Below are 283,630 nucleotides of genomic sequence, written 5' to 3'. Positions count from 1 at the left end.
AGTAGTTGAAGTAGAGACGGCATGGCCCACAAAGCCCTTTACAAACAAACTTCGCCAAACCCTGGGCTATAAGGAAGCAAGGATTAAATGAAACTGCAAATGCAAAAGGGCCATTGTGGAGCTCACAGACCAGAGAAACATAGTGATCAGGCCAGAAAGGGCAGGTGCTAGCTTCCTCTTCTCTGGTGTCTCTCAGTGAACTATTCTTCCTCATTTAAGACCCTCCTCCCTCCACATTTAGGTAAAGATGGGGCCGTAAGTCCAATCTCTCTTCCTCATAAACCCACTCCCAAGATAGAATAAAAACTGAGAAACTCAACTTGCTAAATCTACTGTGTTGGAATCTTAATGAACTCAAGTAGATGTGAGATGAGTTTTGCCAGACCCTCTTGACTTTGTGTTTGACTTCTGGCAGGTCAGAAAATGCTCAGCAAGACTGGGGAGCATCTGTTGGATTTTACCTAGCAAGTGACTTATCGGAACTTGCTCTGCAGCCTGCCCTTTGGGAACGTTTCTTACCACATAGTCTTCCTTTTTCTTCACTGCTAAAAGAGCGTAGGCAGACTCTTGGTTTAAGATAACAATAATAAATTCTGGATATCACCACTAAACACAGTTATACAGCATTAAAAAAATCATTATGCATGTTTGAAATACTATGAATAGTGTTCTTTTACTTGGCTCCTCCTAGCATCACTGGACTTGTTTTCTGATAAACCTCTAGTGGTACCTTAAATTGTTGCCTGACTTGATTTTTGCAGCTAGGCTTCTAAGCAGGGCTTTGGCCTCTTTTCATAGTAAACAATTCTGTATTGTTTGAATTTTTGCTACAAGCGTGTATTTTGTTATAAAGAGGATTATTTTTAAAAGGTAAATATACAAAAATAAGAAGAAGAGAGGAAAAAAATCTTCAAGAGGGAGACCAGAAAGAGCCAGCTTGTGCATGAGCTCATCCTCTGAGTGGGGAAACAGTCCATGGTGCAGGAAAGGCTGTCACCCCCATCGGACTGTGGGTCCATTGACACAGAGGGTTTGGGTCACCTGGTCTTTCTTTTCTCTTGGGTAGGAAAGAACCTAGCATACAGTCAACACTACAAAAAAAAAAAAAAAAACTACAAAAATAAAATATACAAATGCCCTAGTGATTATTTTGAGTTACATTTCATTATAAATTGAGATTTGTGTGCCTCTGTAAAAAATAGAAGACTTAACGAGTGTCAATTCTCTGTTGAAATGAAGGAATTATTAATGAAATGTCAAGAAACAAATAAGCAAGAGGGAACATTGAAACTAGCTGGTGGCTGAAGGACAGAGTGGGATGAGAGAGGATATAAATGTCTCTGAGAGATTATTGACTGATCTCTGGAAAATAGCAGCAGGGTATATATAATTGGGGGGTCTCTTCATTGTAATGGTGCCCTCTACAAAATCAGTCTCTCCCTTCTTGACATTATAGAAAAGACAAGGGAAGACTCGGAAAGAGGTTCAAACCAGTGAGTTCAGTAGCAGGCCGTGAAGAAGGGCATCCCCAGGTGCAGTTTTAAAGCTGAAATACTATTTAGTAATAGGCATGAGAAGCTAAAATAGTACTTCTATATTTTTATGTTAAGATAGCAGACTGATAACTTCAGTTTTCAAACTAGCCAGAAGCCCCAGATCCCCAAACTCAAGGATTTAAAATGATTAGAAAGCAACAATGTAATTAATTCTAGAAATCATACCTTAGCATCTTAAAAAACTTGCTTTATGTGCAACATATTTAATATATTATTTGCTATTATTTAACTTCAGTTTTATACATGACGTTAAGAGTCATTGTACTAATCTGGATATTAGGAGAGAATTGTGCCATTTGGATTGAATAATGGACCACCTAATGATACCCCACCATGTAATGTGGTCCCCTAGGGCAGTTCAGAACAACTGCTTCAGTAACATCTGGGAGTTTGCTAAAAATACAAATTCACAGGCTGCACTCAGACCTCCTCCGCCAGGTTTTATGGAGGTAGTTTCTAGGAATCTTTTCATAAACTCTGCATTTGATTATCATCATGCCTACTGAAGTTTGAAAACATTGAAATATGAAGACAAATGTCCACATTTCTGTACTTGGTAGTATATTTAATTGTTGTGACAGTGACAATATAAAGAAAAGAATGACTATCCAATAAGTAATTTTTCAATTCTGCCCAGTCTTTACACATGAACGCAGTCTCTATATTGCAATCTGAAAATGTGCTTCTGCTATAGGCTGGAAAGTGTTATATCAGGAGCAGCATAAACAAAATTACTGATTTGATCTAAATTTCAAGGAAATCTTTTGTTTCCTGCCTTGTTCATTTCTAAATAATATACAATACAGAGAACACTATTAAAAACTAGCTAAATTACATTATGCCTTGCTACTTTCCTTAAAATGAATGAAAATGCTGGCCAACATCTATATTCATTCTTATCAGCACTCCTAGTTTCTTCTTCAAGGCTTGTCTTTTTCCCGAAGTGGTTCAATGGAAGACAGGAGTTGCTGAAATGTGGGACGCTTTTCTGGAAGCTAAACAAAAACAACAAAAAAACCAGTGTTTTAGATGATGAAAGTTATGATCAAAGATAAAATATATAAAATATTTACACCTAAGTCCTAAAGCTAGCAACTTTTAAAATGTGGAAACACAATAGACATTTCAATTGAGGTCAGAAATAAGGCAAGGACGCTCACTGTAATAACCACTCTTAACGTTATGTTGAAGGTGTTAACCAATGCAAAACAATTAGAGCCCCGATAATTGGAAAAGAAAAAGTCTCTTTATTTGCAAGCATTTTAGTGTATACCTGGAAAACCTGAGAGTATCAATGTGAGAATCAACTTAAAGAATAAAGGAATTCACTAGGACAGCAGGATATAAAATTAACATACAAAATCAATAGCCTTCACATATACCTACAGTAACCACTTAGAAGTTATCATGGAAGAGAAAACCCCATTTATAAAAACAACACCACCAAAATAAAACACTAAAAAGTCTCCCCCTCTAAAATGAGGACGACTTTAAAACACTGATGAAAAATGCAAATGTAGACTTGACTATATAAAAAAGCATCCCTGGCCAGGCACAGTGGCTCATGCCTGTAATCCCAGCACTTTGGGATGCTGAGGTGGGCGGATCACTTGAGGCCAGGAGTTCGAGACCATCCTGACCAACATGGTGAAACCCTGTCTCTACTAAAAATACAAATATTAGCCAGCTGTGGTTGTGCACAACTGTAGACCAAGCTACTTGAGAGGCTGGGACATGAAAATCACTTAAGCCTGGAAGGTGGAGGTTGCAGTAAGCCTAGATCATACCACTGCACTCCAGCCTGAGTGATAGAGCAAGACTCTGTCTAAAAAAAAACCAACCAAACAAACAAACAAAAACAAAAATAAAAACTTCCTTTGTCCTAGACTAGGACAAGTCAGTATCATAAAGATGTCAAATTTTCCAACTTAAAATACAAACTAAATACAATCTCCTCAAAAGTATGAATGAGTTTGTTTCAAGCTAAACAAATTGATTCTTTATAGAATTAAAAAATATGTAAAAATGGCGAAGAAATTATAAAGTAAGGTGAGCAATGAGGGCTGCTAGCCTACCTAGTATTCAGACATATTATAAAGTCTCTACAGAATCAGAGCAGCGTGGTGCTAGCACATGAACAAAGAGACCAGAGAACGGAAGAGGAAGTCTCCAAATAGATTCAAGTACATATGGAAATTTAGTATAATATTAGGGTGGCATTTCACCACCATTAAGGTGGTATCTCATTCCTGGTGATAAGATGGTCTTTTAATAAATAGGGCTGACAACAACAGAATAGTCACATAAGATTACATATTTGGAGCCATATTTGATACCATATACCATAACAAACACAAACTATATCGGAAACATAAATGGAAAATAATGCAATCATAAAAGTACTAGAGGAAAATCCGGGTAAAAGTCATTATAATTTGGGCATGAGAAAGCCTATCTATGACAATTTCCAGAAGCAATAAAAACAAATATTGATATATTCAGCTATATTAAGAAAAACTTCTGCATGGTCAAAAAAACCAAAACAAAACAAAACAAAAAACAAAACCCACCCACCCTCAATCAAATAAAGCTGATAACTTAAAGTATTACTCTCCCTAATTTGTAAAGAGATCTTTAAAACCTGATAGAAAAAAGAAAAAAGACATGGTCTACTAGAAAGTTCCTATTAATCACAACACTTACATCTTCCTCTCAGGACAGTCTTCAGATAACCACAGGGGAAAGAACATTATTCAAAAGTGTGGTAGAAACCTCAGTTAACAGGCAGAAGATGAAACCTTAAGAGCATAGAATACATCTACAAATTGGGGAAGAGGGTGACCCTGGCTGGCTCTTTATAAAGGACCACAGTTTCTCCCTATGGACCAATACTCTACAAAATCAACTGTGCCTTAATTATTATTTATTTTAAATTACATTTTTATAGAGCTAGGTAGTACCTGATGCAGAAAAGCAATCACATAAGGAAGCATTTATTTGAAGTTTAACATGAAATCATACAAATAAAATGTGTATAAACAAATCCACATTGAGTCATAACACAGATAGCAAAGGACAAAGTAAAAACAAAACTAATTGGCAGCTATATACAGTTGGACACAACTGTGTCTTGTACACTAGAAAGTCTTTTACAAAGTAATCATCTTAGATCAACAGAAGACCAATCTTCAATGTCGTCCTGCAAGATGGCTTACTTTAACATCTCATCCTATTTTCTCCAATGTTCTCCTTTAGTATGGCTGGTAATTGTTTTGGTGATTGCCACCCCCTCGAGATGCCTTGCCATAAGTGCTCTGTTGGCCACTGTAGTCTGCATATCCCTGTCCATATCCATGGTTCCCATAGTCAACATTTGGGGAAGAAAAAGGTGGGGAAATCTTATATACTGTTCCAAATGCCATAGGGTGGGAAATTACAGAGTGCTCATATTCCAGGCGATAATTTAAGGCTAAGCAAAAAATATTGTTATGTGATGCAATCAGCAACTCTTCCAAAGTGGGACTCTAGGCTCCAGTACAAGAGATTAGAAACTATTTAAGTTGTGTGTGACAATTTATTCTTAGCACCAAGCATACTGCCTGGTGCATAGGTGCTTTGTAAATACATATATACACACACACACAATATTAATAACAGACAAACAGAACTGTGTACCGGGCACTGTCCTAAGGACTTTACAAAGTTAATTCATTCAATCCACACAAAAATCCTATGAGGTAAGTATTACATTACAGGTAAGTATTACAGTACAGTGAAGCACAGAGATAATAGGAGGTTTGTACAAGGTCATATAACTAGTAAGTGATCAAGACAGGATTCAACCCAGGTATTCTGATGCCAGAACCCATAGGCTTAACCATTACACCAATTTGCCTTTTACTAGTGAATGAATGAATGCAGCATTAGGCCCTTTGTCATTGAGGAAGTACCATATAATGATTATGAACATGGGCTCTTAGATTAATGTTCTCAAAAGCCTCCTTTTATCATGTTACTGCTCAAAAGTCTTCAGTGGCTCCTCAATGCCTATAACAACCAAAACTCGCACTCGTCTCCTTGTTATTCACCTTGAAGAACCTGAACCAGACCTACTCTTCCAAACTTATCTCCAGCCCTTCCAACGATAGCACCAACCTATCATGCCATGCTCGTTCCTGCCGCCACACCTTTGCTTGTGCTGTTCTCACCTGGACACCCTTTTACAATGTCTCCACTCACATACTTAGGACATTTCGTAGAGATTTCCTGCTTCAGCTCAGGTACCAATGCATTCAAGAAGCTGCTTTATCTCAGGAAGCTGGTTTCTCTTTCCTCTGAGCTCTTCTTGTGTTAGATTGGTGCAAAAGTAATCACGTTTTTTGCCATTGAAAGTTATGGCAAAATCCTTGTCTTTCTAATTCTGGCACATAATTATAAACTGCTAGGTGTTTTCGGTCCCATTGTTTTGTGTGTGTGTGTGTGTGTGTGTGTGTGTGTGTGTGTGTGTGTGTGTGTATAAAGACTTTGAGTTCAGTAAGGGCGCATATGGAGCCTCATACTTCCTTAACAATCTCCATTAGTTCTATGAAGTTAGTGGATACTTTGCAAATTAATCCCCTGAAACTTCAGCTCCATGTCATCCCCATAAGATACCCTTATCTTCTACCTGAATGGAATGCTTTTATTCAGTGTTTGGGAGGCAGGGGAGACAAGACGGGATAGTGTCCATTATGTGTGCTCTACGTGTGGTTAGATGTTTTCTGCTACTCATGTTCTACTTGAGGAGCTCCACAGTGTTGCAGTTAAGAACAGGGACCCTGGCACTAGCCAGCCTACCTCTTACTAGCTATGTGACCTTGGGCAAGTCACTTAACCTTTCTGAGTCTTTGTTTACTCTTCTGTTAGTTTTAGCAATGATAATACTTACCTCAGTGTGTTTCCTGATGCATAAGTAAGTTAATATTTATAGTGTTCTTAGAACACTGCTGGATATAAGTTGTTCAGTACATTGTTTGGCACCTGCATGTTTTAGATTACAAACATTTTAGGGCAGGGGCTGAGAGCCATTTTCTCCTGCTCTGTGCCAGGTGCTTTCCCTCAAAAAAGCTTCGTCCCAGTGGTGATGCAGTAATCACCCTGGATGTGCCTGAGACCCCTTCCAGCCCACCCAGAGGATACACTTGCCTCGTGCCAGCAGCTGTACATGATCTGGTAGATGGTGTCCGATGCCAGGTGGGGCCGGTAGAGCCTGTGGCCCTGGGAGACCTTCAGAACCACCTGGGAGTTGTCATATAAGTCATAGGGCTGCTTCCCCAGGCTGAACACCTCCCACATCAGGATCCCTGCACCGCACCAAGAGGTGGCCCAGATAAAAAGGAAGAGAGCTGTCATCAGAAGGTACAGGGTTTGTGGAGTGAGTTTCACACAACAGGTCAGGAAGGCTATGGGTCAGAGCGAGGGATCCCTGGGAAATGAGTCCCAGCGAAATGAGCAGAGCTTGGAAGGTGAGCCCGTGCCATCGCTTCTGGAGCCTGGGGTTTCTTCCCCATGTTCCCTGATACCTGTACATCTGTGCTTGCTGGAAAATGAGTGAATGGCAAGGACAGCCACAGAGGAACCGCTTGGGGCCAAGACATAATTCTTGAGCTACTCCTGGGAAGTGGCTGAGATTTCACTCAGCCTCACACAGCCTCACTGCAACTACCTGTGTAGTGAGCCCCTGCCCCAACCCTTATGAATGAGTGGTTGATGTCCTCACCCTTCTGTCTCTCTGCTTTGGCAGCTGCATGCAACAATTTCATTGCACAATCAGATTACCTTTCAGTGGAAATTTCAAGAGAAAGTCATTGACAACATTCTCCTTTCTATTGCTGCAGTGGCTCCTAATCTTACATGGGTCGGGGCCCTTTTGGGAATCCGATGAAAGCCACTGGCCGCCTTTTGGAAAAGTGAATACACAGCATTTTTTGTGTTCAGTTTCAGAATGTTCACAGTCCCCCAAAACTCATCCAGGAAACTGCAGTCCCCAGGTTAAGAAATCTCGGTTCTGGTCATGGTGGTCAGTAGGGTGGCATTTGGGGTCAGTTAGACATGGCCTTTGAAGTTGACTTCTGTCACTTACAGGCAGGATAAGTTTCTCAACCCCTCTCAGCCTCAGGTTCTCTGTCTATAAAGTGGGGTATTTGCACCTCATGGACTTGCTGTGAGGATGAAATAGGATAAAACACGTAGAGCATTTAAAAGAGCACTGAGATATTTCAAGTGCTCTCTAAATGGTGGCAATTGTGCTGTGCTGGCCAAGGTCAGAAAATTTCAACAATTAGCTACTTTCAAATATTTATAATAAAGCAACCTTACAAATTTTATGGCTGCTTTTTTCTTTTAAAACACACAATCTAAAACAACCATCCAAAAGAATGCAGTTTCCTTATAACTTTCTCTTTGAAAGGCTACACGCTTATTTCAAACTATCTGTGGGGTTCTTTTTTGGGAATTGCTATCAGAGGCCTTGATTCATTTTGGGTATCCTCACTGGGATATATGGTTTAAGAATGAATTTAGTGTTTATAAACAGCTGGAAAATATCTGGGGCCAACTTCTATGGCATACAGTAAATAATCAAGATGGGTAATACTATTTTTTGGTCAAAACCAAGCTGTAATTATTAAATAAGGGCACTGATTTTTTGGCATCATTTATAATTGATGCATGATTATCAAAACTATTTTTTTTTTTTAAGACAGTCTCTTGCTGTGTCGCCAAGGCTGGAGTGCAGTGGCACAATCTCAGCTCATTGTAACCTCTGCCTCCCAGGTTTAAGTGATTCTCGTGACTCAGCCTCTCAAGTAGCTGGGGTTACAGGCATGCACCACCATGCCCGACTAATTTTTGTGTTTTTGGTAGAGACAAGTTTTTGCCTTGTTGGCTGGGCTGGTCTTGAACTCCTGGCCTCAAGTGATCCGCCCGCCTCAGCTTCTTGAAGTGTTGGGATTACAGGCGTGAGCCACTGCACTCAGCCTCAAAACTAATTTTGACAACAAGGTACAAAAGTTAATCAGCACAACATGGCATCAAGTATTCACCAAAATGCTATCTTTGTGATTTTTTTTCTTTTTCTATGTGTATTTGATTATCTTTTTTCTTTTTCTTTTTTTTTTTTTAACAACGAACAATGCCACTTTTACAAAGGGAATAGTTTTAAAAATTGTGTCATATAGAGAAATAAATGACTAAATTTCCCCCTTTTCAAAGGCAATCTTGTAGGTGACAAGCAGTAAATCAAATTACACTTATGAACTAAGGCATGAAATAAGTCTCAGTCACATTTGGATTACTTCTCCTGGGTCCATCCGACAGTGATTGAAAATAGCCTTGATATTCTCACAACATGGAAAAAATATCAGAAAATGTAGTCACAATTTAAGAATTGTTTCCCTTTTCTAATGACCTTTACTAAATTTTAATATATATATTTTAGTAAAGTAAGAGTCAGCAAACTTACCCTATAAAGGGCCACATAGCATTTTAGACCTTTTGGGACATGAAGTATCTGTGGCAAGTACTCTACTCTGCTGTTGTAGCATAAAATGAGCCATAAACAATACATAAATGAATGGGCATGACTGTGTTCCAGTAAAACTTTATTTACAAAAACCAACTGACCTGGTCCTGGGCTGTGGTTTGCCAATCCCAATCTAAAATATAAATTTTAACAGAGAGGAGACTGCTTGAAACTAGGCACGAATCAAGGAAAGTACCAAGTCATGTGTGGTATTTACACTAAGAATTGGTCAGTGCAAAAGGGAATGGCTATCACATTATTTTCATGCAGAAAATAGATGTCTTTTCAACTTTTTGGGCTTAGCAACAACTCAGATTTAGCTTTCAATGACTCCTTTTAAAAAACTATTTGAAATCTTCACTGGAAAAACTTTCATCCCCTTTGATGTTTCTAAAGACAGGGTCTTAACTGTGTTGCCCCGGCTGGACTTGAACTTCTGGGCTCAAACAATCCTTCCACCTCAACCTCTGAGTAGATTTATCCCCTTTGATTTTATGAAAAAGTGCTAGCAGGATGTAAATTACAAAATGTGTAGAAGACATCCTAATACCAAACCCAAGAAAATAAATCACCTTCTTCAACCGCTTGCTTGTCTCAGGGTATATGTGTAACTTTTTAAGTGTTCAAGGGCCCTTTTAAAATGAACGTTGCTACTCTTGTGGTTTCCTGTTGTGGAAGTCAGTTTACGAAACAGGACCAGGTCGTATGTGGCCATATCCTTACCAAATGCCCATACGTCTGACTTGCTGCTGTATTTGAAGTAATGAAACACCTCTGGAGCTGACCACTTGACTGGAAACTTTGTTCCAACTGAACTGACATACTGGTCATCAAGAACATACCTGCGAGGGAAAACACATCAACACAGACCTTAAGCCGTGGTGGTACAGGCTGATGAAGGACACAGAAGCCACCCAGAGTCTCAGTCGATTGCCTCAGTTTTCTGGAACTTTTGCTTCCTTTCAATGTGTGGGCTTAGCTGGAGGCTGCTTATGGTTTGTCAGCATTTAAAAAATAATATCTAACTGAATATAGCAAAACCTCAATGTAAAATGTTTGGTAAATATAGAAAAACACAGGAGAGGGTGTGGAGAAATAGGAACACTTTTACACTGTTGGTGGGGTTGTAAACTAGTTCAACCATTATGGAAAACAGTATGGCGATTCCTCAAGGATCTAGAACTAGAAGTACCCTATGACCCAGCCATGCCATTACTGGGGATATACCCAAAGGATTATAAATCATGCTGCTATAAAGACACATGCACACGTATGTTCATTGCAGCACTATTCACAATAGCAAAGACTTGGAATCAACCCAAATGTCCATCAGTGACAGACTGGATTAAGAAAATGTGGCACATATACACCATGGAATACTATGCAGTCATAAAAAAGGATGAGTTCGTGTCCTTTGTAGGGACATGGATGCAGCTGGAAACCATCATTCTCAGCAAACTATCACAAGAACAGAAAACTAAACACCGCATGTTCTCACTCATAGGTGGGAACTGAACAATGAGATCACTTGGACTCGGGAAGGGGAACATCCCACACTGGGGCCTATTATGGGGAGGGGGCAGGGGGGAAGGATTGCATTGGGAGTTATACCTGATATAAATGACGAGTTGATGGGTGCTGACGAGTTGATGGGTGCAGCACACCAACATGGCACAAGTATACAAGTATACATATGTAACAAACCTGCACGTTATGCACATGTACCCTAGAACTTAAAGTATAATAATAAAAAATAAAAAAAATTAAAAAAATGGAAAAACACAAAAAAGCAAAAATAAAATTACTCAGAAACCCACCCTAAAGATAACCTGTAATTCTATCACTCCAAATACATTTTCGTTTGTACTTTCTGATCTTATTTCCCACATATATAAGTTGAATAAAATAGGGTTTCTGTTATATTGAGATTTGCTTTTATTTTTCCTTTAATGGTATATCATGAGCATTTCCCCATATGGTTACATTTCTACCGCAGCATCATGTTTAATGGCTGAATACTGTTCCCTCTTATTATTTCTTCTTATGGAAGGAATTAAACATAATTTGTTTAACCAGGTAAATGGCTTCTCATCTTCTGCTGTTATGAATAATGATGAACAAAAATATCCTATGGAGATATCAAAACCAAAATACATGTTAGGATGTTCACTAAACTCTTTGTTTGTAATAATGATAAAATGAAAGCAACCCTAATGTTCCCAATGTTGAGGAGTAATTAAATATATTATGGCACACTAATACAATCAAATAGCATGTAGCCATTAAAAAATGAGATAACTCTTTACCAAAATAAAAAGGTGCTCATGGTATATGGTTATGCGCAAAAGCAAGTGTGTATAATGTGATTTCACTTTTTTGTGTGTGGGAACAAATAGTAAATGTGCATATTTGTGTATATGATTGGATACACTTAAGAATGAGGTCTGAAAGGATACCCACCAAACATCTGAGCAGTGGTTACTCCTAGCACTGAAAATGAGGGACGGATTCTGTCAGAGTAGGTAGCTAGGCAGACATGAGCAGGGCAGGAGAGGTCCCCCACCCCCAACCCAGGAATGTTAGGTGACCGTCAGGTAATAGGCAGTTGTTAACCGTCTCTCTAAAATAATAATTGGTCACAGCTGGTGCCAGGGAAAGGCAGTCTCCCAAGAGATAGAAAATACTTGAAGCTGATGATCAACAGCTTCCTGATATGATTTCAGGAGTTGGGCAACTGGGGTCAAACATGCGCACTAAGAGGCAAAATGATGGAGTTTAACTGGTGTATGACATTCCTCTAGGAATACCCAACTGGTAAAAGAAAAATGCCTCAAATGAGCATGAGCACAACCTAACTAAACATGCTGTGTGTGCGGCCCTTCCCAAGTGCTGGCAGGCTACTGCTCATGCAGACAGCTCACCCCAAGGGAAGAATCAGGGGAGAAAAGATGCAAATCTTGGAATTGTGCCAAGGTATGAAACCCTAAGTCAAGAACCAAACAGGGCAGTTGGATCTCTCAAGTTGCCCTCTTGGCCCTCTTCCAAGTGTACTTTACTTCCTTTCCTTCCTGCTCTAAAACTTTTTAATAAACTCTCACTCCTGCTCAAAAACTTGCCTTAGTCTCTCTCTCTGCCTTTTGCCCCTCAGACGAATCCTTTCCTTTGAGGAGGCAAGAATTTGAGTTGCTGCAGACCTTTATAGATTCACTGCTGCTAACAATTCTACTTTTTACTTTATACACTATTGCTATTTTTCTTATCATAAGTACATATTATTTATGGTATTGATAAAAGAGAACATCATATATTTGCCCACAAAAACCACAACAAAAACAAACACATAATGACTCTTAATTAGAGAAAATAAAACAACAGGAGTTATGGCAATTGGAATTTTGGATATAATTTACACACCAGATGTTTTAGAGATCTCACTGTAATTTAAAACAGCTGACTGGGAAGATCATTCTTCTAAATATTAACAATAATATTAATAAACTACACTTTCATAGGATTACATACAGGACATTCCATACTTTTCTCCCCAGAACCCCTCAGTTCCCCAGACATTACCAGACACCCAGACACTGCCCTGGCACTCCTGGTTTGGGGATGCCTGTGGCTTAAACCTTCCTTCAAGCTAGTAGGAGCAAATGAAGTCACAGGCATCTAATTGATGTGGCCACAGAGCTTCATAAGCAACAGGGCTGGTACATGGCTTCCAGGATCTCTTACTCAGAGCAAGATCTCTTGTCTCCCTTTTCCAAAGCTACAGAGAACGTGACAGCACGTTCCCTGGATGCTGACATAACAGCCAATATTCCTGCTTTTAGAGTAAAGTTCCCTGGACCTGGGAGCTTCTCCCTGCTTTAAGAACCTGTCGGCAGATTATTTTTTTCTTGCCCTTGAGAAAGCTACATGTTTGGTGTGTCAGTGTAGGGGACTCAGTGTATGGTGGTTGGAGTGATGGTAACTAGTACACAGCTAAAAGGAAATCTTGCCAATATTTAGGGCTCCCAGAGGAATTACCGTATCTTCCATGGTATGTGCCACAGGGGTCAAAAAGCATCCCCTAACACTGAATTTTGGAGAAGACATTAAAAAAACAGATCCTCCTATGGCATTTTAGGGCCATGTTTGCTAAATATTAACCTGGCCTTGGTCAACTCTTCAGATCTCTTTTAAACTGCATTATTCACCTTCAGAATTACATGTTGAGTCAGCACAACTTTATAGTTGTATCTTGTCTCAGTGTCAGGGATATCTATTTACCCTCTAGACTCAACTGTGGTCATTTTGAGGGCAGGGACTATCCTATTCATATCAGTATCTCCTGCAGGACTGAGGTATTCAGTAGACACTCAATAAATGTTGAATAGAAAGGTCAATGTGTATGTCTTCATTTTCTATGTAAAACTATGAAAATTTGCTCTGAGGCTTAAATAATATTAGGGTTCAGGATAAAGGTAAAAGAAGACTTTTAAAAAACTATCGTAATCAAAATAATTGTTCCAAATCATCAAGTGGTGGTAGAATGCCCATCAAGAGAATCTCAGAGTCTAGTTTTATGCCTTACTTTGTGATGCAGAAAATCTAATGATGTGACAACAAAAATTTTCCTAGTGTGAATGCTCTACCCATTTGAACATCAGGTTTTTTTTTTTAAAATAACAAACAAAAAGAGCTAGCAGATACTTGATTGAGTTAAAAAATTACAAATATTTATCCATTCATTTTTAATGGCTGAGTAGTACTCCAAAGTACTTGAGGGGCTGGATACCCCATTCTCCATAATGTGATTATTTCACATTGCATGCCTGTATCAAAACATCACATGCACCCCATAAATATATACACCTACTATGTATCCACAGAAATTAAACATAAAAAATTTAAAAGAAATTTTAAAAATCCAATAATGTGGCTGTAACATACTGTATTTAAATTTAGGATCTTTCATGGAATTTATTTAGAAGTTTAGAAAGTATCAGATTGTTGAAGGAACTAAAAGTGACTTCAGATAATTTCTGAAGAACAATCCCATCTTATAAGCGAAGGAATGAGGTGAAACATGTTTCACAGGTAGTTAGAGGCAGTATGGGAGGGACTTAGGTTTCTAAGCCCCCAGTTCAGAGCACCTTCTATATCCCCACAAGGCCTTCAATTATGATGGTGTTCAAATGTGAATGGAAATCCCCCTTTCGCTGGTTGCCCTTTTGGAATTGGCTTACCTTGTCATTCCAAAGTCAGATACTTTCACACAGAGATGGCTGTCCACCAAGCAGTTACGGGCAGCCTTTAAAGGAAAAACAAAATCACCAAGTAGTGAACGTGACCAAGAATCTCCTGACATTTTCCTCCTCTTCAGTAGAATTCTCAGCAAAATCTAAGATTACCTAGCACAACCCCCAAATGCTCTAAAGTTGTCTTTTCTTTCCTTTGCAATTTTCAATTTTTCAAAATAAAAATGTTCTCCCATGAGTACTTTCAACCAAGCATCCATCCTTGTCAAACGACATGAAAAGGTATTACACTTTAAACACAGAACCTTAGCTTATCAAGGAAAGATTAGAAATTTCTAGAATCTGCCTTTCCACCACCAGATGCCATGCGTGCATTCACAGATGCTTTGAAGGCATAAATGCTGCACCTGTGACTTAAGGAACATACTGGTCTAGTGTGAATGCAGGTCTACTGTTGAGTGCAAGAACATCTCTAAAGATAAATCCCAGTGAATACCAAATACAGCACTCCCCACTCCCATTCTGATCCAAAGACACACAAATTCTGTTTCCTTGTTTTTTTTTTTTTTTTCATTTTCAGTTATTGTATCAAATGCCTGCTTTAGCACTAAGCCCTTTCTGAAATAAAGGTCAACTTTGGTTTAATGGTTTTGAGAAACACTAACAGCTTTTGTTATTCTCACTGTTCTTTCCATACTTCAAATATTTTTATATTGATTTTTGTAAAAATGTCATTTGCTTAAACAAGTCACAAGTGAGCAAAGCAAAAGGGATGGTGCCCTTCTTGCCTTCCCCACCAGTGACACCATCTCCAGAAGTGGGAGCCATGGACTGCTTTCCTTTCCTTGAAATTCCAATGGCTTTGCTTACCAAGTCCCGGTGTATGAATTGGTGACTCTCCAAGAAGGCCATGCCTTCACAGACATCGTAGCACATTTCTAAGAGCTGGGAAGGTTCAAGTCCTTTTCCATGACTCCTCAGGTAATTCAGCAAGCAGCCATTGCTTATATATTCAGTCACTATGTATATGGGGTATTCCTTTGAACACACTCCATAGAATTTAACCAGCTTGGGATGGCTGAGTTTTCTGGAAATAACAGATTTTCAAAGTTCAATGCTCCACACTCCATTTTCTACATGTACTGAAAAAGAGCTGCTCTCAGATTTCTGTTTGTTTTAATTTCCCCCCTTTCACTTGAACAGAGAAAGAGAGGGAAAAGTTTAGGATCTTATATTGCAAGCACAATTATCTTTGGAGGCAAAAAAAAAAAAAAATTCTGCCTCATATCAGACATTGGTGACTTCAGTAGCAATTTAGCAGTTTGTGAATGCTGTATTCAACTTTCCTACAAAGAATCAGGGTAGCAATGGTCTGTTGCACTGGAAACCCTGTTTAGTCTCATGGCATCTTGGGAACGTCCATGACTTATTTAGAGGAAGTCACACCCTAAGAACAATCATTTCCCTTTTATTAACTTTCACATCTAAACATTTCATTCTAAAAAAGTATATCAGAATACGAAGGATGTAGGTTAAATGAAGTCAGATGAGGTTTGATTTTTTAAAAATTATTTAACATTATTATTTTCATTATTTTTGATTAACAAATTTATAAAATACTAACCATACGATGTAGCACTTCTGGTAGGTCATGATGGTATGGACACTCAGCTTTTTTTTAATGAGATAATTTTCATGTTATTATGGCAGATGGTTTTACCGTACCTCTTCCCAGCACCCTTTTTAAAATGAGAAAGTTAAGTAGAAGAAAACGGAGCGTAATGTGGCTATGGGCTATTTATTTAGTAATCAGATGTTCCCGATGGAAGTGTTTAATCTTGCAATTGAAGAGTTCTTTAGTGTTTCTTATTAATTTAAGTAATATCAACCTTAAATTTTGTACTAGCCTAGAGCTTAAAAGAAATCAAGCAAACCTTCTTGTAAAGTGTGATTCTCCTACCCTAATTCCCTTTCTCATGATGTCTTTTCTCACCTATCTTGATGTTTTTTTCCATTTGTGAGATGCACAGGTTAAGCTAAATTTCTAACAGAGTCTCTAGCAGTGTGCTGTCATATCACCTTCACTTCTCCAAACAGGCTCCCGAACTGCTGCTTTACTCTTTTTACTGTCTTCACGGTTAAGCATAAAGCTTTTGAAAGTACTTAGTAACTCCAATTACTCTTTATTCTCTGTTCTACATTATATTTCAGTGAATTTGGACACATTTTTGGATTGGCATGTACTTCACTCTTAGATTCTGAGCTGACTCTGAGTGATCCGTTGTATAAACAAACAGTGCATTCGTGTAGTTGTTAATGAGTTTGGAAGTATTAGCCTTGTTGGGGAGATTAGTCTTTTGTCTATAATATGAATTACAAATAATTTTGCCCAGTTTGTCATTTGTCTTTTAGTTTGCATAAGGTTTTTATTTTGTTTTCTTGCCACGTAGAAGTTGATTTTTAAATTTTATTTTTTTTTATTGTACTTTAAGTTCTGGGATACATGTGCAGAGCATGCAGGTTTGTTACATAGGTATACATGTGCCATGGTGGTTTGCTGCACCCATCAGCCCGTCATCTTCATTAGGTATTTCTCCTAATGTTATCTTTCCCCTAGGCCCCCACCCCCCAACAGGCCCCAGTGTGTGATGTCCGCCTCCCTGTGTCCATGTGTTCTCATTGTTCAACTCCCACTTATGAGTGAGAACATGCGATGTTTGGTTTTCTGTTCCTGTGTTAGTTTGCTGAGAATGGTGGTTTCCAGGTTCATCCATGTCCCTGCAAAGGACATGAACTCATTCTTTTTAGGGCTGCATAGTATTCCATGGTGTATATGTGCCACATTTTCTTTATTCAGTCTAACATTGATGGACATTTGGGTTGGTTCCAAGTCTTTGCTATTGTGAATAGTACTGCAGTACACACACGTGTGCATGTGTCTTTATAGTAGAATGATTTATAATCCTTTGAATATATACCCAGTAATGGGATTGCTGGGTCAAATGATATTTCTGGTTCTAGATCCTTGAGGAATCACCACACTGTCTTCCACAATGGTTAAACTAATTTACACTCCCACCAACAGTGTAAAAGCGTTCCTATTTCTTCACATCCTCTCCAGCATCTGTTGTTTCCTGACTTTTTAATGATTGCCATTCTAACTGGCGTGAAATGGTATCTCATTGTGGTTTTGATTTGCATTTCTCTAATGATAAGTGATGATGAACTTTTTTCATATGTTTGTTGGCCATATAAATGTCTTCTTTTGAGAAGGGACATTCAGTTTTTACAAGCTCATTAACTTGTTTGTATATGATTAATCTAATTTTAACAATTTACAGGATTCTTCTGTAATGTTCAAATGTGTAAAGAAGTTTAAATTTAACATGTGAAGTCTTAAATATTTTAATAAGAATTTATTAAATTTTAAGTTATTTTCTTCCTTCTTAGTTTAACTATACGGACAATGCTTATCAAGTCACTGAAGGTGATGAACTTGGGAGTATTCATCTTTTAGCAGTTTTGGAGACTTGCATGGTACTCAACACTGCTCCCTTCAAAGGGAAGGCTTGCGATGGCACAAAGCTCCATCACCCAATAAAGGAATATTCCTTGAACAAATTCAGTCACTGCCCAGGCAGCTCAAGGTGGGGCACCATATTAACTGAAACTCCTCACATGATAGGCTTCAGTTTGACCCCTACATTTGGGATTAGACTTTTTCCCATTGTGGCACAGTTTGACATTTTTCTTTATGATTAGGTGATGTTTTTAAATGACTTCTTGTGTGTTTTTTTATGGATACCAGTTTGGTAATGGTAAAAATATGTTTTAAAGTTATACCAAGACATAGAGGTTACACCATGAGCCTGTAACCATGAGAAAAATCTGGCAAAAAGTTCCTATCTGGCAGAAATCTGTCCTACAAAAGGAGAATATCAAGGGCCCCCTTCCCAGTTTCATGACAGTCCAATCGCTGAGGGCAGAACCAGTTACATAACTGCAGGCACCAATGCAAAATGAAAATGCAGGAATCCTTGTTTAAAAATCACGAAGTATTATTTCAAGATGGTAACAGCAGAGCATTAAACTAAGCACAGGGCCCTTCTAGGTACTGGGGCCCTTGCAACTGTGCAGATCTCATATGCCCATGAAGCCAGTTGGGGTGAAAGGCCTATATTCACATAGCATCTCTGCTTCCAAATAATTGTGCAATTATGGTAAAAGTGATTGTTCTGACTTTCCTGGTTCCTTTGGTCTTCATAAAAGAATGACTAAAGAAATGGACCCGAGAATGTCTGCCTCGCTTTGTATCTCTGCTTTTCCACTTTTACTAGCTTGCTGACTCTGGACAAGTTATTCAACAGTTCTGTGCTTCAGTTTCCTGTAAATCTAAGATAACAATGGTACAACCCTCATAGGTTTCTTATGGGAATTAAGTGAGTTGATATTTATAAAGTGCTTAGAGAAATGCCTGTAAACACTGTACAGTATAACTGTTTAAGTAAAAATTTTAAAAGTGCTCTCAATCTCTAGCAGGTTAGGAATTTTTTTATTTCAACTATTTTTGACCAGAGACCTACCATAACATCATTTTTCATACCATACTGATCGATTCTCTAAAAGTAGAGTGACCAACTGTCCTGGTTTGCCTGTGGCTGAGAGGTTTCCTAGGACACAGGACTTTCAGTGCTAAAACCTCCCAGACCTCGGCAAACCTGAATGGTGGTCACTCTGCAAAGTCTGATTTACTATGTTGACAAGAAGAGGGAGAATTATATATAACTGAAAGAGAGAGGGAGAGAGAGGGATAGAGAGAGAGAGAGAGAGAGAGAAGACACAGATGGAAAGAGAACACATATGTATTGCCAAGAATTGAAGGCTGTTGTGCTGGGAGCTGAGACACATTAGGAAGAGTATTAGACTGTATTGAAGGTAGCAAGATGGAAAAGGATATTGTTGGTAGAGCATTAGTTTTCAGTACTGCATTAGTTCTGGGTGGTAGCCCCACTCTGTTCTTCATCCCACCGTGCACCTCCCCACAGGGCAAGGAGGCCACAGGGCCAAGGAGGCATGCCTACTCAATTCCTATATATCCCTTTCTCAGCCACCCTTAGAGCACCAGGACTCTGAAATCACACATCCATGTAGTCCTGAGTCCTCTTTCAAGACCTGTGCTGACTCTTCCTTGAGGGGTCTGTCCGCTTAAGGGTAAAGCACGCTACCCCTAGCCAAGATTATTAGCCACTAGATAACTGTTTGTGGGAGACAGAGAGGGAGCTTGTGTGTACTGAATATTCTGTCTGCACATAACTACTGAGGCTCCTTATAGTGCAGGACAGAGTTGGGTGTAGGGGGAGAGGGGCAGGGGTGGAGTCTGGAAGACCATAGGCCAAAGGCTGGTTTCTTTGTAGAGTCTTGGAAATTCTAAATTTGAATATGGCCTTTCAGGTTGTTATGAAGGTATATTTGTCAAAGTAGGAGCATAAGACTGATTTGATTTAACAGTGTGTTAGTCCGATTTATAACTTCTAAATATTTACGTCTATGATACAGTATGTGGACTTTTGCTCTAGGCCTTGCAAAGTTAAGAGCAGGCCTATTAGTGCTAATGCCCTCCCATGATGAGGGCTAAAGAGCCATTCCTTGGGAAAAACTTACGTCATAGTCTGGGCCTCCTGAAAGAATTCATCTTCTGACATGGAGCCCTCCTTGATCATCTTAACAGCAACATCATACTGCCCCTTCCACTTGCCCAGCTGGACCACTCCAAACTGGCCACTTCCCAGCTCCTTCAACAAGGTAATCTCTTCTCTTTTCAGTTCCCAGATTCCTAACAAGGCAAGACAGACATTCTTTAGGATGAGCATAGAAAGCTCTGGGGCTAACAGCTTCCCAAGTGATTTCTTCTTCAATGGGAGTTTCACAGTGACAATATAAACAAGACTTTTTATTTTAAGTCGATAAATTAAAAAAAAAAAAAAAACCTTAGTGATGTGGTCTTGTGGCTACTTGACGATGGCACCAGGACAACACTATTCTGGAAGTAGCTACAGTTATTTGACAAGAAGGCTCAGAGCAAAAACAATTTGCCAATCAGAGGCATCTTGGAGAGGCTCAGCATCAAAATGTACTCGATGTCCTTAGGTTGGTAAAACATTGTTAGATTTTTTTAAATAAAAAAATTAAACTGTGATCGGGGTGGATGTGATCGTCCTAAAACATGAGGTTGGATACTAGCTCTGCTGAGTGGGCACAAAATCCAGGAAAAAGAAAGGACAGTGGGGTGCTGGAGGCTAATAATGGGGTCTAATAAGAGAAAACAAATTGATGATCTTTTTGGTGATGCTAGAAGCTTACAGATTTAGGTTGAGAGGACAGATTTTTTTTTTTTTTTAAAAGAAAATCCTTCCTGATACAATCTGAGCAGAGGCCTCCTTCCTGTCTTTCCTCCTTTTTTTTTTTTTTTGTCAGTAAATTAACCATATATTATTCAATCAAAAATGATGGAAAATGGAGTTTAAGAGTCCAGGAATGTTTCCATACCATTTCCCAGGGACACAGAGTCTGGGACCTTGTTGGCCTTTTTTGACACAGGGTGGCGGAGCCGTGTGATCATGCCTGCAATGGAATCAGCATCATATCACATCATTACATCATATCCCATCACATTATGTAACATTGGTTCACAACTAGTCTTTCTCCAAAGTGGCTGAAAAAGCAGAGTTCAGAATGTTGTAATGCAGAGAGAGAATCCATTCATGTTGTAGTTGTGCTTAACTTGACTAATTAGCTCAATGCAAAGCAAAAATTAGATGACTAAAACACTGTATGTGATTTTTTAAAATCCCATAGAAATTAATTGCATGATGGAATCTTTAAAAATTCTCTCCCTTCTTTTTTGCTATGTCTTTACCATCTTATGCTTAAATATGTATACACAAAGCACATACATTTGGCAAAAAATTCAAACAATACAGAAGGATAAAAAATAATAAGCCATCTGAATTTTTAAAAACTGAACCTATTACTAAGTTTCATTAAGTGGTCAAGTCATTTTAATTGTTTATATTTAGTTATGGTAAAACTGGGTTAAAATAATTATAAAATTTAATAGTTGCTTGAAAGAACCCATTACAAATATATGTATACATGTTTTTTGCTTTAAATGTGGAATGCTCTCCAAGTCAAGGGACCTATCACACATGTAGTTTTCCCCACCTTCCTTTTTCTATATATTTGTCTGGTTTTTATACGAGTGGTCTCCAAACTTTTAAAATCCTTCACTTTTACGTTTTTTTCTTGTTTCTCTGCTTGATAAAAATTCTTCACCTTTAATCAGCTAAATTAATTAATTAATTAAAATATAAAAATTAGTACATTTCTATAAAATATATATTTGGTGTGAATTATAAAAATACAATCACAAACAGAAAATGTAAGAGAATGAGATAAAAATCCAAATCTAAATAAACATCTTAATATTTTCTACTGATATCCTGTGAAGTTTCCTGTGCATCCTCTGCAGTGGAATCATTTCACTTAGAGATATCTGTTTGTCCAATACCTTTTCCAAAACGTACTTCTGAGGTACTACAGGTTAAAATAAACAATTGAGGAAATTGGAGCAAAGGAAACACAACAGTAGAAACCAAAATGAAAGCCAGAAGTGAGGCCAATTTACCTACATGCATGCAATCAAGTCATATAAAGTAGTACAAATTTAGTGCTGAGCTTATGGCTTATTTTTACTCACTTGGAAATTCACTCAGCCACTGCTCTTAAGTGGAAATTGGAAATTCACTCAGCCACTGCTCTTAAGTGGAAATTGGAAATTCACTCAGCCACTGCTCTTAAGTGGCACTATTCTAGAAAACAGAGGGTATTTCTAGATGTATTTTCATCAGTTGATTAGGCAAAAATTTAGAAGATTAATAACACCCAGTGTTGGTGAGGATGAGAGAAAATGTTGTTAGTAGGATTGTACATTTCTGAAAAGCAGTTGGCAATCTGTACATTTTAAGTATTCTTAGCCTTTGTCTCAGAAATTCCATTTCTAGGGATTTGGCTATAGAAACCACTCATATAGATGGACAGAGCTATGCATGCAGAATTGTGCACTGAAACTTCCATTATAATGTGAAAATATTGGACATGATCCAACTGCTAATCAACAGAGGGCTAGGTGAATAAATTATGGGGTAACTATGATAGAATTCTACGCAGCTGTTAAATAGACCAAAGTAAACTCTTTGTATTCGCATGGATAAACCTCTAAGACATGTGGAGTAAAGAATGCAAGCTGAGCAATATGTGTAGAATGATCTCATCTCTCTAAAAATGTAATGTATATACATAATATATAATTTCTATTTATATATGTAATGATTAGTAAGGGCTAGTGTCAGCATGCAGAAAACCCTGTCATAATAGACAATTGGTTCATGATCCAATGATATATATGTATATTTCTATAATATTTTAAATTTATAATCCTCTTGCTTCTATACACAGAAAAATCCTACAAATATTTTTATAAAGAGAATTTCTCTTTCTAAGTCACCTAGTTTACTCAATTTCATTTTTTCTGGCATTAAGGAGACAATCACGTTATATTCCTAGGAATGTAAGTTAAAAATTATGATAGGCAAAAGACTTGAGAGGATTTTTTCCTACTTTCACGGTTCCTTATATAATTAAGAATATTAGGAGGGTCAGTATTATCCAAGAAAATTAATATTTAAGAACAAGGGCCCATAAAAGGAAAAACTAAAATAAGTTACCTGCTGAATTGTGTTGGTGATAATGAATAAGCTTTGGAATGGAATCAAAACAGTAGTTTTCTGCCAGGTATAACTTGTTCTCAGCATTTGTATGCACATGGTAATGTTTGACAGTTCCTTTTTTATCACTAATAACAGAGAGAATGTTAGAACGTTTTAAATAAACAATTAAAACTTGATTAAGCAGGGTTAAATAATTATTTTAGATGCATTTGCAAATTTTGGAGAGAGAAGTCAGGGAGGGTTTCTCAGTCTTGGCATCTGGTGTTTTTCTCAGTCTTGACACCTGGTGTAACTATAAAAGTAATTATGGAAGAGAGTTCTTCTCTGAACCCAATGTATCTTTTGGTGCACATATAGAATTCATGTACAGTAAAATTCCAACTTTCCAGGCTTCTCCTCCCTTAGTAAGTGTATAAAACCGGAACCTTTCTTTGATGATCAAGAGGCTTACAGTTCTTCAGGATCATTATTCTGAGCATAAATTATCTTATAGGATAATAACAGAGGTGGAAATGAGGGAGGTAAAGGTGATTAGGCTGTTGGGTATCCTTACCCCAAAACATGGAAGGAGGCTCTTTTGGGGCATGCAGAATGAAGTAGGTGGGGATGTCCTTTAATTCCTCATGTGAACTTGTACCCTCTCCACATAAAACACTTTTTTCTTTTCCTCTGCTTTTATACAATAATGCTGACTTGATGCACGTTGATTTAAGCTAATCAGGAATAATACACCTATCTTACATTGTAGACAATTACATAGTGGTCAAGAGCCAGGCTTTGATTTTAGTTCTATCACTTACTAGCTACCCTATATGGTTATGCCTGGCATATAAGAAACAGTTAATAAATTGTTGCTGTATAGAAAACTAACACAGGGACAGAAAACCAAATATCACATGTTCTTACTTGTAAGTGGGAGCTAAATGATGAGAACACATGGACACATAGAGGAAAACAGTGGACACTGAGGCCTACTTGAGTGTGGAGGATGGGAGGAGGGAGAGGAGCAGAAAAAATAACTATTGAATACTAGGCTTAGTACCTGGGGGATGAAATAATCTCTACAAGAAAGCCCCATGACAAGAGTTTACCTTTATAACAAACCTGCACATGTACCCACCAACTTAAAATAAAAGCTAAAAAAATTTAAAAATTGTTGCTGTGGCCGGGCGCGGTGGCTCAAGCCTGTAATCCCAGCACTTTGGGAGGCCGAGGCGGGCGGATCACAAGGTCAGGAGATCGAGACCACAGTGAAACCCCGTCTCTACTAAAAATACAAAAAAAAATTAGCCGGGCGCGGTGGCGGGCGCCTGTAGTCCCGGCTACTCAGGAGGCTGAGGCAGGAGAATGGCGGGAACCCGGGAGGCGGAGCTTGCAGTGAGCCGAGATCGCGCCACTGCACTCCAGCCTGGGCAACAGCGTGAGACTCCGTCTCAAAAAAAAAAAAAAAAAAAAAAAAAAAAAAAAAAAATTGTTGCTGTAACATCAACCGAGTAAAAATTGCAAGTGCTAAAGGAGAAAGGGTTCTTCTCTTTGCTGCAAATGTTTAATCAGCTTTTGGTGTCAGCATACAATTCACTGAAGGCCATTGATGAGGTTTCATAAAAGAGGGCTTCTGTATTCATTTGATTCTTTATCTATTTGCTGATTTATCTACCTGGCTACCTTAAAAAATGAATCTGGAGTCAAGAAACTCGACTAGGAGGACATCTGATACCAGGTTTGGCTGAAACTGCAGGGCCAGAGGACCACAAAGCTTTTGATACTCAGTCAACAAAGTCTTCTCCTGATTCTTACTGGGTTGGCTTTAGCCAGCATCCAGGTGTTACCATGTGAAAAATAATATATGAGATACACTGGGGACGTGGATTCTGGCATTGGAAAGTGCTGTGGGACAATTCAGGGTACATCCTATTATCTCAAGTGTAGGTAGGCACTCTGTAAAAAATTTCAAAATAAAAAATGTTTTTATTACTTAATTATTATAAATATACATATATGCACTGTGGGGTAGGGCACATGAAGAAGGCACGGAGGCAGACGATCATTCAATATAGCTGCTAAAAAAGAGTCGCACACATAGAAATTTTTTTAAAAAGATCCTAATCAGTATTTGACCAGATTCTCATTCCAAAACATTGGGGGTTCAGTGTAAACACAGAGGTGTAGATGAAGGAATATGACTTGGCTATTGGAAGCCCAGCTTCAACTAGTCACTTATTAGCTCCAGGTAGGTCTTCATAAGCTCTTTTTGAACCTCAATCCTCTCATCTGCAATATGGTGTAAATAAAAACAGCTTTCCCATTTGCTTTGGAGGATGATCAGAAGGAAAAAAAGAGCTAACTACCAATAAGAAAGTGGCTTGTAAAACTCTGGAGAAGGATTCTGATGATGATTTGCATGAGATGACTATGGGGTGTCTTTTATGCCCAAGTGTTAGGGTACAGGGAGTGCAGCAGGTAGAACTACTCTTCCCCAGCAGCAACAACCACAATAATAGTAATTACTGTTAGTTTATTAAGTGCTTACTATGTGTCAGGCACTGTTCTGGATATAACATATGAATTAACTCACTCCACTCATGGAACGTAACAATCATTATGTTCCCCTTTCAAATGAAGAAGTTGAGGCACAGAGGCTGAGAAACTTGCTCGATGTCACAAAGCCCTGAAATAGTAGAGCCAGGATTTGGATCTAGAAATTTGGCCTCAAACAAGAACTTTTAGTCACACAAAGAGGACAGAGCCCTGGAAGGAAGCTGTGTAGAGAACACAGCGGCACTGAGTCAACCTTCTTTCTGCTAACTCCGAACCCAGTGGAAGGACTTACTAAGAACTGGACACTGGAATAGGCACCTTTGCTCAGCAGGTGGCTAGGGCTGAGAGTATAGAGGCTCCACTGCTATTTTTTTTTTCTTTCTAGGCTTAGACCTAAATGAAAGGGAATCACCCAGGAGTCTCTTAATAAACATTTACTGAGGCATGCTGTGCTCTGGGCACTCTGTTACTGCCTAGGGTGGGGCAGGAGAGGATTAGCCAGAGAATGGCCTCTTGAAAGTAGTGGGGCAAGGATGGTGGGGCAGTGGGGTGAGGGTGGTGGAGGCAACTACAAATGGTCACATTCAACAGAAATACTTTGATTTAAAATTCCAGAGTTTAAAGATGATGTCTTATCCCAAAATGTGACTGTGACCAGCATATTCAAAGAATATACGCAGAAAGGTAAAAGAAATAAATCCTTATCATACTTACTTCACAGCCTTACTAAATAAGGACACTGTGTACATTCCCACTTGGCTCGAATTTCTAACCATAAATGCTCCTTCTTTTCCCTAAAAAGGAAGGAAAATATAGAAGGAACAGAAAATATTTTCATTATTCTCGAAAATGATTTTGCATGGTAGGTAGTTGGAAAATAAATCTTTTTGATTGACTTTATGTGTCACAAAGGCACAGGTTTCTCACTCAATCTCTTTACAGATCTTCCCTATGTGTGTGAACACTTCCTCTCCAATTAATGTTTAACGCTATAACATACTTTTCTCAGTGTTGTGCTTATGTAAGCCTAATGTTTTCATCTTTAAGAAATGCAATTTCGAACCATGTATCACCGTATCATGCCCTTGGAAGGTTTTAGAAAACCAAACATCCAGAATAAATCAGTTGTTAAAGTTCTACACTCAAGCTGTCTTTCTCAATGACTTGTGCTAATACTAAGCGATGAAGGTTCAGAAAGAGCAGATTATAAACTATGAATGTGACAAAACACCACATGAAGTCATTACATTCTCACTAGCACCCCTCAAAGAAATAAGTGTAGTGTTTAGTGTTTTTATCAGGTTAAACTATATCGAAGTGTCATTTTTAGAAATCAAAAGAGTTTGCTACTGGCATTCCATACTAATTAGTAATAAAGTCAGATAAACATATACTGTATCACATCTGCTATACTCTGGTCTAGGTGCTAATGAGCAGTGACAGAGCTCAGGTTAATGGCTACATTGACAGCCTCCAATAAATCATTTCTTTTATTCATGCTCTGAGCAGTCCCTTCCCATACTGACTCTAGGCTGAGTCATGTGACTTGCTATGACCAACGGGACCTTAGCAAACACAACGAAAGCAGAGACTTGAAAAGTGCTTGCACCGTGGGGCTCGTCCTCTTCAACCACTGCCTTGAGATCACCATGCTGTGAGGAGGCCCAAGAAAGGCACATGGAGAGGCTGCTTGGGGAAGAACTGTGGAACTCCACTTGACTGCCTCAGCTAAACCCAAGCCCCCAGTCAACTCACCACCCAAATGCAGCCACAGGTGTGCCCCTAAGCAAAACCTGCCTAAGAACTGCTGGCCCAGCTGACTCACAGAATCACGAGATATCATAAATCCCGCTGCTTCAAGCCACTAAATTTAGGAGTGGTTTATTATGCAGCAATAAATAATGGACACAGAAGTAGCGGCTAGACATGAAGAGTCGGGCAACCCACAGACTGGACAAGCAACACTACAATGACTTGACTATATAATTAGCAGCAAGGTTTCTATGAGAAATGCATCAGCCTCTGGACCCCAAAATACGAAGAGATTCTGTGAGGCTGTTTTAAAGACAAGACTATTTACCTTTTGTCTGAGTAACTGTTCAGATTGTGATCTGGAGATGTTACCAGCAAACCAGCTGCAAAAGGAAAAAAATTTATATGTGAGAATCAATAAGTTTTAGATTGTATAGCTTGACACTCAACTTTCTTTTTTTTTTTTTTTTTTTAAATTTATTTATTATTATTATACTTTAAGTTGTAGGGTACATGTGCATAACGTGCAGGTTTGTTACATATGTATACTTGTGCCATGTTGCTGTACTGCACCCATCAACTCGTCATTTACATCAGGTATAACTCCCAATGCAATCCCTCCCCCCTCCCCCCTCCCCATGATAGGCCCCGGTGTGTTATGTTCCCCTTCCTGAGTCCGAGTGATCTCATTGTTCAGTTCCCACCTATGAGTGAGAACATGCGGTGTTTGGTTTTCTGTTCTTGCGATAGTTTGCTAAGAATGATGGATTCCAGCTGCATCCAAGTCCCTACAAAGGACTCAAACTCATCCTTTTTTATGGCTGCATAGTATTCCATGGTGTATATGTGCCACATTTTCTTAATCCAATCTGTCACTGATGGACATTTGGGTTGATTCCAAGTCTTTGCTATTGTGAATAGTGCTGCAATAAACATACGTGTGCATGTGTCTTTATAGCAGCATAATTTATAATCCTTTGAAGGCAGAAATAAAGATGTTCTTTGAAACCAATGAGAACAAAGATACAACATACCAGAATCTCTGGGACACATTTAAAGCAGTGTGTAGAGGGAAATTTATAGCACTAAATGCCCACAAGAGAAAGCAGGAAAGATGTAAAATTGACACTCTAACATCGCAATTAAAAGAACTAGAGAAGCAAGAGCAAACACATTCGAAAGCTAGCAGAAGGCAAGAAATAACTAAGATCAGAGCAGAACTGAAGGAGATAGAGACACAAAAAACCCTCCAAAAAATCAATGAATCCAGGAGTTGGTTTTTTGAAAAGATCAACAAAATTGACAGACCACTAGCCAGACTAATAAAGAAGAAAAGAGAGAAGAATCAAATCGACGCAATTAAAAATGATCAAGGGGATATCACCACCGAACCCACAGAAATACAAACTACCATCAGAGAATACTATAAACACCTCTACGCAAATAAACTGGAAAATCTAGAAGAAATGGATAATTTCCTGGACACTTACACTCTTCCAAGACTAAACCAGGAAGAAGTTGAATCCCTGAATAGACCAATAGCAGGCTCTGAAATTGAGGCAACAATTAATAGCCTACCAACCAAATATGACCCAGACACTCAACTTTCTAATCTGTAAAATGAGGCATTGGCTTACCTCAGGGGTTTCCAAGCCTAACTGCTCAAGAGAATCATTTGAGGAGCTTTTCAAACCTACAGATGCTTAAGTCCCCATTACCAAATTCTGATGTTGGGGTGGGGTCTGCACATCTAATTTTTAAATGGGCTGGCATTTAGGAATCTTTGGTTTTCTTCTGGGTGACTTCTAAGTTTTCCTACATTTTACCATTTTGAGTAAGGGTTAGAGATTAGACCTATGAAGAATATTCCAAGAGGAAAGTCAGGGCTGCCAAGGATGAAAGCCCTTATCTTCCAGTCATATAATTTCCTTGTAATAATATGATGATAACATCTATTTTCAGATCAAATGCTTTTACTTTATATGTGGAGCTCAACAGGCCAAGAGCTGTTTCTCATGTGAGGGCAACAATGTCTGTGGCCTTTGGGTTTTAGACAGAATGTCCTACTTAGGAAATGAGTAAAAGTAGGGCACGGGGTGGGATGTAGCATGGGTTTGGGTGAGTGGGAGGACCGACTGGCTAGAAGATAACATTTGCAGAGGAAAGAAGTACAAGAGGAGGGTGAGGGCAGAAGGGAGGAGTTGTAGGAGAAATTCAATGTAGAAGGTATCTCAGAACTTGGCAGGAATAGATAGGAAGTGATTCTCTGTATAATCTCTGTATGAGTTTTGGGAAGGGTTGTAAGCTGGTGGACAGTTCAATAAAATAGAAAGAGCCTTAGGCCACCCAGCTTGGAGGTCTGGGTTCTAGGCATAACTTCCCTATGTGTAACTGTATAACTTCGAACAAGCCACTTGGCCTTGTTTGACCTTGGACTTCCCTACCCGTAAAAGTAGGGAGAAGGTTGATCTTGATAAGTCTGAAAGTCTCTTTCAACTCTACCATTATGGATACTGTATAACTAATACTTGAAATATTAACTGATAGGTTTTCTTATTAGTCAACATTTTAAGGTAATACTAGCTAATCAAAAGGCCCTTCAGGAGCTATGATACAGGATATATACCTACAGGGGAATAGAAGGAAGAAAATCAGGAATCAGGAGAGAGACCTGGAGAGGCAAGGTGATATAACCTATATACCCTATACATTATACCCCCCACACACATACAAACGTTGCCTGTGTCATAATTTTGCTGAGGCCTGCCTCTTATTGTTTTAAATAATATTTTAGTATTTCAATGACAGAGCAGCAGAGTCCTAGGCATAAGGTGGTTTTTTGTTGTTGTTGTTTTGTTTTTTTGTTTTGACAGGATCTCACTCTGTCATATAGGCTGGAATGCAGTGGCATGATCTCGGCTCATTACAGCTTTGACCTCCTGGGCTCAAGTGATCCTCGCACCTCAGCCTCCCAAGTAGTTGGGACTACAGGCATGGGCAACCACACCTGGCTAATTTTTGTATTTTTGTAGAGACAAAGTTTTGTCATGTTGCCTCGGCTGGTATCAAACTTCTGAGCTCAAGCGATCTACCTAGCTCGGCCTCTCAAAGTGCTGGGATTATGGGTATGTGCCACTGTGCCTGGCCTGGCCTAGTCTAGTTCATTAACACATGATTTTCTATCTAAATCTCAGTGCTTAGTGCTTCTGTCTTTAATGGAATTGACTGGAATTGCTCATGAAATTATGGCCATAAAACAAAAACTCCCATGACACCAATAGAATAGGAAGCTGGGAGAGCATCAAGCACAATGTGAGGTGACTGAGTCCCAGATCCTATAGCCCTATAATCCCGAGCTCCCTTTGGTATCTTTTTGATTTTAAGAGGACAAGTCTTCCCTGAGAATTTCCTCAATGTCTGTCTCTCACACACCACTTGCATTCAGAAAAGATGGGAATAGAGACTGTCTAAATGGTCATATCTGGCTTACCCAATCAGAGAAAGATTTCCAACTTATTTAAATGCTAAAGACTACAATCCACAATTAGAGGTTCACTCCCATTGGTTTAAGTCTTTGTGTTTCATTAAAGTGCAATTATCTTTGGAAATGACCATGGGTTGGTCATTCTCAGTCTTTTATGCCTTAGTATGAATTATTCCGTCAATGCTTTCCTGAGAATAGATGTTAGGGAAGAAAGTAAAGCCGAAAGAGAGCTAGAAAGTGGTAAAGAGACCATGCCACAAAGAGGTGGAGGGTACAGCACATCTTCCCCAATGCAACAGGTATGGCTAGGGCCAGGCTGGGTTAGAGATGAGAGGAGGAGTGAAAACAGTAGCACGTACTTTGGAAAAGTTCCTGTTTCACACGTAACCAATAAATCAATAATACAACACTTGTACAAAAACAGAACTGGAAATACGCATAATCCTAGTGTCCAAGTGAATTCTGTGCCATTTGGTATCAAGTGTCTGAGAAATGCAATATGCTGTATTATTCCCACCTCTTCTTAACACTAATCTTTACATCTAGGAGACAATTATTTGTCCCTATTTGTAGAATGATGGACCCTTAGATTTTGGAAGGAAACTTAGGCCAACCTCCTCAGTATATTTGGGGTGACCACACATTCTTATTTGCCCAGAAGTCCAATTTATGCTTGATGTCCAGGTGTAATTTTTATTTTAATTTTTGTGAGTACACAGCAGGTATATATATTTATGGGGTAATGAGATGTTTTGATACAGGCATGCAATGTGTAACAATCACATCATGGATTATGGGGTATCCATCCTTTCAGTCGTTTATCCTTTGAGTTACAAACAATTAATTATATTCTTTAAGCTATTTTAAGTGTATAATTAGCTGGGTGTGGTGGCTCACACCTGTAATCCCAGCACTTTGGGAGGCCAAGGCGGGTGGATCACCTGAGGTCAGGAGTTCAAGACCAGCCTAGCGAACATGGCAAAACCCTGTCTGTACTAAAAATACAAAAATTAGCTGGGCGTGGTGGCAGGCGCCTGTAATCTTAGTTACTCGGGAGACTGAGGCAGGAGAATTGCTTGAACTTAGGTGGTGGAGGTTGCAATGAGCTGAGATCGTGCCATTGCACTCCAGCCTGGGCAACAAGAGCAAAACTCTGTCTTTAAAAAAAAAAAAAAAAAAAAAAAACCAAGGTCACCCTAAGAATAGAGATTTGTTGACATAAATATTGCCATGTTCAAGGTGTACCCTGTAAAATTACTGCATCATTAATAACTTCTCCAAAAATATTACTCAATGTTAGTAAGAGCTTTCAAACATCACCTTAATTAGAGGTCTCCAGGAAAGAAATAACGAGCAGAAACATTATATGCTACATCTACAAAGACAAAGTAAAATGAAGGTGATGCTGGACATATGATAAATCCAATGAGTATTTGCAGCCAATTTAGATAATCCAGTTTTGGGGAAAATACTTTCATTGGTAACAACCCAGCTCATTGTCACCTGTCACCTAGAAAAATGACCCAGAACCTTACATGAGTTTACCCATGTAAATACAGCCTCCTGAGACAGTCTCAGTCATCTGTTTTCATGTCTTTGAGGAAAAGAGTAGAAGTATCTATGTCTAGTTTTAGAAGAACCCATAAGACTTTCAATACTCACTCATAATCATCCAGGTTTGCCTCTTCTTCAGATGAACTTGACTCAGGGAATCCCCTTAAGAAAAGATGAGAAAAACGTAAGTGCAAAAAAGCACCAAGAAATAATCCAAGTGCCTAGCCATGCAATATCAAATCCCACCCTGATTTTATCCACCTAACATTTAGATTGTTAGGTTTCTCCTTCTGCACCTGGGAAGGTATCAACACAGCAACGGTAAAGATAGAGTCACTCAAAAGTTGGGCTTATGCCAAGTTTTGATGAAAGAATGGTTCCTTGATACAGGAGATCCCCGGGAAGCCCCCAGAGGAACTTGTATTTTTTTGACTTTTTCCAAAGAGTGGGTTCATGAAATAGATGAAGATTCCTTCAGAGGTGGGTGTAGTATAAAGTTAAAAAAAAATTGGGTTGTGTATATAGCTATTCTTATGGAAGAGTTATTCAATTCTAGGTTGTGTTTCTTCCCTCTAGAGATGCCTAGGTCAGGTATACTAATGTCCGTGCTACTACTGGTGTATGTCATGGATGCTGGCTAGGAAAAGTCAGTGCAAGAAAAACTAGAACTCAAAAGTCATCCATTCAGGGTCTAGAGAGGCAAACTACATAGACTTTTTTGCTTTATATTTACCTTAAGTACAAAGCCTAGCTGCAAAATCATTGCAAGTTTGTTAAGTTTTCCTGAAAATGGAAGCATATTCTGGATGTAGAGGAATATCTGAATTTGATTTACCATGAAATCTTTGTGGTGGTGTGATTTACATTTCTTTCTTTTTGGTTACTACTTGCAACATCTTCACTGCTGCTGCTACTGCAAAAAAGAGACATTTTGTAAGTTTATAAACATATGTCTACTTATAAATTTTAAATGACAGAAGTAATTTTGTTCATATATGTTTTAGCTTTATTTGACATTTTGACCCACACATTTCACTTGTTTGGGAAATTTAAGCTAATGAGTTACTTTCACATTTTGATTCTTTCAGGCATTCCAATAAAAGCAGTAGTTTGGCAACATTCCTAAACAAAAGAAAATTGTTAATAATGGCTCATAATGACCCCAAACAATGGAAAATCTAGATTAATAAATCATCTTGATTGGATTTGCCCTGATTTTCTTATAGATATGCAAGCATTCTGTCACTTATATATTTTAAAATAATTTATTTTCCTCTTTGCTAATGTGACTACAATTAAAATTCTTGAAAATGCTGATCTTTTTACTCCTTCTGGACACAGATGGATAAGCAGGATTTTCATCATCCTCTGCCATAGATCATTTTATCTCTTTTATTTGGAGTATTAAGCAGAGCATGAAGAAGTGCCTACCTCTCAAAGTCTAAAGGCTGTTTTATCTGGAATGTAGGACCTATTTCCTGTTTGCCTTCATAGTCCAGACTTTTTTTCAAAACCACAGTTCATAGAAACAAGCTTCCTTAGCAAGGAAATGCTCCCCTGGCTCTATTTCAAGGAATGCCTAGATAAAGCCCTTAAACTCTAAAATGCCAAAGCTTCCCAAAGAGCCTTGCCCACTAGAATAGCTTTTATTTAGCCTTGTTTCTAAAAACACTTAGAGAATGTCCATCAATAGTGCATCACTTAGGTTTACCCAATAGCTATATAGTGAGTACTTTACAGACATTAAAAATAATCAGGTAATTTGCACAACAATGTAAATGTACTTAACACTACTGAACTGTATGCTCAAAAATAAGATGGTAAACTTTATGCTATGTATATTTTATCAAAATTAAATGAAAATGAAATTTTAAAAGTCAGGTGTATCCTCACGTATTCAAATAGGAAAAATGCTGAAGATGTCAAGTGAAAAGAACAAATGGCAAAGACTGTATCATGAGAACTTACTTGCTTTTTATGCACATGGCCACATGGGCATAGAAAACATTTTAGGGGAATGCAAATGGAATATTCTGCAATATTTGAATGATTTAATAGGAGCATAGATTATCTTACTAAACAGAAAACAGATTAAAAAGCAGCTCAGGGGAAGATTATAAGAATGACAGAAAGTTGATAAAAAGTATTATCCCATATATGAGCTGAGAATCATGGCTGCACTTTAAAAAGTCAAGCTCCATGAAGGCCTTTTAGCAATTATTATAATTCACTCTCAGATGCAATGCTGCTCATGCTAAGAGAGAATCAATCCTTTGTTAAAATAACTAGATTCCTGAAGTTCTAGGGAAAATCCACAGTTGGGACCAAACCTAAGGAGGTGCAAATCTAGGGGAGTGTCAAAAACTCAATAATCAAGATAAATAATATTTTAATGAACAAAATATTGACATTTTAAATAAAGGTTGGATCCAGCAATTTATGAGTTGGTAGCTGGGCAGCAACCCCATGTGAATCAACAGTTCTTCCTGGTTATTTGAAAACAGGTCAGTCAGTTTCACCTCACACCTCTCTCAGTGAATCACTGGAGTTTCTGTCAGGAAGGGGACCTGGAACACCATTAACACGACTTCCACTCTCCTTGCATCTGGGTTTACTGATCCTCTCCTTCCACAAGAACGGTGGGCTACAGGCACACAAATGTAATCCCATCCCTTGGGCACCAGGATTAATACACTAGGATTCTAGTTCCACTTTGGAATGAAAGGGACCATGGCTTATTATACTGAAAAAAAATCAAGAAGAATACACTTACATTATTTCAAATTCCGTATGGCCCTGTATTATTGAAACTTTGAGTAATTGGCTTTAGGCAAAAATGATGAGGATGGAAAGAACAAAGGAATAAAAGGACACAGGAAAAATAACTATGAAAAGAGATACATGGTGAGTGAGAGAGATGATCTGTATCCATTGTGGGGAAAGGCAGACATGACTTCCCTGCAGGGATGCTGATAACCGAGTGAGAAGATGGCAGAGAGTAGACAATGTGATAGGAAGGAGGTCTGAGACAGGAAATAAGGAAGGGAAGTCACTTGACCCTTTCCATATGGTCATCTTGCAATTCAGTTCAGCATTTATTTGGCATCGAGTGTAGGGCAAATTCAGTGCCAGACCAAGAGATATATACATACACGATTTACATGTTGCCTTCAAGGAATTTTCAATTCTGGCTTTAGATAGAATCTTTAGGCTAAAAACTGTGAGAAGACTAATCAGGTCAGGAGAGGCGAGGTTGTACATTCCAAGAAGGCAAGCCATGGCCTTGCTTGAAATGCTATTTGCCATCTGGCTAGTGACACTGAAGCACATTGCAGAAGTAAGCCCATCCTAAGCTCTTTCATATAAAGGATAGATTTCAAAGATTCTGTATTCTGGAATGTGGAGATATTTGCGGGGAGAAGGAGGAGAAAGGGAAGGGAATACAATGATCATGCATTATTGAGATCATTAGATTGGATAATCTAAATGGAAAATTTATGCTTCTCAGCCCCAGTGGGGCCACTGCTTCCCCAGGCTTCTGGCTCAAGCACTGAACATTTTCTGAGAGGACAGCCTAAGGCCTGGATTAACAGCTTTGAGGCTGAGGTTCAGGGTAGTAGGGTAGTGTTTATTCTACATGCTGGGCAGCTGGTCTGAAAGCTGGGGATTACCTTTTCAGTTTTCTTTCTTGCCCCCAGTCAGGGTAGTCTTCTTTTGGAATATACTGCATGTTGAAGTTTGGCTGGGAGCCATAGATTTTCTTTGAGTTGCTGTCATATTGGGCTACAGTGGTACTTGAAGATGGTGGCTGGAAGCCATAGTTTTTCATTGATTCGTTGTCGTATTGGGCTAGAGTGGTACTTGAAGATGGTGCATCCATTTTGAGAACAGGAACTGCCCGAGGTATCTTCAGCTTTGGAGGGGAAGAGATTTTAACACATCACAGTGAGGCACAGATTCAGGTACCGGGAACTGACAATTAAGTATATCAGTTCTTGAAAGAAAGAGAAAGGAAAGAGGGAAGGGAGGGAGGAAGGGAGGGAGGAAGGGAGGAAGGAAAGAGGCAAGGAAAGAAGAAAGGTATGAGCAAGGATATGGAGCAACTGGAACTCATACTTTTGCTGGTTGGAGTATGAAGTGGTACAACAACATTGGAAATTTGTTTGCAGAATCTAGTAAATCTGGATGTGCATCTGGTCATACCCTATGACTCATAAATTATATGTATATATACCCAACAGTGAAACCAAAAGACCTGTAAAAGAATGTTCATAGCAGATTTTAATTAGATAAAAACTAGAAACTGCCTACATGCCCATCAAGAGAATAAAATAATAAACATGTTGTGGTTGTTGAAGGCTGAATAATGGTCTCCCGAACATGTTCATGTCCTAATTCCCAGAATCCGTGAATAACTTACATGGTAAAAGGGACTTTGCAGCAGATTGTAATTAAGTTAAGGATTTTGAGATGGGGTGACTATTCTGGATTTTGTGGGGGTGGGCCTGATGTGGTCAAAAGGGCCCTTATAAAAGGGAGATAAGGTGGTCAGAGATTAGAGAGCTGTGAGGATGGAAGCAGAGATTAGACAGCAGAGGAGCTGCGACCTTCTGGTTCCGCAGACGGGGGAAGGAGCCAGAAACCAGTGAATGTAAATACCCCTTAGGAACTGGAAAATGCAAAGAAACAGATTTTTCCCTAAAGCTTCCAGAGGAAACACAGCTGTGCAGATCCATTTTAGACATAAGATCTTCCAAACTATAAGAGAATAAATGTTTGTTGCTTTAAGCCACTAAATTTGTGTGGTAATTTGTTAGAACAGTAATAAGAAACCAAAACAGTTGTATATTCACACAACTGAATTCTATACAATGATGACAGTAAACTACAATCACATACTAAAAAAAAGGCAAATCTCATAAATTAAAGAAAAGAAGACACACAATAAATGACTATACACTTTATAATTCCATTCATATAAAAGTCAAAATCAGGCAAACAATCTATGATGTTATAAATCAGGTTAGCAACTACTTTTGGAGGGTAGTAATAACTGAAAGGGAACATCAGGGTGTCCCTGGGGTTCTGTGATGTTGTGTTTCTTTATCTGAGGGTGGATTATAGAGAAGTGTTCAGTTTGTGAAAATTCATCAAGCTGAACACTTAGGATTTGTGTGCTTTTCTATGTTCATGTTATACTTCAGTTAAAAATTCACTGTGTGTGTGTGTGTGTGTGTGTGTGTGTGTGTCTGTGCGTGTGTGACAGACAGAGATGCATTTAACATTTTTGTCATGCTGTATTTTACTTTTTCAGAAATTTCATTTACTTGGAGTTAAGGCTTTGACATTCTAGAAATTTTAATTATGCAGCACAGTGTTATTTATGAGCTGTGAAGTGGGCTATCTCCAAAGAAAAATGCACTGGGAAGTTCCTTAAATGGAAATCATTTAAGGAAATCTCTTAGAACAGAACAGCTAGAGAGCTGATTTTTATTTCCTCCATTCAGAAAATAAGCCCTCTACTGAACACTCTGGTAAAAAACAAAACAAAGAAAAACATACTTTACATGATACCCTCTGATCCATGGTTCATCTGGGAAGCTTATAATCAATACAGGCTTATGAACCCTTAGCCACTGATTTGCCTAACTGATAATTTTCAGTACATTGGCCAAAAAATTCCCTGCTGGAGACTAGATGCAATGGTTTCTGGCTCTTAAATTATCTTCTGCTCTTAGAGTTGTCAAAACAAACTTTATTGGTAATTCATCCTTTTTAAAGTGCAGAATTCAGTGACTTCTGTAAATTTATCAACTTGTATAACCATCACCACAACTCAGTCTTTCCATCACTCCAGTAAGATCCCTCATACCTATTTGCAGTCAATTTCCATCCCTACTCTGGTCCCAGGCAACCACTGATCACCCTTTGTTTTTATAGATTTGCCTAATCTGGGCGTTTCTCCTAGGTGTTTTAGAGGGCCATACTTTTCAAGCTTCAGGACTGAAACATATTTTCAAACCCAAACAGCAATGTTGCTAATAACAAAGTAAAAACTCCTAACCATTATAATTGTTTCCTAGGGCTTCCATGACAAATTGCTACAAGTCTGGTGGATTAGAACCACAAAAATTTATTATTTCACAGTTCTAGAGGTTAGAAGTCAAAATAAACGTTTCAGCATTGCTGTATTTACTCTGAAGCCTCTAGGAGAAAATCTTTGCTTGCCTCTTCCAGCTTCTGGTCCTTCCAAGTTGCTATGGTTTGGATATTCGACCCCTTCAAATTTTATGTTGACGTGTGATCTCCAGTGTTGGAGGTAGAGCTTAACGGGAGGTATTTGGGTCATAGGGGCAATCCCTCATTAATGGCCTAGTGCCATTCTCATGGTAGTGAATGAGTTCTCACGCTATGATTTTCCATGAGAGCTGGTTATTGAAAAGAGTCTGCCACCTCCCTTCCCTCTCTCTTGTTTCTTCTCTCTTACCGTGCAATTTCTGTACACACTAGCTCCCCTTCCTTCCTTAGACTGGAAGCAGTCTAAGGCCCTCATCAGATGCAGATGCCAGTGCTATGCTACTTGTACAGCCTGCAGAACGGTGAGCCAAATAAACCTCTTTTCTTTATCAATTACCCAGCCTCAGGTATTCCTTAGTAGCAACACAAATGGACTAAGAAACAGGTGTTCCTTGGCCTGTGGTAACATAACTCCAATCTCTTCCTAGGTCTTCACATGGCCTTCTCCTCTGTGTATCTCTCTGTGTCCTCTCATCTTACTAGTCATTGGATTTATGGCCCACTCTCATCTTTTGTGTGATTTCATCTTGATCTTCAACTAATTATGTCTGCAAAGATCCTAGTTCCAATAAGGTCACATTCTGAGGTTCTACATGGACATGAAATTTGGGGGACATTATTCAGTCTACTACAATCATGGATTATTTTTGTCTTTCATGTTGATTCACAAAAATTATGTTGCTTTTACTTAGAAAGAGAGAAGTAAGTGTGTGCGAATGTGTGTAGCTGAAAATAAGTACCCAAGACACCATAGATCCAATAGGCGGGTGGAAATATCCCCTTGCTTTCAGGTGAACTTCTAGAGAACCACTGGGAAGCCATTTTGTGTGTATCCTGGCATTTGAGGAGGCTCACACCTGCCTGGGAACCCTAAAAACAGGAGGCTGTGGCTATGAATCTAAGAGAGCGGAGCAAAAAGAGAGCAGTAGCCTGTACTTCAAGAAAGAGCTACATACAGCTTAATTAACCAGAGCAATCAAGGTTTTGTTTGTTTTCTTATAGGCCAACTCCACCCTTGGGAAAAAGTTGGCTGACAGCCATCTTGAAAGGTTGAGGGCTGAAAATCTGAAAATCCAAGTGCTGAGGATCAAAATCTCTCCCCTGTCATAAAACTACATATGGATCTGCCCTTCAGTAGGAAATTCCCAAAAGTCTCCCATGAGATAAAGAATCAGTGCTGGAAAACTCACTCAGATACCACCACCACATCATGACAGAAACAGCTATGTGTGTCTTTTTTTAATTAGACCTCATCTTCCTTGGAACTAACTCTGAAAGGGCCATAAACCTCAGCCACTCCAAAATCCCTCCCCAAAAGCAGGCTGCCAGGTGATGCAGGCCTAAGCTAGGTGAAGGATGTTTAACTTGGAATGATGTTTGCAGTCATATGATAATAACATTGGGTGGAACAATTCAGAGGCTGTTCTCATGATTACAAGTAATGGGGAAATTTTTATCATTTCAGAGTGACTGCAAAACTATGGAATCTGGCAAAGACTTTATTTGGAAGCGGGGAAGAAAGCCCACTGAATAGTTTTGAAGGGATAATGGAGGGAAAGAATTATGTTGTTTTCTGCTTTTGTCCTATAGAGTTCCATTTCAACACCAGGATACTTCCATGAAACAGTCTTGGCCATGTTGATGGTAAGGAAAGAATGACAGCTAATAACAGCTGCCTGTTATGTGTGATGCCATCTTAAGGACATCTCCCACATGTACACATTTTTTTGGTGACTATTTATGGGCTTACTGGCTAGGAAAAGACACAACAATTAAATACAAAAATATCAGATATTACAATGGTTCTATATTTGAATCCACTATTCAATACCACCCATAGCTATTGTCTGGAGCTCATGGTTTTTCTCTCTTTGCTGGGAAGTCTAAATGAATTCCACATTTTCTAGTCTTGAATCTGGCAACTCTTGATTTATTTAATATATCCTGACCATGAAAAACATTTTTAAAATATTGACTTACCACTCTGTCTGGGAAGGTAGGAACTCTGTATTTCTCTTCATTGACTGCAATATGCAGATTAGCATCTGAGCATTAAAACAAAGTAATATCAGAAGGAACTTTAAACAAAACAAAGAGAAACACTCAATGTTATGAATTAAAAGAATGAACCAGCTTGTGTGAGCAATACTCCAGATTAAGTGAATCCAGACACAACATCTGGAGTGATTCTGTAGCTTTCCTATATAAGGCCCAGCTCCTATGTAGTTCATGTATCCTGGAAAAAGGGTGGATCAAGGCATCTTGGACAAAAAGAAATAAAGACACCCAACTTTTTCTTTTAGTTGTTATGCCCATGGACTTCCTGGTAGCTCAGCAGAAGCCAAGGGAATAAATTGTACTTGGACAGATAGACAGTATTACAGCTGCTCAGGAACTGCAACACCTCTACACTCTGTAGTTTTCCTCAGAGGCACAGCACCTGTGGCACCCAGAACACATGCCGAGTGTCATCCAGACAGAGCCTAGGAAGGCAATCCCAAGGCAGTGCTCTCTCTGGCCTTTTTCCTGCTCCTTCCAGAAAGTTAGGGCATGGTCAAAGCTGGAATCTGACCTGCTAGGTAATGATAAAAGACCATAGACAAAACCACTGGGGAAAATGATTAACACCATAAGGAGACATTACTCCTCAGTCCCTTACAGTGGAGGGAAGGCCCATGTGCAGCCAATCTGTAGAGCTCATTAAATCGCTATAATTCATGAGTATACAGAGCAATGTGATCTAGTTGAGATTAATAAATATTCATTGTATAGTCTAATTAAGATGGAAAACACAATGAATACTTATTGATTGATTTTTTGGGGGTAAAATGACCAGTAGTAGCATTAACATGATTGTTGGGTATCAACACTGTTATGAAGTGAATTTAAAAAATATTTTATGTGCCGGTATCTTTTCCAGTTCATGAAGTTCTATTCTGTAGCTGATCTCATTCAATTCTGTAAAGCTGTTGTAATCCAGGCATATTTTGTCCAGGCTGGTAAAACTGGTACCAAAATAAGTTCTCCTATTTTGTATTTTTCGACAACTTTATGTTAAATAATTATAAACTTTAAATATATATAAGTCCCTCTTGTTTCCCTGGGAATACAACTCTGGATAGAACCTGATTTCACATAAAGCAACCCCTTCTCTCATGTCATTAAGAAATTAACACACATATACAGAATGGCAAACTGCTTTAAAAATATATTTTAAAAGTTGACCATTATTTTAGTATATATGGTGATGAAAAGTGTTACTTAAATTATATCTTTCTTTTTTTTTTTAAAAAAAAAAAAGAATGTTGTTTTTTCAGTTTGTGATTTTTGTTATTTATAAGAAGAGCGAGCTGGTTTTCTTATCAAACTGGAAACCTAGCTGTTTGAACCATGATGACATATCCAACATATTCTACCTTTTTGGAGTTTATCTTGAACCAATAAAAATTATGGGAGGAAATAACAGCTCATTGCTTGATTAATGATTAAAATTTTTAAAATGTTTCTCATGAAATGAAAGAATGGCAGACGTTAATATTGTTATTATCTTAATGGCCATGACTCAATTGACCCTAGAATGAGATTTCATTTGTCACATAGCATCTGCAAGGCTGAATTTTCATGATGCCAACCAATCTGGCACATCTCGTTTTCTGGCAAGCTCTTCTGGCCTCTGGCAGGTTTAGCCTAATGGAGCACTATCCACCCAAGGTCCAGTCCAACAGAGGAATCACACATTACATGCTTCCCAGAGGGTACATCCTGGGGCTGCTTTACAACTCTGCTGGCAACACAGGAACTTCCCGTCCACGAAGAACCCACTATGGTACTTGATCAGCAGATGGGGGTTACCCCTTATCTCTGAGGAGCAGACAGGAAGAAAACAAGACGTTAGCAAACGTTGATCCAAGAGGAGAAACATATTCAGTAAGTGCTGTAATCACAGAACAATAAAAACCCCATTTGGCCAGCAACCAAGGTAAGAGCAAATGGTTCCAGAAGGATATAGGTCTTTCACTCAACAGTTAATAAGCCAAAGAGGAAAAAAGAAAAGTCTAACCATGAGTATGTTGAGAACAACACAATAACATATCATTTTTGAAGAAAAAATAACTAGTAAAATGCATATACAGATCAGCCTGATGTTAGGATTTTAGAGATATATCCGTAAAGAAAGAGAGTGGGTTATAGCACATGGTGTTTTCTTGTGGCAGAAGGGGAAGGGTGGGGCTAAATTTTAGCAAAAAGTTCTTTAAAAAGGCCCAGATAAACATACACTTCTATCTACTTTTTATTGTGAAAATTTTCAAATGTACAGAAAAGTTGCAAGAATAAAATTAATACAATGAGCATCCATATGTCTTTTACCTAGATTCACCAATTATTAACTGATTGTCACATTTGCTTTATCACTTTCTCTCTGTACATGTGTATTATTTTTTCACTTTTAAAATCATCATTATATTGTGCTTAATAATTTATGAGGAAGTAGTAGATTGTATGACCTAAATAATGTCATCCATAAATGCTTCAGTACATAACTTATATTAACAAGGACATTCCCTTATACAACTGTAATACAGTTATCAAACTCAGGAAATTTAACACTGATACAATGTGATTATTATTAATTTTTAAAATTTTTTAATTTTTATTTTACTTTAAGTTCTGGGATACATGTGCAGAACGTGCAGGTTTGTTACATAGGGATACATTTGCCATGCCAGTTTGCAGCACCCATCAACCCATCATCTAGGTTTTAAGCCCCCCATGCATTAAGTATTTGTCCTAATGCCCTCCCACCCCTTGCCCCCCATCCCCCAACAGGCCCTGGTGTGTGATGTTCCCCTCCATGTGTCCATGTGTTCTCATTGTTCAACTGTCACTTATGAGTGAGAACATGCGGTGATTGGTTTTCTGTTCCTGTGTTAGTTTGCTGGGGATGATGGCTTCTAGCTTCATCCATGTCCCTGCAAAGGACATGAACTCATTCTTTTTTATGCCTGCATTTATTATTTAATAAATATTTCATCTTAAAAATTTTTCTAATTATTCCAATAATGGCCTTTATAATCACTCACTTTTTTTTCTGATCAAGGATCCAATTCAAAATCACACATGGCACTTTGCTTCCCTTAATTTAGAACTGCTTCTCATCCCTTCCTTGACTTTTGTGACTTTGACATGCTTATACTAAGGAATGAATGGTTTATGGGGCTACTTTCCTAGGAATATGTGCATATTTTAAAAAGCCACAGGAATAGGGCAATGTATAATTCAAATAAATGAAATTTTAATCTATAACAAATTAGCCTCTTTTGAAATACAACAGAGAAACCTACAAGATCTTAGTATATTTTAAGAAGAGTATCTAGGTGAGAAGGGCTTGTTCTATGTGTGCCTTTAACTCTTTCTCTCTTGACTTAATGTTCATCTTGAGATTTCCTTATGTTGATCCCAGGAGAGTTCTGCTTCTCCTTTACAGTCCTGACTCAAGGAAGTGTATGGAGATAATACTTACTTTACTGGGTCTTTGGGAGGCTGTTAGATAATGTATGTAAAGCAGCTAGCAGTGTTTGACCCAGAGTAAGTAGGTGTTCAATAAACAGTGGGCTTTAGTGATATCATTCCCTTAATTTAACTTAGCTCAGTTTAGCTGAAAAGCTGGCGTTTTCATGTGGCAGAAATCACAAAAGGCAAAAAGAGTTAAAATTATAAAATGTAAGTTTCTAATTCTGGTTCCAAATGGCCATTGCAATCTCTTGAGCACATTACTTGCCTTCCTACTCTCTAAGCTCCTGGCCTCCGCGTGTTGGGATTCCTATTATTTCCTTACTACATGGATTTGGTTTCCTGGGTAACTAATTCTTTTTCCAACCAAATCCAAAAGTCAACATTGCAACAATCTCACCACCTAATAATGACAATAAGAGGAACTCATATACTCATATATCTATAGGACTTTACATTTACATATTTTCCTTTACACATGTCCTCTAATTTAATCGATTCAAGAGCCTGAGGGGTAGCTATTGTTATTATACCTCTCACACAGTTAGGTAAACTGAAGTGCAGAAAGGTAGTACAATTGCTCAAGTTCACAAGCTTAATAAATAGCAGACCTGGGACTCAGCCTCAGGCTTTTTCTACTACATCACGAGGTACAGGTGCCAACTCCTCTGCAAAACCCCCTTCTGTTTTAATTTTTGGAAGGAAGGGCACATTTTTTCCACATCTGGTTAGTTGAATTCAGAACCATGATAGTTGACACACACTCCACACTCCTATGTTACCACTGAATCAGCCCAAACCTTCCAAGTGTAGGTTAACATCTGGAAAATTCTGTCTTAAATGTCTACCTCAGTTTATAATGCTTGAGCCAAATAATAGACACAAAAGTCAGGAGGAGTCATTATAGCACAATGAAACTTTATAGGGGAGAATATTTGAGCAGGAGAACCTCTTTGTTTTCCTGCAGCAGGTTGGTTGGCCAACTTGACAGCAAATCCCATGCACCTTCTTTCTCACTATCTTCCAGCACAGAGACTGGAAAAAAAAGATACTGTCTCTAGCCTCCACATCAATGGCCATCAGATATAGTTCTGGATAATGTGACATAAGCACATAAGTTTGCAGGGAGGCTTCTGGGAAGGTTTGGAATCTCTCCAGCAGCCTCTAAGGATAACAGAGCAGAAAGCTAGGAGGAGCCTGCATACCTACTGACTTCACTGAGTTGCTGCACTAGCCCTTGACTGACTGCCTACCTTTGCATTTGTTACTGTGGGAGAAGAACAAAAGTGGATTTGCTTCAGCAACTGTTTGATGTCTTTTTACCTGCAGCCCAAAGCATCACTAACTGATACAAACTACTTATTGTGCATAGAGACAAATCACTTATTGTGCATATGGCAGCTGTAGTGATGGGGACTCTCTGCAGTTTTATGAGGGGCTAGGAGATGTGTTTTTGCTTCTTTCTCTGCTCTTCCTTTACATTTCATATGTCTTCACATGAGCTGCTCAGGCACATGAGATCTAGCAGGGCATGACCAAGAGCTGCACATAGGACATAGCACCTACCGCTCAGGAAATTCCACCAAAGGAGACTAAATGGGAAGCAGAATCTTAGGGCTCCTCCTAGAAGCCCTAGTGTAACCACAGTGACTCATGTTTGTGCATATTTTAATATATTTATGAGTGTCTCATTTGTGGCTCGTGACTGCTCTAGGAGAAAAGAAATGTGATCTCCTATTTTACAGGTCAAGAAACTTAAATCCAGAGATGTTAGATGATTTTATTAGGCGACACAGCAAAGCAGGACTTTGCTGCGGGTGTATCTAACTCTAGAGCGGTTGCCTTTCTCATTTCGATGAGCTGGTGGTGGGTAGAGGGAAGCTTCTGTCCCCCAATAGACCACTTGCTACCTGCAGAATGGGTTGCTAAACCTTTTTATGCAAAGGAAAAATTAAGCCCCATGTGTGAAAAGGGTATACTTGCATCAAAGTGGAGTAACTGCGTGTAATTTGAGGTGTACCGAGCAAGAATCATCATCTAAAACATAAATAAAATAAAATAAAATAAAATCTTCCTCCATCTAGGAGCATAATACCTGAAATTTCACAACAAACGGAACAATTCATTTGAGTTAAATATTGTTTTCACACCATTACCCATCTTTAAAATACCACAGAGGGAAATACTATAGTGCCAAATCATTAACAATGATTCTCTCCCTTCTACCAAAAGTTGTTACCAGGGCGGCCTAAACATCACTGAATAAAAGCGTCAGTAAATCTTCAGTTTTGCCTAGCATTTACAATGTATTGGTTAAAAAGTCAGGTTTAGGTAATTGAGTTCTGAGTCCCTCATTACTGTATCTATGACATTGGCCATGTTTTAAAAACTTCACTTGTCTGAAAAATGGAGAATAATATTACCTCTTTCCATAGAGTTGTTAAGAGCGTTACCTAAAAAAATGTTTTACAAGTATTTGAAAAGTAGCTGGCAAAAGGTAAATGCTCAGTATAAGTATTAGATGTAACTTTCTATAAACATCAAAAGTCTGGTACCTACAGGACTTGACATATCCCCATGATGACCTAGACTTTCCCCCTGGTAAAGGCAAGCATACTGAGTGGAGAGCAGATGGCCTGGCTTCCCCTAAGCTGCTGGGAAGGCACAATACTGGCTCTGTGCGGGACAGAGTATCCGATCCACAGGCTTCCTTATGTAACAATGCGAATGCAAAAATGAGGATGAGTCTGACACATTCCCTGATATTAGTAGGAAAATCAGTAGATTGTCTTTTGGCATTGAGTCTTTTTACTGCCGTATCTTTCCTCCACCAAGCCTCAAAAAACGACTCTCTTTTATGACATTTTTTGACCTTTCTCTTTCAACATTTCTTTTTTTGAATTACCTTTTTGTAATGCTTTCAACCACTGACTTCGGCTCTCTTCATTTGATGCATAGACATAGAGAAGCCCATCTTTATAGACAATCTGGAAAGGAAAATATTTGGTGTGTTTATATATAATTGCACTTAGTTCACTTTGGTGCACCTGCAAATTTTTTGTCATCCAAAAGAAACCTTGAGCTTGCTTATATAGTATACATCAGCTCTGGAATTAGATGGAAAAAAAATCTGCTTAAAAAAATCCTCCAGCTATCAGTTTGTTTTATCCCAGACACTCCTATACTTTGGAAAATTACAGCGATGATGCACCCAATAGTAGTAGTGAACACTGAGTTCTCATCACGGATGCCCCGGACTATGGACATTAATATGTTAGACATTACACGTGTCTTAGGATTGTTCTGGTCCATTTGCCTACCCAGTGCATGATTTCCTTACAGCCCACTGGAAAATGTTTAACTGCTCTATCTTTAAAAATACCTTCAAGGATGGAATGTTCTTTACTATGTCATCTCTGCCAATATGCATATATTCTGATCATTATACAGTTCACACTTACTTTGAGTAAAAATATGTCTCCCTGTTACTTCCATCTGTTTAATCATGTGGCACCCCAGGAATCCCCAGAATATATTTCTATTTCTTAAGACAAATGTTTGAACATTTGAAGGTTACAATATCTTCTCCAGATCTTTCTCTAGTTTATTCAACTCTGGTTGGTAAATATACACATTTGTTAAACACTTACTAGTTGCTGGGCTCTTTCCTAGCTACTTCAATATTTTAATCTTATTTCAACTCTATGAGAAATGGAAGTTGAGTATGTGTTTATGGTTGCACAAGTATAAGTGGTGGGACTAGGAACTCTGTGGGGGCTCCAAAGGCTGTGATCTTTTGAGCACCCTGTGCATCTGTGAGGTGAGTTTGCAGCATCTTCCATGAGCATGACTTCCCCTGGTTTCCCCCCATTGGGTAATTTTTTCGTGAAAAAAATGCTTATGCAGAGATGAGTTCTCACTATGTTGCCCAGGCTGGTCTTGAACTCCCAGCCTCAAGTGATCCTCCCTCTTTGGCCTCCCAAAGTGCTGGGATTACAGTCATGAGCCACTGTGCCTGGCCTGGTAATATTTTTTCCAAATGGGAAGTATGGGTTGTTAATCAACTGGATTATTGTATTTCATTTTTGGCCACAGGTTCCTAATACTAGCACAGGGTAGTCAGGCCATCTGAAAGACAATCCATCTACCTTTAGATCAGAAATGTAACTTTTTATGATATAAGAAAAGTTGGGCATGACTTAGATTAGGCCACTTCCAAAAGGTACTGTCAGCATACACTCCATACCATGCCATTGTTTAAAATACTTCAGGATAAAATGAAAACTCCTTAGCATGGTCACCTCTCCAGGCTCATCTCTTTCACTGTCGCATGGGCTTTTCTATTCATAGGGACTACTTAGTGCTCTCTAAACATATCATACTATTTCATCAGTGCCTTGACACCTTGACACCTGCTGCTTCTTTTGTCCCACTGTCCTTCTCATATTTGCTGGGCTAAATTTTACTTGTCCTTCCCAACTTGAGTGTCACCTCCAATAGAATATCTCTCTAGCCTCTTGGAGCGAGGAATGAAGCTTCCACATCCTGGGACTCCATGGATGCGTTCTGCTGACCTCCACCTGAACACGCACCCTCACTGCTTTGTAATGGTCTGTGTATTAGTTTATTTTGCCACTTCCCTGTCAGTGCCTTGGGGTAGGAGCAGTGTTTCGTTCCCCATAGTATGCCTACTACTGTGTACCACATCAGAGATACTCAGCAATGTGTGTTAAAAGAGATCATCAGACCTGAGGCAGGTCAGGTCACTGCGACTTACACTCCTATCTTGCTTCCCTTCCCTCCAGAGAAGGCAGATTGTGGACAGAATTTTAGCAAAATGCCCAACTCCCATGTGGGAATATTCCAAGCCTTGTTATTGTCTGAATAGATTATTTTGAAATATCCTTATTTTTCCTGGATATATTGAGTTTACAATAGAAAAATTAAAGAAAGAACTATCCACCCAATGTAATGTTGTTCTTCCCTTTACCTGAAATGGGTACTGTCTCTCCACAGGCGTCTGCTCCTCGAGATTTACTTTCTCCACACATCTGATTTTCTTAATTTCGATGGATCCTTTTCTGCTGCCCCTTTTCTGAATTAAAAAACAAAATGTAAGATATCTCATGCAATACATCATGGTGCACAAGGAAAGGCATAAAGCTCAAGTCATGCTTGAGAGGGAGATTGGGGTAGGGGGTGGGCAATGGAGAGTCACTTCCCATTATCCCGTAATAGTCAAAATCCAATGACAACAGAATCTATTCCTTGAGTCTGGACACAAACACATACATTCCAGTGGTTAATAATCTTGTTTGATTATCTTGAAATGTGTTTCAAATCACCTACCATGTGGTTAATATACTCAGGAAAATCAAGATTTAACTTCTGCAAAGCATCTTCATTTTGGTTCAACCTTATGACAGTATTTCAGTATTTTTACTATAGTAGAATTCTCAACTGTCCAGGAATAGTCTTATTTCTAGCATTGTTTTAAGGCACTATTGCCATTTAAGGCTGGGTAATTATTTGTTGTGAGGACTGTCCTGTGCACTGCAGGATGGTTAGCTGCATTCTTGGCCTCTACTCGCTAGATGCCTTTAACACTTACTGTTCCTATCCCCCAGCTGGAACAACCCAAAATATCTCCAGTCTTTTCCCAGTGTCACCTGGGGAGCAAAAATGCCCTCAGTTGAGAACCACTGTTCTAAAGTTATAATTTGCCTTAGTAAAGTTAACTAATGTTTTAAAATCCTTTATCTTGAATTCATTATACTTTCATTAAGAAAAGGTCATGTGATAAGTGGATAGAAGTGGATCTTCACTGTGTACGCTAAGAAACCTGATATTCTTTCGTTATGATCAAGTACGTTGTGGAGACTTAGGAAAAGTAATAAATAGTATAAAAACAATGGAACACATGATGTCTTACCATTTTGTCATATTCATAGTAGGAAAGGTTTGTTTTGGTCAAAACAAAAAGCCGTTCTTTGTAATTATTTGGTGACATTTTCTTCTTTTGCTGTGACCTTTTGAGAAGAAGTTCTTCTAGAATAGATTTTGTATCCATATTATCATCCTAAACAAAATAAATAATTAAAATGAGTATTTGCAGCATCTAGGTAAGTTCTCTTTAACCTTCATATCTTTTCCTCAACTATTTCCTATTAAGGGATAATATAAATGCTAATTTTTAAAAAATGAGACTGACTTAGGATTATAGAATAAATTACACAATAGCTACAGTTTTTCTGCTGCCTTTGCTTCGGATTTTATAAATATGCTGATTTTTAAAAAACACTTTATATATTTGACTCCTCCCACTGTGGATAATAAATTCATCATCTTTGCCTCATTCTCCAGACCACCTTATCAAAATGCTCCTTACTCTTTAAACATTCTATACGTGTTGGTTGAATTGAATTGGATATAATAAAACTTTAAAAAATTTAACTCCAGACAGCTCACAATTTATGAAGTAATGGCCAGTAATTTGACCAAATTACCCAAACCACTATGAGACACTGACATTATTGTAAATAACACCTGCAGCCCCTGATCATGACCAGATATTTAACATAAATTACACAGGTATAATTTTCAATATCTATGAGAATTTAAAATCAAAGTGAATGCCTAAGATAAGATAAAATGAGGAAAATGTATGAGGGCGCAATAACAGATGCTATCAAAAGAGATTTAAAAGAACTGAAAAAATGAGTACATTTACAAAGTAAAAAGACCCTTCCTTTTTATTCCAAAATTATGTAAAACATTAAAACTTAAGCTATTTCTGAAAAATAAATGCATTCATTTTCTACTTCTACTAAGACAGTTACTTCATCCCTCAGTCTGATATCAGGTCTGATCATGAAAAGTAGCAATGTTGAGCAGTAGACCAGAGAGACAAACTTCCTTATGTTCTTCTTTGCTTTGCGAAATTGCATCGTTATTTGAATTCACATGCCCAATAGTTAAGATCTTTCTTTACTGATAATCTGAAGGCTTTACTCACCTTAGACTCGCTAGAGCCGAAGTATACGTGTGGTCCTTACCTTTAACTCTCAAGCTCTAAGCAGAAAGTTACTGCTTTGAGGCACCATCACTCATATTCCCTCTGGCTATGCCAGGGTCATGCATTCAAAAGAAGATATTTGCATTCCACTTATCAGTCTTGATCAGGAAGCACCCACACAGGCATTGCTCTGTCTGCATGGAGGCGGGTGCCAAGTGAACCCATCCAATCACTAGAGGGCACTTCTCACTGGCCTGGGAGTATGATGGACCCACTATGGCGAAGAGTGAAATGAAAGGGAGACTAAGAAATACAGCCTGGCATTGAATAAACCATGGTTGACTCCAGCCTGCTTTCCTCCTAACATAGACCACACAACTCTCAAAGTGGAATTAAGAAAACCAGCTTTTATTATTTACTACATAGAACAAAAGATTATTTATTAATTCCTAAACTGTCCTCCAAGGGCATTATTTGATTTTTAGACAGAAGTAGTGGAAACCTTATCCATTCAATATAATAAAGTCTTGGTTACTTTTTGCTTGGGATATTGTTTTAGCTATTTAAAAAGGATAATTCTTTCACAAAAGTAGAATGGGTTTCTTCTGAGTACGATGGGTGCTATTTGCAATGGTCACTGGTTTCTTTGTCCAGTGATCAAAGACAGGGCAGAGATCAGGGTATAGTAGAGCCTATGGAGGTAGGTAGCATGCCTTCCTTTTATCTCTGCTTCCATTGTGAACTCTACATATCCACCTGCCCCGGTAAGTTTATTTTCTACACCCAAAGTCTGTGGCCAGAAGAGAATTTGCTCGGAGACTTATAGAAACCATGAGGGTCTACTTTTTTTGAGTGAAAGCCTCCTTTGGGGAGGCAATATCACACTGCATATAGTCGTAGGGTACTCTTGCCTTTTATATTTCTATATTTTACTAATGAGGCAGAAGGAGAAAGCTGTGAAAACTCTTGCCAATTTTTTATATCCACAGCGGAAATATCATTCCTCAAAGCAGAGTGCTAATTAAATGGATCTGATTAGTTGAATAGAAAATTTACTTTTTAATTTTTTTAGATGCTGAATCAATTTGTGACATTAACAACACTGTTTTAAAAATGTAAAAATCCCAATGTCCAAGGAGCTATTCAGTCTTTCCCAGTACTACGTGCTGATATACATATTTTTCTGTCTATAGAACTTTCACACCTAGGCAGGGCACAATGTCTCATGCCTGTAATCCCAGCACATTGCACATTAGGAGGCTGAGGAGGGAGGATTGCTTGAGGTCAGGAGTTTGAGACCAGCCTGGGAAACATAGTGAGACCCTGTCCCTAGAAAATGTTTCTAACAAATTAGCAGACATGGTGGCATGCACCTGTAGTCCCAGCTACTAGGGAGGTTGAGGTGGGAGGACCACGCCAGTGCACTCCAGCCTGGGCGACAGAGTGAGACCATGTCTCCTAAAAGAAAAAAAAAAAAGAAAGAAAGAAAAAGAAAAAGAAAAGAAAAAGAAAACTTTTATGTGCATGACACTAAAGGTGAGAATTTTTGGAATTTTATATAAAAAATTAATAAGATGAGTCATAGAGACCACTGACAAATTCACAAAGTTGCCTCTATATAGTGAAAGGAAGAACATTGAGTAAAAAGGAAGGTATTGAGCCCTCAAGCACCTTCTCCAGTAAACCTCCAGGGGTTTACAAGCGTTGTTACATCTGATGAAATATAACTTGTGAAATTTCAACATAATTATTCATTTCAAAATCCTGCCCTTTATACATTTTTTTGCTTTCACTTTAAGATTCATATGCAATATATGTTTATTCTATAAAGCCAAGAGCTACAGACAGGGAAAAGAAAAACACAGCACATCTCTAGATGTTTTTCTTTTCAAATATTTATGTGCATATGCTTATTTTCTCAAAGATGGGTTCACATACTGTGCACTTGAGTCTGTAATATGTTGTTCTCGTGTAACAAACACCTGAAGCTACAGATTTTTGAGGTACCCATCCAAGAGGAACAGTCCTTCAAAGCTCCACTCCCTAAGCTGGGCTACTGAGGCTTCCTAACAATCTTGAAGGACCCCGTCTTGATGACTCAAGCTTTTTTTCATTTCCGGATCAGTTTCTTCTAAGATAAACTATGTGGTTTCTGCTTAGGCTTGGACTTGCCTTTCTCCTTCTATTTATTTCTGTCCCTTCCTTATACTTCTCCTTTCTCCTCTACATGGCCTAAATTCTAATTTGAAAACATTTCTATGGTCTCTCTTGATATAGAAGGATAGTTGGATAGTTGCTGATGATTAATTTTTAGAAATGCAATATCTTCCCCCCCTCGTATTTTGACAATAAATAAACAGGGCTCACTGTTAAGTCAAATGCCTGTCCAACAACTAGCAAACCCTGCTCTTCTTATGCTTATTTAAGGAAAATTCAGTTGGGAAGGTGAAACAAACAACCTTTTATAGTAAAATGAGATCCTAAACCCAGTCAGTATTAAAAAGAAATCTATTTCCATAGAGGAGCTAGTGGGATTTGGGTGGACTCTCATATTACCACCCACATAGAATAAATAGACCTATCAATTTGCTTACCAAATAGCCCAGGCTGCCTATTTTCATAAACAGATGAAACTAGGAAGCGATTACGGCACAGAGGAGACACAAAAACCTGGCAGAAATCAATATAGTATTTCCTATGAGGAAGCCAGCAGCCATTAGATAACCTCTTACATACATAAAAGGTGTGTGTTAAATTAACATGACTTGTAATCACTATAGTTTTTTAGGATTTATAAGGAAACGATGTCATGAGAGTAAGAAGTTCAAGTCGGCAGTTCTATTTGACACGCTTGATTTTGAACGCACAGTGTGTCCAACATTGAACGACTGGTTCCAGAAATAAAGATCAGCTGTCAGTGGCCCTGAGTGATGATGAACAAGTTTGAGAGATAGGCTGCATAACTAATTAATATGCAAGATTGCTGTGGGGTGGCAAACTTGGAAGGCATGGAGGAGGTTACAGAATTGTCATTTGTAAACCGTGTCACCCTGGCCAAACTCCTCCCTTGCACTAACCTTCAGTTTTCTGATCTGTAAAATGAGATAGGTAATGACTCTCTTACTTTACGGGAGTTAAATGAGAAACCTTGTGGGAAAGTATTTGGCACATTGTGGGTACCAACTATGTTTTAAAAAAGAAAAGATGGGGAAAAAAATGTAGGTGCTAGAGTAGAGTCCATTCACTTTGCTATGAAAGGTCCAAGGAAGACAAAGCTGTTTTTTTTTTTCTTAAGATAACCAAGTAAGGTATTTTAGAAGGGAGCACATTGAAATTAGACTTTGAAGGATGAGAGTGATTTTGTGATAATGATCCTAGCCACTGCTTAAGGAGGGCTCACTATGTGCCAGGCTGTTTAGAATTTACTGGTCACAACTCCTCCATGGGGTAGGTCATGACACCTCCACCTTATGGGGTAGGCCAGAACACCCACACCCTATGGGATATTTTGGGATACTCCCAGCCCATGGGGTAGGTTGTGACAGAGTCACCTTTTAGAGTAAGTTGTAACATCATTCCCTGCTTATAGCTTACGGAGCTGCAATAGATAAATAAATTGCCCAGCTCACACTGCTAGTGGGTGGAGCTGGATTTGAATCCTGGCAGTCTAACTCCACAGCCCATATTCGCGACCATGATTCTAATGCTAGAGAAGGACATGCCTGCTGTGCGACCCTCCTAAACCAGAGACTGCTCTAACCTAAATAAAGGAAGGCGGTCATAGGATGTCAAACCTTATAGGAAACTTAGAAGTCATTTTACAGATGTAACACTGAGCCCCAGCAGCCTAAGTGACTTAGCCAGTACCATTAACAAGTGCTCTAAGAGGCATGGCCCTGGGAGCCAGCTTCAGGTGTCATACCTGTACAACGTCCACTCCACCGATGGCAGTAAACAGAGTAGGAGATATCTATGTGTTCAGCCAAACATACTACAGCTTTGCTAAGGGACATAGTTTGGTGAAACTACCCATGAATTTGAGTCTTAACAGACCCGTGCAAGAGACATTTTATTGGATATATCAGAACGATGTTACCTATAATCTTTCAATAGGAATCTCCTGCTGAAAGGCAGTGTTAAATAACAAAATTTGAAACCACATTTTGAAAATAGGTAAGAACATACAACCTCAAAAGTTGGAATAAATTCTCAGTGGTACAGAAGGGGAGCAGGAGACAGGATGCCAAGGGAGATAGGGTTATCTAGTTAAATGTCCATTGGATAGTTCCCTCAACCAGGAAGTGTATTCCCTCACTGACTCAGGGTGGTGCCTTTAAAGATTTATCCTTTAAAATTCAGAGATAAGGATAGCAATTCCTTACCCTTTGACTTGGTTTAGTTATCCTCTCTTACTTTACATGCCATGTAGCTAAAGATTTTGGGAGGTGTCAAGATGTTAAAATAATACATGTGGTGGGAAGGCAGTAGAGCAGGAAGGGTGGGAAAGAAAGGGAAGACGCTCCAAGTGGGGCAGGATCTGGAAGGGAAACTGGAGGGCCCTGTGACAAACTTGATCTTCAAATATTTGCCCAAATGCCAGGCCTGCTTATCTTCCTGCTAAATAACTGAACAAAATGTGATGGTAAGTTTAAACAAGAACAAAATGTTTGACTGATAATCAAGTAAAGTGGTTCCAAAAGTCTTATGATGCTGGCCAAAGACAAATACTGGCTTCACAGAACCTGACAGATCCTTATTTCCCATGATGTTATTCAGGAGAGGGAAAGTTAAAGTTGATCTTGGCATGATATGGACAGAAATCTTTTAACATTGACAGTCAAATTCTCAGCATCTTGGAGCATCACACCTTAATTGATCCAAAATGAGTGTATAAAAACCAGACACTTTGGGAAGATCATTTTCTCACAAAGAAGGCAAGAATCTTAATGCTAGTCCTTTTGGAGCTAAGTTTTGCTTTAGGTGTGAGATTAATCTTCAGTGTCCCATAGAGCTTTTCTAAGTCTTTTCCTCTTTTCACTACCCTCTTTCTTTCTGCTCCCTCTCCTCTGCCTAGGGCACTCTCTCTGGGCACCTTCCTTAGGAGAAAAGCAAAAAGCAATAAATCCATGAGCTAGCATCTCATGCTGAATTAAACATGTTACACTGCTTATGTGATGCACGTTGGCGTGAGTGAAAGCAGCGAGCTGGGTTCGAATCCCTGCTCTGTCTCTGTGCAACCTGTCATGTTACTTAACCCAGCTAAACCTCAGCTTCCCCATCTGTAAAGGCAGTGAAACAATAACCACTTCGAAAGGTTATGAGTAGTCGAGAAGATGGCAGCCTAATGCCCAACACCCTAGTAGGTGTCCTAAAAACTTATGTCCCTTCTCATTGCTCCATAGGCAAAGTTTTAAAAAAGACCATAGCAAAGTTAAAAAACTAAAGACAATGAAATGATAATGATCCTTAATGATAAAATTTTACTTCCCATTCCTCTGTCCCCAGCTCCTGTGGATAGGAGATAATGGGAGGCAGGAAGACCTCCTCATGTATTGTCATGTCAACACCAGTCCATAGCAGCTTTGTAGCAGACTTTCCAGCTTGAGACGAGTTACCATAAAATGAGGTTGAACCAGCCCCTTATTGACTGTGTATCTGTGCCACATATGTCCTACAAATAAATACTTGGATGTGACTCAAAGTGTGGTCCGTGCACTTGCATCATCCGGGCGTTCATTAGACATGCAGACTCTCATTTCCCACCTGAGACCTCGCACAGCCAAATCTTCATTTTAGCAAGATCCCCAGGCGATCCATGTGCACAGGAAAGTTTGAGAAGCACTTATATGGACCACAAAGTTATACTCCTTTACAAATCCAATGAAATCATTGTGGCCCACAAAATCTTTTAAAATTATATGGATGTGAGTACAACTGTATGGTTTACCTCCCTCCCATCTGTCTATCTCCATCTAAAATACATAAAGCACTTGATTTAGAGAGACCTCAGGAACCTAAGAGCAAATATTTGTAGCTAAAGTAACATCATAAAAACACAGGTAAAGAAGGTACAAGGAACACTTCTATGTCTCTTTGTAAGCAGTTATGAGGCCAATATGAAAAGCTGTGGAAAGGCAATACCTAAAGAAGAGGATGGAGAAAATTAGCAGAGAATACAGCACAAAGTTAGATACAACTGGTGGTGATATGTACACAACCTGATAGCTTCCCTAACTGAGATTTTGAGCAAGGAGTGAATTTTTACAGTGAAATTACAGCAGTTTCAGCCGTTGGCCTCCAAATTACCTGGTCCCATCTAAAGTCCCAGAGGAAGCCCTAGTAATTTCATATTCAAAATGTTGTACTATTTTTCTTAAAGTGAGCTTCCCAAAGTTTGTAACTTCAGGCCCCACAACACCGGGAACCAAACCTATTTTCCCCATAGTATATGACACTGAGTAGCCACCTGCCGCTTAAACGCACCATCTCGGCTTGTTCCGTGCTTGCCTGGGTCCGCCGTGGTGGTTGGTCTGCTCTTGCAGGAACACAGCTCCAGCTGTCCTGTTTCCAGAAGCAAATTGTTTCACATTTTCCTGGCTGCCGGGTCAGAAATGGCTACATTACTCAGTGCCCCCAACACATTTATTGTCCTACAGAGCCTTACACAATCCCACAGGAAACCACGCTCAACACTTAGCCAACACTTGTTGATCTGATTGAACGCAACAAAAACGGAGACAAAAGCATACTTCATAAAGGTTAAAATTTTGATAACTATAGCTCCCGCTTTTCCCAGGCAGCTCTCGGGTACATGTGATAACCCTGCCTTTGTTTGTAGAGCTCTGTGCTGGAAAGGACAAGAAAACATCTCGGCAAAACCCGACTGCTGACGCTGACTTCTCTCACACGAGCCAGGAAACCATTAGGTAATGCCAAAGCGCACAGAGAATATGCAATGAAAACTTCAACTCAACATTTGGACAAAGGAAGGCCAGAGAATACGTAAGAACAGTTCATATGATGGAAAAGGAGCTTATTTATATATTTTAAATTATTAAGACATCCAGAAATGGAAAATAGATTGTTTTTTCTAAGGTATGGTACACCCTGATCGCAATGAAAAAGTGTGTCACTTGACATCATTATGACAGACTCACAACTTTTGGCTTCCCCCATTCCACCATTTTCTCTGGTGCATACTGACTGGCCTTTTGTAATAAATCTAAGGGCATATTTTATGTCCTGCTATGGATAGCCAAGAGAAGTAATCATCCTTTTGCCATGCATTGACACATTGTGTTTACTTATAAATTGTTGCTTACTGTAACTTATTTGTAAGTATCTATGATGTGAAGAAGTCTTGGGTTGGCAGAAGAGAGTGAAGCTACTGACTTTCAAAGAGGTATTCTTTTGAGTGTACATGGAATTAGCATCATTTCTATTAATTTGTTCAGTCAGGTCTTATTTGAGAACCTGCCATGTGCTGAGCATTCCGTGAGGGCCTAGAGACACAAGAGCAAACAGAAGAGAAGCAGCCCACATCTTCAAGGGGCTTATGTGTATGTGTGTGGGTGGGGGAGCCACAAGTAATGGTTTAATTACAGTAGAGTGTGGGAAAAATAACTTGCAGAAATATTTTTTAATATTTCAGTTTGGAAACTGGAATTTTGGGAAGGGCAAGGAGTCCTTCACAAGAATTCAAAAGAGTGTAACTTACATTCTAATAGCAAATTAAAGTCACTGATGGATTCCAAATAGCTCTCTATTCTTTAGGAATATAGTAGGTAGTCATTCAAAAAATTAAGGGTGAAGCAGGGCAACAGTAGCATAACAACCTGGCCAAATAAATTAATTCTACACTCTGCTAATTAATTCCCTTTTCCACATGGCGATTGGTATTTACTTCGCAACTTATATATGGTAATATGGCAAAAGTTCGATTCTAGAATAAAAAGTAAACTTAGGGCAGGGGAAGGAGGAGTTGGCGATATGGTTTGGCTGTGTCCTCACCCAAATCTCATCTTGAATTGTAGTTCTCATAATCCCCACATGTTGTGGGAGGGACCTAGTGGGAGGTAATTGAATGATGGGAGTGGGTGTTTTTACCGTGCTGTCCTCATGATAGTGAATAAGTCTCACCAGATCTGATGGTTTTATAAAGGGCAGTTCCCCTGCACACACACTCTTGCTTGCCACCAGGTAAGACATGCCTTTGTTCCTCTTTCACCTTCCACCATGATTTTGAGGCCTCTCAAGTCATATGGAACTGTGAGTCCATTAAACCTCTTTTTCTTTATAAATTACTCAGTCTTGAGTATTTATTCATAGCAGTATGAAAATGGACTAATACAGTCGGTATAACTGTGGAAACACCTGGGCACAATCTCTTGGGATTTCCATCCCTTCTTGGGGCATAAAACACCCAAGGGCAGCTGGGAGGAGTGGTTTCCTCTAAGGCAAAATGTCACAGATTTATTTACTTATTCTATTCATTCATTTCCTCTGCTACTTCTCCTGACCATTTCTTTGGCTCTATATTTTCCATGAGTTTCATTACATCCTAACTTTTGGCAATCTGCTATTTCGATAATATGACTTCATTACTCAAATTATACTCTGCATTGTCATCTTTATTCAGAATTTTAGGAATTTTCTCTAAAGCTTGTTCATGCAAGCCTTTAGCAGGCAACAACTAAAGGGACATGGCATGGGATAATTTGACTTCATGATGTGAACAAGCCTGTTTACTTGTGCTTACATTTTTAAAATAAAAAAGAACCTGGTAGAATCCATTGTCAGAGAGAGAGAGAGAGAGAGAGAGAGAGAGAGAGAGAGAGAGAGAGGAAGAAAGAAAATGAGATCATCAGAGTCTTTCTGGCTTGTGGCTGACCTGTATTTTTCTCTCACTTTAAAAAATTCACTTGACTCATAGCTTTAAACATCATCTATATGCTTATAGCAGCCAGGACCTCTTCCCTGAATTCTAGACTCATGTTTGACCGTCAGCTTGTCCATCTGTACTTGGGATATCTGATATATATGTCAAAACTTGTCCAAAGCTGACCTCCTGATTCACACCCCCACCCCAAAACTAGTTTTTCCTACAGTCTTCCTCTTCTCAGCTAATAGGAACTCTCCCCTTCCAGTTGCTCTGGCTAAAGAATATGGAGTCATCCTTAATTTTTACCCTTCCCTTGCACCAAACCTTCAATCCTTCATGAAATAAGGTTAGCGCTATCATCAAATGTACCCTGTTTGGCCACTTTTCAATACCTCTACTGCCACCTACTGGTCTGAGTTGCCACCACCCCCCGGGGGAATACTGTACTAGTCGCCAGGCTCTTCTTACACTCTTGCCCCTGCAGTCTATTCTCCACTGAGGGGCCAGAGTGATTCTTCAAATGTAAGTCACATCTTAGCACTTCTCCAGTCTGAACTCTTCACTTGTCCCCCCTGTTCTGGTCCCCTAGGACTGTCTCTAACATCATCACATGATTATTCTACTTCATCTTACCACTCCTAAAACTGGCATCTTTTCTATTCCTCCAATATTCTGAGCAACATCTGCTCCAGGGCCATTGCATTGGCAGTATCCTCTGCTTGGCAAACTGCCCCAGATATCTGACTGGCTCATGTCCTCATTTCCAGGTTCTGCTTCTAGTGGCATCTTCCTAATAGCCCTACGCAGACCACCCTGTTTAATATCACAGCCTCGCCCTCCACCCAGCACTCCAATCTCCCTTCCTCTGCTCTACTTTTTCTTTCTTCTACAGGACTCATCACCTTATAGCATAATACGTAATTTACTTATTTATTACCTTTATTATTTGTCTCTCCTCACTAAAGAGTAAGACCACAAGGGCTCCAACAGCTTATCTCTGCAGTTTGAACTTTACTCATGGGCATCTCTTTTTTAGGGGCATCACTCCATTACCTCCTGCATGTATTCCTTCTGGTGCTAAAATAATCTGCTTGAAAGTTGGGATCTGATGTGAATTATTCACACTTACTAGAATTGAAGATTAACATGCCACCTCTCCTAAGGGTGCTTGCATATCAAACCTCAGGTTCAGTGCCAGAACGAACTGCCCTGTTTTTTATGAAAGGAAATGGGTGAGTAGGAGGTGGAGGTAGACACAAAAATGTTTGTTGTTTCTTTTTGTTATCACCTATGTCCTGTCCTGTCACCCATGAAAGCTTTACATAGACTGTTGGCATTTTGTCAATCTTACTCCTATTTTTCTAGTGGAAGGTAAGTATTTGTGGTCTACATGGAGTTGGCGAACTATGAGCTCCATGAGTTTTTGTGAATAAAATTTATTGGAACACAGCCACTATTCCTGCCCCACGGCCTTTGCATTGATGGTACCCTCTACTTGGCAAACTGTCAAGTGTTGTCTCTGTCTGCTTTCAGTCTACAATGGCAGAGTTGAGTAGTTGAGACAGAGATTGTATGCTCACAAAGTCTCAAATACTTACTATCTGGCCCTCACAGAAATAAATCACCAACTCATACTCTGGAAGCATCCTGCCAGCTTTGGAAGTGATCTTGCAACTTGGAATTTAGTTTAACAGCTCAATTCAACAGAGAGTCACTTCATTTACTGTGTACAAGGTGCTAGAGTTGGAAGCAAAGAAAGTAGACAAAGGGGTATAATGTTTTGGAATCCTTCTAGTCCTGATTCCCACGGTGACTCAAATTACATTTTTCCTAAGATTGTGTCATGAAACATTTCAAAATATAGAAAAGTTAAAAAAAAAAAGTCAAAGCACCAATACACCACCATCTGGATTCTACAATTAACATTTTGCTGTATTTGCTTTGTCATATATCAATCCATTTATCCATCTCTCTATTCATCTACTAGTTCACTTTGTTGTCATTTCTATTATTACTGCTGCTATTGTTATTTTTTGGTGCATTCAAAGAAGTTGCAGACATCAGTACACTTAATCCATAAACACTTCAATGTACATAACATTAACTAGAGGTTGTTAGTTATTCAAATTAGTTTTTAATTTTTACTCCAATACTGTGATCTCGAAAGCAGTCTTCATTCAGCCAGAAGACAGAACTTTACAAAAGTTGAACACTGAGAAACGTTATCAGGGTAATTGAGGTAAGTATCAGGGGAATCATTCACCTAAATTTCTCCAGTTTCCTGGTTCAGAGATGAATTGGCCTTTCAGGCCTGAGACTATTTTGCTTGTGATGGATTCTAAGAAAGTTCTGCGGCTCCAATGAAAGGGTCATAAGCTTTTTTTTTTTTTTTTTTTTCCTGAGACACTGCCAAAAACCCAAGGAAAAGATAGAGAAAAACACAATTATGAGTTTCATGCAACAGCTGATCACATGTAGCTTCTGGTTGAGAGCACCGGTCAATGGAACAGACCATGCTGTGCAGAATGCTCTCATGAGGGTGGATATGGGAGTCAGGCATACTCATCTTTTCTGAATATCTTTGGATGTCTTCAACCAGCTAGTGTATTTATGGCCTTCGTAAACTAGCATTTACAAAATAATCAGTCCTTGACTTGGAGCCAATTGATTTCCTGGGTTCAATGAGTCTGAGTCTTTAATATGGAATATTTCAGAGACATTTGTCGTCTAATGAATAGCAGCTACACTGTCCTACACAAAATCTACAAGAAAGAATTTGTGAGTTGATGGTTCGAAGAAGAAAGGAACAAAAATAATGAAGTGTCTAAGCTGTCCATGTACTTTTGTTTTTTTTAATTTTTGAGACGGAGTTTCACTCTTGTTGCCCAGGCTGGAGTGCAGTGGCATGACCTCAGCTCACTGCAACCTCCGCCTCCCGGGTTCAAGCGATTCTCCTGCCTCAGTCTCCTGAGTAGCTAGGATTAGAGGCATGAGCCACCACGCCTGGCTAATTTTGTACTTTTAGTAGAGACAGGGTTTCTCCATTTTGGTCAGGCTGGTCTCGAGCTCCAGACCTCAGGTGATCTGCCTGCCTTGGCCTCCCAAAGTGCTGGGATTACAGGAGTGAGCCACCACGCCTGGCCCCATGTACTTCTATAATATGTATCTTTGAAAAGAAATTCAGTAAGTTTTACAGAGGAGGAAAATGAAATTCTTGAATAAAAAAGAAAAAAGTCAAAGTGCGTCAATAATGTGGTTGTCTTTAAAGATTATAATGGTGTTATTTGGAATCATTTAGGGGAGGTTTTGTTCATTGTCATATCAGCATGAGTTTTCTTTATGCTTCCAAGATTCCAAAGGTGATCAACAGTCCATCTACACACTCATATATTTAGCCGCCTGCTCCACATCTTGATCTGGATGTCAATGACAGTGTGAAAAGTGCTCAAAACTTCATATACAGGGTGACATTTCTCATCTCAAAACAGGACTCTGTTACAGTGAAACATTAGACGCCCTTTGTTCATTTGTAAGAATTCTTCCCTCTCTCACCTTTGTTTCTCCTCATTTTAAGTCTTCTACCGTTTTAGACTTGTTCTGTTTTTTTTTTTTTTTTTCCTGCAGGGGCCTGTAAAGGGAATTCCTGCATCGCTCTAACCATGCACACCCTTGGACTTAGCTTTTACCTGTAACTGGCTTCTGAGAGACAAAGAGGAGAAACCTTCACTCCTAGTACACCTATTACAGCTGCAGAGGCGGAGGAGACAGTTGCGGAACTAGTTACAATGATGATAAGAAACAATACTTTGTTATTCCATAGCACTTTTAATGTTCATGTGTATTATCTCAGCTAGCCTTGAACCGCCTAAGTAAGGTGATGAGGACGGGTTTAAGCCCCACTGATATTTTAAAAGCCCAGAGAAAAGTGTTTGTTCCTCTACTAACCTGTTCTTTTAGAGCAGGGATCTGCATATTAAGCCTGCAGCCAAAATGAGTAGGTAGCCCACTACCTATTTTTGTATAGCCAGAGGGCTAAGAATGGTTTTTACATTTTAAGTGGTTTTACATTTTAAGATCAAAAGAAGGATAATATTTCATGACAAGTAAAAATTATATGAACTCAAAATTGTATGAATTTTATGAATTTAAATTTCCGTACTCATAACTAAAGTTTTATTGAACTACAGCCACATTCATTTATTTACATGCTATCTATGGCTGCTTTCTTGCTACAAACGCAAACTGGAGAATGTACCTGGCCTGCAAAGTCAAAGTATTTACTATCTGGCCCTTCACAAACAAAGTTTGCCAACCTTATTTTAGGGACACCACTGTCTTTCCTTTCTCAAAACCAGGCAATGAGCCTTCTGGTGTTTAGAGAACAGAAACTGCAGCTATGCCTGTACCACTGGTTGATAATCCTAGTAATGAACTAGATCCCCTCACTGGCTTGTGCCAGCTCCTCATTCTTCTGGGAAAACTCTCCAACGCCGGCCCACTGTTTTCCAACAACATACAAACTCTTAACCCATTATCTCCCCATTAGAGTGTGCCTTCTCTTCAGGCAGGAATAAAGACGTATAGCTGCCCGTCCCCACCCCCGCATTCCCTTTCCCGCAATTCTAACTGACAAACAGCAGGCAACTTATCTATGGAACAAACGATTCTGTAGTGCTTAGAATGTGACAGGCTCGTTTAATTCTCATTGCAGCCCTATGAGGCTGGCACTATTATCATCACCATCCTCATTTTATAGAGTAGGAACCAGAGGCACAGACAGGCTGAGCCACCTGTCCCAGGTCCTGCCAAGTGGTGCCTCCCAGCGGTGGAGGCAGCACTGGAATCCGTGCCGCCAAGCTCCTCGGGTTGGGTGACATGGAGATTCCCGTTAAAAACAGATTTCCCACAAGACCGATTGGAGCACCGATCGGAGCACCTGTCCGGGCCACACATTTCCTCCTGGAACACAGCAAGTGTCCCCTAAATTACCCGATTGAGCATCTGTTCCTGGCACGAGAGGCAGGGAGGCCAAAGGGCCGCCAAGCTGGCCTGGGAGAGGCGTAGGGCGGAGCGAGAGTGGAGTGACATTCCCTAGGGCGGAGCCCCAGGGCCCTAGAGACCAAGAGACTCCCGCCTCCCTCCTCCCGCCTCCTCTAGGCCGCCGGCCGCCAAGTGCTGAGTCACGGTGAGGCGACTGGACCCGCACTCTCTTAACCTGCCCTGCCTGCACTCGCTCGCGGCGGCTCTTCGCGTCCCCCGCCGCCGCTAAGGCTCTAGGTGCCGCTACCGCTGCGTGAGTACCTGGGGCCCCTGCAGGGGCCCACTAGGTGAGGGAATGCTGGCGATCAGTTTGCAAAAGCCTGCCTTCCCCAACCCGCTTTGGACTCCTGAGGGAGATAACAAGAGATACTTAAATTGTACTACGGAATTTGGTGAAAATGGTAGACGGCTTTTCTTTCTGCAAAGCACTGAGATCTAAGTACTTCATCAGTTGTTCACATGCATACAATTTAATTGTAGGAGTCTGGAAGGACCCAGACATAATCTAGATGGGGATAAAGATACTTTCTTGTTGCTTTGGTGTAGGTGATGACCGGCCTGTACTGCTTTGAGTATTAAGCTCATTTCTGCGCCCTACATTCCATCACCCAATAAATATTTATTGATTACTATTCAGGGAGGATACATTTTAGGGTAGGCCTTGACTAAGTGGAGAGTATTGTGGAGTAGAGCCCTTCTGAATAACAGCAGCTAACATTCTCATAGCACTAACTGCACCCCTTTGGGGAAGGCAGTCTTATCATTCCATTTTACAGATAAAACTGAGCCACAGAGAACCTCAGGTCACACAGCTGGTATGTGGTGAAGCTGAGATGCAAACCTAGGCTGTCTGGTTCCAGAGTCTGCTTTTTGCCAAAACACCTCTCTTCCTTTCAGTAGGAATCCTTGAAGGAATTGGGTACATTTCACTTGAAAAAAAGATTTAAGGGATTGGGGGTACTGTCTGCAAACACTTGAAGTGGAAAAGGGATTGATTATATTCCTTCTGGGATAGTCCATTAGAACCTACACCTCACAAGAGGAAAAGACTTTTGAATAACAAACACTCGCTATAGGTAAGTTCGGAAATATGAGATACATTGCCAAGAGCAGCTGGTCCATGACTTGCCTATGCTCTAGAAGACTTCATAAGTAAGTTGAAAGATTTCTTGCCCAAAATGTTGGCCCTGAACTTCAGGAATAGATGGGTCTTTGAATTCAATGACCCCCGAAGATCCCTTTTAATGCCAAGATCTTCAGCATGTTCTGGTAAGAGTTAGGGACCTCTTTGTTTTTCTGCGTGTTCCCTAAGGTGCCACACAAACCTCCCATCTGTCAGCCTCATTGGTAGCAACTACCTCATGGGTGCTAGCAGTGAGGCTGACAGATGAGTGGCACTGGGGAAGGGATGGGACATCGAGAGAATTCAGTGAAGTAAGAAAGATAAAAGTGTTCATTGGAGGTTTTTAGTAAGTGGCCAACAGAGCTGCTAAAGTCATGCTTCACTTAATGATGGGGATAGGTTCTGAGAAATGCATTGTTAGGTGATTTTGTCATTGTGCACACATCTTAGAGTGCACTTAGACAAACTTAGATGGTATAACCTAGGTGTGTAGTAGGATATGTGGTATAGCCTGTTATTCCTAGGCTGCAAATCCATACAGCATGTTCCTGTACTGAATACTGAGGCAACTGCAACACCATGGTGAGCATTTGTGTATCTAAACATACCTAAACATAGAAAAGATACAGTAAAAATACGCCATTATAGTCTTATGGGACTACTGTCATACATACAGTCCATTTATTGTTGACTGTGTAATGTTGACCTAAATATCATTATACGGTAGGCACATGACTGTATTGCTAACCTTTGCACAGGATGACTGTAGGATTACATGAGATAATTGCAAATAATTGGTGGGGTACGGGGCACCTAGTAGGTATGCATACATCTTCACCATCATTATGGTTGTTTTAAATCACCTAACCCAGGCCCTGCACATAGTAAGACATCAACAAATTGTAGCTGCTACTATTTTGTGCATCTAATTTAATATCATTTATTTTGTAGTCCTTGGATGTTCCCTCCTTTATGACTTCTTTTTTTGTTGTCCTTCCTTTAGCCCTCCATCCTCTACAGCTCAACATCAGAACACTCTCCTTTTAGACTCCGATATGGGGTCCTCCAAGAAAGTTACTCTCTCAGTGCTCAGCCGGGAGCAGTCGGAAGGGGTTGGAGCGAGGGTCCGGAGAAGCATTGGCCGACCTGAGGTATGCTAGTTGGGTGGCCGCTCCTTGTTTTCTTTTCAGAAGGGACTGGTGGGATGTTGATGGTGATTTGGGAAGAGGAGACCAAGATAGTCATGAGCTGGCCTGTGGGGTGCATAAGTGCAAACTTTAAAGTTTGCAGTCGGGGGGCCTATGCAAACCAGCCCCAGCCCAAAGGGGGTTTCTGTAATGTGAATACAGAGATACAGAGGTCTTGGGCAGAAGGTGCAGCTGAGCTTCAGAAAGTGTCTCTGCTTTTCTCTGCACACGGGCGTGCCACCCTGGGCTGACGTGCTATCTGCCTCAGCATGCGTATCGCCAAACATGCCCACCACACAGCCCCTAAATTTATTTGCCCACACTTCAAAGCACCAGGGAGTAACTCTGATTCTCAATTCCAAATTCCCAGTAGAGGGAATCTGATTGGTTCAGCATAGGTCAGGTCTCCACTCCTGGCCAATCTGCTGTTGCCAAGGATTTAGATTCATTGAGAGACTGCTGGGACCCAACTTGTAGACCTCTGGTGAGGGACACGTGTAGATGGGTGTAGCTCTCAGAGAAGGTGATTATAGATTAGGTAGATGTCTTTCAACTTTAGAGAATGTTTTCATTTGAATATGAGAAATTTGGGATTTGTAGGGGAAATAAGTCTTATATACACAGAAAGGTATCAGATGGTGGTCATAGCCCAGGGAATATAGCCCCTAGTACCATATCCGATCCTCAAAACATTTTCTAATAGAAGAAATACGTTACAGAGATGGATTCCATTTTGAAAAGTGAGACTGGTTTGTCCCTCTTCTTAAATTCTACTCTGATAATTTTAATGCTACTTTGTTGCTCAACCTAAGCTTTAAAAGGGTTACTTTCTCAACTTTTCGATCTCTGAAATGTTATTTATAGGGTTTTAAAAAACTCCTGGCCTTCCTCAATGAGTGCTGACCTACATTTTTGATGGGTTCAATATTTTTTAGTTATGTTTTAAACTGACAAATAAAAATTGTATATATTTATGATATACAAAATGATGTTTTGATAGGTGTCTATATTGTGGGATGGCTAAATCAAGCTAATTAACATATTCATTACCTCACATACTTTTTTTTTGTGATGACAGCATTTAAAGTCTCTCTTAGCCAATTTCAAGTATACATTGTTATTAACTATAGTCACCATTTTGTGCAATGAATCTCTTGAACTCATTCCTCCTGACTGAAATTTTGCATCCTTTGACCAACATCTCTCCTTCCATATCCTCCCATCCCCTAGCCGGGGTAACCACCATTCTACTCTCTGCTTCTATGAGTTTGATTTTTTTAGATTTTGCATATGAGTGAGAACATGCAGTAATTGTCTTTCTGTGCCTGGCTTATTTCACCTAGCGTAATGTTGATTGGCCACTGAGGCAGAGGAAAAACTGTCAACACAACTCTCCAACAGCCCCATCAGGCCATTTCTCTTTCCAATTAGCTTCCCATTTACACCTGAATGTCTTTTGAGGTCCATCAAACAGAGTTTTCTGAAAACAAGATTATTCTAATTACCTGCAAACAAGATTATTCTAATGGCTAAATGCACAGGGAGTGTTGGGGAGATGCAGATGGAGGTGGTATCATATTCTACTAGGCTACATCACCAGCAGAACAATTGGAAAGAATTTTGGGGCCCCAAACACACCTGTTAGTTAGCCATTATTATATATTGAGGGTAGCTAACACTTTAATTAGTCCATCTGTCAGGAACACATCTCCTGAGAATTTTATTGTTTTTGTCCTGTGAATCCCTTTGGCAGTTTGATGAAACCTTTGGCAGTTTGATGAAACCTATTAATTTCTTCTGAAAGCAATGTTTTAAAATACATAAAATACATAGAATTACTAAAAGAAAATACATATGATTACCAAGGAAAACTTTTATACTGAAACATGGTTAGGAACAATTTAAAAAACATTTGGTGGCAGTTCTAGTAACTCCTGAATTTCAAAGCTGTGAAGAACATGAACAATATTTTGATATATCTACGAACAACTGTAATGTGATATGAAAATAACTTTGATTTCAATTGGTGACAAAGTCACAGGTACTGGTAATTTACTGTGGTGCATTGACTACATTCATAATTGAAGTTAAATTTCAGTCTGGAGATGACAGTGATGGTTGCACAATGTAAATATATTTAATGCCACAAAACTGTACTCTTGAAATGGTTAAAATGCTAAATTTTATGTTATGTATATTTTACCACAATAAAAAAAAAACAGAAAAAAAATTAGTAGAGGTTAGTGACAATAAAGGTGTAATTTTTTAGCAGTCCAAGTTTACAGCCCTTCTGAGTTCTATCATTGGTGCCAGGTAAGAGTCCATGGCTGATAACTTATGCTTTAAATATCCCCATATTTTACTGATTCAGGTCTCCTGTACCCCAGGAATGACTCTACCTTAAGGAAAAATACATGGATAGGAATCATTCCTAATCCCATCAGCCTGGTTTAATTACTATTGAGACAAAGGGTCTTTTTGTTTGTTTCCATATAATTGTATATTTTACATCATGGGATTATATAGAATAAACAATTTTGTGTTCCAATGTTTTTTTATTTAACAATGGTAGTGTAAGGACTTCCTATGTTATTATAAATTCCTCATAAACATCATTTTAATAGTTATGCCTTTTCCTGTGTATAAGCATAGCATTATTCTCTTACTCGTGAATCTATTTTTGACCATTTAGATTGCTGCCATATTATTTTTGCACTCTACATACTACCAACTTGCCAGAAAGGTAGACTCGCTAACCCTCCCATCAGCAGAGAATGAAAGCATCTGTGTAACATCAAGAGGTTACTTTTCTTTCTTTCGGTTTTTTTTTCTTTTCTTTTCTTTTCTTTTCTTTTCTTTTTTTTTTTTTTTTTGAGACGGAGTTTCACTCTTGTTGCCCAGGCTGGAATGCAATGGCGTGATCTCAGCTCACCGCAGCCTCCGCCTCCCTGGTTCAAGCCATTCTCCTGCCTCAGCCTCCCGAGTCGCTGGGATTACAGGCATGCGCCACCACGCCCGGCTAATTTTGTATTGTTAGTAGAGACGGGGTTTCTCCATGTTGGTCAGGCTGGTCTCAAACGCCCAACTTCAGGTGATCCACCCACTTCGGCCTCCCAAAATGCTGGGATTACAGGCATGAGCCACAGCGCCCGACCAACAGGTTATTTTTCAAACTCTGCACCAAAGCTTCTGTCTCTAAAGAAATATGTCATAAACTTTGGACCCAGAGCTATTTTAGCTTAGTATCTACAACAGTGCTCAATATTCACAGCCGCAAGTGTTTTGACTCCTTTGACTGCAAATGTGGAGACAGAAGAGGAATTTACAGTGCTCTCACTGAGCCTTTCTGTGATTTAACAACAAGGAAGAGATGGAGTTGTGCTGGCCCACACCCTTCATCACAGTTATACATGGGCCTGGCTAGCCAGATTGGAATTTGAATGGCTGAGTAGCATAGGTGCTAGGGAGTGGTTCCTCTGTGCTCCCAGCAGGAGGGAAATCCACTACTCATCTGCACTTGCCTCTATGCCCACTCCTGCTACCAGACACTCCTCGGTGGAATGTGATTCTCCGTGGGTCACTCTTATTTTTATTTTGTTAATGAAGAATTTCAATCATCATAGAAAAGTGGAGAAATAGTATGATGAATCTCCATGTTCCTTGCATCCACAATGATCAACTCATGGCAATCTTATTTCATCTATATTATCATCCCTTTCTCCCCTCAAAGTATTTTGAAAAGAACTCCAGCCATTATTTTATTTCATTTATAAATATTTCAATTTGTATCTCTAAAAGATAACTTGAAAAAAAAACACTACAATCTCATTATCACACTTTACAAAAATTTTAAAAATCCCTTAATATCATCAAATAGCCTTTACGAATCTTGGTCTTCACTGATTTAGCCTCTGTAGAAGGTGCTTTTCATTATCAAGGTCTCTAGATACTGAGTCAAGGAAGTGGGCCATAGCGTCACAGCTCAAGTCCATTCGAGGCTATATCTAGATCTCAGTCTAGGATATGTGCTGCGGTTTCCTTCTGCCTTCTCATTGTTATCCCCAGGTTCCAGTCTGGAGGCCAAGTACCCAGAAGGTAGCCGGAGGTGTTGGAGTCTATCTTGAGGAGCCTGTTACTTCAGCTGCTGCCATATTGTCTTGACGCAGGCCGACCTAGAATCTCCTGATTCTTGGCTACTACCACAGGCATTATTGCCCTTATATCAGTTAGGATTAGGTTCAACTGTGTGTAACAGAAAGCATCCTCCAAAAACAATGATGTACATAAGTAAATTTGTTTGTTTCTCTTTTGTAAAGTGCCAAAATAGGCACTCCAGGGTGGTCTTCCACTCTTATCAGGGATCTGTGTTCATTCTATCTTAGGTCATAATTCTTAGTACATTCTTAGTGCATCATCTTATAGTCCAAGACAGCTGTTAGGGAAATGGCAACCATTTACCCTCTGTTACAGAAGGAGGAAGAGGGGAAGGGCAAAATGATACTCATCTGCTGTCCATCCTCCTCTTATAAGGAATTTTCCTAAAAGTTCCACCCTGCAACTTCTACATTGTAGCTAGATTCAATCATATGGACACAACTAGCTACAAGAGAGGCCATGGACCTAACACAAGTACCACTCAGTATATTGTAGCATACCTTTTATGTACACAGAATTATTGTAAGTTCAGTGGAGCATCGTAAAAAAGCATAGCATCGTCCCCATCCTCAAGGAACTATTATTCTTGGTAGTTACTTCCAGTGCTTCCTGATGTAAATAAAATGCCAGGCTTTATTATGGGAGTACCACATACCTGAGGGTGGTGGCCGCAAGTTTTGATTGACCTTCTCTCTTTTTTTTTGAGACAGAGTCTTACTGTGTCTCCCTTGGCTCACTGTAACCTCTGCCTCCTGGGTTCAAGCGATTCTAGTGCCTTAGCCACCACGCCTGGCTAATTTTTGTATTTTTAGTAGAGACAGGGCTTCACTATGTTGGCCAGGCTGGTCTCAAACTCACAGTCTCAAGCGATCCATCTGCCTCGGCCTCCCAAAGTGCTGGGATTATAGGCATGAGCCACCGCGCCCGGCCTGATTGGCCTTACGAGACTAAAAGAGGTAGATTGGAAGCTGCCACTTGAATTCAGCAGCTAAAGGACTTAGAACTATTTGAATGAAAAGAAATTCTCATGTGATTCAAAAACATTAAAAGATTGTCAATTTGATATGTAGAGAGAGAAAGATGTGAATGAATTGGGGACTTAGTGAAAACATTTTAGAAAATCGGAGTTTTATAAATTAGGTCTTGTCTACAGATAACACGTTTATTTTACATGCTATTGAATCCGTGCTAAATGTTTAGAGAATGTGAGGAAGTTTGACGAGGACTAATACCCAGTACTGCAAATAACACTTTAGTACGACAGTCTAATGCAAGATATTCTTACTTTTTTGAGGGAAAGTGTGTCTTACACATATCTCCAATTTTCTGGCAAGATAATCAATTCATCCCTCTGACTCTTACCTCAATCAGCCCCCTAACTTCTTCAGTCTCTTTCTTGTGCTGGCTTTCTTCCTATGTGTGTTCATATTTCATCGATTGGTGACCAGAAGGATCAAATGGGCAATAAATATGACAAATAGTACTGATTCGGTCTGAATCTATGTGTCTTCCCCACTCCAAACCTAACACCCAATATGACGGTATTAGGAGGGGAGGCCTCTGGGAGGTGTTAGGTCATGAGGGCAGAACCCTCAGGAATGGGATTAATGCCCTTATAAATGAGACCCCAGAGAGCGAGCTGGCTCCTTCCGCCATGTGGGGACACAGCTAGAAGGCATTCTGTCTGAACCAGAAAGTTGGCCCCTCACCAGACACCAAATTTGTTGGTGCTTTTATCTTGGACTTCTTAGCCTCCAGAACTGTGGGAAATAAATTTCAGTTGTTTATAATCCAACCAGTTTATAGTATTATGTTATAGCAACTCAAACAGACTAAGACAGAAAATTGGCACTGAAATTGTCCATTGTCTTGAACAATAGGTCCTGGTTTCTGTTTTGATGTCTGACAAAGCTCCTTATTAAATGGTGAAATGGTCATTTGGCCACACCCTTGGTATTTTCTCCTGAACATGTTTCTCATTCTTTATAATATGGGTAGGCTGAAAATTTTTCCAAATCTTTAAGTTCTGCTTCTCTTTTGATTAACAGTTCTGCCTTTAAATTATTTCTCTCTTCTTGCATTTTTCTATATGCCATCAAGAGTAACCCGGTCCCTCAACGCTTTGTGCACAAACAGCATCAGCTAAACATCCAATTTCATTGCTTACAGGTTCTACCTTCCACAAAACACTAGGATATGAACACAGATCAGTCAAGTCATTTTGCCACTTTATAACAAGGGTAATCTTCCCTTCAGTTTTCAATAACATATTTCTGTCTAAGATCTCATCAGAATGGCCTTTACTGTCCATATTTCTACCAACAATCTATTCAGGATTACTTAGATATTCTTTAAGAAGATTGAGGCTGGGCACAGTGGCTCATGCCTGTAATCCTACCACTTTGGGAGGCCGAGGTGGGTGGATCACTTGAGCTCAGGAGTTTGAGACTAGCCTGGGCAACATGGTGAAACCTCGTCTCTACAAAAAATACAAAAATTAGCTGGGCATGTTGGCTGGCACCTGTAGTCCCAGCTACTTGGGGCGCTGAGGTGGGCGCATTGCTTGAGCCCAGGAAACGGAGGTTGCAGTGAGTCGAGATCATGCCACCACACTCCAACACGGGCAACACAATGAGACCCTGTCTCAAAAAAAAAAAAAAAAAAAAAAAAAAAAAAAAAAAAAAAAAAGAAAAAGAAAAGAAAAAGAAAAAAAGAAAAGAAAATTGAGACTCTTTCTAGAGCCCTCTTCTTTTCTTTCTGGGCCCTCACCAGAATTGCTTTTAATGGTTCATTCACAGCAATGTAGGCTTTTGCTAGCATGACTTCAAGACTTCTAGCCACTATAAAGTTTAAGCAGTTCCAAGGCTACTTCCAGTTTTAGATATTCATTACAGCAGTGCTCCAAGTTCTTGATAACAATGAATAACTACTGTTCTGTGGGTGGTGGATGGTGATAAGGGTAGGACTAAAAAGAGAGAACCTCTTGTTCTTCACAGTTTATTTGACAGCAGGGCATATTTACTCATTTAAACTTTTTGATACAAAGAAGCAATAAGTATTTCTTTATCTCGTCTTTACTCATATTTTAATAGAACCACAACAACATAGAATTTAAAAGTTATCTTAGAGCTCCAAACACTTTGTTTGTACCTGGGGAAGTGATGGCTGTGATATTTATAGGACTGGTGCAGTATAACAGATTCTACCCATCTATGTAGAACCTACAGTGCTTTGGGCACAGACCAGGTGTGCTACATTCATTGTTTTCAATCCTTATAATCTTCCAAGGTATATATTATCATGTGAGGAGAAAGCAATGTATAATAAGGTATGAGAATTCTCAACCTCTCCTCCTACCAATCCCGTTTCTGTTCCTGGACTTTTAATAAGCCGATGTGGAATAATGAATGACAAGACTGAAAGGAAACAAATTTGCTTGGTTGATTTTCACTGGAAAGGGCAGAGACTTACTAGTGGAAGAGAAAAGAGTAAATACAGAAGGTGAGAGAAGGAGAAAAGGAAAGAGGTGTCCGCAGATGGTTTGAAGTGATTTGAAGAGTTAGAGTGACAAAAAATGGAATCATGGGAGACAGATGTATACATGGAGAGGGGTAAGAGGGAATTTAAACATATATTTAAATTGAAGCCTCTTTTGGTGTTTTTGAGAGGATTCAATAAACAATTTGAATTTATTTTCAATTACTTTAAAATATTGGACTGGATGAAACACCAGGTTGAGACAGGCTACAAAGTGCCCCAGCTTTATATGGGTTGCAGTCCACATTTTCAAATGAAGAAATTGAGAATTGGTTAGGTTAAAAAACTTGCAGTAGCTTGTTGAATTTATATATTATATATAATATAAATATATTTTATATTATTTTAAAAATATTATATTATTTAAAAATAATATATTATTATATATAATTTTATATATTATTATATATAATTATATATAATGTATGATATATATGATATATAATTTATATATAATATATAATATATGTTATGTATATGAGTGTGCATGTTTTTTCATAGAAAGTTAAAATAAGAAAGATAAAACCAGAGACAGTTTCATACTTTCATTTCTAGTAGTATGACAGAGTAGACATCCTGAAATAAATAACTTAAAAATTAATTAGCTGAGCTGCCAAGAGGTTGGTGAAACTCAGAGTATAAAAACAATAAGAAAGAAAGAAAAAATGGAAAATCTGAAGTTTCATAGCCATAATGGTAATCGAATGAATATTTTAAAAGTTTATAACAAAGACAACAGGACCAGAAGATTTTACAGACAAATTTTACAAAATATTTAAGGTGTAAGTAATTCTAATAATGCACAAACTCTCCAGGGGATGAAATCTAAGGAAGTGCTCCTCAAATCACTTCATGAAGCTGATATTGCCTTGCTATTGGGACCAGACAAGGACAGCTAATGAAAGAATAACTACATCATATTTATGAAAATGTTTGCAAGAATCATAGAAAATTAACCAACCAAATACAACAATGTATTAAAAGACAATAAATCATGATCAAGTTTGGATTATCTGAAGAGAGCAAATTTGGTTTAATGTTAGAAAGTCTATTTTTATATTTTATTAAAATTAAGAGGTTAAAGGAGAAAAAAATCATATAAGTGTCTCAATAGTGTGGAAAAGGCATTCAACAGAATTCAACATCCATTCATGTTTAAAAAAAAAACAACTTGGTAAACTGGAAGTACAAGGGAAACTCTTTAACCTTATGAAGGGAATTTATAAAACACCTGCATTAAACAACCAGATTACCAATAAAAGTTTATAAAGCAATCTATGTAAAATCAGGGAGAAGACAAGGATGTCTACCACCACCATTTCTACTCAAGACTGTTATAGAGATGCTCACTTGTAAAAATGCAAGGAAAAGAAATAGAAAATATAAGGATTGAAAATGAAAAAAAAATCCCTTCTTATTTGCTAATGAGCGTTGGTTGAAATATTACTACCAAATATTCACTCCTTCTCTATAATAGGATTTTACACCCACATCCATTTTTAGGTACATTATCCATGAGACACATAGGGAGGGATTAAGTGCCCTTCTCCCTGACTTTGGGCTTGGCCATGTCACATGCTTTGACCAATGGAATGTATTAATGTGATTGTGAATGGTTGACCTGACTTGCTTTTTACTCCTGCCCTTGGCTGTGAGAACATAATGCCCTTCATAGGGGCCACTGTTTCAGCCTGAGTCCCAGAGTGAGAAGACATGTCAAGACCAGCCAGGCCCATAGAAGCCCAGAGAAATTGCAGTCTGCCACGGCTTTAATCCAATGCAAGACAAAAATTTTTTTGTGAACTATTAAGCAAAAGTTTATTGATAAATACACTGGTGATATGAACATCAAAAAAGAAAACCCAAAAGAAACTACAGATGAATCATTAAAATTAATAAGAGGCAGGGTTCAAAAATCGCCTAGCACGTTTCTAATTTCCAGCAGCAAACTGTTCAAAATAAAATGTGCAAATGATGCTTGCAGTAGAATTCCATTAAAAATACAAGTTAGCTAGAAAAATAATTTTTAAATATATGTAAGACCTTTATGGAGAAAATTGCAAATCCTTATTGAAATATGTTTAAAGACCTAAATAAATGGGGATAACCATGGTTCTATTGAGGAAACATTGAGGAAAACTCAATATTATATAAATGTCAGTTCTTCACAAATTGATCGATAGATTAAAACCAATTCCAATCAAATGTTCAAAATTTTTCTTCATAGAATTTGATAAATTTTCTAAAATTTATGCAAAATAACGTGGTCAAGAATAAGCAAGACAATAACAAACATATGGATGACAGCCAGATATGTTTCTACCTCTCATTTGAGCTTGAGATTGATATTTAGTTGCCTGCTAGCCTTTGCATAATATAATGTGCACTCAATATTAATAGTTCTATTTATACAGATAACATTTATATGGATATATCAAATTCAGTGTGACTTAAAATGAAGTCACCATAGCTATTTCAAGGTAGCTTCTTCCATTATGTTCTTTAAGTGCTGAATGGCCCTACCATCTTCCCAGACACCATAGTTAAAAATTTGGGAGTCAGTTAATGCTCTTCCTTTTTGTCTCATAAATATCTACCCAGTCACTCAACCACTCTCCATCACTACTGCCATTGCCTTAGTTCTGGCCTTTGCCTTTGCTCAGACTATTTGAGATAAACTTCTAGATATTCTTTGTTTCCTGTCTTCCTTTACCAAGCCATCTTCCATAGAGTGATCCTTCTAAATCTGATCATATCAAACTCTGATGAAAACTCCCATCACCTTCAGGATAAAATCCAAACTCCTTTAGGATTTCTCCTCCATCATCTGCCCATGTATCTCATAATTCCATATGCATCTTTTGCCCCAACAGATTAGTTTCCCTTAGCTCTTTAACCATGCCAAGCTGATTTTCTGCTTTTCTACCTGGAATATCTTTCCTTCTCCTTTTCTCCCATCTACTTGATTAACTCAACCATGTACTTCAAGACAGAGATTAAGTGTCATATTCCTGAGTTTTCTGACCTTCTCTGATCCCATCCCACTGTCATATTTGTAAAATTGTCTTCCTCCAAAGCATTTATTATCTTGTTGCAATAATTGATTTTCTAGTCTGTTCCCCTGTAAGATTATGAATCTGTTTAGGATACAGAATACATCTTGTTTATACTTGACTATTTATATCTTAGATGATTATGAAATGTTTGTCCCTTTTTGCGCTTCTCATGAAATGTCAACTCTCTAACACAATCTGTGAATCCTTGTGTGTATGTGTGTGTATTAGTCCGTTTTCATGCTGCTGATAAAGACATACCTGAAACTGGGCAATTTACAAAAGAAAGAGGTTTAACTGGACTCAAACAGCTCCACGTGGCTGGGGAGGCCTCACATTCATGGTGGAAGGCAAGGAGGAGCAAGTCACATCTTACACGGATGGCAGCAGGCAAAAAAAGAGAGCTTGTGCCGAGAAACTCCCATTTTTAAAACCATCAGATCCTGTGAGACCCATTCACTATCACAAGAACAGAACAGGAAAGACCCATCCCCATGTTTCAGTCATCTCCCACTGAGTTGCTCCCACAACACATGGGAATCATGGGAGCTACAAGACGAGATTTGGGTGGGGACACGAAACCAAACCATATCAGTGTGTATAAGAAGTTCTTCCTGGTCGGGTGCGGTGGCTCAAGCCTGTAATCCCAGCACTTTGGGAGGCTGGGACGGGCAGATCACGAGGTCAGGAGATTGAGACCATCCTGGCTAACACAGTGAAACCCCGTCTCTACTAAAAAATACAAAAAACTAGCTAGGCGAGGTGGCGGGCGCCTGTAGTCCCAGCTACTTGCGAGGCTAAGGCAGGAGAATGGTGTAAACCCTGGAGGCGGAGCTTGCAGTGAGCTGAGATCCGGCCACTGCACTCCAGCCTGGGCGACAGAGCGAGACTCCGTCTCAAAAAAAAAAAGTTCTTCCTGAAAGCAATTTTCATTGTAAAAAGTTGCTCATTGGCTATGTAGTTTTCAGTGAGGCTTGCTAGATCTGTTCATAAATGTAGCTCTTGGTAGTATGGCTTAAAAGATATACCTAATCTGCAAATTTTGCTTTTATTTCAGTTAAAAAATCTGGATCCATTTTTACTGTTTGATGAATTTAAAGGAGGTAGACCGGGAGGATTTCCTGATCATCCACATCGAGGTTTTGAAACAGTAAGTACAATAATTTGATTGCAGAAGTGTGTATTTTGAAACATGCCTCTTTCTTCTAATAGAAAATTCAATTTTAAAAGCAATAAATAATAGGCTAAAAATTCATTTATAAGTTGCAGGCTCTTTTACATAAGATATACTCAAATTTAAATATTTACTGTTTTTAGAATTCTTTGAATTTATGCCACCAAAAACATTCCTATTTGAGCAGTTAATAAATTGGCTTATTAAAATATTTTTATAATTAAAATAATGTATTGGGGATAGAATAAACTATTTGTGATTAAAATACTTTTTTTTTTTTTTTTTTTTTTTTTGAGACGGAGTCTCGCTCTGTCGCCCAGGCTGGAGTGCAGTGGCGCGATCTCGGCTCACTGCAAGCTCTACCTCCCGGGTTCACGCCATTCTCCCGCCTCAGCCTCCGAGTAGCTGGGACTACTGGCGCCCGCCACCACGCCCGGCTAGTTTTTTTTTTGTATTTTTAGTAGAGACGGGGTTTCACCATGTTAGCCAGGATGGTCTCGATCTCCTGACCTCGTGATCCACCCGCCTCGGCCTCCCAAAGTGCTGGGATTACAGGCTTGAGCCACCGCGCCCGGCCTAAAATACTTTTATATAGAAAACCTGTTTCTAATCATGCCACTGCCCAGCAGTCTGGGCAACAGAGTGAGGCCTTGTCTTACAAAAAAAAAAAAGAAAGAAAAAGAAAAAACCTGTTTCTATCTTGTTTCTACACAAGAATGTTCAGATGTGTGTAACCTCCTGTAATATTATACACTCCAAAAGACAATCCAAGAAGTATATGAGTATTTATACTAACTTCTAAGGAATTATAGAATCAAGGGGCCTGAATATAACATAGCCTAAAAATTAGGATTTTAAGGACATACATATACATTTACTAGTTTAATTGCAAAATTTAGAGATTCTGCTGAACACTTAATGTTCAGTTTTAGTTACAGAAATAAAAATGTGTAACATAAAATTGTGGCACTTTCAAAGATTCTCATTGTCCACACACATATATTCTGTGGAAGCTCAGGGATAGTTACTTCCTAGTTACAGTGTTTAGCCATCTACTCACGAGAACAACCTGTATTCCTAGGGAAGAGACCAGGGCTTGTTAAAGGCTCAGTGTGTTTGTAAAGCCAATTAGTGAATGAGTAAATATTTATTGAAGGCTAGTGATATGCAGGCGTTGGTGTAGGGTGATCTTTTGTATGTTAGGGTGTGTTGAGTGTTGGGAAAGTGTGGGCAGAAGGCAGATGGAGGGAGGCTAAAGAAGGGTGAGGCATGATCCCTGCTTGCCTCCTATGCAGTCTAGTTAAGGAGGTTAAAGATGTTTGGGAAAGAGGGCACCACCACAGTGTAAAAGGATAATGAAGCAAGAAGTTTCTGGAAGTAGGATCAGGGTAGTTGAACTCTTTTCCCTTCCTCATTTAGCCATTCGCCTTCCAGTTCCCTTCTCTGCTAACATGTTGAAGGCGCTGTGGCTTGCTTTGCAGCAGTAATGGAAGCCATTCCTTTCACCTACCCTACACTCATGCTGGATTCTGACTCTGTTCCTGGAAAATGTCTCCACTCTGTGCTCCTGCTCGAGCTGCTTCTTGTTCACTCCATCCCATAGCTCCACTTACCACCTTACTAATCCTTCAAGGTCTTTTCGGATATCACCATCTCCATCAAGTTTTGCAGACAATCCCAAGAGGATGCACTTTCTCCTTCATTTGGTCCTCATCGCATTATATTTTTACCAGTCTCATGCACATTATGCCTTTTTGATGACCTTGATTGTATACTCTCTGTCTTGCATTAGAATTAGGGATTGCCTCAACCTCCCCTCACATACCCAAGAGGACCATGAAATCATTCTCTGTGTTCTCTATGTGGAGATACTCAGTAACTACCAGCTGAATTTAAGTGAATAATAAAAAGTTGAAGACAATGAATATATATTTGAGATGGAGTCTCGCTCCATTGCCCAGGTTGGAGCGCAGTGGCGCGATCTCAGCTCACTGCAAGCTCTGCCTCCTGGGTTCAGGCCATTCTCCTGCCTCAGCCTCCCGAGTAGCTGGGACTACAGGCACCCACCACCACACCTGGCTAATTTTTTTTGTATTTTTAGTAGAGACGAGGTCTCACCGTGTTAGGTAGGATGGTCTCAATCTCCTGACCTCGTGATCCGCCCACCTCGGCCTCCCAAAGTGCTGGGATTAAGGTGTGAGCCACTGCGCCCGGCCGACAATGAATATATTAAATAAAATGAATGATTAAATAGATTACTTTCATTTCCATTATGCAAAATGCTTTCTGGGGGGGAATGCTTTATAAATTATAAGGTACTCAGCTTTAAGCAACTCCCTGAAGGAGTGTAGCTGTAGAATATTGGTGTTTGGCTCTTTTGATTAAGAATTTTCCTTAAAACTGTAACTGTAATTATTTGTCAGTTCATTTACTTGCTAAAATGTATTGGTAACCCCCAAATCAGTACTTGTGGTGCTTTTGTGGTAATTCGTGGACATGTGAAAGTGGCAAAAATTTGAGCTGCCCGCTGCACACGTTCCCAGCTGAGGCTGAATGAAGCAATGCTCTTTTTTTCTTGTTTTACAAGAAAGTGTCCTTTCACAGTATGCTTAGTGCCACTTTTTCCACACTTTTGTGCTTTGTGTGGGTAATTTCACTGTTTAAAATGGCTCCCACACACAATGCACTAATGCTGTCTAGTGTTCCTAAATGTAAGGAGACTGAGATATGCCTTACGGAGAAAATATGTGTATTAGATAAACTTTATTCAGGTATGAGTTGTAACACTGTTGGCCTAGAGTTCAGTGTTAATTAATCAACAATATCTGTTAAATAAGGTGGCTTTAAAGAGAAAGACACATAAAACAAAGTCATGTATTGATCAACTGAGCAAAATATTGTGACCAGAGGCTTGAAGGAACACAATCCTGTATTTATCCTAGGAGCAATGGTCTAGTGTTCTCTAATTCAGTGATCATGGCAACTATGTAGAACATTTTTCTGTAAAAAATGATGAGAATCAACTGTATCAGTTTTCCCCAGGAGTGTAGGTAAGCCAGAGACTCAAGTGGTAAGCCATTATCTCTTAATGTGAGCTTTAAAAGTCTGAAATTTAAAGCCAGGCCCACTTGTAGTCTCTCATCACCTCCCTGGAGCATTTTCTAAATTATGCAGGCTTGTAAATTTTGAAAATGCTGACTAGGATAAAGAACAAATTTAGGATCACCTGTGATGTTAGCGCACCATCCAGAAATAGCTATTGTTTTTATTTTGATATATTTTCGTTCAGTACTTTTTTTCTGGTACCACGCTATTTATGTTTTGCATCTTTTTGTTAGCTTAGTATTATACCATAAGCATTTACAAATATTATTTAAAAAACAATTTTAATGGCCTCATTAAGCATCTGCCATGATGGTTGTACCAACTGATATTACCACAGTGCTGTGTTCTGAAGGTTCCTGTTTTCCCTCAACATCACCAACATAAATGTATTTATTTGACTTTTCTTACCTTTGCCATTTTTACAAGTGAAAAATCATGCTTTATGATAGTTTTAATTTATAGAATAGTATTTTCCACATTTCTTCGATCTCTTATTTGAGCGAGGTTGATTTTCTTTTCATTGTAAAACATTCATTCACCATATATATTTAATATTCTTGGCTTTTTTTTTTTCCTGCCGGGTTGCTGGTATTCTTTTCATTATTTTATAGAAGCTCTTCACATATTAAGGAAGTCAGATCATTTTCAGTGACAGGAATTGCAATAGTGTTTGAGGGATTGGGCTTGTTTTGTATGCCTCCAAAGGTAAACTTTTGAATACAAAGCATAGATACAAAATAGAAGGAAGAACTTTGTAACAATTAGTTATGCAAAGATAGAGTAACTAATATAAGCATGCACTGCAGCAACATAAGCGTGTACTGAATGGTCACATACTTGATGTGTTGTCAGGATCAAGGTCCTCAAAATAGTGATGTGCTGGAGCTCACATTTATTTATTTTTTAATAAAAAAGAAATTTTACTAACACATGAGTATAAAATGTAACTAATATACATATTTTGAGCGCACACTCACATTTATTTTAACTGATTGAAGAAATGTGGAAAATATTATTCTATAAAATTCTCATTATCTCAGGTGTGACCCGTGAACCAGCAGTGTTATCATTTGTAGCCTCAGTCTCCACTTCAGAGCTCTGAGTCAGAATCTACATTCCTACATCATCAAATGATTGATATACACATTACAATTTGAGAAATGCTGGCCTAGATCTTCCAAGTCAGAAATACGATTCTATAAGTAAGAGAGAGACCCCAATTTTACTGAGTTAATGGCTAATCCATTTTTAAACTTAACTTTTAGGTTTGAATAGCTATATATTTTTTATTAAAAATTTGCCTGAAAATTGAGAAGGCATACTGTAGGGAAGAAGCACAGCTGGTGGTCACAAGACAAAAGGAGAAATGCATTCAGTTTTTCCTACCAGGAGTTTGTTTTCTGGGGAGGATTGTTTTTCAAAAGGCCTGAGTGGTAAAGGGTGAAATAGTTTTGCATTTACCCTGTTTCTGGTCAGGCCTGATATTGTGATTTGTTTAGGGCAACTTTAGTTATCAGAAACAAAGAACAATCAGAGACATGGGAAAGTCCTGCTAAAGTTTAGCTCGAAAAAGGAGGTACTTACAGATCAGACTCCGTTGATGAACCTCTCACCTACACTAGGAAGAAACATGTCTTGTGCCTTTTAAAATCATCCTTAAATGATAGCCTCTGGAGTTTTCAGGTTTTAGCACTGAAAGGCTCCTGTCCCCAGGAACCTCTCATTCCTTAGCAAACTGAGATGATTGGTCACTCCTGTTTAATTAAGCTTAAGAACGATCAGGAGAAAACCATCCTGCCTGCTTTTCAGGGATATTTTAGGATGACCTTGTCTACTGGGTTCTCAATTAGGCTGAGAAGTGTTTTTAAAGTGTTTTCACTACAAGCCTCAGCAAGTTCTTTGATTTTGTTCACGAGAACAAAACCACCTTGTTTCCAAGGGTGTGCCCATCAGAAAAGCCACGCTCATATTTACTGGTTGGTAGCCGACAGTGTTTGCATGCAATGCCTGAACAATACCCAGGAGAGGAAGGGAAAGGTCCTGATGATTCACACCGAAAACTTATGACCGGATTCAAACCTCCCCCCTCCCACATAGCCTGTTTTTTTTCTAGCTTGCTGTGCACCACTTTCAAAAGCAAACTCTACCATCAAGGCTGAAAAAAAAGACTTGATTAAATTCAACATCCATTTTGGAAAACTGGGGAAGGATACTTTTTCAATATCATAAAGACTATTGTTCAGGGAGCATCTTTTGTTATATTTAACACTGAGATATTAATTATATTCCTATTAATATGAAAAAGAAGACAAGACTGTCTACCAGTACCATCACAGTTTAATATTGTTCTGGAAACTCTGAAGCTGTTAATAAGTAAGAGTTACAGTGTTGGAAAGGAGGAGAAAAATTATTTGTAGGTAATAAAATAATAATAAAACTCACAGTGGCTTACTGTGGTTTTGGTTGGTGATATGGTTGGAGGAGGAAGGCAGGCTCAGGATTTGCCCTGAAGTTGTGATTACAGCGAAGCACACAAATCTTAGCATATATATTCATTTGGCATGATTTGACAGTGAAGGTAACAGATATAAGAAGGAAGCTGGCTGGGCACGGTGGCTCACGCCTGTAATCCCAACACTTTGGGAGACCGAGGCGGGCGGATCACGAGGTCAGGAGATCGAGACCATCCTACCTAACACGGTGAGATCCCCCCCCCCCCCCACTAAATATACAAAAAATTAGCTGGGCGAGGTGGCGGGCGCCTGTAGTCCCAGCTACTTGGGAGGCTGAGGCAGGAGAATGGCAGGAACCCGGGAGGCGGAGCTTGCAGTGAGCTGAGATCCGGCCACTGCACTCCAGCCTGGGCGGCAGAGCGAGACTCCGTCTCAAAAAAAAAAAGAAGGAAGCTACTCTCAAGACACCCCTTGGCACCACTGTACTAAGAATGTCAACCAAAACCTATTAGTAAATGGCTGGATATAAAATAAGTATGTAAAAATCAATAATTCTCCTGCTTAAAAGCAATAATCAGATGTAATGGGGGGGGGGGGGGGTGTTAAAACGAACTAAATATGACCTGAGAAGGACTCTGTATTTCTATATTTGAGTCCTTGTGGAGGCACCGTAACCTAAGTTAATAGGTAGACAAGATTGAAAACCTAACTTAAGAGTATGTGCCTGTAACAATAGCTGGGTCTTGGCTGATCCCAGCAGCCATACTTCAACCACTCATATACTGCTGAGTGTTCAAACAAGGCAAACGCTTGTTTAAACCAATCCAGCTGTTTCTGTACCTCACTTCCGATTTCTGTACGTCACTTTCCTTTTGTTGTCTATACATTTGTTCTGACCACGTGGTATCCCTGGAGTCTCTCTGAATCTGCTGTGATTCTGGGGGCTGCCAGATCTGCTAATCATTTATTTTTCTTGGTCCATTAAACTCTGTTAAATTGAATTTGTCCAAAGTTTTCTTTTAACAGGGGAAAGCATCGTACTCATAATGGCCGTAAGAACCCAATATAATTCCCTAGAAAAAAGTTATTCTCCTTTAACCCAGTAATCCTACTTCTATTAATCTATTTCTGGGAAAAATCCAAAGTAAGAAGAAAGGCTTATTAACAAATGTTTATTCTAGTACAATTTTTAAAATATAAAAAAGAGAGGCTGGGCACGGTGGCTCACGCCTGTAATCCCAGCACTTTGGGAGGCCGAGGTGGGCGGATCATGAGGTCAGGAGTTTGAGACCAGCCTGGCCAACATAGTGAAACCCCGTCTCTACTAAAAATACAAAAATTAGCTGGGCGTGGTGGCAGGCGCCTGTAATCCCAGTTACTTGGGAGGCTGAGGCAGGAGAATCGTTTGAACCCAGGAGGTGGAGGTTGCAGTGAGCTGAGATTGCGCCATTGCACTCCACCCTGGGCAACAAGCAAGACTCTGTCTCAAAAATAAATAAATAAAAAATAAAAAATGAATTATTCAAAATAGTAGAGGAATAATTACATATCTAGAAATTATCTACAAGAAAATTATTATATATTTGAAAGATGGAATGTTATGCAGCATTATCTATAAAGACAAATATTGTAGCCAATTTAAATATTCATCAATCATAAACTGTTTAGATTGTTTTTTCTTAACCAGCACAACTAGTGACTTTTTGGGTGCATAATTCTTTGCTATGGGGGGCTGTTCCATGCATTGCAGGATGTTTAGCAGCGTCCTTGGCCTCTACCCACTCGGTGCCAATTACATCTGCCTACACCCAGTTGTGACAATAAAAAAAAGTCTCCAGACATTGTCAACTGTCCTCTGGGGGTGTGAGAGAGGGCAAAATCACCTCTGGCTGAGAACCAGTAGTTTAAATACATGTGTCCAATAGCATGGCTTACAGTCATTAAGGAGAATGACATGGCTTGATAGTCCTAATATAGAGCAATCTTGATGATATTTGGAAAGTGACAGAGGCAAGGTGCAGAATTCTTGTGGCATAGTGTAGCATTTATATAAAAAGCAAAAACTATGCCTTTTTTCTTTTTTAAATGACTTATTACCAAGTTTATTGTGGGGAAGATGGATTATTATAATAAATGATTATTTCTACAGACTACCCTGATGCAAATCAAATAAAATTGCAAAATACATGTTATAGTACCCAAAGAAGATGGTGTTTAGAGAGAAAATGAACACATCATAACAGGTACAAATATGTATTTACAAAGCTTTTTAAAAAGTAGTGGTTTATATTATATTTATAGGATTGTACAACCATCACTGCTGATTCCAGAACACTTTCATCTGCCCAGAAAGTAAACCTGAACTCATTATCAGTCTTTTCTCATTCTTCCTTCCTCCAGCTCCTAGGAACCACACTTTCTGTCTCTATTTATTTGTCTATTCTATTTCATATAAAAGGAATCGTATGGTATGTGGCCTTTTGTGTTTGGTCTCTTTCACTTAGCATAATGTTTTCAAGGTTCATTCACTTTGTAGCATATATATATTTTTATATGCCTGACTAATATTCTGTTGTATTGTATAGATATTCTATTGTATGGATAGACCACATTTTGTTATCCAATCATCCACCGGTGGACACTTGAGTTGTTTCCATTTACACCTTTATTCATGGACTTGCCTGGATTATCTCTGAAAGGACCCTCAAGAAACTCATATTGTGACCTCTAGGGAAGGTTAGTGGGTGACAAGGGAAAATTGTGGACAACATTATTGGTTTTCACTGCACCCTTTTTTTCTCTTTGTACCTTTAGAATGTTTAGTTGTATTTGTTATTTAAGACATTCATGTTTTCAAGATTCCTTCTTCACACACCAGCCATTCAGATATTTAAAGATAAACTGTGCCCTCATGGTTAGTGAAGGTCCTGATGATCACTTGTTCTCCAGGAACTCTTGCTGAGGCCTCCCTCTCCAGATAAAGTGAACCTTACTTGTGTTCTATTCCTGTCAACCAGATAAGCTAATAATATACGCCAATGTGTAGTGGGGATGAGGACTTTCTCTGGAAAACATTTGTGCACCATTAGAGGGGCCCATGAGATTTAAGAGTGCCTTAAATCAAAAACATAACTTTCTCCTCCACAACACGTTCCCTAGCTGAAAGGAAATTAAAATAGTGAGTGCACTCATGAGTTTAGAAGTGGAGGCAGAGGACTTTCAATTTGCATGAAAGTTAGAAAATAATTAAGGAGGAACAAGATGGGTATAGTTGAAGAAGCTTCATGTTTTGAGGCAGAAGCTATCCCTTCTAACAGAAGGATCTGGGAGGGCTTCAGGGAAAATTTGGCCATTTAGTAAGGCCCTAACCAATAACCAATAAGTAAGATTTGACTCTCTGGATAGTGGAGGTAGAGTGAAAGGTGCAGTATGGGATATAGTAGAAACAGTGAGTCGTCTAATTGGGCTTACAAATGGGATGTGGAAGGATGGGAGGTGGAGGAGTATCATAGGGTCTAAAATTTTAGGTTGGGCCATTATTGGAGAAGGACTTCAAAGCCCAAGCTTGATCTATAGCTATGGGTGAATGAACAGTATTTCACATCCTGAAACTGTCAACACAATTATGTTAAAATAAAACCATCTTTAGCCTAAAAGTTCTGCTTTTTGTGGAGTGCTGTCTATGTCAGTGGTTCTCAACTGGAGGTGATTTGTCCATCTGGGTCATATGGCAATTTCTACACTTGATCTTAGCCAAAAGCCTGAGAAGCGACTCATTTGTTAATTTCTGCAGTCTTTGCTGAGTGTTACAACTGGGGAGTGCTACTGCCATCTAGTGGGCAGAGGCCAGGGATGCTGCCAAACCTCCTGCAGTGCACAGGACAGTTCCCACAGCAAAGAACTAAAGCTTGGTCTGTGTTAACAACGTAGGTCACATGAGGGAGAGTAGAAATTGAACTGAAATATTCTTTGAAAGTAGTCGAAATAAATTCCCAACAAATTTCCCTATACACCCCACCCACACCACATTGCAATTACAAACAAAAACCATTCATGTCTTAAAGGCTACATTCCAAGAGTTTTTAAGTAGAAAAATTGAGTGTTGTGGGGGTGGGGGGCTGGGGGTACCGGGCACGGTGGCTCACGCCTGTAATCCCAGCACTTTTGGGGGCTGAGGCGGGTGGCTCACCTGAGGTCAGGAGTTCAAACCAGCCTGGCCAACATGGTGAAACCCCGTCTCTACTAAAAAATACAAGAAGTTAGCTGGGCGTGGTGGTGAGCGCCTGTAATCCCAGGAGACTCGCTCAAACCCAGGAGGTGTAGGTTGCAGTGAGCTGAGATCACGCCTTTGCACTCCAACCTGGGCAACAAGAGTTAAACTCTGTCTCAAAAAAAAAAAAAAAAAAAAAGAAAAAGAAAGAAAAAAGAAAAATTTAGTGGGGGGAAATGTAATAAAGACTATAAGCCAATCATTAAAACATTATTTTATGTCATCAAAAATAAAGCTTTTCAAGTGAAACGAGAAATAAGTCCAAAATAAATTTACATAGATCATTATATGATAAAAAGCTTCATGCAAATCGTCCACATCATTAACAAAGCTACTTCAGAGTCATCCAATCAATAGACTCTTAGAATCACGGGCCTGACTACATGGGATTAAACTTGAAGGAAATTTGCCATGCAATAGTATTAACTGCTGATTTATGAGAAGCTTCATATGTTGTTACATTACCTGTAAGCCTCACAACAACCTTGGAAAGTAAGAATTGTTATCCCCCCATTTTACAGATGAGGAAACTAAGGTTCAGGGAGGCGGTGACTTGTGAAATTCACACAGGCCATACAGAGCAAGATTTGGTGGGCCCATATGATCCCAGGCCCACATTTGTCCACTCTATTTTGCCACCACTCTTTCTGGAACAAAGTTCCCTCTCTATATATCTGATATTTTCTCAATACCTTGGCACATTCAGATGATTAAAAGATTTTTAATACCATTAGAAATGAGATTGTACAGGTGACATAGATCATAAAACTATGAATAAACGCCCCATACTCCTTTTGCCACTCACTTACTGTGGGACCTATGATTTCGTGGTCCAGGGATCTGAATTTTCCTACCTGTAAGTGCAAAACAGTGCTCTCACTTGTCCTCTGAACTTCCAGTATAATGAGAAAATGGATTAGGTTGATTGTACCTGGCTATTTAAGGACAATCATTTACCTTGCTTCTTATAGCTGCAACACTGTTCATGATGTGGTGGTAACATGATAATAAATTCATGTTTTAGTTGCTTATAACTTACTACAACCTAATTTTTCCCTCTTTCCGTATACATTTTCTTCCCACCCCACTTTAATTTTTTCCCCCAAATTTCATCTTTTTAAGAGTCACCTGGGAGGATTCCTCCTCCACAAATTATTCCCTCATTCCTCTGGATTCTTTGTCACAATCAATCTTTCCTCTAGATTCGCTTGTACTTCTCTTTAGCTTTTATTTCTCTTGTCTGCATATTTTAGTGGTTTATCTTCTGCTAGAGTGGTAGCTCCCTGAAGGTATGGAAGCAATGACCACTGTGTTCCTTCTAGGTAATTCCTGACTTCCTGTTTGTGAGTTTGTAATGACATTTTATCTTGGGTGGGCCAGAACGAAAGAAAGAAAAAGAAAGGGGAGGGAGGAATGATTAGCAAAGTAGTGGGCTTTTCCTGGAGATACATTTATTTTATTTAAAAGATTGTTCTTTATTCAGATATTGCTATTCTTCCTTGTTTTGGTTGTTAGAATGGCCTTTCTTTTATAAAATGATGACCATAGTAGATAATTTTTACCTTTCACAATCTGAATTTAAAAGTTGGCACCACCACCCACCATTGAGGAGCATTGTATAAAATACTTCACCAGTAGTCTTCACAATTATCAAGCTCATGAAAAACGAGGAAAGAGTGAGAAACTGTCACAGATGGAAGAAACCAAGGAGACATGATGACATGGATCCTGGACCAAAAATGGATATTCATAGAAAAACTGGTGAAAGCCACATAAATGATATACTTTAGTTAATGGCAATGTATCAATGTTGGTTTCTTAGTCTTGGCAAATGTTCTGAGGTTATGCGATATGTTAATGGCAGGAGAAGCTGGGTGGACTCTCCATACTATGTTTACAATTGTTATGTAAACTTAAAAATTATTCCAAAATTTAACTTTTATTTTTAAAAGACTAAGGAAGGCAAAAAATTGGCATCCCTCTGTCAGACCCCTTTATTATAAAATGTTTTATTGCTTCTTGATGTCCAAAATCCTGGGACCTGGGCCCCAATAACATCAAGTACAATGATCACACTCACTAAAAGTTTGAGAAATTATATCTACAGTGAATTGAATCAGGGAGTCATAATAATAATGTGGTCATAAAAATGTGTCAGCTGCTTAATTAAATATAATGAATTTTTAACAAAATATTAAAAGGAAAATTGACATGAGTCTCTCAAACCTATTCCTCTGTAAGACCCCTGTGAGTCCCAAACCTGCCCAAAACCGTATGTGCAAACAAGTGTATTCAGGCACCTCATTCTTAGGTGTCTGCCTTAGTAACTTTCAACTGGAGACTGTACTGAGCAGAAGAACTTCCCTCTACGCCACAACATAGCTGATCCCTTAATGACTAGGTGGCAACCTGCCACAGTGACACACAGTCTTTAAGCAGAGACGACATACATGTGCTGCAAGACATATTTAGTAATCAGTGGATCTATTGGCAAGACATAGATCTGGTTTGGTGAGGTTTGATTTTAGGAAAAGAAGGAGCACACATCATTTGTGTCAGCAGAGGGCTCTCTTAAGCAACCGTAGTTCTGACTACCCGTTTTCTCCCTTAGGTACAGAGAGAACACTTTTGTACGTGGACATTTGGGTAGTCATAGAAGTTAGCAAACCATTCCCTTCAGGCCCCTTCAGTATAACGTGGGAATTAAAACAATGGAAATGAACATCTTGAGCACCATTTTGCCAGATGTAGGTGGTGCCAGTTAAGAAGTTGGGCTGCTGATGACATGGAGACCCAGGCGTAGCTTGTCTGAAGAGATATCCCAAAACATTTATTCCTGATCTGAGTTTGAATGAAAAGGGACATTCCTGGTCCTGGGGTCCTAGAAGCAGCTGGAAGTTTCGCAGGGAGTTTGTAATTCAGCTCTCTTGAGTAGTTAGGTTTGGGAATATGATTATCATAGAACCCTGATGTCTGTGTCAGAAATGTTAATCAGAGTGAAAGAAAAAAATAGGTTTGGGAGACTTGAGAATGGGAACAACATAAAAAAGTAAGAGACAAATAAGTCAGTTGTTCTTCTCTTTGTAGTTAGATGTTAGGTAGAACTCTGATATCCACACCAAAGAAGGATTTCATGATCGCCTCATCTCAGGATCCTGTAGCTTTGGGATCGTCCATAAACCTCCTCCCTTCACTCAGAAATCATGAGGCCTATTTTCAGCTTTGTGTATATTAGCAGTAGAACCCTTTCTTTGCCTGAAATAGCCAGTTTGCCTGAAGCCACTGAAGTTGGCAAAGTCCTCTTGTTACCTGTGTGAAATCCTTGCAGTTCTGGCTCCTACTGCAATTGTCATGGGATTTCTCCTCTGAAACAAGCCCTGTGCTCCCAGCACGTACGTTACTGGCAATATGCCGTCAGCATTTGTGAGGCAGCATGGGGGTGGGGGAGTGAAAGTAGTTTTATTCTCAGGGACAGAAAATGTTGGTTTAGATCCTTGTTCTGCTATTATTAACTGTAACCTTAATCTCACTAAGCCACGATGTTTTCATCAATAATGTATAGGTGATCGCATATTTCCAGGATCAGATGCTTTGTAAATGCTGAAATGCTATGCAAATATAAGATGCTATTCATCCATCCATCCATCTATTGATTGATCAATTCATTCCTTAATTGAACAAATCTTCAGTGCCAGCTGTATGCTAGGCACCATTGTAGCTAAGTTAAAGAAGTAAGTTAAAAAAGTCCCTGCCTTCATGGGGCTTACATTCTCTTAATGAAGACGGACAATAAATGAATAACAAATAATTACATAATATAGTGTCCCATAGTGAAAAAGCTAGGAAGAAGAAACAAACCATGGTAGGAGGATAAAGAATTGGTTGATAAATTAGACCAGATGGGCTGGTTGGAGATGGCCTTTCTTAGGCAGTAACATTTGAACAGAGGCTTGAGTGAAGCGAGGAGGTGAACGGTGAGACTATTGGAGGGGGTGGGGGGAACTATTCCAAGAAGCATGAATGAAGATCCACAAATGGGATCTCTGCCCCACGGAGCTGTGGTGGCTGTGCCAACTCTAGAACTTACTCATCACCTGTTATGGGCCAGGTGCTTTGCACACATTACTCACTTACTGCTTACCACACTCGGAGACCTCACCTCCCAGGTCTATTCTGTACATGAGGAGACTGAGCCTCCAAGAAGTGAAGGGAGTTCACCCTGCATACCAAACCGGGTAAATGGCAAACCCGAGGTTTGCACCAGAGCCACAAAGCCCGAGTAGTTTTTGGAGACAGGGCCACACCTGCAGGGGGCAGAGTGGCGGGAGTCTCTGAAGCACTGGTGCTTCTGCAGGGTAGTGGCAGGGACATGTAAGGCAGGACCTGGTAGAGCTTTAAAATACTTGGGTTTGTCCACTGGCTGAATACTTGAACTGTGTTGGTTATCTTTTCCTTTTTGTTAAAACCACCTTTTGGAACTTGTGAAGGTGCGTATGCGGGGTTGGGATTGGGTGAGTCAATTTAGTGGGGTGATTTTCCAGGTTTCTACTCATGTCATGAAAACATTTTTATAAAATAACTTGAGTCCTTAATTGTATGGATTCAAATATCCTTGAAGACCAGTTAGCAGCTTCTATTATGCAATATGTTCCTTGCTGGCATCTCTCATCAGCCATGACCTCAACTCGTGTTTTGTTTTGTTTTTCTCTTTTTCCTACCAAGCCACTAGTAGACAAAAAAAAAAAAAAAAAAAAAAAGCCACTATTTTAAAGCAAATGGAAATTAAAGGAAACCGTAGTTTTCCCTATAATATAAACATTTAACGAAGAGGTCTTGCATCTTATTCCCAAACACTGAATGAGGTACTCAGACTCTGCCTTCTAAATACCAGCCAGAAAGAGCAAACTATATTCTCCCTTGCTTTGTAATTCTTCAGAATTAATGTATAGTTCCTTGAGGTGCACCTTTCCTAAACTTCACATGGCAAGTGACACTTTTCTTTCATCCCTATTGTGTATTTTGTCCTTCTGCCCCCAAACACAAACACACAAGGAAACAAGAACTGACAAGGAAGCAAAAAATATTTAGTAAAGACCCACGGAAAGAATTAGAAGGAGGAAAAGAGGAAGCGGGACCAAGAAGCACATCAAGTGCTTTAAGAAAACACCTGTTTCAGATTACAAATTTCTTACTTAATTACACACATGCAACTCTTGAGTTTAAACATAACACTCACAATTCGTCAGCCACCCACGGCAATTCTCCAGGTGTTTGTGATTATGTAATACCCTAAAAAATCATCTGGATTGTGTCAACTCTCAGAAGTACTGCTTCAGTTTTTTAAAAAATCCTCTACAGACATTAATTTATATGTAAAGTCTCAGTCTAGCATTTATACTACTTAGCAAAAAAAAACAAATAAAAGGTTATAATAAGTAAAAGGTCAGTGGTTTCCTTGGTTTCTGATTTTTTTCCCCAAAGACTGAAAGTATGTTTTTTGCTTTAAGTAGTAAAAGGCATTTTGTATTCAATAAAACTTCATTGACCAGACTTCTCTAATTCAGATTTTATGATATTTAGGATGGGAGCAACGAGGTTTAATTGTATAACCAGCGAAAGGAACATCCACACTGCAAAAGTAGAGGAAAGGGGGGATAACTGTTTCCTGAATCTTTTTAGAAAAGTGTTGAAATTGCTTCCTAAAATCAAATTTGGAAAAAAAAATCTTGATGTCCACTTAGATTTTCATCCTTAAATGAGTCATACTTTACTTTTTAAAGTTGCTTGACATATTTTTAGATGGTTAGCAACCTGAAAGCCCTTAGGCTTGGATAATTGAAAAATATTTGGGGATGGAAAAGAATATGATTTGAAAGGGACTCCTTTGAGAGCCCAAAAGGGAGCTTCAGCCCAAACAGAATGGAGATTGCCTTTCTCATGCAATTATTTTAATTAAAAATGCATGTGCAGCAGGAAAAGCAAAGCAATTCTAGACACCACCCCTTGTAGTTTGCCTGATGGTTTGAAATCTGGAAGCTTTTGTTTGTCCCCTTAAATTTTTAAGCTTTGTATTAGATCCTAAATGCTTTATTTCTATTCTGACATAAACGCTGTCTATAAAAAATGCAGGTCTTCCCACACAGTAGCACGTGTTAAAGTCGGAGCTGCATTGTCCTACATGTAATGTGGAGTTACCCTTCTGATTCTCAGTGTTTCCCCTTGTGTCTCACTGCCTTTCTATCCAGCCCCAGTTCACTTAAGCAGGGAACAAGATAGTCATCAGCATCTATGTAAAATAAACTATACCACTTACTTTCATCCACTGATTAGTGGCAGCATCTTTGTTTTTTCCAAAATAAAAATGTTGCTTTCATTGTATAAAAGCCAATTAATTATTACAGAAAATTCAAACTATCAGAAAAATGGAAAGAAACATATCTGAAATTCTACTATCTGGAGATGACCACTGTTCACACTGTGATGTATGTTCATCCAGGCACCTCCATCCATACTAACACAACTGGATAGTTTTATTTAAATGAGTCCATTTAAATACATTGTTTTATTTGTCCCCTTTAAATAGAATTGCTGTTCTGTAACCTGCTTTTTCAATTAAATAATATTTCATTTTTTTCCGTGTCAATAAATAAAGATCTATATCACTTTTTAACAATTGCATAGTATTCTCTTATATGGCTACACTGTAATTTAGTTGTGTTACTTATTAACCTATCATCCAGAATGTCCCTGTCTTTTGCTATTACAGTAAATATTGCAGAGAATAGAATTGTGCAGAAAATCTTGTATTTTTTTTGTCTCCTTCGATTTAAATCTCAGAAGTATACTATTTGCATTTAAATCCTTCATCTATTTGGAACATGTTTTTGTATGTAGTGGGGGATTACTGTCTTTTCATATGGTCATTTGTTCCAACATCGTTCACTGGGAAATACATCCTTGCCCCACTGATTTGAAATTGCTACTCTCATATATTAATTTCGCATACAAATGGGTCTCTTCTATCCCTGTGCCAATGTCGCATTGTTGCCATTACTATAGCAAGTTCCCAGATGGGGGTTTTAGACTTCAAACCTAGAACCTCTAATTTTTGTAGCCATCTGCCTATGGCCTGCTGGGGTAAAGGCCCTGCCTAGGCTATTCTGTTCACAGTATACCTCAATGATATTGTTCTGCAGGATGAAACGTGGAGAATCCTTGTGTCAGCCAGCCCTGATTTGCACTGTATTACGTGCTCTATAAATATTTTGATTCAAGAACTGGCATTCAGTAAAGTTAGTTCAGGAAGAGGTGAGTTTATTATAAATCTGCAATATAAAACGTCAACAACATGACAGTAGCAAGGCTTTTATGGCTTTTAGTTTAGGTATTAGGAGGCATTATAAATACTAACTTGTTCTCCCAGCCTGAATTCTCAACCAATTGAGAAGATGAAGGAGTAAGAAAGATGGCAGACAAAAATACCTTTATTTCGGATAAAGCTGATATTGGAGAAGGTAACTTATATCTGCAGGCAGGTGGGCCTCTGAATACTGCACCTGGAAATAAGGCAGACTTACTCAGATCTCACCAGCTGTGCTAGACCCCTGTTGGCTACCACTACAGGTGCTAGTCACTCTCACGGAGACAGAGAGAGAAAGAGGGCATTTGCTTTCTGTGGGTGGGCTCACTGTCAAGAGGAGGAAGAGAGGGGGCTTGGCTCTACAAACTCAATTTCTACTTTCAAATCTACCAGTCCTACTTACTGTATATCTTCCTCATGAGAATATAAGCTTCATGAAGACAATTACCGTATCTGTCTTCTCCACTTTTTTATCTCCCAACACAGTACCTACAACATTATAGGACTTCAGTGAGCATTTGTTCAATGAATGTTGTTGGTGCACTTACCTTCTCAATATATTATTTTAAAATTATTGTATCATAGCTTTTATATATTTGAATGGATATCTTATGATTATGTCAGATATACAAATGTGTAGGGTAGAATAATAACCATTGCCGTTTATGATTTTTTTAAAACAACCTTTTGAATTTTCATATAAAAAAAGACTAGTTAGGTCTACTTTTTATGCCTTAGGATAAAGCAAAAACATAGACTACAAAAACAATCTGGCTTTGACATATTCGATGAGTGCTTGTATAGAGGAGGAAATAACAATTTTGTTTGTGTAAAACAGCAATATCTGATGTATATGCTGAGAACTTCATAAATATTTTCTCTTGCCTCCTGGGCATTTTTTGTTTTTCTTTCTTCTTTAAATCTTATAATATTTCCACTCTGTTGTTTATCGTGGATTTAGGGATTTGTTGGTAAAAAGCATTGCTTATTCTTTTTAAGTACTGATTTAAATTGGTTTATTTGGTTGAATATATTTGAGTGAAAATTAGGTCTGGCTACGTAATTACAAAATATGTTGGGATTTTAGTCAGAGACTACATTTTCTGGTTCACTCATTTAATAATAGTTAATAAAATTTTGAAGTAAAGTATCCAAGATTAAGAAGGATAAACACATTAAGTTTTAAAGAAAACATTGAGATAGCTAATATACAAAAATTCATCCAGTAATGATAATGTAAATGTTAGAACTTGTCGCCCTTAAGCTTAAGTTGGGGAGCCACATGTGTTTTGCAGATAAACATGGTTTTGCACATGCCTTTCAGAACTGTTTAGGCTGATTGGTATTTCTTGAAGGAGTTACAGATAAATTTCCCAAATGCATACAAAATGGATGTCGAATCCAAATAGATTATACAAAAAGAGCCCATGTCCTGACACACAACATTTTACGCTTTAAGTGCTAAATTATATATTTCAAATAACAATGTTACCATGTTCCTGAGGTCATTTTAAATTCTTACTAATTATTTGGTATCTTTTAATCTTTATTTGCTAGAGTAATCACAATAGCCTTAAAATGAGAAGTTTAGAGTTGCTTGATTTTTCCCTTTAGTAGAATAATGAAATAAGAAGGGTTTAATTTTCTTCTGCTTTTTAGAGTTGATGCGATTCTTGTTCTACCAAAAGGTACTGTGATTGCAGAAAGTCCTGGGAAGGTTTTTCTATGTACACAAAATGCCTACCATAGTTGACTACTGCTTTTCAAATTCATTCTATCTAAATCTGTGCTATCAAATGGAATTTTCTGTAAAGATGGAAATGTTCTATAATCTGCACTATCCAATATGATAGCCATTAGCCGGATGGGGCTTTTGAGCACCCAAAATGTGGCAGGTGCACCTGAGGTGCTGAATTTTAAATTAATTTTTTAAAATTTTTGTTTTTGTTTTGTTTTGTTTTGTTTTGTTTTGTTTTGTTTTGTTTTGAGATGAAGTCTCACTCTTGTTGCCCAGGCTGGAGTGCAATGGTATGGTCTCGGCTCACTGCAACCTCTGCCTCCCGAGTTGAAGTGATTCTCCTGCCTCAGCCTCCCTAGTAGCTGGGATTACAGGCACCTGCCACCACACCCGGCTAATTTTTTTGTAGTTTTAGTAGAGACGGGCTTTCACCGTGTTATCCAGGCTGGTCTTGAACTCCTAACCTCAGGCGATCGGCCCATCTTGGCCTCCCAAAGTGCTGGAATTACAGACGTGAGCCACCACACCCAGCCAATTTTATTTAATTTTAATTAATTTAAATTTAAATAGCTACGTGTTGCTAGTGGCTACTCTATTGGGCAGCATAGAATTTCTTTCCACTTTTAGATTTAGTATAGACATGTCCCTGGAAAAGTTGACTTTAATTTATATGAATTCATTTAACGTATTTTAGAAACATTTATTGAGCACCTAGCGAGTTTGTGTGCTTGGTGTCAGAAATACGTTTCCTTTGGATTTCCTGAGGCAGCTTTTTGGCGAAGGTGTGGAGACCTCACATATGTCATCCCACACACCTGTGTGAACAAGCCTTGGTAACAGGGACCCTGCTGGTTCAACAGGAGCTGTCTCTCTTTCACCCTGATCTCCAGGGCCCACCATGCCAGGGCCATCATCTGCTGGGCTGAAGGGGTGAGTGGTGGCTCTTTTCACTCAGCTGTGAGCTCTGGCAGGTTCAGGGATGCATCTGCCAGGAGGAAGGGGCACCTAGGTGGAATTCTCTCAAAGACATTTTATGGCTAATGTGGCCCGGTCACAGAGATTCTTTCTCTCAGTTTACTCCACTTAGTTGCTCCTGACACTTTTCTCAACAAATTTTCTGTGGAAAAAGCAAACACATCTTCACAGCTACCCAATACCTACTTTTTCTTTTTCGTTTTTTTTGAGCTTTATTGAGGTATGGTTGACAAATAAAAATTGTTTATATTCAAGGTGTACAATGTGATGATTTGATGTATGTATACATTGTGGAATGATTACCACAATCAAGCTAAGGTATCCATTACCTCACATAGTTACCTATTTTTATGGTGAGAGCACAGAGGATTACTCTCTTAGGAAATTTTAAGTTTACAATACTTACTATTAATTCTAGTCACTATGCTGTGATTTAGGTCTTCAGAACATATTCATCTTGTCACCACAAGTTTGTACCCTTTACTCAACATCTTCCCATGTTCCTACGTCCTGACCCCTGGTAGCTATCCTTCTACTCTGTTTATGTGAGATCATGCAGTATTTGTCCCTCTGTGTCTAGCTTATTTCGCTTAGCATAATATCCTCCAGGTTCATCCGTGTTGCTGAAAATTGCAATATTTCCTTCTTTTTTAAGGCTTAATAGTACTCCATTGGGTATATATATCACATTATCTATTTATTGGTCAACAGATACTCTAGTTATTTCCATATCTTGGCTATTACGAATAATGCTGCAATGAACATGGGAGTATAAAACAACTCTTTGAGATAGTTATTTTATTTTGTTTGGATATATACCCAGGATGAGATTGCTGTGTTGCATAGGAAATCTATTTTTCATCTTTTGAAGCACCTCCATATTCTTTTCTATAATGTCTATACTAATTTACCATCCCACCAGCAATGTATAAGGATGCCCTTTTCTCCACACCCTCACCAACACTTGTTTTCTTTTGACCTTTTGTTAACAGCTGTCCTAACAGAGGTGAGATAACGTCTCATTGTACCTTTCATTTGCATTTTTTCTGATGATGTTGACTACCTTTTCATATACCTGTTGGCCATTTGTATGTCTTCCTTGGAAAATTGTCTATTCATTTGCCTATTTTTTTTTTTAAATGAAAAGGCAACTCACAGAATGGGAGAAAATGTTTGCAAACCATATTATCCAATAAGGGATTAAGTTCCAAAATATACAAGGAACTCATACAAGTCAGTGGGAATAATTAAATAATAACCCAATTTAAAAATAGGCAAAGGATCTACTTTTTTTCCTGTTTGTTTTTCAAAGGTATCCTACCTCCTGGAAGGGGGCAGCATGGCCCATGAAGACTTCTGTGGACACACTGGTCAAATGAACCCAGGAGATTTGCAGGTATGGCCAAGGACAAGGAATTGCTGGTGGTTTAGTAGTTTTTGAGTGCACATGCTTGATCCTGCCCACTTCCAGTACATTCACCCTTTCCACACTCTCTCTGTTATATTCTTGACTTCTCCCTTTCTAGAGATTCTTTTACTCAGCCTGGAAACCACACAGGTCTCTTATATTCTTCTTTCACACTTTCCTTGACCCCTCAATCACTTTTTAGTTCCCACCTAGTCTTTTTCTTATATTTCTCAAATGTTAGACCTAAAACCATAAAAACCCTAGAAGAAAACCTAGGTTATACCATTCAGGACATAGGCATGGGCAAAGATTCCATGTCTAAAACACCAAAAGCAACGGCAACAAAAGCCAAAATGGACAAATGGGATCTAATTAAACTAAAGAGCCTCTGCACAGCAAAAGAAACTACCATCAGAGTGAACAGGCAACCTACAGAATGGGAGAACATTTTTGCAATCTACTCATCTGACAAAGGGCTAATATCCAGAACCTACAAAGAATGCAAACAAATTTACAAGGAAAAAAAACAAACAACCCCATCAAAAAGTGGGCAAAGGATATGAACAGACATTTCTCAAAAAAAGACATTCATACAGCCAACAGACACATGAAAAAATGCTCATCATCACTTGCCATCAGAGAAATGCAAATCAAACCACAATGAGATACCATCTCACACCAGTTAGAATGGCGATCATTAAAAAGTCAGGAAACAACAGGTGCTGGAGAGGATGTGGAGAAATAGGAACACTTTTACACTGTTGGTGGGACTGTAAACTAGTTCAACCATTGTGGAAAACAGTGTGGCGATTCCTCAAGGATCTAGAACTAGAAATACCATTGGACCCAGCCATCCCATTACCCATTACCATTGGGTACATCCCATTACTGGGGATATACCCAAAGGATTATAAATCATGCTGCTATAAAGACACATGCACACGTATGTTTATTGCTGCACCATTCACAATAGCAAAGACTTGGAATCAACCCAAATGTCCATCAGTGACAGACTGGATTAAGAAAATGTGGCACATATACACCATGGAATACTATGCAGCCATAAAAAAGGATGATTTCGTGTCCTTTGTAGGGACATGGATGCAGCTGGAAACCATCATTCTCAGCAAACTATCGCAAGAACAGAAAACCAAACACCGCATGTTCTCACTCATAGGTGGGAATTGAACAATGAGATCACTTGGACACAGGAAGGGGAACATCACACACCGGGGTCTTTTGTGGGGAGGGGGAAGGGGGAGGGATGGCATTAGGAGATATACCTAATGTAAATGACGAGTTAATGGGTGCAGCACACCAACATGGCACATGTATACATATGTAACAAACCTGCACGTTGTGCACATGTACCCTAGAACTGAAAGTATAATAATAATAATAATAATAAAAGTAATCAGGAATGATATCCCAACTTCCTTATCTTTCATTCATTTTGCACTTACTGAAATCAGATTTGGCCTCTCAGTAGCCCCTTCCAAATCTTTACTGAAGCTATTCAGATAATGGTCACTTGTGATGTCCCAATTGCCAAATTCAGTGATTGTTTCAGTCCTCATCTTTCTAGACCACTCTGCTGCATTTGAGATAATGTATTATTTATCTTCCAACTCATTTGCAGGGTTAGGTGTTATTACTTAAGACAATGACCTTGAGCCCTCCATCATCCTAGTCTTGTCTGAGATACGTTACAGTTAAAATGCCCCAAAATACTTGGGTCATGTTTGCCAGTTTTGTAAGTCAGAACTCTATACCAGGTACTTTCTGGGATTTTATATATATATGTTTTGAGGGATGATAAATTCACATATTTGAATCATAAGATTTCAATGAAAGTGAAATTTAAAGACAAAACAAAACCAAAGTCATGGCAAAAAGTCAATAGTGACCTCTTACTGGAGCAGAAAACGAAATGAAGACCGCTTACAAAGCTAGATACGATGACTGGAAATGTCCTGTTCATGGAAGTGGTGACCTCCGCCATCTGCACCATGGAGCTGCCTAGCAGCCATACATGTGAGACACTGGTCAACACTTTTTCTACCACTATAACTTCACATTGATTAGGATGATGATTGCATAGTGTCTTTCAGTTTATTCAGAGTTTTCATATGCATGATGTCTTTGCGATAAGTATTATTATTATTATCATTTTGAGACAGGGCCTCACTCTGTTGCTCAGGCCGTAGTGCAGTGGTGCATTCACGGTTCACTGCAGCCTCGACCTCCCCAGCTCAAGCGATCCTTCCACCTTAGCCTCCCTAGTCGGTGGGACCACAGGTGCACAACACCACACCTGGCTAATTCTATTATTTTTGTAGAGATGGGGTCTCGTTATGTTGTCCAAGCTGGTCTCAAACTCCTAGGCTCAAGCAATCCACCTGCCTTGGCCTCCCAAAGTGCTTAGGTTACAGGCATGAGCCACTGTGCCTAGCAAAAAGAAGTATAATATTATTCTCATCTCATTTTTAAAAATGAGGAAATGGGGATTTAAAGATGTTTTTAAAAACAGATACCCATGACCTCAGAGCTAGTAAATGATGAGGATGGAAAGAGAACCCCATTCTCCCCTTCCAGATCCCATATATAGGCCATTTTAAGTAAAGTATTACCAAACTAGCTCATATCTAAAAAGGATAACCACGGCATTGAAAATATAAAGAAATGAACTTTTAAGGGAAAAGGAAAATGCTTAAAAATGGGAAGATGTCTTTGAGGGGCACCAATAGCTATCATTAGACAGAAGAAATGCAGCATAAGAAGGTGTTTAGGTATACTTTATACTGCATTAGCGCAGGGTCAACAAATTTTTTCTATAAAGGGCAAATGAGCTTTGGGGGCCATATGGTCTCTGCTGCCGCTACCAGATTCTGTCACTGCAGCGTGAAAGCAGACATAGACCGTATGTTAATGAATGGGTATGACCAGGTGCCAATAAACCTTTACAGAAACAGGTGGCAGGTTAGATTGGGCCCCCAGGCTGTGGTTTGCCAACTCCTACATTAGAAGGTTTAACAAGCCTTTTCAAATGGGAGTAGAGGGAAATCTAGACTTCATAGAAGAAAAAAGATCTTTAAAGTGTGCATTGGCCTCCTTTCAGATCCTTCAACTAATAATGCTCATTCTTGCCTCAGAGTCTTTTTCACATGCTGTTATCTCTCCGTGGAATCCTCTTCCTGTTCCCCTTCCCCTGGCTAATTCTTACTCCTTGTTTGGATCTCAGCCTGAAGATTGCACCCTCAGATAAGCTGCCTTGAACTGAGCAGGACATTTCATGTGCTCACAGAACCCTGTCATTCTTTGAAGTGCCAAGCACAATTATAATGGCAATAATGATGCATGACATTGTTTGTTTAAGGATTATTCCCCCGACGACGGCTGTGTGGAAGATGCTGTTGATGGCCTGCCTCATAGCCCCTTGGCCCAACTGTGAGTTCAGGTGGCGATGGTCCCCATATGTGTACAGCACCATCTCAAGTGCTGCTACTCTGTCTGAGGGCTTTCTCCAGCCCACGTATTGGGCAGACCATATGTGTCAGTGATTTAACACTCCCATGGGAACTCTTGGTCAGTGAAGGATGGGAATTGGAGTCTAAATACCCTAGCTTCCCCTCTTCTCCATGCAACAATTTGAAAGCACATATATGGTTCCCAGTGGGATTGAATTCCAGATGTCCACAGATGTAACCTTTTCATTAACAACTCTTTTTGGCTTTCTCCCTTGCCTCACTCTTCCCTACTCTCTCACTTGTGCTTTCTGCATCACTTTCCAAATAAACAACCTGCACATGTCTTTGTCTCAGGAACTTCTGTGGGAGAACTCAAACTAAGATAGGAAGTGCATCTATGATGTTCATACCTTCATCTCCAGATTCCAAGATTTAGGCTTTGGGGCTGGTGTCTAATCTGCTCTTAATAAAGATATTAACAAACACTGGAAGAATCTGCACAACAGTGGAGGCAATAATTGTTTCTCCAAGTAGCGAGGGTTCCGTTACTGGAAGTGAGCAAGTACAGACACAAGTTAACCACCCACAGTATAGTGGATACTGGGGACCTCCAAATGTATTTTTAGGCCCACATACTTATCCTCCAATGTCTGGGAACACTGGCTGCTGATGGCTCACAGCTGCTTCCCTCCCTAGGAACTGTCCTGCTTTCTACTTGGGGATGGCCCACAGTCAATGGTTTGCTGATGTGGGGATGTAAAAACTTGGGTCACATTGTCTCCAGCTGGGACAATTCTGAAGGTTCATCTCAACTCCAGAGCTCCCTGTTGGATTGGCTAAAGCCTCTGTAGTAACTGCATTGCTGGTCGGCTTCTCCCCCTGCCAAATCCTGCTTTTTTCACTTCTTAAGTTGTATCTCCTGAGAACACAGCCCAGTATACTATCTTCCTGCAACTCCCCGTCTTAGAGCTTAATCTAAGACTCAGGGATGTCAAAGACAGGATTCTTCCATTTGTGGGAATTTCAGTTCCGATGTGTTGATTTCAAGTGAGGAAGCACAGGAAGCATTTGCAAAACTGGAAAGGGCCCCAGCAATTGTCACTGATGTTTATTATTCCTCTCAATGCCCAGGGGCTCTGATAGCAGCACCTGTAAGACGCCTCACTGCGTGATGGTGTTTTAATTGTTCCACCTGTAGACTTATTAGGAGCTTGGTTACATTTCCTTCTTGTTGGTTTGGTGTTTGCAGTGGATGACTGCAGGCCGGGGCATTCTGCACGCCGAGATGCCTTGCTCAGAGGAGCCAGCCCATGGCCTACAACTGTGGGTTAATTTGAGGAGCTCAGAGAAGATGGTGGAGCCTCAGTACCAGGAACTGAAAAGTGAAGAAATCCCTAAACCCAGTAGGGATGGTGTGACAGTTGCTGTCATTTCTGGAGAAGCTCTGGGAATAAAGGTAAGCCAGGCTGTTGTGTCTATTTAACCTGAGGCATGCAGTGACATAAGGCTGGCCCCTTCTGGGTTGTCAGCTCTCACTAAGTTTACCAAAATTCATGTCCCATGGGATGGACTTGAATCATAGGTGTCAGAGTAAGTGCAACCTAAGAAAACTCAGAAATTTTTGCTGCATACAAACCCATAGAGTTAGGAAAATTACAAGAAAGCAAGCTCATATATAGTTTGGTCAAGAGCAATTTTCAAAGTATGTCTTCATGTGTGTGCTGATTTAGCCTAATTCCTTTCACTTATAGTGCAGCTTTATGCTTTAAATTGTAGCTCCTCAGTACAGCAAGGTTGCTACCTTTAAGAAACAACCAAAAAGCAAGACCAAACTCCCCTTCACAAAGATTTATGTCAATTACTTATGCTTAACTTAGTAATGTAAGGAAAGCACACTACTACATTGCAGAAAGTTTATTTTTAAATTTTAACTTGACAGTTTGTCTAACCCATACATGACATGCCCTGTACATTCTTTTCAACTGGAACTTTATACTATTTGGGTTTATAGTCTCACCTTTTTGATCGAATAAATCAATTTAGGCTAAAGATTATGGATATATTTGTGGGAGGAAAGGGGTGGGGCAAACGCCATGTTAATTGCACACCAGAACTGCTTCTGGGGAGGATAAGATTCCTCACACCCACCAATTTGAGGTAGTGGCAAGCTGGGTAGTGTACTCTCTGAGGTGGGGTTTCCCAGAAGCAGACCCTGAGATGAAGATTCCCATGCAAGTGATTTTTGAGTAAGTGTTCCTAGGAGAACAGTAAAAGGAATCAGGACAAATTGGGGGAGGAAGTGAAGCAAGGCTGCCATCTCAGGCAAAGTCCTGAAGAGGGTGGCTTTACCTTGATCCTGCAAGACACTTTGGAGGATCAACGTGCCTCAGAGATGTCTGAGCCCATCCCTGGCAACGGAGCTGGGCTTTCATGCTCCCTTACCCAATGGTCATTAGTTATAGCCATTAACTTTGAGGTGGAGGCACAGAAAGGGTTAAAAGGGATCTGAAGGGATCTGGGAGAAGTCCTGACGTCGGATACTACACATGGAACCTGGCACTGAGTGAATCAAGATAATGGGAGTTCCTCTGCCATTCTCCCAGTGCACAACCAGCACTTAAAACTATTTAAAACTAACTTCTGTAAATTTTATTTTTTTGATGTGCACCATCAGGGTTAATGGCTTGGCAGTGGCTACTAACCAACCACTCAATGGGATGCATGGGATGGTTAACAGATTGGTCATAGTTGGCCGGGCGCAGTGGCTCACGCCTGTAATCCCAGCACTTTGGGAGGCCGAGACGGGCGGATCATGAGGTCAGGAGATTGAGACCATCCTGGCTAACACAGTGAAACCCCGTCTCTACTAAAAATACAAAAAATTAGCCGGCTTGGTGGCAGGCGCCTGTAGTCCCAGCTACTCGGAAGGCTGAGGCAGGAGAATGGCGTAAACCCGGGAGGCGGAGCTTGCAGTGAGCCCAGATCAGGCCACTGCACTCCAGCCTGGGCGATGGAACGAGACTCTATCTCAAAAAAACAAAAAAACGATTGGTCATGGTTATTGGTTGGGACTTACCAGTTTTTGTATTTCCTGAACTATAACCAAAGTTTTACTGTTTTTGTTTTTGTTTTTTTTTTACCTCTACCCTGCCTAGGTATATGGATTGTTTTGTTTTGTGTTTCTAATGCAAACAAAAGTAATTGAATACCATACTTTGCCATTGGAAAAAACCCTTTGTTGTGTTTCTGTGACTCGTTTCTGTTTTGCCGAGCATTGGTCAGTGAGTGCCCTTTTCAGCTGTTTGTGAAGAGTTTCCTTCCCTTGAGCTCTGCAGAAGAGGGTTAAGATCCTGTGAGGACTTCCTGGTGTAGCAGCAAAAGATATTGTTGGGTATAGTGTCAGGCAGAGCGGTCTAAAGGGAGCTGAATTAATACAGATATGAAGCTGCTCACTGCATCTCACATGGTATTTTCCTTCCCTGTTTCCAGGACTCTAAGGTTTTAGGGACATGCCTTTAGGGGATACTGAGATGGATAGTAGAGGGCAAGAAGCCCCCCTCTGTTTCAACCAAAGCACAAGACTTTGCCCAATTTCATATATTGTAATTGTCCATAAGATTTGATTTAGAAAAAGAGTCGAACTGTTGGCAGTTCAAAAGAGAAATCAGACCAGTGATTTAGTAGATTAGCAAAGCCAGTGATATCACGAATCCTTAGAGTTTACAACTACTTCTCATTTACAGAAATTGTAAGGCAATTTAAGGTTGGAGCCAGTAAAGCACTTTCAAGCAGCAGACCGTGTGGTCTTGTAATCACAGCCAAGGATAAGAGACCAGAGGTAATGTTTTAACTTTGTAAAATAATGTCTTAGTGTCTGCCAGCTTCTGTTATTTCTTTTTGTTGAGTAAAATCTCTGAAGTGAATTATATTCTCCTAAGTAAATGATCAGTCCTTCTTATGAGTGAATTTTAATAATAACGCCTCTTGGAACTATGGGCAGCATTAATTTAGATTTCAGGAGGCAGCGTGGTGCAGTGGTTACCAGCATGGACTCTGGAGATAGAATGCCTAGGTTAGAATCCTTACCATGAACTAGCTGTGTGGCTTTGGGCAAGCCAGTTAACTTCTCTGGACCTCAGTGTCTCATCTATTAAATAGGGTATTTTGCAAAGATTAAGTGACTTTTTATACATTAAACTCTCAGAATAGTGCCAGACACATTGTAAGCACTACGTAAGTGGCAGTTATTATTTTGATTAATTTATGGTAACTTGAACAGGAGCTGGGCTGAGATTTATGTCTGCCATCTAAGCTAAAGGGATTTGCTGTGATTTGGGAAAGGTGATTAACCTGCACTCAAGAAAGGACACCAGTAAGAGTCATTTTAAAGATGGGGAGCAACTGGCCATTTCTTTGTGGGTCTCACAAGAAACATCGTTGTGCACATCTGAAGCCTTAATATCTGATCAACAAGGAATGACTGGGTCTTCAAAGGTCTAGACCTACCATAAAAAGAAACTGAAGATTGTTTTGCATCAGGAAGATAATTTTAAGTTAAATGACAAGGTGAGGCTGAGAATATATATTTCAAGAGATTAATGTATTTACAACCAATACAGAATCAACAACTTCCATCTCCACAACTAAAATATCTAGAAAATGGAATTAGCGATCATTTCAACTTTAATATTCATGTGAATTACCTGAGGGTCTTGATAAAATGTAGACTCTGATTCAGCACATCTGAGGTGGGGTCTAAGAGTCTACATTTCTAACAGTCTCCCAGGTGATGCCGATACTGTGGTCTGGGGACCACTCTTTCGAACATGCATAATGGGCATGGGATCCAAGACACAGGAGTTTACCCATCTTGAGAAATCATTTGATTAAGCTCCTATAGAAGATGTCAAATGATCTGGTACTGTGGATTTTGGCAAATCTTATTTAGCTTTTCTGGACCTCAGTCCAGACATCCACAAAAAAGGTGTGTGTGGGGGGTTTGTATAAGATACTGTTGCTTTTATGAGCAACAAAACTTTTTTTGATACTACCAAGGGTAGCTGTATGCCTGTTTCGCAGGTTGTATGTGTCTGAGCATTTATTCAACGCTTGGAAAGCCAAAGCAGAACAAGATTCTGCCAGGACAGCATGGTCAAAAGTGAAGACTGAACAGGGAGAAAAGGTTAAAATGGCATAGTTTGAATAGTTCCTGTCACTTTTGGAAGGTCACAATCACATGTTTATTTCATGAAAGTATGAAATTCTCCAAACCCCATTCCATCTTTATCAGACAACCAATCAGCAATATTTATTGCCAGCTCTCTTTGGGACACAATTCTTTTTCCAAAAACACGCCTCTACTTGCCTCCTGCTACTCTAAATTCTGTTGTCAGAACCAAACCTTGAGGAGGCCTCAGCCCCACTGGGGTTAGAGAAAGGCAATCTGGAACCAGATGGCCTTGGTTCAAGGCCAGCTCACCAATGACTCACTCTGAAGAAGTCACTTAAGATTGCTGTGCCTCAGTGTTCTCATCTGTAAAATGGAGAAGATTATAATGACCCAGCTCAGAGGGTTGCTGGGAGAATTAGGTTGGCTATTACTTGTAAAGTACTTAGAACTGGTGCAGAGTAAGCCCTGTATAAGTGGTTGCTCTTTTCACTTCCGTACAAAAATCTTTGGGCAGTTTTCATGTGGCCTGCAAATGTAACCAAAAGAATCTTTCTTCTGATGGTCAGTCTGTATATTCATGTGTTGGATGATAACCAAATTTAAAAAAAATTAATTTTCAAAAATGCCTGCTAAACATCTCATGTAATTCACTCAGATCGTACCACTGTGCACTTAGCACCAGAAACAATGCCTGAGACATAAAAGATGATCAATAAATATTTTCAAATGAGTAAATGAAATCATTAAAATATACATGGATGCTGGAATAAGAAATGAAGGTAAAGTAGTAAGAAGATAGACAATATAGGGATTAGGAATGAGTGAAATAAGCTTAAAATGAGCTTGCTAAAAAGTTAAGAGAACAATAAAATTAGCTAAACTATATGTTAAAATAAAGTAAGCTATTTAAGGGATTAGGAAGTAAGGAAATAAAAACCAGATTGATCTTTTTTTTTTTTTTCCTTTAAATGTGGACTCTTTTGCAGGACCCAAATTGTTCTTGCAGGTTTCTTCAAGCAGTGATAATAATGGTGAACAGAGGTTCAGAGGCTTGTGGTTCCCCTTGGGAGTCCACAGGCAGGTGTCTTATCTGCTTTAGCTTCCTCCATGTGGCTTTTCAGGGCATGGCTTGAGCTCCAGAATAGTGGATATACTTACCAGCTTTCTAGGCATTTCTTGTGGGTATCTCCCCTCCCTTGCCGGTTTAGCTCTACAAGCATTGGAAGACCCCATGTCCCTCGGGCAATTCTTTCCTAGTCAACAAGCAACCTGCCCACTAATCAGCGTCTGTTGGTTGTGGGTTGACAAGTAATTTATAATCAAGCCTATAATAATCCCCTGTGATTTGGAGGGCTGATGGAGTCTCCTGGCTACAGCAAGCCACTGGTGCACACACATGATTTTTCCTGTACCAGAACTAGAGAGAAATAGCTGCCCAGGACATTTTCCAGGTGTTGCTTCCATCCAAGAAACTTTTAGGGGCTGGATGTTATTTGAAACACTTTATCACCAAAATGCAATTTTGTCAGTATTCCTTCTACCTTACCTTGATTAAAAATATATTTTATGTGGCTTTTAGGGAATTACTTTTATAGCACATGCAAATGGCAGTGGGTTTTGGGCAATCAGAATACTGGAAGGTAAACTTAAAACATTTTTGCATCTTTGTAAACTCAGAACATTTTCAGGGGAAATTTGACTTCTTTGATTATATTGGGCACATTTAAGGAGCTCCTCCCTCACCTGCCTTCCTGCATTTGCTTCTGTCCACTGTGTGATGTGGAGAGAGTTAGGATCTTCCCATAGGAGGCTGCTCTTTTCTTCTCAGGCTCAGGAGAACATTATTTCGGAGTAGCATTAAAAAAAAAAAACTATTATATTGTGGAAACAGGTAACATATACACACACACTTTTTTTGCCTTTGAAATATTCCAGCAAGTTCATGGATCTAGCTAAAAAAAAAAAAAATCACAGATATTCTCCTAATGGCAGAGAGTATGAGAGGGGCACGGGGTTTCTGACATACGGAGCTTGAGTCAACAGGCTCCAGTTGTCCCAGAGAGCAAGCAAAGGGAAAACAACACTTGCTCGGGAAGGAATTCTCCCTCCCAAAGACCTCTCCTTTAATTTATTGTATTTATAAATCAGAGCGCTCTGTGATAGATTTAAAAACTGGATATTTCACAAATGTTCCCTTTGGGGTGAGGGTAGCAGGGATAAGGATGGACCTGAAACTTCTTTCAGTATGTCTTTTAATTTTTACTTTTGAAAGATAGAAATGCTTACATATTTAAAATATCAAGTTAAACCAGAAAAGAAAAAAGAAACAAGTCTTAAAATCAAAAACAAATAGAAACAAGTGAAGAAGCTAAAATTGGTGCAAAGATACTGGCAACATAACCACACAGAGAAAACATTAATTTGAAGGGCTTTTAAACATGATTTCCTGGCTGTACATTTGAGTGGGATATATTCTAAAGACAAAGAGAACAGCAAAAAATATTTTAAACTTTACTCCATAGTTTTTGTTGTTAGTGTTGGTTTTATAATTTCATAACAAGTTAATGTGTATTATGAAATAAAACAAATTAGTAAATTTGTTAATGTTTATAGGAATCAAGATTTTCAGTACAAGAAAAATGGATACAAATATAAAAGAGCTAAGAAAAATACTGTAATATTCATTGTTAAATTCAACATTAAATGGACATTTTAAAACAGTGGATGGCCATTATTTCTTTGAGGCAGTTTCTGGAAACAATATGATTTGATCATTTTTGGAGTCCAAGATTTTTGATGGTGCAATATATGTTTCTTTCTGATAACAACTCCATTCTCCACTGATTATTTCCATTGATTATTTTATGGTTCATGTTTAATTAAATGCTATGAGAAGTGCTTTAAAAAGTTCCACCTAAGAAATTCACAATCACCCTAATGAGTTCTGGTGAAATTCCCCTTTTAAGACATTCTATAACTATATTTTAATGGATAGATAGGGGGAGAAAGTAAAGGAAGTATCCACATGAATCAGAGAGCTTCCTGGTCTCATTTTGACACAGGGCAAGGGAGGAAGCAGAACATTTTCTGCAAAATACTGTAGAAAAAAGGGGTTGAGGATTTCCCCATCTTCATCTCCTTGCTTCTGTGCACCAAGGTCCAACCCAGGTCCCCTCTCTTTGGTGCAGCCTTCTCAGCTGTCCTGGCCAGCAAGCATTTCAACTTTTGCCAAGATCAACACAGCCATTCCATCTTCATAACTCTTGAGATTTTGGGGCTGATGGCATTTAATTTACATGTCCCATTTCTCCTTAATTCCTATTAGGCACCTGCTGTGTGTACATCATGCAGTTCCCTGGAGATACAATGTGAATAAGATACAACCACTGTCCTCAAAAATGCTCACAGTCTAGCTTGGGAGAGAAACCAGCAAACAACAGTAGTATAATGTGACACAGGAAACACGAAAACAGCAGTATGTGGAAATCTCATGATACTCCAGAATAGGGAGAATCAATTCTGCTTGTGTGGATGGAGCAAGGGAAAGAAAAGAAAGATTGGGCAGGGATCACGTCTTGTAATGGCTTGTATAAAGACTTGGATAGTAAGAGTGCAGTACCTATTTAGGCATCCTGATGCAGGCTGCATAGGCAACCACATACTTGTGGAGTTGTGGCAGGGCAAGAGGAAGGAAATGATGCAAAATATGGGGATGGAGAAAAACCCAAGTCTGTCTACTTCTGGATTTTGCCTAAGGCCAATATTTGTTGTATGCATATTCTTGCATCCTTCTCTCACAAGGTTTTAAATAGCAGGGCATGAGGTTAAGGTGCAGTGGCCTCCCAAGCATGCTATATGCAGTCCATCTCATCTCAGGTTTCATGAAGCAGTTTATTCTATGGGATGTGCCTGCCACAGGCCATGTAGCCTCAGCAGATGATCAGCAACATTCCACAGACAAGTGCAAAACTTGGCTTGGATTCACTGTTGAGAATAGGCACAATTAGGTCTGTTAGTCTTGTTTAGTAAATAGGAAGACACCAAAGAAATGTACCCAGCAACTTCAAAGAACTTGTCTCATGGTAGGCAGCCATAGTTGGCACTTCATTTGCAGTTAGGAATGTGCAAATAAACAGTGGCCAGGATCTGCTCAAATCAGCTGGACAAAAGCTCGCTCTTGCCCAGGGCAGCCCACTCACCCCAGAAATACCATTCTTGGTGTGTACAAAGGGTGCCAGATGTTCTTATTCATTCACGATGTCCCTGCTGACCTAATCCCTAAGAAGTACATTCCAGTCGTGGCGACAAGCCCTCCCCTTCCAGTGAATGAAGAATGGATAGGTGCACTTTTAAACCAGAAGTAACACCCTGTGCCATTCATACTTTGTTGGCCCTAGTGATCAGGATTGTAACTTAGCAGGGAAATTTAGACTAAGAGCATAATAAAAGCTATTAAAAACACCAAGGTGTCAACTTCAATAAAGGCTAGTGGTCACTTTAGTATATTATTGTAATCACTTCCATGGCCATCAAGACTTGTCCATTTAGGATATAGTACGTCTTTTCCCAGGAACACATTACATATTTTTTCTAACCACAGAAAAAAATGCAGGACAGCTTCAGAGAGCTGTCTTGAGACTCTTGCGTGTTGCATTAAAAACTGAGCTCTTGTGGATATAAATGAAGTGGATGTCAGTATTTTAAAAACTGGTATCAGCGGCCGGGCTTGGTGGCTCACGCCTGTAATCCCAGCCCTTTGGGAGGCCAAGGCAGGCAGATCACGAGGTCAGGAGATCGAGACCATCCTGGCTAACGTGGTGAAACCTCATCTCTACTAAAAATGCAAAAACAAAATTAGCCAGGCGTGGTGGTGGGCGCCTGTAGTCCCAGCTACTCTGGAGGCTGAGGCAGAAGAATGGCGTGAACCCGGGAGACAGAGCTTGCAGTGAACTGAGATCGCGCCACTGCACTCCAGCCTGGGCCCTGGGCGACAGAGTGAAACTCTGTCTCAAAAAAAAAAAAAAAAAAAAAAAGAAAAAACTGATATCAGCATATATAAAACTATGCTGTTGATAGCTGCAAACACAGTACTTTATTTTGACCAAAGCAGAAATCCTTTGGATCATGTAGCTTTTGAATAATTTGATCAAGCTCACACTCAAATGTGTTGAGCAAATTCAGGTTCAGATAAAATTCTGATTACTGGAAGCAGTAGAAGTTTATAGTATGTAAATTATATCTCAATAAATCTGTTTTGAAAAAGAATTCTACTCCTGTGGACAGGTATAGGTACTCCAAGATAGCGAAGTATTTAGACATTTCAACTCAAATGAGCTCTAAATCATTGATAGTAACAATTAAAGGAATAGCATGTTCTGTCATAAAAATCACAGGGAATCTTTTTTTTTTTTTTTTTTGCCATCCATTACAGATCCAGGGGCTGTTCACTATTCCTTTGGCTTAGTAAAATGAAATGAGGTAACTGATACTATAGTTCAGTTGAGTTCAGCAAACATTTACTAAGGACCAGCTGCATGCAAGACCCTATAGAGGTATGAAGGAGAAAAGGTGAAAAAATCAGGGGGCTGGATGGATGCAATTGAAGGGACAGACATACAAACTGATAGCATGAGTATACTGTGGTGAGTCAGCACACTAGAAATCATGGCAGGCTAATGGGAAAGCAGAGGAGGAGGCTCAGCCCAATCTGGAGGTCCAAGAAAAGCAGGCCTAAGTCTAAAGGAGAAAACTGACCTGGCAAAGAAGGGTGGGATGTCTAGATCAACTCGTTAGGGTTATTTGAATAACCTCATTATTTGAATAACTTGTGAGTCTTATTCAACTCATGGCTCTGGACAGCTTTGAATATGGCCCAACACAAATTTGTAAACTTTCTTAAAACATTGTGAGATTTTTGTTTGTGATTTTTCTTTTCTTTTAGCTCATCAGCTATCACTTGTGTTAGTGTATTTCATGTGTGGCCCAAGACAATTCTTCTTCCAGTGTGGCCCAGGGATTCCATCTTGGCCACCCCTGGTCTAGATGGTGCAGAAGGAGACAGCATGGGTAGAGGTGTTTCTGCACAGAGGTGTGAAACAGTGTTCAGTGGTATAAACCAATGCTTTAAGAAGGCCTTCAAAACACACGTTCATTTTCTTAAGTATGAAAATCGGAAAAGTTCTTATCTTTCCTATGTAAAATGTGTCTGGTAATTTGTGTGCTTCTCTCTCTTAGTTTTGTAAACTTTTCAAGTTTATTCTCTTTTGTTTTTAGAAGTATCTTGAATATACTGATGACATTTCACCTGGGCTAGTTGCTCGTGTGTGTTCTTTACCTTTTACCTCCCTCCCCGAGCCAACAAAACTAAAACAGAATTCCACAAACACAATGCTCTCACGATGCCATCTATTGGAGTCTTTTGTATCGAGAATATGGCTGTTATGTTTAGAATACAATATGGACTGATTAAGGTCTGGCTCCTCCAGGTTTGTTGAGAAATAAAACAATGACAATTTACCTCTTTTTCGTAAAATCTTAAAGCCCCCTTGCTTTCTTTGTTTTATTATTATTATTATTATTATTTTACTTTAAGTTCTAGGGTACATGTGCAGAACTGCAGGTTTGTTACATAGGTATACATGTACCATGTTGGTTTGCTGCACCCATCAACTCGTCATTTACACTGGGTATTTCTCCTAATGCTATCCCTCCCCCAGGTCCCCATACCCCGACCAGCCCTGGTGTGTGATGTTCCCCGCCCTGTGTCCAAGTGTTCTCATTGTTCAAGATGATAGTTTTTAACATTATGGAAGGAAACCATGATGGTCATAATTTTTCTACCCTAGATCAACTATAAATAGCAATTGGAGAAATTTAAATTTTTTAAAGGAAGCCATTTTGATGTCCAGAACAAGGCTCTTCTGTCCCACTGCCTTCAGTCACCTGCCTCTGATCCATTTTCTTCTCATCTCTGGGCTCTAAGAACAATGCTGGCTTCCCCACCGACCTCCCACCCCCACATGTTATTCTCTAGTTACAAAGAAGGGATACACGAGACAGAGGGAGAGCTGGACAGTGAAAAGGAGGAAGAAAAATAACGTGACACTGTTTCTGCACCATCTTGGTTCCTTTAACATTGATTTTTGGGCCTTTCCACCCTGTCTCCACCAAACAGATTTCTTGTAGACTGCTCCCTGCCTCTGTTTCGTTAGGTTTTCTGCCAATTAAGTCCCTCAGCCAGATTCTTTTCCTCAGCAGCCTCCACTCCTGGCTGTGGCAGTTCTGCTTGTCAGGAGTCAGTACCCAGCTATGATTTTGTCTGCCTTGGGAGACTTTGAGTGTCTCTAAGTAACTACCAAGACTTGGCTGGTGGATTTTCCCAGCATCAGATATGAATTTGAAGCCATCTGTTACACGTCAGTCCAAAAGAAGTTTTGAGCAAGAGTTCTGCTGACTGTCATTAAGTGTTTTCGTAGGTTTTAACCGACAAAGTCTGTCAGCCCAACAAAAGCAGACCAGTTTATTGAAGAGGGCCTAGAATTCAGTGGAAGCCAAATGTAGAGAGTTGAGGTTGAGAAGACCAAAAGACAACACAGGCATACCCCAGAGATATTGTGGGTTCAGTTCCAGATCACTGTAATAAAGGGAATATTCAATAAAGCGAATCACACTTTTTTTTTTGCTTTCAAGTGCATATAGAAGTTAAGTTTACACTATTTTGTAGTCTGTTAAGTGTGCAATAGCATTATATCTAAAAAAGTACATACCTTAATTAAAAAATACTTTTGTTGAAAAGTGCTAATGATCATCCGAACCTCCAGCACGTCCTAATATTTCAGGTGATGGAGAATCTTGTCTCAGTGTTGATGGGTGCTGACTGATTAGAGTGGTGGTTGCTGAAGGTTGGGGTGGCTGTGGCAATTTCTTAAAATCAGACAACAATGTTATTTGCTGCATTGATTGACTCTTTGTTTCACGAAAGATTTCTGTGTAGCATGTGATGCTGTTTGATTATATTTTACCCACAGTAGAACTTCTTTCAAAATTGAAGTCAATCCTCTCCAACCCTGCCACTGCTTTATCAACTGAGTTTATGTGATATTTTAAAACTTTTATTGTTATTTCCACAATGTTCACAGCATCTTCACCAGAAGATCCCCTCTCAAGAAACGACTTTCTTTGCTTTTCGATAAGAATCATCTCCTCATCTGCTGAAGTTTTATCATGAGCTTGTAGCAATTCAGTCACATCTTCAGGCTCCACTTCTAATTCTAGCTCTCTTGCTATTTCCACCATATTTGCAGTGACTTCCTACACTGAAGTCTTGAACCCCTTAAAGTCACCCGTTAGTGTTGGAATCAACTTCTACCAAACTCCTGTTAATGTTGATATTTTGATCCCCTCCCATGAATCACAAATATTCTTAATGGCATCTAGAGCAGTGAATCCTTTCCAGAAGGTTTTCAGCTTACTTTGCCCAGATCCATTAGAGGAATCACCATCTACGGCAGCTATAGCCTTATGAAATTTATAATAATTATGATTATTATACTTATAATTAATAAAACAATTTGATTATTGAATATTAATTGTTAATATTATAATTAATTATAATAAGGAGTAATTTCGAATTTCAAGTCTTATTATTTCAGACTTGAAAGTCAAAATTACTCCTTGATCCATGGGCTGCTAAATTGATATTGTGTTATCAGGCAACATTAATCTCGCACATCTCCATCAGAGCTCTTGGTTGACCAAATGCATTGTCAATGAGCAGTAATATTTTAAAGGAATATTTTTTTCTGAATAGTAGGGCTCAATAATGGACCTAAATATTCAGCAAACCATGCTGTACACAGAATAGCTTTCATTCAGATTTTGTTGTTCCATTTCTAGAACACAAGTAGAGTAGATTTAGCATAGTTCTTAAGGGCCCTAGGATTTTTACAATGGTAAGTGAACATTGGCTTCAACTTAAAGTCACCAGCTGCATTAACCCCTAACGAGACAGAGTCAGCCGGTTCTTTGAAGCTTTGAAGACAAACATCGACTTCTCCTCTCTAGCTATGAAAGTCATAGATGGAATCTTTCTCCAATATAAGGCTGTTTCATCTACATTGAAAATCTGTTGTTTAGTGTAGCCACCTTCATCAATGATCTTAGCTAGATCTTCTGGATAACTTACTGCAGCTTCTCCATCAGCATTTGCTACTTTAGCTTGTACTTTTATGTTATGGATTTGGCTTCTTTCCTTAAACCTCAATAACCAACCTCTGCTAGCTTCCAACTTTTCCTCTGCAGTTTCCTTACCCCTCTCAGCCTTCACAGAAGTGAAGAGAGTTAAGGTCTTGCTCTGGATTGGACTTTGGCTTAAGGGAATGTTGTGGATAGTTTGATCTTCCATCCAGACCACTCAAACTTTCTCCATATCAGCAATTAGGCTGTTTTGCTTTCTTATCATCTGTGTGTTCGCTGGAGTAGCACTTTTAATTTCCTTCAGAAACTTTTCCCTTGCATTCCCAACTTGGCTAACTGGTGCAAGAGGCCTAGCTCTTGACCTATCTCGGCTTTTGACATGCTTTCCTCACTAAGCTTAATCATTTCTAGCTTTTTATTTAAAGTGAGAGACACATGACTCTTCCTTTCTCCTGAACACGTCGAGGCCATTGTGGGATTGTTAACTGGTCTCATTTCAATATTGTTGTGTCTCGGAACAGGGAGACCCAAGGAGAGGGAGAGAGATGGAGAACAGCCAGTTGGGGGAGCAGTCAGAACACACATTTATCAATTAAGTTCGATGTACCTTATGTGGGCACAGTTTGTGGTGCGTCAAAACAATTTCGATAGTAACATCAAAGATCACAGATAATAGATATAGTGATAATGAAAAAGTTTGAAATGTGGCACGAATTACCAAAATGTGACACTGAGACGTGAGGTGAGCACCTGCTGTTGGAAAAATGACACCAACAGGTTTGCTCAACGTAGGGTTACCACAAACCTTCAATTTGTAAAAAAAAAAAAAAAAATACATATATTTACAAAGCACAATAAAGGAAGTGTGATAAAAAAAAAAGGCATGCCTGTACATCTTTCTTTCCCTCCCAAGTTCAGAACGAACTGAGAGGGAGACCAAGGAGTTGACCAGATAGGGATCCAAATATCATCTTTCTTACCAGTAAAATCTAGATAAAAGCACATGACTTATATCTGAGACCTGTTGGGCTTCTTAATACTTCCCGCACTTCATTAACCATGTCCAGGCAGAGGTGTACACACAGTCACAGGCATCTTCTTCAGAGGCAGGCTTACCTCTTGACAGAAGAAGAGAGAAAGAGAAAGAAAGAAAAAGAGCCCAGAAGGGCGTGAGCTGAGCATACTCAGTCCCTTGAATTACTCTTACCAGCTGGATCCCACCTCCTGCCTCCCCCTCACCCTCAGGGATTAGTGAGAAAGGCAGAGAACAGCTGGCAGTATTGCCTCATGGGGCTATTAGGGAGGGGTCTGGAGGCTCCTTCGAACATTCCCTGATGTTTTTTTCTATTAACATATTAGAGTCAGACGCTTAGCCATGACTGCCCCCTCAAGGAAAGAGATGAGAAATTTATCAGTGTGAACCCCCTCACATAAAAACTAACTTCTGTTCTCTGGGATCAATTTTACCCCCAGAACAATCTGAAATGTATATGGAGAGTTTTTTGTTAAATTCACACCAAGGCATATCTGTCTTCTAGGCTGCACGTTCATTTTATCTAAATATTAAAATATCACAAATTTGTACATAAACCTCTCCCATCATCAAACTTCTAAGACAAAAGTAAAGTTCTCCCCTTGTCCTTATAAATCACATTAAAATAAATTAGAATTAAAATTACATTCTAAATAAGATGCCAAAGCATCTTTATCCAATTTTAACCCTGCTTCGCTTGGGTAGAATAAGGATTTTCTTTTTTCTTTATGAGCATCGTAGCCTGAGTTGCCTCCCCTGAACTGGATGTGACTCCGTTAGGTCTGCCAAACTTGAATCCATTCAACCTCAATTCTCATTCGTTTCACTTTAGAAATAGTCCCAAAAGGTAATAAAAGACACATTTATCACAATACCAGTTTTGGTTCCGTGAAATTTTATTGCACAAGCAAATCTCCAAGTCCTAGAGCAGTTACGTCTGCAGAGAATTGATGTACTTGCTCAGTCCAGAGTATTAACATAGTTGGGGAAACAAAACCATGTATCCATACCATCTCCACTCTCTGGGGGGAGACATTTCTGTCTTTGTGTAAGTTGTATGCTTGTGTTAGTGGTAACTCCAGGCACCAGATCTTAAGAAAATCCTGTACTCAACTATGGAAAGCTGATAAGAATATGAAGAAATGTTCCTTTCATCAATATGCAGAAAAATAGAAATTTGAATAATATGCTGCCACTTGACACCCTTCAAATTAAGAAAAAATACAAAGTTGGGTACTGTGAAGTGCTGGCAAGGATGGAAAGCAATGGAAACTTCATGTTTGGCAGGTGGGTGTAACTGTGTTCATTGTGGAGGGCAAGTTGACATTACTCAGTGAAACTAACACTGCATACAGGGTATGTCCCAGAAATTTCACTCCTAATATTTATTCCATCAAAACTTCACCAAGCAGACATATGGCAGTGGTCATCCCAGCATTGTGAGTAATAGAAAGGAGTCAGAGTTGATATAGGTGTTCACCACTGAGATAATGAATAAGTGAAATATGGTGGTTACATATGATGGAATATAGTGTAGCTGCCAGAAGCAATGGGCTATATTCACTTGCAGTTATATTATTAACTCTCAGGGAAAAAAATGAGGAATAAATCAGAAAAGAAAGCAGCTTAGCACACAATGCTACTCATTTTTCAAGGACACCTATCTATCTAAATAAATACACTGAGGGTAGATTGGAAGGATGTCTATTACATATGCTCAACTGAGAGCCAATGGGAAATGGTCTTGAGATGGGGGATGATGGGGGAAAATAACACAAAACAAGAGGGGTGCCCATGGATGTATGATGACTCTGTGCCATGGAATATAGTGTACAGCCAATTCAATTCCATGAACCAGGGCCAGAGAGAGAGAGAGAGAGAGAGACAGATTTGTGTCTAACACCAGCTTTTAACTTGGTTGGCAAAGGTGACCTCCTGTGTGGCTGATTTAGGGATTCTAAAAAGTCCAACATATGACAGAAAATCTTCCTGTCACGTTATTAAAACTGTACCATTAGAGTCCATCCTTCAACAGTATGAGGGATTGAAAGGAGCATAGGCTGTGGAGTCAAACACACCTGGGTTCAAATCTCAGCTCTGTTGTTTAATACATCTGTGACCTTGGGAAAATTATTTTGAGCCTTTATTTCCTCGTCTGCCAAGTGAGGATGATAATACACAGTCCTTGAGGGTTTTGTATGGTATTTAATGTGCCTAGCAACATAGAGGGTACTTAATAAATATTTCTTTCCTTTTCCCTTATCTTTTGTTCTCCCACATTCCCTTTCATCATTAGTCTTTACTGACAGCAAATCTCTAGAAATTCTTGGGTTGGGAAATGAAAATGGCCAACATCTTTTATGGGCTTATGAGGTGCTAAGTTCTAAGTCAGAGCTGTCTGATAAAAATATAATGGGAGCAACATGTAACTTCAGATTTCATAGTAAACATTTAAAAACTGAAATAAAACAGGTAAGATTAATTTTAATAGCATATTAAATCCAATATATCCAAAACATTATCATTGCAACATGTAATCGATATAAAATTATAATGAGATAGCTCGCACATTTTGTTACCAAGTCTTTGAAATCTAGTGTGTATTTTACACTTGCAGCACATCTGTGCAGACTGGCCACATGTCACGTGCCCAGTAGCCACATGCAGTGAGTGGCAACTGTATTGGACCGTGAAGTTCTGAGTTCTTTATATGTGTCAATTCTTTTAATTCTGATTTAACTTGGGTTCTCTGGAAAACCCAAATAATACTTGCCCAAGGCAAGTATTATTTGCAATCCCAGGGCAGTGGGAGTGAAGGAGAAGGGAAGTGAGACAGATGCTTGGCCATGTAGGATGCCTGTTCAGAAAGCTGTACCTCAGAACTTTCTAAGGGAGCAAGAGTTTGTCTGTTGCCCCACATCTTCCATTCCTCTTTGGTCAGTTTGCCCATGGGGAGCTAATTCCCTGCCCTTCTGGTTTGGGTCACCCAACCCCTGCAGACAGCCTCTGAATAGGCCACATGTCCCATTCTATGGCTTGGATCTGTATCCAAATGTGGGCATGAAGAGAGAATCCAGAGCCTCAGTAGGTCGGTTGGGTCAAGCCCAGACTCTGGAGCTGCTGGAACTCCCACCACTGAGAGGACAATCAAGACGATGTCAGAACTTGACAGTCAGCTAGGAGAGGCCAAGGCATCTGGCAATGTCAACAGTTGCAACAATGATGGCACTTACAGATCTCCATAAGAGGCCAAGGGCTGAGGAGCTACAATGAGGCTGAGTGACTCTGAGGAGGCATGTAAAATGTATACAATTGAATTCTGACAACAACCTAATGAGATAGGGAACTGAAACAGTGAGATTAGCACCTTGCCTAGGGTTACACATATAGTAAATGACAGAACTGGGATTCTAACTGGATGGTCTGACTCAGGGTTTGTGCTCTTAATCACATGCTCACATAGGTCCTTCACCAGTTTGGCACAACCCAATAGAAATCAGATTTTTTGTTGAGAGAAGGTTTTGTCTTGGAAACTTTTAAAGACTGAAAAGGCTTAGGAGGAGAGATACATGTTGAAGCGTTCAAGAGGAAAATCTTGGCCCATCTGTGATTTTGCCGAGGATCTGACCACTCCCTATTTGCACAGGAATTCATGAATGATCCCTGACCTGAATTGAGGATATATACTGATCCCTTGCCTAGTGTTCCAGCCTTTCATCAGATTTGGTCAATTCTTCAATTTTTCTGAGCTGGTGCTGAATAGCAGGGAACTACCTCTCCTCTTGTTTGTGGATACACAGGAGGCCATATTCAATACTTTTAGGACCTATTTGAATACTATATTTAGATGGGTTGATGTGGTATATTTGGGGACTGGGGAGTTGATCAAGGAAGAGACAGTTTCATGAGAGGTAGTAACGTGCAAACTTTATTTGGGCAGTGCTCAGACAAGGTTGCATAAGAGGGAAAGTTCCTCATAGCTGGAGTTTTTCCAGAGACAGTGGCACAAGGCCACCACTCAGAAAGGAAATAGGGCAAGACACCTGAAGGAGTAGGGGAAATCAGAGAGAAGGATTACATGTCTAGGTGATATCACTCAACAGCAAGGTGAGGTTTCTCTGGATTAGAGAGCTCTGAAGGACATTAGCAGTTTGAGGTCTTATAGCTGGCTTGCAGATGTTGGTAATAGTTTATCTTATTTCTGGCTAGCAGATGTTGGGAATAGTTTCACAGTGTATATGAAGTAGGTAGGCTCTAAATGGCTAAAATTTTGTTCATTTTGGAATATATTTAAAGCAATTCGATGTGTGAAAATTGGAGTTTGGCATCAGTGTGCTTTGGGATAATGGTCCTATCCTAGTGTAAGGAAGTAACCAACATGGGGGCCATTTTCACCTAATATACAGGGGCTGTCTCTGGCCCATTTATATAGTAGTTGTACAGGAAACTTTCCATTCATTCATTCAGCTCTTCCATTGCCATAATGGTGTGTTAGGATATGAACAAAGTTCTTAGGGCAACACGAATCTAGAATTCCTGATAGAATGAGATGCTTTTCAAAGCAAACCACCACTTACTGTTCCATTTTCTTCTGGTACTTTCATTTGAATCAGAATGTCAGGTAGCAATGGATACCAAAGATAAGCTCTCCAACTCCACCACTTTGTAAATGAGAAAACGGAAACCCAACTAGGCAAAAAGTCTTTCCCAAGGTCACACAGCTCATTGTGGAAGAAGAACAGACCCAATCAGGTTTCCTGAATTTTTGCCCCATTTTATTTGAACATTTCCCCTGCCTTAATCACACCATTCAGCCCTGATGCATAAGTTTGCTGAGTGTATCTATCTCCAGTTAGGGAATGCTTTAGCGCATTTTCATGGAAGGAAGGTTCAAAATGACCCTGTCTCTTTCTACACCGAAAGGGTACCTTCAGGCACACGCCTCTGTAAGCAGACACCCCTGCCTGTCTGTGTCAGAACATCCTGCAAATGATCACGTAGAAGGAGCCCTAGACCATAATAAAGTCCCTCTTCATTAATTTTAGTCATAAAATTGAAGAATCATATCTATATGAAGGTATCCGTACTCAGAGCTCTATGAAATCTTTGCCAATGAGTTTCCCGTGTTACATCTTGATGCACTTTCCTACTAGAACTCTTAAAAATATTTTAGTAAATAGCAAATGTAACTAATAAACATTAGAAGCTTTGTGAGGAATATTCTAGCTTTGGTTAATAGATTTGCTGACTCAGTCTTGGAATACATTACCCATGGATTGAAGTTAACAAATAGGAAGGCTCTGTGTTAGTCTATTTGGGGGCCATTTGTGGTTTTATTATACTGTTGCCTTTATAGGGTTATAGATGGATTATTTATACAAGACATAGGAATTTGTTCTTTTTCTGGTTTTAATTTTCCAAGAAATTGGAACATCTGTAACCCAATTTCAGTCAAGGATGCTGACTCAAAGGGTGAAGAAATCAAAGTCCGGTTTCACAATTAACGTGTCTCTGGTTAAATTTCAGTACTGTGAGTCCCTGTCATCATCTTTATTCTCTTCCCCTTTAGTTCTTCTTTTCTCACTACTCTTCTCATAAATAAAAGGCGAGAAAGAGAAAGACAAGAGTATTACTACTGATTAAAGGGCTGCTTGAAAAAGAATACCATAGACTGAATTTGGCTATGTTCAAAATTATTGGTCAGCTAGACAGCTTGGTGTTCAAGACTGTCCACAGTCTTTTATGGTTGATAGAAGTTAAAAATGTTTTTTGGCCCTCTCTAAATCCCTCCCTACGAAGAGTCATTGGCATTTTGCCTAAGAGTTCCTTGTCTTCTCTTTGTGTAGCACTTCATGTATATGTCAAAATATGATTACAGAGTTTTAATCCTTCCCACGATACCTTTGGCACTGGAGATGGAAACAAATCTTTCCCACTGCTTATCAGAATTGTTTAAAATAATCAAGAATTCAGAAATCAAAGTGCTTTGGATTGGATACAGAAGACATCATTTTGTTGAAGAGCATCAGCCTATGCTAAAAATGAGTTAGAAGTTTGCTTTAAACAATATGGTAAATCTACTTTTCTCTTCCTCAAAGCCTTACCATCTCCAGGAGAAATGAGAAAGTATGGCTCCCCATGCAGGGGCAATGGGATCTGGCAGTGAGTCTCCTGAGTGTGTATGGTAGTGCAGAGACTAGGTCTGTGCTGATGCATTTTTATCCCCAGTGAAAAGCCCAACAGATCACAAGAGTGGGAAGGTGATAGAAGGAAGACGAGGAAATTGGGAAGTCATAAGAACTGTACTAGATGAAGGCATGAGCTCCTTATGGAATAGATCTTACTCTATTAGTTGGGACTCCTGAGCTAGTAAATGAAGCGGACACTTGGTTTTCCCCATTGAGGCTCTTCCTTGTAAGTGGTAGAAAGAGAATCTACCTGAACTAGACCCAAATATATATATATGTATATATACAAACTTAGCGGGGATAAAGAAGATTATCATCAACTGAGGAAAAGAAGAATAAGTCAACTGGGACAATTGGTTAACCATTTAATAAAAAGTAACCAGATTAGAGCTCATGATCTCACAGTTAATTGTCAAAAGAATTCCACATAGATTAAATAATTTTCTTTCTTTCTTTCTCTCTCTCTCTTTCTTTCTTTCTTTCTTTCTTTCTTTCTTTCTTTCTTTCTTTCTTTCTTTCTTCTTTCCTTTTCTTTCTCTCTCTCTCTTTTTTTTTTTTTTGACAGAGTCTCACTGGAATGCAGTGATGCAATGTCAGTCCACTGCAATCTCCACCTCCCAGGTTCAAGTGATTCTCCTGCCTCAGCCTCCCAAGTAGCTGGGATTACAGGCACCCACCACTACGTCTGGCTAATTTTTGTGTTTTTAGTAGAGACAGGGTTTCACCATATTGGCCAGGCTGGTCCCAAACTCCTGACCTCAAGTGATCTGCCCACTTCAGCCTCCCCAAGTGCTGGGATTACAGGCCTGAGCCACTGTACCCAGCCATAGATTAAATAATTTGATGTTAAACATTTTGAACTAGAAAAATATACACAAACATTTATATGATCTTTGGATGGTGAAAGACTTTCTATGTTTAAAAGCATTGGAAGGAAAAAATTAATAGATTAGACCCACATCAGAAGCCTTGTAAATGAAATTAAAGGCCAAAAACAAACTGGGAGATAATAACCTTACTTTACTGAAAAAAAAAAAAAAAAAAAAGAAAGAAACAAACCTCTCATGTAAATTGATGAGAAGCACCAAACTTCCCTGACTTCATAGCCGCCAATTTTCCATTCCCTCTCACAGTCACACATCACTGAAGATGTGTTTGCACATTTTATCTCCACTTCCCTACCTCCTTGATGTTCTCAACTTGACATCCACCCACACTGGTCTGTTGAAACCAGTCACCACTGACTTCCATGTGGCCAAACCTGAGGTGGTAATCTTCTGTCTTCTTCTTCTCCTCCTTCTCCTCCTTCTCCTCCTCCTCCTCCTCTTCCTTCTCTTCCTCCTCCTCCCTCCTCCTCCTCCTCCTCCTCCTCTTCTTCTTCTTCTTCTTCTTCTTCCTCCTCCTCTTCCTCTTCCTCCTCCTCCTCCTTCTTCTTCCTTCTTTCTTCTTCTTCTTCCTTCTTTCTTCTTCTTCTTCTTCTCCTCCTCCTCCTCCTCCTTCTTCCTTCTTCTTCTTCTTCTTCTTCTTCTTCTTCTTCTTCTTCTTCTTCTTCTTCTTTTTTCCTTCTCCTTCTCCTTCTTCTCCTTCTCCTCCTCCTCCTCCTTCTCCTCCCTCTCCTCCTTCTTCTTCTCCTTCTCCTCCTCCTCCTTCCTCCTTCTTTCTCCTCCTCCTCCTTCTCTGTCCTTCCTTCTCCTCCTTCTCTCTCCTTCCTCTTCCTCCTCCTTCTTCTTTCTCCTTCATCTTCCTCCCCCTCCTTCTTCCTCCTCCTCCTTTTTCCTTCCTTCTCCTCCTTTCTCCTTCCTCCTCCTCCTTCTTTCTCCTTCCTCCTTCCTTCTCCTTTCTCCTTCGTTATCCTCCTCCTCCTTCTTTCTCCTTCCTCCTCCTTCTTTCTCCTTCCTCCTCCTTCTTTCTCCTTCCTCCTCCTCGTTTCTCCTTCCTCCTCCTGGTTTCTCCTTCCTCCTCCTCCTTCCTCCTCCTCCTCCTCCTTCCTCCTCCTCCTCCTTTCTCCTTCCTCCTCCTCCTTCTTTCTCCTTTGTCCTCCTTCTCTTTCTTCTTTCCTCCTCCTCCTCCTCCTCCTCCTTCTTCTTTTCTTTTCTTTCTTTGGTTCTTTCTTAGGTTCTTTCTTCATGTTACCTCTTCCTCTCCATGGCTTGATTGCTTTGTCTTTCTCCACAGCCTCTCTTTCTTTGGCTTCTGAGATGATACATTCTTGTGTCTCTGGTTGCTCTTTGCTCCTTCTCAGTTTCCTTTCTCCAGGTGACACTGTTTTCTTGGCCAGACCCTTAAACACTTGAGTTCCCTGGATCTCAGTCCTGAGTCTTCTCTCTCATTGAGCATCTGCCTAAGTGAGCTTATTTATTTCATGGATTTAGATACCATGTATAGTCTGACAATTCCACATTTATGTTCACAGTACAAGCCTCCCCTTTGAGCTCTATATAGATTCATATCTGCAACTACCAACTTGACATCTCCATTTGCATGGTGCCCAGGCACATCAAATTTAAAACAGCAAAAGTTGAAGTCTTGTTCTCCCCACCCTCACCTGTCTTGACAGCAAATAAACAACTTGTTTCTCTTCCAGTCTTCTCCATCTTAATAAATGGAACTGTCACTCATTGCTCAAAGCAGAAACATGGTGGTCATCCTTATACCCACTGCATCCAGTCCCTCAGCAAAACCTTTCTATCTCCAAATATATTATTTCAAATCTACCTGTTTCTCTCCTATCCCTTTCTGGCCCACTCCAGGATCCTCTTCAGGAGTCTCCTCTCCTCTATTCTTACTCCCTTCCAGTTCTTTATATAGTAGCTTAAGACATCTCTTTAAGATGAAAATTGGATCTGATTGTTCTTCAGTGTGTTCTCATTGTATTTTAAAGAAATCCGAAATGCCATACTATAGTCTATATCTGATCGAAGCTTTCCTAACTTTCTAAACTTATGTCATTCTCTCCAGCAACCACTTTGTGTCTGCCATGTTGCTCTCCTCCCAGTTTCTGAATACTTTAAGCTCTTTATGGATTCATGGCCTTCACACATGCTGTTCTGTTTTTTCTGCCCAGAAATCTCTTACCTTCAACTCTTCTTATTCAAGTCTCCATTTTAATGTAATCTCCCTAGCGAGGACTTCCCTTACTCTCCTCATTTTATTTTCTCTCTCTGCATTCCATTTATTTCTTTTCTAGCAAGTACCACATTTTAAAGTTTTATATTTAATTTGCTAAATTATCTTTTTCACTAGAAAGCAATACTTCACAAGGGTTGTGCAGAACTGTTATTCAGCAATATATATGACTAGCACATTATAGATTCTCAAAGAATATTTTTTGAATGAGGAAATTAATTGATAAGTGAATGAAAAGTTAAATAGGTTAATGAGCAGATAGTTTACTAAAAGAGAAATGCAAGTGGTCTTAATTAATACATACGATGCCCCTAAAATAGTACCTGGTACATACTAAGCCCTCAACATATTTACTTATTGTTATTTTTATATTAACAGATACTATTATTTTTAAATTAATAATAATAATTATCACCCAAACTAATAGTCAAATTTAAAGAGTAAGGAGATACCAATTTCTGCTTTTTAAATGAACTACAATGAAAAAAAAATATCATCAACATTTTGATGAGATGGGCACTTTTTAAAGGTAGTTACCAAGTGATTTGACAAAACCAATTTGGATGAAAGCAAGTTAATTAGTATAACAAGTGATCAGATGATGATTTGTTCAAGAACAAATGCCGCTAGATGTGGGTTGTTGAGATAATGGTATTTGTACTGTGGAGGTGGTGCCTTTAAACTTTTTTCTTCAGGTTAAGCTTGTTTCCTTCCTTTTTGTCCGTTTTCCAAAGGTTTTCAGGGGGGTTATTTTTTAACGTTTACCTTTTTTCAGCAATTAATTTTTCCATTCTATGTTTGTGACAAGGAAACAAATGTGTGACCATAGGAGATCAGTTGGAATATGTTAACTTTCTAACAGTAGGAGACTGGATGGGAAAAAAACTATTTAGAGCACATAAAGAGTTGAAAGGCTGCCCTGTGGTGTAGCAAAATTACCAAGACTAGGAAAAGCAGTGACTGGCAGCAGACATTTTCAGCAAAATTGCTGTTTAACCAGATGATTATGTTCAACAATTTGCTTTTGACCACAATGTCTTAACCTTTACACCTATAATTTCACTATGAAGGAAAAAAATAGAAATGTAATCAAAGATTTATGTGCAAAGAGATTCGTCAAAAGTTAACAATGACACACAAAAACCCCATAAAACACAATGTCCAACATTAGGGGAGTTGTCCAAAATTGGGGTGCGTGTCTAGGAACAAGTAGAAACACTGTTTCTTTCTCTTACAGGATATTGGAGATTGGCACTCATTAATATGGTTACTTAGAGTAATTTCCTTAAGCAACATGTTATAGTAAGATTGACAATTTGAGTGCATTTCCTGAAGAATAACTAAATCATAAAGAGCTTTTGAATAGTTCCCCCAAAGAATTGTGAATGCATTTATTACAGGTCTGACACATGACACTACATGGCTGCCACTTGCTTTTAGGGAAGGTATAAGATGGCGGTAAAAACAGCAGCATTTGGGAATCAATGGGCAGCAGTTATCTGTCAAAGGAGCAATGGCAAAATTCAGATACTTCCTTTGCCACACTCATAACATAGCAGCATAGCATGCTGCATTCTTTTTTGGGGGGAGATGTTTTTAAGCCACATAGCTTCCATGTGGAAGTGATTTCATCTCCTAATTAAGATCATATATATGAATAAAAGCAGAGGAAGGAAGCCAGCTTGACAAGGGTATCCTACCAAAAACCAGGGTAAATGGGAAGTCTTTGAAGGACATAAGATGAAGGTAGTTGGAGTTTGGAAGGAAGTGGTTTTATAGACCATGTTTTGTCTTGGTTGTTTTGTGGTCATTATTGGAGTGGTGTCTGAGACTCATTATGGGTTTGGTTCTGACATATTTATAGGGAAAGAGAGACAAGGCTTTCCTGGATTTGGTAGCAGCCCTGTTGTAGGTTAGCCAAAATTTACCCTTAACCTCTTATGAAGAATTGAATTACTTACCTTCTAGAAATATTCCCTGCATAATATTTGAACCATAATATTTTAAGCCATTAGGCTTTTGAAATATAGGCTAAAACTTTAAAGGAAAGTTTCCTAAATACTTTCAACACAGGATTGTGAAATGGAAAGAAAGAAGAAGGGGGAAGAGCTTTGGATTTTAGTGCCTCTGCAGGCATTATTAATCAGAACTGAAACAGAAAAAAAAAGGAAAAAAAAAAAAAAAACAAATTCACTGATAGAATTTGAGTGCATTAGGTCTGTGCATGCTGCAACAGATTTATAGGGGAATATTTTCTTTTAGTTTCTTATGGACCAATTTGTTTGACTCTTGTGGAAATAGATTCATTGATAGCTAAGTTTTAACCAAAAAAAGAATGATTTAATTAAATTATCATTCCATTTTGAGATTCTATTAATAATTTAATACTATACATAAAAATAAACAAAACAACACAAGAAACAATGTACCTAATAGGAAGATTTCTTTATGGTTGAAAATCAGCAGTGTGTGTAATGGAAAGACGGAATCCAGGTTTGCTCAAGGTACATTTGAAACTGACATTATCACCTTTTTTTTTTTTTTTTTTCCTTGAGACGGAGTCTCGCTCAGTCACCCAGGCTGGAGTGCAGTGGCAGGATCTCGGCTCACTGCAAGCTCCGCCTCCTGGGTTCACGCCATTTTCCTGCCTCAGCCTCCCGAGTAGCTGGGACTATAGGTGCCCGCCACCAGGCCTGGCTAATTTTTTTTTTTTTTGTATTTTTAGTAGAGACGGGGTTTCACCGTGTTAGCCAGGATGGTCTCAATCTCCTGACCTCATGATCTGCCTGCCTCGGCCTCCCAAAGTGCTGGGATTACAGGCGTGAGCCACCGCGCCAGGCCGGCATTATCACCTTTGAGTTAAATGAACATAACTTACATTAGCTATTTCCATAGAGTTACCCTGGATGATCAAAATCAAATAATAAAACTTACATACTTTTCAAAAAATATATGTGTATATGTATACATACATACACCTACACATACACTTATAGGAACATCTTCCAAATTGAGTTTTGTCTCATTATAGATTATTTTAAATAGAATAATATACATTCAGTTTTGGAGGCTTTGGGGTAGTTTATTATTCAACACATATGTTATATTGACACCCTCAATGATCCAATTCCCAATAGGAAAAGAATACTAGAATTGGAATTCTGTTTTAGGTTAAAGATGTTGTAAAAAAAACATCTGCAAAATGAATTAAAAGTTTCCTCTTAGACTTTTTCACACTGTGAGACAACAGAATATATTTTGTGGCTTTATTAAAGTCTCTCATTGGTTTCTGTTTAAAATTTTTGAGATGAATACATAAATGAACATAGAACGTTGTGTGTGAGTGTGAATACACCTGCATGTGTGCTTGTGCCTGTGTAGTTGCAGTCTTAGGTAGCTACTATTTTTTGAACAATATAGATTAGGTTGAGAAGCAAGAGACAGGAAGGAAGAAGGAAAAACAGCCAGCCAGGAGGGCAGACTGATGACTGAAGTTGAGGGCAAGAATACAGCGAGTTAACCAGAGCTTTCCCACCAACTCTCCACAGCTCTAGTTGCCCTCCCTCACCCCAGCCACATTCTCACTTCTCTTTAGCTCTAGTCTGAGAAATTGGAAGGGAATTTTAAAAACTAGAGTGTGGAGGAAAACATTACTTTTCTGAATCAGAATTTCAGAACCAGAAATAGACTTAAACAACAGCAAGTACCCTCACAAAATTTTCAGATGAGCGAATTAACCCAGAAGAAGAAAAGTGTTTCATTGGTCAGCAGAAAAAGCAATACCTCTGGTTGGGCATGATGGCTCACACCTATAATCCCAACACTTTGGGAGGCTGAGGCAGGTAGATGGCTTGAGCCCAGGAGTCTGAAACCAGCCTGGGCAACATGGCGAAACCCCATCTCTACAAGAACATTTAAAAAAGAAAGAAAGAAAAGAAAGAAGGAAGAAAGAGAGAGAAGAAAAGAAAAGAAAGCAAAGCAAAGAAAAGGCAATACAGCATAAAAGACTCCTGACTTCCAGATCAAGATTATTTTTATGGCCACATTCTGGGAGAGTGCTAGCAAAAATTAAAGCAAGAACCTCTTTGTGATGAATTTCTTCTCTGTTGGAAGGGATACTGTATCTGCCACTGTGGCAGAGGTTGAGAAAGATGCTTAAACCAAACAGCGATCTTTATCTGAAGGACAGCGAAATATTGCCTGAACAGAGGAGTCATTCGATATTGTATGAAGTTTACCCTTGATCTTTTTAGAGGTAATTTTAGAAGTCCTCATCAGACCAAACCAGCCCCTTTCCAGATGGTGCCTTATACACCTAATGATCCTAGAGAATCAGATCCTGTGTCCCTTGTGTGCTGCCCTTCTTTTATGTGCGTTTCAAGCTCTTCTGATTGATTGTGAATCTTTGGCCTCAGGTTGCAATTGATGTCACAGGTCTTTCTGGTTTCATTTATGTACGCACAGGGGAATTTGCTTTTCTAGTCTTTGAAGCTGTATTAATGCAGCTTGACCTTGTAAGCCACGCAAAACTCTACCAGACCATTTTAAACCCCGAAGCTTCAATAGGAGACATTCAGAGGAAAGGAAAAAATCTTTTGATAGTCAACATTATTCACGATTCTTTATTTCAAAATTTATTGTACAGACATATATTTTGACCATACCAGATTCACCTGTCCTGAAGAGATGCATTTTGCTACATGTAGGTAAAGATGTTGATGAATACTCCATATATATATGTGTATACATACACACATGCGCACACACACACACGCACACACACGTGTGTGTATATATGTTAAATCCCATGTATAGTAATATGGTTATTGACAGTATATAGAATAGTAATACAGTTATTGACAGTATATATATGTGTGTGTGTGTGTACTGTACTTCATATATACCTTCATATTACATATATCTACTGTCAGTAACTGTATTACTATACATGGAGTTTTCCATTATGAAACATCATTCGATAAATATTTATTGAACACCTAGTATTTGACAGACATAGTGGGTTGGCCCTGAGAATTCAGTGGTAACAAAGGCAGAAATGTTCATGTCCTCATGGAACTTGCATCATTACTCTCCACAAAATTATGCCTTTATCAAGGAGAGTAAATAATTCTGGGCTCCAGATTCTTTTTGTCTAAAAATGCATGTATTTAATGAATGTAATCTTTTAATTAACATATAACGTATACACAGAGAAGTACACAGATCAAGTATACAGCTCAAAGAATGTTTACCAAGTAAACACACTCATAAAAGCAGCAGCCAGGTTAAGAAACAGAGCATTACCAGCCCCCAGAAGCCCCTTTAAAATCCTTTTCTAGTTACGAACCTTCCCAAGGTAACTAATTTTCTGACTTCTGACACCATAAATTAATTTTGGCTTGTTTTAAACTTTGTAGAAGTGGAATCATACGGTGTATGATCTTCTGTGTCTGTCTTCATTTGCTCAATATTATGCCTGTGAAATTCACCTGAGTTATTGCATGTAGTTGAGTTCATTCATTCTCCTTGGTGTATAGTATTCCACTGTACATTACATTTCATTTATCCATTCTATTATTAAAGACATTTGGGCTATTTCCAGTTTGGGGCTGTTATCAGTTCTGCTACTATTAAGGTACTTGTGCCTGTCTTTAGGTGACTGTTAGGTATACACCTATGAGTTGGAATATTGGGTCATAGATTATGCATATATTCATCTGTACTACACATGGCCAAGCAGCTTCCCAAAGTGTTTATACCAAGTTGTCCCACCGTCAGTGTATGAAAATTCCAGTTACTACACATCCATGTCAAGCTTAAGGTTACGTGCTTTTTCATTTTCATGTGCATTTTAAGTTTAAAAAGTAGACTAGAACCACCGGAGCTTTGTGATAAACAATGAGACATCATAAAGTTTGTAGCAACAGTTCTAATCCCTTGAATTTTAGTCTATGCCAATGATTCAGGATGATATTATATTAAATTAGAAACTCTGCTTAACTCTTGATGGAATAAAAGTTACTGTTTACAATGGAAAATCCTGCAAAAGTTTGCCTTTCTTACATTTGGAGTTGTGGCTTTTTCAAGCGAGCAGTGTCGGACCATTTTTGTTAGCCAGAGGGCCAAGGAGGAAAAAATAAAAAATATGTACAGGTCACATTTTTAAATTTCAAAATGGAAATGGCTTTCTTGAGACATGGGGAAGAAACATACATTTGGTTGTGAGATAACCTACCATATCAAGTGGAAGACGGGAGGTGGGAAAGTTGGAGCAACTATTGGCCAGTAAAATGTTCCTATTGGACCGTATTTGAGAACTGGCTGTAGGGAGACAGCTGTCATCCTGAAATTAACTTGTCAACCACACTGTAAAGCTAGGAGGGCTAACTTCCAGACCAAGACCATTAAGAGGGGCTGTTTTAGCAGCCCACCTCAGCTTTAACACTTCCCTAGGAGAAACTATAAATATAATGGATCCAGGCCCAGGCCTATTACAGAAGGGCCTGCTGAAGGAAAGAAGAACCTTATTCTTAGAAAAAAAACACTGATGGTTTCCTTTTCCTTTTCAGTCCAAGGTTTACACTCGCACACCAACCTTATATTTGGACTTCAAATTGGACCCAGGAGCAAAACATTCCCAACCTATTCCTAAAGGTATGATGGGTTCTGGGGTTTAGTAGTCATGTCAGGAAAAAAAACAAAAACCAGCAAAGGGCTGTTTTCTCTGGAATGTACTTGTTTCTGAAACTCAGCACAAAGTTCTATGAACTCTGTTTATGTTTAATTGTGTTTAAATTGACAAATACTGCTGGGACCTTTCAAGTTAAGAAAATCAGGAAGAGGCCGGGTGCGGTGGCTCACGCCTGTAATCCCAGCACTTTGGGAGGCCGAGGCGGGTGGATCACGAGGTCAGGAGATCGAGACCATCCTGGCTAACACAGTGAAACCCCGTCTCTACTAAAAATACAAAAACTAGCTGGGTGTGGTGGCGCATGCCTGTAGTCCCAGCTACTCGGGAGGCTGAGGCAGAAGAATCGCTTGAACCCAGGAGGAGGAGGTTGCAGTGAGCCGAGATCGCGCCACTGCACTCCAGCCTGGGAGACACAGCAAGACTCCATCTCAAAAAAAAAAAAAGAAGAACTCACAGTATGTTAGGGCCAGACCTTGTGGGCCATACCTCTCGATTTACAGGTGTGGAAGGCCTAAAAGATTGGTCACTTGCTCAAGGCCACCCAAACACTTATTGGATGAGGTAGGGCAAGGAAAATACCCCTGTCTCCTGACTTTCCAGCTCGTGTTGACTCACAGTGTTCCTGAAGGCAAATTCAGACCTGTGTTACTTATACACAAGTGCATACTTGATTGAGATACAGGTTTTGCTTGATATAGGTTACATAACATAACCTTGTTATGTAAAGGTTACCTTTAGATTGACATTTGCATCCAAAGAATAATTAGAAAATTCCCAAGTATTTAAGGCCTATTTTTTTTTTTTTTTTTAATTCTGGCTAATTTTTATAATTTTTTTTTTTTTTTTTTTCTGTAGACATGGGGTCTCACTCTGTTACCCAGGCCAAAGTGCAGTGGCATGATCATAGCTCACTGCAGCCTTGAACTCCCGGGCTTCAGTGATCCTCTTGCCTCAGCCTCCCAAGTAACTGAGACTACAGATGTGTGCCACTATGCCCAGCCAATTTTTTAATTCTTTTGTAGAGGCGGGGGTTTCACCACGTTGCCCAGGCTGGTCTCAGATTCCTGGCCTTAAGTGATGCTACTGTCTTGACCTCCCAAAGCATTGGGATTTCAGGCATGAGCCATTGTGTCTGCTCTATTTTAAAATAATTTTATTTTTTTATTAACACACAATAGATGTACATATTTTCAGGGTACATGTGATAATTTAATACAGTCATATAATTTGTAAAGATCAAGTCAGTATAATTAGGGTATTCATTACCTTAAATATTTGTCTTTTCTTTATGCTAGAAACATTTGAATTATTCTTTTCTAGCTGTTTGGAAATATACAAAGATTGTTGTAAACAATAGTCATCCTACTGATCTATCAAACACCAGATCTTATTTCTTCTATCAAATTGTATATTTGTACTCATTAATCAATTCTCTTTATCTCTCCCAGACCCCTACCCTTCGTGTCCTCTAGTAACCATCAGTCTTCATGAGATCTTTATGAGATCCGCTTTTTTACTCCCATATAAGAGTGAGAATGTGCGATATTTGTCTTTCTGTGCCTGGCTTATTTAACTGAATGTCCTCTCCAGGTTGCTGCAGATGACAGGATATCATTCTTTTTACAGCTGAATAATATTTCATTGTGTATTTATATCACATTTTCTTTATCCATTCATCTATTACTGGGCACTTAGGTTGATTCTACGTTTTGTCCATTGTGAATAATGCTGCAATAAACATGGGAGTGCAGGTATTTCTTTGATATATTGATTTTTTTTTTTCTTTTAAATACGTACCCAACAGTTGAATTGCTGGATTATATGGTAGTTCTATTTTTAGTTTTTTTTGAGGACCCATACTGCTTTCCATAATGGTTGTACTAATTTACATTCTCACTGACTATATACAAGGGTTCCCCTTTCTCCACACCCTCACCAGCATGTGTTATTCCCTTTTTGATAACAGCCATTTTAACTGGGGTGAAATGATGTCTCATTGTGTTTTTGATTTGCATTTCTCTGATGATTAGTGATGTTGAGCATTTTTTTCATACACCTATTGTCCATTTGTATGTCTTCTTTTGAGAAATGTCTATTCTGAGCTTTTGCCCATTTTAAAATTGGATTTCTTTTTGCTATTGAATTGTTGAGCTCCTTATATATTCTCATTATTTATCCCTTGTCAGATGGGTAGTTTGCAGATATTTTCTCCCATTCTGTGGGTTGTCTCTTCACTTATTATTATTATTATTTGTTTGTTTGTTTGTTTGTTTGTTTGTTTTTTGAGACAGAGTCTTGCTCTGTCACCCAGGCTGGAGTACAGTGGTGTGATCTCAGCTCACTGTAACCTCCGCCTCCTGGGCTCAAGCAGTTCTCCTGCCTCAGCCTCCCAAGTAGCTGGGATTACAGGTGTGTGCCACTACACCTGGCTAATTTTTGTATTTTTAGTAGAGATGTGGTTTAATCATGTTGGCCAGGCTGGTCTTGAACTCCTGGCCTCAAGTGATCTGCCTGCCTTGGCCTCCCAAAGTGCTGGGATTACAGGCGTGAACCACCACACCCAGCCTCATCTTATTGATTGTTTCCTTTGCTGTGCAGAAGCATTTGAGCTTGATATAACATCATTTGTCTATTTTTGCTTTGGTTGCTTGTGCTTTTGAGGTCTTACACAAAATATCTTTGTCCAGTCCAATGTCCTGGAGATTTTCCCCAATGTTTACTTTTAGAAGTTTCATATTTTGAGGTCTTAAATTTAAGTCTTTAATTCATTTTGATTTGATTTTTGTTTGTGGCAAGAGATAGGGGTCTAATTTCATTCTTCAGCATATGAATATCTAGTTTTCCCAGCACCATTTATTGAAAAAACTGTCTATTCCTCAGTGTATGTTCTTAGAACTTTTGTCAAAAATGAGTTCCATTGGTCTATGTGTCTGTTTTTATGTCAATACCATGCTGATTTGGTTGTTATAGCTCTGTAGTATAATTTGAAGTCAGGCAGTGTGATGCCTCCAGCTTTGTTCATTTTGCTCAGGATTGCTTTGGCTATTTGGGGTCTTCTGTGGTTCCATATAAGTTTTAGGATTCATTTCTGTGAATAGGATTGGCATTTTGATGGGGATTGCATTGAATCTGTAAATTGCTTTGGGTAGTATTACCATTTTAGTGATATTAATTCTTCCAATCCGTGAGCACAGAATAGCTTTCAATTTTTTTGTGTCCTTTTCAATTTCTATCATCAGTGTTTTATAGTTTTCCTTGTATAGACTTTTCACTTCTTTGGTTGATTCCCAGGTATTTTATAATCTTTCTTCGTAACCATTGTAAATAGGATTGCTTTCTTGATTTTTTTTTTCCAATTGTTCGCTGTTGGTGTATATAAATGCTACTAATTTTTTTATGTTGATTTCATATCCTGCAACTTTACCAAATTTGTTTATTAGTTTTAATGGTTTTTTTTTTTTTTTGGTGGAGTCTTTAAGTTTTTCTTAGTATAAGATCATGTAATCTGTGAACAAGACTAGTTTGACTTCTTCCTTTTCTATTTGAATGCCCTTTATTTTTTTTTCTCTTGCCTAGTTGCTCTCGCCAGGACTTCCAGTATTATGTTGAATAAAAGTGGTTAAAATAGGCATCTTTTTCTTGTTCCAGATCTTAGAGGAATTCAGTTATTCAATTGAATTCTTTCAGTTTTTTCCCATTCAATATGGTGATAGCTGTGGGTTTGTCATAATAAGGCCTTTATTATTTTGAGGCACGTTGATTCTATACCCAGTTTGTTAAAGGTTTTTGTCATAAAGAGATGTTGAATTTTATTGAATGCTTTTTCAGCATCTATTGAAATAATAAGGTTTTTTCTTCTTGATTCTGTTAATGTGATGTGTCACATTTATTGGTTTGTGTGTGTTGAAACATCCTTGCATCCTTGGGATGAATCACACTTGATCATGGTGAACAATCATTTTAAGGTGCTGTTGAATTCAGTTTGCTAGTATTTTATTGAGAGTTTTACATCTATGTTCATCAGAAATATTGACCTGTGGTTTTCTTTTTTGGTTGCGTTCTTGTCTGGTTTTGGTATCAGGGTAATGCTGGCCTCATAGGATAAATTTGGAAGTACTCCCTCCTCTTCAGTCTCTTTGAAGAGTTTCAGTAGGATTGGTATTAATTTGTCTTTAAATGTTTGGTAGAATTCAGCAGTGAGGCCATCAGATCTTGGGCTTTTTTTTTTTTTTTTTAATGGGAAACTTATTATGGCTTCTATCTCATTACTAGTTATTGCTTTGTTGAAGTTTTCTATTTCTTCATGGTTCAATCTTGGTAGGTTGTATGTATCCAGGAATTTATCCATTTTTTCTAGGTTTTCCAATTTCTTGGCATATAGTTCTTCATAGTAGTCTCTAATGATTCTTTGTATTTCTGTGGTCTCAGTTACTGTGTCTTCTTTTTCATTTCTGATTTTATTTATCTGGGTCTTCTCTCATTTATTCTTAGTCCAGCTAAAGGTTTGTCAATTTTATTTATCTTTTCAAAAAACCAACTTTTCATTTCATTGATCTTCTGTATTTTTTTGGTCTCAATTTCATTTACTTCTACTCTGATCTTTATTATTTCTTTCCTTCTACTAATTGTGGATTCCATTCTGGCTATTTAAGTACAGAAAAATTTTAGATTAATTCACTTAAACATAAGCCTTCACTATGCATGATTTTTATAACAATAAGTATACCTGTATGTGTGCTTTAACCTTTTAGTGCAGTGCTTTTATCTTTTACTTTTGAGTAGTTTTCCTCCAATCCCTTGTCCTCCCTTATCTATGTCCAGTACCCTTGCTATATAGATCACAGGTATATCCTTGAATTGTATCTTGCTGTATCTTTCTCCACACTTATTTTTCTACATATATGTGCATTCAAATATTATATGCAGATATCAGGTTATTTTGTCATTTTACTAAAATGGAATCGTAGCTACTCTTTTACATCCCGTTTATTTGACTGAAAAAATACCCCATGGAAATCCTTCCCAATTTACTTATATAGTTCCTTTTGTTTTGTTTTGTTTTGTTTTGTTTAAGAGACAGGGTTTCTCTGTGTCACCCGGACTGGAGTAAAGTGGCACAATTATATCTCACTGCAACCTCGAACTCCTGTGCTCAAGAGATCTTCCCACCCTAGCCTCCCAAGTAGCTAGGACTACAGTCTCTCATCATTAATGGTAGCTTCTTTTAACGGTGATATTCTACATCGTCTAAATACATGCTATGATGAATTTAGCTACTTTCTATCAATGAGAATTCACTTTGTTCCTAGCGCTTGGCTACAGCTAACTGGTCTGCAATGAATACCCTTGTATATCTGCCTTCCCATGTGGAAATTTATTTTGATGAGACAGGTTTCCTGGGATGGTCACCAGGTCTGTGCATGCTTAGTTTTAAAAGACATTGTCAGGTTGCAATCCAAAGAGGCAGTCACACTTTCTATTATCACTATATAGAATACCAGTTTCTCCATGATCCCACTAGCAGGAAGTCTATGGTTCATGTTCATTTTTGCTCTACTCTCAGACATCACCTTATATTGCCTCCTGAGAGAATGTATATCTGTCAGTTTACAAAGGTGTATTTGCATTTTATTTTGTCATCATGAATTTTAAACCTGAGATTTGTTTTCAAACACGTTTTGTTGTTGTTGTTGTTGTTGTTGTCGTTGTTGTTTTGAGATGAAGTCTTGCTCTGTCACGCAGGCTGAAGTGCAGTGGTATGATCTCGGCTCACTGCAACCTCTGCCTCCCAGGTTCAAGCAATTCTCCTGCCTCAGCCTCCCGAGTACCTGAGACTACAGGCTCATGCCACCATGCCTGGCTAATTTTTGTATTTTTAGTAGCGACGGGGTTTGACCATGTTGCCCAGGCTGCTCTTGAACTCCTGACCTCAGGTGATCTGCCCACCTTGGCCTCCCAAAGTTGGGATTACAGGTGTGAGCCACTGCGCCCACCCTCAAACACATTTTTTTGTTTGTTTGTTTGACATGGAGTTTCACTCTTGTCACCCAGGCTAGAGTGCAATGGCACGATCTCGGCTCACTGCAACCTCTGCCTCCCCGGTTCAAGTGATTCTCCTGCCTCAGCCTCCCAAGTAGCTGAGATTACAGGTGCCCGCCACCACACCCAGCTAATTTTTGTATTTTTAGTAGAGATGGGGTTTCACCATGTTGGCCAGGCTGGTCTCGAGCTACTGACCTCAGGTGATCCACCCGCCTCGGCCCCCCGAAGCACTGGGATTACAGTCATGAGCCACCACACCTGGCCTCAAAAATACTTTTATAGGGATACAACAGGAAATAGCTTAGAAATGCACATTTAGCATTGAGCGTCTGTAAACCCACTTTAAACAAGTGTGTTATGAACCCAGCTATGAAGCAAAAGATCCTTTCTTTTCCAATACATCACTTTTAGTTATAGTGTTCTCTCTTTCTCAGTCTGTCTGTCTGTACCTCTCTCTCTCCCTCCCTCCCCTATCTCTCTCTCTTTCACACACACACACACACACACACACACACACTCATCCATGCTTCCACTGCATTAGGTGACAAATACAAAGTTCGAAGTTTCTCTGTTTAGTGCCAAACAATTAATTCAAGTATTATAAAGTACTCATTATTTGCAGCTTTGATAGTCCTGGCTGCCTGTCGTGAGATATACTGGATGGTAAAATTATGCTGTATAAATTTTATTATGAAGTAATTCAAATCAAGGTCACCATTTGTCTTTTTTTTCCCACCTTTCCAGGTCAAATTCCATCACAAACTCCAAGGACTGTCTAAATTCTTTTTATTTGGGTGCTTTGTTGTATCAAATATTTTGTGAAATGTGTAGGCCATTGGCTGAGTCCTGGACATGTTTTGTTTATAGTATTTTGATTGTTTTGTTACTCATGGTAAAGGGATTTGACATGGATATCTGGGTTATGTTTGGCTTTTGGCATAAGCTTTGCAGTGTAACTAATTTAATGTTGACTTGGTTATATCATTACCAGACTAATTGGATAGGAATAGAAGCATACACTGCTACCATCCCATCCCTGATACTGGGAAAATGCATATATCCCAAGGGAAATACAGTTAAGGGAGACTGAACACGTTTCTCATGAATCAGACTAGGTTTTATCTGAATTCCTCCCCATAAATACTATTTGAATCGATTTTTACCATCTCTTTATTTCCTTCAGGCTAGGCACGTTTCTCTTGGGTTGTGCTAATCTTGCAGAAAACAGATGTTTCATGCAGTGATGATTTGGAAGGAAGTATATATCAGGAATTGAGCTGGACGGTGCATCACTTACAAAGAATCTAATTTGTTGAGTCTCTGACAGTACCAGATTCCTTTCACATTGGCCACACGTTTTTCATATTAGATCTTGGCTAAAATAAGAGTAAGTAGTTTTTTAATGGTGACTTTTGCCATCTCTTGCAAGGCGCAAGGCAATCTGAATTTCCTTTTGCTGTAAACTGATATACAGATAACACTGTTTGTTACCATTAATTTTGAAGGACATAAATCTGTATTTCTAGGAAAACATCAACCTTTTCCAAGAAACATGTGCCTTCTGGTCCTCATGTCCCCCTTGTCTTCTGACTGACTGTATCACAGTTTGGCCCTCAACAGCCACTCTGTTTATTTTCCTTTTTCTTTTACAGCACCTTTGCTTCTAGATACTTAAAGGCAGGATCTGGAATGTTAAAAATGGAGAGCTGTTATGGGAAAAACTTGATTTTACTAACCTTTTTGCTTTTCCTCACCTTATAACTTTTCCTTTACAGTATATGTAGATCAATAAACAAAATTTCTTTATAAACCATATAGTCTACCCCTCTGTGGTAAGCAAAATAATGTCCCCCCAAAGATGTCCACATCCCAGTTTCCAGAATCTGTGTATATGTTATGTTCCATGGCAGAAACGACTTTGCAGATGTGACTAAGTTAATGCTGCTGAGATAGGGAGATTAGCCTGGATGATGTAGGTGGACCCAGTGTCATAATGAGAATCTAAATAAGAGAAACAGGAAGACAGGGAGTCAGAGTTAGAGAAGGACATGTGACAATAGAAGCAGAGGTCAGAGAGAGTGATTTGATTACTGGTCCCACAAGCCAAGGACTAGTGGCAGCCTCTAGAAGTTGAAAAAGGCAAGAAAACAAATTTCCCCCTACAGCCTCCAGGAAGAATGCAGTTCTGCTTGATTTTAGATCTATGAGGCTCATTTTGGGGCTTCTGACCTCAAGAACTGTAAGATAAAAGTTTTTGTTACTTTAAGGCACTAAGTTTTAGAGTAATTTGTTATAGCAGCAATAGGAAATTGATACACCCTTTTAAATGTTATCAATATATTTTTGCTTCTGTGTTTACGGGGGAAAAAAAAGAAAAGGAGCTACATCTTCCTTGATTAAAAAGTAGATTTTAATGCCATACATACAGTAGCTACTTGGTAAGTCACATTAGTATATATATAAATAAGTCTTATTGTATTAATGATCTATATGCTGCATAACAAATTACCCCAAAACTTTATGCCTTAGAACAACATGTATTGTCTTGCAATGTCTCACAACTTAGCTGTGTACTGTTACAAGGCTGATCAAAGTGTCAACTGGGGGCTGGGCGCTGCGGCTTACACCTGTAATCTTAATACTTTGGGAGGCTGAGGCGGGCAGATCACTCAAGGCCAAAAGTTTGAGACCAGCCTGGCCAACATGGCAAAACCCCACCTCTACCAAAAATACAAAAATTAGCCAGGCATGGTCTTGTGGGCCTGTAGTCCCAGCTACTGGGGCAGTTGGGGTGGGGTGCAGAGGGGTGCTGAGGCATGAGAATTGCTTGAACCTGGGAGGCAGAGGTTGCAGTGAGCCAAGATCACCCACTGCAGTTTTCTGTCTCAGAAAAAATAAATAATTAAAGTGTCATCTGGGGCTGTGGTCATCTCAAGGCTTGACTGAGAAGGATGTGCTTCCAAGCTCACACTCATGTGGTTGTTTTCAGCATTCAGTTCCTCAAGGGTTGCTGGCTAGAGTCTGCTCTCTGGTTTTGGCCACAAGGGGCTCTATGTAGGGCAGCTCACAACATGGCCGCTGACTTCATCAGAAGGCACAAGGATGAGAAAGATGGAAGCCAGAGACTTTATGTAACCTAATCTCAGAAGTGACATTGCATCAGTTTTGCTATATTCTGCTGGTTAGAAGCAAGACTCTAGCCACAGCTCATACTCAGAGAGAGGGAATTACATAGGGCAATACGGGAGGCAGGATCAGGCAGACGTCTTAGAGTCGACCTCCACACTTATGATCTTGGTTGAAAGTACCACACATTTTTCCATACGGTCAATGACTCAAAAACAAATAGTGATTTTTTTTCTCTCTCGCATTTGTGACTTTTAAAAATGACTTGAGTAAACCTCAAAAAATGCATAGTGATTTTTCCACAGGCTTCTTGCCTGTTTTTTCATAATAATTCTCTACTTTTAAGGAGAATGCCCCAAACATGAATGATTCATGTAGAATTTTACATTTTGAGTCTTGTCATAGAGAGAAAAAGCCTATTTAATTCATGAGTAATTTTTTTGCAGAGCTCTCTACTTCCCAGCAGTACATTAGGCTATTCAATCATGGTTCCCTTCATACTTAGAATATATATATAACAATTATGGATGTAAATCTATAGGTCTTCAGAACAGTGATTAACATGAATCAGAGCCTGAAATATAAAATTATTCGGGAAGAAGTTTAACATCATTTTCCTTTGACTAGGTTGTCTTTTTCATATTGATTTGTAAGAGCTCTTTATATATTCTGAATACTAGTCATTGTCAGTTATTTGTGTTGCAAATATCTTTTCTGCCTTGTTTTTTTTTTTTTATCTTTCTATACTATGTTTCTCTACTTTAATAAATAAAAATGCTTTAAATGTATCTATTGGCTCCTTAATGATTAGTGCTTTCTGTGGCTTCTTTAATCATCTTTCCCTAACCCAAGATCATAAAAATGTACTCTCTATTATAAGTGCTTTGTTGTTTTGCCTTTCATATTGATGTATTTATTTCACCTGGATTATTTTTTAATTATTTTTTAAATTGGTAAAATTGTATGTATTTATCATGTACAACTTGGTGTTTTGAAGTATATATACACTGTGGAATGACTGAATTTAACTAATTAACATGCGTTACCTCACATAGTTATCATTTTTGTGATGAGAACACTTTATATTCACTCAGCATTTTTCAAGAATACAATACATTGTTCTTAACTGTAGTCACCATGTTGTACAATAGATCTCTTGAACTTATTTCTACTATTTAACTGAAATTTTGTATCCTTTGATGAAATTGGTTTTCACGTATGGTAAGATACAATTACATTTTTTAAAACATGGTTTGAAACACAGGAAAAAATGACAAAAATCCATGATGGAGAATGCCATGAACACTTTAAGGGGTTCACAATTCACTGAATCATCATATAGTAATAATAATCATTATAGCTAACATTTATTAAATGCCTATTGTTTGCCAGAAACTGCTCTAAGAACCTCCCCTATCCTTAGAATTAACACCTGCAATCCTCACAATCCTGTGAGGTAAGGATTATGATTATTTCATTTTTCAGATGAGTAAACTGAGGTACAAAGAGATTAAGTAACTTACTCAAGATCAATCAGCTAGTGAGTAATGGGACTGAGTTTCTGCTAGGACTCTTAACTGCCATCTTGTCCTGCACCAAACGAAAACATGGACCTTTAGTGACCAGTACTCTATTAGTAGTGCCTTGGGCATATTGGTAAATAAATCCAAAATTTTGCACATAGGTTAGAAAAAGGACTATTCTTGAAAATGTTTAGATGAGTAATATAATCAGTATGAAATTTGTGTTGTGTTTTTCTGTTATGTCACCTTTAGGAGAGAGCAGATTAAATTGATGATCAATGTAAAGTAAAAACCTATTCTAAGAATTTAAATATATTTCTATTTTGGCAGGGGTGTATTTTTTTTTTCATATTTTACAGGGGCTTTTAAAAATCTTTTTCTCAGGCTGGGCATGGTGGCTCACACTTGTAATCCACACACTTTGGGGGACTGACACAGGCGAATCACTTGAGGCCAGGAGTTTGAGACAAGCCTGGGCAACAAAGTGAGACTCTGTCTGTAATTTTTAAAAAAGACCTCTTTCTCTTAAAAACAGTTAGGTGTCCAAATACATCCTGAAGTAATCTTAGGGGTATTTATGACTTTCCTGCTAATTTCAGGTTTCTATTATTTTTTGAATATTTAATCCTTAAAATTCTGTATATTTTAGATCTTAATAGTCTATAAACTTGGCTTCAATCTAAGTTCGAATGCTTAAACTAGTTTCTGTTTTATAGTGCTAAATAGAATTTTATGATTATGTCTACATTATTTGAATTATATTCTGATTTTTTTTCTGAGCAATTAAAAATCGGTTGTGAATACTGTATATCTGAAGAGGAGACAAGTTCTGTTCAAATAAAACCAAGAAATAGTAGTAGCGTATATTACTTTAGTTAAAAATTGTATTAAATGTCTTGATGAGAAAACTTCAATGCGTCATTGTACACTTAAGTCTCTAAAGAGCAGGATACAATTATTATGTGTCGATTTTAAACTTTTTTTAAAGAGCAGGATAAGCTTCTAGAGCATTCTAATACATTTTTAGTACTATTGTATTAGCAAGAAAATAATCAGCAGGGTTTACCCTCCAGCGGGCTAGGCTTCATTCTGGGCATGCAGAAGGCTGTATTCTGAGTTTACATTCTAAAGAGCTTATATTGCTTATACATTTCTCATTCAAAATGTTAAATTTCATTTATTTCTCAGCTTTCCTGTTAGCTTCTGATGCAATGAGTGTTGAGTATTATGAATGTGGACCAAGCCATAAGACAGGGTTCTCCTATAGGCTACAGTTGTGCTTGCTTAAAATACTGGATCCTGAGGGATGGCTCTTAATGTTATATGCCCATGGCTTATAAGCAGCCTGTAGTGTGATAATTCTGTAATGTAGAAAGTGCATTCTGAGTCTATTTTATTCTGGAAAACCAATTGTCTCAAGTGTTTTGATGTGTATACCATTGGGTTATATAGTTGGGCATTTTCTTACTGGTGTCACTCATCAAATTTGGTAAAATGGGCATTCTCATTTGTTTCCAATGGAATTCCCACAAGTTCAGGTAATAACCTATCTGTTTTCCAGATTGCGGAGTTACAAAGTTGACATGTCTTTATCTTGCGGTTTATGTTCAGTTATAAGATGGTGGTTAAATGCCTATTCTTGGCAATTAGTAGATCTTATGGTGAGCTGTCACTTGCTGTATGATCAGGGCAACCCAACTTATGTCACCAATTCTAGACTGCAGTGTTTGGTGGGACACAGACAGCATCCTTAATGCCATGAGGTTCTCGATGAGGATGTTTTGGGAGAAGTCCCAAAATGTAGACTTCTTTTGGGAAATGATGACCCTGCTGAGCTTTGCTCAGCAGTCAAAGAGACTAATTGGCTTGGTGTGAGGGGGGTACAGCAGGGAGCTTGGGGCCATCTCCATAGCAATGACCCTTCTCTGGCCGGGGTCACAGCCTCATCAGAAGTGTGTAACCTCTCCACATGCACAAATTTGAAGGAAAGTGGAAAGAGAAGAAAGGGGCAGGAAAATGAACTGATATTTGTTAAATACCTCCTAAGTGCCTGGCATTGTGTAGAGAAGATTAAAAACATGTAACACGCATATGTATATACAGATGTATATGGACATTTATATATGTTTATATAGATATACAATATAAACAGTATGTTTGATGTTTCCCCATTAGACTGTGTTCATCACAACTCTGTGTTATATGTATTCATTCCTTATTTTACAAAGCAGCAAACAGGCTTAAAGAGATGAAGAGTCTGGTCCTAGATCTCCCTGAGGGTGATGCGCTGATGTTGAAACAGAAACTTTCTGCCTGTAATGGTGTGTGCTCGTTTTTGTTGCTGTTTGGTTGCTTAGTTGGTTTGTTTTCCATGGTTCTCCACAAAGCCTCCTTTAAGGTTTGCTGCTGTGCTTTGTTTCCCCGCTCCCCAAGGGGGAGTCGCTTAGATAGAATTAAATATGGAGGCGGGGCAGGCAGAGGGGCCATGATACTAGAGAAATGTAGGACCATATTGAGACGAATCTGTCTGTCAGGAGTTTGGGCTTGTCCTGGGAGAACAGGGAGCCATTGAAGGATTTTAAGTGGAGATTCTAAAAAGGTGCAATTTACGCGTGTAGAAAATGGATTGGCAGCAACCAGTTAGGGGACATTTCTTTCACCTGTATGGTTTTTATCTTAAAGAAAAGATAGATATGAAATAAGTATGGCAAACATATATGTTCATTATTTCCTCCTTTGTGCTCTTCTGAATTAAAAATTTAAGTATTGAAAATAAATGAAAATTCTCTAAATCTAGGAGGGACAGGGATTAGCAAACAATTCAATCAAATGAAGAAACATCAAATAAACCCAAACTGAGGGACATTCTATAAAATAACTGGTCTGTATTTATAATGAAAGAAAAAGACTGAGGAACTGTTTCAAATGAAAGAAGATTAGACATGATAACTAAGTGCAGCGTGTGATCGCAGATTGGATCCTGGCCTAGAAATTTATTTCTCCTTTTCCATAAAAGGCATTACTCAGATGATTGACGCAATTTGAATATCCGTACATAGATAGTAGCATTGTATCAATGTTAATTTCATAGTTTCCATAAGTGCACTATAGTTTTGTGAGAAAATATCTTTGTTTTTAGGAAATACATACTGAAAATTATTTCAAGGTAAAGGGGCTATGTGTCTGCAAATTACTCTCAAATATTTCAGAAAAAAAAAGAATGACATATATTTATAGCGAGAAGAATGATAAAGCATATATGTAAACATGTTAGCTTTGGGGGAAATCTAGGTGAATGGTGTACAATAATTCTCTGTAGTATTTTTGCAACTTTTTGGTATGTCTGAAATTATTTTAAAATAAAAATTATAAAGAATTTGATGGAAGGAGGAGCGGGAGGGAAGAACCAGGCCGGTGTGTGTCTTGTCCTAGGAGGCCAGGGTTGAGGTCCAAGATGAGGGAGTTACCTGCCAAAGCTGATGTGGGGACTTCCGGTGGGGTGGGGGTTGCGGGCATGGGAGGAGGCTCTTAGGAACCAGGGTTGCTTTGGGGTCTGGCAATTAGTGTGACCCAGAGTTTGTGAAGGGTTGCAATCTCTCCTTAGCCCAGTGCCCTTATCTCTGTTAATGGTGTTGGTGTGTCACCAGGCCATGTTTTTCTATTTTTTCTGCACATACAGGTGGTAAGGAATACTTGTAAATTCATTGGAATAATGAACTCTAAAACTGAGCAGAAGGAAAATGACCTGGGTTAAGGCAAGGAATGTAGGCTGAGGAAAGCTCTCACTAGGGACGTTTGCAAGAATTAGGAGCCTCCCTGGAAATGAGAGCAACTGCCACAGAAAATGATTTACATATTTTTTTAAAGTTTTGGGTTTTCAATGTTTGGCTAAAGGAGGTCTGACTTAAAATGTGTTGCTGACTTAACTGTCCTAGGGGGCCAGAACGAAAATGTGACCTCCTTCCCAACTCATTTTATTCGTCACTGCCCAAGGGAAGGCAAGAGCTTTTCGGCTGCAAAGAGACACTAGCTTGCAGACTATATTTGTAGAAGAAAGGAAAATGTAGCGGGGTGTCAACTCTGACAAAGCAATAAAAATTGGGGGATGGCATCAATTCTTGGTGCAGGACATAAAAGTGGGAGGAGAGGTGGGGGGAGAAAGAAAGATGAGAAGGAACTGAAAATCTCACAAGAGATCTCTTCGTTAATGCAATCCTGCTCTTAACAGGGAAGGAATTCTCATAAAACGCGGCTGTTGTTAAACATATAGTAAGCATTCATTAAATTTGGCATTTGTTTTCTTCTGCAGCAGGCTTAAGAAACAAAGCTTAGTGGAAATTAAACAAATTAATAGAAGCAAGTGCAGATAGGCATCATGCTAAAAAGAAAGAAAAAAGTAAATTGCCTTCATTCCTATTCCATGCCCTCTAACACTCTGTGCTTTCCAATCAGCAACATGAATTGTGCTATTACTGGCAAAGATGGACAATATATCCTAACAGAAGACTTTTACAAAGAGTAAAACTATATGAATGCACATAATAAATTGACTTGGCCATTCCTTTAAGCAGATGTTTGGTCCTTCCAGATCATGTAAAAAGATAAAAAAGGAAAGAGAACAGACCGAGGCAATTATTTGTGGACCAGATTTCTGCTTGGAGGGTGAACAGGAAGCAAAGCAGGTGGAGGAGAAATGAGATTAGAACAATCAAAATGAACTCAAATAAAAGCCTGGTTGAACTATTGAGAGTTTTGAGGTTTTGTCAAATGTGGTAACCATTTTTTAATACCTTTAAACCATGAATAGAGGATTCGTTGTGTAAATTACGACATGTGCTTACAATGGAATGCCATGCGGTTTTTCCCAAGGATGAGTTACTTCTCTATGTTTTGACATGGAAAGGTATCCAAAATAGAATATTGAGTTATTTCTAGTTTTTATTTATTTATTTATTTATTTTTTCGAGACGGAGTCTTGCTCTGTCACCCAGGCTGGAGTGCAATGGTGCTATCTCGGCTCACTGCAACCTCTGCCTCCCGGGTTCAAGAAATTCTCCTGTCTCAGCCTCCCGAGTAGCTGGGATTACAGGCACGTGCCACCACGCCTGGCTAATTTTTGTATTCTTAGTAGAGACGGGGTTTCACCATGTTGGCCAGGTTGGTCTCGAACTCTTGACCTCATGATCTGCTCCCCTCGGCCTTCCGAAGTGCTGCGATTACAGGTGTGAGCCAGCGCGCCGGACCCAAGTTAGTTCTAGTTTTTAAGGAAATAACTTATAGTACATAAAAGAAAAAAAAAAATGAAAGCACAAATACCAAATTGCTAACAATATGTCAGACTAGGAATGAAGATTGCAGAAAGATTTTCAGTTTAGATGTCCCGCACTGTCATATTCTTAAAATATTTTTAAATTAATGTGTTTTTTCATAATCAGAAAAAATGAAGCTATTGGTGCTCCGAAAAAGAAACTTAAACAATTGTCCATGGAGAAATTTTTAAAAAAGCAGAGAAGAAATGAGTTTGGTTGTAGAGTATGATTATAAATCAGGCTAAATAGAAGTAGAAAAGCTCAGCATTCATTGGAAAACAGAGAAAGAAGTGCTCCAGCAGAGCCAGCCCATCCAGATAAGACATGGAATCTGGCTGTAAATTGTTAGCATGTGTTTTCAGCATCTACCATGGACCTCCCTGCATCAAAGGTGAACAATTTGCACACCCCACTTATGCCTTATTGATTTTTGTATCTCTGTCTAAAGTACATGCCCATGGTAGATGTTCAGTAAATGATGGTAGACCAAGCTTGGAAGACTAAGTATGAGTGGGTTAATATGGGAGAAAAACGAGTAAGCTATGAATAGGTAACATTACTTTCAGAGAGTTTAAACTTATTCTTGTAAAATCTCAGAGAGGAAAAACTGTGAAATAGGAGGATGGGAAAATATTCTCTGGCACTTGCTCAAGTGCGTTTGTCTTGCCATCCTTCAGATTTTCTTAGTGAGACTTAATTTATGTTTTCTCAGTTATAGCTTTTCTTTTGTATCCAACTGGGCGTTTCAAGCCATCTGCCATGACAATCATATCCTTGGAACATATTGTGGCTTCCTTGCTCCTTCTGCACTTGCCTTTGTTTACTCTGTCATCACGCTGACTCCTACACAGACTCCAGTGTGGGCTTTGTCCTTCCAGCATTGAACTGTGCCCTGCATTCTTTCCAGATCTCCTTTTCCACTGAAGGCACATGGAGGGATATTATGATTCCATTTTGACTGTGTCTTTTCTGGGTTCATATCTCTCAGTGGAAACATAGCATCTCTTCTGAGCCATAGATACAATACATAAACATCCATGAAAATCAGGTGTTGGTGCTGAAAGTGCAAATGGCCTATTGTCAGAGATTTTGATTTCTTGGCCCCATGGATCATGGTAGGAATCTGGTGAATCCTATGTACTCTCTTCCCAGAAAAATGTACATACTTGAAAAACTGTGTGAACAATTCCAGGGAATTCACAGGCCATCCTAGAGCCCATTTATACCCCGAAGATTATGTATCCCTGCATCCTTGGAACTGATGCATATTCTATGTTAGGCTAGATAAAAAGAAGGAGTTCACTGGAACCAGAATGCAACTATAATGCACTGGAACTAGAATGCACTGATACTAGAATGCAACCAAGTACAAAAAAGCAGGCCGGATACGGTGGCTCACGCCTGTAATCTCAGCACTTTGGGAGGTCAAGGTGGGTGGATCACCTGAGGTCAGGAGTTTGAGACCAGCCTGGCCAACAGGGTGAAACCCCCATCTCTATTAAATAATTTTATAAATACAAAAATTACCCAGATGTGGTGGCGTGTGCCTGTAATCCCAGCTACTAGGGAGACTGAGGCAGGAGAATCACTTGAATCTGGGAGGCAGAGGTTGCAGTGAGCCGAGATGGCGCCACTGCACTCCAGCTCAAAAAAAAAAAAAAGCGTATTTCTAGCATCATCTTCACACTTCAGACACTTTGGAGGCACAACAAATGGAAAATAAAGCCAGACTGGAGTGTTGCAGTTACTATCATAACATTACAACTGGAAGGAATAGTTTGTTTGACAATACAGCTTATAGCCTGTAGATACACAGCCAAGTGAATTGTACACTGTCTACTTTGGGTGCTTCTTAAATATTTGGGACCAGTCATTTAGGTTTAGGGGTGTGTCTGTGTTTGTGTGTGAGAAGAGAACAATATGAGTGTCAGTGTATATTTTAAACAGTTCACAGAACTTAAATCTTAAAATGTCTATCTAAAGGGAAGAAAAGGATTTCATCTCCAAGTTCATCTTTATGTTTGTAATACGTATATGTCTTTGTTCCTTTTGGCATTTGGACACTAACATTTTAATGTTGCTGGTCCTTTCCAGGGTGGACAAGCTTCATTTACACCATATCTGGAGATGTGTATATTGGTAAGTTATGGCTATGTCACTTAGGGCTCAATTGCAATTTAATTTAAACTACTGAAAGGAGAAAAGGTAGGATGACACCATTTTATGTAATTGAATACTATGCCACCTTCTCTCCCACACCAGCCCTCTCTATATGCCAGCACAGGTATGCCCAGGGCAGGGCGCCTCTCAGCTTACAGAATATTCAGTGAGGGAAGAGAATATGAGCACCAGTCATGACACACTCTGTGCACAGATGAAAGTCCAGGCACCATTTTGTGTTTTGATACCTCGCTAAGACGTTGGCAACCTCCATACTAATAAAGGGATGGAGCTACAGTGGGCTCCAAGGGGAGCAGGAATCTGCCTATCTCCTGGGAGAAGGAAGTGGAAGGAGGTGAATTTGCAATGCTGGTTTCCTCTGAGAAATCTCGAAAGTGGGTTTTCTCTTCTTCTGAGGGTTGTATATGTGTTGCTTGTTGAGTCTAATCAAGAAAAGATGTTTGAGACCCAACCAATGCTCATTTTATAGATGAGGAAGTGAAATCTAAGAAAGTTGTTTAACTTGCCAGGGTTACACATTGGTAGGCGTGGGGCCAGAACCAAGGTCTCCTCAATCCTGCTTTAATGCAGAGATAGCACCATCTAACTTGTTTTTTTCAAGTCTGAATCCCTTAGCGAACCCAGCAGCAGAAGGGACAGAGCAGGTGGGAGAGAGAGGCTTGCAGAGCAGCCTGGCTCCTGCCTGCATCTACTCGCCTTCCCATCCTCCTAAAAGCAGCCATGGGTTCCAGTAAAAGGCTGTCTGTAGGACTGAGAGAAAACAGCTATAGCAGATGCTGTTGGTACCCACCCACACCCCTGGGCCCTTACTTCCTGAGTGCCCACTGACCAACTAACAATAGCCAGTATCTGTGTCACTTTGCCTGAAGGCTTTTCTCTGAAACCAATCAGGGTAGGATGAAAGTACTGGAGAATTAACATTCCCAGAAGCTACCTGACCTATCAGGCAGGATAACTCTGAAGCCTGCATGAAAGGGAAAGGCCGTTTACTAGTTTCCCAGTGGGATTACAGCCAGGCCACCTGAGTGTGCTTGATGACACACCCTTCATTGTCTGTCTTCCCTTTTCTGTCTAACTCTCCTGCCTCTGGACTGTCGTTTCCTGAGATCACCTCCGAGATAAATGACTTGTACCAGAATATATGCATCTCCAGTTATACTTCTGAGAAAACTCAGAGAACCGGCCTCCCGTTTTCCCCTCCTCATCCCCACAGACAGTTATGGGGTGGGGCATCTTAAGGTACAGGCCAAGAATCCCCATTTCTGAGACCCTCTGCAGTTGGGTGCTCTCCACCCACTCCTGCAGGGATGCCAGCACGGAACTTTCTGGGGCCCTAACATGGCCACCTCCTTGGGCAATACACTCCCAGCTCCAGGCGGCTGGCTTACAGATAACATCTGCTCAGGGATAGAAGGCCACACCCAGAGCTATTTAAACCATTCCTTTTATTCTCCCAAAACGATGTTCAATTGCCTGAAATTATTCTTCTGGAAAATAACGGTAATGCGAACTCATGCATTTTGAATTTATTCCTAATAAAGTACAAATGGGCTTAGTTCCCTTTTCAGTGAATAGCATTTCAATTAGGGGTCAGGAGCAAAATTCATTTATTTTAGCACTGGAGAAAAGTGTGAAAAAAAGTCTTGTAGTAGTATCATAAGTTTATATGTACACACCTTAAACTATATTAACCATCTGGAGGAGATGAGACATCATTTGTTTTCATGATCTTCTGAAAATCCTGAGAAACACATAGTGCTTTATAAAAATAGAGAGAAAAAAACATTTTTATGGAGGTAGTGCTCCTGATTTATGATTTCAAGAGCAACAAAATAATCTGCACAAATGGAAATAAAGAAAGCATGTGAATTTTAAGGTGGTAAGGATAACAGAAATGTTTGTGCAGAATGAGAAAACGCAGGGAGAAGAAGGAAACTTTCTGTAAAAGGACAGATAGCAAATATTTTCATCTTTGCAAGGCATATAGTCTCAGTTGCAACTACTTGGCCCTTCCCGTGTCGCACAGAAGCAGCCATAGATGATACATAAACAAATTGGGTGGCTATTCCAATAAAACTTCATTTATGGTCACTGAAATGTGAATTTCATGTTTTTTCATGTGTCATGAAAGGCTATTTTTTAGTTTGTTTCAACCATTTATAATAGTGAAAACTTTTCTTAGCCTGTGAGCTCTACCAAAGGTGACAGTTGATTTTGGTTTAAATGAATTGCAGAGAATGAAGGGGAAAGAAATTAACAAGTAATTGCCAAAACCTGTTTTAAGCAGTGGTTAGAGCTTTGTTTCCTGACAGACCTTTAGCCTGAGAAGTTAACAAGTGAAATGCTCTGCAGTTCTCGGGGTAAGAATGACCCACACATCCACTTGTTTTTCTTGAGATGAGGCAGGATTTTCCTGAGTCATTTCTATTTACTGACCCGGTCCCCCCTCGTGACCATGGACCACAGTGCAAAACATCTGGCAGGCGATGGGTCTGTAGCCTTGGAGCAAAGTTGCATATGTCTAGAATAAACTGGACCGTGAAGAGAATCCAGCTCACAAAACTGGCCTCTTGGGACTGTGCTTTAACCAGTGAGTGGCTGGCTAAAGGACCTCATTTGAATTTTATCTCCTTCCCTTCCTCCTACCAACACCCTAAGGGGCGCTTAATGAGAAAAACAAAAGGGCAAGAAGAAATCATCAGAGAAAAAAGAAATGATGAAACAGAAATAGCTCTTGAATATGTACTGACTTATACAATCAATAGAGAAAGTCCAGAAAATGTTTTCTGACTTTACTGCCTCAATTTTATCTTGCTTATAAAACTAGGTTGGCACCAACGAACCACAGATGGCAGGAAGTGATAAGCAAGGAATTGTCTTTTTCAAAATGTCAAATACGTTCAGTTGAAGTAGATGTAATGAATATATATATATACACTTAGTGTATCGGACTGGAATAAATGGGCTGCAACTTGGGTTGAGGAAATAATCTGAGGAGACTGCATAAAATGGAAATTTAGGAGGGCTATTAAAATATTAACTGATTACAGGAAGTGCTTGAAAGATTTAGTTTGACTACAAACAATTTACTTTGACTACAAAATTTAGTTTGACTACAAACAGGTGGAGTTTTGAACATTAGAAAATGCTGGACAGCCGGGCATGGTGGTTCACCCCTGTAATCCCAGCACGTTGGGAGGCTGAGGCAGGCAGATTGAGGCTGGGAGTTCGAGATCAGCCTGGCCAACATAGTGAAACCCCTGTCTCCAATAAAAATACAAAAATTAGCCTGGCGTGGTGGTGCACGGCCGTTATCCCAGCTACATGGGAGGCTGAGGTAGGAGAATCACTTGAACCCGGAAAGCAGAGGTTGCAGTGATCCAAGACTGTGCCACTGCACTCCAGCCTGGGCAATAGAGTGGGACTCTTGTCTTAAAAAAAGGAAAAAAACAAAAGAAAGAAACGGGGGGAAAATGCTGGATGTCTAACTAGTTGTCAAAGTCAGTCAGTCATTTTAAAGGTAAAGGTAAGTATTGTGAAGCTATGTAAGTGTCCTCTAATGACACCCTGAAGAAAAATAGTTAACAGAGCTAAAATAAGACTAGCAGAATTCTCATTTTCTTATTCAAAGAAAGTATTCATTTGAGACTCATCTGAAAGTACTCACTTTATGCTTTTCAAGGATCTTCTTAATTTTTAATATATTTGCTTTTTCCAACAATGAAGTGCCTTCTAAGCTATTGAATAGTAATTTTTAAAAGTGTGCAATAAAGGCAGAGACCTTTGACGACAATCTTTTGCTGAGGCAAAAAGTTCTTTGACTAGCCCACAGCTGGAATCTGTGCATCATATGGTAAAAATAGAAGTCAAAAGAAAGTAAAAAATACATTGTCAGAAAACCAGTATATCCCATAGATACCAGTACCAAATCTCTTCCCTGCAACTGCGCTGAAAATCACGTTACACATTAATGCAGAGATCAAAAGGATAGAAAAGTTTACATCCTGTATCCTTGAAGCTTGGTACAGTTTATCAGCTTGAATTCTAGTCCACTAGAAGGCCTGATATCAAGTATACTGTTGGTGCTTAGAAAATATTTAGAAATCTAAAAACATTTGTTTGTGTTTATTGAATGAATCTGGCTTACAAAGGCAGTAAAACGTTTTGAATTTATTTAAATAACTAATAATTCACGCTTAGTTTGTGCTAACCTTTTGAGCGCAAACCTCTGTGCTCTGGTTTTGGGTGATATTAAGCAGTTTGAAACGGGCTCTGGATCTTGCAGTAAAGGCAAGGAGACACAAATGTGCACCAGCAGCCCTCATAATTGACCTCCATTTATCCAACTAACTGGATTGCCGGGTGCTCTTCATTCTATGGTGAATACTTTGAGGAAGGTGCTTGAACACCCAGGGTGATCAGCTCCTCCCTGGTCTGCCTGCCCATAGCTGCTCCCATCAGCTGGGTTGTAGTGGACTTAAAGGCACCTGTGTTTGTTCTCAGTCCATGTATGCTAATTGCACCAATAATTGAAATTATGTAATTTAATTAAACAGTTATAAATTAATGAAATAAATGTGAAAAGAGAGTTGGTGGTTCCGTAACAACTAAGGCAGATGCTTTGTAAAAGTGAATTGCTAAAGGAAATGCCTTTGACACAGAAGGACAAACATCACATGTTCTCAGTTCTCTGTGGGATCTAAAGATCAAAACGATATGAACTCATGGACATGGAGAGTAGAAAGAAGGTTACCATGAGTTCATGAGACTGGGAATGGTAGTTGGGGGCTGGGCGGGGGAAGGTGGGGATGGTTAATGGGTACAAAAAAATAGAAATAATAAATAAGATCTACTATTTTACAGCACAACAGGGTGACTATAGTCAATAATAACTTAATTGCAAATTTTAAAATAACTGAAAGAATGTAATTGGATTGTTTTTAACACAAAGTATAAGTGCTTGAGGAGATGGATACTTCCTGCGCTCCATGATGTGATTATTCTGCATTGCATGCCTGAATCAAAACATCTCATATACCCCATAAATATATACACCTACTATGCACCCACAAAAATTAAAAATTTAATAATATGAAAATGCCTTGGAATTTGTGAAAGATTTGGGGAAACTCTAATAATCTAATGCGTGGTGCATAGTGGGTATGCTTTAAAAAGAAAATGCTTCAATCAAGTCAGTAAACCCACCTTAACTGTATTTCTTTCTTTTTTTTTTTCGGTTCAAGCACTCCTCCCACCTGTCTCCTGAGTAGCTGGGATGACAGGTGTGCACCACCACGCCTAAAAATGTTTTGTACAGACAGGGTCTCCCTATATTCCCCAGGCTGGTCTTGAACTCCTGGGTTCAAGCAATCCTCCTGCCTTGGCCTCCCAAATTGCTACAGGAGTATTTCTAAAAATCTAGAAACAAATGCACATTTATGCTTTAATTTAAAATAAAATGTTTGAGGTAGTTTTACTGTCTTTTTCAATTATCAATCTCATTTGCATCAGATAAGAAGGCTTCAACTACACATGTAAAATTGATGATATCAAACCTATGATAGAAGTACTGGAGTGTATAGAACAGAGAATAAATAGGACAGCAATTCTTATAAATAGAAAAAAAGGAAAAGAAAAATTGGCATTTGCAGAAAAGTTGTACAGCAATTAATCACACACGGAAGATGCAGCACTAACTTTAAAATAGGTTTTGAAGTAGTTCGCCCTTTTATGACTGTTTAGGCAAAAAAATTGCAATTAAATTGTTTTCAGTTAATTTTTTCCTTAACTGTGCTATTAGATTTAACATTCTTGGCAGTGATTCCCAATGGAAACTATTTGTTATCTGATTTGGCTCTATTTATAATTGAAAGTAGTCAGAAACAATAAGATACATTTTTTGAGATTTATTTTAGGTTCAGGAGATAACCAGATGGATGAATAACATAAAAATGATCTGGAAATAAAGATAGAATCAGTCTTTGCTTTCTGTGACCCTGTTTTAAACATTTCATGTAATGATACAGAAGGTAAAAGTACACTTGCAGTTATTATTAACCTGGAACCCTGACTCCAGTGTCTATAAGAGAGGTTTACCTTGGCTAGGCGCAGTGGCTCATGCCTGTAATCCCAGCACTTTGGGAGACTGAGGTGGGAGGATTGCTTGAACCCAGGAGTTTGAGACCAGCCTGGGCAACATGATGAGACCCTGCCTCTACCAAAGAAAAAAAATTTTAATGAGCTGGGCTTGGTAATGCATGCCTGTGGTCCCAGCTACTTTAGAGGTTGAGGTGGGAGGGTCACTTAAGCCCCGGAGTTTGAGGCTGCAGTGGGCTGTGATTACACCACTGCACTTCAGACTTGGCAACAGAGTAAGACTCTGTCTCAAAAGAAAATAAATAAATAAAAATAAAGATTTACAGTCGAATGCCGTGGCTCGCGCCTGTAATCTCAGCACTTTGGGAGGCCGAGGCGGGCAGATCACGAGGTCAGGAGATTGAGACCATCCTGGCTAACACAGTGAAACCCCATCTCTACTAAAAATACAAAAAATTAGCCAGGCGTGGTGGCATGCGCCTGTAGTCCCAGCTACTCAGGAGGCTGAGGCAGGATAATCGCGGGAGGCAGAGGTTGCAGTGAGCTGAGATTGCACCACTGCACTCCAGTCTGGGCGACAGAGCGAGACTCCGTCTCAAAAATAAATAAATATTTACCTTAGAGTGGAGCATTTCAAATGACCTCTTTGGTACCAACACTGAGATTGCAAAGAGAATGGGCAGAAGTTGCATCCCACGTACAATTAGAGTTAGAGCCCTTTAGACAAGCTGACCTCTGTTGCTGAATTAAGGTTTCCTCACAGACCAATGAACACCATAGTCAAGCAAGCTCCCCTGATACGGGGTGCAGAGAAATACCAATTCAGCATTATTTTTGAGCACTCTTTTGCCAGCTCACTCCATTAAAACATAGCGAAGGGGTTTATAAACTGTTGTGGTATATGTATCACGAAACATCCTACATGACAAAATTAGGGGCCAGGAGTGGACCACGTGGGTAACGGGTGTTAAATATGAATTAGTTGAAGATAAAGACATGGTTCATTGCTCCCAGGGGATCTCAGTAAAGCACACTTAATAAAATGCTCCTCTGTATCACAGTTAAAAATGTTACTCAACTCTAAATGAGATTTTTTTTTAAACTCCCAGACCTCTCTTTTATTGCCAAATCTCTGCATAAGTGGAAAATCAGTGGAGTTCTATCATTTGTTTCCATGACATTTGTTGACCTAAATCTTTGATGGAGGAGAAACCTTTGGTATTATGCTGGGCCTGGCTCTTGCTAGCTTGCAGGAGCTGATTGTGTGCCTTCCCTGGCCTCACATTAGTAGGTTGAAATTGGCCACAGTGGGAGTATTTACACCACAGATATTGGCACACACTTACAAATCAGGTTAGTTCTCCCCGTTACTCCTGAAAGCCAACTGATAAACATTATCCAGCACACCACTTCCTCTGGGACAGAAGTTGTTAATCTTTTTACTGCCATGGACCTTTTTGACATCTGCCAAGCCCCCTGCCTCCTTAAATAATGTTTTTAAAGTCAGTGCAGTTATGAAAATGTTAAAAGAACAGGTTTAGGATATAGCTATATGTGTGCTTCTTTAACATTTGACATGACATGATCTAGTAGCAGGCCTGCTCTAAATTTTAAAGTAATAATTAACATAAACTGTATTTTGAGATATCTACAAAACCATAAAGTGATATGAAAATATCTATGATTTCTGCTGCAGACACAGTCATCAGCCCAGCTTAACTACTGTGGCTTGTTGGCTACATTCACGATTGAAGGAAAAGATACGTTTCAATTTAGGTGTTAGTGAAAGGAAACATGTAATTTATCTCCTATCCAAGTCCACCCATGCCCTGAATTGTATCCATGGACCCCTTGGGAGGACATTGACTCCACGTTAAGAACTCCTGCTCTGTTAGAATCCTATTTCATGTTTGCAAGCATCAGAATGAACTCTGCTGCCTCATATTGATTATTTCCAAAGTGGAGATGGGAAGGACTTCTCTAGAAAATATAGTTGTTTGGACTCCAACCAATATGTCCAAAATTTGCAAATTATGTTTCTGTTTACATAATAATTGCTAAGCTATTGTTTTCATTTAAATAAGCATTTCTTTATTGATTATTCAGCTCCAACTTGTCACATGAATGCCCTTATTTACATCCCAAAAGGGCATGCAGGGATATCTCCCAAGACATTTTATGGGCTACTCACTCAATTTGAAATATTCTTTCTCTTGCCCATTAACATATCGGGGTTTTTCCCAACTGAAAGACCTAGTTCAAATCTCACCCCCTCTCTACAGCCTTCTGTGGTTCACTTTGGCCTCTCCAATCTGCAGCCTCCTCTTGCAGAACTACTCTTGCAATCTTCAAGTCACTACATTCTTCTGCTCCTAGTGAGAATCATGTTAGACTTTTCTCTCTCCCACTGTGGCCAAATCCTTTAGATTTCTTTTTCAACTCCACCTGTCAAATTCATCCCTATCTTTCTGTTGCCACTTTCTCAATTCAGACTGTAATTCATCTTCACTTAGTTACAGCAAACTCCTAACAGGTCATCCTAACTTCAGTCTTGTCCCCTCCAATTCACTCCACATTCTGCCATCAGAGTTATTTCTCCAAGACACAGATCTGGTAATTTCACACACACACACACACACCCCTCAAGGGCTGTCAATTTTATATGGATAAACATGGGTTTAAAGGCTTTCCCTGATCTGGAGACAGCTTATATTTCCATCGTTCTTCCCAAAAGACTGTTCCAGGAATGGTAGAATTTTCACCACAAAATTTTCTCTTGGCTAGAATGCCCTTTTCCCCAGATTTGCCTCTTGTGGTTTAATCCTACAGAGCTCTGTTCAAGTCTTACCTCCTGCACGACAAATATCTGTGGTCCCTAGACCTGCCACAAGCCCCCATCACCCCTATTCTCTTATTGAACTTTGCTTACAAATTTATCGTTGCCTTTAAGAGACGCTTTCATTTGTATTATTTTATTTGTAAACCTCAGTATAAAAGGGATGGAAATTTATCTATCCTGAATATTTCCACAACATTTAGAACAGGGTCTTATTCAGAGTTCAATAGCTGTTATTCAATAGCTATCCAACTTACTTATTTTTCAGTTGAATTATTCTCTGATTATTTTGTGTGTATAGATGTAGTTTGCTCCAACGGGATTTTGAATTATTTCTATGAAAGGAATCTACTTTGCATGTCTCTGTATTGTCCCATAGTACTAGACCATTGTAGGTACTCAATTAATACTTGTGGAAATGAATGAATTGTGGCATTTGATACTTTTTCTAACTATTCTTAATTCTTACAAAGTTTATAATTTACCTAAGTAAACATGAGCACATAATGCCAAGGACTTTGCTTATCCATTAAAGTGTAAATGGAAACACAACCCAGGATTCATCTCCTTGTCCTTTTTCAAAATTGAAAACAAACTAGTTTCAGGCTTTAATAATAGCAAATATAATTAACCAAGAGATTTAAGGAAATTACTAAGTCTGTTATTTCTCAAATTAAAATAAATATTGTGGTGTTATATAGTTAACCAAATAAGTAACCATATAACAAATGTACTATAATGGGTATTAAATTAGTGGGTCATTGCTTTTGTAGGGCCCGATGATGCACAACAAAAAATAGAACCTCATCACACAGCAGTGCTTGGAGAAGGTGACAGTGTCCAGGTGGAGAACAAGGTAAGTATGTTATTTTCCTTTAACTTTCTTAACATGTACTTTCTACTGGTTTCCAAGAAAATGCCTAAATGTTGTGGATAACTGAAAGTTTTTCTCTCTTCCTTGGAGAAGAAATATCAGAAGTTTATCATGTCTTTTCATTAATTTCTGCTATTTCTATGGGTTTATTTTAAAGTTTTATCTGTGTTGATTCTTTATCTTCAGAAATCATATAAAGCCCCTATTGTTTACCCCTGGAAATTTGAATCTAGAAACAACACATCTTTGTTGTCTCTTAATTTTCTTTATTTATGCCATTGATTTATTTTGTTTTTAGCATAAGTGAAAATAGATCAGCCCTATAGAAGTAGAAATATAGATCTACATGCATACTCACATAGAGCCCTTTGAAAAGAATCCCAACTTTGGCCGGGCGTGGTGGCTCACGCCTGTAATCCCAGCACTTTGGGAGGCTGAGGCGTGTGATCACGAGGTCAGGAGATCGAGACCATCCTGGCTAACACAGTGAAACCCCGTCTCTACTAAAAATAAAAAAAATTAGGCAGGCGTGGTGGCGGGCGCCTGTAGTCCCAGCTACTCGGGAGGCTGAGGCAGGAGAATGGCGTGAACCTGGGAGGTGGAGGTTGCAGTGAGCCGAGATTGTGCCACTGCACTCCAGCCTGGGCGGCAGAGCAAGACTCCGTCTCAAAGAAAAAAAAAAAAGAAAAAAAAAAAAGAATCCCCACTTTGAACTGAGAGGAAGATATTATGCATTTCATAGTGTTTTTATGATGAATCCCTGCTCTTTAAGTAAAGTTTCTGATATTTTAGGAGTTTTCGGAGGTTTTTATTCCCAAGTTTCCAAGTTTCTTTCTCATGTCTATGTCATGCCCTTGAGTAATTCAGTCACCATGTTGTGAGTCTGTTTAGTCAATCTGACTGCTTTATGTCATTCTTATAAAGAGGATTGAGAAAATTGTGCAAAAGCTCCTGAAAAAAACAAACTTTGAAAACTATTTCAGTGTGCGGATGTCTAGTGCCGAGGCAGTCTGACTGACTTCTGGCCCTCTGACCCTGCCTGTTGTTATAGAACACAGTGGATTTGAGGAGTTATTAGATCTTAGCCCACTTTTCTGGCAGCATTCTACTGCTGCTTTAATCATCTGCAGCACCACCATGAACTGTGAGGTCAACAGAAGAAAAACCTCATGAGCCCTAGAAAAATGCATATGTCAGGGTCAGTGCCCTTTAATATTAGAGTGAGCCGTATGAAACTGCCACTTTTGACCTATAAAAATGTCTATTTTATATCTTTCAATCCAATATAGGAAAGAGGCATGAAAGCTACACATAGGCCAGAACCTACTGATATCAGTCGTTTGTAACATTATCTGGTTTAACTTGGCAACCTCAGTTCTTCCTATAATACACAGAGAGCACATTGCAGATGAGTTGGAAGCTAAAACAGAACACCAGAAAGAAGTGATGAAGTGAGTCAGAAGAACAGGTGCAGCCAACATAGAAAAGAGTCAGCTGAAACCGTCAATTCACTGGCAAGCAGCGCTCCTGGCGCCAGTGGCATCATTCTGCTATGTGCAGTTCTGTAATTGTTGCTGTGTATAAGCATAGCCTGAGCCATCAAAACCTTAGAAAGATTTCTATGAAAAAAATTGATATTAAAAAATCGGCACTTAAAGGCGGCACGTGTCACTTATATCCACACAATGGTAGAAAGTCCCCTTTAGATTACAGCAGAAAAGAGATTCTGAAAGTTTGAATCTTGGCTTTACTACTTATTAGCTGTTGTGACTTTGGACACATTTGTAAAGCCCTCTGAGCTTCAGTTTCTTTGTCTGCAAAATTAAAATAATACTACCAACTGCAAGTGATTGTTAGAAAGAATATTTGAAATTACATACATTACAAGTCTACTGCAGATTGAGCATGGGGGTCAGTAAATTATGTCCAATAGGCCAAATCCAAGCCTTTTTCATAAGGTTATATTGGACCACAGCCACACCCATTCATTTCCATATTGTCTATAGATTCTTTTATCCAATAATAGTGGAATTGAGTAGTTGCGACAAAGCCTAAAACTCTCTGGCCCTTTGCAGAAAACACTTGGTTTACTATGTGGTAAATGCTCAATAATGGTAACTGGAAAGTTTATGAATCCAAATATCTAATTTGATAGTCATACCACACACATGTTACCTAATAAGGATTTATACAGTATACTTGAAGGCTTAGGGAACATAACCTTTTCTACAGGTAGAAAAAGGCTCCAAGATACCCTGACTCACTCAAGCTCCAAGCCAGTGTTATCCTCACTTGGACCTAGCATTAGCCTGAGGATTTGATAAAGAAGGAGGATGTGACTGCCTAGTGCTGTGCCAATCCCATTTCCACTAAATTGTAGTCAAGAATGAGAAGCTGATTTTTTGCCTGGCTTTTTTCTGGCTCTGTTCTTCCTGCGCTTTTACTACTCTTCCTTTCTGTGTTCTCCACCATCACACCCATTTGACTACTGGTTGACCAGTAGTATGGGCAGTATCTCCTATAGTGGCCAATCTCCAGGACAGAAGAGGAGGACAAGGAAGGGATGATGCAAAAGACCACAGCTTCTTTCTGCTCCAGGTTTCCCTGTTCCATCTTAGAACTTTTTCAGAGTTCTTAGAGACCGGAATCAACTCCAGACTACTCTGGACATTTAATCCTGGGCTGGTACCAGTCATCCCAGAATAGCTTCTGTTTCAAGGGCTAAGGCTTCCTGTGCTGCTTTGACCTACTGATGGTACTCTGGACTTTCTCTTAAGATGATGGTTGCCCTGATGGCTCCACGATCAGGAGTACAAGAGTTTGATATGAAAGGCTCCATCTCACCCTTAGGCTTATGTTTATAGTGGTATCCTACTGAGAAGGTCTTAAGCCTCATGGATTAGCAAGCTCACCCGTAGTGGACCAAGGAAGATAATCAATACCTCATTGGCTGTCATCAAAGCCATACTTCAGAGTAACAGTGCTTTTTAACTGGCACTATCCATGGAAAACTTATTAATATAATAAAGATTAACATTTGACTATATATAGCATTTGATTAAAATAAACATTGAAAGACAGAAATAAAACAAAACATCTTATTAAAACTAGAGACAACTTTTTTGCTTGTTTATGTGTAAAAGTTCATGATGAAATAAACCACTAAATTTTTAAGCTGATAACAGTTAATTGTTTGATCTTTTCATTGGCCCAAGAAGTATAAACAATGAAGTCTGGTAGGAGCAAATGCCTACAATAAGTCACACTAAAGCACAGTTTCTTTCTGGTAATTTTTTTTCAGGTAATATATCACTATAATCAATGTTATTGATGCAAAAACATGCCCTTCGATCAGCAGTCCCCAACCTTTTTGGCGTCAGGGACCAGTTTCATGGAAGACGATTTTTCCTCAGACAGGATTGGCTGGGAATGGTTTGGGGATGCTTCAAGCGCATTACATGTATTGTGCACTTTATTTCTATTATTATTACATTGTAATATATAATGAAATAATTCTATAACTCACCATAAGGTAGAATCAGTAGAAGCTCTGAATTTGTTTTCTTGCAACTAGATGGTCCCATCCGGGGGTGATGGGAGACAGTGACAGATCATTAGGCATTAGATTCTCATAAAGAGTTTGCAACCTAGATCCCTCACATGTGCAGTTCACAATAGGGTTTGTGCTCCTATGAGAATCCAGCATCACTGCTGATCTGACAGGAGGCAGAGCTCAGGTGGTAATTCAAGCAATGGGGAGTGGCTGTACATACAGATGAAGCTTCACTACCTCACCTGCCACTCATCTGTTGTGCAGCCCAATTCCTAACAGACCACCCATTGGTACTGGTCCATGGCCTGGGGGTTGGGGACCCCTGCCTTAGATTCATACTCAGAGTCCTACTGCCATCTTGAGCTTTATATTTATAGTTGATGAAACAAACTGAGTAGATACTCATAGTTTAGAAGTTATCAGCACATTAAGTGAACCATAAAACTTTCATCTGGGCTTTGATCATTTATTGTTGGTATCAGTGGAACTCGAGAAATATCTTTTTTTTTTTTTTGAGACGGAGTCTTGCTCTGTCACCCAGGCTGGAGTGCAGTGGCACGATCTCGGCTCACTGCAAGCTCTGCCTCCCAGGTTCACGCCATTCTCCTGCCTCAGCCTCCCGAGTAGCTGGGACTACAGGTGCCCGCCGGCACGCCCAGCTAATTTTTTTTATTTTTAGTAGAGACGGGGTTTCACCGTGTTAGCCAGGATGGTCTCGATCTCCTGACCTCGTGATCCACCCGCCTCGGCCTCCCAAAGTGCTGGGATTACAGGCGTGAGCCACCGCGCTCGGCTGGAACTCGAGACATATCTTGGCAAAAATACTTACGGAATAACAAGAGCAATTCAAAAAAGTAAATTATTAAGTAAACCCAGAAGAGCCTAACTCTGTACCAGAAACTCTGAGAAGGTGCATCAAAGCAAAAGACATAGTCTGGGCACCAAAAGATGGTGAATGTTAGTTGGGGTGAAGTAGTAAGTGGACCTCTGCTACTTTTGTATGGGTTTTTAAAATCAAATCCCATAAAGGCATTAATTTAGAGCCATTCAAGGACTTGGGTTTTAAATAGGTCTTTAATTCTCTTGGCTTTTGCATGATTTTCATCATTTGACACCATAGACAAGGTCATCATAAACAGGGACTTTTCAAGATAACGGCAACTGAGACTTTCAGCCACATCACTGTATTTTCTGGAATATCTGGAAAGATTATTAGATTTCACCAAAAAAGGTGAGTTCAGGAAAGAAAATGTCATCTAGGTTCATGTTTGCATATTTTGATAGCTAGTTGGGTTATGGATAAGTAAAGTGATGGTACATAAATAAATATGAAATGGTTAAACAGAGACTTTTTTAAATGTAAAGAAGTGATCAAAACATCATAACTGAGTGGATGTATTAAATGTCCCAGCCCTGGGATTGTGGGGAGTAAATCAAGACTTTTGAAGAAACCATTCTACCCTACAGTCCCATTTATTTTTTAAGTTGAAGGCAGGAAAGGGAAACAAATTTCAGACATGTGAAATACGGTAGTTTTTATTAAATACATGGAAGATTAAGGAATTAATTATTAATTTTTATTGAATTCAGTAATAAATCTTCTGGAACTAGTAACATCATAATGTTGTTTAGAGGTGCCTCAGTTCTGCTCTAGGCGGCCCCTCCATTTGGCTAGCTTGGGATTCCTCGCGAGAGGGCAGTCACAAGACAGCTTCCCAGAGAGGGAGCATTTGCATATGGGAGGAGCTATGGAAATAAAGATAGAAAAGCAGAAGCTGGGGAATGGGAAAAGTCACCAACCTGTTAATCTGGAATGCCAAGCATATCCAGGCACTAAAATGAGGCCACAAAAGAAGTCTAGTGGAGAAGTCTGTAGTTCTGCAGCCTAGTGTCTAGGGATGGGGCTGCAGCCGCTCTTAGCAGAATTAGCAGTCAGGAAGAAGAGCTGGACATGGCATGCAGGAGGATGAGGACAAGCTAAGGTCTAGCAGCACCTCTGACTCTACCTGTTACAACTAACTGCCACGTTGTCTCAGTTAAGTTTCCAGGGCACAAAACACCACATATATCTAAGTATATATATAATTCACTTCTGACAGAACTACAGTTCTCCTTAATTTCAAATCAAACACCCATTTCTAATAAATAAAATTACTGAAAAGTGTATATATATATATGTGATATATGTATGATTTTGATAAAGATAGGACTCTTACAATTATAACCTGTGAATTACTTAATATACTTAGTTTTATATAATGAAATGCTCTAATGATTGTTAAACCAGAAATGCATTTGATTATAAAACAATTCCCCAAACACGAACTTTAGAAAATATTTATTTTATGTTTCCTTTTAACTTTTAAAATTAGCAAATTTTTGTAGCAATTTAAAAAAATACAAAAAGCATAAAGAAGAAAATAAAATTTGCTTTAATTCCCATTATTCAGAAATAATAAATGCTAACATTTTGGCATTTTTAAACCATAGTATATACATGCCATTTTGTGATATTTACAAAACTTACAATACATTATGAACATTATGAACAATACATTACACACTTAAATATTTGTTGAGAAATGAATGAGAAAATGAATTTTAATGGCCACATGATAGTTTTTCTTATAAACATATAATTATTTAACCAACCCCTCGTTTTTGGAGAAATATTTTCAATTTCTGCTGTGATAAATAGTACTACAATAGTGAAATTCCCTTACACTATATTGCTAAAACTGTCATTACTGGATTGGAGGACATTAACAATATTGGGGGTTTTGAGTCATATTGTCAAATTGCTCTCTGGAAGGATTACTGCACCAATTGAAAATCTCCCAAACAATATATGAAGGTGTATTTTTCCCTGTATCCATACTAGCACTGGATATTGTGGTTAATATTTTTTCCAGTTTCAGGAAAAAAATCAAATCCTTAATTCTAAGCAAAAACTTTTAGAGACTTTAACGTAATAGGACCCTTTTGGAGGGAAATTTGCTTGAGCAGATATCCCTTGGATGCTCTGTTTTTATAAGGTTCCATTTAGTGCAATATTTCTGGGGTATATTTTACATTAATAGTAATAATTTTCAAAAGTAATAACATCTTATTTTGGATTTACATAACGAATCTTCCCTTTTAAAAATTATATGGCTACTGAGAAATCATAAATCCCATGATAAGCCAGTTTAATCACATGGTTTGTCATGAAGATATTTCCAGTTAAAGAAATCTTAATTTAAATTCTCCTTCTTAAATTTGAGAATGTTAATATTTTGGTGGCCTGGACTTATTTTTGAGTTCTACTTGCTAGTAAACAACTTAAGAAATAAACATTTCCATATTGAGTGTTGCACAGAAAATATTTTTGAAAATTATATTCAGAATTAGGAACATCGCCCATTTGGCTAGCATATCAATTTCAAATTATTCACAATTTGACCTTCGAAAATGCCTGTTTATTGTTTGATGTTTTCTTTGTTAACTTTAGGATCCCAAGAGAAGCCACTTTGTCTTAATTGCTGGGGAGCCGTTAAGAGAACCAGTTGTCCAACACGGTAAGACCAAAATGACGATGATTTTCTTGGTTGATTTTCTTTTTCTTTGAAAACAGTGTACATGTATAGTATTGTTGGGAAGAATAGCTGGATTTTTTTTGTCCTGTCTCTCCATCTACAAATCTGAGGATTGTTTAATTTTTCTGTCATCAGAGGGAAATATATACATGATGTTTATTCATCTGTTTTTTTAAAAAGAAACATTTCTTAAATACCTTTTATGTGTAGGATATTGAGTTTGGAACTGTAGGAAGAACAAAAATCGTATTTTTGTATTATGTTATAGGGAATTTTAACTTGAAAAAAAGATTCTACAGTCTATTGGGAACTTTAACATCCTTTTTATCTTTATCAAAAATAAAGGTGATTTCGATACTGTCCTGTAGTCTATTGCATTTTTAGTAAAAAAAATATGAAACTCTTAGGAATAGTATTTTTAAGAAAATAGTTATTTTTTGTTTATTTAAGAACATGAGTAGAGGTGACTGATATAGCAGAAATAGTACTGTACTTAGAGGCAGAAAATCCTGACTTAAGTACCCATAACGATTACTTCAACTCTTTGGGTTTTGACTTCTTAATATCATTGCTGTTTGATTAAATGAAGGAACATCTAAAAGCAATTAAAACACATTTTATTATTTAGATAAATGCTTACAAAACATATATTCACTTCACCAATTATTAAATTCAACATGCATTAAAATCCCGTTGCATTTCCCTGCCTTGCATGAATTCCCAGATATACACAATGATTGCAGATAACCACCAGCTGCTCATAAATTTAAAGAACACGGATTGCTTTAAAAATATTCTTTTTTGTTCTACTAACTACTTCAGGGGGAACATTAAATTGTACCCTGCCTCGGCCTGTAGCATTTGACAACCATTTTATATGCATCTGATTTCCATTCCAAAGGTTTGTGGTTCTTATTTCCTTTTCTCTCAGCTGAACAGCACTGCAATATTATAGTTTGTTTTTCTGGAAAAAGCCTTCAGACAAACTGAGTAGGCTCATAATCTTTATTCCTAGTAACTAACATTTAGGTGGGAAAAAGATGTGTGAGATGGAAGTCTTATTTTAGGCAATCTCCTCAGTACCAATAATGAAAAGCAAGAGTCTAACTGAATTAGGTGACAGATCAAAGGAGTGGGACTGCTCAAAGCCATCCTACACTGGGGTCATGTGGATCCTCTCCCAGTGGCTTGGAATACAGGGACACTAGGTATCCCTGCACATACAAACTCAGAGTAATCATACAAAATAAATATGTCCCTTGAAAGCTCAGTTACTGAGAAGCAAAGCGTTTTGTTTTTGTTTTTTAACTTTTAAAAACTCAGACATTTAAGTTTTTCTTTTACTTATGTGTGTTTAAAGGCAGCCACAACCATCTTTTGACTGGGAACTTGTATAAATCTCATGAGTTAGCTAAGACCCTTTCTCCTCTTATCATCGTGTGTCCTTAATTATTCGTCCACAGATTAAGCACAGGAAGTCATAGAATGTTAGGATAGAAAATACGCTTAGCCATGATGTAGTCATGCCTCTTTTATAGATGAGGAAAATAAAATCCAGATATTTTATTTATTTACTTAACAGATACTTGCATAGAATTTACTGTTTCCTAGACATTGGTTAAAGCACTTTGCTTATGTTAATCCGTTTAACCTTCAAAATAACCCTATGACGTTGGTACTCTCATGCCCATTTTACAGATGAAGAAGCAGAAGGTCAAAGGTTCATTGGCTTACTCAAGGTCACACAGCTGGATTCACACTCAGGCTGTCTGTTTTCCAAACACCCTGCCCTTCTGCCTCTTACCATGCTGGTCGTCTGTTGCTCTGCCCTGTAGCTTCTCTAATGGAAAGTGATTGTTAGCAGTGGAGCAGGGACTTGAACCCTAGTCTCCTGACCCCATGTCTTATGTTCTCTCCACTATACCAAAGTTCTACATAACAAGAGGTTAGACGCACGATTTTATACAAGAGAGGGGCTTCAGAGGCTTAATTAGAGAAGTGATGAAAGCTATAATTTGAAAGAGTTATAGATAACTATCAAATAATTTTCTTGTTCACAACCCTTGTAGTTGATCAATTTAAAAACATGCTTTCTGGATTCAGTTTTCTCCTTGAAGATTTGAGGAGATAAGCTTCGTCAGTTAGCTTTAGGGGACTCCAAGCTTCCAATGCTTCCCTGTATAACAGAGCCTTGTTTCCCTAAAGCGTGGTCCATGGACCAGCAGTATCGGCATCACTCGGAAGATAGTTAGAAATGCAGAATGTCAGGCCTCACTCCAGACCTCCTGAATCAGAATCTGCATTTTAATAAGATTAAATAATAAGATTCATGTGCGCATTATAAATCGAGAAACATGGCATACTACCCCAGAAAGTGTCAAAATGGAAGCCTAGAAGCACACCATTCTTACAGAAACTAGTTGGGGATGGGAGTACTGCTCCACAAGTCCCAACCATAGCAAAATTATGAGGCACAAGAATTGGGTCCTTGACTTAGTACCTGCTCCCATCTTCCAAGTTGCATTTCCCTTTCCCCTGCGTGTCCTTTAAAAAGTTGTCTTCCCCAGGCTACCCTCTTGGGTTTATTGTTTATTCTGTATATGATAACTCTCTTTTTCTTTCCTACCTAATATAGTCCAAACCTCCATTTCCAGATGAAATTTCTCTCATGAGCTCCAGATCCATAGTTTCAACAATGTACCAAAAACCTCTGCTTGAGAAACCACTTTATTGTCTCTAGTACCTCTATGTTAAAATATCCAGAACCGGGCCGGGTGCGGTGGCTCACGCCTGTAATCCCGGCACTTTGGAAGGTCGAGGCCGGTAGATCACTTGAGGTCAGGAGTTTGAGACCAGCCTGGCCAACATGATGAAACCCCATCTCTACTAAAAATACTAAAATTTAGCTGGGTGTGGTAGTGCATGCCTGTAATCCCAGCTACTGAGGAGGCTGAGGCATGAGAATTACTTGAACCTGGGAGGCGGAGGTTGCAGTGAACCAAGATCGCACCCCTGCACTCCAGCCTGGGCAACAGAGCAAGACTCAGTCTCAATAAAAAAAAAAGAAAGAAAGAAAAAAGAAAAGAAAAACAAAAAATATCCAGAACCAAACACGTTGCTCCATCCAAAGCCTCCTGTGTCCTGTATCTCAAATAGCCTTAACAATTCCACCATTGACTCAGCCTCCCAAGTTAGACACCTGATGCCAAAGTTTTCCTTAAAAATTATAAATCATTATATTACTCCCTACTTAACCTTACAGTGATTCATAATCACCTGCAAAAGTAGGTCCAAACTTCTTCCTGTAGATTGCATCCAAAGCCCAGAAGGGTCCGGTTTCTTCCTATATTTCAGATCGCCATTTTTCCCCCTTTGATCCCTCCCTCCACCACTGTACCCCTATCCCCTCCAGTATTCCTCCAGCACACTAATCCTGAACATGCCTTTCCTCCTTGTGTGACTGCTCAAACATCACTCCCTCTGTGAATCCTTTCCTGGATTTCTCCTCCTCCCCCTTTCTGTGCTGATTTTATAGTTTTTACACTTTTATCCTTCCATATTTCACACAGTTTTGTAATGATTTCTTTTCATATCTGTGTGATAGATTTGAGTCCTTGAGGAGAGGGAGTCTGTCATTTATTTGTCTTTCATCTTTATGTCTCTAGCTTCTAGCACAATGTCATTTAATGGGCATTCAATAAATACTTAATAGATAGGTAATGAATGAATGAATTTAGATGCCTGGGTTTTTTCTTCCTACTTGTATTCTATTCCCCACATCCTCTCCAAAGATTTCAGCATCATCAAGACATATTATCCTGTGTCTTCCTTCTCAAGATTTAAATTATAGTGATCACCAAATCCATGTTGATATAACAGTGGTTAAGAAGTTTGAATGTGTTATTTTCTCTAAGCAATACAGTTATGTATTAATCAGAATCTCCCAGAGAAAGCCCCTTAGAGCAGGCAGTTCCATAAAAGGAATGTCAGGAAATTCTGCAGACTGGATGAGGACATGTACTGAGTGAACAAGTCTGTCAACTGCTCTAAAGACACTGTCAATGCCATATAAAAGCTGGCCTTGTTCATCTAGCAGATCATGGGAGTGAGACAGTCCAGTGCCTCTCCACCCATACAATATACGAAGAAAAGGGAAGAAACACACATTGCCTCCTGGTAGGTTAGGGGAGGACTTCTTGTACATTTTTAGCAAAATCTGAGTTCAGACCCAGCAATTAGACAAAAGGGTCAGCAAACTATGGTCCATGGGCTTCATCTGCCCACTGCATGTTTTTGTAAATGAAGTTTTATTGGGACACAGCCATACCTATTCACTGTTGCATTATCTCTGGCTGCTTTTGCACTTTGATGAAAGAGTTGAGTAGTTGAGACAGACACTGTTTGACCCACAAAATCTAAAATACATACTATCTAGCCCTTCCTAGCAAACATTTGCCAACCCTAGAAAACTTTTTAAAAATGATGCTTTTTGACTAGAAATTTTTATAATCTTCTGTTTATTGTCAATAGGTGCTGCCAATTTTCAAAAAATGACTTAGAATCCTCAAATAAGTATACAGCCTTATATGCTGCTTAGACACCAAAGCTATGATAAGATTTGTCAGTTCTTTGTATCACATGGGTTCAATTCTTGACATCAGCTAATGTTATAAAAATAACTACAAAAATGGTTGTAATAGAACCAAATCTAAGACTCTTTTTAATATAACAGATCACCGTTGCTGGTGAGAAACCTCTACTGAATGGGTGAGATGACATTGCATTTATCTGAAGTTTTGTCTTTATAATCAATAATCATACACAAACCTAGTTAAGAAACTCATTTTATAGTCCTTGGGGACTGAACACTGTGAAATAAACTTTTACTCTTCAGATGTGCTTGGATTTTGTTTTAAATTAAGAACTACAGAAATACATACCATTTCTAGTGGTAGAGGAAAATATTGCCACCCAGAACTTTCTGAATGTCTCTTTCTGCCCTAGGTCCATTTGTGATGAACACCAATGAAGAGATTTCTCAAGCCATTCTTGATTTCAGAAACGCGAAAAATGGGTTTGAAAGGGCCAAAACCTGGAAATCAAAGATTGGGAACTAGTGGAAAGCAGAAGAGCAGGTCTCAATGTGTCCTAGAATTTTGCCATTTATGAGACTGAGCCGTTGAAGGCATTCCATTTCTAAAGCTTATTTAGCTGGTGCTTCTAAAGAATTCCACACTAAAGCGATAACATGGTTTTTGTAACAAGAAATGTAGTATATTTCCTGGCACATGCAAATAAACCTAATCATTGTTTCTTTAAAAATCAGTGTTTTTCATTTGAAATACCTAAGTTACTAAGCTTCTGTTTAAAAAGTCATTTTGTGTATGTTTGCCTTTTTTTTGCATGTATGGATGGATGTTTTTATTATTTTTGTGCATGTGCAGGTTTTCCAAATCATATTTGATTGCTTTCTGTGTGTCATTGGCAGCAGATGGATGAGCATCTGAGGTCCCTTCCTAAGCAATCCTGCTAAGATACAAAGGTCAAAGCTTTGTGCTGGGGTTTCATGTTACAGGTTATCTGCTTTACAATAACGGCAGCCCTGAACATTTGAGTCAGTTCTTAAAACTGCCCTGCTATTGGTAGGGACGCAACAGGATTACAGCCAAGACTTCTCTGCATTTTCTGCCAAAATCTGTGTCAGATTTAAGGCACATGCTTCTGCAAGCTTCCATGAAGGTTGTGCAAAAAAGTTTCAATCCAGATTTGGGTTCCAGTTTTCTGTAGCTGTAAGCATTGGTGGCCACACCACCTCCTTACAAAGCAACTGGAACCTGCGGCATACGGTGGAGAGATTTTTTTAATTTGCTGGACATGAAATAAATTTACAGTGCTTTCTGATTTCAGGTAGAAGACATGTCCACCTTCTGATTATTTTTGGAGCATGAGAACATTTTAATTTTTTTCATCTCTCTCTCCCCACCCCTAAGATTGTGCGAAAAAAGCGTACCTTGCCTAATTGAAATAATTTCGTTGGATTTTGATCAGAACTGATTATTTGGTTTTCTATGTGAAGTTTTGAGGTTTCAAACTTTCCTTCTGGAGAATGCCTTTTGAGACAATTTTCTCTAGCTGCCTGATGTCAACTGCTTAGTAATCAGTGGATATTGAAATATTCAAAATGTACAGAGAGTGGGTAGTGGTGAATATTTTCATGATGTTGTACGTCCAGCTGGTGCAGGGCTCCAGTAATGAACATGGACCAGTGAAGGTAGGTGAGCTCAATTTTTAATATGATGAAGTTCTTTTTATTGGCTCATACAGAGGACTTTCTTTGCCCTCACTATGTTTGAAACAATATAAAAATGCAGAACCATCCTAGTAGTGGACTGGACAGGATATATCCTGCATTTGTTAGTGACTGTTCTGTTCCTTAGTCTTATTAAACTTCTGGCCATGAGTATTTGAAAATGCTGGGGTGCGGTTGGTTGTGTTTTGAAGTTATGGTAGAACATGAGCAGTCTGGAATCTTTTCGGATGGAGAAGTTTCTCCTCGGTTGCATATGCAGATGGCACAGTGGTTTTTTAATGAAACATTGATTTGTTTTTATGACTGATAACTTTGTGGGCCATTTAGTTTCAGGTCTTTGTGAGCAGCAGAGGTTAGTCTATTTGTTTGGTAAATTGAAAATTGCAGTGCTTTCTATGGACATTTTCTATCTGCTTTTGCAAATCACCAATTGCCGCCATTCAGAAAAATGTGTTCTCAGAGAGTGTTTGGTTTTTTTGCTTCTTGAAGGGTTTAAAATTCAACACTAATCAAATCTTTGGTTCTATGAGCAAGCATCAAATAGAGCTTAACGAGTGGAGAGTAATGCAAAAAATTAACCAGAACGTTACTGACTGCTGGAACAATATTTAGCCCAATTTTATGCATTTCATAGATTGTATATATTTTAAGCTTCTATTTTGAAAATGATTCGGATGTAATTGTTTTGACTGAAGTGGTGCTAAATCATTATTGATTTAGGAACTTCTGGCCTTGAAAAGACAATTAAATGTGAGTTTGAGTTTTTGTAGCTGTTGTTTAGGACATGCATTTTCAGCAGGGGTGATATCGCCCCCAGCAGGGGAAATTGGTTCGTGGAGGGCTGAAAAAGTTTTACTCTTTTGATACATCACACACAGACGTACATAGAGTACATATGGTATGTATTTTAAAATATGGTATGCATTCAAATGTCGTGGGGGAAAAATGTCTTAAAAGGCTCCTGGCTGGTGTTGGTGGCCTGGCGAAGGTGGGGGTTAAGATTAAAAAATGTTGAACACTGAGCTGGAGGTGAGTAGGAAGTCACCTTGTTTGGTAGCCAGCACTTTTCTAACTTTTCAAATTCCAAATGTACACGGGAGAACTCACAGTGTTCAGCTCCATTGTACTGCCACCAGCCTTGATACTGGATCTCAAGGCCAGACTGTGGGTCAATGGGAGTGTGAATGTAAGCATAGGTAACAGGAGAAAACTGTCTGACTTGTTTGGAGCAAGTAAGACTTTTCAGACTGTCCAGCTTTGTCGTAAGTTCATAAAACGGAAATCCTTTAGATGTGCTGGGCTCCTCGAGTTTTAAAATATTTCCATTTCCCTTGTAAAACATTACTTTAGCTGATGTTATAGCAAAGGAGACTCTGAATTGTTGGACGTAAGTCATATTCTTTAGGTTGCTCAGCTCTTTTAAAGAGTGCAAGCACCAAGAATGTCTCAGGTGTCCTGGGCACTGTGAAGTTTTATTTATTTATTTATTTATTTATTTATTTATTTATTTATTTATTTAAGATGGAGTCTCACTCTGTCGCCCAGGCTGGAGTGCAGTGATGCAATCTCGGCTCACTGCAACCTCCGCCTCCCAGGTTCAAGGGATTCTCCTGCCTCAGCCTCTCGAGTAGCTGGGATTACAGGTGCGTGCCACCATGCCCGGCTAATTTTTTGTATTTTTAGTAGAGACGGGGTTTCACTCTGTTAGCCAGGATGGTCTCGATCTCCTGACCTCATGATCTGCCTGCCTTGGCCTCCCAAAGTGCTAGGATTACAGGCATGAGCCATCGCGCCCGGCCGGCACTGCGAAGTTTTAAATGCTTTGAATGTACTGTTAATATATAAATTTGTTGAATGGAGCAACGAAGGAAAGCAGCTGAATTTGCATGTGACAGAAAACAAGTCGTTACGCGTGGAGGATGCAGCATTATATACTTACTAATATGATTAGCAATTTTTTTCATTCTATACTTACTAATACGATTGGCATTTTTTTCCAGAATATATCAGAATTTCCTTTAAAAAGTGAAGCTACATATACTGAACTTATATCCACCCAACCCCTCACCCAATTAAATTATTTCTGATATGAAGGAAAGGATTGCCTATAGTTAAACAGAAATTTTGGCATAGATGTGACAGAGTGGTAAGCGATAGTGAGATGTATAATATTGGTCATAGTTTTCTTTTTTCCCCAACTTTTAAGAAAAGAAAATCTAAGAGGAAACAATGTTTCTAAACATTAAAGTTCTTCTTGTTAAAATTAAAATGTAGTGTGAAAACATATTCATGATGGTAATGGTTTAGGGTGGTGGTATTTGAGTTTTTTTTGTTTTTACTTTTTGAAATAAAATGTTTTATTTATTATAAGGAATTTCCATGTTCTTCCTCAGTACTTGGTCCATGTGTATTTCTTTCTCCTCACCCTCTCCTCTTCTAACCACCTCTTTTCCAGAATGGATGGTGATGCCAATTTTGCCTCTAGGTTGTCCTCCAGCCACCCCCAGTCCAATTTTCACTTTCTAGCTTTGAACATTGCCCACTTTTCCAGCTTAAGAGTAGCATTGCCTCTATGATAGTTCTATGTGTCTGTGAAGAATTGTTTTTTTCCTGTAGCAGTCATGAAATAGCTACTAGTACTCTGGACAATTGTGCTTACTGCCATTTGGGTGTAAGGCCTCCTAATTTCATTAGTCTTGCCACTTGTGCTTGCAAGGATAGCTGTTTGGAGTCAGGAGTGCCTGGAACATGTGACTGAGACAAATCTGTTTGAAAATCTCAACTTAAGATGTCAAATCTACTGTGTATACTGTTTAGCTGTTAAGTTTCTCAGTCTAAGAAGAACACGTTTTCCTCTAGAAATAAGGTTAACCCAGTACCTATGCATGGTTCATTAATATAATCAGATTATGGCCTAGATGTGGTATTTATTTCTGTTTCTATTTTCTCCAGTTTTTAAAATACAGCTCAGATAGTCATATACAGTTGTACACGATGTGTACTGCACAACTCTAGGGTGCTCCATGCATATAGACACATCTGTATGTGACAGCCCTAAGTACAATGTGGTAGACACTCTGGACATTTGGTAAATAAGTATCTACATCCTCACTCTCCTGTCATTCACATTGGTCTTCTGGCCAGCACTATTTCTGGTTTATTTAATAAACAGTTCTTGTCCACAGAAATTTTGTGAGTCATGAAGACATGTCACTATTGCAACAAAGGAATGCCAGGCCATGGTAGGCTTTCACAACTTTTTTCTGACAGAATTTGTTTCTTTTTGCTTTATCTTCCCTGTATACTATCTTTTTTTAATCCACCCGCTTTCTTAATTACACTGGTAGAAGAATATTGGTGGGTGATGGAGTCATTCACATTCTGTGTAAGACTAGAATCAGTCCAAGATCCACAGGAACGTGGGATACTTCTAACTTTCATGAGAAGCCACATGGCTCACAAGATTTCTTTACCTTTGTGTCGCTTGCCTTCTCCTGAAATCGTCTCTACAGTGAATTGAATAACCAAGGACTGAGGTTTATTTTCCATATTGAATTCCAGGAAGCAGTCCCACTCCTACTCCCTGCCCTATTTCCAGTTCCAAAGTCATGTACAGGGAAGTCCATTGACTTTGATGTTGGTCAAATGGCCCAGCAAACTCTTGTCCACTTTTCTGTCAGGCACAGTCCTTGGCACAAAAGACATCTGAAATACTTTCCATTAATTTCTTCTTTATTTATGACCTTGTAGTTAAATGTGTTGAATTATATGCTTCTATACACATCTGTTTTAATCCAGTTACTCACTTATAACTGGTGACTGAAACTTATATCACTATAGCATGTTATTGGTACCAAGGATACAATACAATACAACCCAGGATACCAGGAACCCTCGATATCTTACATCTTCAATATAGTATTCCCTTGTATGACTTATTTCTTAACATAAAAATCCTGTTTTAAACCTGTTTAGACTTTACGATAAATCCCAAAGACAATTTCTGGAATGAGAATATGGTATTTGCACACACACATGATTCCATGTAGAACTTGAGGTAATAAGATCTGGGACTCCCAGATACATTTATTATTACCACAAATGAATAGAGGTGCTACAGAAATAGGCACAGAAATGACAGTAAAATTGTTTCTGAGCACATTTCTAGGCTCAACTTTTTTCTACAACTTAGGATGAACAGAGACAGTGGAAACTGTATATAATTGGGAATGTGACTGAGATGAGACAAAGATGAGATGGAAGCATTTCTTCTTCCCTTGCTTTTCTGGCGGTAGGTTCACTTTTCTGTCTTCCTTGCCACTAGTTCTTGCAGTCCCTACCAAGACACTAGGGCATTATACAGCAAAGACACCCTGAGGCCCCCTGCTACTGCATCATGAAGCCTTAGTTGGTTGTGATGTCTTAGTTCATAAACAATCTCCCTTGTCTGTCATTAGAGCTTTCCAATATTTGACAATTCATTCATTTATTTTTTTCAACAGGTATTTATTGGGCACCTGTATATCTAGGCACTGATCTAGTGGCTGAGAATGAAGCAGGAAATAAGTCTAGGGGCTGGGAATGCAGGAGGAAATAAGACAATGTTTCAATTCTCTTGGAATTTGCATTCCAAGTATGGTGGGTAGAGGCAGACAATATGCAAATCTGTAACATGTCAGGTGTGATAAATGCTATGAAGAAAATCAAGTAGGGGGAGCGGATACAGTACTGAGTAAATCAGAGGAGACCTTTCTGATTCAGTTACGTCTCTGCAGAGTCCTGAAGGAGATAAGAGAGACAGAAGCAACCATCAATGCAGTGGCCATGGTTGGCACAGCAAGTTGGCTTTGATGTCTGGGTATTAGCCAGGGAGCTGGTATAGCTGGAGGTGGGGTGAATGGAGGCCAGAAGTGCAGTTGTTGAGGTTGGAGAAGTAGCCAGGGAAGATCATATAAGGTGTGACTGTGCTCCCATAAAACTTTATGGACACTAAAAATTGAATTTTATGTAATTTTCCTGCATCATCAAATTTTTTTAAAAAAAATTTGTTTCAACCATTGGAAAATGTAAAAAATTGTTCTTAGCTAACAGGCCATACAAAAACAGGCTGCAGGTTGGATTTGGCCCATGGGTCATAGTTTGGCAATTGTGTTATATATAAATCATTACACTATTTTATCTTCATCATGGTACACATCCATACCTGACATGTTTTATTTGCCTGTGTATACATTTATTGCTTTGTCGCCATCTACTAGAATACAAGCTTTTTGAGAAAAGGAGCTCTTAATTGTCTTGTTTACTGCAGCATCCCAATCACCAGTGAAAAGCCTGTAATAGGGTAGATACTAAAAACAGTATTTGTTGACTGATTGATGGACTAGACCTCAGGATTTTTAGATGTCCAGGATCAGGATATGAACTACTGCATTAAATCATCTCCAACATCTACTCTTATGATGGCTGGTCTGACTTCATGATTTTAAAAAAAAATTCTAAAGCATTTTTAAGGCAGTATATTCACCCTGTGCTATTTTCCTGTGGGCATAGGATAGGATTTCTGTGGATGTATCAAAGACTCCTCCAGTGTCCTTCCAGGCACAAGCCATCCTATAAGGTGTTCCCTTTTAGGAGCCACAGGTATAGAAGGAAGTCATCTGAGCCCATTATTCCAGCCTGTTGGTAACACAAAGAGAGATGAGCAAAGCAGCATCTGTACAGGGGTCTAGACAAAACTTCGACATCTTGATGTTTTCCTTCATCCCTGAGATCCTTAGAAATGCTACCTATGCTTTCATTTTATGCTAGGTGGTTTGTAAAGTCATGGTAAATTATGGCAAAATACTCTGGTCAGATACTTTATCAGGCTAGGCCAGGATATGCTGTGAAAACAAGCACCCCCAAAATCTTGGTGGTTCATAAACAACACTTATTTATTGCTTATACCACATGACCAGCCTGGTTCATCCGGGGTCAACTCCACATGGGGATGAAGCTGACTGAGTATCTGATCTTGAATGTTAGGAATCACTATGACAGAGGAAGGGAGAGCCCCAGAGAGCCCCACCCTGGCACTTAAATTCTCCGACCCGGAAGTGACACATATTAGTTCTAGTTGCAGCCCCTTGACCCACTGCCCCCTCTAGCCACAAAGGGCCAGGAAGTGTAATCCCACCATGCACTCAAAAGGCAGTGAGATGGAAATATTTGACAAACAGTATTAATGACTGTGACACATAGTGAGTTCTTCACATTGGTGACTTCTAAATGCTTCTGAACACACCTTTGACTGTAGAATTTCAAAAACATTCCCAACTTTATAGCAGTGCTGGAAAATGAATTGTATTGAGACAACTTGGGAGGAGTAGGAGGCGATAGAATAAAAAGAAAAACTTCACTGATTTCTGTCACGCCTCCTTTAATGCATGGAAGAACATATACATTGCTTAGAAAATCACATTACCACATTCAGAACAACTTCAGTGAAGATGGGAAACAACCATGGCTGGTCAATGGGGTAAAGTATGCTGAAGGAAGACAGATTTATTTCTCAGGAGGCATCTTCTCCCTGGAAAAAAGAAAGACACATATTCATCTCAGTAAATATTTGTGGAATGTCTACCATGTGCCAGGCATATGAGTGAAAATGATGTTTTTATAAAATAAAGATGTCTTAAGTATTTGCATGTCTTGCTAACAGTCAGGGAGTTCAATTTGGCCAGTGGGAAGGATAATTTTATGCCTGAAACTTTAGTAATGTAAATTCTTATGCTGATTCTCTTTTTGTCATTCACTGAGTATTCCTAAGTAACTATAACACTCACATATTGGAGATAAGTATCGGTTTCCCGAAATCTAGGTTTGGCTAACATTGCTTCTGGAAAGAGAAAATGTTGAATGTGTTGAATGTCCCTGTGGCAAATTCTTGCTGTTGCTTACTGTTCCATTATGGAGAGTATTAGAAAGAGTGTAATTTTGATTGAATGACTATGCTAAAAAAACACCCTAAATAAGAAACTGCACAGAAAGAACAGAGTGGAATGAAAAAGTGAAAACAACTTTGCAATGGTGTGCTTCATTTACAAGTACATTGTCACAGCAAGACTAGGGATGATTGGGCATCTTAGAGAGTGCAGAGGATGTTGATAAGGAAGAGGAAGAGGAGATCAGTGGATGTTGATGTGGGACACTAGATCCTTAGTGAAGAAGCGTGAAAGAGGGTATGCTGGGCTGTCTGCCACTGGCATAGCAAGGCTGCTTTGTAGAAGGGACAATAAAGTTTTGCATAAGGATCCTTTTCCCATCCAATGGATTATGCTATACTTTGGCAGGAATAAGGCTGTAGCAGTTAACCATTGCCACAATGATGCCGTGTAACACAACAGTCCAAATTTCAGTGGCTTAAAACATCACTACCTTATTCTCACTTAGGTCTCTGAGTCAGCTGGGAGTCAGAGGATTAAGGCTCAAGGCATAGGTTGGGTGCAGGTCAGCCCTACATGTCTCTCATCCTTCTTTGATCAGTGGGCTAGCAGAAGCATGTGCTTGCAGTGATGGTGGAAATAGAAAAACGTGCAATCATAGGTGAGTTTCAAGCCTCTCCTTGCATCATGTCTTGTAATGTCTCATTGGTCAATAGGGCTGGGAAATATATCCCTCCCTCAGAGAGTTAGGAGTGGAAATGAAATTGTTTTTAACAATAGCCTAATCACCATAAAGGCTTTGGGTGGCACATTGGGCCCTTGATCTTGGAGATCAGTGATAGAGAGACTGTAACAGACCTCAGGAACCCCTTGGGGTTGTTCAGAGCATACTTCTAGAGGGTCTGGGGTTGTCTTGCCATTCAAGTCCATCCCACACCCATCTGCCCCCACATATCCTAAGCACAGTTATGTCAAGTGAGAACAGAGGCATTTGAGTGGAGCACAGATTTCAAACACAGAAAGGCAGGGCATGGCCATCTCTCCCAGTGCTAGATGATCTGGCTGGGAGAAAACCACAAGCAGTCTTCATCAAATTGGAGGAAGAGGAGGTCCCAGGCATTTAGCCCCCTAGTATGTCCTTTAAAAACTCAGATGGCTTTGGGAGGCTGAGACAGGTGGATCACGAGGTCAGGAGATCAAGATCATCCTGGCTAACACGGTGAAACCCCGTCTCTACTAAAAAATATAGAAAACTAGCCGGGCGAGGTGGCGGGCGCCTGTAGTCCCAGCTACTCGGGAGGCTGAGACAGGAGAATGGCGTGAATCCGGGAGGTGGAGCTTGCAGTGAGCTGAGATCTGGCCACTGCACCCCAGCCTGGGCGACAGAGCGAGACTCCGTCTCAAAAAAAAAAACAACAAAAAAACCCAGACTGCCATGCACACACACTCACACAAATGCACACGCACACACACACGCATTCACACACACTCTTTTCTTGTATTTGTAGTTCCTTTCCTCAGTCTAAGTTTAATTAAACAACCTGGATTTCATATATATTCATTTAAATATAGAATTGCATAAAGGAAAGAGGCACCGGAACCACCAATGGTAGCATGAGGCCTCTGAAATGAAAGACGAGCCCACCCCAACCTTAAATGACCAGGTTTCTGGATTTCAGAGAAGCAAGATCAGACCCTTGGCAGGTTCCATCTGAGAAGCCACAGCAGCCATAGCTACAGCAATAATGATTAGCAAATGTGCGTTCTCCCTGCCCTAGTTAGTACACCCTATACCCTCAGGTGTCATCTGTTCTAGGTAAAGTCAGACCCTAATAAAACACCAAAATGTAAAATGTTGGTTGTTTTTTTTTTTTTAAACACACTTCTAAAGACATGTAAAGCCTGAGCAGATACCTTAAAATTCATTTTCTATCTGAAAACACCTCCTAGAACCATTTTTAAAAGGAGATGGAGGCAAGGTGGAGAAAAAAAGTTTGTCTTTGATTTACCCTGGGAAAGTTGTCTTTTAAAAAAATTTTAATGTCTATTTACTATGATTGGAGTTGCCGTGTCTTGCTCTTTTCAAGCTCACCACTCTGGCTCCTAAGGAATATCAGGGCCCCTAAAACACAGACTTCTAAACCCCAACACATAGGACACACCTATGTGTGGAAAGAAAGGAAAGAGGAAAGAAAGAAAGGAATGCAACATTTATTGTGTGCCTACCGTACACCTGACCCTTTCCTACATATGGCCTCATATAATCTCTTCATCAGCTTTATGAGATGACTATTATTAACAATGCCACTTTATAAATGAGGAAATCAAGCCTTAAGGAAGTCAAATACCATATCCTCAGTCAAATAGCTAAAAAAAAAAAAAAAAAAAAAAAAAAAAAAAAAAAGAGTAGTGCCTAGATTCAAAGACAGCTTATTTTTTTTAACTTACAGAGTAAAATGGATTTTTTCCCTTTTGGTGTGTAGTTCTATGAATTCTAACACATATATAGATTTATATAACCACAACCATAATTAGGATACAACACTATTCCATCACCCCCCAAAAATTCACTTACATTATCCTTTTATAGTCAGACCCTCCTCCCAGCCTCCCAACCTCTGGCAATCGCTGATCTGTTGTCCTTCACTGTCATTTTGTATATTTGGTTCACTGTCATTCTGGTTTTTTGGGAATGTCATATAAATGGAATCATACACTATGTAACAGTTTGAGATCAGCTTCTTTCATTCATACTGCCTTTGAGATTCTGCCAGTGTCCCAGTAGTTCATTCCTTTTTATTGCTGAGTAGTATTCTATTGATTGCTGAACCATTCACCCATTGAATGACACATAAATTGTTTCTAGTTTTTTGGCTATTGTGAATAAAGCTACTACAAACATTCACGTACATGTATTTATGTGAACATAAGGCTTCATTTATCAAGGGTAAAATCCCCAGAAGTAGGACTGTTGGGTTGTATGGTGAGCATATGTTTATAAGAAACTGCAAACACATTTTCCAGGGTGTTATACCATTCAAAGCCAGTTTTGAACAATTCAAATCTATGCTTTCTCCTTTCCAGTAAGCTGTTTCTCCAGATGACAGAGTGGTTTACTATATTAGGCAAAGCTTCATCTTGGGGAGTGTTAATTCCAACTGAGAGCTATGGGAGGCAAAGTTACAAAACTTCAGCTCAGACTCACAAATCTAACTTGATCTGGGAAGATACCTCGACAAGTGGGGGAGGGAGAACATCTGCTGAGGAAGGCTGGGAGTGGAGTGAGACTTTGCTACTTGGACCCCAAACCAGGAAAAATTTGGTGGTTTTGGTTTAGCCTGAACCATCAGGTTAAACAGGAAATGCAAAATGCTCTTCCAGTGAAACAGAAGAAGCCGCTAAGAGGTAGAGGGAACATGGAACTATTTGTATTGCAACCGAATCCACCTCCCCAAACCCACTGCAAAGGGAAATTGCTGACTGCAGTGTCCCTGAACTCCAGGGGGAGTAAGAAGAGAACCACGCCCCCAGGGAACACTTGTAAATCTGTAAGCAAATCTAGGGAAAGTTGTGTGAAATGTGTCCCTTCCATAACTCACCCTAAAGCTTCTGGGTATTCTAAACATACAAATTCTATTCGTGACACCCTTTTATCACCAAGCTTCCTGAAGGCATATTGCCAACACAATTTGACAAAGAAAATAGCACCAACAACTTTTCAAAGCCTTGGAAGGATAGTCTCAGACCCACGGCTCTCAAGAGTTCCAGGGATGAATTTAGCAAGGCTGGCCTCCTTTTCCATATATATAGAACAAGAGGATTGTTAATAGCATGGGATTGGAATGGCTCAAGAAAAGCTTTTTGCAGCTCTTTGAGAAAAGTAGCCAGGGTTCCCCCTTAAACCTTCTTTGTTGATGGCCTTATAGCTCAAAACCAGCATTGGAACTGGCTATGTACTCCCAAACCAAAGCCTCTTCCACTTGGCATGTATGTTTATATTCTCATTTATATCTTCTTTCAAATACCTTGTAGGATTGCCTTTTGAAAGGATTATAATTTATACTTTTTTGTTGAATTCAGTAGGTTAAAGCAGTACCTATTTAATTTTATTTTGAAAAATCGGTTGTTCTTGCTTTTTGGGAATTTGAGAGGCAATTTAGTCTGTCATTTAGGATGGCATCATATAAAGCAGCCAACTTCATCATGCTATTTAGCCTGGAAAGCGATATTGTTGATCTTCAACCTTGAAACCTTGAAAAAGTCATACAGGTTGGGAACTGACCTGCAAACGGTCAGGTATCTTGAGATAGGAAAAGGATTTGCAAATCCAGGTCAGCAAGATACTCACACAAATATTTTGAACCCAAGGTATACATCAAATAGATTTAAAGACTAAGACTATTTCTGAGCATGCATCGACCATTTGAAGACTAGTGGACTTGCATGAAGTTCAGGAGTTAACCTGGGTCTTGTAACTTAAAATCAGCATTTCTCATGCCCTAAATTAGTAGTAGAGAGACAGTATAGAGAGTTCCTATATAACCCTCACCCATCTTCCTCTAAGGCTAACACCTGGGAAGTTTTTTTTAAAAAAAATCCTGATGGCAAAGCTGCAGCCCAGACCCAAAAAATGAGAATCTCTGAGATTAGGATTCGAGCGTCAGTATTTCTTTGAGGCTTATTCCCAGGTAGATTCAAGAAGAAGCCAACATTTTGAACCCCTGCTTTATTTGTGTGTGTGTGTGTGTGAGAGAGCTTTAATGACACAAGATGCTTATAGCTACAAGTTATACATGTATTGTAAACTGTATATAACGATATAAAGTGCTAAATAGATAAAGAATGCATAATCACTTTGGCTCAGTTAATCCAATAATTTCCACAATGGGTTCATGAAAAAACTCATCTGACTGGCTAAGTCTTCAATTCTTATTTTTTTTTTAGAAGAGTACATATTTTTACTGCAATCACGGGAACTTGTTGCACTTTCCAATGTGCAAGTTTGTGCAGTTTTGCTCTTGATTCTATTTACAAATATCTTAAGCCAGTTTTCATCAAACATATGAAAAATGAAGCCTGCCTTTTTGTCCCCAAATCGTAAACAGGTGTAAAGCTTTTAAAACATTAATCTCACAGTTTCAACAATTAATTGTTGAATTCTCCTTTCCAATACACAATGTTTTCGTTCAACACAGATCTGGGGAGCAGTAAAACGTTCATCCCACGTGTTAGGGCTTTAGATACATACTACATGCTTTCATAATAAACTCTACTGTGAGGATGTGTCCAGGTTTTAAGTGATTTTCCATAATTTCACTGATGCTTTAAGAAAAAGAGCAACACTATGTTTATTTTTAATGTTGAAAGAAATAGTAAATATACTCAGGTTCAATGGCACTACTGATAGAACTGCTGCTGAATTTGGAAAGAGCGCTGTAAGAAGTCACTTTCAGGTAAAGAATAATTTTACTTTTCCCTCCTGTAATGCCAAATGCATACTGTAGCAGTTTAGCTAGTCAGTTCTCCTAACTCTGTGGCCTTTCCAGTTGTATTCAGGCTTTTCAAAAATCAGTGAGCCATCAGATTTACTTTCTTCCCAAAGAAATTCAAATATGGGCCGGGGCGGTGGCTCAAGCCTGTGATCCCAGCACTTTGGGAGGCCAAGACGGGCGGATCACGAGGTCAGGAGATTGAGACCATCTTGGCTAACACGGTGAAACCCCATCTCTACTAAAAAATACAAAAAAAACTAGCCGGGCGAGGTGGCGGGCGCCTATAGTCCCAGCTACTTGGGAGGCTGAGGCACGAGAATGGCGTAAACCCGGGAGGCGGAGCTTGCAGTGAGCTGAGATCCGGCCACTGCACTCCAGCCTGGGCGACAGAGCAAGACTCCGTCTCAAAAAAAAAAAAAAAAAGAAGAAATTCAAATATGAACAATTGAAATAAATAGGTTATAGAAGGCAAATCAAGTGTTATCAGGTTTAAGAATAAGACAGAAATATGGTATAATAAAAAGATGTCCAAAATTATTTAGACATCAACTCCAAGAAAGAAAAAAGAAAATTACTTGCAAAACTATTTAGGATATATCATCTTTCTTAAAGATAGCCAGCTATATTCTTGAAAACAAGATAAAAATTTTCTTGTTTAATCTGCATGTTATTTTCCACTATAACACATTAATTTTACAAACATTGATGTGAGAGAGAAGAGTTAGATAGTTTCTGCAAACTAGCAAACCTGGCTGTCATAGTGTTTTTATTCAAGTTGACCTGATGCACTTCATAGATTGCTAGCTTTAAAATTAACAATGTGAACCCCTGCTTTAAACCCTTCTCAAAGTGCGTTCAGCCAACCAACAGTATCGCCCGCGCCTGGGAACTTGTTAGAAACCACTTTGTCAAACTCATTTCCTGGTATGACAATGAATCTGGCTACAGCAACAGGGTGGTGGACCTCATGGTCCACATGGCCTCCAAGGAGTAACACCCCAGGACCATCAGCTCCAGTGAGAGCATGAGAGAAAGAGAGAGGCCCTCGGCTGCTTGGGAATCCCTGCCACACTCAGTCCCCACCACACTGAGAATCTCCCCTCCTCACAATTTCCATGCAGACCCCCTGAAGAGGGAAGGGCCTAGGGAGCCCCACTTTGTCATGTACCACCAATAAAGTTCCCTGTACTCAGCTAAAAAAAAAAAAAAGAAAGAAAGAAAAAGAAAAAGAAATAAAAAAGAAAAAGAAATGTGGCCTCCTGTCTTGGCCCAAACCCACTGCATCAGAATCTGCATTTTAACGAGATCCCCAGGTATACACATTAAGTTTTGACAAGCAGTACTATATATAAAATATTCAACAGACCACACAAACCTGGGCCCAATTGCTATTTGTCAGATACATGCATGTATTTATTACTTATAAATTCCTTCATCAGAAACATATTACATGCTTATTACTTTAAAAAGAGGAATCAGACACATATCCTACCTTCAAAAAGATCTCAGTCTAGGAAGGGAATACAGTGTGTTCATAAATAATATAGTCTAAGTTAGGGACTTCATAAAATGCTTGATGGAAGAAGTGGCATTTATTTTGGACCTGGAATGAGAACTGAAAGAAGATATTCAAAAGACAAGTGATTTAGTGATGTAGTTTGAATACATGAATAATCTCAAGGTTACTTTTTCTATAGCTTGTGGTGAATCAAGTTGTTTTACTTGAAATTAAATTCATACATTTAATAAATATTTATTCAGCTCTTACTATTGCTATAAGACAGATACCATTACTGCTCAAGTGGCTTTTACAACCTAGTGGGGAAGACAAGCAGATAACAAGAAATGACACAATTCATTAGTGTTACTGGTAGTGTTATGAAGGACAAGGATGGGGTGGCTAGAAATCCATGTGACAGAGGAGACCTAGGCAGGGGTGGGAGTTGTGGAGGAGGTTTCCCTGAGTAGATAACATCTAAGCTGAGAAAGATTTAGTTAGACAAAGAGTGAATGGCATTCCAGGCAAAGGAAACAGCATGGACTAAGGTCAAAACAAGAAGAAATCAACCAAAGAACAAGTTGATAAAATGGATGTCCAGTAATATTCCATTGTTCAACTATGCAACATTTTTCATTGCCTCCCAAATTGGGTCAAAGTAGCCCGGTCTTCACGCCTCCAGTCCTTCCTCTTTTTAAAAATTTTATAGAACTATATTGATATAGAATTTACATACTATAAAATTTACCTTTCGCTTGTTTTCATTCAAGAATATTAGGAAATTTACTGAGTTGTATAGCTATCATCTACATAAGGTCCATTATGCCCCTTTACAATGAAACCTCCATTCTCACTCCCAGCCTCAGGCAGCCAATAATCTATTTTCTGTCTCTAGGGGCTAGAAACTTAAGAGTGGAATTAGTTGGTGTATAATAAATTTAACTTATTAGAGAACTGCTGAACTCTTTTCCACAGCAACAATACAATTTTACAGCTTCATCAGCCATGTATGAGGGTTCCCGTTCCTCCATATCCCTTACAACACTTGGTATTGTCAGTCTTTTTGTTTATAGCCATTCTACTGGGTGTGAAGTGGCATCTCATTTCACCAGCCCCTCTTCCTAACTTCTTTGCCAGATTCCCCACTCCTAAACCTGCTCTATGCCCAACCAAAGTGAATCCCTTGCTGTTTTGTTTTGTTTTGTTTTTTCACTGAGACTCGTTGATATCCCCAAATTATGCCTTTCTTCACTCTTGGAATGTGTTACTTGACTGGACATTTTTTTCTGGTGAAGGAGAGGGGCTGGGCTGGAAATTGAGAGCTCAAATTAGTAGGAGTACAGAAGGTCTTTGACTTCCTCACAACATGGGACACTTCTAAGTTTCTCCTAAAAACCCCACCACCATACTTTTCCAAATATCTTGCCTGCCATCTTGGTCACACATGACCTAAATTAATACTTAAGAAGCTATGAAGATGCTCATGCTTCCTCAGGGGAGAATGCTGTGTGAACTTAGAAATTAACAAAAGGAGAAACGACTACCCTTGAAATTGTACCACAGAAAGGAGCATGCATTCAAATGATGGTGAAGTCTTATTAAAAAGACTTTAAGCCTCTCAATTTAGAAGCTGGCTTGTGGTAGCCAAGAAATTAGAGAATGATTTGTTATTTAAGAGTGAAATTGCTAGTAGTCTTGGATTAATTACCATAAAAAAGCTGCCGCTGTAATAAAAAGCAGAGATCTGGTAACCCTGCTTCACTTCCTTTCTCTTGATGAAAGCCTTTTAATTATTTTAATTTTGATTAGCACTTCCATCAGAAAATAGGAAGAAATTAGGAGCAATTGGCAAAGGTTTAGTAATTAAAACCACTGAAATCAATGGTTTAAGTATGTATTTGGGATAATCACACTTTTTAATTTTTATTTTTGTCTTACTCAAGTGGTTAACATAAAGTTCATTATACAAAAATCAACCAGTGCAGAAAGCCGATTGGAAACAAACAACCATTCTTGAAATTAGTTGCCAGGTTTCTACTTATGTTTAATTGTTAGTACTTCCACTTAAAATAGCAAAATGACTGTCTGCAATTTCTGTTATTTCAAACTAGGTTTTAAATTCTGGGGTTGAAAGTAAGCTTAAATAACTCTGAGTACTTGAGTAAACACTGCATTTTTTATGATGAGGCAAGTTGCATGAACCATTTAATTACTTTAATTCAATCCAGAGATTTGATATTTTCTCCTGAGTTCTCACAGTTGGATAGTTTAAAAATATTTCTAAGATTGAATTGAAACCTGTAAGAACTGTAATAAAACTGTCTGTTTTCTTTCTTTCTTTCTTTCTTTCTTTCTTTCTTTCTTTCTTTCTTTCTTTCTTTCTTTCTTTCTTTCTTTTCTTTCTTTCTTTCTTTTTCCTTCCTTCCTTCCTTTCCTTCTCCTTCCTTCCTTTCTTCTCTTTCTTTTCTTTCTTTTTTTCCCAAGATCTCGCTCCGTTGCCCAGGCTGGAGTGCAAGTGGCAAGATCATGGCTCACTGCAAGCTTGACCTCCCCAGGCTCAGGTGATCCTTCCACCTCAGTCTCCTGAGTAGCTGGGAGTACAGGCATGCACCAGCATGTCTGGCTAATTTTTGTATTTTTGGTAGAGACAGGGTCTCACTATGTTTCCAGTCTGGTCTTGAACTCTTGCGCTCAAGTAATCCTCCTGCCTCGGCTTCCCAAAGTGCTGGGATAACCAGTGTAAGCCACCATGCCTGGCCTTGTATTTTTGGATAGTATTGAGCAAAATTTGCCTCAATAAATACGAATCCTTTCAATATGCTTCAACTTTAAAATCTTCAAAAAGCTGCTTAGTTTCATTATTTTCGTGTGGAAGCAGCATTGTCCCAAAGTTTTATTTTGAAGACTGAATTGTATACGGAGTACTGTCCAACTAGAAGAGAATGAATAATCAGGAAAAGAGAGACTATTGAAAAATGAAACTTAATGGAGAAGTATTGAATTTCAAAGCTGCCAGAGACATTAGCAATTGTTCAGTTTCATCTCCAGATTTCTTAGATGAAGAAGCTGTGGCAAGCCAATTTCACAAACCCGATCTATGATCCTCATGCTCCCCACTCCTCTCACTCCCAGAATTTTGCCTTGATCCAAACTTTACAGAAAAGTACAAAACCACAGGTATGAGTTCACTGAGCTTCCCAGGCAGTCCTGCCATCTATAAACCCATGTCATTCTGTATTTTCCTCTTGTTTCTGAGGGTGATCCTCTCATCTAGTCACACTATGTCCACTTATCTCTGGCACTTATGTCAAAACAACCCCTCTAGGTCCTGCCTTAGCTCTCCTGCATATGCTTTCTCTTTCTTCCTGTCTGTTGCCTCTTTCCCCCAGCTTATAATTCTCCCGCCTTTATTAAAAACATGCACTCACAGACACACACTCACATCTGGATTCCCAGGTACGATAACCTTGTGGATTCATGTTTTCAGATCATTCTTAGTCCATAGAATATAAAATTGATGGAATGATGGCAAACATTTGCAGATGACAATCATTTACAGAAATGGCACTAAAGCCATGAAGCTGAAGCTGCAGGACTTATGGATCTGAGCTAGAAGACAGGGACCATCAAAAATTCAGCTTCAGCTGGAGATGGGCTCTTTGAGTGCACTACATCAGATCCACGAAAGAGGAAGGAAGAGTTACTGCTCATTGCTGCCTGGAGCTGTGACTTCTATGAAATTACTTAACTAGGGGCAAAGGAGGAAGCAGATACTTCCTTGCAACTAGGACTTGAGCTGAGATGATCCCTGAATCATAAATAGTCAACAAGATTTGGATTCAGGACCCAGGGAATCACGGGGTACAACCATAAAACTTCTAAATGTTGGGGAAAGAATAATGAGAAAGAAAAATGAATCTCTGAAAGAAAATGGAACTACTAAACAAAATTCCAAATCACGTTAATATAATTGTTACTAAGAATGACAGCAACAAAATGAGTAATCAGGATATGTCATACCTATAAAGTTAAAAATCTAAAATAATTTGAAGAAATACTTAAATATATTTAGAACCCTCAAAGAGATAAATAATATTCATAAAATTAAAATGACAAACTAGGGGCGGGGCGTGGTGGCTCACGCCTGTAATCCCAGCACTGTGGGAGGCCGAGGCGGGTGGATCGCAAGGTCAGGAGATTGAGACAATCCTGGCTAACACGGTGAAACCACGTCTCTACTAAAAATACAAAAACAAAATTAGCCAGGCGTGGTGGCGGGTGCCTGTAGTCCCAGCTATTCGGGAGGCTGAGTTGGGAGAATGGCGCGAACCCAGGAGGTGGAGCTTGCAGTGAGCCAAGATTGCACCACTGCACTCCAGCCTGGGCGACAAAACTAGACTCCGTCTCAAAAAAAAAAAAAAAAAAAAAAAAGAGACAAACTAGGAAGAATATACAGAAATGTAACAAAGTAGATAGGAAGAAGAATGAAGTAGAAATACTTGAAATTAGAAATATGTTGATTGAAATTAAAACTGTAACAAAGTAAACTCTAGACTCACAATTGGAGAGTTGGTGATTGGAAAGATGAACCAATTAATTTAACCAAAACACATTAGAGAGAGGTGAAGGGGAAAAAATAGCTAAATATAGAAGCACATTTAAGAAACATGTAAGATGATTAAAAGCCTCCAACATTTTTCAAAAAAGAGAGTAGAGACAATATTATAGGTGGAATAATGAAAATGATAATGGCTGAGAATATTAAAGAATTGAGAAAAAACAGACAAGTGGCCTCAGATTGAAACTGCCATGAAGGTCTCTGTCTCAAATTCTCAACTCTGCTTTTGTAGTATGAAAGCAGCCATAGACAATAAGTAAGTGAATGCACATGGCTGTGTGTCAATACAACTTGATTTACAAAAACAGGCAGGCAGCAGGCTAAATTAGGCTGGGATACCATAGTTTGATAGCTCTTGATGTAAAGAATAACCATTGTTGGCCAGGTGCAGTGACTCATGTCTGTAATCACAACACTTTGGGTGGCCAAGGCGGGCAGATCACTTGAGCCCAGGAGTTCAAAACCAGCCTGGGCAACATAGCAAAACCCCATCTCTACTAAACGTACAAAAATTAGCCGGGCATGGTGGCACGCTCCTGTAGTCCCAGCTACTCAGGAGGCTGAGGAAGGAGAATCGCTTGAACCTAGGAGGCTGAGGTTGCAGTGAGCAGAGATGGTGCCACTGCACTGCAGCCTGGATGACAGGGCCAGACTCGGTCTCGAAAATAAAGAAAGAAAGAATAACCATTGTTTACGTTTTCATGTATATGTCACCAGATGTTCTTCATATATCCATATAAGTATGTATATATGATGTACATAAGTACCTAAGTAAAAATACATAAGTAATTTTAAAAGAGGTTATATCATAGCTGAATCACACATGACTCGGACTACACTTGCTCTTCTGAGTACCTACTTTTGGACAACTCTCAGTGTCCACTAGCATGTCTAAAAAAAAAGTCTACTCCTAAAATGCTAATGCATGATGTAGATTTTAACTACAGCTTTTGAGGCTCAGTGGAGGAGGGTGTACATCACACGACCCAATGTAAAGCTTTTTAACAGCCCCTTTTGCTCATCTTTGTTTTCCCCCACTGTTCCTCACCCTGCAGCAGGCAGCTAACATTCACCTCTCCCTTCCACCCTCCTCTCTCAGCACTGGTCCTTTGCCTCCTCCCTCATCCCAGCTCTACAAATGGCCTCAGCCTGCATACTCCAACCTCCCAGCAAAACAAACATCTAGTAACTACAGGGTCAGCAAGAGAGAATCTGAGGCCCTAGCCATAGACAGATCACCTTATCATTTCTCCAGCACATTCCAGGAAGGATCTCAGTTCGTTCTGTCCCAATATACCTCTACATCCTTTGTTTTAATGATCACATAGAATTTGTTGTATGCATATATCATTATTTATATAACTAAGCCCCCAATTTTGAACAAGAGGCTACATACTGAAAATTTTTTATCTACCAAGTCTTTTTTTTCTTACAAACCCATCCAATACAGTTGCACTGTATCCGCCAATACAGTTGCACTGTATCCGCCAATACAGTTCATGCAACTGTATGGAAATCAAACTCTAGAAGAGTATTTTATAGTTCTATAAGAGTATTAAACTCTTATACTTCTAGAGTGTAAAACCCCAGAAAAGTATTTTGTCAGAAAAAGATTGTGTTTTTGAAATAGTAGGTTTTAAAAGAAAATAAAGAAAGAGGGTTAGAAGTAAGAAAATTCAGGTTATCAGGGGCTTGATATCTTTATTTTGTGACTGTAGGCAGGTTACCCAGGACTTTGTAGATCAATTTCTCAAACAAATAACAGAGATGAAATCAACTGTCATTAGCTACTGTCACAAAAATAATATGATAAACATCTATTCATTTCCTATGGCTGCCGTAACTAATTATCACAAACTTGGTGGCTTAAAATAACAGAAATTTATTTTCTCACAGCTCCGGAGTCTAGAATTCCAAAATGGAAGGGTCAGCAAGGCTGCACGCCCTCCAAACACTCTTGGAGAGAGTCTTTTCTTGCTTCATCCAGCTTCTGATGGCTCTAGGCAATCCCCCACTTGTGACTGCATCACTCCAGTCTCTGCCTCCGTCTTCAATTGGCCTTCCTCTGTGTCCCTGTCTTCTCTTCCGTCTCTTATAAGGACACTTGTCATTGTACAGTATTTAGGGTCCACATAGATAATCCAGGAGGATCTCATTTTAAGATCCTTAACTTCATTACATCTATACAGATCCTTTTTCCAAATTAACGTAATGTTCACAGGTTCTGTGGGTTAGGATGTGGACATATCAATTTGAGGCCCACCATTCGATACACTACAGTTTTCTTTGTAAGTGTTCTGAGAACCCAGGAGAAATAAGTAAATCCTTTGATTCAATCAAAAATGAGCAGAATGTGAATCAACAATACTAGAAGATATCCTTTTTCCTAGGCACTGGCATATATTTCAATAGTATCTCTAATTAATTTACAGATGTATTTACGCTTTTAAGTGTCAGCAATGAAGATTATTATGACAAATTTAAAATTTAGTAATTTGTTTTTAAACTGGTATTTTTGTTTTTTTAAGCGGTCATCTCAGTCCACATTAGAACGATCTGAACAGCAGATCAGGGCTGCTTCTAGTTTGGAGGAACTCCTTCGAATTACTCACTCTGAGGACTGGAAGTTGTGGAGATGCAGGCTGAGGCTCAAAAGTTTTACCAGCATGGACTCTCGCTCAGCATCCCATCGGTCCACTAGGTTTGCGGCAACTTTCTATGACATTGAAACACTAAAAGGTAGGTGTGTGGATGTGGAGACAAGTTCTTTCTCTTTATCAGATAGTGACAAATACACTTACTTTCTCCAAAACTCTGCGTAGGGCAGACACGTGTCAGAGGGAGAATGAAAGTCAGTCTTTGATTTCATAACTTCAGTGTTAGTGCAGAATCTTGATTTTTTAATATTTACTTCACAGAGAAATATATGCAATATGATTTTGAGATAAAAAACACAAAAGAACATTTCAAAATATAAAAACAAATTTAACTCAAGGATGTGGGGGCAAAGAAAACCCAGGAAGACTATTGTTCTCAATAGAAAAAAAAAATCATAAGGTTTACATAGAAAATAAAACCTGGGGATTCATCCACAAGGAGTATTCTACTGCCATACATACATAGATAAAAACCAAAAATGGCCAGGCATGGTGGCTCATGCCTGTAATCCCAGCACTTTGGGAGGCCAAGGAAAGCAGATTGCTTGAGCCCAGGAGTTTGAGACCAGCCTGGGCAACATGACGAGACCCCATCTCTACAAAAAAAAACAGAAAAAAATAGCTGAGCATTGTGGTATGCGCCTATATTCCCAGTTACTTGGGAGGCTGAGGTGGGAGGATCTGCTGAGCCCAGGAGGTCGAGGCTACAGTGAGCCATGATCATGCTACTACACTCCAGCCTGGGCAACAGAGCAAGATCCTGTCTCAAGAAAACCACCACCCCCGAACCAATAGATTAGATATAGCTTTTTGTTTTTTATTTCTGCAAAGTTGTGTGATTTTTTTTAAAATTTATTATCATTATACTTTAAGTTCTAGGGTACATGTGCATAACGTGCAGGTTTGTTACATATGTATACTTGTGCCATGTTGGTGTGCTGCACCTATCAACTCATCAGCACCCATCAACTCGTCATTTACATCAGGTATAACTCCCAATGCAATCCCTCCCCCCTCCCCCCTCCCCATGATAGGCCCCGGTGTGTGATGTTCCCCTTCCTGAGTCCAAGTGATCTCATTGTTCAGTTCCCACCTATGAGTGAGAACATGCAGTGTTTGGTTTTCTGTTCTTGTGATAGTTTGCTAAGAATGATGGTTTCCAGCTGCATCCATGTCCCTACAAAGGACACAAACTCATCCTTTTTTATGGCTGCATAGTATTCCATGGTGTATATGTGCCACATTTTCTTAATCCAATCTGTCACTGATGGACATTTGGGTTGATTCCAAGTCTTTGCTATTGTGAATAGTGCCGCAATAAACATACGTGTGCATGTGTCTTTATAGCAGCATGATTTATAATCCTTTGGGTATATACCCAGTAATGGAATGGCTGGGTCATATGGTACATCTAGTTCTAGATCCTTGAGGAATCGCCATACTGTTTTCCATAATGGTTGAACTAGTTTACAATCCCACCAACAGTGTAAAAGTGTTCCTATTTCTCCACATCCTCTCCAGCACCTGTTGTTTCCTGACTTTTTAATGATCGCCATTCTAACTGGTGTGAGATGGTATCTCATTGTGGTTTTGATTTGCATTTCTCTGATGGCCAGTGATGATGAGCATTTTTTCATGTGTCTGTTGGCTGTATGAATGTCTTCTTTTGAGAAATGTCTGTTCATATCCTTTGCCCACTTTTTGATGGGGTTGTTTGTTTTTTTCTTGTAAATTTGTTTGAGTTCTTTGTAGGTTCTGGATATTAGCCCTTTGTCAGATGAGTAGATTGCAAAAATTTTCTCCCATTCCGTAGGTTGCCTGTTCACTCTGATGGTAGTTTCTTTTGCTGTGCGGAAGCTCTTTAGTTTAATTAGATCCCATTTGTCAATTTTGGCTTTTGCTGCCGTTGCTTTTGGTGTTTTAGACATGAAGTCTTTGCCCATGCCTATGTCCTGAATGGTACTACCTAGGTTTTCCTCTAGGATTTTTATGGTATTAGGTCTAACATTTAAGTCTCTAATCCATCTTGAATTAATTTTCGTATAAGGAGTAAGGAAAGGATCCAGTTTCAGCTTTCTACTTATGGCTAGCCAATTTTCCCAGCACCATTTATTAAATAGGGAATCCTTTCCCCATTTCTTGTTTCTCTCAGGTTTGTCAAAGATCAGATGGCTGTAGATGTGTGGTATTATTTCTGAGGACTCTGTTCTGTTCCATTGGTCTATATCTCTGTTTTGGTACCAGTACCATGCTGTTTTGGTTACTGTAGCCTTGTAGTATAGTTTGAAGTCAGGTAGCGTGATGCCTCCAGCTTTGTTCTTTTGACTTAGGATTGTCTTGGAGATGTGAGCTCTTTTTTGGTTCCATATGAACTTTAAAGCAGTTTTTTCCAATTCTGTGAAGAAAGTCATTGGTAGCTTGATGGGGATGGCATTGAATCTATAAATTACCTTGGGCAGTATGGCCATTTTCACGATATTGATTCTTCCTATTCATGAGCATGGTATGTTCTTCCATTTGTTTGTGTGTTGTGTGATTTTTAATAAAGTGAAAAGTAAAAGTTGGACACTGAGTTGTAATATTGGGTACTGGTATTGCTAGGAGAATAACGAAGGGAGAAAATTCTCAAGACAAAATGATCAAAGCTCCAGACTAGAAAATAACATAATTTGAAATAAGGTTAATGATTGTTCCCTAGTAAGGTATGAAGATTCTTTAAAAGAAAATCAGGCCAGGCGTGGTGGATGACACCTGTAATCCCAGCACTTTGGGAGGTCGAGGTGGGTGGATCACCTGAAGTCAGGAGTTCGAGACCAGGCTGACCAACATGGTGAAAACCTGTCTCTACTAAAAATACAAAATTAGCCAGGCATGGCGGTGCATGCCTGTAATCCCAACTACTTGGGAGGCTGAGGCAGGAGAATTGCTTCTATCCGGGAGGCAGAGGTTGCAGTGAGCTGAGTTTGCGCCATTGCACTCCAGCCTGAGCAACAAGAGTGAAACTCTGTCTCAAATAAAAGGAAGGAAGGAAGGAAGGAAGGAAGGAAGGAAGGAAGGAAGGAAGGAAGGAAGGAAGGAAGGAAACCAGTGTGTGTAGGTACTGTGCCATAATGAATAAAAAATGCTTGTCAAGTAAAGTTCTGTGGTTTCTGATTAGGCAATTAATTTTTTGATGACATGTCAAAACAACAAAAGAAGCTGCTACAGCATTGCTGATCTAGCATTCTAGATTTGATTAACATGATTACCTGGTAACTGATTATATATATAGCATAATTCAAATTAACCACTAGGCCAAAACTATTTTTTTCTTTCTACCTAAAATCGTATTTGTTTTTTCCCATTTGTAAAAAGATGTTGGGGTTGCACAGACCTCTTGTTGGCGGTGGGGAAAGCTGTGCATAGATGGGGAAATATTCTTTGGTAGCACCTTGGGCATAAGTGTGAAAAGGATTCTTTGTGTTCATGTGTATGACTGTGTGTCTAAGTGAGTTGACATGGTGGGAACCATAGCCTTGAGCTCACTTCAGACAGGAATTTGAAGCTCTAGATGTTTCTATGTGGTGAATTAACATAGCCTTCATGAGAACAAAGGGTTGGCACCTCATCTAGAGGTCAAAGGCCTTAACCAGATTACCTGACTGAAGGCCTGAGGTGAGCCTGGAGCTATTTCATGAAGATGAATATTACCATAAAACCAAGACTAGGTGATCTAAAAAAAAGTCAATGACGGCCGGGCGAGGTGGCTCAAGCCTGTAATCCCAGCACTTTGGGAGGCCGAGACGGGTGGATCACGAGGTCAGGAGATCGAGACCATCCTGGTTAACACGGTGAAACCCCGTCTCTACTAAAAAATACAAAAAACTAGCCCGGCGATGTGGCGGGCGCCTGTAGTCCCAGCTACTCCGGAGGCTGAGACAGGAGAATGGCGTGAACTCGGGAGGCGGAGCTTGCAGTGAGCTGAGATCCGGCCACTGCACTCCAGCCTGGGCGACAGAGCGAGACTCCGTCTCAAAAAAAAAAAAAAAAAAGTCAATGACATTGACATTTTCTAAGGAAAAAACCATTAAAATATCACAGATTTTGCAAACCCTATGAATTTATCTCCTAATTTCATAGGGGATCATCTAAAGTTATTTACTAAGTTAGAAGCAGTGAATAATGAAATCGGCATGTTACACCAATTAGAATTTGTTATCAAGTCTCCCTTGTGGATTTCAAGGTAATTTCCTGAGGCAGAGCAGTCCTGCTGGGAAGTAGTAAAGAATAGTAGAGTTATGAAGCCTTTAATCAGTGATGTTGGTCATAATTGCATATGATTTTGATTAAAAGCTTACCACTCCAATTTCAAAACTTAGTTTTATAAAGAGAGAAAAAGCAAATGGAAAGCAACATTTAAGTAGAATTTTAAATTGGGAATATTTTCATAGGTTGGTTTCTTGTTTTTTCAAGGATTCATGATTAATTGTAGTGAATTAAATAATAACCATAATAATACTTAATTGAGTAATTTATCCCTCATATGCAGCATTCAGGCTTTTTATATAAATATTAATAATCAGAAATTTTTAAAAAGGTTTCTTAGGGGCTGGGCACAGTGGCTCACACCTGTAATCCCAGCACTTTGGGCGGCCAAGGTGGGCGGATCACAAGGTTAAGAGATCAAGACCAGCCTGGCCAACATGGTGAAACCCCGTCTCTACTGAAAATACAAAAATTAGCTGGGCATGGTGGTGCATGCCTCTAATCACAGCTACTTGGGAGGCTGAGGCAGGAGAATCGCTTGAACCCAGGAGGTGGAGGTTGCAGTAAGCCGAGATCACACCACTGCACTCCAGCCTGGCGACACAGCAAGACTCTGTCTCAAAAAAAAAAAAAAGAAAAGAAAAAAGAAAAAAGTTTCTTAGGATAGAATGTTTTATTATGAGGAAAAAACCCCAAAGTTTAGGTAAACTGTGTAGTATAATGCAGTGTTCCAGACAACCCATATTATGTTTTTGGTGATTGAAGAAGCAACATAGGAAAAATATTGGTATTAAGGGATGAAAAAGGAGAAAGGATATGGAGAAGATGTTATAAGGGAATAATTTAGGGACTAGGGTCACATCTCAAATGGTAATATTGTATCGGTATACTTCAAGCAGAGGTCTTCTCTATCCCTTCTATTCCCATATATGGGAACTCAGAATAATCTCAGGAGAGTTCTTGAAAATGCAGTAAAAATAAAGGACAGTTTGTCTATTGTTGCATAACACATTACCACAAAACTTAGCTACTTAAAACAATATTTATCTCAGTTTCTGTGGGCCAGAAATGCTGACATGGCCTAGATCAGTTTCTCTGCTTCAGATGTCTCTGGAGGCTGCAGTCAAGATATTGGCTTGGGCTGCAGGCATCTTAGGGCACTGCTTTCAAGTTCAGTCAGATGTTGTTTGCAGGACTCAATTCCTCACAGGCTGTTGGACTGAGGGTCTTCGTTCCTCGCTGGCTATTGGCCAGAGGCTGCCCCAAGTTCCTTGTCTTTTTTGTTTTTTTGTTTTTTTGAGACAGAGTCTCGCTCTGTCGCCCGGGCTGGAGTGCAGTGGCCGGATCTCAGCTCACTGCAAGCTCCGCCTCCCGGGTTCACGCCATTCTCCTGCCTCAGCCTCCCGAGTAGCTGGGACTACAGGCGCCCACCACCGCACCCGGCTAATTTTTTGTATTTTTTAGTAGAGACGGGGTTTCACAGTGTTAACCAGGATGGTCTCGATCTCCTGACCTCGTGATCCGCCCGTCTCGGCCTCCCAAAGTGCTGGGATTACAGGCTTGAGCCACCGCGCCCGGCCCCAAGTTCCTTGTCATGTGGACCTTTCTAACATGGCGGCAAACTAACACAAGAACAGAAAACCAAACACCGCATGTTCTCACTCATAAGTGGGAGTTGAACAATGAGAACAGATGTACACAAGGAGGGGAACATCACAAACGAGGGCTTGTTGGGGGGTGGGGGACAAAGGGAAGGAGAACATTAGGACAAATACCTAATGCACGCGGGGCTTAAAACCTAGATGACAGGTTGATAGGTGCAGCAAACCACCATGGCACACGTACACCTATGTGACAAACCTGCACGTTCTGCACATGTATCCCAGAACTTAAAGTAAAATAAGTTTAAAAAAAAAAAAAAAAAAAGCCTGCAAGTGGAGAAGGAGAGAAAGAGTGTGTGTGTGAGAAAGTGAGACAGAATAAGAAAGAAGAAAACTTGCAATAAGTAGAAACAAGACTGCAATCTTTTTTAACTTCATCATGGAAGTGGTATCCCATCACTTTTGCTGTATTCTCTTCATAAGAAGCAAGTTACTAGGTCCAGCTCACACACAAGGAGAAGAGATTTACACAAGGGCATGACTATCAGGAGGTGGGGACCACTGGGGGTTAGTTTCAAAGCTGCCTACCACAAGAGATTTTCACCAGCACCACACCCCCACATATAATAAATAAACTCTACAGTTCCATGGCAAGCTACAAGGAAGTCTTTGTGTTGTCTTTATCATAAAATTGAATCTTTCCCCCAAAACACCTGTAGAAAGGCTATGCAGTATTAAGTACCAAAGGGTCAAAGTTGAATTTAAAAAATAAAATATGAGAGAAAAGCAAGTACTGTTTTATAAGAAAGTATATAATTTTTTTTATTCCCATAGGCTTGTTTCTTTTTTCTTGTTACTTTCAAATTAACTATGGCCAAAGGATTGCTCATTCCATTAATACGAACAGGCTTATTTCATCATTTATATAAATATCAGTATCGGGCACTTGCAAATGAGAAAACTCTGATTTGAGGAAGGATTAGTTTCACTTCAATTTCCATTTATGCATTTGCCAAGTTTAAATCCTACTGTAGTTACCTAAGCAACCAACAGAAACATATTTTTGATGATGCTAAAACCTACCTACACCTGGCTTTAAGTAGAAGAAATGCTATCCAGCTGTATCTAGTAAATTGCTTGATAAATAATATTTACATGTTATTTCTTTACATGCTTCTATTTACTTCCCTATTAGCCAGCTTCTCCAGATGTATCCAGTGTAATTATGTACAGGACATGGTGTTATACCTCAAAGGGAAATAAAATACTTATATTCTACAAAGGTATGGTATAAATGGGAAAGAGCACAGAGATTATTGTAACTTCTCTGCAAACAATCTTGGTTAAAGGACTGACAAAAAATATCCATCTAGTAAAAGAAACAAGCAGTAGAAATGTGAAAATGACTATGCTTAGCGTAACCCTGGCACACGTTGGCACATCAGGGCCATTCCATCTGCTAGCCCCAGTGAGCTTTCTCTCTGCAGTTATAGATGAAGAATGGCAAAGAACTCAGTGCAGCCCTAGAGAAACATGCGTGGAGGTGGCCAGTGAGCTGGGGAAGAGTACCAACACATTCTTCAAGCCCCCTTGTGTGAACGTGTTCCGATGTGGTGGCTGTTGCAATGAAGAGAGCCTCATCTGTATGAACACCAGCACCTCGTACATTTCCAAACAGGTATGAGGACATCGGCAAGCCTGCTATCTCTAAAGCCCTGATTATAATAGCGTCGATCGCTACAACAACCTTGTTGCCAAACACTGTACTAAATGCTCTGTGTGCATAATCACATTTAATCTTTGAAACAAGCCAAGAGGGTATTTTGTCCTCCTTTATAGATGAGGAAACTGGGGCTCAGAGAGGTAACTTACTTATCCAAGGTTACATGGCTGATAAATAGCAGAGCTGGGATTCAAACCCAGGTCTGTGGGAGGCCAGAGCCTGAACTATTATCAGTTATTGTCTCTCTGTTGCTATAATGTCAAGACTCAGAAAACCATATGGAAGTTACTAGGATAGGATGTTAAAAGGAATGAAGATAGCTGTGCTGTCTTGTGTATCCATCAGGTTCTGTGTTGCTCAAAAAAAAGTTTAATGAAGGTTGTGGGCAGAATTGGGGAAAGAGGGATGGGACAGTGAAGCACCTGAAGCTAGCAAAAAGGGGGAGACTTCCCCACCCTTAGACTGAGGAGACGAGGGGAGGGAGCAGTTACGGGAACCCAGAGGGAAAGCGGAGAAGAGGGTTGCTGGACTGGCCACTGTCAACTCTTGGCCTGGCAGGGAGTTGGGGCAGGGGCTGGGAGGGGCAAGAGGGTTTATAGATGTAGCCCATGGAGGGCAGCGTCCTGGGGCACAGAGCCTGATGGGGAAGGAAGGAGAGAGGATGGTGTCTCTGGAGGGACAAAGAGAGAATACCTAGCACAAAAGACATTTGGAAATAATTCTGCAGTCCCCATGAAAGAAATAATTCAGCCCTCTTCATCTTATAAAACTCCCTTTGCTTACGTAAGTTTTCCTTTCTCTGGTTACCATGTTTTTAATAAATGTCGCATATGAGAGCAGTAGTAACACACTTGGGAAAGCAATATTTAAAAACTGTGCATCAAACTACATTCTTTTTGGTATCTGTTGCAAATTCCTTGAATGTTGATATACTTATTTAATTGTCAGTTTGCCTATATGATTTATTCTCCTTTTAATTGCAAAAAGAGGTAGTACAAGAAAATTACATGCACTGAACATAACCATGTTAGGTAATTTTCTTAATGCTGATTTGTTTTGTTAATAGATTTACTTATCCTTAATTTTGTTCCTCCACCCTCTAAAATATCCTTTAAACTGGAGAGTTTCTTTTTCTAAATTCTTTTAGAGAATCTTGGAGCTTGTGCAAATTTTAACCTCTACTATTTGACAATTAGAAAAAAAAATGACCCAAGTAGGGCTAAGCATCAATTCTTAGTAGAAACAAAGCTTGCATAACGTAAGAGGGTTTAGTTCATGATCATGTGATTCCCTAGAGCACAGTCAAAAAATTGTGCAAGAAGATGAAGTTTATGCAAAGTAAACACTACAAAAACACTCTCACTTAGACTCATGGAAGTTCCATTACATATTGAGAGGTCAGAATAAACACAGCCTTAATGGATTGCTTCCACTTAATAGATAGTTGAGTACTTCATTTTGACTGCTGTACTCAACAAATGATTAATTTCATAGAATGCACTTAAGTGTAAGTGTACAGCAGGTTTTCTTCCAAATATGAATTTTTGAACATGTTAATAGTAGTTTTTAAAAAACTATCTCTCGGCCGGGCGCGGTGGCTCACGCCTGTAATCCCAGCACTTTGGGAGGCTGAGGCGGGCGGATCACAGGGTCAGGAGATCAAGACCATCCTGGCTAACACGGTGAAACCCCGTCTCTACTAAAAAATAAAAATAAAAAAAATTAGCCAGGCGTGGTGGCGGGCGCCTGTAGTCCCAGCTACTTGGAAGGCTGAGGCAGGAGAATGGCATGAACCCAGCAGGCGGAGCTTGCAGTGAGCTGAGATCATGCCATTGCACTCCAGCCTGGGCAACAGAGCGGGACTCCGTCTCAAAACAAAACAAAACAAAACAAAACAAAAACTATCTCTCGCCCCAAAGTTATGGATTATTTGGCAAACCACCTCTTAGAAACAAAGTGAACAAATGAATATTCTATGTAGTAAGGACTACATGGAATGATGATTGAATGGACAATACATTAAAATCAACTTCAAACTCATCCACACATCATAGAACCACTCAAGAAAGTTGTATCACCTCTCTGTACGTCTGTTTCTTCACCTGTAAGATGGGAATAATAAAAACCCACCCTATAATGCTGTTATAAGGGGTAAATGAGGTAACATGAAAGCACTTACAACAGGGCCTGGCCTACAGAAAGCGTAGAAAGAATGATATACATGTTAGCTATAATTATTTGTTTGGGCATGATGATCTTGTATCAGCTATTAATACACAATGCTGCATAACAAACACACTAAAACTCAGTGGTTCCAAACAACAATGATTTATTCTCACTTACATATCTGAGGTTCAGTTAGTTTAGGGTGGGTTCAGCAGGGCTTGACTCTAAGCTGCAATGTGAGTCCAAGTCAACTTCTATGTTTCCCATCGCTTGGACCAGCAAGCCTGCCAGATTACGTTCTTTTCGTGGCTACAGCATAAGTTTGAGAAAACAAGCCCCATAAAACATGCACAGTTCAAATTTGTACTTCTGTTGTGTCTGCTAACATCTCACTAGCCAAAGAAAGTGACGTGGCCAAATACAAAGTCAAGAGATAGGAAACTATATTTCTTCAATAGAAATGGTATGAGAAGGGATAAGTAAATAGTTTGAATAATAACCTATTCTAATAAAATCCTAAAGAAACTGCATAGCTTTAATCTCATTTAATCCTTATGATTAACACTCAAATGTAAAGCAGGAGTAGGGATTAACAGTACCATTTTACAAGGGTATCAATGATCAAAAAGTTAAGAGATTTGACCAAACTTAAACACTTCATAATGTTAGATGAGCCTGTTTAGTTCCATTCTTAATGGACAACTCGGCTAAAGTCATTGCCATAAATGACAAAGGCAAAAATTCAAACTAGAACAATTTAAAAAGTAATATATAAAATTAAAAAAATACATTGTGTTTATCTTTCTCTGCTGTAGCTCTTTGAGATATCAGTGCCTTTGACATCAGTACCTGAATTAGTGCCTGTTAAAGTTGCCAATCATACAGGTTGTAAGTGCTTGCCGACAGTCCCGCGCCATCCATACTCAATTATCAGAAGATCCATCCAGGTCCCTGAAGATCGGTAAGCACTTTTTTTTTGTACTGGATTATGTTTGTTTTTGCCTTGCCAAAACTGTGTGTAGAGGATATTTCATTAATATAGAGTTACCAATTTATCTTCAAATTATTCATATTTTAGCTTCTAACCTGAATCTACTGGTAATAACTGGCAAATACATATTTTTATTAGATATTAGATATATATTGTGGTAGGACCAAAACGCTCAGTGGTATGAGCTCGTCATGTCTACTCACAGACACATTTGTTCTTAATATGCATAGTCTAATGCAGGTGTAAAACCACTTTAACCTCAAATTTAGCACATGTATCCTTGTTCCAGAACAAGCATTAAATAAAACTTATTTCAGGCTGTTTGTATATTTACATCCTGAAATGAGAGAAAAAAAAGAAGATTCCTGGGGTCATTGGGAAGTGACAAAACTAACAGCACGTGAGTTTTGCAGCTTTCTAATCTTTCCCCTTAAGATTACCAAATGAAAAACCCTTGTTGTTAAATGAAAATGACTTAAAATTAATTTGGCTTTGAAATTCTCGAGATTAATTTTGTAATTGTTTATAAGACAAACGACGAAAGCAAAGGTAAGGATCACTTATTTGAAGAAAAAAAAAGATTTAATATAAAGAAACAAGTAAAGGGTAACTGAATGAAAAGATCATTAGTTAGGTACTTAGATTTTGCAAAAGTAAAGCAATAAATATATTGCGGGAGTGGCAAGTAAAAGAGTAAGCTGGTGATTAGTTAACATTGAGCCAAGAAGACACCTCCGCCTGTCTCCAGCAGAAAAGAAAACTTGTAGAAAAGCAACATTTATTCTCAAGATGTTCCTGTTATCCTGGCCAATGCTTTTATCTTTATTTTAAAGAAAACAATCTTAGGGGCCTGGCACGGTGGCTCACGCCTGTAATCCCAGCACTTTGGGAGGCTGAGGCGGGTGGATCACGAGATCAGGAGATTGAGACCATCCTGGCTAACACGGTGAAACCCCGTCTCTACTAAAAACACACAAAAAATTAGCTGGGCGCAGGGGCGGGCGCCTGTAGTCCCAGCTACTCGGGAGGCTGAGGCAGGAGAATGGCGGCGTGAACCCGGGAGGCGGAGCTTGCAGTGAGCCGAGATTGCGCCACTGCACTCCAGCCTGGGCGACAGAGTGAGACTCCGTCTAAAAAAAAAAAAAAGAAAATAATCTTAGGAGGTATTCTTAGGAGGTATGTTAGAACATATATAATTTTGGTAAATAAACTGTTGACAGCTATAATTTGCATAGTTTTAACATACATCTTCTTAAGAAGATTACAATTTCCAAAATTACAGTTTAGTTTCTAAACATTTCCACATAGAATATTTATAATTACAGAATCACTATCTAGTAAGATGCAGTTCATAAATACAAATTAAGCTCCTTTAAAATCTTTGTTTTTTTTTGAGACGGAGTTTCACTCTTGTTGCCCAGGCTGGAGCGCAATGGTGCAATCTCGGCTCATTCCAACCTCCGCCTCCCGGGTTCAAGCGATTCTCCTGCCTCAGCCTTCCAAGTAGCTGGGATTACAGGCATGCACCGCCACGCCTGGCTAATTTTGTATTGTAGAGATGGGGTTTCTCCATATTGGTCAGGCTGGTCTCAAACTCCCGACCTCAGGTGATCTGCCCGCCTCGGCCTCCCAAAGTGCTGGGATTACAGGCGTGAGCCACCGTGTCCGGCCCGCTCCTTTAAAATCTTAACTCTTTTCACATCCTTATCATTTTGTGGTGAGAACATTTGAAATTTACTCTTAGCAATTTTGAAATATACAATACATTATTATTATTGACTGTAGTTACCATACTGTGCAATAGATCTCAAAACCTTATTTCTCTAAACTGAGAATAAAAAGCAAAAAATAAATTTTAAAAATCTTAACTATTCTCTATCAGGAATTGATTTAATGTTCCAAAGTTTTGATTATGCTTGAAAGCTTTTAAATCTGGTTCATTGTTTTCTTTTCCTAGCTGTCCCCATTCCAAGAAACTCTGTCCTATTGACATGCTATGGGATAGCAACAAATGTAAATGTGTTTTACAGGAGGAGAATCCACTTGCTGGAACAGAAGGTAATGATAGTAGTAGTAAAATAATAACAGTAATAATAAAAGTAGTAACAATAGCAGTGAACATTATTGAGTACTTAGTATGGCCAGGCAATGTTGTAAATCTTTTATATGTTTTAGCCCATTTAAGTCTCACAACAACCCTATAATATGCTATTGGTATTTCTTTTTTACAATTACAAAATGGACACACCAAGATATCAAGTAATTTCCTCAAGGTCACACAGCTGAGAGTGATAGAAGTGGTCAGATTCCAGAACCCTCTGTACCATAATCATATAGTAAGTCCATCAATGCATCACTTTGCTTTCTAATCTCAAAGAAAAGCCCAGAGTTACTGGAGCATCCTGAAGCATTGAAATTGAAAGGGGATGTTAAACTTGAATGAAAGCTGCTTCAGAACTAAATACTAGTCAACTGCAGTTTACTAATTTATTTGTATGAAAGTCTCACAGGAACATAAAGTAATTTTGGACTTGGTTTCTATCAATTGCATCATATGAAAACATGCCAGTAATTTGAAAAAATAAATGGAGAATAAGAGAAAAGTTTTTCTGGAATTAAGGCAAAGCAAAAGCAAAATATGGCTATTGGTCTAAGGGGAGTTGGGAGCAAAATGAGATATAGTCCATTGTCATAGCTCATAATCCGTAATTCTGTGACTTTGGGTGATGAACATTTGCTTGAAAATGAATGCATTTTAATTTATTTTCCAGAGAGCTTCACATGGTTCCACCAAAAAAAAAAAAAAAAAAAAAAAAAAAAATCACAAGTAGTCATGCAGTTTTACCCTTGCTTGTTTTACACTATAATCTACAAGCAAGAACAGTAAGGGCTAAACTCTAAGAAATCTGTCCTAAAAACTGTAAATAGCAACCTACTCTCCATTCTTCTGCCTCTCAGCTTCCTTCTAAATGTTTTCACGAAAGCTTGACCCAGAGCATGTGAGGAAATTTAATATTTATGTAGTTTAAATGCCCGTGCTGATCTTGAATGTTCTTTACACCCTTCCCACCAAGTGTTCAGCCATCCTCTACCAGAACATACATTAGTTATTTGGAGACTCGCCATCCAATGGGGCAGCACCAAGGGGTGGACACACTCCTGTTGTTATACTGAACTGAAATCTCTCTCTAGAACAGACCAGACTGCCCAATGGAATACAATAAGAGTCATATATGTAATTTACATTTTACATTACTCATATTAAAAAGGTAAAAAGAAACAGGTGAAATTTATCTTAATATATTTTATTTAATCCAATCTATCCAATATACTATCATTTCAACATGCAATCAATGTAAAAAACTTTATGTGCTAGCCTACATTCTTTGTGCCAAGTCTTTGAAATCCAGTGTGTTTGTACACTTACAGCACATCTCAATTTAGACTCTCTATTTCATGCCCAATAGTCACATATGGCCCATAGCTACCTTGTTGGACAGCCCAGCTCAAGAGCATCAACTCATTAGTTCAGGTTTTACCCTACAGAGCCATGTAAAACAAATCTAATTCTTTCTCCATGTGACTCATGTTTTAATAGTCTTAGAAAATTATTGTGGGGTTGGCCGGGAATGGTGGCTCATGCCAGTTATCCTAGCACTTTGGGAGGCCGAGACGGGAGGATCACTTGAGGTTGGGAGTTTGAAAACTAGCCTGGCCAGCATGGCAAAATCCCATCTCTACTCCTTAAAAAACAACAACAACAACAACAAAAAAAAACAGCTGGGCATGGTGATGTGCGCCTATAGTCCCAGCTACTTAGGAGGCTGAGGCATGAGAATCTCTTGAACCTGGGAGGCAGAGGTTGCAGTGAGCCGAGATCATGCCACCACACTCGGGCCTGGGTGACAGAGCGAGACTGTGCCTCCAAAAAAAAAAAAAGAGAGAGAGAGAGAAAGAAAGAAAGAAGAAAAGAGAGAGAGAAAGAAAGTTACTGTGGGAAGGGCAATATATTTAGAACTTAAAGGCTCTAGCTGAGGATTTCCTGGCACAAAGCCTCTGAGACAGTTTTATATGGAGGAGGTTTGTAGGCAGGCACAAGGCATTAAAGAGTAAAGAGAGAGGCAGCTGACCACAATGCTGTTGCTAAGAGGCATCAGCCTAAGCCAACGGGAAGTTGAAGCTGGGAACCCCTGTGGAGGTAAGTCTCAAATCTAGGTGAAGAGGCTGAACCCTGTAGACCGTTCATTGGCTGCCTTGGAGAGGGGATGTAGCCTTCGGTGAGGCAGCTGATTTCTGCTGGAGATAATTCTTGGGAAGGCACTCAGCCAGTACACGTGTGTAGAGGGTGGAAAGAGGAATAGGGAAGAAGAGAAGTGCTACTCTAAGCAGGGGGGATCTGAGCACTCAGGGCTGGAGGTGAAAGAATATACTGGAAAAAGTTCAGCATGGTGGGGATATAACGGGTGGGGACATAATGGGGAAGGGGTTGGTTAGATGTGAGAGAAGAAGCTGGACAGGCTCACAGGGACAAAGCAGAAGGACCTTGTAATTCTTGCGTGGGAGCTTGGATGTGATACTAAGGACAAAGGGAAACCACAAAACTGGCTCAAGCAGGAGAGTGACAGTACCCATTAGAATTTTAACAAAATCATACCAGCAACAGTGTAGAAGAGGATGCGTTGACTCGGGGCAGGGAAAGAGGCAGGAAACCTTTTGGGAAGTTGTAGCAACGAGGTAAGCGAGAGGCGCAGGGTGGACTGGATCACAATTGTTTCTCATTCTCATCTCCCATAAGTCCCCAATGTGGACCAAGTTCACATTCTTTTCTCCAGTGGCCCCATCAAATTGATGGCATTTACTGAGCTTACTGCTCACTATACTTTTTTTCCATACATGTGACTGTTAAGCCAACTGCCTTTTCTACAATGACTTCTCTTGCCCAGATGAGCACATTTAGGTTAGTGAATCCAAGTCTAATTTAATTGCATCTTGTTAGATTCAGGTCATTGCTCTAAATTGTTAAAACAAACAATCCAAAAAAAAAAAAAAAGAATAAATCGAGGAGGTCCCAATTCTGTATTTTAAAATACTTAATATATCTCTTCCTTCTTGAAGACAGCCACAATTTCAAGAATTTATTTTGAAAAATTCTATCAGTTTATTGATAAAAATGGTAAAAGGAACAAAGCTGAGAACAGAACATATCGTCAAACTCCCTAGGGATGGAAATCAATACATAATACTTCAGGATATCACCCTCAGCTACTTGCTGTTTCACCACCAGTTCTCTTGCATCCAGTTTTTGTTCCTTTTCACTTGGCTATGAGGACGTGAGCACAGCGTCTGCCTAACAGCCTGCTGAAGTTCTGCAAACACCTTGTGGATTGTGTTTCCCTAAACCACCCTGTCCAACAGCGGCCTTGGGCCTGTCTGAAGTATTCTTAGTGAACTTATGCTGCCACCTAGTGATCACTGAGAATTTTTAAAGAGCCTCTTTGTCCTTTAACAAGTTATTCTTGTCTTGCCCCAAAGCGACATCTGCCTCTCTGGCGTGTGACTTACAAAGCTCACATTTTTCCTCTTCACAAAGTTCAAAATGGGGACTTCTCAGATTTAGCCTTCCAGCACCCATTCTCAAACATCATCCATTAGAGAACAGTTTAAACTATAAAGTTGAACCACACGAGATTGTCATTTTGATATGTCATTAAAGTCAGATATTGGCAAGAACATATGGTTTAACCCAATGTCTTGGAATGCTGGATGAGATTCTCAGAACCTCCATACATAAGCCTGCTTCAGGACCCTTTTATTACACCAGATAAACCCAACAAACATCCATCGAGTGCCTATTTTATAACAGAACAATGAGACCTGCTCTTTCCCCTTCAGGACATTTTACTTAATGGGGGAAACGTACAAGTAAACAGACAAATGTAATCAGTGCAAGAAAGAATCGGACGGAAATATGCACAGGATAAGGACACTTAGCTAAACCTGCAGACATTGGGAAAGATGTCAGGGAAAATGGATGGCAGAAGGAAAGACAAGGCCAAAGGCATGGGACTGGGAGGCACTGGAATATCAGGGCAACAGAAAGTGCTGTCATTTGGTGTAAATGGAACACACAGGATATATGAGAGCGAGAAACAGAAGATGAGTCTGTGAGGTTATTATGGTCCAGTTCATGGAGGGCCTTGTATGTCCTGGTGGGAAAATTGGTTTTTATTGTGAGAAGGGAAACTTTTAATGCATTCAAAGCAGTGGAATGAAGTGATTTGGTTTGCATTTGTTAATCATGTGAAGAATAGGTTGGAGGGATAAAGCTTGGCGACAGCCATCTACACAAGAAACACAAAGTACAGACTGAATTGTGGCAGTGGCAGGGGGATGGAAAATAAAGAACAAATTTAGAGAATCAGAACTGAGTGGACATGATGCTCAGACTTACCAGAGCAGGCAAGTCAAGAATAATGTCACCATTCCCTAAATGAGGCAAACTGGGAGAGAAGCAGGTTTGGGGAGAAAACTACTAAACACGTATGTCCCTCCAAAACCTTCAAGAATGCTAAAGGGACAGAGTCAAGTTCTTCCAAAGTTTCTGTCTCTTCCATTTATTTTGCAATGAATTTCAACTTGTTAATCAGAAATGGATTTGAAGTAGTAGCTATTCAATTGTTTTATACACCTTCTAGAAGAAATATCTGTCAGCTGAGTATGTCAAAAACTTCTCAGACCCTCCCCTTTACCTGAATGTATCTTCCAGCAGATGTTGGTGGAATCAAAGTTGATTGTTGCTGTTATATCTTTTATACTAGTGTTATGATCTGCAGTGAGAACATGCATTACTATTGCTACCCCTGGTCTGGAATGTCTGAGGTGTATTTCTACAACACCAATTATTTTGTATGTCTCTCCTTTTAATCTCCACCAAAAAATGGAGACAGCTAGACTCATAACCCCTTAGACATCCTATATTTTATTACTAATACTTGGTTGTGGAAGTTTGCATTTTAAACAAGTCATCAACATAGAAATCTCTAAAAATATTTTAACAAAAACATTCAGCTTATGATATTTTAAAAATCACAAACCTAAGAAAACACACAAACCTGTGTTTGTATTGTGAAATCAGAGGCTAATCTTCCTCACCTTGTAAAAAAAAATAGGGGTATAAATCTATAGGAAGGAGATTGGGTGAATCCAAGTTACTCACGGATGACGTAAAATATACAATCAACTTTGGTGATCCAATTATCCACGCTACAACTATCTGACCAATACGTTTCTGTTCCTCTTTAGACCACCCTCATCTCCAGGAACCAGCTCTCTGTGGACCACACATGACGTTTGATGAAGATCGTTGCGAGTGTGTCTGTAAAACACCATGTCCCAAAGATCTAATCCAGCACCCCAAAAACTGCAGTTGCTTTGAGTGCAAAGAAAGTCTGGAGACCTGCTGCCAGAAGCACAAGCTGTTTCACCCAGACACCTGCAGGTAAATGCCTTGAGTTGTCTTGCCTTTACTCATGACATTTAATGTAAATGCCATTTTAATTTGGTGGGATTCTTTAGTAAGCTAATTTTTCCCTTTAGTGCCTAAGTCCCTTTTGGATAATAGAACAGAGGTTTGGCAGCTAAGGAATAAGCAAGGGTATACAGAGTGATGATTAATCATGAAATTAAGAAAATCCTGCCTGTTATTATGGGTTTAGAGTTTTTTGTTTGTTTGTTTGTTTGTTTGTTTGTTTTTTACAGAGTCTCGCTCTGTCTCCAGGCTGGAGTGCAGTGGCGTAATCTGGGCTCACGGCAACCTCCAACTCTCTGGTTCAAGGGGTTCTCCTGCCTCAGCCTCCTGAGTAGCTGGGATTACAGGCACATGCCACCACGCCCAGCTAATTTTTGTATTTCAGTAGAGACGGGGTTTCACTATGTTGGCCAGGATGGTCTCGATCTCCTGACCTCATGATCCACCTGCCTCGGCCTCCCAAAGTGCTGGGATTACAGGCGTGAGCCACTGCGCCTGGCCTGGGTTTAGAGCTCTTAAACAACAATGAAGTTGGTAAAATTTAAGCAATTATTAGGATATTGCTTAATAATAATATTTTAGGAAGGGGAGGTTTCAGATCATCAACCTCTTTAGTTCGGTCTCTCATTGTATATGTCAATATATGTTTGTTTTTTTTCTTTAATGGAGGGAATATCATCGGATTTATATAGCAAGGAATTTATTCATGAATAGAACACTTGGAGGTTACTGATTCACTTTAATAGATTTTGAATCCATGTGGGATAACCATGCAGGATTTTATACTGACATTTTAAATATATGTCTGAAAAACTGCCTCTGAAAACTTAATCAAATCAGAACAGAGTTATTCTTTCGAATCCAGTCATTGATTCTGAATTCTCATCTTTATTTTCTTTTGCAACAGCTGTGAGGACAGATGCCCCTTTCATACCAGACCATGTGCAAATGGCAAAACAGCATGTGCAAAGCATTGCCGCTTTCCAAAGGAGAAAAGGGCTGCCCAAGGGCCCCACGGCCGAGAGAATCCTTGATTCAGTGTTCCAAGTTCCCTATCCCTGTCGTTTTTAACAGCATGCTGCTTTGCCAAGTTGCTGTCACTGTTTTTTTCCCAGGTGTTAAAAAAAATTCGTTTTACACAGCACCACAGTGAATCCAGACCAACCTTCCCTTCACAGCTAAGGAGTCCCTGGTTCATGGATGTCTTCTAGCTGCAGATGCCTCTGCACGCCAAGGAATGGAGAAGAGGGGACCCATGTAATCCTTTTGTTTAGTCTTGTTTTTGTTTTTGATTTTTGGTGAATGAGAAAGGTGTGCTGGTCATGGAATGGCAGGTGCCATGTGATTGATTACTCAGAGCAGATGAGGAAAACTGTAGTCTCTGAGTCCTTTGCTAATCGCAACTCTTGTGAATTATTCTGATTCTTTCTTATGCAGAATTTGATTCATATGATCAGTACTGACTTTCTGATTACTGTCCAGCTTATAGTCTTCCAGTTTAATGAACTACCATCTGATGTTTCATATTTAAGTGTATTTAAAGAAAATAAACACCATTATTCAAGCCATAGAATTTTATGTTATTTAATATGTTTCCACTCTATATTTATGCTAAAGAAAAAGTGTTTTAAAGAAAGAAAGGAATTTCGAAGTGGAAGGTGCAGGGAGACACACAAACACTGAACCTCAGTTTTGGGAAACCAAGGGAATAGCTCTCAGAAAGGTTAAGATTCTAAATGAGGCTAAGCAAATGCGGCCCAAGAATCCACTGCGAGTCACTCTGTGCTTTGAGATTAAATGGAACTTGACCTGATCCCCATCCCATGCCCTTGACCTCTTTGAGAGTTTGCATTTCTTCTGGCCACCTCTGGCTCCAAGTTTCTGCACTTACTCAAATCTCAGTGTCATGGACATCCCAACTCTCATGGCAACACAGTTCTTCTCTCTGTTCTACAGCTATCGCATTTTGTTTTTGAGTGATTCTCCTGCCTCAGCCTCCTGAGTAGCTGGGTCTACAGATGCACGCCACCACGCCCAGCTAATTTTTATATTTTTAGTAGAGACAGGGTTTCACCATGTTGGCCAGGATGGTCTCGAACTCTTGACCTTGTGATCCACCCTCCTCGGCCTCTCAAAGTGCTAGGATTACAGGCATGAACCAGCACACCCGGCCACATAAAGCCTTTTTCCTCAAAGTACTCCTACATCTAATTTGTTGGTGACATAGACTTCATTGAAATTTTGCCATAACAGAGGGAATTTAGCAGCATTAGCAGAGTTAAGTTATGTATTAAATAACTTAAAATTAATCCCTGCATAGTATCTTGCATAGATAGATATGTATATAGACACACACAACCCATTATGGTACTTACAACACATTTGTGTAAATAGCTGTGTTTCTGTTTATCTCCCCACCATACTGTAACCTCATTATGACTGGAAACTGTGTCCTGATCAAATTTGTGGAACCCAGGTTTCTCAGGCCAGAGCACCCTGGAACAGTACAATCAAAAGGAGAAAGACAATGATAAACAAAGGAATAGTAAACAAATGTAGCCCATGGTAGTGGCATTGTTTGATCCTGGCCTAAATCCCTACCCTTCCTCTGCCAGGGTTCCTAAGCAGTTCCTGAATTCTCCCTTCATTCACTGAAATTCTCCGAAGCCTGGGGCTCCAGGTCCTTTGATGCTTCCCTGGCTTTAACTCTCAGTCCCTGCCCTGGGGACACGAGCTAACCTTCACCTGGCCTTGGAACCAGTCCCCACTGTGCTGCCATTGTCATTGCTCTTGCCATTTACTGGTGCCAACCCAGTCACTCCTCTTCTGCCACTGTTCTTCTTGCTCTCACTTTATGACCTTGATGTCAACAGGCTTCTTCCTTCTCATTTTACTGTATTTTTAATCAGGCTTCTGAAAATGCTTGCACATAACTTAGTTTTTGGAAACATACTCAGCATTCGACTCTTTGCTTTGCCTTTTCATTCAGTCTCTACCACTCCCCACTTCTCCATGATATTTGGTTAAATTCCTTTGAGATTTGGTGCAGAAGACAATTCAACGATACCACACAATTAAAGGAGTTACTTTGCTTATCCTCGACTGGCAAAAAGAGGGGATGAATCACTGAGGAGAAAAGACATGAATTTAAGGACAGACTCTGCCACCTAAACACATTGTAAGCCTGAACAATGTCATCAAGCCTCAGTTTTCTCATCTGTCAAATGTAAATGATAATCTTATTTCCCTAAATCTCAGAATTGATAATTTCATTAGAGTTAAAAAATTGAACAATACAATGTATCTTATAACTCAAAGGAATTATTCTGAAGGAAAGAAGGGAGACTGAGCAAATCCCAGAAGCTTGGGACCTCTGAGATGTTCTTGGCTTATACTGGATCCTTGGATCTGTCCTAAAACCAACTCAAACCATGTTTTGGCTCGAAATGCCTCTGGCTTCATAATTGCCATTTAGATGGAGATTATCATAAGGAATTCTAAGCTAAGCCAAAACTCAATGTGGTCTGGCTTTGTGCTTCTAAAACCCCTCCCTCTGCTTCCTCCTTAATTCCCAATTACCATCAAGATCTGCACTTGGATCCCTGAGGCTGGGTCAGGATGGGTCTGGTCCTTGAGGACGGAGGTGGGGTAACTGGCCTGTTGCTTTATTAGAGTTCACTAGACATTGCATGGAAATATTTGTCATACTAACAGCCCTGGAACATGAGTTGAAAATTCTCAACTTGTTGCAAAGTAAAAGTATGTGAGAAACTCCAAGAGCTTTAAGCAAACACAATAAATGCCAGCAATGCATGATGTCCCTGATTACACCACAGGGCCAGAGAATTATTAATGTGACAGCACACATCATAAATCTGTGACTAAAACGGTGTGGCAGGAGGCCCTTTAGAGATGGAAACAGATTAGGCAGCACGATGATCAGAGTTGAATGAAGATTAAAATACTGTCTGAGAGACTTGATAAAGGAAATTATACAAACATTACGTTTTAAGGCCCTTTAAAAAAGCCATAGTTCAGTGAAAATTGTGAGCTTAATAGATTTGGTCAGCAAGAGCTGGACTTTGTCTAATTTAGTCTTAGTCCTCAGTGTGAGAACAATGTCTTGCATATATTAGGTACTCAATAAATAATTGTTTAATAAATAATAAATTATTACATTGATTTTGTGACGAGCGAATGAAATTATCTCTTTAAAAAGTGAAGAGTAATTTTACATAACTCATGTTTTTCAAACTCAGCTAGATTATATGCATGTCTGAATTATTCAGATGTTGCAACTCCAGAAAGCAATTTAATCTATTCTCAAAATATTTATGAAGTGAAAATGAGCAAAAAAATTCTGTTATTTGACCCTTGTTAATGGCTTAGTGAAAGAAAGTCTGTCTTTGGTAATTTTATCACTGATATTGTTTGTTCTGAAACAGTGGTCAGTAAGCAATGGCCCATAGGCCAATTTCAGCTCATTGCCTGTTGTTTTGGTAAATACTGCTTTATTGGAACACAGTTATGCTCATTTGTTGATGTGTTGTCTATGGCTACTTTTACTCTACAACAGCAGAATTGAGTATTTGGGGACAGAGACTGTATGGCTTGCAATGCTGAAAATATTTACTCTTTGGTCCATTACAGAAAAAGTTAGCCAACCCTTTGTGTAAAAATATTTCTTATTTTATCACGTATCATCAATGAACATTAAATATAATGAATGAGACTGCTTCTTGAACCCCTATAAAAAAATGGCACTGTTACCTGGCCTTGATCGATTGTTGGAATCATCTGACCTCACCTTATTTCAGTCATTGTGTAGTGTGTAACCCAATGAAGCTAAAAATTTACAATGATTTAAATTTCAGCTTTCCACAATTTAAATAAAGTCATGGATACATTTATTGATGGGTTCTAGTCATGTTCGTGGTATATCTCTAAAATGTTAGTGTTGACGGCGTGGACTCTAAATAGAGATAGCGCATAAACATGTTAGTTTTGTTTGTTTGTTTTCTCTCTTTTTTCCAATGCCCTGGGTAAAGTAAATACTCCTAAAAGTTAGGGGATTTTTTTTTTTTTAGTTTTTTTTTTGGAGACAGAATCTCGCTCTGTCACCCAGGCTGGAGTGCAGTGGCACAATCTCGGCTCACTGCAACCTCCACCTCCCAGGTTCAAGTGACTCTCCTGCCTCAGCCTCCTGAGTAGCTGGGATTACAGGCTACAGGCCCCCATGCCCAGCTAATTTTTGCATTTTTAGTAGAGACGGGGTTTCACTATGTTAGCCAGGATGGTCTTGATCTCCTGACCTTGTGATCCTCCCACCTCGGCCTCCCAAAGTGCTGGGATTACAGGCGTGAGCCAAAGCGCCCGGCCCGGGATTTTTTTTTTTTTTTTTTTTAAAGTGTAAGCCCACAAGGACAGGGTGAATGATAAAGTCAGCAGAAACAACAATGTTCTGAAAGCTGAAAAGCACGCAGATAAGTTGTAAATGATTTGGCCAACCTGAAAAAAACATAATTTAAGCCAAAAGTTGGGGAAGATGAGTTCCCAAAAGGCTCAGAAGTGGGTGTCCCAAGCACCTCTAGAAGCGGGAAGGATGAGAGGAGTGCTAAAATGAGGTTCAGTCGAAAAATCTGTATAAGAAACAGTTTGATCCCAAATCTTCTCCCACATTCCCTGTGGTGGAGTGACTGCTCCTTCCAAACCCAGGCAAAAGATGGATTATTAGTCATTTGGCTATGGTAAAAGAGAGCGCATCCAGAATGGGGGATGCCTGACATCCATGAGGGCAGGGTGCTGAACTAACAAGAGGGTTAAGTGAATGCGTACATACTAGGTGCAACTACAATTCAGGCAGTTGGATCTGTACTTGAAAAGTGTTTCTCTGGGGGGAATCTTACCAGCCTAAGAGAAAAGACCTAAAAACAACTAAAATTAGTTGGGGGAGGGACTATCAATGGAACAGCCCAATCAGGTCAACAAGCCCCATTCCTGGGCTCAGACCTCAGATCAGCTTCTTTGTCCCTTTCTTTTAAATATGAGCAAGCAGCCATGAATTCCCAGACATCCAGGGAAAATTTCTAACATGAAAGACAGAGAGTAAAACACACAGAAAAAAGCAATTTGGATGAAACAGAAGAAAACTTCAAATCGTTAATAGCCAGGGGGTGAGGGAAGAAGGTGAGACAATGCAACTAATAAATAAAATGAAGGTGTTATTAAAAAAGAAAATGTCAGAGGACATAATAGAGCCCTAGGAAACTAAAACTATTATAATAAATTAAAAATTCAATAGAAAAAAAGGAAGACAGAGTTGAAGAAATTTCCTAGGAAGTAGAATAAATAAGAAATTAAAAGTGAAAAGATAAGAAGGACTAACATCAGAATAACTGAAGTTACAGGAAATGAGAAGAGACACAATAGGAGATGTAATCGACAATTTAAAAATTCAAGAGAATTTTGAAGTACATGAGTTGGTAAGTGAAAAGGCTCCCTGAGTCCCTAGTCCAAAAGGTGAAACTATGCCTATACCAACGCACAAAATGATGACATTTCAGGACACAGGAGAATAAGAGATAATATATAAGTTTCCAGAGTAAAGAAAAATTATGATAATTTCAAACAAAGGGCCAGGAATCAGAATGACATTAGACTTCTCAACAGCAACACCAAAAGCTAGCAGGCTAGAGCAATGCTGCTAAACTTCTGAAGGAAAATAATTTCCGGCCTACTATTTGGCACCCAAACTATCAGTAAAATTGGAGGGCTGACAAATAAATTTTCAGACATCCAAGTTCTTAGAAAATCCCCCCATCTCCCATGCACTCTTCCTTAGGAGGCTACTGGAGGATGGTCTTCAAAAAAGGGTGCTAAAACAAAAAGGAGGACACTGCTCAAACAAATCCCAATATCCTGTGATTTTCCTTGTCTCTCTCTTTTTTGTTTTTTATTGCCACGAGAAAACATCGGGTCCTCATTGCCTCTAGTCTAGAGCTGGTTTCTTAAGCTATAATGTACGTACTAATCATTCCAGACCTTGTTAATTGCAGATTCTGATTCAGCAGGTCTGGAGAACCTGAGGGTCTGCATTTCTGACTAGCTCCCAGTTGCTGTTGTTGATCTACAGACCCTACTTTAAATTGCAAGGAGGCTTCCAGACTACTGAAACAGCCTAATTGGTCTCTTCTCCAGCTGTGCCACTCTTTCACCTTCCTTTTCTCCAGTTCTTGGAACAATCTTCCTAGGACAAAGCTTTGATTGTGGTTTGACATTTCATCTCTATATTCCGCATCAAAAAGAAGTAACTGCCTTAGTTACTCTTTCGCACCACACTAACCTTTGTTTCAACAGTGTGTCGCCTAAAGTTTATCAATATAACGAGTTTTTAAAATGCTAGTAACATCTTCATGTTCAAGGTATCTAATTGATTCTTTTATATCCACTGGTGTTTAATTTCTGCATGTTTTTATTTCCAAATTCTTATTCTTTAAAAAAATGTCATTTCAAAAATTATTTGAATTGCGTCTAGAGTGAATTCTTCTTCCATTGTTACATTTGTGTGTTGTCTTTCTTAGTATTATATATCTTCCATTGTTTTTGAATTTTGGTTTATAAACCAATCTTGAGAGCTCTCTCTCTCTCTCTCTCTCTCTCGCTCTCACTCTCACTCTCTCTTTCTCTCTCTCCTCTCCCCGTGTGTGTGTGTGTGTGTGTGTGTGCTTATATCCCCCAGACTAACAGTGAGAGTGGAAAATTGCAAATTATGTTGCTTGGCTCAGTTCTGTTAGCAAAGTTATATCCCCAGACTGTTGGCAAAAAATTCTTTCAATGTCTCTTCACAAGTAGGGGAGATAGTTAAGCAACGAGGCTTGGTTATCTATTGCTATATAACAAGTCACCCAAAAACTTCGTGTTTTGAGACAATAATGATTTATTATTTCTCATAATTATGTGGGTTAGTTAGGATGAGCTAAGTGGTTCTTTCGTTCCACATGGTATAGGCTGAAGTCATTCCAGTGGTTATATTAAGTTGGGAACTCACTTACTGCTGGAATGCCCAAGATGACCTCTCATTCTTCAGGGCTTCTCTCCATGTGACTTGCCATTATTCAATGTCTTGTCTGAGCTTCACAGCATGGCCATTGGCTTTCAAGAGGAAAGGTTCCAACAAGACGTATCCCAGTAAATATACACTTATTAAGCATCTGTGGTATCTCATTTACTAATGTCTCTTTGGCCATTCCAGTCACATGCCCAAACCCAGAGCCAATGTGGGAGATGATTAGACAAGGTTGCCAATATGGAATACTGGTTTATTGAAGGTCACCATTGTAACAGTCTCTCACAAAACTGGTTCCTATATCAAGCCACACACGGAACCCTGCTAGTCTATTATTCTACAGTGGCTGAACCCTGGTTCACATCTTCCTGCTGCCACATACAGAATCCAGGACCTATGTGACTTTGTTCCTGATCATCATTTTGCATATTTGTTCTGTGTCTGTTACATGGAAATGTTTATCTTCTTGTTTAAATCACAGCTAAAACATTAAATTTTCTCATTTATATTGTATCACTTATTGTTCTATTTGAAGCAGAATCGGGAGTTAGGAGTCTCAAAATACTAATTGAAAATGTGATCTTGGCTGGAAGTCCGCCTCAACATCAAGCCCGTTTTCCTTAGTAAGATCTTCCACTAGTTTGCTCTAACCTGCATTGAAAATGCCACTCTTCTTCTATCTGCCCACTTTCCCTTCTCTTTTCCTTTGTCATCACAAAGCAGTGTTTGCTGGACAGCGCCTGTCTGTACCTCATTCATGTTGTTCTTGGAATTATCGTGTTCCCAAGAGTTGCACGACCCCATCTACTTATTCTTCTAGCTAAATGCTGGCAGCTAGAAATACTCTTTCCCTTTGAACTCCCAGTATCTTTCTTATATTTATCTTATGGCATTTATCACTTCCTGCTTTTTATCATAGACATTTACATATGCCTTAACTCCATCTTGGTTCCTTGCAAGTAAAGCTCGTGCCAGGTTTTCTCTGCATCGTGCTTTGTACACAGATAGTAGGCTCTCAAGACATATTTGTTGCCTTCCCACTCCAAAATTATCCCAAAGAGCTAATTTACATATGAAGTTACGAAAAACTGAATTTCAAGGGAAGATGGTATCTACATTTATTTTACATCTTCATCATCTCAGGTCATTTAATACTAAAACTGGTACCAATCGCCCTCATATTTTATTAAGTGCAATCATAAGATAATGTATGTAAGTATCTTAGTCTAATTTTAGTGGTTCCTGAGAAAATTCTCTCAGGACATACCTTGAGACCATATATTTAGGCAGGACACTATAATTACAATCATCTCCAGATTTATATCTTAATCTTGCTTCTAAAAATTTCTTTTGACTTTTTAGAATATAGCCTTAAATGGAGACCTTTACTTAAGATTTAACTGACTATAAATGAAGTCATGTACCCAGGTGAGACTGCGAACCCTTGGGAGTCGGAATCATGATTTATTTACCTTTTAATGCTCAGTGCCTAGCACAGAAGCTGGAGCTTTAAATAAATGTTCAATGTTTTCAGACTTTGTTGGAACAGCCTGCAGGCTCCTCAACACCCTTCCCCACAGATACTCAGCAACACTGTGCCTCTATTAATATCTATTTATAAAGGTCAGCCTATTCTATATTTGAAACACAAAGAACCTTTTAAGAAAAGTGGATTTCTTTTGACTATTGATAACATGTATAGGAAAAGCTAGAAAAAATAAAAAGCTGTTGAAACACAGGGACTATGCTTAATATTCCTTGTATTCCCCACAAGGCCTTTTACAGAGCAGACACTCAGTAAACGTTTGATGATAAAAATAAGAAATATTTGTTATATTTTGAAAAAAGATTCACGGTGGAATTTCAAGTGTGGATTGTGATCAGAACTATGGCAGGGGCAAACCAGGGGCTCAATAAACGAGGCTTAACCCTCATTTATACCTTCCAGGATTTCTACCCCCGTCTTTGTCTTAAAACCTATTACAAAAATGAAAAGGAGACCAAAGCAATGCTGTACCTATCTGGTAGTGTCGCTGTTATCTGTGAAACCAACTACAAATTATAAAGCTTAATTAAGTGTCCTTGAGTCTTCATCATTGTAATTCTCCCATGCTTCATCAATATCAACACAGGGCAAAGTATCTATGGCTACTCTTGCCTTACTCATCAACTCATTCATTCAATTCAAATCCCACAACTAAAATGCTCTTTCAATGATGTTATTGCACTGTAATTTGTATAAGGTACACTCCATGAAATACTTTCAATACATTTTATTGGGCATCTAATATGTGTCAGGGAGCGTGCTGACATTGGGTAAAGAAATTCATGTATTAAACTAAAACTTACTGAACATCCATTACTAAGAACAGATCCTGCCTCAGCTTACTATCTGGCAGGGAAGGCAGACATTTAACAAGCAAATACAATTTCTAGTTTTCAGAAAGAAGTCCATGTGAGATCTCAAGAGACAAGTAATCAAGGATCAGGGTGAGGAGGGAGAATGCAATCAGCAAACAACTTGAATATCATCTGATAAATGTTATACCAGCACATGGCCAAAGTACTATTAACACTAAAAAGTGAGAGTATTTCATTCTCTAGAGGCTTGGGAAAAGCATCAGAAAGAAGCTGACATTTTCAGGGATGAATAGGCTTACACTAAGCTTAATAAAATGGGTGCCAGTAATGGTGGCGGTGATGGTGCTCAGAAAGGAATTTGTTCTCGAAAACGCACGTATGGCAGGGATGGGGGACTCCAAGTACCAGCTGTGACGCATGGATGACCATCACACCACTCTCACTGATTCTTTAGCTTCCTGGTCAAGTACCATCATAACTAGTTGAACCAGTTCGAGTGGAAGTTGATATTTCGGATCAGACCTCATATGTTTCCCCCAGAGTGTAGAGTTGCCATATAAATAACAAGATGTCTAGTTAAATTTACATGTCAGATAAAAAACGAATAATTGTGTAGTGAAATCCCCAATATTTGGTACATGCTTGTATTAAACATCATTTGTGCTTTATTTGAAATTGAAACTTCATAGTTTCATCTGTTTTGACTTTTTGTGTATTTTTATTTGCTACATCTGGCAAACGTCCCAGAGCGGTAAGAACGGGCACGGTTCTGCCGTGGCACAGCTGATTACAAACAAAAGGTCTCTCCAATCAGCAGCAAGCGGGGAGGGAACTGGCGTCCAGAATAGAGACGCTGTAACCAGGAAACCAGGGTGGGGCACCCACCCTACCGACGGCCGCTTCTAGGAGACGGGCGCAGGCGCGCGCTGACGTTGCAGCCCGCGCTTAAGGGTGGGGACGACAGAGCGTCGCTCTCGGACGTGACCTCAGCGCCTCTTTGTGATTGGTTACCTAGGGGGCGCGGCCCTTGGGCGCGGACGCCTAGATTGGTGCTGAGGGACAGCAGGGAGGGACTCAGGCTGTAGCCGCGGGAGGTCCGGACACTGGCGGCCATGGAACTAACCGGTGAGTACGCGTCTCGCCGCCCGTCTCTAGCGCTCTGGCCCGCTTTTGGATGGGGCTGTTCTGCGCCCGTGGGCTCGTGGCGGGTGGTGGACGGGTTGAAGCCGACCCGGCTCGAAGCCCGGAAGTTGGGTCGGAGGATCTCCAGAGTAGGTTGGGTCTGAGGGTGCGTTTAGGACGGTTCCTTGGCTCAGGCGGGTGGGTCGAGGAACTGGGGTCTTCGGAACCCCGGGCCTGAGACCCACGTCCACTCTCTGGCTGTTTTCCTTCTCTCTTTGGGCCTGGCCAGTCCCCGCCATGAACCCAGCGGGGTCGCTGTCTGAGCAGGGTCATCCCCTCCTTGGCCCGAGCGTTTCCCCGGCGACCTCTCAGGGAATCAGGGAGTGAAGCTCAGACAGTGCCCAGGAATTGTCGGTGGAAGTACCATTCTCTTGACCCACAACTCTTGCCAGGTCTCCCTAAGGTTCTTAAGGAACCGCTACCGCTAATGATTGCCCGGGACTCGTTGGCCGTGGTCGAGAATTTTACGGTAAGGTCTTCTTTGCCACTTTAAGTGGCTGGGTGGGAACCTTGGACAAATGACTCAACTTGTCTGGCTTCTCATTTATAAAGCGAGAGAGGTATTCACTAGAGCTCCAAGCCTCATTTCGGCTTTAAAAGCTAAGATTTTGCGATTGTGCAGCATATTGAACTTTTATGTCAGAGATGTTTGGAGTGAAAACCTGGTGGAAGTGGGCAGACTCCTCACAGAACGTTGCAGGCTGAGGACAAAATTTTAAATGATATTTGGTTCATTACTCACTGCTTTTGCTATCGTTCATCTTTTAAAACTGGTAGAACTGTAAGTTCGGGATTAGGTGACCACAGTAAGAAAATGTTAGTTAAGCCACCTAAAAGTACAAACTTGGGGAATTTCGATATTTGGTAATATTGAATCTTAATTAGTAAATTCAGGTCAACAAACACTTCTGGAGTCTTTCTGAGAGTGTATTTAAAATGTAGATGAGGCCGGGCACGGTGGCTCACACCTGTAATCCCAGCACTTTGGGAGACCGAGGCTGGTGGATCACCTGAGGTCAGGGGTTCGAGACCAGCCTGGCCAACATGATGAAACCCCGTCTCTATTAAAAATACAAAAATTAGCTGGTGTGGTGTGCACCTGTAATTCCAGCTACTCGGGAGGCTGAAGTGGGAGAATCGCTTGAACTCGAGAGGCAGAGGCTGCAGTGAGCGGAGATTGCTCCACTACACACTAGCCTGGGCAACAGAGTGAGACTCCCTCTCAAAAAAAAAAAAGTAGATGAATTTGTTGGAGAGAATAGACAGGCCTTTGCACATACAGTTAATTGGCATTTTCTGAGTTTGCAGGTGAAACCGGAAACTCGGAGCTTTAGGATGGTTTCTCGTTGTATAGTTGTGTTTTCTGGAGCCTTGGAAATCTTATTTGTAAAGCTGAGGAAGATTTTGACTAGATATCCAAGATTCTTTTTAGCTTTAGATATCTAAGAATGTATAATAGTACTAAATATTGAGTGGGCGTTTCATATTAATAAGGCTTTAGGGGACCCCTGAGATAAACATTTTGCACTTTAAATGGAAAAATGGTCCCAGATACAGCCCATCTCTAGTTTTAGCCTTTATCTTTAGACACCACACTGAAGGGAGGGACACTCATTGAGTTTGAAAGGCCTGCATAACTGAAAGAAAAGTTTAAAAAGTGAAGGGAGCAGTTAGATAATCACCCTCTTTGGTTTTTGTGTTTTTGTTTTGTTTTGTTTTGTTTGAGACGGAGTCTCGCTCTGTCACCCGGCTGGAGTGCAGTGGTGTGATCTCGGCTCACTGCAGTCTCCACCTCCCAGGTTCAAGCGATTCTCCTGCCTCAGCCTCCCGAGTAGCTAGGACCACAGGCAGGCACCACCATGCCCAGCTAATTTTTGTATTTTTAATAGAGATGGGGTTTCGTCATATTGGCCAGGCTGGTCTTGAACTCCTGACCTCAGGTGATCCACCCACCTCGGCCTCCCAAAGTGCTAGGATTACAGGCGTGAGCCACCACACCCGGCCTAAATAATCACCCTTTTTGAATAAGGAAGGAGAACATGTGGATTGTTTGCAGCATGTGCTCTGGTGACATTTGAAAAAGGTGCTCTCAAAAAGATAGTTAGAGCTCCAGGTGTGTTTTAGTGTAAACCACACAGGTAATACTAGCAAAACTTTATGAGATTAATTGAATTAGTGACTAAGCTCTACAGCAGGGGTTGGCAAACTTTTGTAGAGGACCAGATGGTAAATATTTTCAACTCTGTGGGTCATATGGTCTCTGTTGCAACTACTCTGCTCTTGTAGCACAAAAGTAGCCATTCACATAAATGAATGGGCACACCTATGATCCTATAAAACTTTACAAAAACAGGCAGTGGACCGTATAACTGAGTTTGAATCCTGGCCTGTTTTAGTTGTCTGTTATTTTTTACCGAACCACCCCAAGACTTAATGATGTAAAACAACAGCCATTTTGTTATTTTTCATGATACTGCAGTGAGCTAGGCTCAGCTGGGTGGTTCTGTTGGTCTTGCCGGTGGTCACTAGGAGGCTGCATTTAGCTGGTAAGTTGGCTGGATGACTGGGCCTCTGGCTCTTTCCATGTAGTCTCAGAGCTCTTCTTTCTCCATATTGTCATCTCTTCCCTTGCCCCTCTAGCACAGTAGATGGATTTCTTACATGTTGGCTTAGGATATCTAAGAGTGCACAAGTGAAAACCACCACAGCTTGGAAACCACCACACCTTTTTTAGGCTGAGGCCAAAAATTTGCACATCACTTTCACTACCTCCTATGGGCTAAACCAGGTCCAAATGCAAGGGAAAGGGACTATACTATAGAAGGGCATAAATACCAGGAGACATGACCACTAATGAAACAGACTGCTACATTGTGTTACCTTTAAGCACTGAGTAACTGAACAAATTTCTTAACCCCTTTAAGCTTTAGACTTTCCATTTTTAAGATGGAGTTGATAACTCATGGAGTTTTGGTGAGGCTGCAATAAGATATAGAAGACTCTTAGCATGTAGTGGCTGATGTATAGTGGCCATTTAATAAGTATTAATAGAAGCTGGTAAAGTGTAAGAGTAAAGGGGAAATATGTAAACCTGTGTGTATGGATGGTGTTTGTATATACTTAATTATTGGAAGAGACTGGTTTGTTGGGGACCATGATATGCTGTGGTGTAACAAACTTACTATTTAAAGTTACACATGTAGCAGTGTTTTTAGGACGAAATTAAGACATTGTAGAACCTAGTTTTGTTGTATATAAATGCCAAGCAAGTAAACGTCAAATGAGTAAATTGATGATATGCTTTGTTTTTAATTCTGGGGAAAAGCTAACAAATTTACATTAACATTAAAACAGTATCTGTATCTGGATTTGTAATAGGAATGTGTTTTGTTTCTGAGCTGAGATCCTGTTTTACTCTTTTTCAGGTAATAGAGGACACATCTCTTAACTGGGTTGCTCTAAGAACTGATGCCTAAACCATCTCAGTATGGCCTGTAGAGGAACAGCTGGGGATGGCCACCGTGCCTCAGCTACACCCTCTCGGGTTAGCCCTGGAAGTCTTTCCACATGTAGAACCCATGCCCATAATATATGCATGGTATCTGACTTTTTCTACCCAAATATGGGAGGCGTGGAAAGCCACATTTACCAGCTCTCACAGTGCCTGATTGAAAGAGGGCATAAGGTTATAATTGTCACCCATGCTTATGGAAATCGAAAAGGCATCCGTTACCTCACTAATGGCCTCAAAGTCTATTACTTGCCTCTGAAAGTCATGTACAACCAGTCTACAGCCACGACCCTCTTTCACAGTCTGCCATTGCTCAGGTACATATTCGTTCGGGAGAGAGTCACGATAATCCATTCACATAGTTCTTTTTCTGCCATGGCCCATGATGCTCTCTTCCACGCCAAGACAATGGGGCTTCAGACAGTCTTCACGGATCATTCCCTTTTTGGATTTGCTGATGTCAGCTCGGTGCTTACAAACAAGCTTCTAACCGTGTCTCTTTGTGATACAAACCACATCATTTGTGTGTCTTATACTAGTAAGGAAAATACTGTACTAAGAGCAGCACTGAATCCTGAAATAGTATCCGTCATTCCTAATGCTGTAGATCCTACTGACTTCACTCCAGACCCATTTAGAAGGCATGATAGTATAACTATTGTTGTTGTCAGCAGACTTGTTTACAGAAAAGGTAATGAAATGATAGCTATAATTGCATTGTAGAGTTTTTTCCCTGTAGAAAGCTGTTGAATACTTGTATGTAATGATTGTTTGGCTTTTCATTTTGTTTTATGGTTTTATAATGCTATAAATTATAGCAAAGAAAGTTCTAATATTGGTTTATATATCCAAGAAGAGAGATTTTTCAGGATGGTGGTGAATGCTGTCCCCCAACCTTTGATGTTTTAATGGTTACTAAAAATAAGAACAATAACCTGATGCTGTTACATTTCAGGTCTTTTTAAAAATAAAAACAGCCCTGCACATGTGGTAAAGAAGTAAAGGGCAGGCCGGGCATGGTGGCTCACGCCTGTAATCCCAGCACTTTGGGAGGCTGAGGTGGGCGGATCACGAGGTCAGGAGACTGAGAACATCCTGGCTAACATGGTGAAACCCCGTCTCTACTAAAAACACAAAAAATTAGCAGGGCGCGGTGGCGGGCACCTGTAGTCCCAGCTACTTGGGAGGCTGAGGCAGGAGAATGGTGTGAACCCGGGAGGCGGAGTTTGCAGTGAGCCAAGATCGTGCCACTGCACTCCAGCCTGGGTGACAGAACGAGACTCCATCTCAAAAAAAAAAAAAAAAAAAAAAAGAAGTAAAGGGCAGAGGTCACAGATGGCTTTTTTCTTCTGATTGCCAAAGTAATGTCTTTTCATTGCAGATATTTTGGAAACTAAGAAAAGCACAAAGATGAAAACTAAAATCAGCGGTAACTGTATTATTCAGAGATACCCTAATGAATATTTTGATTTATAGCTTTCCTGTCTTTTTTATGTGTACGTACATATACTGAAAATCAGTGAGTGGGCTTGCTCTGCACATTACTGTATTGTAGCTTGCTTGTTTCATTTCATCATGTATAAGACATTAATAACATATTGGCAGGTAAGTGATGAAGAAAAGGGGATTAGATGTCCCGGGATCAGATGATGGGTCTGTCCTGCTGTGTGATTGAGGACAAGTTGCTTAACATCTCTAAGTCTCAGTTTTTTTCATTTGTGTAATTTAAGCAACATTGGGAACCTCGGAAGGGTTCAGTGATAGTTCCTATAAACTATTAGCCTAGTTTGTAACTATCCACTATTATCAAGGAGGTTTTTTGGGTTTTGTTTTTGAGATGGAGTCTCGCACTGTCACCCCCTGGGCTGGAGCGCAGTGGTGCAATCTTGGCTCACTGCAACCTCTGCCTCCCAGGTTCTAGCGATCCTCCTGCTTTATCCTCCCAAGTAGCTGGGATTACAGGCGCCCACCACCATGCCCAGCTAATTTTTTGTATTTTTAGTAGAGACAGGGTTTCACTGTGTTGGCCAGGCTGGTCTCAAACTCCTGACCTCGTGATCCGCCTGCCTCGGCCTCCCAAAATGCTGGGATTACAGGCATGGGCCACTGCGCCTGGCCAAGGAGGCTGTTTTTTGTACCTCTACAGCACTTAATGGACACTGCAGTTGAATGTGTGGAGGCTTGTTTACTAAAAGTCTGACACAGTCTGGTTATAAAAAACAGTGTCTTCTGAGTGCTATTTGAAAACCTGTCCACTAATCAAAAGTGTCATTTATAGTAGGGAATCATTAAAAAAAAAAAAAAAACATACCCCCTTAAATATTTAATATTTGAATTTAACTCAAAATATTAATACACACTGAGTTGCCAGTAGTTGGATGTAGGACTGCCAGCTTTGAGTGCTGGGCCACTGGTTTCAGCTGCATCTTGTACACTCCCTTTCACAAAACATAATCTACCATTGCTACTTTGAGTTTCTTTTGAGTGGGGTCAGAACTTAAAGGCATATGAACTGATATGCTTCAGGAATTTTAATTTGTTTTCAGTTTTATACAGCAGTTTAGGACACCCCTCATCTGCCAAGAACTTTTTTCTGTGACTTTCCTTTATTGGATTTTTCAAACTGTTCAGCTTAGTTTTTGTAGAAACTCTTTTTATCAGTTTATGTGATATTGAATTAAATTACTCAACACGATGACAAGTACAACTGACATCAAACAGATGTGTGAACAAACACAACTGTTTCTTGATAAGCACTGAGCTCAGTGGTGTGCCAGTGTGCTAGGGAGTGGCCTAAAATCTAGATGTGGGCCTTGGTCAGTTTACGTTTGGAATGGAGAACCTTGATTGACCCAGCAGTCCATTTAAGTGGAGGTTGGCAAGGAAACTTGGCCTGAACTTCCTTTTCTGGTTTGAAGGCAATGACATGCTTTTATTCTTTAATCAGGGACGTGTGAACCGACTGGCATTCTGTATTCTGAATTCCTCTTGGGACATTAGGGATGTGTTTTTTGTAACTTAGGAAATGTACCTAATTTATTTTTTAACCAAATAGCATATCTTCTTGAGATAGCTAGCTAAGAAAGAGTATGACGCATGTGTGATCAAGGATCAGCAAAATTAACAACCCATACAAAGATTAAACCTGTTACCTTTCCTTCTCTAACGTGATATTTTAACCAGCTGAGCTAACCACCAATGGAGTGATGGTATGGCCTTTCCTGTACTCAATTCAGTAACTAAACAGATATTTATCGAACCCTCTCCAGATGCCAGGCACCCTGCAGAAAGTAACATTCTTAGAAGGAACAGCCATACCTGTAGCCCAAGAATGAGTAGTTCTATTAATGGTCCATTCCTTATTAACAAATTAATTTCCTCAGGAGTTTATTGGACCAGATATCAAAGTCCCACTAGAATGTCTTAAGTGAGAGAGAGGATAAATCAAAGTTTTCCCTATCCAGGCTTTTTGGCTGCCTTCTTCCTGAGCCTCCTCTTCCAGTCTGTTTTGCTCTCAGTCAGGATTTACCAGCACTCTGTGCATGTGTAGGCACGCTCGCCCGCTTCCTTCTGTAGTGGTAATGACAACCTACATTTGTATTCTGCAGTTGATAAAGCCTGTTCGTGGTATAATACCTCATTTGACCCTCCCAACAACTGTAGGGTAGATGTTATCTACATGAAATTGAGTCTCAGAGAGGGTAAGTAACTCACCCAGGTTACACAGTAAGTAACAGAGATGACACACGTGAGTCCAGCTTTTCTTGAGCTAAGGTCTCCTCTTCCTCTACCATGCCCAGCCACTCATATCCTAGGTATAGATCAGAAGGTTCTTAAAAATATTGTTAGACTGAGCTTTAAAAGCAGTTTGAATCAGAGATTTTCATTGTCTGTTTTGTGTTCACATGGCAGTCGAAAGTCTCTAGGTTCCATTGCGTTATACCCTTCTTAGAGGCTCCAGAATAAATTTTTTTATAGTGGTGGGGAAAAGCCTTTATTCTTAGAATAAGAATATAGATCACTGGTAATAGTAATCAGTTCCATTTCTTATGAGATAGTTGTCAGGAGTAAATGACATAATGAATTTAAAGTATATTGCCTGTCACAGCAGGCACTCAGTTCCTGTTAGCTATTATCATTTATGACTATTGCTCTATGTTGTTTTTTATTTGTTTGAAGAATGGGCTCTTAACCTTGTATGAGAAAGAAAAGGGTGAGGAAGAAAATGGATTGAAGGAATTGTAGATGACTAAATGTTAAAAGTCATTAAACTACCTTCTGGTTTATCTAGAAATCTAATTGAGTGATTTGGTAGTAGACATGAAACAAAGATAGCTATGATTTTAATGAGAAGCCTTCATATTCAGAAAAGCTGTGTGGGAATTTTTGATACATATAATAATAGTTTGAAAGTACTAGCAGAGTTTAGTTAATGAATTCTACTTTGTATTATTTAATAAAAATGACCCTATATATATGTGTGTGTATATATATGTCATATATATGTGTATATATATGACATATATATATGTCATTTCTCCTGTCATCTATTTTATAACTGATCTGCCTATTTGGGGTGGAAGATTAATGTAAGAAATACAATTTTTATGTGTGTGTGCATTTTTAAAATTAGTAAACTTAGCTCTAGGTGGATTGTTTTATATTTACTTTTGAATATGTACGATTTGTAATTGTTAGTGAACAGTGAACTAGATTCTCAAATAGTGTTGACATTGTTGTGACTTTGGATAGCCACTCACTTTTTCAGACTAATAGGGCACAATTTACTTTATTGTTTTCTATTACCTGAGATTGTGTTTATATATTATAAGAAAATCATTTTGGAGAAGAAAGGAACCAAGATGCATCCTTTTGTTCTACGGACTGTAGTGATCTAACAGTTCATGCCCTGCCGCCTTCATTTACCCCCATTCCAGGAAAGTGGGCTATAGCTGGTTTGAACTTAAATTTTGCTAATAATGTAGTGTTCACTGCAAAATTCTCTGTACCAGCCACGTTTTAAACAAAGTGGAGGCAGCAGTTAGATTTCGTTGCTTAGCCTTTTCCTATGGCAGTAGGTGGAATCACAGACTGATAGGATCTTATAGCTGAAAGAAACTTTAGGTACATAGGAATCTTTATAGATCATAAAACTTTCCCATGATCAACGGGCTTGCTGGTAAAAAAGCTGGGACAAGACCCAGATCTCCAATCAGCTGCCTGCTCTGGAGAAAATGAACTCAAACCTTAACCACCTTAAATTTACCTTTTTTAGAAGTATGCAATGTGTAAACACAAATGAATAACTTAAAGAATAGTCTGTTGAGATGGAACAGAATAGGCCATATTTTGGGTGTGTGGAAGGTAATGCATGTCAAGGTCTACATCTTCAAGAATTGTAAGTCTTGGGGGACCACTGCCAGTTTGCGAACAACTCCACTTTCCTGGGAAAGGTTTAAGAGAGTTTCTCTCCTTTATGGAGTGCGTAGCTAATACTTTTCAAAATGAGTGGATTTCTCAGTAGTTCTGGTGAATTTTTTTTAAGTTTAAATATTAATATCTCCAACATTCAAATTTATATTTTCAGGGATCGATTTGCTTAGTGGTATAATACCTGAACTCTGTCAGAAATATCCAGATTTAAATTTCATAATTGGAGGAGAGGGACCAAAGAGAATCATTTTGGAAGAAGTTCGGGAAAGATACCAGCTGCATGACAGGTATTGATGAATTTCATGTTGTCTTGAGGGAGAAGTTGTCAATTATCTCTATTTGGTTTTAACTGCATGCCTACCTTAGGTGTGTTGCTTCTCCTACATGTAATTGGTATACATATAATTGATATAAATCTAATGCAAGGACTTTTCAAAATTTTTATATAAAATAGGAAACCTAGTTGAAGAATTCACAATTTTATTTTTTCCATTAGCCCAATTTGACTTTGGGGGGCCATTGTTGGAGGCACCATGAAAGGCACAAAAAACAACTGCTTTAACTGGAAGCGTTTGCAGATTTCCAGGCCATACTGTATAGTGATTTAAGTAATAGGGCTCAAATCATGTAAATTGCTCTGCACATACAGATTTGGACAGGTCTCTTCCTCAATAACCACACAACACAAGGCATGTACATGTAAAGCGTCAATTTTAATAAAAGGGCCATTTTCCTGTTTAGAAATGGCACTTTAACATTTTAATTATCAAAGTTTATTCATATTATTACATACAAACTAGTTTTGGAGAAGATAAAGTTTGGTATGTGTAACAGAAGTTAGAAATAATGTTCGCTGTATGAGTTTTAACCCAACTGCTTTATAAGGCTGTTTCTATTACATCAGTGTTTGGTGATACTAATCTTTTGAGGTGGAGAACATTAGCAGCAATAAGAATTTAAGTGTCATATAAATAGCAGACTTGGTTTATAAATTAAGTTTCTTTTGTAGCATGAGTTTTCACAGCCTTCTTTCTTCCCCTCTCATTTGAAAAATCAGGGTGCGTCTTTTGGGAGCTTTAGAACACAAGGATGTTAGAGATGTCTTAGTTCAAGGACATATTTTTCTTAATACCTCCCTTACTGAAGCATTCTGCATGGCGATCGTGGAAGCAGCCAGTTGTGGTTTACAGGTAAAAAGCTTTGAGGGCATTCATGGTTGGGATTTCTGTATGTTTTGAAAAATAATGAGACACATTTCATAATAATGTTTTAACTGGTTTTGTTGATCTTCCTGAGGGCATGATTATGGTGGAGCATGCGTTCTTTCTTTCTTTTTAAGATTGTAAGTACCAGAGTTGGTGGAATTCCTGAGGTGCTTCCAGAAGACCTTATTATTTTATGTGAGCCTTCAGTAAAATCTTTGTGTGAAGGATTGGAAAAGGCTGTTTTGCAACTGAAGTCAGGGACATTGCTGGCTCCGGAAAACATCCATAACATAGTCAAGACTTTCTACACCTGGAGGAATGTTGCGGAAAGAACTGAAAAGGTATGTCACATGGTGAGAACAGATTGTGTCTGAACTCTTACTTGATGTTTCACATACACATTTGCTTTTTCTTACATAGACGTTTACCATTTCTGTTCTATTGCTTAAGTTGATGAAACCTCTTCCAGATGAAAAGAAACAGATTTTGGTACACTTACCGGGCTAAGTGTCTAGTCAAGTTACTGCGTTTGACATTTGAAAATAGCAGTAATACAGTCTGGCCCCGTCATTAAAATGGGCATAAAGAAGTTACAAAATGTTCTGAAAGTCACAATGAATAGAGACAAGATGAGTGTTAAATCTACTCTTAGATATTTTCTTGAAGCTGTTGATAATTCTAAAGCAAACAACTCTATTAGGAAATGCATGGTTTTGCTGATTGCGGCAACTTTATAACTTGTGAATATTTTATTCAGGCTACTTCCTAAACCTCTTGTAGCCCTTTTGCTAACTAATATGATTTTCTCCAGGAAAAGGATTTTTGCATCTTTGGGCTGATTGAGAACATAGTAAGTTAGAATTCAAACTGTACGTGACAAAAGTGGGAAAAATCACAAATGAAAAGCAGCAACAGAGAATTGACGGGTATAGGAAATAGATTAACACCCTTAGGTAGGAGATTACAGTTGTGGGAAATGCTTCCTGAATTTGAATTAGGGACTGCTTGTATTCTCAGTTTCATCCTTTACATCCTTTTCATGATGTTCTCTGCCTCATGCCTCTTATTACCATGTAACAAGCTGAACAGAAACAACTCAGCTTCTTAGTATGTAGAAATTGTGAACCGGAAAGATAACCAGGTGGAACATGGAGAAGGTAGTAGTTTAGACTAATGCTACCAACGTGATATTCAGTGGAGCAATGAGTTTTTAACCTAGAGTAGATAGCAAGTTGGAGCTGAGGAGAATAGCTCTTTACTGTAAGGCTTTCTTACTTGGTTTGAATGATGAATTCCAGTGTATAAGATGAACTCATTTGAATGGAAGTTCTAAAAACTTATCTCTAAAAATTGTCTTACACGTTTTCCATTGAAACCTGAGATATTTGCAACAGTCAAACATTTTTGACTGAAGCATTTTGAGACATTCTGACCTTCTACAAGTCTTGTACTATCTCCCCCATATGAAACATGGAAAGTTGGAGTGTAGTGCTTACCTGTTGAGGAGTGCATGTCAGAGTCCCTGGGCAGCCTTTTCAGACTCTCTCTACTCCATCTTGATGTCCCCCTGCCTCCCCAACCACTCCCTATATTCCAATGTTATCCTTTAGGAGCAGAGATAGAATTGGGGATATAATTGGCAGGGATATTTGGTTAGACAGGTTATTTTGATGATACCATCCTGATCTCCACTCCCTTTGAGAACCACGGCACTGTAAGTTGCGACTTGACCTTCTTGATTGACATCATATAAACCTCAGAAGCCTGAGCCACTGTACGTAATAAGTTAACAGGGAAAGAACTATGGTGACGGTTTGTCAGTATATATTAAAGGGGTTAATTGGGATTTTTTTGGTAACCACATTTTTCTTTTAGTTATACTTAAAGTAATAGTACAGCATCTGTATTTTTTTACTTCTATGGTAATTTATAGTACACTTTTAGAAAAAAGTAAATCCTTGCCTATAATCGATTGTCATTGCTAACATCCTCTTCATAGTAGTAAATTGTTATTTTATCACTTAAAACTATAAGTAGATTAATTGACCTGAAATAAAGCCGGACAAAAAGTCAGTTTGTAGTTACTCTTTTAACCCTATGACATTTTAATTCATTTCAATTCCTCCTTCTTAGTTTAACTGTGCTATTTAGAAAATCGATCATGAAATGAATTTGGAGTTCATGTTGTAAACATACTTTTTAAATTGCAATTCACCAGTCTCAGCATAATTCTCAATGTAATTTTTATTAAAATGTTTGTATTCAGGACGTCCTCAGGGTAAAAGAGCTGGATGAAAACATGCTGTACCTTTCAAGGGCTGTTGACCTGTACAACATGCACCGCATGTTATAACTTTCTTGAGTTCAAAAGGAGACGGTTTACAGGTCTGATATATGAGAATAAACAGAAGTAATACTCAAATTACAAAATATGAATGTTGGCCCATTTGATGTGTTCTGAACAAGTATGTTTAAAGATCTCTGTTTTTTGAGATTTTAGAGCTTAGTACTTGGCAGTGTTTAAAAAGCATGCCACCTACTTGCTCAGCAAAAAACATTATTTCATTTGTCAACGTTTGACCTATAGTATCTGCTGAAATTTCCGCCATCTCTTTATCTTCTTTTATTTGAAATCCATGAAATGCTTCTGTATGTCCTCACCATCCATGCTCAGCAACATGTACAGCCTCATGTGGCTGTTGAAAGAGGAGCCTCTGTGTTCCCAGAAGTATGCTAGATTGTAGCTCTCTGCTCGTGGTTGATGTCTGCCAGATGCCGGTGAGAGCATCTCAGCTTAGTCAAGGAATCTTCAAAGGCAAATCCTGCTTCAGTACTGCTGAATTAAATATTGACCCTACAGTGGTGACCCCAAAAGCTGTTCAGACTTTGCGGGACTTTGGAATTCTAGTAGTTGGCTAAAATTGATGGTGACTCCCTAGGGGAGAGGTACTGTGGCTTATTCTTTGTATCACACAGCCTCTAGCCTGGTGTCTTGCCCAGAATAAGTACCCAGTAAGTTTTGAATCAAATGGCAATGATTATTGTGATTAAGTTCATTAAGGATATCATTACTATGACAGCAACAAAACACAAGCAACTTTTGTTTGCGTTTGTTTATAAAATGTTCCTGCAGGATCCGGTCATTGTTTATCATGGGACAGGTGATGGGGTGATGGGTGAAAGTGCTCACACTTGCCTTCTTTCCCTCTAGGTATATGACCGGGTATCAATGGAAGCTGTGTTGCCAATGGACAAACGACTGGACAGACTTATTTCTCACTGCGGCCCAGTAACAGGCTACATCTTTGCTTTGTTGGCAGTTTTCAGCTTCCTCTTCCTCGTTTTCTTGAGATGGATGACTCCAGATTCCATCATTGATGTTGCAGTAGATGCCACTGGGCCACAGGGTGCCTGGACTAATAACTATTCTCACAGTAAAAGAGAGGGTGAGAATAGTGAGATATCTAAAACCAGGTAGAAGAAAGCCTAGATTGTAAGATTTTCAACATTTCTAATAGTTCTATTAAGACTATGGAAAATAACCTTGCTTTTGGGGGGTTTTGTTTTTTTTAGAGTTAATTTAGTAAGTTATGCTACCTCTATATCATTCAATATTTTCTGTTGAGGAAAGATTAAAAAGTTATGCAATTCCTGAGTGTAGAAACTTCTTGCACTTATTTAAAATTTAGGAGAGAACATTTAAGCCACTCAGGTATGAAATTTTTCAGACTACTGAAATCCCTGTAGCAGAGATGTTTTAACATTATATTTTGAGAGCTTTGGGTGCTGAAGGGCCAAACGTTTTCTGGGCATTTTTTGGCCAGTTTTTAATGTTACACCATTAGACACTCACCAGATGTTTACAAGTTTTCTTTAGGGAACTACAACAATTATATGAACTGTTTTATATCATGTTCATATACGTTTATTAGAAATCTAAATCACATCTTTAAACATTTATTAGGTTCACTCAGTAGGTGTTACATATAATTAACAGGTTCCTTGAGTAAGATAGTCCATTAGTAACCAGCACATTTTGAACCCCTGCTCTGTGCAGAATGTTGAACTAGATGTTTCCCGCCATTAAGGACCAGGGGTGCATTCACTCTCTGTTTACCATTCAAATGGCTTACTTCATCATAATCATTGTTGATATGAGATAAATATCCAACATGCCAAAAATGCTCTTGCCAGTTAATGCCGGGAAAAAAATCACCAACACACTACTAGTACCTGTTGTATGCATTCTCCTAGGTAGAGCCTTCATCTTCAGTTGTGTTTATGAAGATATTTTTTGCTTTTTCAATACTGGGGACCGATATCACTGTTGATAGTGCAGAGAAACCCTCCATATTTTTCAGTGCATATTTGAGTTTTCTATAAATGCCTTCGTGTTTTCTGAGCGGAATGTATGAGGTGTGCCATCCCAAAACCAGCTGCTACCCTGTCCTTTTAATGTAAGTCACTCCCCTTCACTGTGGCCTCGCTGATGTCTGATAAGTATTGTCAGTATGCAAAAAGCTTTACTTCAGAATGTTTTATTTATAGCAAACCGAGTTGAAAATTTTAGCAACAGTCTTTGTTGTTGGATCGTATTAACTGTAATTGTTGTTGCCCAGAGCCATGGGTTTTTTAACCCCAAATTATTCACATGGTGTGTATTATCAATTCTTTGAACTCTTAAGGTTTTTGTGAGAAAAGGACTGTGAATTCAAAACAGTGAGGCCCTTGTGGGTGCACTACATAGATTCTGACAGTGTTGTGATACTGTATAGGATTTTTAAAAATGACAACATTCACAAAATTTGTTACTTTTTAAAAAATAACATGCCTATTACCTGGTTGCACTGATATAAAAGAAATATATTTGTGTTTTGTTTGTACTAAAATGCAAAAGCAAGAGTGCAGTTTTTGAAATCTAGAAGTTAGGGGCACTTTTGTTGGAGAAAAATGGACTGATCTAAAGCATTCAGTCTTACTGGGATTTTTATGCATAAAAACTCACATATAAACATGAAATAAACAGTGCCAATATTCATTGTAAAGTGAGAAACTATAATATTTGGCTATTATTCTATTCAACAGGTTTTAGACGCACGCCACCATTTTTTCCTTATATTTTTGCTTGATTTTTTAAAATTGTCATTTAATTCTTAAATTGTCATTTATTTGAGATGGAAATAAGATCTAAAGTTAGTTGCCTTTGCTTGTAAGACATGTAATTTGCAAATTACTACTTTTAACAAATGGAAGTAAATTTGTTTTACGTAAATCTTGATTTTCAGCCTTCCTGGATACCTTAATTGTAACTGTCAGTGTTGCACTGGTCGGTATGTGGAAACACATTGCTCTACCCTGCTACTTACGTTGATTTTAAAGTGAATTTACAGTGATGAGGAATTTGTGAAAACTATATTGTATTTCTTTTGATGTTTCAAAAGGTTGCCTATGAAAAACTGATTTGTTAAAACATGCTACATGTCCAAAAATAAAGACCAGAATGACATTTTGCTAATTTTCTGTTTGTCTTATTTTATGACCAGACTGTTATTTACTAGTGGAACAGGCTATCCCTGCCCCCGACACATTCTTTTCCAATGCAATTTGGATGTGTTGCTTGGTCTATTAGTAAAACAAGAAATACCCTTTGGGCGATGAATTACTCTGTCATTTTTTGTTTCTAGAATATCTTCTCTCTCTTACTCATGGAATAGCAAGTTCAATTGTGCCTTTGTTTCCTTACCCAAATAAGCCCTTGTTTTTCACTGCCCTAGCGTTATCATGTGAGACAAAGGAAAAGATCTACAAACTGTATTGCGTATGTGAGCTACATAATTATGCTTTCTACTTTGCCCAACACAAATTTGTAAACTTTCTTAAAACATTATGAGACTTGTGATTTTCTTTTTTCTTTTTTTTTTCAGCTCATCAGCTATTGTTAGTGTATTTTCATTTATTTATTTATTTATTTATTTATTTATTTATTTATTTTTGAGACAGAGTTTCACTCTTGTTGCCCAGGCTGCCCCGGGTTCAAATGGTTCTCCCGCCTCAACCTCCTGAGTAGCTGGGATTACAGGCGCCCACCACCACACAGGCTAACTTTAGTATTTTTAGTAGAGACGGGGTTTCACCATTTTGGCCAGGTTGATCTTGAACTCCTGACCTCGTGATCTGCTGTTAGTGTATTTTATGTGTGGCCCAAGACAATTCTTCCAGTGTGGCCCAGGGAAGCCAAAAGATTGGATATCCCTGATTTAGTTTCTCCCACCCCTTTTGTGGAAAGCAGTGGAAAGCAGTCACCTATGTTTATGTTTTGATTTATCTTACGTCAAAACTTATTTTTGGCAAAGTCAGGGTAGTATAGGTCTGTGTTTACTTTTGTGAAGTATTTTTAAAGCCTCTTTATCCATCTCTGCATTCCCAAATGAATGTGGCTAGATGTTAAATTGTATCCTGTGGCTGGATTTTTTAATATAACATTATGAAAAAGTTCTATGTAGAATTTGATTTGTAGTCTATAGTACTTGGGGGAATTGATTTTACTTTATCCTTTATCATTTCTATTTGGGTATGGCTCAGTGGTTCTCAACTGGGGTTTGGGGGGACAATTTTGTTTCCCAGGGGACATCCGGCAATGTCTGGTCGTTACTACTAGATGGGGGTGGGGCATTGGCATCAAGTGAGTAGAGGTCGGGGTTGCTGCTAAGCATTCCACAATGCTCTGGGCCATCCCCCACAACAGATGTAGCTGTCCCAAAATGTCAATAGTGCTGAGGCTGAGAAACCTTGGTGCTGTTGATTATTTCATCCGTGATAGCATGAATCAAATGTCCTTGTGTATCAGTAGCCTGTTATGCCCATCTCAAATGTAATGTTCAAATATAGTAAAGATGGCCTTTCCGGGAGTGGTAGCTCATGCCTGTAATCCCAGCACTTTGGTAGGCCGAGGCGGGTGGATCACAAGGTCAGGAGATCGAGACCATCCTGGCTAACACAGTGAAACCCTGTCTCTACTAAAAATACAAAAAATTAGCCGGGCGTGGTGGCGGGCGCCTGTAGTCCCAGCTACTTGGGAGGCTGAGGCAGGAGAATGGTGTGAACCCGGGAGGCGGAGCTTGCAGTGAGCTAAGATCCACTGCACTCCAGCCTGGGCAACAGAGCGAGACTCTGTCTCAATTAAAAAAAAAAAAAAAAAAGATGGTCTCTCGGAAATAGTATAGACATCCATTTGAACCTTTAAAAAGTTGAGCTTCTCATGGCCAACTTTTTTGGCGTGTAAAACATTGGACAGCCATGTTTTAAATGAAAAAACCAAAACAAGATTGAATAATGTTATAGAACAATATACATTACTGGTCTGACATGACTAAATGATTGCGTACTTAGAGTATAATTGAAGAAAGAGATACATGAAAAGGACTAAAAGAGTTATATTCATGTATTTTCATACACTGGTATTCTACCAGGTAATATAAGCTCAGTAAAGTAAATCTTATGTTAGTATCCGTTCCTTGAGAGTTAAGACAACTCAAGGTCTTTATAGTGCTCTGATACACTGAAATCGATGAGCTGTATGTTGTGGTTCAAAGTTGTATTCTTACATGTCAGCTTTTTAATGTAGTGAAACAGTTCTTAACCAGGCAGTCATTCTAATTTGCGTGCATGCTAGGAGAAATTCCTATATTTTTGCATAAAGCATTCGTTAAGATTTATTAGGCTGCTGGTATAACTATATTTTGGCTTGTCTTTTCAATTGATTTTAGAAATTTACAAAATCTAACATAGCCAAGAATGAAGGCAGAGGCCTAGAGTGATGAGGAAAACTAAAAATAAACCCATTTCACTTCTGTTTGCCGCTGATAAGAGAAAATTGCCCAGCTGGAGAAGGTTGATTCATGAAATATTTGGGTACTTCATCCAGAACCTAGGGCATCTCTTTTGTCCATTTCACTATGACTTTTCCATGATCAAGGATAGCCCACATTTTTCAGAAATGGGCACCACCTTTACCAATGCTTGAAATGCAAGTGAATGATCAGGAGGGAACCTTGCCGTGGGACCTTGTCCCAGATGGAACTACCATGGCAAGTAGTCTGATGCTTCTAGTGTGACACTTTTACTTGGAGAGGCATCCAAGGTAGGCCTTTTATTAAATAAAGGCTTGACCAGGTGCAGTGGCTCACGCCTGTAATTCTAGCACTTTGGGAGGCCAAGGTGGGCGGATCACCTGAGGTCAGGGGTTTGAGACCAGCCTGGCCAACATGGCGAAACCTCGTCTCTACTAAAAATACGAAAATTATCTAGGCATGGTGACGCAAGCCTGTAATCCCAGCTTCTCGGGAGGCTGAGGCAGGAGAATTGCTTGAACCCAGGAGGTAGAGGTTGCAGTGAGCCGAGATTGCACCACTGCACTCCAGCCTGGGCAACAGAATAAGACTCCATCTTAAAACTAAATAAATAAATACATACAGCTTTAGAGTAAATTGTCTTTTTTTTTTTCCTTTTCTTTTTTTTTGAGATGGAATCTTGCTCTTGTCACCCAGTCTGGAGTGCAGTGGTGCGATCTTGGCTCACTGCAACCTCTGCCTCCCAGGTTCAAGCAATTCTCCTGCCTCAGCCTCCTGAGTAGCTGGGATTACAGGCACCTGCCACCATGCCCGGCTAATTTTTGTACTTTCAGTAGAGAGGGGGGTTTCGTCATGTTGGCCAGGCTGGTCTCAAACTCCTGACCTCAGGTGATCCGCCTGCTTCAGCCTCCCAAAGTGCTGGGATTACAGGAGTGAACCACTGCGCCCGACCAGGTAAATGGTCTTTTTTAACTGGTCATATTTTAGATTTGGACTTAATCCTCTATAAACTTCAGAATTAAGAGAAAATGAAATGCCCCAGGGAGTAGTACTTCCCACTTAGAACATAAAGCATATTTGCACTTTTTTTGTATGTCAAATAACTTGCTTTGTTTCTATGGAAGCTGAGAAGTTTCTATCTTTCTAACCCTGCTTTCTGACATAAAATAGGAAAAATAGGGGTTTCGGAGTATAAAATGTTTGGATATGAATCTTATTGGTTAGATAGTACTGAGTTGTGTAGTTCTAGAACTATTGGATGTTTCTGGTTAGAAGGAAGTTTCTTCAATTTATTTAACACTGCTGTGGAGTCAGCACATGCAGTCGCCAAATCAGTTAGATTAGAACCTACAAACCGAATTCTCGGTAACAGGAGCACTGAGTGCTAGAAGGTTTAAAATAGATGTCATATGATACCAATTATAACTCAGTGAAATTTTACAGTCCTAGGACCCTGTACAGAGCATAAGCCAAAATGGAAGATGCTCCTGCTTTCTGTGGCTTTAAAAACATTTTTATTACAATGTTTGCTACCTTTTTTTTCTTTAAGCTTTTAATTAAAGTTTTTTTGGCTCTCCTAACCCATTTCTATATCGTCAAAGGAAATAGGAAAGAAGCAGCTAGGATAGCAGAAGAGATCTATGGTGGAATTTCAGGTAAAAGTACATGAATTTGTTCCTATTTTTTAATAAAAATCCCTCCTAGGTAATTCACATGAATAGTATTTCTAGAAGGCAGATTATATTTATACTTTGATTTTAAGTGGGTAGTTTGAAAAATTGTCACTTAAAGTAGCAAATGCTGTTGACTGCATCAGTTTGTGGAGGATTTTCAGCTTTATTTTTTTGCAAGTTAGTAGATCTTGTAGCAGTTGTTATTTAAGAAGTAAATAGGTAGTGGCTTACTAAGAGTATTTTCAGAAACTTCATTTCTACTGGCCAAAATAATTACTTGTATATAATTATTTTCTTTAATATTTTAAAGCAAACTTTAAAAATGAAGGGCATTCTAACCAGACTAAAATTTCTCAGGAAATAGAAAGACTAATAAATTGTGATTAAAGCAGCAAACGTGGCAAGCTATATGTATTTTTTTTTTTTTTTTTTGCTGTCATTAGCAATTGGAAGTGGCAAGCTATGTGTATTTTTTTGCTGTCATTAGCAATTGGAATTGATTAACCACTTGTCGCTGTCAGGAAAAGCTCTTCACTAAACCCATTTTATATGGTAGCATGCAAAGCACTCCAAACAAAGTTTATTCTAATATGAAATGCCAAAATTTGGGCAAATTTTAAATTCTCACGCTTTGTAGAGAATAGTGTCGATTTCTTGAAAGAAATGATTTCCTTTAATTGTAGTGAGATGCTACAAAAGTAAATGAGTCACATATCCCTGTCACTGCTGGGATTGTCACTTAATAGAGGAGTATTTATTCATAAACAGAGTTCAGAATTTCCCCATGTATTTTTAGTGTTCGCAGGGGTTCCAGGATTACATCATTCTTTATCTAGTATCCATTTCAATTTGCATCCAGGATTCTCTTTCAAAATAGTCTTATGTGATTCCAATACACTAGACAACTCGGAAGACACTAGACAACAGCAGTCTTATCTAAAGAAATAAGACCTCCAAGGACGAAGCATCAGAATGCTTCAATTAACTGGGGAAAATGAGAAGAACTGTGAAGTTTCAGAAAGTATCAGAAGGTCCGGACCATGGAAAGAGATCTCCTTTGGGGATTATATTTGTCACACATTTCAGGGAGGTATGTTACTTTGACTAGTTACAAAAAAAAAAAAAAAAAAAAAAAAAGGAATGCTTCTGTTAAGTTTCAAGTTAAGCATGATCTGAAAAGTTATCTTCTAATTTAATTTGTCAGTTTGGGCAAGGGCTTTCTAAAATTCTCAGTAATAATTTTGGTGTTCTCATAGATACATCATTCTTCTGGTTTAAATTAGATGAAGTCCAACAAAGTCAATATTGGCAAGAACATGTTAAAAATGTTTTCTCCTGTTGCTCCTGTACATTATTTCTGTCTTTGTGGTCTTTAATTAAGTGCACTCTTTTTTTTTTTTTTTTTTTTTTGAGATGGAGTCTCGCTCTGTAGCCCAGGCTGGAGTGCAGTGGTGCAATCTCGGCTCACTGCAACCTCCGCCTCCCAGGTCCCGGTTCAAGCAATTCTCCTGCCTTAGCCTCCTGAGTAGCTGGGATTACAGGCATGCGCCACCATGCCCAGCTAATTTTTTTGTATTTTTAGTAGAGACAGGGTTTCACCATTTTGGCCAGGCTGGTCTTGAACTCCTGACCTCGTGATATGCCCACCTCGGCCTCCCAAAGTGCTGGGATTACAGGCATGAGCCACCACGCCCCAGCCTTAAGTGCACTCTTAAAAAAGGTATAAAACCTTCTTACAGTCAAAACCCATGTAAGCATGGTTTGAATTTAATCTGGAGCTGGAATACAAATCTCTTAAATATAGTTCATTCATTCTGTAGTGCAAATATCTTTACTTGTTCAATCTCTTAAAATAGTTTAATTTGCAAGTAGCATGGTATTCTAAGGTCAAAAGCATTTTTCAATTATTGGTAAAGAGGCAGGGAATGGTGCATGTTAATTTCCCAGTTTTATTTCTTTTGCGTGTGTGTGTGTGTGTGTGTGTGTGTGTGTGTGTATACATATACATGAATCCCCCCCTCCACAAATTTACCAAGATTTGGTAAAAAAGACTTTCTGTTTTTTGTTTGTTTGTTTGTTTTGAGATGGATTCTTGCTCTGTAACCCAGGCTGGAGTGCAGATCTTGGCTCAGTGCAACCTTCTCCTCTGGGGTTCAAGTAGTTCTCATGCCTCAGCCTCCTGAGTAGCTGGGATTATAGGCGCACGCCCAGCTAATTTTTGTATTTTTAGTAGCGATGGGGTTTCGTTATGTTGGCCAGGCTGGTCTCGAACTCCTGACCTCAAGTGATCTGCCCGCCTTGCCCTCCCAAAGTGCTGGGATTATAGGTGTGAGCCCCTGTGCCTGGCCCTTAAGTAAGTCTTTCTATAAGAATGTAGGCAGTAATATGCCAGGACCAGTATTTTTCACATGGTTCTGTGTTTTTTCTTTAGATACCACTGTTAACAGTCAGATACTGTATTATTACAAATCTCCCCCTGCCTCACAAAATATTTAAAAAATAACAACTCTGTATTCCAAACCCAGTCCTTTAAATATTAAGGCAAGTAGGCCAATACACCTAAATAATAAATCCTCCTTAACCCCTCAGTCTCTCTAATTCCTAAATTATCCCACAACAATATATTTAAAGTTAGGCGCATTAAAAACCAAGAACAAAATTTTGTGAAAGTGTTAAACCAGAAATCACCTTTGCTTTTGGTCACTTTTGCATTGGTCAGACGAATGTTTGTTGGGAAAATGTATGACATTTAATCAGTAAATTAGCTAATTGACTTACAAAAGTCCCAGCCCAAGGTTAAGTTTCTTGATTCTGCTAGCATATGCTATTCCTGTAAACTATTGTCAGCAATGTCAAAAGTAAGGAAGGGCAGGAAAAACCTAGCCAGGACACAGGTTAGACTTTCACAGGTCCAAAGCACTCTTTTTTTTTTTTTTTTTGGAAGCTGCATTTAACACCACATGCCTCATTAAATATCATTCTTTGTGCTGTAAAACCTTTTGGAAAGTTTTTGTTTGTTTGTTTGTTGTTGTTGTTGTTGTTTTTTCAGTGGGGCGGTAGGGGTGGATTTCATAGTCTGGAATACATTATTTTATATGTCTTTGTGGCTTAAACTATTACATTTGCTGATCACTCATCATAGTTGAATTAAGCCATGGTTGACTGTTATTAGTTTTGGCTTTTAAGCTTCTTTGTTAATTTTGTCAATTATATGTATATTTTTTTATTTTTTAAAGTTTAAAACATTGCCCTTGGCCTTTGGTGTTATGCCTAGAGCACCAGATGGATCACTGGATCCCACCTTCAGTCCACAGATATTTCTGCAGGCACTTTCTCAGGAGAGATGTGTTGCATGATTTTTCAAGCTTTGCTAATTTGTACTAAGCTATGTTTAGTACTGTGACTTGGTCATCAAGAAAGAAAATATAGTGTAGATACAGATTGATCATCTGTTATTCACAACCCTTCATCCAGCCATGTTTCAGAATTCAATAGCTTTTGAATGTTAGAAAGATCACACAATGTGCATGCTGTCTATTATACAGCACTTCTGATGGGGCCTGGAGCTGCCTCCCACGAGCAAACATTTTGATCTTTCCATAGTGGACATATAAGTATTAACACTAGGTGGAAATATAAAGAAAAATAATAAGTTGCTTAACCTGGGTCCTGACCATGTTTTGCTGCTAAACAAGTTTGCACCAAATTTGGGGTAAAGCTTGGTTTTCAGAATTGGAGGACCTTTACAAGTGCAGGTAACAGGTTGTAGAACTATAGTACCCTCTTTCAAACAAAACAAAACCAAAACAAAAAGGCTATTTTAAGCTGTGTCTGAAAGATCAGTACTCTTCTAAGGGTTATGCTAAAAATCACTTGTTGATGGACTGACCATGATTTGACAGCTATGCCTCTGCCTAACTCAGCGTTCTGAATCCTTTTTCCTGTCTTTTCCATTCCAATAGGATAGCCTTTGTTTCATTCATGCCCAAACCTCGACCTAGCCTTCTGCTCTTATTTAGTTTTGCTGGTTGTCTCCACAAACATTGGCCTAACCATCCTCTAAGTTGCATATCAGGTGCCTGCTGACTTTTCCTAGGTTGGGACAACTAGTCCTTGGCAGAAGCTCTGCCCCCCACCAGTCCCCTTTAGCTCAGTTCTCTGGCCTTTAAGAGTTCAAAGGAGCCTTCTTTCTAATACACTGCACCATAGTTAATTGTGTCTAACACAGCTCACTGTGTCTCATTTCCTCTCTAGAACTGGACATTCTGGAGAATATTTATTTTAACTCAGTTTTATTACAATATTTTAGATATCTCAGGAAATATATTCTATTTTCCCAGTTACCTTGTTTCACATAAAATACCATTAATTCTGCTAGGCTCTTGCCTGTATTTTGGTTCAAAATTAAAATTCCTTATGAATTTTCTTTTCCTTAATAAATGCTACAGAAGATGTTTCATATGATTTTATTTTATTTATTTACTTTTTTGAGATGGAGTTTCACTCTTATTGCCCAAGCTGGAGTGCAGTGATGTGATCTTGGCTCACTGCAATCTCTGCCTCCTGGGTTCAAGTGATTCTCCTGCCTCAACCTCCCTAGTAGCTGGGAGTACAGGCGCCCACCACCACACTGGCTAATTTTTGTATTTTTAGTAGACACAGGGTTTCACCATGTTGGCCAGGCTGGTCTCGAACTCCTGACCTTAGGTGATCCACCTGCCTTGGCCTCCCAAAGTGCTAGGATTACAGGCGTGAGCTACTGGCCTCATATGCTTTTAGAACTTGAATAAAGAGAATAAAGATTGTTCCATGTGCACTGGGGATTATAACCAGTTAGGTCGTCTTATTTATTTATTTATTTATTTATTTATTTATTTATTTATTTCGAGATGGAGTCTCGCTCTGTCGCCCAGGTTGGAGTGCAGTGGCACAATCTTGGCTCACTGCAAGGTCCACCCCCCAGGTTTATACCATTCTCCTGCCTCAGCCTCCCAAGTAGCTGGGACTACAGGCTCCCGCCACCACGCCGGGCTAACTTTTTTGTATTTTTAGTGGAGACGGAGTTTCATTGCGTTAGCCAGGATGGTCTCGATCTCCTGACCTCGTGATCTGCTCGCCTCGGCCTCCCAAAGTGCTGGGATTACAGGCATGAGCCACGGTGCCCGCCCGTTAGGTCATCTTTTTTAAATAAAAAAACAGTAATCTGAAATATTTGTTAAAATTAGAGTAAAAATGACAAAAACAGTTTAATCGGTTTTTATCTCAAATGGTTGGAACTTAGACAACTGTACTCCATCTGAACCAATGTTATTGAAATATATATGGTTTTAGAAGTTGTTGTGAAGTTGTCATTCAAACAGTCTGAGATACAAATCACATTCTGAGAAAAATTCAAAGGGGGAAATGAAAAAGTACTTGAACATTTTCCACACACCTCATCAGGAATAAGCAAACATATTTGTAGCGTAAACTATCTTCATAATATGTTTGCAGCCCTGTGACACGGGCAGTCTGCCAAAAAACTAAATATAGATTGCCTTAGAAGAGAATGATTGAGTCCTACTTAAGCATTCATTTATTTGGAGAGCTCAGTTGCATACTTCCTGAAGGGAATGGAAAAACTCCCAAGCTGCCAAGTAACTTTTATCCTTAATTTCTCACAATTAGCTCCAATTTGCAAAATGAGAATGTAAGAGTGAGAGACTCTGTTGGGAACAAGGATAGAAAAGCAGGTGACTCCACCGTGGCAGTTTCTGGAAAAGGGTTCTGTGTGAAAACCCTTGAAGGTCCTTTGAAGCAAGTTCTGGGAAATGATGGAACTAGAAAGGCTACTTTCTTGAGAGTTACTTTGTTTCCAGTTGGGAAACAAAAAGGATTTCTACTTTTAAGGCGGTACAATTGATTTATTCCACACCATGTATAGCAGTGCTCCCCAACCTTTTTGGCACCAGGGACCGGTTTCATGGAAGACAATTTTTCCATGGACCGGGGTGTGGGGGGATGGTTTTGGGATGATTCTTGTGCATTACATTTATTGTGCACTTTATTTTGTATTATTATTACATTGTAATATATAATTAAATAATTATACAACTCACTGTAATATAGAATCTGTGGGAGCCCTGAGCTTGTTTTCCTGCAACTAGATGGTCCCATCTAGGGGTGATGAGAGATGGTGACAGATCATCGGGCATTAGACTCATAAGGAGCGCCCAACAAGATCCCTTGTGTGCGCAATTCACAATAGGGTTCACACTCTTATAAGAATCTAGTGCCACTGGTGATCTGACAGGAGGCAGAGCTCAGGAGGTAATGCAAGCAATGGGGAGTGGCTGTAAATACAGAAGAAGCATCCGGGTGCAGTGGCTGTAAATACAGAAGAAGCATCCGGGTGCAGTGGCTCACGCCTGTAATCCCAGCATTTTGGGAGGCCGAGGCAAGTGGATCACTTGAGGTCAGGAGTTCAAGACCAGCCTGGGCAACATGGCAAAATCCCGTCTCTACTAAAAATACAAAAATTAGCTGGGAGTGGTGGTGTGTGCTTGTAGTCCCAGCTACTCGGGAGGCTGAGGCTGGAGAATTGCTTGAACCTGGGAGGCAGAGGCTGCGGTAAGCCGAGATCGTGCCACTGCACTCCAGCCTGGGGCACAGAGCGAGACTTCATCTCAAAAAAAAAAAAAAACAACAGAAGAAGCTTCACTTGCTCACCTGCTGCTCACCTCCTGCTCTGCAGCCCAGTTCCTAACAGGCCACGGAACGGCCCAGGGGTTAGGGACCCCTGATTTATAGAGAGGAGATGGATGTCAGAGCAACCCAAGACAAGTCAATCTACCATGAGAATAAGGAGAAATTAAAAACCAATAGTTCTTAAAACCAGAACAAGGTGTGTTCTAAAGTCCCCATAACTTGGGTTTCAGTCCTGTTTCTGATACTTCCTAGCCATGAGACAGCTTCATGTGGAGCAGTGGTTGTCATGCATTTTGGGGTGTTACCATTCATAAAAGCAAGGCTCTTCCCCCCTTCTCTGGAAGCTATGGGATGGGTACTCTAGGAGCAATATAAGTTTAGATAAGGGGCATTCAAAAGGAGGGGAGCCTGCTATTTCACTCTCAAGTTGGAAATCTGCTTAGAGAGACAAGTTACTGAACCCCCCATACCACAAGAATATGAGGAAGAGAATTTGAAAGCAGCAGTGTGGGGAGGGAGAAGCCCAGGACAACCACCATTCCCTCTTTCTTGGTGGAATGAAAGATGGCACCACAGACTTGTTACCTTGATCTCAGAGGCACAGGATTGGAGTTGGGGACATCAGAGGATGCTGCAGTGATAAGAGACACTAGGAGAGGTGGCCAAATGCCAATGGGTAGGAAAGGTGCATGGGCATAAGCCCCAGTGCGAAGGGCATGCCACAGACCTGGAGTGAGGCCTGAAGTTGAGACTGATCAAGCAGGACCAGCCTCCTCTTCTAGTTAACGTTTCCCATCCCATTTCCCTTTCCTGTCCCTCTTGTTTCTCCCCACTCCCAAGGCACTAGAGGTTTGTACCCTAGAAGAAGGAGGTGGGAAGCGTGTGAAGAACATGCTGCCCTTCTGTCTCCAGCTGCTGGGCGGGCTGCAGAAGGCCATACCCTGCCCTGGGAGTGGGAAAAGGCCAAGAGCTGTGAAGAGGATCAGAGATTACAGTTAGAAACAGGGCTAGTCTGTGTTACTTTAGAAACTCTTTATGAAAGTATAATGTAAATACAGAGACATGCACAAATCCTAAGTGAACAACTGCGTGAATTTTCACAAAGTGAACACAATCAGGAACCAGCACCTAAGAGCAAGAAATTGCATATCATCAGCATGGCCTCCACCATGCCCTCTTGCAAACAGTCCTCACCCCTCCTTGGGGTGCTTTTGACTCCTAACACCAAAGGCGAGTTTCCTTTCCTGTGTACTTTATACCAAGGTTCTCCAACCCCCAGACCGCAGACCGGTATCAGTCCATGGCCTCTTAGGAACTGGGCCATACAGCAGGAGGTGAGCGGCAGGTGAGGGAACATTAGCACTTGAGCTCCACCTTCTGTCAGATCAGTGGTGGCATTAGATTCTCATAGGAGTGTGAGCCCTATTGTGAACTGCCCAAGCGAGGCACCTAGATTGCACTCTCTTTATGAGAATCTAATGCATGATGATCTGAGGTGGAACAGTTTCATCCTGAAACCATTCCCCGCCCACCCCCATCTGTGGAAAAATTGTCTTCCACGAAACCAGTCCTTGGTGGCAAAAAGGTTGGGGACTGCTGCTTTATAGAAACCAAATCACACAGTACACGTTCTTTTGTGTCTGGCTTCTTTCACTCAATATTAGGTTTGTGAGATTTATCCATGTTGTGTATATGAGTTGAGTCTAATGGGACTCATAAGTAATGGAAAGTTACTAGAAATTGAGGATCACCACAGCCCACTTGAAGACAAGTTTTAGAAATAATGAAAACATTGGTCTATATCTCTGTTTTGGTACCAGTACCATGCTGTTTTGGTTACTGTAGCCTTGTAGTATAGTTTGAAGTCAGGTAGCGTGATGCCTCCAACTTTGTTCTTTTGACTTAGGATTGTCTTGGCAATGTGGGCTCTTTTTTGGTTCCATATGAACTTTAAAGCAGTTTTTTCCAATTCTGTGAAGAAACTCATTGGTAGCTTGATGGGGATGGCATTGAATCTATAAATTACCTTGGGCAGTATGGCCATTTTCACGATATTGATTCTTCCTATCCATGAGCATGGTATGTTCTTCCATTTGTTTGTGTCCTCTTTTATTTCACTGAGCAGTGGTTTGTAGTTCTCCTTGAAGAGGTCCTTTACATCCCTAGTAAGTTGGATTCCTAGGTATTTCATTCTCTTTGAAGCAATTGTGAATGGAAGTTCATTCATGATTTGGCTCTCTGTTTGTCTGTTACTGGTGTATAAGAATGCTTGTGATTTTTGCACATTAATTTTGTATCCTGAGACTTTGCTGAAGAGAACAGAGTCCTCAGAAATAATACCACACATCTACAGCCATCTGATCTTAGACAAACCTGAGAGAAACAAGAAATGGGGAAAGGATTCCCTATTTAATAAATGGTGCTGGGAAAATTGGCTAGCCATAAGTAGAAAGCTGAAACTGGATCCTTTCCTTACTCCTTATACAAAAATTAATTCAAGATGGATTAGAGACTTAAATGTTAGAACTAATACCATAAAAACCCTAGAAGAAAACCTAGGTAATACCATTCAGGACATAGGCATGGGCAAGGACTTCATGTCTAAAACACCAAAAGCAACGGCAACAAAAGCCAAAATTGACAAATGGGATCTCATTAAACTAAAGAGCTTCTGCACAGCAAAAGAAACTACCATCAGAGTGAACAGGCAACCTACAGAATGGGAGAAAATTTTTGCAATCTACTCATCTGACAAAGGGCTAATCTCCAGAACCTACAAAGAACACAAACAAATTTACAAGAAAAAAACAAACAACCCCATCGAAAAGTGGGCAAAGGATATGAACAGACAGTTCTCAAAAGAAGACATTCATATAGCCAACAGACACATGAAAAAATGCTCATCATCACTGGCCATCAGAGAAATGCAAATCAAAACCACAATGAGATACCATCTCACACCAGTTAGAATGGCAATCATTAAAAAGTCAGGAAACAACAGGTGCTGGAGAGGATGTGGAGAAATAAGAACACTTTTACACTGTTGGTGGGATTGTAAACTAGTTCAACCATTATGGAAAACAGTATGGCGATTCCTCAAGGATCTAGAACTAGAAGTACCCTATGACCCAGCCATCCCATTACTGGGTATCTACCCAAAGGATTATAAATCATGCTGCTATAAAGACACATGCACACACATGTTTATTGTGGCACTATTCACAATAGCAAAGACTTGGAATCAACCCAAATGTCCATCAGTGACAGATTGGATTAAGAAAATGTGGCACATATACACCATGGAATACTATGCAGCCATAAAAAAGTATGAGTTTGTGTCCTTTGTAGGGACGTGGATGCAGCTGGAAACCATCATTCTCAGCAAACTATTGCAAGAACAGAAAACCAAACACCGCATGTTCTCACTCATAGGTGGGAACTGAACAATGAGATCACTTGGACACAGGAAGGGGAACATCACACACTGGGGCCTATCACGGGGAAGGGGGAGGGGGGAGAGATTGCATTGGGAGTTATACCTGATGTAAATGACGAGTTGATGGGTGCAGCACGCCAACATGGCACAGGTATACATATGTAACAAACCTGCACGTTATCCACATGTACCCTAGAACTTAAAGTATAAAAAAAAAAAAAGAAATAATGAAAACATTCGTGTTGATAACCTAAGTTAACTCTTTTAACTGCAAGTTGCCATTTAAATCTTGTTTTTATTTTTAAATGGAATACTTACAGTACCTTCAAGTGACTGAAGTTGACTGGCTATTGTCAGAACAATGAAATGACAAAGCCACACTTATGGGTTTGCCTCTTCCATTGGTCAGGGTGCTGAGTTGGCAGCCATGGGTGAAGACTGTCCAATCAACCCCAGTGTCTGCGTTCACTTCTAAGAGCAATTAGGCAAGAGCATAACGTGTCTGAAATATATTTCATATTGAATGAGATGGAGATGTATTAGAGGAAAAGCCTCACTAATTGATAATTATATTCATACATTGTCTCATTATTTCCAGTTTATGCAAATTATAAATATCCAAAGTTGTTTTTTTTTTGAGATGGAGTGTCACTGTGTCACCCAGGCTGGAGTGCAAATGGTGCGATCTTGGCTCACTGCAACCTCCATCTCCTAGGTTCAAGTGATTCTCCTGCCTCAGCCTCCCGAGTAGCTGGGATTACAGGCACCTACCACCGTGCCCGGCTAATTTTTGTATTTTTAGTAGAGATGGGGTTTCATGTTGGCCAGGCTGGTTTCGAACTCCTGACCTCAGGTGATCCACCTGCCTCAGCCTCCCAAAGTGCTGGGATTACAGCGTTAGCCACCGTGCCCGGCCTCAAAGAGATTTTAAAATATTCTACTTGTCAACTTTCAACAAACTAAAGACAAGGGTAAATACAAATGCAATATATGCTCATGTTAAAAATTTTTATCTGTTTTTGAAATACCATTCGACCCAGCAATCCCATTACTGGGTATATACCTAAAGGGATATGAATTGTTCTGTTATAAAGACACATGCATGCATATGTTCATTACAGCACATTCACAGTAGCAAAGACATGAACTCAACCCAAATGCCCATCAATGACAGACTGGATACAGAAAATGTGGTACATATACATTATGCAATACTATGCAGTCATAAAAAAGAATGAGATCATGTCCTTTGCAGAGACATGGATGGAGCTGGAGGCGATTATCCTTAGAAAACTAACAGGAACAGAAATCCAAATGCCACGTGTTCTCACTTATAAGCGGGAACTAAATGATGAGAACACACGGACACATAGAGGGGAACAACACACACTAGGGCCTATCAGAGGGTGGAGGCTAGGAGGAGGGAGTGGATCAGGAAAAATAACTAAACGATACTAGGCTTAATACCTGGGTGATGAAATACTCTGTAAAACAAACCCCCATGGCACAAGTTTACCTATGGAACAAACCTGCACATCCTGCACATGTACCCCTGAACTTAAGATAAAAGTTAAAAAAAAAAAATTGATGATGTCTATTACATATAATTATTTTCTTGGGATTTTTTAAATCTATTTTTCTTTGTTATTATAAAAAGCAATACACATTCATATCAGGAGTATGGGATCACCAGTGATTCTATCTATCTATCTATCTATCTATCTATCTATCTATCTATCTATCTATCTATCGTCTATCTATCTATCTTTTTTTTTCTTGTTAAAATGTTTGGAACTAATTTCAACCGACAGAAAAGTTACAAGAACAGTACAAAAAATTTCCTGCTTCTCTTCACCCAGAGACTCCAACTGTCCTAATAATGTCCTTTATAGCAAAAGGATCAGGTGTGATGCCTTTAGATAGTGCATTTCGTCATCCCTTTCATGTGAAACTGTTCCTCAGTCTCTTCAATTATTTTGCAAAATGTCCCCTCAGTTTGGGTTGGTGCACAGTTTCCTCCTTATCAGATTTTGGTTATGCATTTTGGGCAGAAATGTCACAGAAGCGGTGGTGTGTTCTTCTCATTATGTTTCTTCTTATGGCACATGATGTTGCTCATCGCATTCCATCAGATGACAATCTGTTCCATCACCCATGTTAACTTTGATCACTGGTGATGTTAACTTTGATCACTTGGGCAAAGTGATGTCAACAATTCTGTTCTATAAAATTACCCCTGTTCCTTTTCTAGTTAGTAATTATTTTGCAGGGAAATGAGTTGAAGCTGATTCTATTATTTCTTCAATTTCTAAGTTGGAATTTTATTATAAGGAATCACTTTCTCTTCTCTGTCATTATATATTCATTTATATCAGTGAGGACTTCTAGATTACCATTTTATTTGATAGGATATAATCTCTTATCTCATTGTTTATTTTGATACTCAGGTTGCCCCATATTTGGCCAGTGGAAGCCCCATCAAGCCAGCATCTATGTCTTTTTGTCACCCAGGTTAGAGTACAGTGGCATAATCTCAGCTCACTGCAACCTCTGCCTCCAGGTTCAAGCGATTCTTCTGCCTCAGCCTCCTGAGTAGCTGGCACTACAGGCGCGCGCCACCACGCCTGGCTAATTTTTGTGTTTTTATCAGAGACAGGGTTTCACCATGTTGGCCAGGCTGGTCTCAAACTCCTAACCTCATGATCCACCCGCCTCAGCCTCCCAAAGTGCTGGTATTACAGTGAGCCTGGTCGGCACTTTCTTTCTTTCTTGCAAGATATTTAAGGCCCATCTTATATTTTACCTGGCCCAGATCTGGGATCAACATTTCTCTAAGGAGTCCTGGTTCAGGTTTTCTCAGTGCGCCATGCTAAAAAAATATGTATATACACACATCTATGTTTTACATTTAAATTTACTTTTATATCTAGATATATTGAAAGTCACATTTTCATGCCAATTGCTCCAATATCAATCCAACCCCGTAAAGTACATTCAAGTTTTCCCCATTTTCAGAACCCAAAGGGTCAGAGAAGTTCATACACTGAGTTTCAGTGTAGGAAAAAGGCTTATTGAAATGTTTCTAACCCTGATTCTCATCCACTGGAAAAATTCTTTCTTTCCTTAAGGCCTTCAGTTATTTCAAATTCACAAAATTCAATTTTTGCTGGGATTTTCATGTCACCAAGTTTACAGGTATGGAAACGCGAGTTCTTAACACCGTCAGGATCACCCACAAGAGGCTGAGGAGCCTTTGTGTTAAATCCAAATTATATTACATTCTATTCAGTGCATGAAGAGCACAACCATAATGTGAAAAAGTCCCACATTTTGCAAACTGGAGTAGGTTTTCTTCCAAAACAATTGATTGCCCTTTGGCAGGTTTAATGGGGGATTACTTCTCAAATGCTCATGTAAACTAGTTAGTCTTGTTTGCAGACAAACAATTATAAGAAAAATATGTCTGGAAGGCAGTTCTAAGGCTGTTCCTTAGGGCACTGCTCTACTGTGCCTACTTATTAATCATACAATGTCTGGAGCACCTAACATCGTGATTGTATTTGATTGGCCTACTTAGAGACCAATGCACTTGACAAATATCAGATTATTATTTTTCCATTTTACCAGTAAGGAAACCGGGGTTCAAATAATTGTGGTAACTTGCTGAATTTGGCAGAGAAAGTGATCAAGATAGGACTTGAACCATAGCAGTCTGGCTCCACTGGCCCATGCTCAGTCATCACACTAAGCTGCCCACAACAAAGTTTTTAGGGAAAACCTTTTGGAAGATTAAATTGCCTGAAAAATGACATTCTGCATAAGACCCCTGTCTTAGAGTCTCCTTCATAATACACAGGCTATTGGGTCTTTGGGGTGGGGTAAAGGTGGAAGGCAAGGAAAGGATAAAATGTGAAAGCTCATTGACCTTTTTGGCCCTTCATTTTGCCTTATGTAGAGCTATCGGATTCAAGCAATGGGCACTATATTTTTGAACTAAATCTATTGCTTATTAAAATTGCCCCCCAAAAGCCAGAGAGATTGACTGTTCCTTCTCTTGGCACACACCACCAAACCGTAAAGGACTTTACATTCAGTAGCTTGCCTCCCTGAAAGTGGCTGACGAGAGAGCCTGATGCATGGTACCTGCTTTCCTCCTCTTCCCTCCTCTTCCCCCAAACCTCCTCTCACAGTGGATGGGCAGCATGGACAAGTTGCAGGAAGAAGTCTCCAGGCCTTGACTTTGAGCTTGATTTGTGTTTCAGATTGCTGGGCTGATCGATCCCCACTTCATGAAGCTGCAGCTCAGGGGCGCTTACTGGCCCTTAAAACTTTAATTGCACAAGTAAGTGAACCGAAGACTTGATCCTTCATGCTTATGCTATAATTACACATCATTCTTTATTAGCTTTGGCTGTAGCAGAGGTGTGGCTCACCCTATCCAGGTCCCACCATTGCCATTCTAGGTATGTATGCCCTCTCATACCTCACCATTTATTCCTCCTGCCTCTCCTTCCCTGGAGAGCTCCTTCATTTTCTGCCTAGTTCCCTTCTTTTCCTCTGGGTCTTCCTTTATCTCATAAGAAGTTTCCCTATGAGGGACGATAGAGGATGCTCTCAAATGTTTGTTGCACTAACTCACCTCATGCTCTTCCAGCATGCATTAGCACCAGCAGTCCTGAAGTTAAGTTAGCCATTGCTGCCTAACAAATGACCTCAAAGCATACTGGCTGAAAACAACAGATACTTGGATTTTCATGGTTTCTGTGGGCCAGGGAGCATTTAGCTAGGTGATTCCGGCTCTGGGTTTCTCACAGGCTGCCACGTGTCAGCCGGGGCTGCAGTCATCTCATGGCTCAAGTGGGGCAGGATCTGCTTTCAAACTCACTCATGTAGTTGTTGGGAAACCTCAATTCCTTGCCACACGAGCCTCTCCACAGGGCTGTGTCATGAGATGGCAGCTGGCTTCCCCCAGAGACAGTGCAAGAGGCACCTAAGAAGGAAGTCACAGTTGTTTTATAACCTCATCTCCAAAATGACATTCTGTCACTTCTGCCATATTCTACTCATTAGGTGTGAGTCAACAAGCCCCGCCTACACTCAAGGGGAAGGGATTATGCAAGGGAGCCAACGCCTGGATTCCAGGATTACTGGGTGCTGTCTTAGAGACTGCCTATCCCAATGATACACTATTTTAAGAACGCACATTAAAATAGGTTGACAATGGCTAAATCTGACTCCCTAGGGAACATTTATTGACGTCTTAGCTATGAAGGCTACTTTATTTATATTTATGACTACATCCCCAGCACCTTGAACAATGAATAGGGGCCTAGTAAGTATTTGTGAAATGAATGAATGAAAGTGTGCAGGCTCCATTTGCTTTGTATGTTTTAGGGTCTACATTTACACAGAGGAGGTAAGCCATCACCTCTTTCTTCCACAACTTGGCAATCATCTGGCTTTCTTGCTACTTTGAATTTAAACAGCTGGGTACACTGCTCGCTCTCTCTTTCTCTTTCTCTCTCTCTCTCTCTGTGCATTTGTATGTATTTTTTCATTTATTTGTTTTTTGATTTCTCTCCTTTATGAGTTGTGTTACTTCTTAAAAAGTAGAGGCAAATGGAAATCAGCACTGCCAGCAATGATCAAATGAACTTTGTACCTGATTTTATCACTTGCTTATTTATTTTTAAGTACTTTAAATTTGATGTGATTTATTTTTAATATGTAATATATTCACATAGTTCAAAACTTAAAATTATCTAAAAAGGTGGACTGACCGGATGTGGTGGCTCGCGCCTGTAATCCTAGCACTTTAGGAGGCTGAAGTGGGTGGATCACCTGAGGTCAGGAGTTCGAGACCAGCCTGGGCAACATGGTGAAACCCCGTCTCTACTAAAAGTACAAAAATTAGCCAGGTGTGGTGGTGGGCGCCTATAATCCCAGCTACTTGGGAGGCTGAGGCAGGAAAATCGTTTGAACCTGTGAGGGGTGGAGGTTGCAGTGAGCCGAGATCGTGCCACTTCACTCCAGCCTGGGTGAAGGAGTGAAACTCTGTCTCAAAAATAAATAAATAAAACTAAAAAGGTGCACAATGAAACGTCTTGCACCCACCTCTTCTCTCTCAGTCTCCCACCTCAATACTTTCATTGGTGTATTTTTAATGGGCTTTTAAAATTTTTGGATAATTTTAAAGAAGAGTTGAAAAGGATACAGAGCGTTCCCATATACACTGTACCCTTCACCCAACTTCCTTTAATATTGACATCTTATATAGCTATGGTACATTAGTCAAAAATAAGAAGTTAACATTGATACAATACCACTGACTAAACTGCTCACTATTGGGATTTCACCAGTTTTTCCTCTCATGTCCTATTTCTGTTCCAGGATCCCACATTGCACTAATTATACTTAATAAGCATGTTAGCTTCAATAATATGATTAAATGTGTAAGGGGCATTCTTTATAGAAAAGTTCAACTTTTTCCTTTTACACCCCTACTTTTTTACCCTTATACACTGTTAAAAAATGTATTTGTCTACTTTTATAAACTTTATTTTACATTTAGATAATATGGTCGATGTGAGTAAAACTTTAAGCTGATGTGAGTAAAACATTAAGCCTATGTGAGTAAAACATTAAGCCACTGTGAGTAAATGTGAGTAAAACATTAAACCAAGATTCAGGAGCTCTTGGTTACACTGCTGGCTGTCACTGACAACCAGTCTTAAAAAGTATTTGAACATTCTACTTCTCCATTTTCTCATGCACAGTTGAGGTGATCTACTCTAGATGATCTTTCAGGCCTGTCCAGCCTTACGTTTCTACAATTTTAGGGATTCTGAGATTTTGCGCCATAACAAAGTTTTTTCTAGCACACTTCTGCCACCTTGTGGACTAGTATGTTTTTTCTTGTTTTCTCAAAAGGAAAACAAAAATGAAAAGACCTTTTCTAACTCTTACTAGATGCCCAGTTTGAAATATGTAGCACAGATCTAGGGCAATGACGTCATATTCAGGACATGAAAATAGACAGAATTCAGGAGTCAAAAAGATGCCTTATGATGAAGGGACAGACAGTTATGGGAAATCACAGCTGCTGGCCACAGTAAGGATGCAGCCAGAGATCTGGCAGGAGATGGTGGGCGTGTAAGTTGGAGTTTGGGGTTCAGGGTCATGGCATTGGGTTTTGGAAGCTTTCAGTTGGTCAGTTACAAGGCAGAGGATCAGAAGCAGGACTCAGCTGGGAAGGACAGACCAGGGACCTAATTCCTTTTATAAATCAAAAATAAAATTCTAAGCACCGCCCCCACCCCCGCAACCATCTGAATGTACCCCTCCTCTCAGCCAGGGCATTCCAAAACTAACCTGAAAAATTGGTTCAGGCCATGACAGGAAAGGAGGGTTGAACATGCCTCATTATACTCTCCTCCCTTTTGGAACTCAGGAAAAGATGAGCAGAATTTAACATCAACACAGACCTTAAGTCTGATAAGAAACATTTACAATCTATTCTCTCTGAAGCCTGCTACCTGGAGGCTTCATTCACATGATAAAACTTTGGTCTCCACAACCCCTTATCATAACCCAGACATACATTTCTATTGATAATAACTCTTTCAACCAACTGCCAATCAGAAAAATTTTCAATCTGTCTATAATCTGGAGCCCCAGGCCCCCACTTTGAGTTGTCCAACCTTCCCAGGCCAAACAAATGCACATTTTACATGTGTTTGATTGAGGTCTCATGTCTCCCTAAAATGTATAAAACTAGGCTGTGCCCTGACTACCCCGGGCACATGTTCTCCGGATCTCCTGAGAGCTTGTCACAGGCCATTGGTCACTTATATTTGGCTCAGAATAAATCTCTTCAAATATTTTACAGAGTTTGACTGTTTTTGTCAACACTTTAGCAGATAGAAAGTGATCATCAGAGGGAGGGAAATGGTAAGAGTCAAGTTATTAAAATCAGGTTATGAAGTCAGAGTTGTCCAGCAGCTAGGCTGACCTTGTCATCTGTCACATGGAGTCCAGGACAAGGAAGGGGACACATGGTAGTATGGGGAGGGAGAATGTGTTAGGACGGGGTGGAGATACTCATACCTGGGTGAGGAAATGAAGGTTAGGAGAAGTCCGCTGGCCCCAGACTCTAGGACTTCAGGGACCCCTGCACACAGTGGAGTCATGGCCAAAGCAGTGCTGCTACTACACAGCACATGAATCCTGGGAGCACAGTCTACTTACTCTTAAGCCTGGGAGTTATTGTTTTGTTCCAGATCCAGTTCGACCTCCTGAACTTGTCTGCACTCCATCATCTATACCTCATACCTACTGTTATTCACACCCACAGCAGGCCCATGCCAGCCTGTTCCTAGACTCATAGTGACATCTCTGTGGCTCTCCTTGCTTTGATCTTACATCCCTACTCCTGCGATCAACCCTCCACGCTGCTACCAGTAGGCTTCTAAAAGGGCTAATCTATTAGCTCCAGACCCTCTGCAGCCTAGCAGACTTCATAGGTGCTCCATTTCCTCTAAGACATGCACTCCTTGCTTGGAAATCAAGGCCTTTCATGACCTAGCTCCAGCTTACTGTCCTCCTTCATCTCCTCCCATCTCCTGCTTCTTATTTCTGTGGGTTCTTTCTGTTCCAGAAATCCAACTGTGGCCCTGCCACAGGAAGCAACAGGAAGCTGAATTTGCAGTTTCTATTCTTTCCTAATGGCATACTCTTTCTTGGTCTTCACAGCTTGAAACATTTTATGCTTCAAGTCTTAGCTAAATACTACCTCATTTGCGAAGTTTTTCTTACTGCCCAAGCCAGATTCCAGGATATCCTATGCTCCCAAATGAATTTCGAACATGCTTCCAGTATAGCAATATTCTTGCTCTTTTGTCTTTCATTTCTGCCTCCCCAGTAGGCTCTGGGAGAAGAGAGACACATGTCATAAGTTTTGAAGACCCAGGTCCTAGTACATTACCTGCTCCAGAATGTGGAATTAACATTTTCTTGGATAAATAAATGTGAAACTCTCATGCTGTGTTTAGGCTTCCTTGATTGTAACTTCTACTTCTCTCTCTATGGTGCTAACATTACACCCACAGACTGAAAATGTCAGAAACATGTGAAACAACATTGCTTTCATCGCTATCACTAATGCAGCATTTCACTCTCTTCCCCTGGGCTTGCTGGCTTGCACTTGAAATCCCAGCTACTCAGGATGCTGAGGCAGGAAGATCAGTTGAGGCCAGGAGTTTGAGACCAGCCTGGGCAACATAGTGAGACCACAGTCTCTAAAAAACAAATAAACTCTCTTCTTTCTAAATTATAGGGTGTCAATGTGAACCTCGTGACAATTAACCGGGTGTCTTCTCTCCACGAGGCATGCCTTGGAGGTCACGTGGCCTGTGCCAAAGCCTTGTTGGAAAATGGTGCACACGTGAGTACTGCCCCTGCCCACTTGGGTCTGTCTGGCCAGATGCATCTGTTAATGTTTAAAGACAGTTTACCTTCCAGATGGCTTACCCACTGTGGGTATGGGCTGGGCTGGTTCTATCCATGTCCTTATTCCATCATTTAGGCTACTCCTCTCTCTTCAGCTTACACCCCTGTGTGTAAATATTCAGACATGGCAACTCACAGGAACCTTTTAAAAGTGTGTTGCTGACCTTAAGAAATCTTTACTGTACCACGTTTTCTTTTCTTTCTTTCTTTTTTTTTGAGACGGAGTCTTGCTCTGTCGCCCAGGCTGGAGTGCAGTGGCGTGATCTCGGTTCACTGCAAGCTCCACCTCCCGGGTTCACGCCATTCTCCTGCCTCAGCCTCCTGATTAGCTGGGACTACAGGCGCCCGCCACCACGCCCGGCTAATTTTTTTTTTTTTTGTATTTTTTAGTAGAGATGGGATTTCACTGTGTTATCCAGGATGGTCTCGATCTTCTGACCTCGTGATCCACCCGCCTTGGCCTCCCAGAGTGCTGGGATTACAGGCGTGAGCCACCGTGCCCGGCCACCATGTTTTCTTTATGCATTCATCTGCTGATGGACACTTGGGTTGCTTCCAGGTCTTCGCAATTGTGAACAGTGCTGCATCAGACACGGGAGTGCAGATTGTTTTCCTTTCTTTTGGGTATATACCCAGCAGTAAGATTGCTGGATCACATGGCAGCTCTATTTTTAGTTTTCTGAGGAACCTCCAAGCTGTTCCCCATAATGGTTGTACTAATTCATAATCCCACTAACACTGTATGAGGTTTAATAACAAGATTTTAAAGAACAATAGAAAACACTCTTAATTCAACATCTTCAATGGACAACTATTTTTATTGAGCAAAATTATCAAAATAAATGACCTTTTAATAAACAATACATTGGGGGAAATCTACAGAATTGGACTTTGTCTTATTTTAAATTTATCTCCAAACTTTTTTCGAAGCGTGATTGAGGTGCATTATATAATATAGATACCAGAATAGAATCATAAAATCACAACTTCTAAAAATCTTCTGTATTTAGTTGCCGGATGCTCTTTGTTTCTAATTTTGTTGTTTAACTCAGTCCTTGCAATATTTATTTTATGAACTGCAATGTTTTTAAGTGCTTAATGACAATTTAAAAAAATTTTATGTGGAAACTGGGTTTCCACATGGAGAACTGAATATAAAAGTCTTCCTTGTGAAACTACTTTTCCTGAGGCCATTGTGGTCATGCATTTTCTTTTTTCAATTTTTTTTCCCCATCTTTATTTTTTTTAAGACAGAGTCTCACTAACACTATTGCCCAGGCTGGAGTGCAGTGGCACAATCTCAGCTCACTACAACCTCTGCTTCCCAGATTCAAACGATTCTCCTGCCTCAGACTCCTGAGTAACTGGGATTACAGGTGCCCGCCACCACGCCCAGCTAATTTTTGTATTTTTAGTACAGATGGGGTTTTGCCATTGTTGGCCATGCTGGTTTCAGACTCCTGACCTCAGGTGATCCGCCCACTTTGGCCTCCCAAAGTGCTGGGATTACAGGTGTGAGCCACCGTGCCCTGCCAAGTGGTCGTGCATTTTCATTAGATAGCGCTTCTCTAAGTCACCGCTTAGTCAGCTCATGGGTAATGATGAAAGAAGGCTGTGTGAGAGCCATTTCCTTTCAAGCTAGATGACTGGAGTCACAGGCAGACTGCTGACAATATCAGGTCAGAGAGGAGGTTTTGTTGGGCACAGAGAGAAGAATAAGACATGTTTCTTTGTCTTTGTCAAGTTTATAAAGAAACAGCCAATAAATACTGTATCACACCATTTAACATTTAAATCAGAATGAGAAATGAAATAAGAGAAAGCTGACCTTCAGTAGAAAGTCCCCCACAATTGGCAGTCCCATGAATACCTCAAACTCAGTGCATCTGTAACTGTGCTTATCATGTTCTTCCCTCTGGGACCTGCTCCTCATCTTGGGTTCCTAGTTTCAGAGGCCTGGTGAAACATCCTCGTGGTTTCCCAAGCTGCAAACCTGAGAGTCATCTTATTTCTTTCATCTCCCTATCTAATTAATGAAAAACTCCTGCTAATTTTACTTTCTAAGTTTTTCCCAAGTCTATCCTCTCCTTTGTCCTACTCCCATAGTTATCTAAATTCTTTATTATATTTTCAAAATGATTTATTTTTCGCCAGGCGCGGTGGCTCACGCCTGTAATCCCAGCACTTTGGGAGGCCGAGGCAGGTGGATCACGAGATCAAGAGATCAAGACCATCCTGGCCAACATGGTGAAACCCCGTCTCTACTAAAAATACAAAAATTAGCTGCGCGTGGTGGCGGGCACCTGTAATCCCAGTTACTCAGGAAGCTAAGCAGCAGAATCTCTTGAACCCAGGAGGCGGAGGTTGCAGTGAGCCGAGATCATACCACTGTACTCCAGCCTAGCGACAGAGCAAGACTCTGTCCGAAAAAAACAAAAAACAAAAAGCAATAAAAACTTCTTTTTGTGTTTGTCTTCCCTAATAGAATTCAGCCTACTCAAGGAGAGGCAATTGTTCAGCCTACTCAAGGAGAGGCAATTGTCTTATCATTGTTTCCAAAACATTAGCACCTAGTAGATGCTCAATAAATGTTTGCTGACGTGAACTAAGAGAGAAATTTATAGGAAATCACATAAGAAGACAAATTCCTAGACTGGGGATGAGGATGATACTTAGAAAAACACAAATCAAACTAGTCCTACCAAATACTTTTTAGTAAAAATATAGAAACCCCTAGCAATATGAATTGACACACATTTTCCCCTGACCTTGCCTGTCTCTGCCATCTTAGCATCTTATCTTTAACTTTCCAATTTAATGGGGGTTAGGCTGGGTGTGGTGGCTCACAACTGTAATCCCTGCCCTTTGGCAGGCTGAGGCAAGAGGATCATTTGAACCCAGGAGTTTGAGACCAGCCTGGGCAACATAGCTAGACCCTGTCTACAAATAATTCTTCTAAATTTGTGGGTCATAGTGGTGCATGCCTGTAGTCCCAGCTGCTCAGGAGGCTGAGGCAGGAGGATCGCTCGAGCCTAGGAATTCAAGGCTGCAGTGAGCTATGATCACAACACTGCACTCCAGCCTGGATAACAGAGCAAGACCCTGTTTCACGGGTTATATTGCAACTCTGGAAACAAGTCTTTTTTTGTGTCCAAAGCAAGGACATTTAGAATCCTGATTATCACAAGCATGTATCCTTAGTTGTTGAAGCAAAATTGTTTCACATCAAAAACTTGACTGTCCTACATTTCAATGGCATCAGAGCTCCCTACCACTCCTGCAGTTCCTGATGTTCTTTCCAATCTATTGTTGATACACAGAGATGTTTCCCAGCCCTGCTGGTTCTCATGTGCTTCCCACATCCCTACAAGGTACCAAAGATGGTTGCAGACCCCATGTTGATGGCTGTTTTCTATGTCCCTTTGGCTTGGTCATGCTATCTCTAGAAGTAACAGCTGACATGCGTAATTTGCTTGGATTATAGTAGACCAGAGGGGAAGTTGTGGCAAGAAAGACAGTAGATCTGTGGAGAATTGCCAAGGATTTTGTAAGCATGGATTTTGGGACCACAGCTAGCTGATTTCTCCAGTGCTTTTGGTTCCTGCCATGTTTGTTCATGATTCAGAGGGGAGTCATATTAATGGAAAATGGAAAATGGAAATAATTGTTGTTGCAAATGCTTATTGAGTGCTGACTGGGCGACACATAATGTTTTAAGTGTTTGACATATAGTAACTCGCTCAATCCACCCAATAACTTCATGAAGTTTCATAATACTGTAAAGATGTGGAGTTCCCTCACCTATTCACCAGCACGGGGAATTCCTCTAGGCAAATACACAGGAAGACATACTTGGAGATGGTGAGAATGAAATAACAAATCCTCTGGCTCTCTCTTTGCCCGTCATTAGGTCAATGGAGTGACAGTTCACGGAGCCACGCCCCTCTTCAATGCTTGCTGCAGCGGCAGTGCTGCATGTGTCAATGTGCTGCTGGAGTTTGGAGCCAAGGCCCAGTTTGAGGTGCACCTGGCCTCGCCCATCCATGAGGCAGTGAAGAGAGGTAAATGAGCCACCACAATGCATGTGAAACATTGATGGGCTCACTCCAATCTGTATGAATCAATGGTCTAGTGTTAGTCATTCAAGGGTGACCCTGATCTTCCTCACCATTAGAACATGTGTGGCCTAGAAATCCCACAGCAGTAACTTCAATTTGTCTAAATCTTCAGGAAATACCAGTGTGGCACAAAGAACTCTACTTATAACTTCGGAATGCTTTCCTGACTCAGATGTCCCATTTCCTGGGGATGGTCTGTTGGCAGGCCTTTCCAGAGCCTCTTTGCTGGTGTTTTGGTGGCAGCTGGTACAGCCAAGGCAGTAGTTGTGACTTACTTGAATTGTACTATGCTTATGTCTCTGTCCTTGGTAGGCAAGAATAGCTTATCCTCTAAAGTCCATAAAATACCAACCACTAACCTAAAATAAACTATGAAAGTATCTGAAACCCAAGGCTGATACTATCTCTAATGGAATAGTAAATGTAACTGTTCATAATAAGTTACACAATCTAGATGGACTGATGACTTCAAAGTCATAATTATCGGAAAGAAAAGGCTGCAACTTTCCAAAGTATAGCATTGGAAATCTTGAAGCTGACTCCAGACTCCTGTGTTGTCAGTTAATTTCAAAGTGAAGGAAAATAGTAAATTCAAGGAATTTAAAAACTATATGCACAGACTAGACATGAAGGAGAAGATGCCACTGAAAGGACAAGGCCATTTGTCAAAGGTCACACACCCAAAGAGCGACATTTTGATGATAGCCAGTGAGGGAGTTGTTCTCTTAACTGAGATCAGAAATACAATGGTGAAGTTAAAACACTCTAGAATAGTGATCTTTGCTGGTGTAATTTGGGATGAAATACTTTATTTCAAAAGGCAAAAGTGAAAGATTTGTTCCAGGTTATTAAACATGTCACTTGCCAATTTTTTTTTCCAGTGGATCACCTTAAATGATGCAAAAGACCCAAATCTAAATTTATCTATGTATTTTATGTTCTAAATGTATTTAATACACATTTATTAAATAATAGCGGATGTTAGTCATTTCCCAAACATCATGTAAGTCCTTTAATTTGTAGAATAATGAGCTACTTTGGAAACGATATAAATGTCTTTCTTTTTTTTTTTTCTTTTTTTTGACAGAGTCTCATGCTATTGCCCAGGCTGGAGTGCAGTGGTATGATTTCTGCTCACTGCAACCTCCGCCTCTCAGGTTCAAGCAATTCTCCTGCCTCAGCCTCCCAAGTACTGGGATTGCAGGTGCCCGCCACCACAATTGGCTAATTTTTCTATTTTCAGTAGAGACGGAGTTTCACCATGTTTGTCAGTCTGGTCTCGAACTCCTGACCTCAGGTGATCCACCTGCCTAGGCCTCCCAAAGTGCTGGGATTACAGGCGTGAGCCACCATGCTTGGCCATATAAGCCTTTTTTTTTTTTTTTTTTTTTTTGAGACAGAGTCTTGCTCTGTCTCATAGGCTGGAGTGCAATGGCACAATCTTGGCTCACTGCAACCTCCACCTCCGGGGTTCAAGCGATTCTCCTGCCTCAGCCTCCCAAGTAGCTGGGATTACAGGCACCTGCCACAGTGCTCAGCTAATTTTTGTATTTTTGAGTAGAGACAGGGTTTCGTCATGTTGGCCAGGCTGGTCTCGAACTCCTGACCTCAGGTGATCCACCCATCTCAGCCTTCCAAAGTGCTGGTATTACAAAAAGTCTTTATTAAAAATTTAATATTGATTTGATATAAATGTTTGAAGTAAAAATTAATATTATTTGTATTTCCGTACAAATGTTTAAAAATTGATAAGTATTGGGAATGGTTTGAATTAATTAGGTATGTCTGCAGTGCTTGGCTGATTATATTTGGAGCTTTTGGTATCTGTGTGCCTATAAAATATATATATGCTCGTAATAAACACATACTTTGTGTGTTTCTGTATATTTTTCTGTATTGTAAAAGCATGTTAAGGATAAATATCCACAGAATGGAAGCATGATTAGCAAATTCATTATTTTATACACTTTGTATTAGTGCTAGCCATTTAACTTTTCTGTATTCATTTTTAAAACTTTCTGAGAATATTTAAATTTAACTCAAACTAGGCTGTTTCTTGTTCTTCAAAAAAAAGACAAGAATTATTCAAAAATATGTGTTAAATACCCTGTATTTTCCAAGTAGTTTTAGGGACTTACTAGATATTATTTCTGGATTCTTATAGCTCTAAACCTCTATGAACAAGCTGAGTCATAGTTTGAATCAATACCTTGACATACTGATGCTGTAATCCAGGTATAATATTTAATTATGTGAACAAATAGTTTGAATTGACAGTCCTGATTTGTACATTTTAATGCATATTTATACTTAATTTAGAATTTGTGATAAATCAGGTAGGTCTAAAATGAAGCTTACTTTTATGTTATCGGCAAAGAATAGGTTGGCTAAATTAATTAGTAATGACATGATTTTTTTAGGGAGACATTTAAATCTTCAAAGAGAACTAACTCTTTGCAAGCTCCCATCAATACCTCAGAAGCACTCTCTCCTGAACGAAGCATTCACAGGTTGCGAATTAATCATGTCTATCTATTTATTGGGCAAACTCTCAAAAGAGAATGCTTGCTTACATAGTTGTTGTTAGCCACTGAATTTGAAAGTGTATTTAAATATATTCTACACGTAAGACTTCTTTATTCTTTCCCATAGGTATTTTCCAGACTAACCAAAATAAAGTTGCAGGCCATATACCCAATCTCACATCATGGAGAAAGAAGAGAATGAGAGATTTATAATGGAGAGGGGACAGGGTTCTCTCGGGTTTGAGTACTAGCTTTTCAGAGTAATAATAGGCCTAGTCGTTTGTCCCTCTGGGTCTTGTCACTTCCATTTGTAAAATGGTGGCATCATTCTGGAGAGTGATTTCAACTGTGCTACTTGGAGCCCTTAGTTTAGTTAAAGTTAAATCGGGTTGCAAAGAGAAGCTGGAGTGGGGAAGCATGGCCATGCTCCTCTTTTTATTGGTATTATTTTGGGGGTTTCTACCTAAGATTTCCAAAAACAAACAAAATTTTTTTTTTCTACTGCAAAAAGAGATCTAGGTTACTTATTTTTTTTTATTTATGTATTTTGAGACAGAGTCTCGCTCTGTCAGGCAAGCTGGAGTGCAGCGGTGCGATCTCAGCTCTCTGTAACCTCCACCTCCTGGGTTCAAGCGATTCTCCTGCCTCAGCTTCCCGAGTAGCTGAGATTACGGGCGTGTGCCACCATGCCCGGCTAATTTTGGTGTTTTTAGTAGAGATGGGGTTTCACCATGTTGGCCAGGCTGGTCTCGAATTCCTGACCTCAGGTGATCCACCCACCTCAGCCTACCAAAGTGCTGGGATTATAGGCTTGAGCCACTGCACCTGGCCATCCTAAGTTATTTCTAAAGCCCATTTCAGATAAGCAATCCTATAATTCTGTGAATATTTAATATGTCCCTTACTTGAGTGAGGGTATCTTGTGTTCCACCAGGTCACAGAGAGTGCATGGAGATCCTGCTGGCAAATAATGTTAACATTGACCATGAGGTGCCTCAGCTTGGAACTCCCCTGTATGTGGCGTGCACCTACCAGAGGGTAGACTGTGTGAAGAAACTTCTAGAATTAGGTAATTTCCAAAATTATTTTCATGAAGAAACCTATTAACTTTGTTGGTTTTCTGTAGCTTCAAAGATGAAGTTCTTGTCATGGTTGAAAAATATTCGGTTAGCATTTTATGTTTGAATGCTAAAAACAAAACTTCTCTAGAGAAATGACTGTATTTCTCAGTCCTGCTTTCTTTGATGTTAACTCCATTTACCTGGTATTGTTCTCCCTGGTTGTCACAAGATGGCTGCCAGCAATACCTGGGCTTACAGCCCTCCTTATCCATACACAGCAAGAAAGAGCATTGGCTCTTTTTGAGTCACATGCCCATCTTTGAACCCCTCATGGGGGCCAAGGAAATACAATACATTGATTGGTTTAGGCCTAGATTTCAACCTACTCTGCATTTATTAGGCTTCACTGGAAACACAAGAACTGAAACTCACAAGAGGGTGGTTTCCCTTCGGGAAATCTAGGTATGCTTGCCAAGAAGATGCTGGACAGTAAAAACAACAGACATTTGCTACAGGCTAGTTTATATCTATCCTGCTACAGTATCTAGTCATTTTAAAAGCAATTCTAAAAGGCATATACAGAAACCGAGAGTCTGTGGAAAAATGAACTATCTTTTTCTTTTTTTATTTTTCTGTTTTTGAGATGAAGTTTCGCTCTTATTGCCCAGGTTGGAGTGCAGTGGCGCGACCTCAGCTCACTGCAACCTCCACCTCCAGGGTTCAAGCGATTCTCCTGCCCTAGCCTCCTGAGTATCTGGGATTACAGGCGCACACCACCACACCCGGCTAATTTATTGTATTTTTAGTAGAGACAGGGTTTTACCATGTTGGCTAGGCTGGTCTTGAACTCCTGACCACAGGTGATCCACCCACCTCAGCCTCCCAAAGTGCTGGAATTACAGGTGTGAGCCACTGTGCTTGGCTGGAAAAATGAAATATCTTGAAACTATTATTTGACTAAAGATTCAACAAACTTAGCCCCTGACATAAAGGTGGAGATTGTAGTAAAAACCTTTATTGTGAATTTTTATCTTGAGGAAGTTTTTGTCTTTTTTACTTCCCATCATTTACTATTCTCTGTAGTAAGTTCAGAAATCATTTCTTGAGCCCCAAATAATATAAATACTAAATAAACTTAGCTTTATCTTTTGCCCCCAAACATAATAACTATGTAACAAGAGCCTCAAATACTTTATTTTGTATGCCACACAGTTTGTACGGGAAAGCAAATATTTAAAATAATTAAAAATATCTAAATTCACTTTTCTCACCAAATAATTTCAAGTAGTCTTAGTAGGCATTGCTGAGGTTCTAGGCTTAAATCACATGTTTTCAAAGATTTGTCAAATATGTCATGGTACTTAAAATGTCTTTATATGCAATTACTATATTTGAAGCTCATTGTGCTTTACATTACCATTTAGTGTTGAATTGTGGCCATCTGTTTTGTTAAGGAGCCAGTGTCGACCATGGCCAGTGGCTGGACACCCCACTCCATGCTGCAGCAAGGCAGTCCAACGTGGAGGTCATCCACCTGCTAACCGACTATGGAGCTAACCTGAAGCGTAGAAATGCTCAGGGCAAAAGTGCGCTTGATCTGGCGGCTCCAAAAAGCAGCGTGGAGCAGGCGCTCTTGCTCCGTGAAGGTAACCAAGGGCTGGGTATCCATTCTTCTTCCATAAGCACATTCTCTCCCCTTCCTGTCTCATCTGTAGCATTTTTTTCCTTTTTCTTTTCTTTTATTCTTTTTCCTTTTTTTTTCTTTCTTTTTTTTCTTTTTCCTTTCTCTTTCCTTTTTCTTTTTAATTGAAGGTGGCATTGTGGGAGGCGACAAGCCCTGCTGTCACTGACCTGTCTTCTGGGATTTTATATGCTGTGTATATTCACTAAAAACCAAGGGGCATTTACATATAACCAGAGTGTTGCTTTGTATTTTCCATAACAAGAAAATAACCAGAAAACCCGCCGGGTGTGGTGGCTCACGCCTGTAATCCCAGAACTTTGGGAGGCCAAGGCGGATGGATCACAAGGTCAGGAGTTGGAGACCAGCCTGACCAACATGGTGAAATCCTGTCTCTACTAAAAATACAAAAATTAGCCGGATGTGGTCGCTGGTGTCTGTGGTTCCAGCTATTCAGGAGGCTGAGGCAGGAGAATTGCTTGAACCTGGGAGGCGGAGGTTGAAATGAGCCGAGATTCCACCACTGCATTCCAGCCTGGGCAACAGAGCGAGACTCTGTCTCAAAAAAAGAAAACCAGAAAACCTTGTTTTTACCCCAAAAATGTTGAATTTCCATTTCTGTCCTGGCATAAGCATATGATTGAGCAAACCAAAACTCTTTGTAATGTTGGGAGACAATCTGATGGCAAATTCAAAAGACTTGAGTCAGAGTCAGTAGGGGAGGACACAGAGTATTTCAGAAACCCGACTAAATGGTGAGGTTGCGTGCCTGTTCCCCAGATCAGGGAGTAGGTGGGTCTGCATACCTCATTGCTTCATTCCCATTTCCACCATGGGCATTAAGAGCAACTATGATGCCAGAAGAGGTAAGGCGAGCATCTGAAATTCAGAAGAGAACTTCTTACATCTATACAGTAAGAAAATATTTTGAGCCTATATTGATTATTTGTGTGCTTGGAGAATATTAAGACAATTATCATTATTCAGCTTTACGTGTGCCAGGCACTGGGCTAAATTTGAAACATAGATCAATCTCACTGAATTTTTAAAACTTTAGAGCAGTGGGAACTTTATACGGTAGTAGCTGGTTGCTATGCCAGGTACAAATGGGAAAAGAAAAGCATAGGCAAGGTCACACAGCTAGCTATATAATAGAATTAGGCAAGATTCTGAGCCATCTGACCCCAGAATGTGCACTCTTTTTTTTTTTTTTTTTTTGACATGGAGTCTCACTCTGTCTCCAGGTTGGAATGCAGGGGCGCCATCTCGGCTCACTGCAAGCTCTGCCTCCCGGGTTCACGCCATTCTCCTGCCTCAGCCTCTCAAGTAGCTGGGACTACAGGTGCCCACCACCACGCACGGCTAATTTTTTGTATTTTTTTTTAGTAGAGACGGGGTTTCACGGTGTTAGCCAGGATGGTCTCGATCTCCTGACCGCGTGATCTGCCCGCCTGGGCCTCCCAAAGTGCTGGGATTACAGGCATGAGCCACTGCGCCTGGCCCAGTGTATTACTTTCATTGGCACATTCAATACATTAATGAGATGCATTCCCGTTAGACCCCACACTGCATTCCTAACTTGCCTCTGGTTAGCCTCATTCTTCAACATTGGTAATCTAAGTACCCTTGGAAGATCATCTTAAAGAAATGCATCCCTTCCAGAGGGGCAAATCGGGATCCACTGCCTGTATTTAGTGTCTGCTACATCATTCTATAGTTCCTATACAGATCCAGCTTCTCTTCTGCTTTTAGAAAGTTTCCCCTCTTCCAGTTCTCTGATTTCCCCCTTCCACACCATCTCCCACCACTATGAAGTTAACACCATTTTCATTTCTCTCTCAGGCCCACCTGCTCTTTCGCAGCTCTGCCGCCTGTGTGTCCGGAAGTGTCTCGGTCGAGCATGTCATCAAGCCATCCACAAGCTACGTCTGCCGGAGCCACTTGAACGATTCCTCCTATACCAATAGTCCTAAGTGTCCCTGGGAAGATACTTGGAATGACACAGATTGTTGTCTGCTGTACCTAGAGTACCTAGTGTGGAAGCTCAACAGCTAGACTCTTAGTATCTTCAAATGAGCTCAGTTGAAGTAAATCCCCCATGAGCTAGAACACTTGAGGAGTGGAAACTCCTGGTTAGTGTAATGTTCTTATTAACCAAGGGGCAACTAGAAACTGTTTAGCTTTTAGCTCTTGTTAAAGAAACTTAAAAAAACTGTGAAGTAGAGTGAAAACAATAGGCTATTTTTTGATGATTCAGGATCTTCTTGTACCTAAAAGTCAACATTCTGAATATTGTATAGACACATATAAATTCAGGTGGATAAGATTATAACAAGTGTTAGGTTTTCCAAGATATGTTCTTGATTCAGTTCTTCCCTTCAGCCCTTCCCCATTTTTTCTTTCTTTCCTTGAATTAATCTTCTATAATTTTGATTTTTTTGTGTATATATATATACACACACAAATGCACACATATATTTAATGTTTTCAAAGTCCTTAATATATGTATAAAGCTTATATATATGTTTTCAAAGTTCTTTATATATGAGGTTATATATATTTATGTAGACTTTATATATATACATATACAAAGTTAAGGACTTCAAAAATATTGTGTAGTTAACTGAGGCTTCCAATTACCAAGGTCCTGGTTGATAAGAAAGACTTTGGAAGAGATCAGTGCACCCAGAGTTTGGCATCTTATTGCTTCTGATAGTCAATGCTGTTATTTGAAGTAAGCAGTTCTAGGATTGAGAACACTGGGTGTCCCCAACAACCTGAACCCACAGTCATTGTCTGAGGCATGTTGCAACCCAAGCACTGGCTTGTTTTCAAAGTCAAGATCCTCAGGGTTTTTGAAATAATTACATATTGATGCCAGCCACCAAAGTGGGTTCAATGCTGGGTCATTATTTTTTTCTGTGGATAGGGGCCCAAAATAAGCACAAAGGTATATAAAAAGAGGTTTCTCCTTTTCTGTCTTGTCCTTCTTCTCATTTCTCTCTCCTTCTGCCACCCCTCCTCTTCCTCTCTTCTTTCTCCTTTTTGTGAATTTAAAACATGGGAACTGGATAGACTTTTAATTGTTATAAGTATTACTGTCATGGTTCAGTGTTCGGTTCTAAAATGAAAATTTCCTCTCAGATCATCCTAAGACTCATTACACACATGTATTTTTTCCCCTGTTTTTCTAGACCTTTGGCTCTCCACTGGAGACAATTTTGCCCCACTCCCACTGAGACATTTGTCAATGTCTGCAGACATGTTCAGTTGCAACAACTGGGGGAGAATTGCTACTGTCATCTAGAGGGTGGAGAGCAGGGATGCAGCTAATCACGCACAGTGCACAGGAGCCTGCAACCAAAAATTATCAAGTCTGGCCGGGCACGGTGGCTCACGCCTGTAATCCTAGCAATTTGGGAGGCCGAGGCAGGCAGATCACAAGGTCGGGAGTTTGAGACCAGCCTGGCCAATATGGTGAAACCTCATCTCTACTAAAAATACAAAAGTTAGCCAGGCGTGGTGGCAGGCGCCTATAGTCCCAGCTACTCAAGAGGCTGAGGCAGGAGAATTGCTCAAACCTAGGAGGTGGAGGTTGCAGTGAGCCGAGATTGCACCACTGCACTCCAGCCTGGGTGACAGAGCGAGACTCTGTCTCAGAAAAAGAAAAAAAGAAAAAAAAAGAATTATCAGGTCCAAAATGTCAATAGTGCCGAGAGTGAGAAACCTTCCTCTAAGCCTGTGCTATTCAATACAGTAGCTACTAGTGACATATAGCTAATGAGCACAGGAATTGTGGATAGGCTGAATTAACATGTGTTGTAAGTGTAAAATACATATTGTATTTTAGTGATTGAGTAAAAAAAAAAAGAATATGAAATATTGTGAACTTTGTTTTCTTTTGTTTTGTTTTCTTTTTTTTGAGACGGAGTTTTGCTTTTGTCAACCAGTCTTGAGTGCAATGGCACGATCTTGGCTCGCTGCAACCTCTGCCTCCCGGGTTCAAGTGATTCTCCTGCCTCCGCCTCTGGAGTAGCTGGGATTGCAGGCATCTGCCAATAGGTCCGGCTAATTTTTGGTATTTTTAGTAGAGACGGGGTTTGACCATGTGGGCCAGGCTCGTCTCAAACTCCTGACCTCAACTGATCCACCCGCCTCTTCTTTTTCTGTTTTATTTTTTATTTTTTTGTTTTGAAATATTAATAACATTTGATGTTGTATTTTTAATTTTTTGAAAACTTCCATACTGTTTTTCATAGTGGTTGTAGTAATTTACATTCCCACCAATAGTGTGTAAGAATTCCCTTTTCTCCACATCTGCACCAGCATTTGTTATTTTCTATTTTTTGGATAGCCATTCTAACTGGGGTAAGATGATATCTCATTGTGGTTTTGATTTGCATTTTCCTGATGATTAGTGATGTTGAGCATCCTTTCATATACCTGTTGGCCATTTGTATGTCTTTTTTTGGAGAAATGTCTATTCAGATCCTTTGCCCATTTTAAAATCAGATTATTTGTTTTGTTGTTGTCAAGTATGGTCTAGCAATCCTATTACTGGATATTTATCAAAAACAAAGGAAATCAATGTATGGAAGAGGTAGTTACACCCCCATGTTTATTGTAGCTCTATTCAGAAGAGCAAGATATGAAATCAACTTAAATGTTTATCAGTAGATCAATGGATAAAGAAAATGTGGTATATATACAAAATGAAATACTATTCAGCCTTAAAAAAGAAGGAAATTCTGTCATTTGCAGCAACATGGATGAGCCTAGAGGACATTATGTTAAGTAAGTCAAGCACAGAAAGATAAACACCATATGTTCTTGCTTACATGTGGAAGCTAAAAAAATTGAGCTCACAGAAATAGAGAGTAGAATTATGCTTATTAGAGGCTGGGAAAGGTAGTGGGGAGCGGGCAGTAGGGAAATGTTGGTTAATGGATACAAAATTATAATTGGATAGAATAAATAATTTCTAGTGTTTCATAGCACTGTAGGGTAAATGTGGTTAACAATAATTTCTTATATATTTTTGAAAAGCTAGAAGAGAAGATTTTGAATGTTCATAGCAGAAATGATAAATGTTTGAGGTGACGGATATGCTAATCATCCTGATTTGATCACTTCTAGGTATTAAAATGTCACTCTGTACCCCATATACAGTTATTACATACCAAATAAAATTAACTGAAAAAGCTTTTGATGTTGATCACACAGTGAAATGATAATCTTTTGAATATATTAGGTTAAATAAAATGTATTATTAAAATTAATTTCACTGGCTTTCTTTTTACTTTTTTAGTGTGACTATAATAACATTTTACATTACATGTGTGGCTCACATTACATTTCTATTAACGGTACTCAATCATTTTCTGATTTTTAAATTTTGGAATATCTAATAATCTTAGTTAATTATCTGGGGGGAAAGGTTACATTTTAATCTTACATCATATTTCCAAAACAAATCTTGCTTTTAAAAAAAAATTTAAAAATTAAATAATGCTATAAAAATACTATAAGAAAATATACATGAATATACATGAAAGGGAAAGCATTTTTGAAATATATCAAAGGCAGAAAGGTTAAAGGAAAATACCGATAAATTGGAATACATAAAAAATTATGTTGCAAAAAATGCCATATATAAAATCAAAGTGCAAACCAAAATAGAGGAAAACTGTACATGACATCTATAGCAGATCAAAAGTCAATATTCTAGGACAAAGGTGATCATCACATCCCACTCTTAGCTTTCTCCTTTTCCCAGTGGAGAATTCTGGTGAACAAGGATGTAAATATTACCCAAATCTTGAGTAAAGTCTAAAACGTATATGATACTTTGTGCATTTTTTAGAAGATATTAAGGAAAGAATCTAGATTATTTATCTGGCTCTACATGCTATAATATATGTATTGCATGACGTGGTGGCAAAACAATATGTAAACTTACCTGTTTCAGGTGGGATCAAATTCTCCTTCTATGAGAGATGTGACGAGAAAAACTGAAGAGTGTTTACAAACCTTGGGAAAGTCAATTTTCACAAATCTTGAGGAAGGTACAGCGTAAGTCCAATGGCCATGAAAGGAGGTACAATTCATTGTGCCCCAAATATTAAAGGGCAGAGTGATCTCAGCTGATATCTACATTTCAGCATATAAATAGTTCATTTACAAATCAATAAGAATAATATAGGTTCATGAATAGAAATATTAGCAAAGGGAATGACTAGGAAACTTATCAAATAACATACAAATAAATAGTCATAAGAATGTTAAAGATAGAAAATTGATTGAAAGAAAGGACGGATTTGAAACAGGATGAGGAGCCGTTTGAGCCATCATTAGAAAGAGGAAAGAACGGAGAGTCTCTTCCTATCCTAGAACGTTTAGAAATTGGAGACTTTCCTTCAATGTGTTCTCACGAATGTATTTTGTTTTGTTTTGTTTTTTGTTTTTTTCGTCAACTGGGATCTTGCTGAATGTCTGAGTACTGTGTTAAGCCCTGGGAGGCTCTAGGACATTCAACCAGTCTGTGACGCCAGGGAAGTGTTCCATTGCCCACTGCAACTGCAGACCATGGATGCCACAAATCATCTGTATGGACCTCCCAACAATGGTAGGCCTGTATTTGTGTTGCGGGAGGAGGTGGCACTCAAATCCTGAACAACTATTCACCAGAATTCATCTGATTGTCCAGGTCCCTGAATCCTAGTGTGGTGCCAATGTCTTACAATTTATGAATGAAAGTATTAGACATGAGGTAATCTTTAAGTTCCTTTTAAGGCCTAATCCATTAAGCTATATTTAGACCATCAGACTAATCATCTGATTTT

General features: G+C 39.4%; 5 protein-coding genes across 25 annotated transcripts; 4 read left to right on the top strand and 1 right to left on the bottom strand.

The window, feature by feature from the left end:
- Positions 1–2,097: 2,097 nt before the first annotated feature.
- Positions 2,098–57,914, bottom strand: BMX (BMX non-receptor tyrosine kinase). 5 transcript variants are annotated; one of them, XM_005593031.5, is made up of 19 exons: positions 57,781–57,914; positions 50,215–50,361; positions 49,273–49,377; positions 47,188–47,269; positions 42,513–42,632; positions 40,752–40,816; positions 36,146–36,387; positions 33,310–33,387; positions 32,583–32,636; positions 27,765–27,819; positions 26,399–26,478; positions 23,144–23,271; positions 20,907–20,981; positions 20,022–20,193; positions 15,231–15,447; positions 14,349–14,413; positions 9,841–9,959; positions 6,741–6,898; positions 2,098–2,551 (listed from the first exon to the last, which is right to left on the bottom strand). In XM_005593031.5, exons 1-19 carry the CDS (start codon positions 57,781–57,783, stop codon positions 2,477–2,479), a joined length of 2,040 nt encoding a protein of 679 aa, XP_005593088.3. In that variant the 5' UTR covers positions 57,784–57,914; the 3' UTR covers positions 2,098–2,476. The 5 variants fall into 5 exon arrangements, with proteins under 5 accessions (XP_005593088.3, XP_065394750.1, XP_005593092.3 ...); XM_065538678.2 differs by having other exon boundaries at positions 33,310–33,384; XM_005593035.5 differs by having other exon boundaries at positions 40,752–40,795.
- A 7,412-nt stretch (positions 57,915–65,326) lies between these two features.
- On the top strand, positions 65,327–176,063 carry PIR (pirin). 4 transcript variants are annotated; one of them, XM_005593028.4, is made up of 10 exons: positions 65,327–65,471; positions 67,345–67,492; positions 79,331–79,423; positions 100,661–100,744; positions 105,473–105,679; positions 135,505–135,589; positions 153,721–153,765; positions 163,513–163,595; positions 170,657–170,723; positions 175,746–176,063. In XM_005593028.4, exons 2-10 carry the CDS (start codon positions 67,397–67,399, stop codon positions 175,856–175,858), a joined length of 873 nt encoding a protein of 290 aa, XP_005593085.1. In that variant the 5' UTR covers positions 65,327–65,471; positions 67,345–67,396; the 3' UTR covers positions 175,859–176,063. The 4 variants fall into 4 exon arrangements, with proteins under 4 accessions (XP_005593085.1, XP_015298994.1, XP_005593086.1 ...); XM_015443508.3 differs by having other exon boundaries at positions 65,327–65,505; XM_005593029.4 differs by lacking the exon at positions 153,721–153,765.
- A 440-nt stretch (positions 176,064–176,503) lies between these two features.
- On the top strand, positions 176,504–218,061 carry VEGFD (vascular endothelial growth factor D). The gene is made up of 7 exons (XM_015443507.4): positions 176,504–177,012; positions 198,111–198,321; positions 205,573–205,763; positions 208,790–208,935; positions 210,923–211,023; positions 216,268–216,463; positions 217,401–218,061. The coding sequence occupies exons 1-7, from the start codon at positions 176,923–176,925 to the stop codon at positions 217,525–217,527; spliced, it is 1,062 nt and encodes a 353-aa protein (XP_015298993.1). The 5' UTR covers positions 176,504–176,922; the 3' UTR covers positions 217,528–218,061.
- A 9,927-nt stretch (positions 218,062–227,988) lies between these two features.
- On the top strand, positions 227,989–243,765 carry PIGA (phosphatidylinositol glycan anchor biosynthesis class A). Of its 11 annotated transcripts, none has more exons than XM_074029056.1 (7): positions 227,989–228,044; positions 228,494–228,570; positions 232,994–233,041; positions 237,200–237,332; positions 238,103–238,235; positions 238,385–238,591; positions 241,462–243,765. In XM_074029056.1, the coding sequence occupies exons 3-7, from the start codon at positions 233,023–233,025 to the stop codon at positions 241,726–241,728; spliced, it is 759 nt and encodes a 252-aa protein (XP_073885157.1). In that variant the 5' UTR covers positions 227,989–228,044; positions 228,494–228,570; positions 232,994–233,022; the 3' UTR covers positions 241,729–243,765. The 11 variants fall into 11 exon arrangements, with proteins under 11 accessions (XP_073885157.1, XP_073885158.1, XP_045239084.1 ...); XM_074029057.1 differs by lacking the exon at positions 232,994–233,041 and adding an exon at positions 231,527–231,929; XM_045383149.2 differs by lacking the exon at positions 232,994–233,041 and adding an exon at positions 231,527–232,303.
- A 3,783-nt stretch (positions 243,766–247,548) lies between these two features.
- ASB11 (ankyrin repeat and SOCS box containing 11) lies at positions 247,549–282,067 on the top strand. Of its 4 annotated transcripts, none has more exons than XM_005593020.5 (7): positions 247,549–247,755; positions 262,159–262,238; positions 267,231–267,338; positions 271,314–271,464; positions 274,981–275,115; positions 276,562–276,753; positions 278,631–282,067. In XM_005593020.5, the coding sequence occupies exons 1-7, from the start codon at positions 247,575–247,577 to the stop codon at positions 278,753–278,755; spliced, it is 972 nt and encodes a 323-aa protein (XP_005593077.1). In that variant the 5' UTR covers positions 247,549–247,574; the 3' UTR covers positions 278,756–282,067. The 4 variants fall into 4 exon arrangements, with proteins under 4 accessions (XP_005593077.1, XP_015299163.1, XP_005593078.1 ...); XM_005593021.5 differs by lacking the exon at positions 247,549–247,755 and adding an exon at positions 248,673–248,863; XM_015443677.4 differs by lacking the exon at positions 267,231–267,338 and having other exon boundaries at positions 278,631–280,155.
- Positions 282,068–283,630: the final 1,563 nt, after the last annotated feature.

Source organism: Macaca fascicularis, chromosome X, assembly GCF_037993035.2.
Source record: "Macaca fascicularis isolate 582-1 chromosome X, T2T-MFA8v1.1".
Lineage (NCBI taxonomy): Eukaryota > Metazoa > Chordata > Mammalia > Primates > Cercopithecidae > Macaca > Macaca fascicularis.
Note: the sequence above shows the minus strand (reverse complement) of the source record. Positions and strands in the feature narration are given on the sequence as shown.

Bases quoted from the DNA above. Each gene is read 5' to 3' on its own strand.
- BMX (XM_005593031.5), bottom strand. The intron at 33,388-36,145 runs GTAATCCCCAGC...TCTTTTTTGCAG, and splicing joins CAAGAAAGAAAACTGAAAAG to TAGCAGCAGCAGTGAAGATG. The intron at 26,479-27,764 runs GTAAATAGTCTT...CTTCCTTTTTAG, and splicing joins AACAGTTACTCAGACAAAAG to GGAAAAGAAGGAGCATTTAT.
- PIR (XM_005593028.4), top strand. From the start codon at position 67,397: ATGGGGTCCTCCAAGAAAGTTACTCTCTCAGTGCTCAGCCGGGAGCAG. The intron at 67,493-79,330 runs GTATGCTAGTTG...CTTTTATTTCAG, and splicing joins GAAGCATTGGCCGACCTGAG to TTAAAAAATCTGGATCCATT. The intron at 153,766-163,512 runs GTAAGTTATGGC...TTGCTTTTGTAG, and splicing joins ATCTGGAGATGTGTATATTG to GGCCCGATGATGCACAACAA.
- VEGFD (XM_015443507.4), top strand. From the start codon at position 176,923: ATGTACAGAGAGTGGGTAGTGGTGAATATTTTCATGATGTTGTACGTC. The intron at 198,322-205,572 runs GTAGGTGTGTGG...TTCTCTCTGCAG, and splicing joins TGACATTGAAACACTAAAAG to TTATAGATGAAGAATGGCAA. The intron at 208,936-210,922 runs GTAAGCACTTTT...TTCTTTTCCTAG, and splicing joins ATCCAGGTCCCTGAAGATCG to CTGTCCCCATTCCAAGAAAC.
- PIGA (XM_065538546.1), top strand. From the start codon at position 231,589: ATGGCCTGTAGAGGAACAGCTGGGGATGGCCACCGTGCCTCAGCTACA. The intron at 238,236-238,384 runs GTAAAAAGCTTT...TTTCTTTTTAAG, and splicing joins CAGCCAGTTGTGGTTTACAG to ATTGTAAGTACCAGAGTTGG. The intron at 238,592-241,461 runs GTATGTCACATG...CTTTCCCTCTAG, and splicing joins TTGCGGAAAGAACTGAAAAG to GTATATGACCGGGTATCAAT.
- ASB11 (XM_005593020.5), top strand. From the start codon at position 247,575: ATGGAAGATGCTCCTGCTTTCTGTGGCTTTAAAAACATTTTTATTACA. The intron at 275,116-276,561 runs GTAATTTCCAAA...TGTTTTGTTAAG, and splicing joins GAAGAAACTTCTAGAATTAG to GAGCCAGTGTCGACCATGGC. The intron at 276,754-278,630 runs GTAACCAAGGGC...TTTCTCTCTCAG, and splicing joins GGCGCTCTTGCTCCGTGAAG to GCCCACCTGCTCTTTCGCAG.